Genomic DNA, 279,312 nt, shown 5'->3' on the forward strand with positions numbered 1-279,312 from the left:
AGCCACCGTGCGGAGCCAGGCTTGCTGTCACTCCAGGTACCTGGCACCCACCAGCGCTGTCGCCAGCGCACAGAGTTCCCCTTTCACAGAGAGGAAGGGTGAGGGATAGAGAGTTAGAAACATCGATTAGAAAGAGACATCGATCAGCTGCCTCCTGCACACTCCCCACCGGGGATGTGCCTGCAACCAAGATGCATGCCCTTGAGCAGAATCGAACCTGGGATCCTTCAGTCCGCAGGCCGACACTCCATCCACTGAGCCAAACCGGTCAGGGCATGATCTTGCTTTGCCTGGGACAGCCCCCGTGTTTGGCTGTGGTCCTGGCTAGAGGTCTGGTTGGGTAATGTGATCCCCTGGCACTGGGAAAACCCATCGGCTCGCGGGATGTGTCAGGAGTGTTAAGAAGGCTTCCTACTCCTTCCCATGTCGTAGGGCTGGCTCTCCGCGACCATGCAGTCCACTTGGGGCCCGGTCTCCCCTGGGCCCCTAGCTCCCAGGCCAAGAGCAGAGAGGCGTCCATTAACTCCACTCACTCAGCACGGCTCACACCAGGCGGGGGGCAGTCCTTTCACCCTCACCCTGATGCAATCGGGGCGGCTGCCTTTAGCTGGCAGGTCACGGGCAATGTGCTTGGCACGAATTCCTCATCCCACCCTCCCAATGAGCCATAAGGCAGGTTGTTCTCGTTCTCAGGTAAGGGGTCTTAGACTCGTTTCCCTTCCCAAGTGTGGAACGATTGAGAAATAAGTAACCAGACAATGGATATTTACAAGTCTATGTTATTACCAATACTTGATTGGAGAAGGTGCCTTAGATCTGGAGCCAAAAGTTTGGCTTTTGGTTCACTCAATCCTTCATCTTAGAATAACTCGGGCTCGAGTCTCAGCCGGAGCTGGACACCCAGAGCCTGCCCCCCCCAGTGGTCCACAGTCCCACAAGCTCATGAGGGACAAGGGTGGGAGTCGACCCCGAGATAAGCGCCAAAGCTCATTCGAAAGCTCGCCAATGCCTCTGCTCTTCCTTCAGACAAGAAGGAAAAGTGGTGGAGTGGCTCAGGCACTGAGCGCCTGGCCAGGGATCCACCTCGGGCCTCTCAGCGTCCCGCTGCGGCTTTGGGAGCTGGAGCCTTCGGGAAGGTCCTCCGGGCACGGGAACCGTCACACCAGGCCGGAGAGGAGATACCGCGGTGTCAGCCAACCTGTGGCCTCCTGGAGTCCGACCCACTCTGCGTCCCGGCGCCTGGCACCAGCTCGGCCGCGGCGTGACCTCTGAGAGGAGCGGAAACCCACCGGCCCGTGAACGAACGAATGAATGAAACTTCCGCGCCCGCCGCCGGGGTCTTACTGCGGCGCCACAAGCTGGGCTTCTCGCTGGCCAATCAACGCCCTCGCTCGCCCGGCCCGCCCCCACGCCCCGCCCCTCGGCAGTCCCTCCGGCTGCGCGGAAATCCCGGCGCTTGGACTCCGGAGACGGCCTCCGGGAGAGTGCGCATGCTCCGGGGCTGGCGTCCGCCGGGCGTCCTCTTCCCGCGGCGCCAGGGGCGGGCTTGAACGTGACGGCCGGGCAGACAGAGCGAGCTCCGCCCGCCTCCCCCGCCAGCTCCCCCCGCAGAACCGAGACGGTTTGGTAACGTCATGCCCACGACGACGCCCAACCAGCCGCGGGGAGACGGCTCCAACCGGAACCCTTCCACAGACAGGTGAGACCGCCCCGAGAGACCGGAAGTGACGCACAGGAGGGAGCGGAAGAATAGGGCCCCTTGCTTGTTGCCCTGGAAACCGAGCCCGGGGCCCGCGTCCCAATTGCGTCAGCAGCGCCGAGGTCCCTGGCGGGGGTGGGGGTGGGGGTGGCGGGGGGGCGGAGGCTGCAGATCCCGCCCCGCGTGGGCGGGAACCGGGCCTGCGGCTGTGCGTTCCGTTATTCAGCCCAGAGATGTGTCGGACTCCGGCCGCCGGCCAGGCATGGTGGCCATGGACATGGGGGAGGGGGGAGGGAAGATGGTGGAACCTGCACAGATAGCCCATCCAGACCGCTGGCCCCCCTCTAATGGAATGACTGCCCCCTACTCATCTGGTCCATCTTCCAGCCCAGCTTCCCCATCTCAAAGCAAACCCACTGCTCTCTTCTCACTGTCCCTAAGCCAGTGGTCCGAAAACTCATTAGCCAACAGAACCAAATGTCAACAGGACAAGAATTGAAATTTCTTTTGAGAGCCAAATTTTTAAACTTAAACTTCTAACGCCACTTCTTCAAAATAGACTTGCCCAGGCCGTGGTGCTTTGTGGAAGAGCCACACGCAAGGGGCCGCTCAGCTGTGTACTTTATAGCACTTGTATTCTCCCTGCCCAGGTCACACACTGCAGTTAGGAGCGATCTTTTTGTTTGTTTTTTGGTATCTTTTTTGGGGGGAACAATTTCTCGGTCTTTCTGTTGTCTTTCATGACTAACAGGTTGGAAGAATACAGGTCAGCTGTTTCGTAGAACTTCCTCCGTTGGAGTTGGCCTCACGCTTTCTCACGGTTAGTTCAGGTTATGAGACTTTGGGAAACACCACGGAAGTGCCGAGTCCTCAGTGCATGAGCTCAGGAGCACACGGTGCTGGTTTGTGCCACAGGCGTGTTAACTTTGATCACTTCGCTAACATGGAGGCAGCGGAGTTTCTCTGCTGGAAAGTTTCTACTTTTCCCATTGCAATCAATACGTAACTGTGGATTTTTTGAAGCTACTTTGAGATCACATAAATAGCCTCGCCTCCATCCATCACATATTCACCAATGAACTTAACATCCACTGATATCTCAAGAATGATTATCGAGCAGCATAACAACTGTCATTTACTATTTATATTTCAAATACCATGCACTGTATTTTGGGGGAAATAAAATGTTTTTGTCCAGCAGAAAATAGGTGGTCGGTAGACATTATTTATTGTTAGGTTTCCTTCCTTTATAAATTAATAAAGAGGTTTCCTGTTTTATAATCTGAAGCACTAGATTAATTTTCCATCCAGATTATTTTTCTATTAGCTTCTACCTCCGTGCCTGTCATTTATTTGAATTAACAAAGGGAAAATACACATCAAGATACTATATCAAAGAGACTAACCAGAGTACTCACCTATGCATGGTAGTCATTTATAGAACCATAAATCTTGTAAAGATAAGTTATAAAATGTCCAACTTAAAAAAATCGCATTTTTCATTTCAAAATAAGTTTAAATAAAATCATTGAAAACAGAGTAATCATGAGGATATGAGTAGCTGCAATTCCAAGTATGACCACCAGATGGCAGAACAAGCTAGCTACTCCAGAAGAAAAAGTCTGTCCTAAATTAGGATCTAATTGCCTCAAATTGTGTCCAAAACCTTGGATTTTGTCACTTGGTCAGAGGAGACTGGATCAGTCAGTTCTGGAAAAATCCAAAGTAGACTATAGTTAGGAAGGAATTCACAATAAAGACTTAACTGAATTGGCAGTTTAATTCGAACTGGGTGGTTTGAGAATTCAATAATTACTTTATACATTTTATGTTATATATAAAATAATATGTAACCCAATTGGAAATATATTGTATATTACATATCAAGTTGTTATAATTCAAATTGTATTATTCTTTATACATTGGTGTATCTTTTAAAAAAAATATATATCTATTGATTTCCGAGAGAAAGGAAGAGGGAGAGATAGAAACATCAATAATGAGAGAGAATCACTGATTGGCTGCCTCCTGCACACCCCCCACTGGGGATCAAGCCCACAACCTGGGCATGTGCCCTTGGCTGGAATTGAACATGGGACCCCTCAAGTCCGCAGGCTGACACTTTATCCACTAAGCCAAACCGGTTAGGACTGGTGTATCTTTTTTTTTTTTTAAATATATTTTTATTTAAAAGGGAAGGAAGGGGAAGAGAGGGATAAAAACATCAATGATGAGACAGAATCATTGATTGGCTGCCTCCTGCATGCCCCCTACTGGGAATTGAGCCCAAAACCCAAACCCAGGCATGTGCCCTGACAGGGAATCAAACTGCGACCTCCTAGTTCATAGGTTGACACTCAGCCACTGAGCCACAGCAGCCAGGCTCACTGTGCTTTAAAAAAACAAAAACACATACATGTAAACATGTTACTTTATAAGTTTCACTACCATTATTCAGGTTCATGAACAATTACTTCCATTAACATTTCTCAAGATCTTTTTTTTAATATGTATCTTACTTATTTTTTACAGAGAGGAAAGAGAGGGATAGAGTTAGAAACATCGATGAGAGAGAAACACTGATCAGCTGTCTCTTGCACACCCCCCCACTGGGGATGTGCCCGCAACCAAGGTACATGCCCTTGACCGGAATTGAACCTTTCAGTCCATAGGCCAAAGCTCTATCCACTGAGCCAAACCGATCTCGGCAAGATCTTATTGGAGACTGTAATTTTTCACCTTGGTCGAAAGTAACTGGAATGACAGTGTTTTTATTTTCCCAGCTTCCTGCGAGCACATGGGGCAGAATGGGGGCCCTGCACAGAGAGACTAACAGTGCATGTGCATCCTCTGCGGGCGGGGGGAGCACAGTCCAGAAAGGCTGGACTCTGGTGCCCTACCCGGGCGCTAAGCAGGAGTGAGGCAAAGGCTGGGCAATAAACCGTTCTCCAAGCTAACTCACTTCAGTTCCTTTCTCGCCATAAAATGACCTGCGGAGTTGTGCGTGGCTGACTCACTCCTGTTGGACCTGGCTCCCCTCTGACCGTCCGGTGGGCGTTCTGGGACTCGAGAGACACCTGCCGGCACAGCCTGCTCTGTCCATCTCACCGGCTCTTACACACAGACCTAAGCCGGGGCCGGGCGGTGTGGCTCCATTGGCTGGACGTCATCCCGTGAACCAAGAGGTCACCGGTTCCATTCCTGGGCCCGGGTTGCAGGGCTCCTCCCCAACAGGGAGAGTGAGGAGGCAGCTGATGGATATTTCTCTCATCAATGTTTCACTATCTCTCTCTCTCTCCCTCTCCCTTCCTCTCTTTAAAATAATCAATAAAAACGTATCTTAAAAAGCAAACAAACCTAAAACTAGAGAGAGAGTATTGGTGCCCAATCTCTCTCATTCAAGCAAAAAAATATTTTTAGATCCATAAAAATAACGTTTATTTCATGAAGAGTTTTATTTCTAATAACATTTACCTTTATGTTAATGTAATGCTTATCAAAATTTAATATATGTATCATATTTTGGCCAATTGTGTACCACCACTATAAATCAAAGAAGAAGAAAAATTCTGATTTTACAATAGAGCAGTGTTTCCGAAACTTCTCTCATGATGAGAATCACCTGGTGGAGTTGTTAAAACACAGATTCCTGAATCCCAACTAAGAAGTGCTAAACTAGAATTTTTGGGAACATATAGGTAAAATTGTATACTTAACTAGTGCTCTAAGACAGATTTTATATACAGAGCACTAAGTTAGGTATGCAATTTTACCTATATGTTCTCAAAAATTCTAGTTTAGCACTTCTTAGTTGGGATTCAGGAATCTGTGTTTTAACAACTCCACCAGGTGATTCTCACCATGAGAGAAGTTTCGGAAACACTGTTTTAGAGCCTATGGACTCAGGAATTTTCTTTTCTTTTTTTTTTTTTTTTAAATATATTTTGATTTTTTACAGAGAGGAAGAAAGGGATAGAGTCAAAAACATCGATGAGAGAGAAACATCAATCAGCTGCCTCTTGCACACCCCCCACTGGGGATGTGCCAGCAACCGAGGTACATGCCCTTTGACCGGAATCGAACCTGGGACCCCTCAGTCCGCAGTCCGACGCTCTATCCACTGAGCCAAACCGGTTTTGGCATGGAATTTTCATTTTTTTTTTATAAAGATTTTTTAAAAATATATTTTATTGGTTTTTTTACAGAGAGGAAGGGAGAGAGATAGAGAGCTAGAAACGTCGATGAGAGAGAAACATCGACCAGCTGCCTCTTGCACACCCCCTACCAGGGATGTGCCCGCAACCAAGTACATGCCCCTGACCGCAATTGAACCTGGGACCTTTCAGTCTGCAGACTGACGCTCTACCACTGAGCCAAACTGGTTTCGGCAGAATTTTCATTTTTAATAGATTGATTAATATAGGTATCAAGGGCCCGGCCAGTGTGGCTCAGTGGCTGCACGTCAACCTATGAACCAGGTCATGGTTAGGTTGTAGGAGGCAGCTGAGCAATGATTCCCTCTCTCTCTCCCTCTCTCTCTCTCTCTCTCTCTCCCTCCCTCCCTCCCTCCCTCCCTCCCTCCCTCCCTCCCTTCCTTCCTCCCTCCCTGAGATCAATAACTTTTTTTTAAGAAGGAAAAGCCCAGCAGAGTCTGTTCCATCGCAGACGCTGGCCTCCAGCCCCGCTCGGGTACGTGCGCCTCCAGCCGGGCATGTGGCGGGAACAGTGTGTCCTGGATAAGCCTCCTCTGAGGCCGCGTGGGGCGGAGCCGCAGGAAAAAGGGGTCAGCCTTGGCTTCAGCAAGTACACTCACTCCCAGAGGGCCTGGGCCCACGGCCAAGCCCGCTCCCTTCCCAGGCCCTGCCGAGCAGCCGCCAGCTGCCGCTCCTGCGGGAGACAGACCGGGCGGGCCCTGCGCGTTGGCCGGGACCTGGGCTGGGAGCCCGCGGGTGACTCAGGCCGAGGGGCCGCCTCCCCTCCCGATGGACAGAGGACGCGGCTGCACTCGCCCAACTGGGAGGCTTCACACCGCAGACCCCCACCCCCACCCGCTCCAGTCCCTCCGGGAGGACTCCCGTGCGGGCAGCTCCAGTCCCTCCGGGAGGACTCCCGTGCGGGCAGCTCCAGCTCCAGCGCCCACGGGGGCGGAGGGAGAGGGGGAAGCTGCGTCTACACCCGCTTGTCTGCCCAGTGGAGTCGCAGCCTTGGGACACGGCTTCCCCTGGCACAGCCTCCCTCGTCTGCTCCTGCCCCACAGCACTCCTCTCTCCAGGGCCCCCTCTCCAGGGCCCCCCCTCTCCAGGGCCCCCCTCTCCAGGGACCAGAGCTCCCCCCTCTCCGGGGCCCCCCCCTCTCCGGGGCCCCCCCCTCTCCAGGGCCCCCCTCTCCAGGGCCCCCCTCTCTCCAGGGCCCCCCTCTCCAGGGCCCCCCTCTCTCCAGGGCCCCCCTCTCCAGGGCCCCCCTCTCTCCAGGGCCCCCCCTCTCCAGGGCCCCCCTCTCCAGGGACCAGAGCTCCCCCCTCTCCGGGGCCCCCCCTCTCCGGGGCCCCCCCCTCTCCGGGCCCCCCCCCTCTCCAGGGCCCCCCCTCTCTCCAGGGCCCCCCTCTCCAGGGCCCCCCTCTCTCCAGGGCCCCCCTCTCTCCAGGGTCCCCCTCTCCGGGGCCCCCTCTCCGGGCCCCCCCCCTCTCCAGAGCTCCCCCCTCTCCAGAGCTCCCCCCCTCCAGGGCCCCCCTCTCTCCAGGGCTCCCCTCTCCAGGGCTCCCCTCTCCAGGGCCCCCCCTCTCCGGGGCCCCCTCTCCGGGGCAGGCTCCGCAGGAAAGGCCAGGCTGGGAGGGACAGGCTGTGGGTGTGAGCAGGAGGCTTCCCCTCGTCTTGCTTTTACACATCTGCTTTCCTCATGGCTTATACTCAGAAAGTGCTGCTTTGGTAAAAAAGGAAAACATTTGGGGGGGGGAGGAGGGGGAGGAGGAGGGGGAGGAGGAGGAGGAGGAGCAGCACCACCAGTGGGCTCCCGGGAAGCGCCCTCCCAGCCGGCTGGTCTCCTCCTCTGCGGACTCCAGCCCCTGGCACTCCGGGCGCCTCCCGGTGTCAGAGAGGAAGGGAGAGGCGGAGAGAATCAATGACGGGAGAGAATCGTGGATCGGCTGCCTCTGGCTCGCCCCACACTGGGGATCAAGCTTGCCACCCAGGCCTGTGCCCTGACCGGGAATTGAACCTTGACCTCCTGGTTCATAGGTCACTGCTCAACCACTGAGCCATGCTGGCGGGGCCTTCCTCTGTTCTAATGGGTTTCATCACACAATCTCATACAATGATTTTAAAATTACCCCTTACACCTCTCCATCCAGAGCCGCTTCCAGTTCCTGCTGGCACTGGGAAATGGAGAGGACACGGCCGGGATGCACCCTCTGGCGCCTGAGGTGAGGGCTTCCGACCAGGGTGCCCAGCCCGCCCAGCGGTGGAGACGGGAAAACGGACACCCACCTGCGAGGTGGACTCGCCGTGGACAGAGGAGCTCAGGAGGAGCCTCGGCTGCAGCCACAGCCTCCGGAGAGCGAGGGAAAGCCTTGGCACCGTGTTGGGCAAGGACGCCATGGGCAGAGGCGACAACAGAGAGACGGGCGCGCTGGCCTGTGTCCCCCTAACCGAGTGGTCAGAGTGCACCTCCCGGGGGAGGACCTGCAGGTCCCGGATCGGAGAGGGAGCCGTCATCTAGAATGAAGCTCTCCTACAGCAAAACCTCAAAAACCAAATAACTGATTCAAAACAGGCAAAGGGCCCTCACTGGTTTGGCTCAGTGGATAGTGTCAGCCTGCAGACTCAAGGGTCCCAGGTTCAATTCCGGTCAAGGGCATGGACCTTGGCTGCGGGCACATCCCCAGTAGGGGGCGTGCAGGAGGCAGCTGGTCAATGTTTTTCTCTCTCACTGATGTTTCTATCTCTCTCCCTTCCTCTCCGTGAAAAATCAATAAAATATATTTTAAAAACAAAAAACAAAAAACAGGCAAAGGACTTGGTAGCATTTCCTTAAAAAAGACACATAAATGGCCAAGAGGCTGTGAAACTGTGGGCAACCTCATCCTGCTACTGAAATGTGAACGTAAACACACTGAAGGGTCACCCCACCCCCCCCACAGAATAAATGCGATCGGAGGACAGGAGGTCCCTGTTGCCTAGGATGCGGGGAGGAACCCTCGCCCTGCTGGCGGTCACGTTATTAAAATGGCGCAGCCATCACAGAAGACAGCATGGCAGCTCCTCAGAAACAGAAGTTATCACATGACCCAGCCATCTCACTTGTGTCACCAGGAACCCTGGCCCAGCTCGGGCGGCCTGTCGCTGCGTCCAATAACGAAGGCGGGGATGAACCATATCAGACGTTTATTGAGAAGGCCAGCCCACCAGGACAGGGCGCTTACAAGCATCAAATCCCGCCTGCAGCAGGGGCAGGGGCAGGGGCAGGACTGGAGGGGGCGGGGGCTGGGGGGGGGGGGTGGATGGATGGAATGCAGCTGCTGCAGCCCCGGGGCCCGCAGCCCTCAGCTATGGCCCGTAGTCATCGGGCGCGGAGGCGGTTTGGCTCCTGGTGGGTCGGTCTGACCGGGTACAGGTGAGTCCCCTCCGCAGTCGCTTGGCACTGGCCTTGAAAAGGAAACTTAGGAAAAACTTTACCCCCATTCACATGAGTACACTTGTTACAGATTTAAAACAGTGACTGCTTTCCAGATTAACGCAGGTGCTCTGTCCGAGGGTCAGTCCCCCTACCATAGGTTTATACCCGGAAGGCCTAGAAGCGGGACCCAAACAGGTGTTTGTACCCGCGGTCTCAGCGGCCAACAAGCGGGCGCCCTGCTGGCCCGCTGGGCGGGAGAGGCCGCGGGGAAGACCACCGCTCTCTGCCGGCTCTCTCCTCGCCGCTCCCTCCGGGTCTGTTCACCGTGCAGAGCCGGAGCGGTTGTCTTAAAAACTCCAGACAGATCCCATCACCCCTCTTCCATCCCGCCCCCTCCGCCCTCTTCCTGGAGTAAAAGCCCACCGGACGCCAGGGAAGCGCGTCCTCGGGCGTCAGGCCGGCTCCTCCCGCCGCCCGTTACAACGGCGGCCGTCCCTCCGTGACTCAGACCCTGCGCTGCCTTCCCTCCCGGTCCGGCTCGGCGTCCCGCCGGCGCCCGCTCCTCTCGGCCCTCCCTCCGGTGCCGGCTCCAGGGACGCGTTCCCCTTGCACACGCGGCATCCCCGGTCCCCGCAGAAAAGACACCGCACTTACTGAGCGACACGGCCCGGGGGGACCTTCTCCCGCCTCCGGAACGCCTGCACCGCCCACCCGCCCCGAGCAGCACCCACCCTCCCTCGGGCTCCCGCCGCCACCCGCCGGGTGACAGCGCCTCACCCCGCCGCCGTTTGGGCCCCCGCCGGCGGCGCTCCCGCAGGCTCCTTCTGCGCAGCCGCGGGACGCGCGGGGCATCATGGAGCTTGTAGTCCCTCCCCGGAAGGACTGCCGCCCAACCCGGCCGTGGCGCCTCCCCCGCACCACAACTCCCAGGAGGCAGCGGGACGTCGCTCTCGCAGCGCCCGTGTCGGCCGGCCACCGTGCGGCGGGTCCCAGCGGCCGCCGCGGGGGAGGGGCAGGAAGATGGCGGACTTGGTCGTGGGCAGAGACAAGTGCGGGGAGCAGCGCCTCGTGTCGCTGCCCCTGTCCCGCGTCCGGGTCATCATGAAGAGTTCGCCCGAGGTGTCCAGCATCAACCAGGAGGCGCTCGTGCTCACGGCTAAGGCTACGGTGAGCGGCGCCGTGCGGGGAGGAGTGAAGGGCGGGGGTGGGGGCCGCCGGGAGCGGCCGCGCTGCGCAGTTCCCGTGGGCACGCGCCACGCCAGCTCCCCTTCCGTGGGCTCGCGCGTGCGCGCACTTCCCTCCACGCCGCGCGCGCCCCCGCGCTCCCTCCTTCGCTGGGCCCCGCCCCCAGCGCCGCTCCCGTGCTCCCTCGCGCGCCCTCCTTGGCCCGCCCTCAGCGCCGCTCCCGTGCTGCCCCGCGCGCCCTGGCCCCGCCCACCCCGTGCGGCTCCCGCCTTCCCCTGCGCGCCCTCCCGTCCTCCCCCGCGCGGGGTCAGCGGGGCGGTGTCGTGCTTCCGCGGCCGAGGCGCCGGGCTGCACCCCAAAGCCTGCCCCCTTTTCTCGCTTTGGCCTATTTCGTGGTTTGGGGGCCCTGACCCCCCACGCGAAGCTCGAGGCTTCCAGACGGGGTCCGGCCCGGGGCCTGGGGTCTCCCCACTTCCCCCCACATCCCAGGGGACGCCCTGGGAGGGGACCGCAGGATCCAGCCGGGTCCGAGCTGGCCGCGGCGGGGGAGGCGGGCGGGAGCCCGGGCCTCGGTTGCTGGAACCGCCCTGGGCGGAGTCTCCGGCTCCTCCTCCGGCAGCCCTCCCTGTGCTGGGCCAGAGCTGGAGGCGGCGGGAAACCCCACATTTCTTGCGGGTTTTGTGCCGAACCGCGCTTTCTCAGAGCCAGGGAAATGCCCCCTCCGCGTGGACGTTGGGGGGGTGTTTCCCGGGACAGTCTGGTCCTGGGAGTATTCAGGAAGCAAGATTTAGCTCCGGCCGGTTTGGCTCAGTGGATGGCGCCTGGGCCTGTGGACTGAAAGGTCCCGGGCTGATTTTGATCAAGGGCATGTGCCCGGGTTGCTGGCTCCATCCCCAGTAGGGGGCGTGCAGGAGGCAGCCGATCAGTGATTCTCATCATTGATGTTTCTCTCTCCCTTTGTCTTTGAAATCAGTAATTTTTTTAAAAAGATACACACATTTATGCAGCAGGCACTGGGTTCCTCACTAACTGCTGGGTGGAGTGAGAGGTGCAGAGCAGCCCTTGCTTTAGGGAAGGTGTGTGGGCAAAGCAGGAAATGTCTGTTCTGAGCTTCCGGTTTTTTACTGTTTTATTTATAGGCGAACCACCTACGACAAAGTATTCCTGAGCCAAACAGTTTTTGAATGGTCTCTTTTTTTACTGTAGAACTTGGTCATTAAACGTTTACGACTCATTGTTTCGTTTTAAATATTTTTACTGAGTTAAAAATCTAAAGTAAACTTTAGGGAAGTGCCTGCTTCCCCACCAGCTTTGATACTCGGTTTCTCTCTGACCTCTTCGCTCTCCTTTCCTCGGTCATTTCCCGTCATTTGGAAGCCAAGAGAGTCTGCAGCCATCCACACTCAATGTAATGCAGATTTTAAGCTCCAGAATCAAAGCACACCTTTCACTTTACCTTTCCATTTGTGTCAGGAACTCTTTGTCCAGTATCTAGCCGCCTATTCCTACAGAAACGGCAGTGGGAAGGAGAAGAGAGCACTCACCTACCATGACTTGTCCAACACCGCAGAGCAGTCGGAGACGTTCCAGTTTCTGGCAGGTAACGTACAGCCTTTCTCCCCGCTTTCCCCGCGGGGAGCACTGCGCTGCTTCCTCCGGTGCCAGGGTTAGCCGGGGCCTGGCACCGTGCTGCCCGTTGAGTCTGTTTGTAACGTGGCTCACCTAGAACGACAGTGAGGTCAACAGCCTCCAAAGAGGGCCTGTGGCCCGCTAGAGAGCGTGGCAGACCCCCCCGGGACTTCTTGCTGCCGAAGGGAAAGCCTGGCCGGCCGGTCACGTGGCCCCGGAAATAGAAAGTAACTGTAGTGGAACAGGCGGCGTGGGCCAGGGCTGAAAAGGGCCAAGTCTCCCCCGGGCCGGCCAGCCTGGCACCGCCGAGCTGCTCACAGGCTGTCCACACAGAAGCACGGGGTTTGCATTCAGTGACGTGGAGACAGACCTTTCGCACTGGTCAGGGCACCACCCAGAACGCAGGCTGGTTCCATCTTGTTTCGGAGCCTGCTTTGGAGGTCGGGCCGGAAGTAGTACGTTTGGAATGTGCATGGCTGTACGTAGTCTACCAGAAGCAACTGCTGATGCTAGCTTTCTGTTTTTAAGATATTTTACCGAAGAAGATACTAGCGAGTAAGTATCTGAAGATGCTTAAGGAGAAGGAAGAGGAGGAGGAGGAGGAGAATGAGAATAACAACGATGAAAGTGATGAAGCAGAATCCTAAACCCCAAACGAAATGCTTTCCAAGTCGGCCTGGTGAGGCCCTCCAGGACTAGCCCCGCACTGCGTCTCAGTCTCCTCACCTTCCAGAGGCTTCCAAGACACTGCCCTCCTCGGCTGAGACGCAGGGCCTGAGGCACCTGCACGCAGACGGCCAGAGCAAAGCTCTGCCCACAGTGCAGCTGGAGGGCACCAAGCAAGAGCTGCCCGATCGCCACGGCGAGTCTTGGCTTTTGCTTCGGGCCGGTCCCACAGCTGCGACGCGGCGTCCGTAAGACAGCTGCGTCTGTTCTGGCTCAATGTAGGTTAAGTTACATTTGTTACCTTGTGTGTAGTGAGTTACATTGGCGTTTTTGTATTTCAAGAAAATTTGAATGTTTGTTTAAATACAGCATTTTTAACTGTAAAGACATAAAAAGTTTAAATTAAAAGTTACATGTATTTTTACAGTAAAATGCTCTAGATCTAATTTTAGAACCCTCTGTTGTTCTAATGCCTCACTTATTATCTGAGACTTCTGTGAAATTTTAAAATATGCATTTCTAGCATTTTTATTCCCAGAGGAAAATTTTAAGTCAAATCATATATTCAAAAAAGAAATACTGCCTCTGCATAAACACATTTTTCTTAAACACTTTAGAATCTTCTGTATCTGGAAGATACAGCTCATTTACTGTTCCTCCTTTACACCGACAGTAACTATTTACCATTCACAAGAGAAAACCATAAGCTCTGTATTTTCTGGCTCTCATCCTTTTCATCTTTTTTTTTTTTAAATTGAGACATTTACATCCAGTAACAGCAGCCTTGTTCAGTCTGTCGGCTGTGTAAGCAGTCAGTCCCGTCACCCCCAACAGCCACATGCCCCTCGGAGGGACTCCCTTCCCCTACTCCCAGGCAACCACTGATGTTTTCTGTCTCTTGTTTTTAAAGTTTATTTTTTAAAATAAATTTTAAAATCCACTTTGTGGTGTAGTTCTGAGTTGGACACATGCTGTCATGTAACCCTGCGATTACGATAACAGTTTGATCACCTCCCCCCGAACCTCTGCGAGGCCCCTCCCTCCCCCCCTCCCTGCAGCGCGCCGGCCCTTGCTGAGACCGGCTCCGTGGACAGTGTTTTCAGTTCTGTGGGCTCCGTCACTCAACCCTGCCGTCGTACCCGAGCAGACGGAGACCGTACCTGAGGAATGAGCGTGGCTCTACTTCCAAGAAATTTTCTGGATGCTGACGTCTGAATTGTGGATAGTTTTCATGGACATAAATTTTTTTAAAATTTTTTCAACCATTTAAGAATGTAAAAACCATTTTCATAGGTCCAACCAAAAATCACAGGAGCCCCCCAGCTGGTTTGGCCTGCAGAATGAAGGGTCGGTCCCAGGTTCGATTCCCGTCAAAGGCACAGGCCTGGGTTGTGGGCTTGATCCCCAGTGTGGGGCATGCAGGAGGCAGCTTGTCACTGATTCATTCCCATCACTGAGGTTTCTCCCTTCCTCTCTGAAATAAATAAAAAGATAGACTAAAAAAACAAAAACCAACCCACAGTAGCCCCCAGACTGGCTTTCTGGCCTGTCTCCCCGGGCCACATAAGGACCCAGTGTGGCTGCGGCGGGCTTTTCCGTGCGGCAGGTGCACGTGGCTGCGGCTGCAGTGTCGGCAGCCCAGGCCCGTGTGCTGAGGGCTTCCGTGCATGGAGACTCCGTGTCACCGGGTCCCGGGGAAGGGGTGAGTCCCAGCTTGGGTTGTTTCCAGGCTTGACGATTACAAACTGGCCTCACGGGGAATGAAACCTCTGCCTGCGGTAGCACTACATCCTCGCATCCTCAGCCAGTTTGCTTTTCTCAGTCCAGCCGTCCCTGGCCTTCCCCTTTCTACACAGACGGAAGTCAACCAGCCCAGTGCCGGCAGCCTCAGCCAGGCGGGGCCCGGCGACCCGCCGGCCTCGAACCCGCACATGGACAAGTTTGGTTCTCACAGGACATGCAGTCAGGGCTTTGGTCTGGGGCTCAGCGGGATGGTTTGCTTTTATCCTAGAGACACCTGTCCTACCATCCAGTCCGCTCCTGCGGCTCTCACCCCAGACTCCAGTCCTCCCGGGCAGTGCCCAGCTCTGTTCAAGGAATGGGTGAGTCCGACGCTCCCAGAGGCCCTAGACCAGCAGTCGCCACCCGGGGGCCCTCAGGCCACTGCCCTGGGCGGTACCAGTGAACACAAGCAATGGAGACCCTCAGGAGAGGCGGCTGTAAATACAAGGAATTTTATTTTTTGCTGACATACTATGAGGCAAAACAAAATTGACACCATACAAAATAACTTTATAAAATATCATTCACATATTTTATCGGATTTACAGCATTCTGTGCATGTTTAGGGTTATGTAAGGTGAAAAAACACTATGCCAAATTTTAGTATTAGTTTATATACACACAGTAAGAAACAAAACAAATAACTGTTAGGGTTTCCATGAATTTATTGCAAAAATAGTGCAAACTACTTAACCTAGGAAGCTGTAAAACAAACTCGAAAGGACCCAGCTAAGCTTAGACACGACCGCGTCTGCCTGGAGCTTTCTCCACCGGTTTCGCTTCTGTCCATCCAGGCCACGCCCCACTCGCTTGGTTAGGGGGGAGCAGGGGCGGATGCAGAGCCTGGCTCCCCGGAGGCCGCAGCAGCTCCTCGGGGTCATGCTACCCACTCAGTGGCGACCGTGTGAGGTCTGTCTGTGTTGAAAACGTGTGAGATGCCACGATGGTTAAGTCTGACCTACACAACGAGTTACCCAACCTCTGCATGGCACGGAGACCCGATCCAGGACGCAGCGCGAACGGGAGGACCGGCCCGCCGCTGCCCGCCGGCACCCTCTCAGGTGTGGCGGGCGGAGGATGATTCTACTTGTGGGCAACCTTTGAACCCGATGGTGAAGTTAAAAGAAATAAAAGCCATGGTGTCCCTACAAGGGTCATTCTCAGGCTTCTCTCAGTCTCGCCATGGTGTCCCTACAAGGGTCATTCTCAGGCTTCTCTCAGTCTCTCGGGGTCCGAAAAGCATAAATCTAAACAAAACGGAGCAGAACAGAAGGCTACACACAAGGCTAAGGAAACAAATGCAGCACATTCAGGTCTTTTTCTTGAGGTACCTATAGAAGTCCGCCACCTGCCCCGGTACTCCCGTTAGGACCACGACGCCTCCTGGCCAGCCCGTCGCAGGGCAGCTATTATTACTGAGAAAGTGCAACAGGCCCATCAGTCCATGCAGCACAGAGGGTGGCACCACGCACAGCCCGCGGGGGGGCGGCCGGCGGCGTTCACACCAAACACGTCCGCCCAGAATGGCCCGATTCCGAGGCCCTGCAGCGGGACACCGCCCAGCCCCTCAGCTCCGAGTCTGCCACTGAGGAATGCTGGCTCTTGTCAAATTCAGATAAAACTATGCACTACAGGAGCGATTCCCTTGAATTTTTATTATTGGTATAAAATCAAATTCTTAAGACTCCAAAATATTGTGTTACCTCCCAAGGATTAAGTTAAAAAAGATCGCCAGAGTAGGAAAACTCTAGAATTGTAAACTGCCCAATACAAAAGCGTGGGAAGTGGCCCGTCCCCTCGGCCTCCGCTCCTCCCTGGGACCCTGGGCTGTCGGCTGCTGCTGCAGGCCTCCCCCCACAGCCTCACGGCACTCCTGCCCGCGGTGGGAGATGAAACGCAGGAAATGAAGGTGCACGCCAGAGGGAGCAGGGCCGGACGGCGAAAAGCAACGACAAGAGGACGCGGGCTGGCCTGGGCCGCCCCGTCGTTGGCACGGAAATGAAGTGACAGCCACACGTGTGTGCATAGAAGAGTTTGGGATTTGTTGGTAAAATGTGAGATTTTCTCTTGGACATAATCTTTTTCTTTTTCCACAAGAAGGCGGTTGGGAGGCCCGTGTGAGTGGTTGGCTGGGTGTCTCTCTGAGGCCGAGGCCAGCGGCTTCTCGCCCACTGGAGGACAGGTGCTTGTTTCATACGGATCTTGTTTTCAGCGCATCGGGATTCAACACAAAAGGCACAAAATAAATAAAAATATTATTAAATAAACGGAAACTGTGATTTCAAGCTTCGTGTGGAGTTTACAGCTCACGTTTGGTTACCATTTCCAATTTAATTTGACAGGCTTAGTAAATAGCACCCAACTGTGTAGTGAGGTAGATCCACATTGTAGAGAAAGCTGGGTCCCCTCCATTTTGTGTCTAAGTTTACGATGCTTTTACAAAAACAAAAATCCATTGAGTCACAGGCAGAAGCGATGGCAGGTGGCACCTGAAGGAAGCCTGGGGTGGGAGCCAATCAGATTCCTGCCCAAATCACTCTCCCCCTCAGCCAGGCGACCGTCGCAGGCTGGAGGGGGATCCAGACATTAAAACCACCCGAAGGCTTTCAGAACGGGCCTCTGACTGACTGCCACGGAGAAACACCGAGTCTGCGGTCCGTTCTCACTGAGCGATGGCAGCAGCCAGGAGAGAGGGAGGGAGGGGGGGGGGGAGGGGGAAGAGACGGAGAGAGAGGCGCGTGAAAACGTTTCCCTTTGTAACTCTGGAGAAAAGACAAGTTGAACTGCAAGACAGCGTCCTGGCCTGGCCAGCTGACACTCCGCCTAGCATTTTGCGTGCTCTGAGACTCACAAATGGAACGTCGGATTAAGGCTTAATCTGAAGGAGCCTCCCCGCCGGCCTCGCGCAGCGCGGCAGCCTCCGGACACAGTGGCAGGAGCCAAGGACCAGGGCGGGCCCGCAGAGGTGGGTGCAGCAGGCCCGTCACTCCACAGCTGTTTACAATCCATCAGCGAACTCTCGAGAAGCCAGGCAGAGAGAGGGCGGCGGGCAGAGATGCTAGCTTACACGGGAACTGCCAGTCCACACACAGCACCCGCACGGCGCCCGCGGGCACAGGACGCGGCCGGGCGGCGGAGGCAGCGAGTGGGCAGAGGGGACGGAGCACCAGCGCAGGCCTGGCAGCGGCTGGCTCGGGGGAGAGTAAACTTTATGGTCGAAATGCATTTTGATTCAAAATGTCTCCGAAAGGGTTTTGTTGGGGGGAGGAGGGCAATATCTACCTAGGGAGCTTCGGAATTCATTTTTGGTTCTTTTTCAATTATTTTATAAAAATAAAATAAAACTAGAAAAGTTGATAAACTCAGGGTTCAAACCCCTCCATACATATTAGGTGAGTAACCGAAGGTGCCAGAGGTAAGAGAATTCTGGATTTAGACACTACATTCTTCTCTTGTATTGGATGAGGAATTAGCCACTTTGCTGCACAGAACCTTACGATTATCCTCTGAAAACTGCTTCCAACGTGAAAACGCACCTGTCTCTACGGCTATCAACACGAGCTCCGCCTCAGCAACGGCATCAGACCCCTCGCGGTGACTCGGACCCAGGGCCACACGCCAGCTCTGACTCTCAGGGGACGTGGCTTTCAAGAGGCCCCCAAACTCGGACGGCGCTGCCTGCGCCTTGCTGAGGACGGAGGGCGGGCCAGCAGGAGCCCCCAGGAAGGGCTTCCTATGGTTTGTGAAATAAAGAGGAGGGACGATCACCCCACAAGACCACTCACATCGTCCCTAACACACAACGCGGCTGCGACCCGCCCATCAGCGGGGGCAGAGCCCACCGCCTGGCGAGAGCGAGAGAGAGCTGTCACCGGGCTGGCCACCGGGGTCCTCGTGGGCGAGAGACGCCACCGCGCACATTCAGACCAGACTCCGATTCCTTCGAAAAGTCCAGCTCCGATAGACTAAGCACTCGGGAGCCACTGAGCTCCACCACTGGCTCAGGCCACGGCCCGGCCGGCGCCTGGAGTCCCTCACGCTTCTGACACGAGACCGCACACACGGCAGCACCTTTGACAAAGTCCGGCGCTGAAGGGGCGTCAAAGCGGGAGGCGACGGGTGACGCAGGCTGACCGCCGATGGGAGCGCAGCCCCGCGGGCCCCGAGGCCCAGGCTTCCGAGGCAGGAGGGCGAGCCGGGTCTCCCCGGCCTGCCCCTCCCATCAGGGGTTCCCACAATCTCCAGGGTCCAGGGAGCCTCGGGTCCAACAGGGCCCGCGGCGCACCGGGCCCGGGGGGTGGCAGGACCTTGGAGAGGCAGAGGAGCTGGGCCCCGGGGGAGTCAGTGCCGGGCGTCAGCCTGCTCTGCATGCTCAGCTCCACGGGGGACGCAGCGCTGACCAGCCCGGACCCGGGAGACGGGTGAGATGGGGCCTCCCCCCGGCCACCGCCCAGGGCACTCCCGATCTCACGTCCAACGCTCAGTGCCCAGGCAGAGAAAAGTGTTAACAAAAGCACCAGTGGTCTTCGTCCTCTCCATAACCACTTTCAGGAACGCACACGTGGGGGGAGGGAGGGTCCTGATTCTGGGGACCCGGGCACCAAGGCTGATGGGCGGATCACGCTGCGGGTGCCCACAGCCGATCCAGCAGGGGCTGCTGTGCAGGCACCCCGGAACACCGGGTGGGGTCCTGGCTGAAAATGAGACTCGCCCGGCGGCCAGCGGGCACCCCACGCCCCTCGGTGGACAGCGGGAGCGTCCTGAGGACCGAAGGGCTCAGCCCTCCCAGGCGTGAAGCCTGGAACAGGCCGGGCACCGCGCTCAGACGCCCGGGAGCCTCTGGCCCGAGGCCAGGGCACCCTCCCCGCCGGACAGCGCCGCTCGCCGGCGATCGCTCGCCCCGAGGACGTGCGAGCACAAGGACCCCAAGGAAAGAGCCGGGGCAGAGGTGCCGCGAGCCCGGCCGTGTGGGCAGGGACCGGCTCAGGGCACTCAGTCCTGACCCCGCCCGGGACGGGCTTCCTGCGACGACCCAGGGAGGGGGGCCCCGCGGCGGCCTCATGCCTCCTTCTCAGGAGGGAGTGACGGGAGCACGAGGCTCAGGGTCAAAGGTCAGGTGGCGTGCCTGCGGTGGGGTTATGGGAAGTGGGGTCCAAGCCCTTGGTGAGTTCACAGAGGCGGTGAGGAGGCGGCGGGAGCAGAGGGCGCCTTTCCAACCCAGCCGTGGGCAAGGCAGGAGGATGTGCGTTCTTCCTCGGAGCAGGCCAGCCCCGGCCACGTGGACACACTCCGGCCACACCAGCCCCGGCCACGTGGACACACTCCGGCCACACCAGCCCCGGCCACGTGGACACACTCCGGCCACACCAGCCACGGCCACGTGGACACACTCCGGCCACACCAGCCACGGCCACGTGGACACACTCCGGCCACACCGGCCCTGGCCACGTGGATAGATAACTCCGTCCATGCCAGCCCCGGCCACGTGGACACACTCCGGCCACACCAGCCCCGGCCACGGGGACACACTCCGGCCACACCGGCCCTGGCCAGGTGGATAGATAACTCCGTCCATGCCAGCCCCGGCCACGTGGACACACTCCGGCCACACCAGCCCCGGCCACGGGGACACGCTCCGGCCACACCAGCCCCGGCCACGGGGACACACTCCGGCCACACCGGCCCTGGCCAGGTGGATGGATAACTCCGTCCATGCCAGCCCCGGCCACACCAGTGCTGCACACTCAGTCTACGGGGAGATGTTTGGCTATTTCCAATGTGGACGGTGAGGCTAAGAGCAAACACGAACCTACAGAGAACTCAGAGGTAGCCTTTATCTGCATTTGCTTTTTTTAAACTAAAAGGTACTTAGAACCACCTTCTGTAGTGAGCTGGCTAAGCCAATACATTCACTGGGGACAGTCACATGGTGAAACGTACCCACAAAGCACTGGGTGAGGGCCCCGCGCGCACCAGGAGGCCGCCTGGCAGCAGACTCCGGGCGGCCTGACCACAAGCAGACTCCCACCGGGAGGGGGTGCGAGCAAACCGGACTCACCTGGCAAACATGGCCGTGACCTTGTGGCTTCACAGACGGCCGACCAGAGAAGCCTGGAGGCGGCCCTCTCGCCAAACACGGGCCACACACACACACACACACACACACACACACACACACCACACACGCCTGCTCTCCGCTGGGCCCCGTGTGCCTGGGGTCCCGGCAAACCTCTTCCAATGCCCCCTGCGGCCCGGAGCACACGCGCCCTCCAGGTGCGGCTCCTCAGGAAAGGAGGCCCGGGGCGGGCGCAGGCGGGAGCCGCTCAGAGCACGGGCACGGGTCCCGGGCCACGCAGTTCCGGCGGAGCCCACGACCCACACCCGCTTACAACTAGCCAGACAAGCACAGCGGACGCGGGCCGGACAGAACTACAGAAGGAGGTTGTCAGTGCAATTATTTTAGCTAAAAGTTTTCCTTACAAAACAGAGTGTGTGTGATGAGAACAGCCCCGTGGCGAGGCCGCCACGCGACACCCACGCTGACAAGCCACGCGACAGCCGTGCGGGGGCGGGTAACAAATAAAAGAGTTGCATCTGAAAGTGAGCGCACAAACACGAGGAAGCTTCTCCACGTACATTCCTTCTCGGGGAGAGGATCAGAGGCCACGGAGTGTCTATGGCTGTCCGGGCCCCTGGGATTGTCCACAGTCGGGGTCGTGCCAACTTCTAAAGTTCCTCACATGGAACCGCCTTCGTGAGAGGAAAATGCCCATGAAAATCCTGTAACTGTCCATCCACTCAGTCCCGCCGAGCCCCCAGCCCAGCCCAGCGCCCAGCCCCACAGGCCCCGGGGTCCCACCCGCGCGGCGCCTGGCTGGCCAGCCCTTCACATACGGTATCAAATATAGAATCTGACCGGGAAACCGCCCCGCAGAGCAGTGTAGCGTTACATCGCTGCATATGTGTAAGAAAAACAACTCACCCAGAAACTGACATTTGTGGCTTTCAAACATAAATCAGCCGGCAAGCCTCAGGTAAACTTTAGGCGACGCAGACATGCTGGGAAATGGTTTCTAGCTGACAATTGGTGCCGCGCGCACCGGGCACCACACGGACAGACACCAGAGCAGAAGGCAGGACAGCACCGGCCGAGCACCGGGAAGCACACACACAGCACGGGCCCGCGGGCACCCGCGGAGCGCCGCCAGGCCCCGCCGTTCCCCGTGAGTCCTGGGCAGCCAGGAGGTCCCCTGCCAGGGTCTCGCTGGGAGAGCTTTTAGAGACGAGACAAGTCCCAGGTTTTCTTTGACACGAACCCCGACTTCTACGTTTCATTTCACATTCAGTTTGCTTCAAGCAAGGCACACCTTACACAGTGGGTCGGGGCGCAGCCAGCCAACGGGTGCCCCTCCTCGGCCGAGCTGAGGTGGCCCCGGGAGGGGGCGAGCAGTCAGAGGACAGCCGGGGGCCCCCCGACTTCCAAATGATCGGGGCCTGGATGATTCTGCCGCCCAGGCCTCCCGCCGTCTCACTCACAACCCGTCCGCCGAGGGCTCTGGCTGCAGTGGGGGGCGCCGTGGACCGGTGGACGCAGAGGCGGGTGCAGGGGCCTGCGGGCGGGCGGGAGCGTTTACGGACGAGCACAGGCTGAGGGAGGAAAGTGCGGCGGCGCCGAGAAGAGGACGCTGCCACGGAGCAATCTGAGAGGATCCAGGTGTGGTTTTCTGCCGGGTTTCAGCTCAAAGCTCAACGGCAGCGGCCCCTCCGCAGGCGCTGGACAGGGTCCCCGATGTCAGGCAGCCCGGCCGGAGGCCGTGCTGAGGCCGGGAGCCGGCACCACGCGATCCCGTCCACATGCGACAAACTCCTTTGAAGCAAACAGGGTTCGAAGGTCCTCAAAGCGGCGGGAAACCGGCCAACTGGAGAGCGTGTGGGTGAAGGTCCCTCCTGGGCGGGGAGGCCTGGACGGCCAGGAGCGGGCGGGTCCGAGCGGAGAAAGTGCCACTTGCCAACAGGACAGGGAGCTGCAACGTTTCTCAGAGCAAAGGCTTCTGTCGTTTGAACAGACGAGATACAGCAAGAAGAGACGACAGCACTGAGGGACACCACACGCACACGCACACGCCACTCAGCGCAGACAGCGTCACACACACACCCGCCCAGCACCGCCGCCACCGGCATGTCCAGGGAGCCTGCACTCCCCGCCCCCCAGCTCCGAGCAGACAGGACACGGCGGGCGCCCACGCCAGGGAGGCAGCCCCGTTGGAAACCCCCCCCCCCCCACCGCCACGGCGCCAGAGGTAAGTGTGGGCGGGCGGGGCGGCCGTCAGCAGGGACAGGAAACAGAGCACAAAGCAGCACGGAAGGCCGTCTCCTTCCTCGAGTCTACACTGAGCGCGGCCGGACCCTGGAGAGAACTGCTGCAGGCAGAACCACGCAGCACAGAGCCCTGCTGGGCCTCCACGTGCCCGTGGCACCCCTTAGTGCAATGGTTTCTGGGGTGGCCACCCCACGCCCGGGCCCGGAGGGCAGGTCCCCGCCGCAGGGTCTGGCCCTCACGCTGGCGGCCGCCAGCCGCCCTCCGGGACAAGGCGCCCGCAGAGCCCGCCGACGGCTTTCCTGGGTCCCGGCGCCCAGATCCTACGACACCAGCACAGGGACGGCCTCCCGGGCGGAAGGCCCGTCCATTCCACTTATTCCACTTGTGCTTCACCGGCTGGCCGCACCGGAGGAGCTGTCAGAGTCCGCCGCGCACTCTGCGCCGAAGCCGAGACCCGGGCGGCCTCCGGGCCGAGGACGCCGAGCAGGAGCCGAGGCGGAGCCGAGCGCGGCCGCGCTCGTTAATACTGCAGCCAGATACACGTATTCTCTACATTACAGACAACAGTGAGAGGATTGTACGGTACCATCACCAGACCCGTATTCTTTACAACTTTGGAGAATAAATGTCAGTCCGAGCGGACCAAGCTCACCCTTAGACTGTCGGCATACCATCTTTTTTCTTTTTTCTTTTTTTTAATAAATTTTTATTAAAATGGCACTTGGCTGCCAATCTCTCAGGACCTAGAAATGTCGAGTGGGCGTGGCCTCTGGTGACCCAGCCCCGTTCCCCTGCGGGTGGGCGCCCACGCGGGCCCGAGAGCTGGCGGAGCCACGTCAGGGCACACGACGTCAGAATGGTCAAGGCTTTAAAACCACAATAGTGTTTGCGTTGCTTTCACCTCAGAGCACGCTCCCAGCTAGTTTGAGCCCATCAATTCCATACAGAATCACGTGTTAAAAACAAGTAAATCGAATGACCAAATAAATTAAAAATGTTTTAAAGCCCTGAGTTCATAGACTGCTTTTAGGAGATGTTTTAGAAAACACGGGACTGTTTAATGAGCAGCGGACAGATTTTGGCAAACCATAGCTCCGGCGACAGCGGGTCTCATACAGGCCTGCAGCTCAGGACGAGTGTGGAGTCCGGACGGAAGGCATTCTGGGAGGAGCCTCGGCTGAGTCCGCGACGTCTGGGTCCAGTGCTGGCTGCCACGGGGCTGGCGTCGGTTGGTCTGAGTGTCGCTGGTCTCGTGTGAATCCGACTCCGCACACAATCGTAAACACAACACGTCAAGCAAAGTACATGGTGCGCAGCGTGTCCTGGTGGACCTGCACCGCCTTGGCCAGCGCCTGGTGGTCCCGCCCGTTACTCTGCCCGGAGGTATGGCTTCCTTCAGCACTGGGGGAGGGACAGAGACAGCGGTCAGAGCGGCCTGGCCACGCCCCCACGCTGGGCCGGGCCACGCCCCCACGCTGGGCCGGGCCACGCCCCCACGCTGGGCCGGGCCACGCCCCCACGCGGGGCCGGGGCCACCCACGACGGACAGCTGCTCCCAGGTAGCAGCCAAGGCGCTGGGCTCGGGCAGCCCGGCCTCTGCCGGCTCCGGCTGCTCCCCACCACCTGTCCCGGAAGCAGCCGCGCTGGGACCCGCGGTCAGGAGGGCCTCCCTCACCTGTCGTGTTCTTTGTCCACCAGGTGGTACCTGGCGCGGAAGGCCACCAGGTGAGCGTAGTACGCCGGCGCTGGGATGGACACGGAGCGCGTGCAGCGCACGTAGGTGTGACACAGCTGGTAGGTGAGGATCTGCAGCTCGTCGGAAGAGAAACGATTGTCATCCCAAAGCACGTGGTAGTGGGAAGGCCTGCTTGTTCCCTGAAAGCAGACGGCGGGTCAGGCGGCGGCACTCACCTGCGGGCCACCGGCAGGCCGGCCCAGCCGCTCACGCTCCACGCTCCTCACCGCGGACCGGAGGTAACGAGACGGACGGCGGTCATTACGGTCCCGGCGGGAGCACCGGGACATGCATTCATCAGGCGTGTGAGCACAGACCGCACACGCTCACTCAGATACACGTCCCAGAAAGGAAAAAACGCCAGGAAAACGTTTGTTCTGAGGACCACACCACCCATACAGGCCAGGTTTCTACAACCTTCTCTTTACCGGCGAGAAAACCTCTCTGACACTCACACACTGACACTAGGAGGGAGTTGGCACACGCGCGTTCATGCAGTGCGTGTAGCTTGAAGTCTTGGAACTGAAGGGAGCGGGAGCTGGCAGCCTCTGCCCCGGCTGACACTCGCACAGCTGCCGCCCTGTCCAGCCGGCCCAGGGACCGGCGTCCCGTCCCTGCCCCACCCCACTGTGCCCCTGGGGGGGCAGCGGGGCGGTCTGCGTCAGGGGGCTGCCCCTCGAGCCCTGAGGTCTCAGCCCAGGACGTCCCCCCAAGAGTGCCGGGGCAGAGAGCAGGTCCGAGGGGCGCTGAGGGGCGCCGGCAGCACAGTCCCCAGAAACTGTCCGGCTGCCACGTCCGCAGGGAACCTCAGGGTCAGGCTGCCTCTCCTGGGAGGGTTTCGGACCCGAGCCCGTGTGCTGGGCGGCTGGAGACCCCTGGGACCACCCTCTTTGCCAAGAGACAGACGAGCCAGAGACACTTCCCCAGGCGCCAGCACACGCTTGTGGGGGACACGCGTGGACCCCACCAGGGGGTGAGCTCGCCCAGGCAGCCCTCGTCCCTCACCACCTTTCCCTCCCCGCCCTCCTCGCCACTCGAGTCCTCTCCGCTTGCTGAGTGCCAGGCCCGGGGACCCTGCCCCACGGGTCCACCTGCCTGGGCCTGATCTCTGAGGTGCACCAGCTTCCCGGCGGTCCGTCCCGACCACAGCTGGACCCCGTGCCCACTGAGTGCCCGCCCCGCGGGCACACCGCCCGTGTCTGCTGGGCCCGTGCCTCACCTGGATGCCAGCGTGGCTGCACAGGTAGAAGTCGAACTCGGTCGGGTGGGTGATCTTCGTGTCCACGGTGGTGCCTGCTGGAATGTTCCCGCTCTTGCCGACCTTCAGGGACACAGGAGCGTCAGTCAGCCAGCCCGCCCGCCGCCCTGAGCCGGGCCTCCCCTCCACGGCCCGCTCAGTGCTTTAAAGTGACCCAGACATTGAACCGGCCGCCGCTGAGACTACTGCCAACGGGCTCTCTCTGAGCCACCTCCCCGCCACGGTCACTACAGCCCGTCCCCGCGGATCCGGGGGCACAGAACGCGGGCGGCGCTCCCGACGCCCCGGCCGCCCAGAGACGCACCCGCTCGTTCTTGTCGGTGCAGAAGAGCCGCGTGTGGTGCCGCTTCTGCACCACGATGAAGGTGATGCCCGGCTGGTAGTCCTTCTCCAGCTTGATGCAGGCCTCGCGGATGGCCAGCAGCTCGTGGTGCAGCACCTGCGGGGACAGGGCGTCAGGCCGGGCCTCAGGGCTGCTGCCAGGAGACACAGCACCGAGTGACGCCAGCACAGGACACCAGCGGCAGCCCCTGCCCTTCGGAGCCTGTCCGTGTGTGACGGAGGCTGACCGCCAGCCGCAGGGCCAGTGCGAGGAGATGGCGCTCAGAGCTGAGCACGGGCTGCGGAGGGCTGTGTGTTGGATGGAGGGCCACAGATCGTAGGCAGCACAACACAGGCCGCCCCGCCCCCATGTTCGTCTGGAGCAGAGGGGTGGCCGAGGAGGACCTGGCTTAGGAGTCAGTAAGTCCAAACCCCACTCTGACACGAGGCGGCCGAGGGGCTGCGGGAGAGCCAGGCGCCCGCTCCGATCCCGGTTTCCACTTGTAAGATGGGACCATCGACCTCGCAGACGGGCTGCCCAGATGCCCCTGGGGTCGGCACCAGGGCGGCAGGCACCGTCTGTCCTCAGAGACCTCTGGCCCGGCCCGGCAGGCACCGTGCGGTGACGGCTGTGCCGGCTGGCCGGCCCTCAGGAGGCCGGGAGCACAGAGAGGGCCGGGCTCTGCGCAGGCGGAGCCATGGGGCCCGCTGGCTCGGCACCCGGCGGTGAGGAGCCCCGTCCGTTCCCCCGCGGCCGGCAGGGGCACAAGGCCGCGGAGACCGGGGGGCGGCCCACCTGCTGGAACTGGCCCTCGGACACGCCGTCACGGTAGAAGATGATGCGCGTGGGCTTGAAGCGCGTGGACTTGTAGAACTGGATGAGCAGCTCGCGCACCATGGCCGCCAGGTCCTGGATGATCTCCTGGCGGTGCTGCTGCACCCGCACCGTGGCGCAGTAGCGGTTGGGGTGGGCATCCATGCTGCCCACGACCTGCGGGCAGAGGAGGAGACTGACCCTGTGCCGGCGCGGCCAGCCTGAAGACGCCGACGCCGCTGCTCAGTCCGAGCGGGCGGCCGCGAGCCTGAGCGGAGGGAACGCCCGACGGCTCTGGACCGACGGCAGCACCGTGGCCAGGCAGCCCCCGGCCCCGCCGGCCCACAGAGACCCGCCCCGACTGCGCTCCTGCCCGAGGCGGCGGCGCAGCGGCCGGGGCAGGAGGGCGAGGGCTGTGTGTGGCTCAAGCCGTGCACACGCGTTAGAACAGGGGCCGCAAGCCCCGGTCCCCAGTGCAGCCAGGCCCAGGAGCAGCACTCCGGGGACGGACACGCAGGCTGGGTGCAAGTCCGTGCGAACAGGCCCTCTCACCGCTTCTCGGTGTGCTGACGCCGACAGCCTCGGACTCCCGGCTGCTCTCAGGAAGGGCGGGCCGTCTGGCCGCTGCGGTCCCCGCCCCCGTGTCCCCCCAGGGCCCGGGGCAGCGGCACTCACGGCAGCGATGGACGGCTTCTTCCCGTCCCCCGCGGGGGGGTGTGTGACGTCGGCCCCCAGGAAGATGACCGGCTGCTGGAACACGGGCGGCCTGCGGGGAGGAGAGAGCGTGAGGCGAGGCTGGGCACGGCCCTGGGCGGCCAGCGCACTGGGCGGTGCTCTTAGCCACACACTCAGAGCGACCCCAGCACCGGCGCCTGAGCTCCGGGGACCCGTGGGGAGGGGCGGGGCCCGCCGCTGGGCACACCGCTCACCGCGGGAACTGCCGGCTCGGCCTCGCGGCTTCCTGCCCCACGGGACCCGGTGCCTCCCGCCCGGCAGCGGAGCCGCAGAGCGCCTCGGGGGCCGGCAGCACCGCACGGAGCCCCAGGCACCGAGGAGCCGCCCGAGCGGAGGGGAGGGGAGGGGAGGGGAGGGGGTGCCGCCTCAGCGCCCCAGCGTGGGCAAGCCCATCCGCGCCAGCGTGTCTAACCACGGCAGCTCTGCCCCGGACAGCAGAAGCTGCGTGCTACCCCTCCCCCGGCGAGGGACCCGCGGCCACTGGACACTGTCCCCGCCCCGGTACAGAGGGCCCGGCCGGCTGGCACCCGCCCACCGCCCACTGCCCGGCCTGAGCTTCAGGGTTAGAAGGCTCCTACCAACCCCTCTTATCCCCGAGCCCCACCGCCGGCGAGGCTGTGAGCAGCAGCGGGAGCACAGGCTCCGCACCTCCTGCAGCCTGCCTCCCGCCTGCACCCACACCTGCGCCCCACTGCTGCTCCCACCCGTTCTGGAACATTCCCAACAGCACCCACTGCCGCCGTGACTCAAACCCGCCGCAGGCTCCACGCTCCTCCCACGCTCCGTCCCTCCCTCCCGCGCCCACAAAGCTCCAGAAGCAGCAGGCGGGGCACACCGCCTCCCACGCTGCCATGGCAACAGACTCCTCTTTGCAAGGTCACTAACGACCTGCACGCCACCGGGCGCAGCCTCAGGACAAACCTTGGGGTCAGGACCCGCCCACTGACCCTCCCCTCCCTTCTCAGGCTCCACTGCCAGCTCCTGACCCCTGACCTACACGACCTTTAGCCCCAGGCCCCCACCTCCCTCCTGGCTGCACCCTCCCCAGGGTTCCCAGCAGCCTGGGCGCTCTAAGCCCCACCTCCACAGCAGGAGCCCTGCAACCAGCATCCCTGACCCCAGACTTCACCTCCACCCGTCTCCCCTCGAGGCCGAGGCCGACGCCGACACGGACCCCGACCCCGACCCCGACCCCGACCCCGATCCCAACCCCCAGCCTCCAGGCGTCCTCACCACCAGCGCTGCCTTCTCTCCCCATGGCCCGGGGCCTCAGGCTCATCCTGGACCCCCTTCCCCTCAGCCAGACCCCTGGTCTCCGAGGCCCCGCCTCTGCGGTGACAGGAGCCCACTGTGCTTTGGGAGCCAGGCCAGCCGGGCCCTGCTCACCCCCGAACCTCCGCCCGCCCCTCCTGCGGACACAGCCCGCCGTCCGTCCGCATGGCTCTCCCAGCGCCCTCAGCTCGCCCTGTGCTGGCCTCGCCGTGCACACCGGCTGCTCACCCCGAGTGGTCTCCATCATGGCCGGGCCGGGCCGGCCCACAGGCCCCCCGAGCGCCCCCTGCACTCCCAGTCCACGCACGAGCCCGACAGAGCCCGGGGACAGCCAGGGCCCAGGCCCCGCCCGCGGACAGGGCGGCCGCTCACCTGCCCTGCGGCAGCAGGATGTTGTTCACGCCGCCCAGCTTCACGTTGATCTTGAGGCAGAGGTTGGACAGCGTCTGCGGCGTGGTCCGCTGCACGTTCTTCATCTGCACACACTGGGTGGCCATGCCCAGCACCGTGTCCCCCACGCGCTTCACCTCGGCTGCGGGGGCGGGGGCGCTCAGGCGGCTCTCTGGCGCCCAGGAGCTCTCTCACCCGCCCGCCCCACCCCGGGCTGGGAGCCGGCCAGGCAGGCTCTCCCCTCGGACAGAAACGGGCAGAGCCCGGCTGGCAGCCAGGGGCTGGCTCCTGGGGCAGAATGCCATCTTCGCCCCCAGCGCCCAGGACTCAGGACTCAACAGTGAACACCCGGGAAGCCACCACCAGGCTGACCTCAGCGCCAGCCGGCCACCCCCATCTCGGCTCCCTCGGGACGCAGCGGCCATTCCGCCCGCCGCCGCCGCCGCCGCCGCCTACCGTAGACGGGGGTCTTGCCCGGCAGGATGACCACCACCAGCTGCAGGCCAGTGTAGGTGTTCTTGAGGTGCCGGAACATGGGCTCCACGCTGTCGGCGCCCTGGGCGTACTTGCAGAAGCACGGCTGGCCCTGGATGGGCATCCCCGCGTCCCGCGAGATCTTCCTGAGCTGCTCCGTGAAGGACCTGGGGGAGGGGGCCGTCAGCCGGGCCTCCGGGAGGAGTCCAGACCCAGCCCAGTGCCGTGCCGCGCACCCACAGGCCACTGAGGAGGCACCCCAATAAATAGGGAGACTCCCAACGGGCCCCACGCTGCCCCCACCCCGCCGTGACCCTCGGTGCAGAGTGACCGGTGCCGCGCCCAGGCCCCGCTTCCTGAGACACAGCCGCCTGCTCCAGGGCGCACACAGGCCGGGGCTCCGGGGGGCACTGCCCGCGGGCCCACCCGGCTCCCCGCAGAGCAGAGGGAAGGGGCCAAAGACAGACCCGGGTAGGCCCGGCCCAGGCGCAGCCTCCGCTCGGCTCCCGGGTTCGATTCCGGCCAAGGCATGCACCTTGGTTGCGGCACATCCCCAGTGGGAGGTGTGCCGGAGGCAGCTGGTCGATGTTTCTAGCTTTCTATCCCTCTCCCTTTCTCTCTGTAAAAAAATCAATAAAATATATTTTTTTTAAAAGAAAGAAAATAAGCTTAGTTCACAGAGTCCAGCTCTCTCTCGCCTCCTTTCCACACTGACTCCCATCTGCTGTTTTGTCTCGTGGGTGCCGCCCGGCAGGGGGAGGGCCCCCGCGGCCCGGCCCTCCCGCCGCGGGCCCGGCTGCGGCTGAGCCGCGGGCTTACTTGAGGTGGACCTCGGTGCACTGGCGCTGGGGCGCGAAGCAGGCGATGGCCCACACCTTGATCTCGATGCCCGTGTGGAACTGCTTGTTCCTCATGTCCCACACGCCCTGCACCGGCGTGGCGATCGCTTTATTCTGCGAACGGAGACGGTCAGAGTGAGGACCCGGGAGCGGTCCTCTGCCCGGGCTCCTCCGTCCCGGCCGGATGGGCTCCTGAGGCTCCGAACGGAATCTCTGTCGCCCACGCTGCAGGGGGTGGACGGACGGACGGATGGGCAGACGGACGGGAGGATGGCAGGCTGGGCGGAGGGAGAGGTGGGGGACGGGTGAGTGGGTGGGTGGGTGGGTGGGTGAAGGGATGAAGAGGTGAATGGAGGAGTGGCTGAGTGACAGGGACGCTATGCAACACACGTCACACAGACACGCAACTGCGGGGGCCTGATGGCTGGGATCTCCCTTTTCCGGGACCCGCACGGAAAGAGGTGAATGAACCGGTTCTAAGTGAAGGTGCCCAGGGATTGAGAAGTATTAGAAACAAAGAGAGAAGACACAGAAAGATTTTAAGCTGGGAGGGCCGCTGACCTCCTCCGCTGGAGAGGCAGACCAGGACCTCCTGAGCCACGCAGCACATCTATTTATTCTCCAATCCACAGGGGGTTTCACAGGAAAACAAGGAGCTTGGGAGGCCCAGGTCCCACCCACTCCTTCCTCTGGACAAACACCAGCCAGGAACTAAGAACATCTCGGCACTCCCAGGGCGGGAGTGCAGCTGACATGACCTGTCACCGTCAGGGCCCAGTCAGCAGCAATCAGACTGTCCGGGCGTCTTCCCAGGCGGCCCTGCACCAACCACCGCCCAGGCTCCCACGGCTCCCGAGGAAACACCAAGTAAAAGAGCAGGCGGCGGCCCATTCCCTGTGTGGCTGCGGCCTGGTTCCATCCATTCCCAGCGGGGCACCGGCCCAGGCTGAGGGCTCCATCCCCAGCAGGGGGCGTGCAGGAGGCAGTGATCAATGATTCTCTCTCATCACTGGTGTTTCTACCTCGCCCTCTCCCTTCCTCTCTGAGACCAATTAACAGCGACATGAAATGACAGGCCTTCCGCACACGAAGGGGACGCCGAGGCCCCCGGGCGGCCCTGAGGAGGAGGCCTCCCCCTGGACCTCTCTGCTGCCTGCTGCGTCTTAGAACACCGAACACACGAAGGGGAAGACCCACAGACACGTCTGCCCCTGCTGTGGGGCTCCCTCCGAGCACACGGCCTCCTCCCCGCGGCTCCCGGCTCCCGCAGCCCCGCCCGGCCGTGCACGAGGGGACCGGCCGCGGGGGGGGCCGAGCAGGAGCCCCGGGGCTGGGAGGTCAGGCCTTTGCTTGTGCACAGACAAAAGCTGGGGGTCACAAGCATGTGCGCCTAACCACGGTCATGGACAACGGGGGGGCGGGGGCGTACGTGGGGAGGGGTTTGGGATGGGAATGGGGGGATGAGGACAATTATGTGATACCATAATCAATAAATCAATAAAAAAATAAATAAAAATTTAAAAAAGCTGGGGGTCAGGGGGCAAACCCAGCTGACCGACTGCTGCGCCCTGATGGGGACACCCCGGGCCCCGCCCGCCCTGATGGGGACACCCCGGGCCCGCCCGCCCTGATGGGGACACCCCGGGCCCGCCCGCCCTGATGGGGACACCCCGCCCTGATGGGGACGCCCCGGGCCCGCCCGCCCTGATGGGGACACCCCGCCCTGATGGGGACACCCCGGGCCCCGCCCGCCCTGATGGGGGGCACCCCGCCCTGATGGGGACGCCCCGGGCCCCGCCCGCCCTGATGGGGGGCACCCCGCCCTGATGGGGACGCCCCGGGCCCGCCCGTGCACGTACCCGGCCCCCGTAGAGGATGGAGGGCGGCTGCAGGACCCGCCCGGTCACGTCCGTCATCTCGTCCTTGACCATGATCCCAAACTCCCGGACGTAGGGGTCGGTGTTGAAGCTCGCGCTCCTCATCTGGAAAGGCGGGACGGGCAGAGTGAGGGTGTCTGCCCAGCCCTGGGCCGGCACGGACTGGCTCCCGGGGGCGCCCACCAGGCCGCCCAGGCGGGGCGCTCACCAGCTTGCTGATCTCCTCCTGCCGATCGGGCGCCGACCTGGCCGTGGCTCTGATCATGGTTGAGGTCTGATTGTCGGTCAGCTTCTTTATACACCTCTGTCCCGCCACGATGTTGCAGACCTCGAGGGGAAGGTAGGTGTGTTTCTGCTCCTGGCCGACTTGTAAACATGGGAGGTGGGGGTAGCGCAGCACCAGCTTGTGCCGGTCCTTGAAGTACTGGGCCACCGTGCACTCCACCGTCTGCCCGCTCTCCTGCTGCAGCGGGAACCTGGGGAGGAGGCGGGGCGTGGGCGTGGCCGAGGCACGGGCCCTCAGCACACCCACCGGGTCACCCGGATCCCCGTCCCAGGCGTCCCCAGGCCCCGCCCCCTCTTCCCGCAACTGGGACACAATCGCGGCGCCTGCCCGGCAGCGATCCCCCGGCACACACACACACACGCCACAGGGGACACGGGACCGCCCACGGAGACCCCAGAGGGAACGCCGGGGCTCCAGGTCTGCGGCACCCTCGGCCACGGTGTGGGTGGGCAGGGCAGAGAGGGGTGTGCGGGGCTGTGGGACCTGCCCCAGCACCCACCGGGCCAGGAGACCCTGCGGTGGGGCAGCGCCTCCTGCTTCTCCCCGCGGAATACACACGCCCTAGGACGCGCCCACCCCGCGGCCTGAGGTCCCTCCACGGCCCTGATTGGCTGGAAGTGAAGCCAGGGCCGCTCATGGCTAAGATGGGGCCACGGCCAAGAACTGGGGGGTGGGAGGGGAGAGAAGCCCGGGCTCCCAGCATCTCAGCACCGAGCTGGGCCGAGGAGCCCCAGGGTTCCTTCCACCGGGAGGTTTGGGGCCCCGGGCTAACGTCAAACCGATGGAGTCCCTGTCCCGGGGCCTCTGCGGGGGGGCAGGGGCCGGGGGAGCGGTTACGTTTGGTTGCTGGCCGGCCGCCGGGTCACGTTGCAGACGCGGTACTTCCTCTTCATCTGCCCACAGTGAGTGATCTCCACCTTCAGACCTGGCGACAGAGCAGCCCTCAGGGTGGCAGCCCTGCCCAGGCTCACCCAGGGAGGCCTCCGCCTGCACGGCCACGGCCAGAGGGGGCGCGGCCTGCCCTCGGGGGTGGACGCTGGGGGTGGCCCTCCTCCGCGCCCACAGGCGTGACCCCCCGCGGAGAAGGGGGCTCGCTCGCCGGGGGGGACCCGCCCCCGGCCCGGGCCCGCACCCACCTTTGATTTCTTTGGTAAACTTGACCCTTTGGGAATCTGTCAGAGGTTTTTGTTGTTCTTCAATACTTTTAAAATCCAGAACTTCGCAGACAAACTCGATGACGGGCTGCGCCTTGTAAAAGGCCGTCGCCGAGACTGGGGGGAGGGACGGCAGAGGGTGACCGGCCGCCCCCCTCGCTGGCCGCGAGCCCGCCCTCGGGCCTGGCCACGGGCGGCCCGTCCTCCCTGAGGGGCTGCCGGAGGCGGCGTCACCCTCGGAGACGGACACCCCAACACTCCCGACCCGACCGCCTGGAGCAGGCCTCTGGGGGACCCCGGGCAGTCTGGGAATCACAGGAGACAGGGGACAGCAGTGGGGTCCACTCACCCCCCAGCAGACCCCTCCCCTCCCCGGGGACACGGCTCGGCAGCTGCCAGGGACAGGCTGCTCACCGTCGATGTTGAGCATCATCTTCCAGAGGGAGGGGCGGACGGACTGGTGGAAGCCGAACCACACCTCGCGGCCGCCGCCCAGCGGGTTGGAGCAGCCCTCGGAGGCGGTGAAGAAGGAGCGGCCCACCGGCGTGTACCTGCGGCAGAGGCTGAGCTCGCACTCCCCTCCCTCCGGCGAGGGCGGGGCGGCGGGCGGGGCGTGAGCACGAGCAGAGGTCTGGTCACGCACGGCCCTGGCCACGGCTCCTCCGGGGCCGCCCGCCGTGGGGAGTGCGGACGCTCCCACGGACAAGCCCAGTGTGAGGCCACAGGAGGGCAGGACACACGCACTCACGCCCGCAGAGCGGAAGCCAGCTGCACCCCACGGGGAGGGGCCTGCTGGGCTGGGAACCCCGGGAATCTCTCACATGAAACATGTCCTGCTGACACTGCTGTGACTGCACCACGGGCACACCCACGCACGCACGCACGCACGCGCACGCACACGCGCACGCACACAAGCGCTCCCTCAGACAAGGCGGCTCACCTCATGGACGGCAGGTGCCTCATGACCACGTCTAGGGCCTGGATGGTCTCGAAGGGGACGCTGGGCAGCCGCCCGGACAGCGCGTCGTGCAGGGCCTGCAGGCTCACGCAGGACACCCACTTGATGGACACCTTGAAGATGCGGTCCTTCCCTTCGCCCGGCAGCGTGACCTCCAGCTCCACCTGGGGGCCCGGCAGGTCAGCTCGCCGCTCCGCCAACGGCAGGGGGCGCCTGCGGGCCCCGGTCCCGGTCCTGGCCCCCTGAGCCCACAGGCACCGGATCCCGGAGAGAAAGCCTCCCAGGAGGCCGTGTGGTGAGCGTCCACCCAGGAACCACTGCTGTGTCCCCCTCTCCTTCTCCCTTCCTCTCTGACACCAATGTACACATTCTAGGGCCCAGTGCATGGAATTCATGCACAGGGAGGGGAGGGGAGGGGAGGGGAGGGTCACTCAGACCGGTCTGCACCCTCTCCCAATCCAGGACCTTTCAGGGAATGTCCGTGGGATCGGGCCTAACCAGCAGTCGGATATCCTTCTCGCAATCTGGGACTCCTGGCTCCTAACTGCTCACCTGCCTGCCGACTGCGCCTAACCACTGGCCTGCCTGACTGATCACCCTAACCACCCCCTGGGTGGGCGGCCCGCCTGGCCGAGGGGCCACGGTCGTTCTGCTCGCTGCACTGTTTCAGTCACTGGGCTCTTTATAAAGGATGCTTTTTTAAAAAGAGGATCTGACCAGGCTGTGCTGTCAGCTTCTGCGGGGACGTGTCTCCCATTTGAACAGGGTGGGGGACCCTCCCCGCCCCCCCACCGCCAGGAAAGCCTCCCGAGCCCCGGGCGCAGGATGAGCTCGTGTGGCTCTCTTCCTCACCCAGCCTCACAGAAACGAGCACCACACTAAACGCACAGCTGTGCACTCCGCACGGCCGTCTGCAGGGGGCGCACCTCCCACGCTGGCAGGCAGGGTCCTGGCACACACACACACCCCCCCACCCCGGACATCAGTGCCATCAGCCCATGCCAGGCAGTGCCCTGCTATCCGGGCCGCCAGCCTTCAGCGGAGCCTTATCACCCAGCGGCCTGGCCCAGCGCCTCTCCTATCGGCGCCCCCAGAGCCGGGGCCGCCCGCCAGCTGCCCCCACCCGCGGGGCAGAGCTCCGCCTCCAAAGGGGTCAGAGACCGAAGCCACACCGCAGCCTGAGGGCGCGGGCCGGGCTGAGAGGCTGCCCCTGGGTCAGCCCGGGAGCCGCGGTCCCTCCGCTAAAGGGCGAGTGGGGCCTCCAGCCGCCAGCTCTCCTGCCAGACGCCGGGCAGCCCGTGCTGACCGACCTGCCAAGTGCCAGCTTCTCGGCAGGAACCTGGCACTTCAAGCAGAGCCCTGGCCCGGAGCACACAGGCCTCCGGGACCCGCGGGGCTGCCCCTCATGGACCGCGGCTACAGCAGAAGGCGGCCTGGATGGACGGACACAGCGGCAGCGGCACCTGCCCCGGGGGCCTGTCTCGCACTGGGAAGCCCAGTGGTTTCCGCTCCTGTCTCCAGGCTCTGGGAGGGTCCTGACGGCTGGCTCGATACCCAGGGGGTGGTTCCATGCACCCGGGGTGCGGGGCCCAGGCCCAGCACTCACCTTCTCCCGCCCGATGGGCAGGGGCATGGCCGTGTAGAGGTTCTTCCTCCCGTCGAACACGGGCTTCCGGTCCCCGAAGATCTGGGTCTTAAAGTGCTGCACCATGTGCTCCACGATCTCCCTGCAGGGATGGGGTTCGAGCCGTTGTCCGTCAGAGGGAGGAGGCGCGGGCGGCCCCCTCCCCCGGAACCCCCCCAGAGCCCGGCGCCATCCCTGCACGGCCCCTCCGCCGCCTCCTGAATTCCACTCAGACCCCGAGTCGGCCTGGGTATCGGGTCAGGCACTACCCGCACCTACAGGCCACAAGCACCCGTGGGTGCCCACTGACGGCTGACGTGGTGCCGTCGGTCCTGGGCCTTACAGCAGCAGACCCGGTTCACACGGGCTGCTCCCACGCGGGGCCCAGGCACCAAGGGCCACGTGGAGCCACGCCAGCGGAGGCCCGGCCCCGGCCCCGGGCGGGGGGGGCAGGAGGAGCGGGGCCACGCTGGCCTGTCTGCCAGCACCTAGGGCGGCGGGGGGCACCTCCATTCAACTCACCGCCACCCAGCGCGCTCACACACTGCCCGGCCAGTCAAGCCCGACGGCCATGACCCTGCCTGACCTGAGGCCCTTCAGGCAGACGTGGGAAGGTGGACAGCACTGGCCGGCAGGAGGCCCCCAAGCTCCACCCATCAGGAACCAGCAGCTCCAGCTCCCATTGTGGCCAAGGGAGAGACCAGTGGGAGCTGGGGCGGGGGCGGGGGCGGGGGCAGGGGCGGGGGCAGGGGCAGGATGAGGACCTAAAGCCTGTCCCCACACAGGGGCCTGAGCAGCTCTGCCCGGGGCCCTGCCCGCCAGGAAGCAATAGCCAAGGCCCCCACTCCTCTCCCGGGAAGCCGGTCAGCCCTGCCTGGCCTGGCCCAGCCGGCCGTGCACGGTGCCAGTGCCGGGACCACGGAGCCCGGGGCGGACGGAGCTCTCCCCCATCTCCTGGATGGCGCCGCCAGGAGCACCAGGCCTCCCGGCCTCGCCTCCACCGGAGACCACAGCCCGGCAGCGCCAAGTGAGGCCTCCGCCAACGCCACCCTCCAGGGCGCTCAGGCCACTGCTCCCCGGACCTCCCGGCCCCGTCTTCACGCCGAGACCTCACATGGCCTCCAGGTCCGGTGGCTCCGCTGGGAGTCCCACCCCCCAGAGAACAGATCACCCCAAACCCAAGCTCACTGTGAACGAAGGAAAGGGGGTGTCGCCCGACCATCCCGAGGCCAGCAGAATTTCATCGTTTAAAAATGCACTTTATCACTAATTATCCGAGAAATGCAAATCAAAACAACAATGCGGTACCATCTCACACCTGTCAGAATGGCCAACATCAACAAATCAACAAACGACAAGTGCTGGCGAGGTTGCGGAGAAAAAGGAACCCTCGTGCACTGCTGGTGGGAATGCAGACTGGTGCAACCACTGCGGAGAATAGTATGGAGCTTCCTCAAAAAACTGAAAATGGAACTCCCATTTGACCCAGTAAAACCACTCCTAGGAATACATCCCAAGAAGCTAGAAACACCAATCAGAAAGAATATATGCACCCCTATGTTCATAGCAGCACAATCTACAATAGCTAGGATTTGAAACAGCCTAGGTGCCCGTTAGCAGATGATTGGATCCAAAAACCATGGTACATCTACACAATGGAATACTATGCTGCCATAAAAAAAAATTCTCATCGTTTGCAGCAACCTGGATGGAATTGGAGAACATCATGCTGAGTGAAACAAGCCAGTCAATGAAAGAGAGACACCACATGACCTCACTTATTTATGGATGATAAAGAACATTATAAACTGAAGAACCAAAAGATAGATATAGAGACAGTAAAGCAACAAGCAGACTGTCAAATTACATCGGGGAGGTTGGGGAGATCTGGGGGAGATAAGAGATCAACCGAAATACTTGTATACATGCATATAAGTACAACCAATGGACACAAAACTCTGGGGAGGGAGGGCATGTACGGGGGGGGGGGGATTGGTATATGTACAAAAATAATAATTTAATAAAAAATAAAAAATAAAAAAATAAAAATGCACTTTATTGACGTGGAGAAGAGGGAGAGGGAGAAACACCAACGGTGAGAGAATCACCAGTCGCTGCCTCCTGCACGCCCCACACGGGATGGAGTCTGTAACCCGGGCCTGTGCCCTGAGTGGGATCACAGCCTGACCTCCTGGTTCATAGGTCAACGCTCTATCACTGAGCCCGCCGCGGCCAAGGCCAGCCAAGCTTTTATCTCGCCAGCGACCAGGTGATCGGGCCAATCTCACCGATAAGCACGGCGAGAAACTGGCATTAACAAAAGGAATCCACAACACGTGTCGGGGTTGGGCAGACGCCAGGAGTGAAAGGTCGGTTTACGGCGAAGGTAACTATGGCCACAAATCACACACTAAGTAAAAGCCAGGGCCACAGACCCGGAGGGAAAGGAGAGAGAAGTCCCAGCTGTGGAAGGAAAGGAGCTGGCCCAGAGCAGCAGGCTGTCCCTTCGGCAAGCACGCCTGGGGGAACACGCAAACACCCCCACACGGGCACCATTGCAGCCAGGCCGGCGGGGCGGCGGGGAGCGGGCAGAGCCCAGAGCCCGGAGACCGGCTGTGGGCACTGCATTTGCGACAGAAGCAGCAGGAGAGGAGGTGAGGCGGCGGCTCCCGGTTCTCAAAGCAAAAAACGGGCTGTGCCCATGGGACAGCGTGCCCTGTGCCTGCTCCGCTCACGCCGGCTGCAGGCAGGCCGCACCGGAATGCAGGCCCGGCAGCCAGCCGGCCCAGGGGCTTAGGGAACCGCTGGCCACAGGACTCTGCTCCACCATGACAGCCAGGCCCTGATGGGCACCGTTCTCCGGCGTGGCGCAGCCTCCAGCATGTATCCGGGTCTCCGGGCACACTGCCCGTAGGGAGCACAGTGCGTCCCCCAGGGGACAGACAGCCCAGCCCGAACCAGTCCTCGCTGGCGTCCACCCGTTCCAGCTCAGCCTCCTCAGCCAGTGCTGACCGCAGCCCACCGCTGGCTCCTCCCCACCTCACCCGGGCCAGTGCCTCCCCCGCGCGGAGCTGCCCTAACGGGTTCCGCACAAACAGGCCCACAGGTTCCCGCTTGATTCTGACTGATGGAGGCCTGAGCCAACTGCACCGGAACCAATCCTGTACCAGGAAGAGCTAACAGGCACGTGTCGTCACGCCCTCGGGAGGGCCGGAGGCCCTGAGGCCGGGCCCCCCGGGTCTGGTTCCCGTGGTGCACCCCAGCCTCTGACAGGAGGGAGATTTCATATACACTTTACTAATACAGAGAAAGGGCAAATAGCAATATTAAATTATGTCCTCTAATTAGTCCCCTTTTAATGTGCACGAATTCTGTGCACCGGGCCACTAGTAGTAAAATAAAAAACCCCGAAGCTCACACACTAACCAGGTGGCAGCTCCCAGGCTCGCACCCGGGTGGGGGGGGCAGAGGACACACGGACATGGCTGGGGGGGGGCAGAGGACACACAGACATGGCTGGGGGGGGCAGAGGACACACGGACATGGCTGGTGGGGGGCAGAGGACACACGGACATGGCTGGGGGGGGCAGAGGACACACAGACATGGCTGGGGGGGGCAGAGGACACACGGACATGGCTGGGGGGGCAGAAGACACATGGACATGGCTGGGGGGGGCAGAGGACACAGGGACATGGCTGGGGGGGGGCGGCAGAGGACACACGGACATGGCTGGGGGGGGGGCGGCAGAGGACACACGGACATGGCTGGTGGCGGCCAGAGGCCCGCTCAGGGCCCGCCTTGGCTGCTCTGTCTGACTCGAGGGAATTTCTAGTGCGTAACCTTCAAACCCATTGGGCACAACTAACAATGTGGCAGCCGGGGGAAGACACCCTGCTTTCCTCATCGCCAACCGCTCCTCACAGATGACGCTGGCGGCTCAATGGGACCCACTGCCCGGACCCTCAGGGGCCCGGGAAGGCCCCCTCCAGGCCCTCCCCCAGCGAGAGTCCTGCCCGGACTCACACAAACCCACAGCCCCCAAACCTCCAACAATTCCTCCTTAACAGACACAAACTATCACAACTAATACAGAAAGAAAGGAAAAAAACTGAATCTTCTAATAGCTGATAAACCAAATTGCTGCCCAGCCAGCTGGCTCAGTGGCTGAGGTCACGGTTTGATTCCCGGTCAGGGCACAGGCCCAGGCTGCGGGCTCCATCCCCTGGAGGGGCCGTGCAGGAGACAGCTGGTCCATGGATGTTTCCATCTCACTCCCTCCCTCTTCCTTCCTCTCTGAAATCAATAAGAACATGTTTGAAAGTGTACTATTTGGTGGCTTTAGCAGATCAGAGAGTTGGGCAGCATCGGCACCGTAAGTCTTTACCACCCTGTCACCCCCAAACCCCATACTCACTAGCAGCCACTCCACCCCTTCTGGAGAAGTGGAACGTTAAAACACAGCTTACACAACAACATAACACACCGCAGGACAGATAAGGCGGGGCCTCCATCCGCACGTGAGGAACACTGCGAAGGGAACGTACCTGCGGAGGGCCCGTGGCCACCCCCAGACTGACGCCAGATCAGGCGCTCCAGGGACAGGACGCCTGGCTCTCTGGTCATTCATGAGCACACACAACGTCCCGGAGGGACAGGCCGGTCAGAGCAGAGAAGCACCCTCTAATGACCCTCGCCTCACACCGTACACCACCGTCACTTCCAGAGGGACCAGGCTCCACACAAGCCACACTGCCATCTTGTAAAGAACAGAGTGAGCCAGAGGGTCCCTGTTCCCTCCGGGCAGGCACACGTTCCACGCGGTAACCACTTTCACAGTTTGCCAGCTGCGCCTCGGAGATGTGGCACGCTCTGCGCACTGCAGACGCCGTCTGTGCAACGGCCAAACCCGCTGTGCTGCACCCCAAGTCCCGCCTGCGCCCAGAATACACCAAACCCTCCAGCCCGGGGAGGGAGGACCAGCAGCCCTGAGACCGGGGAAAACCAGGCTGGCCAGCGCATGCCGACAGGGCGTGGGCGGGGCTGGGAGGCGCCACGGCCACAGCCACCCTGCGCCCCGCAGCCCCCTCCTCGAGATGCGTCCGAGGGAGACGCGGACATGCTGGTCACAAACAGGCTGGTTCACAGCAGCTTCGAGCAAGGCCGGGCGCCGAGCCCCTAACAGGAGGAGTGACTAATGAGGAGCCGGCCCTGGCCCATGTGGCTCAGCGGGTAGAGCCTCCACCTGCAGAGCAAAGGGTCCCGGGTTCTATTCCGGTCGAGGGCACGTGCCTCAGGGGCAGGTCCCTCCCCGGCCCAGGCTGTGGCTGGGCTCCTGCAGGTGCCAATCATGTCTTTCTCACATCAAGATTTCTCTCTGTCTCTCTTCCGCTCTCTCTAAAATAAAAAAACATCCTCAGGTGAGGATTAAAAAAAAACAATAAGTAAATGAATGAAATATGAAATATTCACGTCAGATGGTCCTGAGCAGGAAAACAAGAAGCTCTTAATACGAGGATGCTGGCCCATCTCAGAAACACGGGCGGTGAGAGGATGGACACGACCTCAGAGGGCAGGCGGCGGTCAGGGTGCGGGCCCAACACTGGGGTGGGCATCTGTGCACATCTGTCAAAGCTCGCGGAGGTGCGCCCGGAGGCACACTCACCACACCGGACACACAACGCTTTTCACAACATCAGCGCGATGGGACGGAGCTTCCGGGGCCGCGGGAGGCCGCGCTGAGGGCCGAGCCGACCAGCAGGCGAAGTTCACACCGACCGACCGACCGACCGACCGCCCGCCCGCCCGCCGCCGCGGCGGTGAGGACGGTACCTGTTCACTCTCCGCGGGCACTTCTCCGGCTTGATGTCCAGCTCGTAGTGGTAGATGTCGATTTTCGGAATGTCCATCTCGAAGAAGTTGGCCTGCAGCTTGATGGTCCTCCCCGAGGTCCCGAAGTCGGGCCTGGGCGGCGGCTTGAAGGCATAGCCCTGGAGCGGGGGCGGCGGCGGCGCCGGAGGCGCGAGCACTGCAAGGCAGAGGGCACGTCAGCGGGAGCGGCGGCCGGGCCACCCTCCCCGGCCGGACCCGCACCCAGCGCCCCCTCCCCGGCCCTCCTGGCTCTGCCCAAACCCCGGAAATGGTGCATTTCCTCTGCCCGCCCACCACCAAGACCCTGCCCACCTCGTCCCCGTCCACCTGCCTGTCCCTCCGCCACCGCCCGCCCCTCCGCCCGCTCACGGCCGTGTCCTGCAGGGTCCCCAGGAGCCTCGGCGTGCTCGCTGCTTCCAGGCCGAGTGTCTGAGTCCCTCTCGGCTCCCCAACCCGACCCCGAGGCACGTGCAGCCCCGCCCCGCCCCCGGTCCGCACAGGGGGGTGCGGACGGCCATCAGCTCCTCCAGCACCGGCTCCTCACCCCCGCCCAGTGTGGGCGGCCCGCCGGCTCCCCGGCGGGAACAGGAGCGGCTCCGAGAGCTGGAGCCGCACAGGAGCGATCCCATCCCCCACACCCACCCCGAGGCCGCGGCACCCGGGGGCGAGGAGGGGTCACACGGAGCCTGCCCTCCACCGCGGCCACCGCTCCTCCGTGGCTCCAGGCCTCGCCGCTGTCCAGGGCCCCATAAGCACGGCCCCACACCCGTCTTGTGGAAACCGAGACTCAGCACCCCTAGTCTAGACGCCCCCCTGCCCCCACAGACAGCATCTCACAGCCAGCCGGCGCCTGCTGAGGCTCTCCCCCTGCTCGGCCCCCTCGCCTGTCCCCTCCCTACACAGCAGGCGGGACAGCGGGAGCCGTGAGCGACGGCAAGGAGAGGGCCGAGGCGGCACCACCATGCACCCCGACTGCCCTGTGCGCCCAAAGGAAGCTGTGTGGGACCGTTAGAGCAGCGAGGGCTGTGCTTCCAGCGTCCATGTGGCTAAGAGGACAGAGCGCTGGCCGCGGACGGAAGGGTCCCGGGTTCGATACCGCCAGGGCACAGGCCCAGTTGCAGGCTCCATCCCCAGTGGGGGGCGTGCAGGAGGCAGCCAATCAATGATTCTCTCTTCACTGATGTTTCTCTCTCTCCCACCCTTCCTCTCTGAAATCAACAAAGGTATATTTTAAAAAAATAAAAGTGTGATTTTAGGAAAATTCCCCCCAGTAATAGAAGGCTTTTAGTTTTCACTCCAGTGTCTGTGGTTTCTCAATCCTCCTCATTAGACAACACCTGCGTCCATGGCAACGCGCTCGACGGTGGGCGGAGCCGCGATCAGCTGGCTCCTCGGCTTGTTTTGTTTTCTCCCTGGGAGAGCCAGGGTACTGGCCCCGGAGCTCCATCTGGGAGCCTCAGGCCCCCTGCCGTGACTTCACACATGACACACGCACAGATTGCACAACACACGTGCGTGCCGGCCGGGGCCAGGGCCAGGGACTCAGAAGCACGGCTCTCTCCGTGCTCACGTGTCGCCTCCCGGGACCCGGGGCGGCCAGCAAGCGGCCATGGTACGTCCGCTTTGGAAGCCCAGCAGGTCACGTGACCCTGCACCAGGGCTCCTGCCCTCCCCCACCGCCCCACCCCCACCGCCGTGCCCAGAGCCGACAGAGTGACACCAAGCCCAGCCCCTCGGCACCCTCCACCCCTGCCGACCTGAAGGCCTGACTGCACTTACCCGAGCCCAGACAAGGTCAGGCCTGGGCCCAGCCTCAGGGGAGCCGGCTTTCCCGCCAGCCCCACACCCGCTCCTCCGGGGGTTCGCCCAGGGAACCCGAGCGCCTTAAACAGCGCGAACAGCCGGCGGCGACACGCCACACCCAGCCCACAGGTGCTGCCCTTCCAGCTTTTAAAAGATGATGTTTTTATCGATGTCAGAGAGGAAGGGAGAGAGAAACACCCACGACGAGAGAATCACTGGCAGCCGCGGCCCCGAGGCCCCTCAGGCGCTGTGCGCCCCCCGGGCGGGCGGCTCCCGGGGCGGCGGGGGTGGGGGGGGCGCCTGCACCGTCCAGGCCGCAGCATCCTCGGGCGCCCCTGCGCGTCCACGGGGGGAGCGTGTCAGGGTGCCCTCGGGAAGTCAGAGCGGCGGGAATTTGCCCCAAAGGAGGCGGGACCTCCGGGAGCACAGGACTCCGGCTGTCGGGGGACCCGGCCTCCCACACACCCCGGGGCGGAGGCCCAGAAACCACGAGGTGACAGGTCACCAAACAAGCTCGGCACCGCGGTCGCCTCCGACAAGATCTACAAACCGCAACCAAGAAAGGAGACACCCCCCCTCCGCCCGGCACTGAGGATCCCCGCGGCCCGCGGCCCCCATCCTCCGCCCACGGCGCAGGGCCCGCCGAGTGTCTCCGGGAAATGCCAGTCCTGCTCTGCGGGGAGCCCTGGCCGGTGAGCACGCTGTCCCCCGGAGCAGAGCACACGCGTGTGGGAACCAGCCAGCCGCCCCAGCGCACACGGCCTCACCCCTGCAGCCCGCCGGCTCGGGGGAGCGGGCTGCGGGCTGCGGGCTCGATCCCGGTGGGGGGCGTGCAGGAGGCAGCGGATGGACGATTCTCTCTCCTCGCTGATGTTTCTCTCTCTCCCTCTCCCTTTGGGGGAAGAAAAAGCAGCTTTTAAACAAATTCCGTTTTCAGAGGCGGCTCCGTCAGTGAAAGGGAAACCTGTGAGTGAGTCACGCTTCCCGTGCGTAATGGTCGCAGCCCGAGTCCCGGGTTTCACCCCGTGAGGACGGGAGGGGCAGGGAGGAGACGGGGGGGGGGGGGGGTGCCCTGGGCGTGGGCAGGGGCTGCAGCTGGCCCTCAGTGCCCCGCTCACACGCCTCGGCCAGCAGAGCCGCACTGCCCTGCAGGGCCCTGTGCTCAGACCCACTCTCAGGCCCACCCACCACAGGCGGCCCAGTGACAGCCCGAAGCCACCTGCAGCAGGAATGGGGGGGCCAGGCCCAGGGGGAGACCTCACGGGGCCGAAGCGCAACCCAGTTTTGGCCTCTAGGGAGTCGCTGGGACCCACGGCGCATCCAGCCAGGACGCACGGACACACTGACCCCCTTCGTGGACCAGGAGCCGGCACAGACCCGGCACGGACCCGGCACGGACCCGGCAAGGACCCGGCACGGACCCGGCACGGACCCGGCAAGGACCCGGCACGGGCCCGGCACGGACCCCGCAGGCCCAGCGGCAGCCTCTCGCCCAGGAGCCCTCTCCATGCTCCCCACGGCTCCGCCCCCCTCGGCACCGGGGTGGCCAGGCCGGCTGGCCCCTCACCGGCGGGTGGTCTGTCCCCGGTCCACCTCCCAGCCCTCCCCCACGGGGTGTCTGTGTCTGGAAAACCTTCTCCCCAAAGGGCCCCCCGAGCCCACGGCTGACGAGGGCCCTCCCCCAAACCGGCTGGGAGCAGGGAACCCGGGTCCCGGTTGCTGTCCCCCCACCCCCGTGCCTGGCGTGCGGAGGGCAGAGGGCAGCGCCCGCCGCAGGCCCTGACCGCTGCCTCCGCGGCTGCCCTGGGAGCGACCCCGAGGTCGTGGGCACCGTGTCCCGCTGCCATGACAACGCTGCCCTGCTCCGCACGCCGCCCGCCCGGGGCGCGAGGCGGAGGCAGAAGCGGACATCTTCCCGCCGCGGCAGCGCCCAGCGGCCAGGCTGGCCCGGCGGCTTGGGGCAGGGGCCCCCGTGCCCACCCGCTGCCCAGGCCAGCCCCGGCCAGAGCTCCATGTCCACCCTCAGCACCGGAGACAGGTCAGCCTGCCATGCTGGCCGGGCGGCCCTGGGACCTCAGGGGCCTCGGCTGAACCCCCCCCGACACCCCCCCCCCCGCTCCCCCCCAGCACCACCCAGAGCACAGAGGTCCTGGCCCCAGGGACACGCCACAAACTAAACCACAGACAGAGCCACAGCTACCCTGGACAGGGGTGGGGGCACAGGGACTCGCCCCCTGCCTGCTCTGAGCCAGCGATTGCGGGCTGGCGGCTGGCGGCTGGCGGCTGGCTGAGGGGAGGTGGGGGGCGGTGAAGGGGGCCACCAGGGAGCGGCCATGAAAACCCGGAGGAGAGGCGGCACAGGCTTCCCAGAAGGGGCGGGCCGCTCACTCCCAGGGGTTTCCACGTGGTGACGGCCAGCCTGGTCACTCCCCGCCCCGCCCGGGCAGGCCCCGGGGGTGTGGCGGGCTGGGGGGGTCACAGGGCTGGTCTCTGGATGGGACTGTGTCACCTCCACAGATTACTGTAAGCCCCTCATTTCTTCCTCTCGGTGACACTCGGTGGGAAACTCGGTCTGTCTGTCAGCCTGGTTCTGGGCGCACGCACACACCACACACACACACACACACACACACACACACACTAACATACACTAACACACACCACACACACACACACACACACACGCACACGCCCCGGGGCCCCGAGCCCGGCTCACTGCGGAAACGCCTCCCCCGCGGGGGCGGTGAGTAACGGGCTAAAAATATGTCGGCTCCGTGTGGCCACGTGGTGTGCGCTTAGCATGACACACGGCAGGGTTAGTCACACACAGTGCATGCCTCGCCGTTCCTGTCTCTGCTCCCCTCCAGGAGCTGCCGCGGGCCTTCACTGGGCTGTCCGGTCCCCCCGGCCCGGGCCTCTGAGACACGGCCCTGCGAGCAGCAGTTCCCACAGGCAGGAGCGTTCCCTGTGAAAACTGTCCGAGGGCGGCTCAGCCGCACCGTCCCAGCGCCACGCGCCCCGAGGCCGAGGGACACCCAGGCTCCGGGCCGGCCACGGCTCTCCGGCTCGGCCTGCGGGTCCCCCGAGTCCGCGGGGCCGGAGCAGGATCCCGGCAGAGGGGTGTGAGGGGAAGGGGGGAGCGTGAGGAGGGAGGATACGCCCTCAGCCACACGAGCCCCAGGAGAAGCCTCTGCCACTCGGTGCGAGTGATCAGGACAGAACCCGAGGCGCCCACGAAGCCGGCGCCGGTTCTCCCGAGGGTGAGGTGCCCTCGGCGTCGCCAGGAGGCCGGCCGGAGGTCCCCGTGGTGCCCGCCGGGCCTGGCCACCTGCCTGGGCACCCACTGGGCACGGCAGGATGCAAACCAGGTCCTCCCCGCAGACACCGGCCTGAGGTGCAGGCGAGAGCCACAATCCCCCCCCCCCCCCCACCGCAGAGGGCGCCCGCCGGCCCCGCAGGAACTGCGGCCCGACGCCGCCCAAGCCGGCCCTGCGCCCGCCGCAGGCTGCCCTCCCGCGAAACGCGGCGGCCCGGAGGCGGGGACCCCTCATCCCGCCCCTCTGTCTCCCACTCCCCAGGGTCGTTGCCACGGGACACATCCCTCCCCTCAGGAGAGGGGGCGCCAAGCCAGGAGCCACCCACCAGCCCTCACTTTCTGAAAACTGCCTTTGTGTTGATTTCAGAGACGGAGAGGGCGGCATCAGGGAGGAGGATCACTGACCGGCTGCCTCCTCCCCCCCCCCACTGGGGATGGAGCCGAAGCTCAGCCCTGAGCCGCCGGCCGGGCCGCCTTTTCCTCCCGGAGAGCGCGGAGCCCTGAGCGCGGCACTGGCACCGGGACCGGCACCGGCACCGGCACAGGGCCGCGGGCGCCGGGGGGGCGGGGCCGGGCCGGCTGGGAGCAGGTGCGGGAGCGGCGTGGGCCTGGGGGCAGCACCTCCTCCACAGGTTCCCTCCGGGGCCAGCGCCCACTCCCAGCCCCTCCTGCCACCCGGCATCCCAGCCCTCCGAGGGCGAACCGTCCGCCAGCACCGCTGTGGGTCTGTGAGCTCCAGGGGAGCTGCCGTCCGGCCGGGGCCTGGACAGGGCGCCGTGAGCTGGCAGCCCGCCCTCCGCCGATCCCGCTGCGTGGGCCATCCCCGCGCCGGGACGGCTCACCGAGAGCCACTGGGGCCAAGGCCGCGGCTCCATCACTGCCGGTGAGACCTCCCGAGGGCCCCTGGCACCGCCCCATCCCCACCGAGAGCGCCCCATCGCTCCTGCTACCCAGGACACCCCCCACCGTGCCTCAACTTCCCCTTCTGAAAGGCCCGCTGCTGCAGGACTGGGACTGAGCGCTGTCCTGGCCAGACCCCCGGCAGGCGGGCCGAGGGGGTGGCGACACCCCCAGGGGAGGACTCAGCAGGCAACCAGTGGTGCCCACTCCACGGCCACACCAGCGGCTGCCCAGCCAGTCCTGCCCCGGCCGCCGCCCAGCCCGGGACAAGCAGGCCCACTCGTGTGCAGAAGCTCGCATGGAGCTGAGGGAGCCCCCGGGTCTCCTAAATCCCAGTTCCATTCCCAGTCCAGGCACCTGCCGGGACTGCAGGCTGGACCCCCAGGGTGGGACGTGCAGGAGGCAGCCGATCCATGATTTTCTCTCATCACTGATGCTTCTGTCTCCCTCTCCCTTCCCTTCAGAAACCAATGAAAAATAACAACTAAAAATAAAACGGGGTATAATGAGGTTCAAATAGGCCCTTCGACGGCACCTCTCCGTGGGGCATGGCTGTCACACCAACATACTCCCACACGCCTGCGCAGGCGTGGCCGCTCCGGGGCAGTGCCACGTGAAGTCACAGCACCGTCCGGTAAAAGGGACCCGGCGACAGCCATCATGTGGGCCCAGACGGCGTCCGAGATCAACGGGCACCAGGCCTCGGCCCGGCCCACCACCAGCCGGTGCCACCCCTGCCGGGTGGACACCCCAGTTCGCCGGCGGACAGAGGTCAGGACGCTCCCCGTCCCCGCCGCCAGGGCTGAGCTGCCACAGCTCCCCGCCGTGACTGGACCTGCCGGGTCCCCTCCCACGGCCGTGGCAGCCCGGTCATCGTCGATGGTTCATGACCATGGGCCGGTGACATCTGCTGGCGCCTCAAGGTCAAGGCCGAGCTTGGGAACCGGCTCATGAATATGCATGAAATGGTCCAGGGCCAAGCTTTTAAAAACTCATATTAAAACCCACATAAATTAACATAAAATTGACCGCTTTAACCATTTTAAAGTGTCCAATTTAGTGGCTTTCAGTGCAACCATAGCATCACCCAATCCCAGGACCTCCTTCCCCCCAACCGGCAGCCCCTGCCCCGCCCCCATGGCTGCACCTGCTCTGACCAAGCCACCCCTCACCCCACCTACAGGTCCCCTCTCCCAGCGGCCAGAAACGGCTGGAAGCAAAAGTGAGCGGAGCCTGCCTCCAGGCATCAGAACCACCGCTGTTCCTAGGGAGACGGGAACCCGCCCACGTGGCCGTCCACCCCCTTCTGTGAGCACGCGGGCTGCGTGGCCTAGCAACCCCAGCGCCCGCCGCACCGGGACCGAGGCCAGCTCACCCCGGGGCCTGCGATCAGCCTTTGGAGGCAGAGGCCCTGTCGGCCCCCACCCCGCGCCCCTAACCTAACCCCCGATAGATGCTGCCGACCTGCCGGGCGGCCTGTGGTCACCGGTCACCCCAACGCCGGGCAGACTGTAACACAGCACCCGCAGGAAAGGGGGTTCATGGCGAGTCCGTGGGACCACGGCAACACCCATCCCCCCCACAGTGCCCCCCACAGGTGTGCATGCTGCCGGCAGCCGCGCCGGCTCCTCAGCCTACGGGACCCACAGCAACTCCGAGGGGTTCCTTTGCCCACGTCACCCAGTGAGCAGCGCGGGCACAGGAAGCGGAGGTGGGACATCACACGGGTGCCCACCACCAGGGTGGCCACAGCCCTGCTCCCCCCACTGCCGCCCGCCGGAGTGAGTGACAAGGGACACACAGTGTTAAAGGGGCTCATCCAGGGGCCCGTGTGGACGGAAAGGTCTGGAAACAAGCTCACGTCCACACAACATCACCTCCCCAGGACGGCATGGTGGCTTCACAACCTTTTCATCCCCATCTCTCCTAAACTCTGAAACGAGCGTGTATTCCCGTTCACATGAAGGAAGTAATGACTTTAAACCCATACACAGAGGACGGCACCGCCGGTCCCACCCTGGGAAACCCCGCGGCCAGGGCGGGGCGGGGCGTGGGGTGCGGTGTGGGGCGTGGGGTGCGGTGTGGGGCGTGGGGTGCGGTGCGGGGCGGGGGGTGGGGTGTGGGGCGGGGGGTGCGGGGCGGGGCGTGGGGTGCGGTGTGCGGTGTGGGGCGGGGGGTGCGGTGTGGGGCGGGGGGTGCGGTGAGGGGCGGGGCGGGGGGTGCGGTGTGGGGCGGGGCGGGGGGTGCGGTGTGGGGCGGGGGGTGCGGTGTGGGGCGGGGGGTGCGGTGTGGGGCGGGGGGTGCGGGGTGGGGCGGGGGGTGCGGTGTGGGGCGGGGGGTGCGGGGTGGGGTGCGGGGTGGGGCGGGGGGTGCGGTGTGGGGCTGGGGGGTGCGGGGCGGGGCGGGGGGTGCGGTGTGGGGCGGGGGGTGCGGGGCGGGGCGGGGGGTGCGGTGTGGGGCGGGGGGTGCGGGGCGGGGCGGGGGGTGCGGTGTGGGGCGGGGGGTGCGGGGCGGGGCGGGGGGTGCGGTGTGGGGCGGGGGGTGCGTGTGGGGCGGGCGAGCGGGCGGCCTCGGAGGGACAGCTGGGCCCCCCTCCCATCCCCCCGCCAGGCCCCAGCACAGAGCCTCAGTGTGGCCAGCAGCCGCGGCTTTAGGAGCAACTGTTCCCGCGTCCCGCTCAGCACATACTTGGCAGCGACTTCGTAGCAACTCAAACACGCACTCCCCGGAGCTCGGTAACAGGAGCCGGCTCCTGGCTCCTAACGCGCCTCAGATTTACCGCCGCCGCGGCCGGCTCTCTCCACACACACACACACACACACACACACCCCCTCACACCGGCCCCGCCAGGACAGCAGCAGGCAGTGCTGCGTGGCACGGTGGGGCCTGCACGCGGGCCGGACGGTCAGGGAGGCGGAAGGCAGTGCCGAGGCCACACCGACCACCAGACCCGTCCGCTCTGGGCGGACCCGGGTCCCGTCCCCAGACGGCCGCGCACCGGGTCTGAGCAAACACTCGGCCTCCGTCTGCAAACACGTCACCCCCACGGACGGCGCTGGACGGCCCCGGGACGGCCACAGGACTCCGGCCGCGACACACCCACCAGCGCCCGCCCTCCTCGCCCGCCCAGCCCGGGGAGAGGGACCAGCTCCCCATGGCCCTGCCGAGCCGCAGGCACAGGGGCGCCCGGAGCACCCACAGGCCCCGAGGAAAGCCCTCGAGAGCTCCGGGTCAGGGTCACAGCGAAGACGGAGGAGCCGTCCGGGGCTGAAGAGCGAGGGCGCAGGGGCCGGGCGGCCGGAGCCCGGGCGCAGGGAGGCGCGGCCAGCCCGTCCCCGCCGCCCGCTGCGCCGTCCCGGCTCACGGAGGACAGCTCTGGGCCGGGGAGCCGTGCTCCTGGCCGTTTTTCCAGAAAGAGAAAGTTGTTTCAAAGGAGATGGTTAACAGAATGTTGGTGAACGCAACAGCTCGACGCTTCATGTTGGGGCGGGGGGGGAGGCCGGGGCAGAGCACCGGGCGGACCGAGGCCACATCCCTGGACTCCGTGCGTCTGAACTCCCCTCGCCGAGGCCTCAGCCTGTCTGTCAGCCCGGCGGCCTGAGTGGGGGCACGCTGGCCTCTGAACCAGGCACAGGCCCGGTTATGGGCTCGGTCCCCAGTGGGGGGTGTGCAAGAGTCAGCCGATCAGTGATTCTCTCTCATCACTGATGCTTCTCTCTCCCTCTCCCTTCCTACCTGAAACTGATAAAATACATTTTTAAGAAGAATTAAATTTTCTAAGAGGCTGAGGCGGCCATGGAGTCGGCCGGGATGTGAGAAACGGAAGGTTAGATGCTGCGGGCTCCTCAGTCCTTTACTCCCACCTTCCCGGGGCGCCCCAGGCAGACCCCCCGCCTGCACCCACCTCCTCAGCGTCCCCTGGGCTCCAAGTCCCTCCCACCCCTCGCAACCCCCCATCTCACCTGTCCCCCCAGAATCCTGACTCTGAGCTCACCGCAGGACCTGCACTGACCACCATCCCAAGGCCCTGCCGGCCTCTGGCCACAGCCCGACTGTGAACGTCCAGCCCTCACCCCCATCCCCACCTCCACCCCCCACCTGGGCTCGGACCTCACCCCAAAGCTCCAGGCCAAGGTACAATGGAGAAGCTTGAACTTGAGGGTTTCTCCCAAGTCCAGAGAGAGGAAATGGGGGGCAGGGAGGGAGCCCCCTAGCTTTAGAGCCTCGAGCCTCAAAGACGTAAAAGCAGCGGATGTGAACTTTCACTGACACGGGGATCCCAGAGGAAGGCGGCCTGGGGGGACTCGGCCCGGCGGGGGCGGGGGCGGTCTGGGACCGGCTGCAGACGCGTCTGCAGATGGAGCGAGGGTGCAGGGCCCGTGGGAGACCTGGCAGTGGCCGAGGCTGCAGGTGGGTGAGGGGCCGTACTAGCCACAGACTTTGTGTTTTATTACTTTTTAAATTCTTACCCAGGATGTTTTCCCATTATCTTTAGAGAGAGAAGGGAGTGGGGAAGGTGAAGAAAGAGAGAGACGTGGATGTGAGAGGCCTCACGCACGCACGGGATGGAGCCTGCCTCGGAGGTTCCTGCCCTTGACCAGAATCGAACCCGGGACTCTCAGGCCGCAGACCGATGCTCTATCCACTGAGCCAAACCGGCCAGGGCAGACGGGGTGGATCTTAATCAGTTTACAGTGAAAAGTAGTTTAAAAAACGGAGCGCGACGTTTCGAAGGCTCACGGCCACAAGTGCTGCTGTCCGGGCGGAGCGGCCGCACAGCTGCGGAGGGGCCCGCGTTGTGCAACCAGAAGTTGCAAAAGAATTCTGCTCTCCACGCCATCCAGGCCTAGAGCTGCCGCTTCTGTGTCTTCCTCACCCCTCCACCGCCTCCTCTCCAGGGGTCAGGGCGGTGCCAGGACTCAGTGCCTCCCGGGGCAGGCCCCGAGCACCAGGGCGCGAGAGCGGGCATCTCTCAGAGATAAGGTTAAGGCAGGGGAGCGGGAGGGGGGTGCAGGAGGAGCCAGAGTTCAAGGTGAAAATGTTTCTTCTCAGTCACTGTCCTCTCAGACAACTTTCCACGCAGCCTCGGGCTCACGGGCTGCTCTGTAGGAACCCGGGGATGTCGGGGCAAGCTCAGTCCGACAGGCCAGCCAGGCCCTGCCAGACCCTCTGAGGCTGTAAGTGGGTTTGTGTTGCTGTTGGTTGTTTTACAAACACTTGGTTGCCTCTGAAGGTTCAGGGCCACAGGAGACCCTGCCCCTCCCCCCACCACCCCTTCCCGGAGCTCGGAGGAGGAGAGGGGAGAGCAACAGCCCGCTCCGGGCCCAGGCGGCAAGCCCCACCTGTAACCCCGTTTGTAAACGCCACTGGGAGCCTCGCTCTAAAAATCAATCTGCTTAGGACGTTTGCTTGGTGTCTTAAAATTGGAGGCACTATCTGTAATTTCCACACAACCCATGTCCTCTCACGACCCTAAGTCAGGAAACGCATTCAAAGGTTTCACCGAAGAGCCTTGAGCCCGCAAACTCCTTTCAGACAGAACTAGAGGCTTAGTGTGTGGACAGGCCCGCCGGGCCCACTGCCCACCGACCCATCACCTCCCCACGGGCAGAGCCCGCGCACAGGCGGCCGCACGCCCTGTGCGCAGCTCGGAGCGGCTCCGGGCCCCAGGGTGAAGAGGAGAGAAGGCAGCTGTCAGGGTGCGGAACCCAGCCCGCCGTGCGGGGAGGGGGGCGTGCCTCCTGGGCCCGCTCAGCGCTACCTGTGGGCGCCTGTCTAGACGGAACAGGTGTTTCCTACTGAGGGTCAAGGTCACAATGCCCACAGCCAGTGCCCTCAGGGTGGACAAAGTCCAAGAGGGACCTGAGCGCCTGGCCTCCCCGGGCCTCTGCCTCTGGGCTGACCTCTGAGCAGTGAGTGCCCCCGCGGAGCCCGCCACCCGGGGTCCCCGTGGGCCTGGCCTCCCCTCAGGGCCCTTCCCTTCTCCGCCATCAGCTTCCCACGCCGCCTCAGAGCCACGTTCGGCGGGTGGCCACCCTGGGGCCCTCCCGGGGGCCGGGGAGGGGCGGCACTGCCCTTGCCCCGTGGGGGGCCAGCACCCTGAGCCTCAGGAGCCAAACCTGCCCCAAGCCTGTGGCACCTCCCAGGGGTAGGGTTCAAGGCCGGCTCCATCGCTGGCTGAGCTCCCTGCACCACTGGGCAGGCTGGGCCTGGGGAAGCCTCCTCAGAGAGCAGGCCTCCAGCCGGGGCAGTGGCTGGGCGCAGCGGAGGGCGGGAGGGGTGCAGGAGGGGTGCAGGGCGGGAGGGGTGCGGGAGGGGTGCAGGGCGGGCGGCGGGACGGGGGCCAGCACCCCCACCCCCAGCGGGCAGCCGCCGGCCGGGCCTGGGGACAAAGGGACAGGCGGTGCCCCGCGAGTGGCAGGCCCGCGGGAGCCGGAGGCCACGTGCTGGCGGACCCTCCGGGCGGCCCGCAGTCGCGCCTCGGCCGCATCCAAACAAAGGAGGTGCTGGCTCCGCGCTGAAGTTTCCACAACTTTTCCCGGAGGAGGCGGGGGCGCCCCGGGAGCGCCCGGCCCCGCTCCCCATCCCGGCGCCGGCGGCCACATGCAGCCTGGGCTCGGGGTGCGCCGCCACCGCTCCCGCCACCGGCCCGGGCCGCCCGCCGGCCTTCGCTCCTCAGACCCGCCCGGGCCGGGGCCGCGGAACGGCCGGCGACAGCGAACCGACACCCAGGCCCCCGCCGCCCCGCCGCCAGCCCGGCCGCGCCTCCCCGCCCGCGCCCCGATCCGGCCTCCGGCGGCGGCTCGGACGCGGCCTCGGGCCTACAGGCGCCCGCGGGCCCGGACCAGGGAGCGCCGCCCGCGGGCCCCGCGGCGACGGGAGCGGAGGCCCAGGCCGCGCGGGCGCCCCGACGACTCGGCCCGAGGCCGCCGATCTGCGTGTCCGCGCGGCCCGGGGCTGAGCCGCCGCCCCCGGGCCCGGCCCCGATCCCCAGGCCCGGCCCGCGCCCCCGGACCCGAACCCGAACCCGGACCCGGACCCGGCCCCGAGCCCAGGCCCGGCCCCAGCCCGCCCGCCCGCCCGGCCCGCGCCAACCGCCGCCGCCGCAGGAGCGAGCGGCCGCGGCCGCCACTCACCGGGGCCGGCTCCCGCGTACATGGTGGCGCCGCCGAGGGCTCCGGGGCCGAGGGCCGGCCGCGCGCGCCACGGGCCCCGACGCCGCGAGCCGCGAGGGAGCCCGGCCGCTCGATCCGCCCCGGCGCGGCCGCCTCGCCAAACAGGTTTACCCGACGCGGCCCGGGCGGCGGCGGAGGCGGCGGCGGGCGGGGGAGGGGAGGAGGGGACGGGGGAGGGGAGGGAGGGAGGAGGGCGGGGCCAGGGGACGGGGAGGGCGGGGTCAGGGGACAGGGAGGGCGGGGCCAGGGGACGGGGAGGGCGGGGTCAGGGGACGGGGAGGGCGGGGCCAGGGGCGGGGAGGGCGGGGCCAGGGGATGGGGAGGGCGTGGCCAGGGGACGGGGAGGGCGGGGCCATGGAACGTGGAGGGCGTGGCCAGGGAACGAGGGGCGGGCCAGGCGCGCGCGCGTCCGGGGCCGGGCGGGGACCCGCGGGGCCATGGAGACCGGCGGGCGGCGATCTGGCCGCGGCGGGCGGGCGGGCGGGGCGGGAAGAGGCTGTGATGGGGGGACCCCGCAGCCACTCAGAGGGGCGACGTGGCCTCGGGGCGGAGCGGGCCCGGGCGGCGTCACCGCCGAGCTGGGGAGAAGCCCGGAGGCTCAGCCCCGCGGCCCCGCCGCCGCCCGCGAGGGGAGCGAGCTTGGCCGCTCGGTGGGGGCGGGCGGGGCGCAGCCTCCCCACGTCTCCCGCCCGGACGGCGCGCTGGGCCGCGGAGCTGCCGGTGCCGGACCCCAGATCTCCGCCTGGCTTTTTTTTCCTTTTCTTTTTTAAGTTACTAACGGAATCGGAATGTCGGGGCTCTGGCTTCCGACCAGAGTGTGAACTTGACCGCGTCCGGCCCTCGCGCGGCCACAGCGCCACCGCTGCCAGGGCTCCTCGGCCACGTTCCCCGCCTGCCTCCCCCCACACCTCCCCTTTTCCCTTCATTTCCTCTGACCATCCTACCCAGGGTGTGTTTTCCACTGGTTTTTGGAGGCGGAAGAGAGGTGGAGAGACAGAGCAGAGACAGAGAAGCGTTGATGTGACAGACACGGGGATTGGTTGCCTCCCACACTTGGGATCAAGCCTGCAACCAGGTACCTGCCCTTGACAGGAATCAAACCCAGGACCCTTCAGTCTGCTAGCTGATGCTGTATCCACTGAGCCCCATAGGGCTGGAGCTCAAACCCTCCAGCCTCGCGTCCCCCTGGGCCTGGCGCTCTCCCAGGGCAGCCCGCCTGCCCGCGGACGCCTGCCTCGCCAGGTGGTGGGGTGACTGGGGTCAGAGGTCAGACAGCGATGCCGGGGCCGGGCCGCACCCTCCCGCTGGCCTCCGTCCCATCGGACACACTGCCTGCGAGTGGGGCAGGCCCGTCCCTGCGGCCAGGCCCAGGCGAGGTGACTCGGAGCGGGAGGGGCCCGCCTGCCAGCAGCCCCGCACCCAGTAGGTCCATTACTAGTTCTTCCATCCTCCAGGGCACCCCAGAGGACGCGCGGGACAGCCCGCCTCCCCTCCAGAGAGAAACCAAGGCACACCCATCTCCGTCCCATGGCCGCCCTGCCCAGGCCCGCCCTCCCCCAGCACCTGCTCGCCTCGGCCCAGCCTGAGCCGCCGCTCTCTCCCACCCAGTGGCATCGCTCCAGATCGCAGGTTCGGTTCCCTGCCTATTCTCTCTGACTCCCTGGGCACCCGCACGTGGTCCCAGCTGTGTGCCTTGCAGAGCCCGCACGCCAGCCCCTTCCCCGCTCCTGCAGGCCGTGTGAGCGTGGATCTTGCCACAATCGCTTTCTCACTGTGGAAACCAGAGAGTGCGTCCGGAAGTGCTGGCCTAGGGGCGGGGTGTGTGTGTGTGTGTGTGTGTGGCAGGGCCAAGCACAGCTGCAGGAGGGGGTGGGTAAGGGGAGCGACGGGCCTGAGCGCCTGGGCTCCCAGGGACCAGTTCAGGGAGCCGCACTGTTCAGAGGGGCCCTCCAGCTCAGCCGGGTGACAGAGGCCTCGGGCCCGCCCGTCCCCTTTGGAACAGTTCCAAACCCGGGCCCCACCAACGTGGCTCAGGGGTGGAACATCAGCCTGTGAACTGGGAGGTCACGGTTTGATTCCCGGTCGGGGCACAGGCCCGGGTTGAGGGCCCCCCAGTGGGGGGCGTGCAGGAGGCAGCTGGTCAATGATTCTCTCTCATCATTGATGTTCCTCTCTCTCCCTCTTCCTTCCTCCCTGAAAGCAATAAAAAATATATGTATTTTTAAAAAGGCTCCAAACCCAGGCTCAGGGCTGCGTAATTGACAGTAAAAAGTAAAGACAAGGTAGTCAGAGCGATGGGTGGGCTCTGGCGGGGGAGGGTGGCGGGTGGGGGGGTGTGGCTCTCCCCGGGCTGCACGTGTCTCAGGCTGCATCAGTTTGGGGTGCTTGCTGTGCCTTCGCCGTATTTCACAGTGAGACGTTTTCATGTGCTGTTCTGTCCGCAAACCTCCAGGCCAGAACTGATCAGCACTCACCCTGCCTGCTCCAGGCACTGACCCCTTTCCCTTAGGTCGTCAGATAAAAAACCACAACAGCCGACAGAGCAGTGGCCCTCCGTGCGAATGAATGAAAATGATACCTATATCTTCTGTCAGATCGGCAAAAAATAATGTTTTTGGTGTCAGCCTCAGGTTGAGTGTGTGTGTGCCACGAGGTGAAGGTTGCTCGGGAAACCCCCCAGTGACCCAGAGGCCTGGCCTGCGGCTGCTCCTGTGACCTCTGGCCTCTGAACCCCACGGAGAGCCGGCCGTCTGTCTTGGGGAGCCCTGCTCTGAGCACACAAGTGGGGGCGGCGTGGGCCCCGCGCCCCCTGGCGGAAGGTCAGGCTGCACAGTATCCCGGGCGCTCCTTTGTGTCGCTTCCCCGCCTAGAAGGACGCGCGCGACCCCTGCTGGTGGAGGGGCGCCATCGCAGCCCGGCCCGTCCGCCAGCGCCCGCAGGGCCCTCCCACCCGCTGCGGGGACTGTCCGCCAGCGCCCGCCCCTCCGGACCGCAGCCTCCAGGCCGGTGGGTGGACACGGCCCTTTCCTCAGCCCCCACTCCCCCCCCACAGCTCCGGGGCCACAAAGTCAAACCCATTTCCTCCTCCCGACCTGCCCTTCCTCCCCGTCCCTGCGTGGCCTCCCGCCGCCGCGGTCCCCTTAACCCACTGCCGGGTCCGCACCACCGGCCCTAACCTCTCCCCGCTCCGCCTGCCCCTCCAAGTCTTCATCCAACGGGGATGCTGATCCCACAGGACCGACTGGCGGGTCCTCTGGGGCCCAGGCTCTCTCCCTGGCTCATTCATTCACTGCTCTGGATTTTGGGGCCCCTCTGCTAAGATTGCAGGGTCCCCTAGCTAGTCAGCCCCAGGTTTGCACCTCCGGTACTGCTGTCCAGTCCATAGCACGCTGGGGAGGTCAAGGGAAGGGTCGGGGCCCACAGCGCCCTCCTGTGGTCATCGTGCCCACAAAGCTAAACTCTGAAGCCCTTAGTTTCTTTTTCCTGGTAAACATGTGTATGGATTTTATATTCATTTTAGAGAGGAAGGGAGAAAGAAACATCGATGAGAGAGAAGCATCATCAACCAGCTGCGTTCTGCACGCCCCCCCAACTGGGATTGAGCCCGCAACCCCACATGTGTCCTGTCTGGGAATTGATCCATGATCTCCCGGTTCATAGGTCAATACTCAACTGATATAGAATGTCCATTTAGAGCCACATGTGCCACCCAATACAAGAAGAAAGGCTTGGGGACATATAAACATATTAATTCATCTACACCACTGCCAATAAAATGTTTTTATTTTTTAAAATATATTTTATTAATTTTCTACAGAGGGGAAGGGAGAGGGATAGAGAGCTAGAAACATCGATGAGAGAGAATCATCAATCAGCTGCCTCCTGCACACCCCTCACCGGGGATGTGCCCGAAACCAAGGTACATGTCCTTGACCGGAATCGAACCTGAGACCTTTCAGTCTGCAGGCAGACCCTCTAGCCACTGAGCCAAACCGGTTTTGGCAAATAAAATGTTTTTAAAATGAAAGTTTTTGAAAATCTTCTTTACATAAACTTACATCAAACTCTTAGAGCTACAGAATTTAGTTCCTTCAATTTACAGAAAACTAAGGTCAAGTCCCCCTTGTCAAACTACTCAGCCAAACACCCTTTTTATTTTTATTGATTTCAGATTTATTTTTTTATTTTTATTGAAACCAAGAGAGAGAAACATCAATGATGAGAAAGAATCACCCATCAGCTTCCTGCACCCCCACACTGGGGATCGAGCCCACGACCCGGGCATGTGCCCTTGACCGGAATTTAACCTGGGACCCTTCAGTTTGCAGGCTGACACTCAATCCACTGAGCCAAACCAGCTAGGGCTCAGCCAAACAAACTTAAAAATATATATATAAAATTGATTTTTTTACAGAGAGGAAGAGAGTGGGAGAGTCAGAAACATTGATGAGAAACATTGATCAGCTGTCTCCTGCACACCTCCTACTGAGAATGTGCCCGCAACCAGGGTACATGCCCTTGACCAGAATTGAACCTGGGACCCTTCAGTCCGCAGGCTGACGCTCTATCCACTGAGCCAAACCGGTGAGGGCCAAACTTTTGATTGGAAGGTGACTTCATTTTATAACTCAAATGCTAATATGCATTTCCAGGAATAATACAGAATCTACTGAGAATTAGATTCAGAACGAATGTTTATAAGACAGCTCTAGAGGCAGTCCGGGTGAAGCTGATAGGGGCCAAGGTAACCAATGTGCGGACCAGTATGCTGGGAGAGCTAGGAGGCAGGCAGTGCCGCTAACAGCACTGAGTTCCTAGTAACACCGTGGGACACGCACCAGGACAGTCCGCTCGGAGCCAGGCAGGCGCGGCTTCCTTCGGTACATGAGGGCGACGGCTAGGCCTCACGTGTGCTTTGGGCTTTAGAGATCAATTACATGAGAATCAAGTATAAAAACCAAGTAATTCCACTCATTTTGTTACACACCATGACTGGATTTCTTATGGATTTAAAGAAATCTTGTGGAATTTAAGCAAATGTTTAAAAACAGAAGAACGACTGCTCGGGAAGCTCAAATCTCATGCCAGTTGCTGGTGCTAATCCTCACCTGAGGATATCTTATTCCATTGATTTTTTAGGAAGAGTGGAAGGGGGAAAGAGTTGGGGGCAGGGAGAGAACAGCCATGTGAGAAAGACAGGTTGATGGGTGCCGCCCACATGCGCCCCGACAGGCTGGGGATCACACCTGCAACCTGGGTGCAAGCCCTCGGCCAGCGCCCTGCACCCTTCAGTGTACGGCCGATGCCCGCCCAGCAGCCGCCCATGGCCGCTGTGGCTGACGCTGAGTATTGGAGAAGATGAAGTGAGACAGGACTGACGGATGCCCATCCAGTGCGCAAGGACGAGGAAGTGGGAGCGGGTTTTAGCGCTGTGTCCTGAGGTGGTGGTGGGTCCAGAGCACTGCAGCTCGACTCCAGTCATCACCGACGCCACTGTGAGCTCCCGGGAGAGGCCTCGCCCCCACCGGGACACGCCAGCCCGGAGCCCTGAGGTGAGGCTGTCACAGCGGGGAGGGAGAGGGCCCTGGCTGCTAGCGAGTGGAGGCCGGGCAAGCTGCTCAGCTCCCCGCAGTCCACAGGGCCGCCCCCTGCGAACCCTGGTCACGTCTGGGCAGTCACCTCGGACCCGCTGTCTTAGCCCCCCTGTGGCTTCTGTGAGGAGGAAACGGACTCGGAGACCACGGAACACCAGAGAGGAGAGCTCGGAGGACACAGCCTGACCGGTCCAGATGGGTCCAGCGTCACAGAAGCTGCAGGAACAGGTGTGCACACAGGAACACCGTGCCCACCGGATGTGTCCTCCAGGCCCCCCACCTGGGCACCCTGGTTCCGGCCTGACCCTCCGATCCCGCCCTAGATGCCCCGCCCACGGCCAGGGCAGGTCTGGGAGACACACTGACCACCCCTCCCCGTGGCCTCAGGAAGAGGTGGCCCTGAGGCTGGAACGCCAGGACACCAGCACCACCGGGCCGCCCTGGCTGCGGACGGGTGACTCAGACCGGCCGTGCCCCTGGCAGCAGCCCCAGGGTCTGCAGGCGCGGAGAGAAGGACGGGGACCTCCCCTGACAAGTCCCCGGGACTGTCCGTGTCTGAAGGAAAGGAAAGGCCACGCACGGAGCCTTGGCGGTAACACCTGTTTAATAGGTCAGTCACTGTACAGGTCATATTCTTCCTGAGAATAACTTACACCCCGGCACTACAGGGAGGGCAGTTCTCCGAGGCCCCCGCCCGGCCTGCTGCCCGGGAAGACACGCGAGGAAGGTGAGTACGCGGCGGCGGCGGGCAGTCAGCATGGCTTTCCTCTTTCCGTATAAATTATAGAAAAGGCGCGGGCGGCGCTGGCACAGCGTTTCTGCCGAGAGCATCGCTACAAACGGGCGCGCCGCTCCGGGGTCTGCCCCACAGCTGTCCCCGGAGCCCGAGAGCGCGAGGCCGCAGGCGCCAGGGCGGCGGTGCTTTCCTCGGACACGCCTTCCGGAAACGCCTTCCGACACGCGCTCGGCCGCCCTCGTGACGCGGTGGCAGCATGTGCGGCCGGAGGGCGTCTGCCCACAGTGGGGCCAGTCCGCACACTGCTCCGGGCCCCCTCCGCCTCTCGCTTCCAGCGAGTCCGGCCATTTCCTGCCACAGTCTCTGCACGGCCTAACGCTTCTCCCGGACAGTTCCATTCTTAGAAAAACGCCACATTTTGGATCCGGACTTTTCTGAACACCATGATTCAAGAAACAACAAAAAATGACCCCAAACCAAAATGTGGTTAAACGATGAGCTCGTCCACCAGCCGTCAGTCATCAGAAGCGCCGAGCGCCGGGCTGTGGTGCACAGGAGTCGGGAGCGGGCTGCGCTCAGTGCGGCCTCGCCTGCCCCAGCATCTTCAGCCTGGCCTGGTCAATGACGTCCAGCAGGTTCTTGGCGTCCACGGCCAGGGCATGCGCGGCCGTCAGCATCTGCTTCTTGTACTCCTGCTGCAGGCTGGTGAGCACGTGCTGCTGCGCCAGCCGCATCTTGCTGATGAGCTCGCCCAGGTCCGAGTTGAGCAGCTTCTGGGCCATCTCGACCTGGAGGCACAGGAGGGAGCCCAGGGCTGGTCAGGGGCCCACCTCTGCGGCCTCCCGGAGCAAGGACAGAGCTGGGAGGGTCACCGCACAGCCCGGAACCCGGCCGGTTTGAAGGGCAGCAGCAGGGCCCGCCCCATCCCGCCACGAGCCCCCGAGCAGGTGCGGGCCTACCTCGCGGTGCGTGCTGGCCGGCAGGCCGGGGATGGTCTCGTCCACGGAAGCCAACAGCGTCCGCAGGGCCAGCCCGACTTCCTAAGGGACAGGACACACGGTCAGGTCACAAGGCCTCACCCCAGCACCACGCTCCCTTCCAGTTACGACATTTCTGTGTTTCGTTTCTTTTTAAAAAAATATATTTCATTGATTTTTCACAGAGAGGAAGGGAGAGGGGTAGAGAGTTAGAAACATCAATGAGAGAGAAACATTGATCAGCTGCCTCCTGCACACCCCCCACCGGGGATGCGCCCGCAACCAAGGTACATGCCGTTGACCCTTGACCGGAATCGAACCTGAGACCCTTCAGTCCGTAGGCCAATGCTCTCTCCATGGAGCCAAACCGGTTTCGGCACATTTCTGTGTTTCTTTCCCTCGTTCCCTGAGCCCCACCTTTTAAGTTCCCCCAAAGGTTCTGATCTGATACCAGGGCTCGACTGCCCTGGGGCACGGGGTGAGGAGACGCTCGTGTGAGGAAGGTGCGGGGAGAGGAAGGCTGGAGCCCGTTTTCCTTGTCACCCGATACTCCCACCCACACTACGCCGCCATCTGCCTGCCCTCCTAGGTCAGACGTGCCCCCTGCCAGTGAGGGCGGGCGACACGCTCCGCAGAGTGCTCCCTGAATCCCTTCTCCCCGGGTGCTTTCTAGGGCCCAGGAGGCTGGCAAAGAGGTGCCACGGCTGTCACAGGCCTCGCTGGCCAGCCTCAGGTCCGCCAGCAACTGTGGAGTACCGGCCACACCAGGACATCCCGCCCAGGTGCTGGGACAGGAGCAGCCGCCCTGGCTGGGACCCGTGGCGGCTCACCTTCACCATGGGGACGTACTCCTCGGGCGGGGCGGGCTGGATCTTGCTGGACATCTCGATGACCGCCTTCACCAGGCCCGTCACGTGCTCGTACACCCGGTCATTGGAGCGGTCCAGGTTGGCCGTGGGCGGGGGGCTGATCTCCTGGGGCTGGAGCTGCCAACACAGAAGCAGTTATGCTCTGCGACCCGGGCGGCGTGCCCGGGCTCGTTAGGGAGCGTCTTTAAAAGAGATCAAAGCAGACTGAAGGCGGACTCTTGTTCTCTGGCGTCAAGTTCACTTGGAGGATGGCAGTGACATGACTCCGAGTGACACACACACGAGATCCTCCTCTTTCTAACTTTGAGCTCAGTTAAAGGAGATGCGGTGGAATCACACAAGATACTAAAAGCCCGATTCTCTCAGACTAGCGATTCGATGCCCCAGAATCATTGCCCCAGAGAAGCGTGCGCACGTGCCGCGGTGGTCAGAGGGCTGAGGGCCAAGCGCTCTGCATCGGACCGTCAGTGCCCACGGGGCCGAGTCCTGCAGCAGGGACTCCAGGGCGCCCCAGGCCGCCTAGTGGAGGGCTTTCCTGGCAGGTGACCGAGCGGACACCATGTGTGCAGACGCAGCTCCGGTGAGGCCGTGCTGGTGCCTGAGCCAGCGCAGTGCAGCGCATAGGCAGGGCCCGTGAGGGGGCCGCCCCGCTGGGCACCGAGCTGCACAGGCCTCTGGGGATCTCCCAAGCACCGCGCTGGTCTCTCCAGAGGCTCAGTCAGCACGGTCTGGCCGAGTCGCCGCTGCCCAGGGAGTCCGGACTCAGGGGCCCCATCTGGACTGGAGACTAAAGACAGTAGTCCCCCCTGCAGAGGTGCTCCTGTCTCTCACTCTGGGAGCCACCAATGCTGCTGCTGATGTGAACCAAGCACAGGAGCCCCAGACCCCGATTTCTGGTCCAGTCACATGCAGAGCGCTGGGTGTGATACAGAGCTGGACAGACACACAGACAAGATGTGCTTACCCTCCACGGCTATTGTTGAACGGAAGGTGAGGAAAGGTTAAAGGGTTATCAGAAGGAAAAAAGAAAAACAGTATTAATACAGGCAGCAGACAAACCCGTCCACACGAGCGGGCGAGCAGGAGCCCGTCTGCCGGCTCTCAGCCGCGCGTCCGGGCAGAGCCGCGCACCGCCCAGGCCCCGCAGCCCGTGGGCTGCCACGCACACGCCCGTTTCCACAAAATAATGGCGGAAACAACATGCAAAGCCCGAGAAGGACAATCTGCCAACTGTTCAAGAATCAGAAGAACCGGGGCCCGAGTCCTGCAGCAGGACTGCTCCCGGAAGCGCCGCGCTGGCCCCGGCACTCAAACTCGCAAGTGTGACCTAATGCTTTTCTCTGCAGCCAGAAGCAGGGACCCCGGGAAGCTGACTGGGGGAGCGCTCCGTCCTCTCCGAACACCTCTCTAAAGCAGGAGCCGGGGCTTCAGGATTCTGCGCGTCTCGGCCCACTGTCTGCCCTGTGCTGGGGGGCACGAGGGGGTCCCTCGGGGCTGCGCGCCCTGCAGGGCCCTGGGAGGGCAGGACCCGTGCTGCCGGGACGAGGGGAAGGGCTCCCTGAGGAGCCTCCGGCAGAGCCGCCAGCAGCACCGGCTCCACTGCGCTGCCTTTGCCACTCCCATCACAGCAGGCCGGTGCCGGAGGGACGCTCGCAGTGACACCTTGAGGCGAGAGCTCGGACGTCCGTCACTGGTCTCAATGCTGTCCGGACGGGCCACGCTCCACCCAGCTGAAGTCAAGTGTTTCCGTGACCACAGCCGTGCTCTCAGCTGATGCGAGGGCCTGCACCGAACCGCTGGCAGCCAGCCGGCAGGACGCGTGCTCCCCCCTCACTGCTCCCGCACACCCACATTCACAGGAAGGACGCACGCTGTCCCGGCAGACTTGGGCTTCTTCATGCCACCCCTGCTACACGCCACTCCCACCGTGAGAGCGGCACCTGCCAGGGCCCTGGCTGCACTGATCTGCTCACGCTGCCCCCTCAGCCATTGGGGAAGCTCGCTCTCCAGGCTCAGGAAAACGAGCGACGCTCACTCACTCACTCCTCCCTCTCTCACGGGCCAAGGACCCATGCTAAGAAGGGCTGTGGCTGTGTCCTCCTGTCTCCGCCCCGAGGACACCTGGTGTGGTGCCAGCAGGGCTGCCGAGCGCCAGGCCCAGCCCAGGGACCGCCCTTACATGGCACCACAGGGGAGCCCCTCCCAGGGTCCCGGGAGCCCAGCACACCAGGGCCCTGCTCCGGCCCCGGGCAGGTGGTGGGAGGGAAGGTTTGGAGCTTGGGTCCCTCGTCCAGCGGCTGTGCGCAGTGCAAGCTGCTTCCAAAGGCCGTTCTGGGGAAACAGGGGCCCTTCCCACTCGGCCACGTGATGGGCTTGGAGACGGGCCTCAGGTCACCCCCAGTCCTGATTTAATCGGTTTTTAAAACCAAAAGCCACCCACACTTCCTTCCAAAGCCACACTCTGCCCGGCCAGAGAAGACGCTGGGACAGCCGGGAGCTGAGCGAGGCCTGGGTCTGAGAGAAAGGGGAGGACCCCGGTAAAGGCGTTCCTGACTCTGCGGGGTTGGGAACACCCCGAGCTGTGCCCCCGGCCCGCCCGCAGCGCAGGCCCCTCCCCCAGACCGGAGCAGAGCCCCTCCTTCCCACCTTGACGCCCTCGTTGTAGCTGTCCCCGGGGCTGCTGAGGCTGGCAAGGCTGCCCAGGTGGCCGGGGGCTCCGGGGCGGGGCGGCTTCTTTGGTGGAGCTGCAGGATCTGGAGAAGGGAACGCGTCTCAGTAAGGAACACTCACACGCGCGGCCCACTGGTGCCCGGCACCAGGTCCCGCTGCAGCCTTCTCGGCGTGGGCGGCCTCTGGGGACCGGCACAGTCGCTGTGGCTTGCAGAGGGACCGTGACAAAAAGCTCAGAAACATGTACATGAAGACCCGCTCCCTCCACGTCACACAATCGGCTTGATAGGATTTCTTCTCCGCTTACCTGGCTTCCCCACCGGCTGGTAAATGTGCTGGTTTCCAGTCTGTAGGGACAGAAAGGTCGGTCAGCGCGACAGCGTCACAGCCACTGGCCCTCACCAGCCACCCCCCTGGAACCAGGTGCCGAATGCTGGCTCCAGACACCACCAAGACGAGGGCAGCTGCTTTAGGCCTCAGCTGGGGTCGGGCAGGCACACAAGCCAGTCATGTTAACGGGGACAGAGGACTGCGACAGCCAATTTGCAATCCTCCTAGGAGCCCCGCCAGGGAGCCAGATGCGGTGCAGCCAGCTTCCCTGCAGGCTCTGACTGCCATCTGACAACCATGGACAGTGATGCCCGAGCACGGGGAGTCTACGCCCCCAGGGGCCATGTCCTGGTCCCCCGAAGGCCTGCGTGCGCCGGGACCGGCTGGCCCCCGAGAACGTGAGCCCGCGCGGACTGGGGTGGGCAGCGGAGGTGTGGAAGCCCCGGTGGCCAGAGCAGCTGCGGAGGAGGGGGCGGCCCAGCCTTTGGAAACAGACATGGCTGTGCTGGCCCGGCCGTAACACCCACACGTTTAAAGGTTTGAAGCAGGTAGAGTGTGCTGGTGGATTCCTAGGTAGCAGGAAAGTTCAACCAACGAGAATGTTCTGTTCTCAGGACTTTCTTGATGCGCTCAGCAGTGCAGGCATCAGGCCCTGTGCGAGGCAGACACGCAGCTTTGCCTGGGAGGGCAGGCCTGCGGGAGCACGGCCTTCGGGCGTGCTCTGGTGGGACGTGTCTCCAGCTGGGGCCCTGAGGACTCGCTCAGCTGTGGTGGCTTCCGTGTCACATTAGTGATGAGGCGGACACTCACACACACCGGGCCAGTCGGGAATGCAGACTGCTGTCCTCACACAGCTGAGGGGGCGCCTGTTCTCAGGGCTCACGAGCTCAGGCCGGTGGATCACCACTGCTCTCCGGCCAAAGGGCCGCCCGCACCCTCAGCAGTCACAGCCTGAAGGCGGAGAGCGGCGGCCGCCGGCAGACCATGGAGCCCCCTGTAGCTGAGGACACGGCCCCGTGTGCCTCAGCCCCAGGAAGGAAGCAGCCACAGCCTAAACTGCGGCAGCGGGCGGCTTTGGGTGCACTTCCCACAGCCTCAGTCCGCCCACCTGTGGGTGTGGGTGTGGGCGTGGGCAGGGCCTGCCTTCACGGGGTGCTGAGGACGCAGTGTGGGGCGCACAGCACAGCACCTGCAGGACTAAGCGCCTTCCCCACCAGGACGGCCCCCCTTCCTGTCACCCAGGCCTGGTGCAGCCAGTGCTACGAGGTCACGCGTGGCCCCTTCTTGTCACGTTCCACGGAGTGTTTCTGCCTCGCCCTCAGCTGGCCCACCTCAGCAGTTACTCGTTCCTTCCACACCTGCCTGTGTGCTGTGTCACACACGGAGCCCAGCCCGCTTTCCTCACCAAGCCCTCCTGGTCACGCTCACAGCAGGTCCCAGGGCAAGGGCTCTATCCTGCCGAGCCCCTCTCTCTCTGTGATTCAGGACAGAGTGCTCCCCGCACAGGAGGAAGGGGGACCTGTCAGGTGGCGGGCGGATCACCTGACTCATGAACTAAGGATGCATCTCTGCCAGCAGGGCCCGCCGCACCAGCCTTCCTGGACTGACACTGAGCACGCCACGCCCCCAGGCCACTGCAGGGCACTGGCGTCCCAGTGCAGATGCAACAGCTCCTGGCCTGTGTGCCAATGTGAGCCAATAGCTCTGCCTAACGGAGCCACCGGTGACACTGGCTGCACATGTCTGCCACCTAGCGGGCACAGGCCCCTGCTCCTGGGCGCTCCTTTACGTGAGGGAAAGCTGTGTTCTTGTAAGCACACACCTGCCGATGGAGTCTATCAAAACAGTTCCCTCCTCCCAAGGACCAGGGAGAGTTCTAGCAGGTTCTAAGTAACTGGGTGAATCCTAGGCTGGCTCCTCATGGGAGCTGGGAGGCTTTCCCCCGACACACCCAGGAAAGGCTTGACTGGCAGCAAGTGTCCTGAGACTGGAAGGGCTGTGAGCGCAAAGGGGGAGCTGGGAACTCAGCGTGTGCCTGTCAACATCAGCGCGAGGCCCTGCTGCTCCAGGGCGCAGAGCCCAGCTCCCACGGAAGAGACGGCACTGGTGGCGAGGTGGGACCGCCGCGTCTGAGCAGGGACACGGTGCGGGGCCACAGAGTAGGTGGCCGGGTTCGGAGGTGCCACGACAAGGACACACCAGCCCACGCCCTGCTTACCGGGCCCTGGAGACTGCCGTCCTCCCTGTCCACGCTGCTGCGGGAGAGCCGCACATCCGGTTTCTGGAGTGAAAACAGAACCACAGCTTCAGTCTGGGTTAGGTTCCTTCCTTCTTCAGTGCGCTGTCCTCACTAAGGGAGCAGACTGGGCCCCAGTTTTGGAAAAGTTCTCATAAGCCAGAGACGACAATCCCACGTGCTCACAAATAGGGTTGGGCCTGCCCCCGAACCGGTCCCCCTCCCCCTGCCCACCCGGCCCCTCCTCCAGCAGAGCAGAGCCTTCCCCGCACCCAGAACCCCCAGAAGAAAAGGAGCAGCGCACTTCCTGCGCCCGCGGGGCGAGCTGCGTGGCCCTGGCCCTGCCCAGCAGCGGTCCGATGGCAAGTTCCCCTCAAGCACCCACAGTACAGAACCAAACAGACGTGGTTAACGGAAATGAGCACAGAAACGGCACGAACCCTAGGATAAAGGCTCGGTCCACACCACCGGGCAGCAGCCTCCAGCCACCAGCGCGCTGCCACCACACGGCCCCTTCCTGGGCCCACGCTCCCAGGGGCCTGTGACCGGGTCATGATGGCTCCCCCAGAGAGGCAGCTGCGGCGAACCCGGCTGCGCAGTGCTGCACCGGGCGGGCCGGCATCCAGGACACGCCACAGGCACGGCCGGGTGACGAAGAAAGGGCTCCGTCTCACCCTTCTTTTAAAGGCACATGTGCACAAAGGGCAACAAAGCCACAGAATTCCCACCCTTACTGGATTAACACTGGCACATTACTAAGTTATTGCCGCATCAGGCGTTCAATAAACCAACACCTCCTGTTAGTGGAACATCGGGGCCATTTCACGTTCAGTGTGGTAGCAGGCTGTGTCAAACCGAGCAGAATCCCCATTACTTCCCTGGGACAGGCAGGAATGGAATTACTGAGTCAGAGGTTCTAACGATTGGAAAGCTCTGGGTGTAGCTGTCAGGCTGCTCCCGGCAGGTGAGTTTACCTGCTGGGTGCGAGTCTCTCCCACCATGGACGCAGCCAAGTACACGAACAAAACGCTACGCTGGGGGTGCCCCCTTTCTGGAAGAGAACACCTGTTTCTTCTCATGAGGCGCTCGGCCCATGAGGTCAGAGGCCCTGGCACGGCTCCCCACTGGGTCTTTAGAGGACACGTGGGGAAGAGCCACCTGCATGACGCCCCTAACCCACTCTCACCGGTGAGACGGAGCCCACGGGTGCCTGGCACAGCAATGCGCACATGCCAGTGCTCAGCACACGCTCCAGGAGCCGCCGACGCCCCCGGGCAGGCAGGCCTGCAGGGAGGAAGCTGCGTGGAAAGGCAGGGTGTGGCGGCTCCGTACACAGGAGCCAGGAGCACCTTCGACCTGCGGAGGCGTTTCATTTGCTTTTCTACTGCAATGAGCCACGTAAGCCCATTGTCTGCTGACGGAATACGGAGCTGCATTTCCCGTACTTACAAGAACTACCCATTTTCTGTCCATGGGAAGAAGATGAAGTGACATGCTTTCATTTCTTTATACTCCACAGTTCCCTAAGGTATACTTCCCCGAGGGGGGATTTCAGTGGGAAGGGACAGGTCTTCACCATGCGTCCACGGGTGAGTGGCCATGACGGAGCTCCCCGCAGGCCGACAGTGCCTGACCGGAGCCCGGCCGGCTCGAGCAGCGGCCGCAGAGGCGAGAGATGGCTCTTCCCTGCTCCCGGGAGAGGTGAGTCTCCCGTTCCCCCCAGGACCCTCCGGACCGGAGGACAGGAGCGGCTCCGATAAGGCGGCGGCTCCAGCTGACCTCTCACGCTAACAGGTACCACATAACAATGGGGGCTCTCTGTTACTGTCCCCACTGTGTACCATCTATTGTGTTTTATTTCGGTACAACATTTATGACCATGTGTACACAGTCAGTGTAAAGCTCAACGCGTTTTCATGTGTGCGTGTCCCTGCCTAACACACCACCCAGATCAGGATGACCCAGCAGGCTCCTGGCCCCCCGCCCAGCGGACACCTGCCTCCGCCCGGCCACAGGGGCGAGTGGCTGAGCTTCACGTGTGGACTCAATGTGCGCCTGTGCGTCTGCACCTGGTGGTGCCCGTCCTTGTGGCGGTGGCACAGCACTTGCTGTGTGAATCTTGCCTATTTCGTGGTCAAGGGGCAGGTGGGTTACCTCCAGTTCCTGGCACCACACAGGCACGCACACTCCCTCTGCTCAGCAGCAGTGACAGCCAAGGCACTTGAGGTCCTAGGGACACGGCCTCCCACAGGTCCATCTCGGTCTTGACTCCCCATCACTATCCTTCCAAACACTTCATATTCAGACTTTCACTCCCAAGCCCCGCCACCTTGAACTATACTGCTTCGCCTTCAAACCTGGCACCTGACGTCAGGAAGAAGCACTGGGGATGTGGCCTGGCCCAGAGCCAGAGCCAGAACGAGCAGCAGAGTGGTCTGCAGACAGGCTGTCCCGGGGCAGCTCTGAGAGGAGAAACAGCTCAAATATGTACTTCCTGTCTGCGGACACAAAGCAGGCTTTATGGAGGCAGGCGTTCTCACTTAAAATTAGACTTCTGTCTTGAGCCCAGTATCCCATCAGAAAGCTCCTGTGCGCGCAGTGACAGAAATAAGGAACAAAGGTACTCTGTGTGTAAATCACGCCCAACCGGGAAGGGTGCTGGGAACAGCCTGGGACTGTGCTCTCTCCCAGCTCTGCATTCGGCTGGCTCGGAAGGACACAGCTGAGCAGGGATAAGAGAAGGGAGTGGACACGCCACCATACACAAGTGCCGTGGGACCCGGCTGTGTGACTTTGGGCAAGAGGCAGCCACTGCAAGAATGTGTGCTAATGGACACACACATCTGGGGGGTCCTGGCACACACCAGTCTTCAAGAAAAGGCAGGAACTATTCACAACTAGTGGCCCGGTGCACAGATTCATGCACACTGAAAGGAAATTAATTAGGGAAAAAATTTTAATATCACTATTCACCCTTTCTCTACGATAGAAGTGTCAACCAAATTCATGATTGATAATGACAGATGGAAATACACGTGTGCGATCGGTGCCAGCGAGAGCTTTGTATTGTGCATGCATGAGTCACGGAAGACGCTCGACTTCTAGAGCAGTCTGAAATAGTTAGGACTGTTAAAGTGCATAATGAAAAAGCCTGGCTTGTGTGTTGTGTATCTTTTTGAAAATGTCCCTTTTCCAGTAACTGGGTTTATTTTACTGAGCCAGGGCAGCAGGCGCACAACAGCTCTGATGACACCGGAGGCTGCCTGCGCTGACAGAGGACAGGCCTGCCTTGGAAAGCCCGCGGCCCTAGAGGCGGCGTTTACGACTGGCAGGCTCTGCGTCCTCAGGACACAGGGCACGCACACTCCATGGCCGTTAGCTACCCGCTAACGAGAGAGAGTGAAGGTTCCCCAGGTCAGCCGAGAAATCCAATCAAAGGCTCTGCAGCTCCCGAGCAGCGATCCCCTCAGGCTCCTCGGCAGAAACCTCTCACTCCATGTCTTCCTCACCCTGGGGTCAGGAGCGGAGGAGGCATTCTGGGACTGTCTGTAGGAACGCTGTGTCACAGGAGGACCTTTGGGACACATGACCTAGGAGTCTAGCTTCTCATCGATGCAGCTCATGGCAGCGATGGAGCTCAAACCAAGGAAGAGCGAAAAAAGCCCTTTGAAAATTAATGGGGTGCTCTCCCTCCACTGCCTCATGTCATCCTCTCTCCACTATGAGGAAACCATCACCCGCACATATGGCGGGAGTGAAGTACTTCACAGGCTAAGAAATTAAAGCATGAAGACAGAAAACAATGCAGGGTCCCAGTAACAAGGGTTTTTAACTCTCCAAAGACTAAGTTCTTCTCGTAATGCCGGCTGAAAGGAGTCAGGATGGGAAGGACCTCAGAGTGCCAAACTGCAAAGTTTTCCCACCACCGCCAGGCCCTACCCCCTCTCTCCCCCCGCCCCCCGCCTGCATGGCCCGAGGCCCTGTGTGGTCTGTCCCCTTCATTCCTGCGCTCTGGCCTCTGGGCTGTCTTTCCCACCCTCAGCCGTACTTGGCTCCTTCCCAGCTCGCCTTGGGTCCTGGTGCTTGGCGTGCCCTCTCCCTGGAATGTTCCTCCCAGATCTTCTGGGGCTGTCGCTCTTGCCATTTTAGCGGCTCAGCCTCCCCAATGACCCGGGGCTGCCCTCCCCTCGGTGCTCAGTGCTCTGTCACAATCGGGCTGACCCAGGAGGACGGGAAGAAAGGAGGGGCAGGAGGAGGCCATCCTGGGGAAGCTCCAGCAGACTTGACACCAGAGACTCAGGGTCAGACTTGCATTTTAGGAATATCACCGAGGCGGTGGGGGGACCATGCTGCAGAGACCCCATTAAAATGCCCGGCGGAAGGAAGGCTTCCTGATCCCATCTCCTCGCTCTCTGTCACGTCACTGCAGGCGGCCCCGTCTCCACGGCCTGCTACTCTCAGCCCCACCACCCACCACATGGCCCTAACAAAGACCAATCCGGAGTGCGGCCATCACAGTGCACCTTAGGAACCAGCACTGTGCTGATCCTGAAGCCAATAGGCCGTGACAAGAAACAATTCTTCTCCAATGAGCATCCATTCTAACTCCCAATGGAACACCGCACACAAAATAAGCCGGCCTGGAAAGAAGGCTCACCTATGCCTGAAGAGGGCTCTCTCTCTGGGAGGCAGGACCAGCAGAAACCCAAGCAAAACGCTCCAGGTAACTCAGGTTAAACCTTTTAAAGTTTTCTTTCCTTTTTCTTTTTAAAAAAATACATATTTTTATTTATTTCAGAGAGCAAGAGCCAGAACCATCAATGATGAGAGGGAATTGTTGATTGGCTGCCTCCTGCACACCCCTACTGGAGATGGAGCCTGCAACCCGGGCAGGTGCCCTTGACTGGAATAGAACCTAGGATCCTTCAGTCCGCAGGCCAACGCTCTATCCACTGAGCCAAACCAGCCAGGGCAAAAGTTTTATTAAAAACACCACCGCCGCTTCAATATATTTAAAATGTCTGGCACAAATACACCAAGTTATTCTTAACGGAGAAAACCATTAGAGGCACTACCTTTAAAACAAAAGCAGGCGGCCAGCAAGGAGCTACTTCACACTGACGTTGGCCAGGAGAGAAGTGACTCCAGGAGAGAAGGGCACGTGTCTGAGAAACACTGAGTGAGGCGGGGAGCGACAGCTGTGCATTCGGAAAATCCAAAGGAACCGGCCACTGAGATGTCATGTGACAGATACCGGAACATCCAAGACAATTCCTAACCACCAACCACATGTGCACACACAGAAATACACAACGACAAATTCGATCGGAACGAGACACCAGTCTCAGCGACAGGCAGCTGTCAGTGGCGGCAGCAGGTTCTCACGGAGCAGACAGGCGGCTGTCCGTGTGCAGGCTGACACCTCGGAGCTGTGTCTGTCAGTCCGGTGGTAACACAGAGGCCACAGAAACACTCCCACCTCTGAGCCTACAGGCCACTGCGACCCTCAGACACCGACACTGAGACAGGGACTCCAGGAAAGCCAACCCCACACGGCCGTTTCAGGAAGCGGGAGGGCGGCCAGCTCTCCTGCTCTGGGAAAGAGGAACCTCTACCCCAGGCCCCAGCAGGTCTACGGGAGGAGGGACATCTCCGAAACACATTACCAGGAACCTCTCCTCTTTCTCCAGCCAGCGCTGGTCTTCCTCCATCTCCTGCTGCTGCCGGATCAGCCGCTCCTCCATCAGCTGTGTGGGCAGCACCTGTCCGATCCCGCACAGGTCCAGCGCCGCAGGGTCCTGAGGGCAGAAGGCACGGCGGCTCTCAGGTCTCCCGGGGATTTCTTACGTCTCCCCTGTCTTCCCGGGAGGAAGCAAGGTGGTGGGACAGGTGGCGTACACGCTTGTGGGAGTGACTTTCCTGGGGCTGCAGGCTGATGCATGCCAAGTGTCTTTAGAAAGTCTACAACCTCTAGCTCAGCGCCACCAGCAGGGAGACTCTTGACGGAGGAAGTGAGCCTCCGTGAACAGATGTGCTAGTCCTAGCGGGCAGTGGACGATCTGGGGGTGAGCAGGACCCCACGACAGAGGCAACAGCACTGACAGCTCGTCTGCCTGCTCCTTCCTCAGCTCCAAGCCAGTTCCATTCAACCTGGGGTCTGCCTTCCAGACGAAGGGGCTAATGCCGGTGGCGTCCCTCCTCTCTCTAATAAGAAAGATTCCCGGCCCCAGAAAGCACTGAGTAAAGGAGCCTCCGGAGCTGAGAAGTAGGTCACCAAATCAAGCCACCCCAGGATTGAGGAGGAAAGGCACCTGGGCAAAGCTTGGTCAGTAACGAACAGAAGACTGGCAGCACCCAGCTTACCTCCACGCTGGGCTGCCACATGGACATCTCCTGGGGTCTGTGATTCCACGCATCTGTTTGGTCCAAAAGGGCTGCCTGCCCCGGGTACATGCTGCCTGCCATGGCTGGGATTCCGTGTGAGCCAGGGTAGCCAGAGACCTGCGGGCGAGTGGGTGGTGGGTCAGGTCCGGACACACGAGTTCTGCAGTCTGTGCCCACGAGAGGAGGTAACTTAGGCCAGAGAATGCTGGGGGGTCCAGTGACGGCCGCAGCCGCTCGTGTCCAGTTCACCTTACGGGCAAAGGGACTTTGCAGATGGATGTAAATGAGGAACTGGAGACCGAGGTGGACCTGACGTGACCTCAAGGTTCCTTAGAGAGCGCAAGAGGGAAGTGCAGGGCAGGGGAGGGAGACTGACTAGTAAAGATCAGGAGATCCTCACCGACTGCTGGCTCTCAAGGTGGAGGAAGGTCACCAGCTAAGGAATGCAGTGGCCCGGGGGAGTCTGTACTGAGGCCCAGCAGACAGCTCCGCAAACACGCCCGCAGTCAGACCTTACACTTACTGCAATGGGAGCAGCCGTCCACAGGCTGCACCACGCACTGCCAAGGAGCCCCTTTCTGCCCAACCCAACAGACTAAGCCCCCAAAGGCTGTGCCCTGGTGAACAGGGCTGGCAGTGGGGGCCAATCTTCAATTCTAACAGAGACGAATGGGCCCGACAGGAGACAGCCAGCTAGCCTGGAGACAGCGTGCGCAGGGGGAAATGAGGCCTTCTTCCTCCGCGCCCTCTCTCCGTCCAGAGAAGACAGAAGGACCTGCCCTGTTCCCACAGCTCAGGATGGCCGGTTCTCTGTCAAGTTTTTAATGAGATAAACAACAGCCAAATACCACAGAGCCTGCAACAGAGGTTTGCATATCTGTTGGGCCTCCAGGCACTGACACACCAGCCTCCCTCCCGACAATATGGAATTCAACTGTCAAATGAGACAGAGATAGTGCTCTCAGGTTACTAAAGCCAACACTTAACAGTAAAACTTCTGCTGAACATACATGCTGGCTACCCTTACCATGTTTGGTTGGAAGGACATATTGCTGCCAAGGAACAGTTAGGAATTTTCACAACAAAGAGCTTTCGAATGACCTCAGGCAGTTCTCTCTGTACCTCACCGCACATGGCAGGACCAGACAGCACGTTAGGCTCAAGAAGAGCCCAAAACACCGCCAGGCAAGTCCCGCCGCTGCGCTCACCTCCAAGAGCAGGAGGCTCCTCCCCCTCTCCGCCAGGATAACACACACGTGTCCTTTACGCACTGACGGTTGTGCGCGCCACTGCAGGCACTGAAAGTCCAGGCGAGCCCCTGCCTTCGGGGACCCCACTACCAACAGACACGCACCAGAGCCAGCCTGCAAGCGCCATGGCCGGCGCGCCCGTCACAGGGCGAGGACCCAGCTCCCGGGACCCGAGCGCTCCCTCTCTGTGCTGCCATCTTCTCTTGAAACAATGCTGGGTCTGACCCCTGCTCAGTGCCCCTGTGCCCCGACTTCCTGCTCTTAGGAAAAGCTGACGCCTGCCCTCAGAAATCCAAACCAACAATGGCTGGCTTTGCTCTGGCCCCTCCTCTCAAGCCTTCACTCCTCTGTGCAGGGAACTCGTCTGCAAGCCCACCCGCCTTCCACACCTGCCCACCTGGCAACGCATCTGGACTTCTTGTTTGTTGTTAGTCCTCACCCAAGGATATTTTTTCCACTCATTTTGAGAGAGAGGGAGAGGGTAAGGGAGGAGGAGAGAGTAACATAGATGTGAGAGAGACACATCAATTGTTTGTCTCCCACCACTCCTGACTGAGGCCAGTTATGTGCCCTTGACCGGGAATTGAACCTACGACCCTTCGGTGCATGGGCCAATGCTCTAACCACTTAGCACACCAGCCAGGGCTCATCTGGCCTTTAAGGTACTTTTGAATCTTATTCGTGGCTCCCAGGAGAAGTGCCCCGTTGAGTGGGTGCCTGCTGGGTCCTGTGCTGAGGGAGGGGAGGAAGGGAGCAGAGCGGCACTGTGGGCCTGGGACACTTCCCCAGCTGCTTTCAGAGCAGCGAGCGCTCCCAGCCCCACATGAATGTCAGGACAATGTGCCCCTGGCAACACTCCTGCGCACACAGGTAACAGCACAGACACACCACGTCCTTCCCGATCCCAAGCCGTGCCCGGAAGGAGAGAACACATCTTGTCTCGGTAAGGCCGGGCGTACCTGGTAGTGGTTGGTCTGAACCATGTGCTGTGGGCTGGGATAGAATCCTTCGCTGGACCTCGGACTCGGATAACCCGGCCTGCTGGGCTGCGAACAAACCACAGAGCATCACATGAACGGGCGCTTTGATTACTTTGGTAAATCACAAACCCTGGTTCTACTGAGAATAATAGAAGGTATTTTTCTAACAGAGTTTTCTTGGAAAGAATGATAAAAGGGACCAAGACATCTCAGTGGGGTTAGAAACAGTCTTTTCAATAAATGATGCTGGCCGAAACCAGTTTGGCTCAGTGGTAGAGCGTCGGTCTGAGGACTGAAAGGTCCCAGGTTCGATTCCGGTCAAGGGCATGTACATTGGTTGCGGGCACATCCCCGGTGGGGGGTGTGCAAGAGGCAGCTGGTCGATGTTTCTCTCTCATTGACGTTTCTAGCTCTCTATGTCTCTCTCTTCCTCTCTGTAAAAAATCAATAAAATATATTTTTTAAAAAATAAGAAATAAAAAAAATAAATGATGCTGGAGCAACAGGTGTCCACATGCGAGCAAATGACGCTGGGCCTTCCTCACAATATCCACAAAATCAACTCAAAAGGGGTTGTGACCTAAATGGAAGAGCTAGCGCTATAAAACTCCCAGGAGAAAACACAGGACAAATCTGTGGGTTAGGCAATAGTTTTTTGGCTATGACACCAAAAGCTCAAGCAACAAAACAAAAATAAATAAACTGGATTTCATCAAAATCAAAAGCTTTTGTGTTGCAAATGGCAGCATTGGAAAGCATGAGAAAAGTGAAAAGACAGCCCACAGAAGGGAAGGAAATATCTGCAAGTCGTCTATTGGGAAGAGCCATACCCAATTATAAATGACAAGTGTTCCCGTTAGCAGGGGCGGAGGACTTGTGGACCCGGGAAGCCGTGCGACGGCCAGTGAGCGCAGACTGAGAAGATGCTCAGGCCACGCGGCCTGGAGGGAAAGTGCTGCCGCTTTCCGGCTCTCGGCGGCTGGCTGGGGTGTTGGTGAGGAACAGCATCCTTGGGCCTCGCCTGCCCACTCAAATACAGCCATGGCGGGGGTGGGGAGACGCCCCCCCAGGCACCAGAGGCTAGTGCTAAGCTGTGCTGTGCTGGGGGTGCCCCTTTGGCTCTGCAGCCGAGAGCCAGAAAGCAGCTCCCACCCAACCCGACCTGAAGGGAGCAGGCGGGCGGGAAGGACTCCCCTGAAACAGAGCAAAGCGGACAGCACGGGGCCCAGGCTCAGTCCCTCTCCTGCCTTCACCGTGACTGGACGTGAGCGAGCGAGGTCCCTGAGGCCAACAGAGAAAAAGCCTCCCCATGAGGAGCTCAGTCCGTGCCTGGGGGGGTGGGGTGGGGACCAGAAAGAGCATTTTAAAATCACAGCAAGTGAATCCAATCCGAGCGCACCGAGCGCACCAGCAGGAGCAGACAGGAGACCAGCGCTGGAGTGAGGGTCACTCTTAGGACCTCCCGCAGGTATGGCTTCCCCTCCAGGCAGCTGCCCACCCCGGAGGCACAGTCAGGGGAGGAATGTGAGTTGGGTGGGGGCTGTAGCTACCTTGGGCGGAGCTTCGTCGGACCCTCCGGAGTCCCAGGACACTGTGACCTGTCGCCTGGACTCCATCCTCACGCGCTCCTCGTGCTGAGCCTTCTCCTCCTCCAGGATTGTGCTGCAGAGACAACACAGGGGTTAAGGGGCCGCAGGCAGCCAGCACACACCAGCCCACCCCACTGCCTGGAAGCACAGGGCTAACAGAAGGCAATCAAGAGTGGGAAAGAGGATCAGGTTTCTGACTCTTCACAAAAGGACTCAAAAATAGCTGAGTCCAAACTGCAAGCCCAGCTGCAGCCCAGCTACAGGTCAGAGGACAGCTGGGCAGACACAGAAGTGGGGGAGATCCAAGACGCGCCCAGGCGGGTGATGTGTGTGCCTACATGTGTTTGGAGCAGAGCAGACTTGCCTCGAGCGCCCCGGCACCTCACCCACACAGACACGCCCAGGACAGACTCCTCGTGGGAACCTGGGCCCCAGGAGCCGGCATGTTATGGGGCAGCTCAGCAATGGCCATGACCTCCATACACCGCCGTTTCCTACTCGCTTTCAGCTACCAAGTGCTTCACCCTCAGGAAAACACGGAACCAGTGACAGCAGGGCAGTGCATCTGGAAACACCAGCTGCTTTAAGCTGCCAGGTGTGGGTAGGAGTGCTGTAGGCGGTTAGACGGACATGAGCAGAGCAAGGAGTACAGGTCACCAGGATGGGACCCCCAGGTGCCTAGCAACGGATAGCCAATGGCTGGGGGAGACCTCAGCCCCAGGATGACCTTCCTCCCCTAGCAAATCGCTGGTCATGAGGTTTGGACCCCTGACCTTTCCCCCTTGAGGTCACACCTGCGTGTGTTGGGAGCAGTTGTGTCTCAGCTCCAGCCCAGACCAGCAGCAAACCCAGCCGGGCTGACGTCAGGACCAGTTGCCCTGGATCCTGACCCTGCCTGGTGCCGCCACGCCATCAGCGGAGCGCAGCCCTGAGAGGACTCGCTGGAAGCCGCCGCCTCTCTGCTGGGACCTTCCCCGGGGCTGCCCCACCTCCGCCCGAAGCCCAGAGGATGGAGGCCAGTGCTCTCCTCCCGGGAGCACAGCCTGCTGCCCTCCCTGAGGGCCTCGCTCCCAGCTCCCAGCTCCCAGGCCCTCCCTCTCCTCCAGAACCTGTCTGCAGAGCCAGTTCTCCTGGGAGTGACTTCTACCCGCGAGTCACCCAGTAAATGCTCTCTGTGCTCTGGGTCTAGCTGAGTTCTGTCCCAGCCGGAGCCCAAGGCCCGAGGTTGCCGAACCCACAGGTTAGAAGCCTGGAGCCGTGCCCCCGCCTACAACAGCAGCACCTACTTACCACCGCTCGCCTACTCAGGGCCTCACTGCCTCCCACACGCCTCTGTGCCGGCCGTGCGGCAGCCTGGTCCTGCTCTCTGCCATCCGGAAGCTACCCAGAAGGCCGCCACGCCGGCCCCTGCCCCCTGCCCGTTGCCCTCGGGCCCCGGGTTCAGCGGGCGGCAGTCTGACTCTTTCGTCCGTAAGACACGGTAATCGGCTCTCCGACAAGCCTGCACGGCCGAGCTCTAGGAATGCAGCCGCCCGGTGGATGCAGAGTCCGCGCCCAGAATTACTCATGGAGTGAGGTCACTGCAGCGCTCGCTCCGATCTACTGTGGGAATGTGCTCGCTGCCTCAGACAGACATTCCTGCCTGACAAGCAGCAGGCTGCTCACCCGCCAGCTCCCAGCGCGGCCAGGCAGGAAGTGACAGTCACCAGTGCCCGCGCAGCGGACTGTCACCGCAGGGAGGGTTCTAAGGAAAGGGACTGCTTCCTGTTTCCGTGGAAGATCCCACCTCCTCAAACAGGGTTCTGGCTTCTTCTTGCTCCAGCTCGGTCATCATGACCAAAGAGACACACAGCGTCACCCCCAAGGCGGGAGGCGCACGCCGCCAGGCGGCTGGGCCCGGGGACATCACTCCTAGTCAGATGCGCTGAGACGGGATGGTCTGTTGCTTTCGCTCCCACTAGGCCGATCCCGCCCTCACATGCCGGACCCACAGGTCCCACACCAGCTCCCTGAGCACTTGGTGGCCAGAGGGTCACGGAGCAGGGGTCCAACCTGAGACACTGGCCCCAAAGGAGCCACCCTCTCTCAATCACCTGATTCGCAAAATAAATAACGGACCCTGGGAATCAGAATTTCCAAAACCTACAGTTTAAGACAACTGAAAAATCTACAAAAATCAAGAAAAAAGGTCAAGTTAAAAAGTCCTTTTTTCAAGTAAGAAAAACCGAAGCAAACTATGGTAAGACCACGTGGGACATGCTCTTTAGGGAAGGGGCCCCACTGGGAAAACATGGCATGTCGGTCGTTTGGTGAAATGGAGTCACTGTGCCCACGATACCACATAGCTAACGAGCGGTCCCGGCCACGGACCCGCCCCAGCTCCGTCCACCGGAGTCTCCACCACCTCGCTTCCCCTGCTCTCCGCTCCCGACATGCTGTCCGAACCACTGTTACCTTCAGCACCCCGCACCCTCTGCTCGGCCTGGGGGTCTAGTGGTGGGCTCCCCGCAGCCGTCACTCCCATCAGCTGTGTGGCAGCTGCAGGACAGTCACTTCCACTGAACAGGTCAGCCTCGTCCCCACGAACACAGACAACCAGGGAGCAGTCCCCTCAACCTCAGCACGCCATTCTCACACCGCAACACGAGCCGCTCCTGAGAAACCACACTTTGCTCTCAGAGTGGTCAGGAACATAAATAATCCACAAAGCACCTGTTTTCACAGTGGAAGACGATGCCACTGGTGGACTCGGGGCACGCAGAGACATTTCTGAACTCTGAGCAGCTGCTGCCGAAGAACCAGAGCAAGAGCTAGAAAGTGCATGTCAGGAGGTCGGATTTAAACATATTTTCCCAAACGCCAGTATTTTTAGTCGCCAGACGTTCTGCTGGGAGCTCGGGGCTGCCTCCTGGGAACTGGCACGGAGCCCTCACTCCTTTCCGGGGACATGGCTCAGCCTCAAACTTGCAAGCAGATGGACAATAAAGCCAAGACTCACTTCACCACAGACACAGGCGCTGGGTCAGCTTATCCACAGGCCCCACTGGGAAGCGGCGAGAGGAGGGGGAGCACTCATTCCCCAGCAGTCTTATTCTCATTCCCCGGCTGTGACAGAAGTCACCGAAGACCTGCGGCAGGGACAGGGCCCCCTGGGCTCTGGGGAGCTCTGGCAGTGTCCGCCCGCAGCACGCCCTCCCTGTGAGGCCTGCTCCCGGGGCCTCGGCGAGCTGGCACAGGAGGGAGGGCTTATTAAATTTCCGCTCTGGAGCAACAAAACATGACTTCACTCAGAAGGCATTTTCATGGAGAGCGAGAGTGGGCTAATCGGCTCCTCACTTCCAGGGCTGACACAGACATAGTGCCCTCTGCGGGCTCACAGCGGCGGCAGCTGGCAGGCCGGCCAGGACACAGACCGGGGCTGTGAGCACACCCAGCCCGGCGCCGCAGCCTGTCTCCTCGTTCATAGAGGAGGCCTCGGGGGCCTCTCCATCGCTCGGAGCTCGGATGGAGACAGGCGTGGGAGGAAGAGCCCGCCTAAGTGAGCGGGATCCTTCTGTTCTCCCCCTGGCCTGCCTACAGCCTCCTTGGGGCTCCGTGCCTTCATCTGCTTCACTCTCCGTACTTTCCCCCAGAACACTCCTCTTCTTTGAAACTAAACCCTGCAGCAGTTCTCCTTTTAGATATAATTTGCTTGAATGAGTTTTTTTGTAGAAGACTGGACTTTGGTCACCTCAACATCTTTTATGGTGACACCACACCATGTGTCGTGGACACAGGGATCAGGCTGGACCCAGAGCTCCTCAGGCTAATCTGAAAACTGTCCATGGAAAAGCCAGAGGGAAACGGCTTATTCTGAAACATGATCTCGTCTAATGACCAGCTCTGCCTCTGCACAGAGGATGGAGCTGACCTCCCAACACAGCCGCAGCCGGGGTCCATGCAGAGTGTAAGGCTGGAGCCAGCGTGAGCGGGGGTCTGTGATGGGCTGGCCTGGGGTGAGCGCCCTGACCAGGGTGGCAGCCTCGGCCTCTGCGCCTCTTCCCTCACAGACAGGCCGGGCAGACTGGCGTCTCGTTTCACGGACACGCTCACTGAAACCACTCTCTTTGCTTATTAGGTACCTAAAACTGTCGGAAATAATGTACTTTTGTTTAATTGTGTTACCCATCTCAAAATTATTAATAGAGTGATTTCTACTGAAATCTCCCTTTAAGATGGTGACCTCTTTGTATCTGCCATGTTCGAGCACTCCGAAGAGAGGTGACCACCCTCTTGCAGGCAGGGGCTGTGGACATAAGTGGCTGGGGGAGCAGGAGAGCCCCCCGGACGGCTAGTCTGGGAAGCTGACAGAGGCAGGCACCGGCATAGGGCGGGCCCACATTTCAGAGGCCGCAGCCAGAAGCAGGCCCAAGCCTGCTGGTGTGAAGAACCCAAGTGTGAGTCACCACAGGAGAGGGGAGGTGAGGGGGAATCCCAGTAAGAAGAGAGCCAGGCAGAGGGCTCCTCAAATTCTGAGTATCGGTTCTGCCCCAATCTCTAGCGGACCTGAGTCGCCCACGTACAAGGCAGGTTCCGAGAAGCCCAGCCAAGGCTAAGAGGACGGAATTACAATGTGGTGCTGCCCACACCGTGGAGAGAGAGTCTGCCATCTGAGACCAACTGAGTTAACTACTTGCTAAAACAAACCAACCAACCAACCAACAAACCAAGAAACCAGCCAACTAACCAAGGTCTTCCGGAAAGAGTGCAGAGCACTGTATGGACTTAAACATGAAGTATTTTTTCCTTAAAAAGACTGTTTTACACGTTAAGTGTCAGCCTGTTTAGTCTTCCGGCGGAAAGTAGTGTTGGTGACTGGGAGCGTCATGTGTTAGACACAAAACATCTAACCTTACGTTGTGAGGTTACGAACACACATGAATGCAGCACACAAACCCTCCAGCGCGGACAGGCTGTCCGTGGTGGCGGACGATGACGAGCTCTCAGTAAACAGAGAGTGACACATGGCTAGGTCAGCCCGGGTCACCAGAGCAAGACAAGCAGACGCGGGTGGGAGAAAGGTGAGGAGATCAGCTGCTGTTTCACTCCTCTCAGGCCAGAACGAGGGCCTGAGCCCAGAACTCCTCTCCTCCCCGCAGGCTGCAGGCGCATGTGGTTTGTAAGTGACGCGGAGCCTGTGCTTCTCCTGCCACCCTTCCCCGCCCCCACCTCCCTGTCCCTCTGCACCTGCCCTGGCAGCGCTGGTCTCGTTCTGGATGCTGGTTACAGGAGTGTGCCTGGTTGTGAAAATGTAATGAGCCGTTTACTTCTTGGCATGTTTGTATGTTCACATCTTTGTATGTCAATAGAAAGTTAAATATAAAAACATGGAATAAAGCTGTAAGCGGTACGTAAGTCTATTTGTGCGCTGCCCTTGTCTGTCTAGAACGGGTTTAACCAAGTGCAGCAGCTTAGAGCGTTTCCCTCGGGATGCGACGTGGCCGCGCGGTGCCGGCAGGAACAGCGGTGCTGGCAGGAGCGGCGGGGCAGGCGGAGCTCCTCGGGGCGGGCTTGGAACACACGCTCCACAGGGCAAATACGAAAGCCGTTACGGTCCTTGGCACAGTAGCTATTAAAAAATTAACTGAACTTACCAGCGGTTAAACAACATTTCATTAGAAAACACTGCATGTATGAGCTGTCAGTCACACAGCACAGAAATACCAGAGACACGTGGAGAGAGTTCACGGAGGGCCGGCCCGCGCTCCGTGGAGGGAGTGCGTCAGGTCCATCTTATTCGCGCCTCGGTGCATTCACACCGTAAGACACAGGATGGAAAGACAGACGCTGAGTGACAGAGACCCGCCCGTGACAGGGGGGCCGAGCCCTTCAGTCTACCGGACAAGGCTCAGGCGAGGAAGGACACCCAGATGACCACGGCGGGCGGCGGGCCCCCTGCTGAGCCTCTCTGCAGCCTTCTCTTTAAGGCAGACGAGGAGGATGGGGTTTGGGAAACATTACTAACTGCCCTGAGGTAAGGACTTTCCAAATTTATTGCTTTGCAAGCATCCTGAATATAATAAAGCTTTTTAAAGCTCAGTAAAGCCTATTAATGACTGTGATACACTGTCACATGTGAGTGATCAAGCAAGCTAGCAGATTATAAATTTCACTGGCCTTTTTGGTAGCCATATTATACATTTTTAATTACAAAGTTAAATTTAATTTCTGACCAATACAGGACAATACAGGATAAATTAATTCTCAATGACCTGTGCTAATTGTGCATAGGAAGACATCCATAAATTATAGTCCAGGTATCTTATATTTATTTGTGTGTGTGTGAAAATAGTTATATTTGTTCTAAAAAGCCACCCTGAACAGTTTCTGGGCTGGTTTATCGGAAGGAACAGTCCTAAGTGAATGTCAGTGTGAGCTCGCATGCACTCAGCAACGAGCTCAGGGCTGTGAGACCCCTTCCTGCCTAGGCTCCTGCCTGGAGGTGCGGGCGACCCCGAGGTGAGTATGACGATCCCTGTCCTCAAGGAGCTTCAGTCTAGTAGGGGAGGAGACATACTAGACTGTGAGCTCCTCGAGGGCAGGAAAAGTGCTCTCTCATCTTGCCCCAGTGACCAGCACCAGGTGCTCAGTGTCTGTGTGGCAACATGGGGGGGGGGACAAGAACGGTGCTCGGAGGACTCCGAGGGCCACGGTGAGTTAGCTGGGAAGCCACAGAAGAGCCAGCACAGAAGCCCAGAGGGACAGGCAGGGTCACCAGGGGAAGGAGGTGGTCCAGGCCAGAAGGCGGGGTTAGCTTGGCTACAGAGTGAGAAAAGGAAGGAGAGAACTGTCAGGTCAAGGCCATACCGTTTGAGTCAGGGTCGTGTCCCACAGCGATGGGCAGACGGGAGGACAGTCAGGAGGACAGTGGAGAAGGAGCGGGCAGGAGGGTGGGGCTGGGGGCACCATAGGGAGGCCTCGGCTGTCAGCTGGTGGGCGGGCGAGGAATTACCCATGACCCCAAGGTGGACTTGAAGACAAAGGCCCCACTATCCCACCAGAAGGCGAGGGGCCGAGGGGAGAAGGCCACAGCGTTGCTCTGGACAAACGTGATGGCCAGCGATGACTTCAAATGCAGGTGGCGGGGCTGCGAGAAAAGGCAGCACAGCCCGGAAGCAGACGCCGGCGGAGGGAGGAGGAAAGCCCAGTGCTGCCAAGAACCCGGAGGACAGAGCGGAAGAGCCAGTAGAAACCTATCTCTGCTCAGAGCTAAGGGGCAGGGATGCAGGTCAAGAGGCAAGAAGTCAGGGAGGCAGGCAGGTGGAACTGGGACCAGAGGGCAGACACTGCAAGGGCAGAAGCTGTGAGCTGTGGGGAAAGACCCAGGAGGAACAAGCAAGCCTGGGAGCAAAACAGGAAGCACGCTCAAATCCCCAGCGGTGAGAGAATGTGCACCTAAGTCATGGGAAAACGAAGAAGCTTGACTCTGGCCTGGAGCAGGCCGTCTGGAGTGCTAAGACCACCGAGTGTGTGAAATGCAGCGTGAGCGGCTGTGCACGCCACAGGCCCAGCTCAGAGAGGCAGGCGCTCCGCCAACAGCTGCTGCTGGACGGCCCTCCCTTCTCCCCAGGGGCCTGATTCTCCTCCCAGGAAACTTGTCCAGCGGCTGAGTGCATGGGAGGAGGGGAGGCTAGAGATGGCTAGGGAGGGTCCGAGCACTGGGGAAGGTTGGGCTGGATGAGCTCAGGGCCTTCTGGATCTGATACTGACTACTATTTATGAAAAAAAGACTAAATGGCAGCAAATTAAAAAATCTCACATAGCCTCAAGGAAGTGCCCCAAATATGAAACAGGTGACACAGCTCACAATACACCATGGCACTGGTTGGTTATAAAATTAAGCTCCCCATGCATATGTATAATACTAAAATATCTTATTTATTAAAGAATTAAGTCTTACTCTAGACTTAATTCTACTCAATGAGGCAACTGTTTACTGAGCACGTCATGGGCGCCTGGCCCGAAGCTCCGGGCAGAGACGAGTAAGAGCCGTGGGGCCCATCCGGAGCCTGAGTCTGGCTGGAGACACAAACAAGCAAACGAGAAGCCGCCAGGCTGTGCAGACGGCCAGCGCTCAGCTCACGGACAACCTGAGCGGGCCTGGGAGGGACTGGGAGCCGCTGAAGGTTCGGTCTGGCGGTGCCTGGCACGAAGCCGGAACCTCTAACTGGCAGGGAATGGCAATGCGGACTGCTTCACGCAATGACAGGAGTTCTGGAAAGCAGCAAAGGAGCGGCTGTCTCTTGGGGGCAGGGTGGAAGGGGGAAGCTTCCTCAGGGAGGTGACATCTGCCTGGATTCTAAAGACAGAACAGGTTCGTGGGCGAAGGCAGGGAGCGGAGCTGGTGGACGCAGGGGGGGAAGGGCTGGGGCTGACATGTGACAGGAGACGGCCAGGCCAGTGAGGGCTACGTTCCCGAGGAGCTCGCATGCCTTGCGCAGTCAGTGAGAAGTTAGGGGAGAGAGATTTCAACGTAACTTGAAGTTTATGAAGATTTGAAGATGTAATCTACTTAAGACTCTTGCAAGGTATAAACAAACACAAAATAAGTTTCCAAATTATGTTTGCCCACGAAACAGGGTCAGCCTTTGACGCACTGATAAAGCGACCGTGACTGCTATCGCTCAGGAGCAGCGGAGCCTGCCCAGCCCGGCCCTCTCTCCCCCCACTCCTACCTGAGCTGAGCCTTGAGCTCAGTGAACCGGGGCCGCCTGCTGGGGTCATAGGCCCAGCATTTCGTCATAAGGCTGTAGAGGGTGGGAGGGCAATTTGGAGGCATTGGCAATCTCTCCCCATTCTCAATGCGCCCGATCACATCATTGTTCTTCACTCCTTGAAAAGGCTTCACGCCATGCATCAGAATCTCCCACATACACACACCTGTGGAATGGGGTGAGAACAGAACAGGGGACTTAGCAGGGTCGCTTCAGAGTCAGCACGAGCCACAGCTGTGTGATGTGCACCAGCTCAGGGAAGCACATTGGACAAGCTCTTGTAAGAACAGCAACGCTACTTTAATACAGTGTGAATAACGCAACATTAGGTTACCAAGGAAACACCGGAACTTTCCCATGAGGCTTCTTATCTAGAACTCCTACTGGAAAAGGGCCTGGCAGCACAGGGCACTTCCTGGCGTGGTGGACAGCTCAAAAGCAAGCTCAAAGGCGGCGGAACGGGTTTCAGCCTCTCGCTCGCCAGTGCAACCTGCTCCTGAGCACAGCGGCCGGCCCGGGGCCCAGCAGCGGAAGCCCTGCGCTGACACTGCAGTCAGACACTCGCGCTGTGGTCTGTCCTGGACGCAGTGCACAGGCACTGTCTCCTGGCTCACCCACAGGTCAGTCACTGCCCCTGGTCCAAAACTCCACCATCAACCTCAGAAAGTCTCCTCTCAACCTGCCCTTGAGAACCTCTTGCTTTCTCAGGACCGTCTGAACAACTGGCATTCACCTTCCAGTTAAACAAACGAGCCAAACCTGACACTGACGGTGAGGACCAGCCCGGAACGACCGGGAACGGAGCCGGCGAGGAGGAGGCGGCTTTCTCCTGACGGCTCCGGTCAGCACCCGGCACTTTGCCCCTGGAGATCGTGCCACCTGAACGTGCCACAAACGTGTCTCTGCTGGTGTGGGGTTCCCCGGCTTCCTTCCCCTTTACTTCCCTTTTCACAGCCCTCCTCGAGGCACCTCTTCGAGCTCTCCTACAAAGCTCCTCCCGGTCCCCCAACACTTCCTCGCTACGCCCAGAGTACACGCCGTGCACCCCGGGGGGGTGGGGGTGGGGCTTTCCTCCCGCGTCTCCGGTTCCTAAAGGGTCTGTCCCTCAGAGGAGGCCGCGTCTCCAGTTCCTAAAGGGTCTGTCCCTCAGAGGAGGCCGTATCTTCTCAGAGCGCGTGACTGAGACCCTGGAGCTGCCAAAGGCGGAGCACAGAGTGGTAAGACAGAGCGCTCCTCTGCTTGCTCATCAGCGCCAGGACAGCACCATCGGAAACACTGGCACTGTTTTCTGAGAACATGATACACCGCTGACACCTTCCTCAAATGCACACACCATCCTCAATCCTCACACCTTCCCCCTCTGTAAACACAGCGTTTCCTCATGTCGGAGACGCAGCGGGCCGCAGGGCGCGCCGTTACTGTATGACTAAGGAAGGGGGGTGCTGCCAGCTGCACGGTGACACAGCCTTTGTCATCTCAGCATGGTTTCCGTCTCCCCAGCAAGCTCTTCCAACTCATCCAGACAGGAAGGGAACATGCACAGAGAGGACCAGGTCCCCACGAGTGCAGGCAAAGCAGCCCCAGGAAAACAGGCCCCACAACCCCGTGCACAACCCCAAGCCCTGGTGTGCACACAGCCCAGTTCCAGGGACGGTAACGTGTGACAGAACAGGCCTTTCGAATCTCTGAAGGATGGACTTTCCTTCCGAATATAGATAACCTGCTCCCTAGCTGCACAGCTAACGAGCGCGGTCTTGGGATCGAGCCTTTTTCTTTTCCTTCCCCTCCCTTTCCCCTTTCCTTTCCTTTTTCTTAATATTTTCTTCCCTTTATTTCAGAGGGGAAGGGACAGGGAGAGATGGAAATATCAATGATGAGAGAGTCATTGATTGGATGCCTCCTGCACACCCTCTATTGGGGATGGAGCCTACAACCAGCCATGTGCCCTGAAAGGAAATTGAACCATGACCTCCTGGTTCATAGGTCAACACTCAACCACTGAGCCACACTGGCCGAGCCCCAGAGCCTTTCTTGACCCTGTCGGACTACTTCCTATTTGGATGAAGAGGCCCTCCCTGAACCTGGTGTCAGTGAGAGCACTCGGTGGTTACTAAGTCAACAGCAAGTAAAGAGAAGAAAATAAGGACACACACTTAATATAGATGAAGTTGTTTTTATTTATAGGAAAAGGTACATGAACACACCGGCAGAGAAAAGACACGTTAGACTGTGCGCAAGCTCCACATGAGAGTTAGGACAGGGAAGGGCAGAAGATGCGGAGACAGGGGGTCCTTGTGTCTGGACGCTACCCCTGCCACATGAAGCTTCACGGAAGAGGGACATTTCAGCTGACCTGCAGGTTACACAGAACTTGCTCTGGGGGAGAGAGTACAGGACAAGGTGCTCCAGATGGGAGGAGTCACAGGGGTGTGTAGTGTGGCCTCGGAGAGCCTCTTACACTAGCTGGGAGGTGCTCAAGGACCCAGAGCAGGAGGAGGACCAGGCGGGAAGGGACAGAGCAGACATGGGAGGGGCAGGACCACAGAGACGAGGGTCAAACCTCAAGCCCTGAGACAAGTTAGGAAGGAGGAGAGTCCAGCGGAGAGGAGGCAGCGCGGTCTCAGGTCCCCAGGTGTGAGGGACAGTCACAGAGCCAGAGGGACAGTCAACTCGAGCCTCCCAGAGAGGCGTGAGCGAGATGCAGAGGGAGAGAGAGGAGGCGGAGGTGGCCGTCCGTGGGCAGAAGCGCGCCGAGGGAAGGAAGAGTGACGGAAGGGACCGGCAGCGGTCGTCGCAGAAGCCACCCTGGAAGCTGGCATGTGCAGCTCCACGACCCTCTGCCCAATGCGTCCAGAGGCCGCCACCCACATGCTCGGAGCCCAGGCGCAGCGCGGTTAGGAGAGCGGGGGACAATCAGAAAACACAGAGCCCATCACAATACTCACCAAACATCCACACGTCACTGGCTGAGGTAAAGCGTCGAAAATTGATGGACTCTGGGGCCATCCATTTAATAGGCAATTTTCCTTTGGAAGCTAGAAGATGAATTTCAGAAAGTGAATTTTCTGTAGCTGCTGAGGAAGCTAACAGTTACAGCTTGCTGAGATGTTTAGTATCAAGATAAAAAGCATTGGACATCTGACCCTGAACCGCGCTTCCCAGACAGTTACTTTCCCTTCCCCTGACGTCCTGAGGTCCCTGGGACGGTGACAGGTCCACTGGCAGGGGCGTGGGAGCAGGAAGGGCGAGGGAGCCGTGAAGAAGGCATTCGCGTGAGCTCAGGCGAGCAGCTTACAACTCCCCAGCAGCTCCTCATCCACAGGACGGAGCCTTGTGGTGGGAGCTGTCTGCCAAGGACAGCAGCCCCTTCCCATCCTGAAGCACCTCGCACTGGGAAGCCGGTGCCCAGGGAAATATCACATATGCATGCGCATCTCCGTCAGCTGTACCCTTCGGTCCTAACCCCGTCCCGGGAGGCTCTCTTTGCTGAGAACACGAGGTTCGGGTGCCTTGGTGATGAGTCCGAGCCTGGCTGCCTTCTGCGGCGGAGGGAGCACGCCTCTGGTGACTTGGCATCAGGAGACAACCAGATGCATTACATTTATAACTTCCTGCCTAACTTCCAGAACCTTCCTGACAACTGAACTCAAATCCTGTTTGCTTCCTTCCAGACAAACTGCCCTCCCACTGTGCACTGACCCAAAGGGCCCCAACCTTCAGGGCGGTTTTCCTAAGTCTAGTGGACTCTGCACAGACCTAGCTGAGGCACCATGTGCTGAAGCTGCCTGTGTCCATTCAGTGCCACATGACAGCAGGCTCCGCACCCTCCTGTGTGGAGTTAGCTTCACTGGATCCTAGGGCTGGGACTGGTTAGGATTTGAGATGGACATGGACTATATTTTAAAACACTGGAAAGCTGACGTGGTTGTTTTAACAGTTATCTGACCAAATAACCAAAATGAATATACAACCAAAGACTTTTCTTTTTGCACACCAAAGGGTCACTGCTTAAGGTTCAGGCTGTAGTATGCAGAAAGCAGATGGAAAAGAGAACAGCCAGGAGCTATAGAAAAGTCAACCAACTGAGAAACTGGCCTTTGTGAACAGTAGTAATAATTAGAATACACACTAATAGCATAACATGAATTTATAATGCAAACCTTAGCTGAAACACTAGAAGGTAAACATTTATTAATAAAAACACTTGGCCAATAATAATTTGAAGAACCAAGGTCCATCTGTCCAAGGTTGGCAGGTTCAAGGAAAACCACCCGAGCTGGGTTTCGGTTCACACTCATGGGCCGAAGTCCTGGGGTGTGAGTCAGAGCCTCTCGCTGAGCCCTGGGACCCCGTGCTGCTGTGTCTGACGGCGTCCACCAGAGCAAGGACACTGGCTCACTCCAATTCTTGGCCACAAGAAGCAAGCTGCAATAGCCCTTAAGTGCAGGCTTGGACTGAACGTAAGCTTTCATTTCTCCTGGAGAAATGCTCAGGATTGTCATTGCGGGTCACATGGTAGCTGCATGCTTAGGTTCCAAAGGATCTGCAAACTCTGCCCTCACTGGTGTGGCTCAGGTGGTTGGACAGTCAGCCCCTACAATGAAAGGCTGTGGGTTCAATTCCAGTCAGAGCACCTGCAGGAGGCAACGGATCAATGTTCCTCTCCGCCCACCCCTCTGACCCCCGGCCTCAAATCAATAAAAATACATATCCTTGGGTGAAGATTTAAAAACAAAAACACAAAAAATAGCCGAGTCAGTGTTGCTCAGTGGTTGAGCGTCAATCCATGAACCAGGAGATCACAGTTTAATTCCTGGTTAGGGCACATGCTCAATCCCCAGTGAGAGGCGTGCGGGAGGCAGCCGATTGATGATTCTCATTACTGATGTTTCTGTCTCTCTCCCTCTCTCTGAAATGAATGATAATATAAATAAATAATTTTTAAAAAGACTCTGCAAACTCTTTTCCAGAGTGGCGGCACTGTTTACTTTCTCGCAGTGATTTCAAGAATTTGGTTTCCATGTTTCTGCCAGCACTGATGGTATCACCATGTTCACCCTGTTAGCTGTTCTGATAGGTGTGCAATGGATCTCACTGTGGTCTCCATCAGCATGGCCCTCTTCTATAATGTGCTCATCTGCTAGCTGCCCATCCTCCGCAGTAAAATCTTTCTTATCTTCTGCCCATTTTTTTTTTCTTTCTTTCTTTCTTTCTTTCTGTTAAGTTTTGAGAGTTCGTCTATATTCTAGGTATCAGTTCTTTGTTGGATAGATATGTGGTTGGCAAATATTTTCTCCCACTCTGTGCTTGTCTTTTCACAGGTCATTTGCAGAACAAAGATGTTTAATTTTGATGAGGTCCAGTCTATCCATTTTTCCTTCTATGGATGTTCTGGAATTGAGTCCAAGGACTCCTTGCCTAGCCCTGCGTACCACACATGTACTCCTATGTTTTCCCTAGAAGCTGTCCATTCTGTACTTGTCTGTGACCCGCCGTGACATGGAGGCAGTCAGGCTGAGGCCCACGCGTGCCCATGGACGCCAGCGCTCCAGCACTGCACCCGTCAGAAGGCTGTCCTTTCCGTGAACTCACTCACACCTGTCAACAATCAGCTGACCGATTTCTTACAAACATGCCTTTTAAAGGAATAACACTCATGAAAGGTCCTGAACCTATTGCTCATTTATTGCTCCCATCTTACCTTTGTAGTAAGTACTGTCTTCCATGTATCTCGATAATCCAAAGTCTCCTAATTTCACGCAATCATTTGAGGACACCAGAACATTTCGAGCAGCAATGTCCCTGAGAAGGAAGAATTTGGGCCAACAAATGTTAACACAAGGAAGATGAACCACAAAGTCATCTACATTATATAGACATACAGGTACTGGGAAAGACAGCTTATATGCAATGCAAACAAGAGAGGGACCACACACTGAGAAGAGAGACAATGCACCATTTAAGTGTGTTTCTGTTGGAGGATATTCACTCGTTAATGCGGTGACCAGTATGTGAATGATGATGGCAAAGCGCATCCTCACATAATGAGCCGCTTATCACTTTGCCAACAATCGTTTTCTGCAGCGGCATGACTGACAGTGACCCCCAGCCACGGTCGGCACCGGCTGGCCTCAGGGCAGGAAGGAAGTTGGCACATCTTTGTGATGTACTCGCCTAAAGCCAGGTGACAAAACACACACACCACCAAGCCCTCCCTCGCCTCACACCGGGCCCGCTATACTCAGAAACCCAGAGGACACGGGATGCTCATGACTCTCGGTGTCCTGGGAGGTCCCGACCATGTGTCAGGACAGAGTGTCCACTGCCCCGTGCCGCGGCCAGGCTCTCCACAGAGCCTGTGGAAGGGAAAGTGAACTGATCGAAACTGACCCCTCACTCGGCCAGGGCAGACACAGCACCCGCACACCGGGCCAAGCAGCACAGTCACCCCTCCCCCGACCTTACCTGTGCACAAACCTCTTGCTCTCCAGATACGCTAGAGCTGTGCTAAGCTGGTAGGCGTACAGGATCAAGGATGCCAGATCCAAGCTGAACTTCCGGATTTGCAGAAACGACCTCAGCTTTGGGATAGTGAGCAAGACAAAATGGAAGGATTAGTGGAGAAGAGAAATCCACAGCCAAAGAGCTACTCCAACCCAATGCTGCCCATCTCTACATGCACTTAGTGAGAATGGCTTCAGTTCTCCCCTCAGAGCAAAGCATGACAAACCAAACATACTGGCTCAGAAATTATGGTTAATCATTCTTTATTTGAAATCCTCTTGTCAAGTTGGAATCTTCATGATTACAGACAAACTTTTGAAAAAATATGAAAGATGTTTCCAGGGAATGAATAAAAGCACAAAATACCTATATATATAAAAAGCTAAACAACCATCCAACCATCCAACTGGTAGCTATGATGTGCAATGACCACTAGGGGGCAGACACACAACACAGGAACTGCCAAGCTATGGTGACTTGGCAGCAGCGGTTCTCGGGTGACACACCTGGAACCAGAGAGGAGGGAGTCCGATTCCGGGGTGCGTCACCCGAGAACTGCCTCTCGTAATCCGGGACCCCTCGGGATGTCAGAGAGCTGGTTTCGGCCCGATCTCCGCAAGCCAGGCCAAGGGACTCCACCTGCCAGAGGGACCCCGCTCACTCAAGAGTTGCACTGCCGCTGGCCGGGGAGGGACTGCAGGAGGTTGGCTCCAGATTGTGTCTGGCCCATCTCACCCAGTCCTGCCCCTCCGGCCACCTTCTAATTAATTTCCTTTCAATGTGCACAAACCCATGCACCGGGGCACTAGTTACTAAATAATATTATTTAGAAAACAAAAATATCTAATCACCTCTCAAAAAAGTCTAATACACAAGCACGGTCAGCTCACACCACCACATCCCAGGCAGATCTTCAGACTGAGGAGGGGAGGGGGGAGGAGGAGTGCCCCCCCTTTCACTACTCCCAAGGAGCTTTGGGTGCAGAAAGGTCAACTGGTCGTGTTTAGGATATCTACCCAATGGGCTTCCAATGGGCTTCCAGTGACGCCTACCACCGTCATCGTTCATTCAGCTAAATGCTAACATAGCAAAGAAAGGCAGACGAGCTGAATACTCTAATTCCACAAAATCAACATATAAAAGAGAGACATTTTTTAATCCCAAAGAATTAGCAAATTCTTCAAAAGCAAAGCAGAAAAATACTGTACAAAAATATGGAAACAGCCCTAGACTGTTTGGCTCAGTAGATAGAGCGCCAGCCTGAGGACTGAAAGGTCCTGGATTTGATTCTGGTCAAGGGCACATGCCCAGGTTGTGGGCTCAATCCCCAGTAGGGGACATACAGGAGGCAGCCAATCAATGATTTCTCTCATCATTGATCTTTCTCTCTCTTTCCTCTGTCCCTTCCTCTCTGAAATCAATAAAAATATATTTAAAAACAAAAAACACAAAAATACGGAAAGGCAGAGCAGAGGAGGGGAGACATAGAGACCTTAAAGTGCTCCAGCCAGCAAACTGTTAGCCTAAGTGGGGAGGAGAGCGTAGGGAGCTCCGGCAGGGCCCTCTCGAAGGCGGGCGTGGGGTAATGCTGTAGCAAAGCGGAGGAAGGACCAAACTACACTCCGGTTCTTGGGAACTGGTAACCCCAATATTCATCAGAAGCAAAACTGTATTTGGGAGCCTTTAAAAAACAAGGAATGTGTGTAATGTTTTTCGAAGGCTGCATTAACCTTTTTCAGAAAACTGTGTCTGAAAAATCAACCTGTTGATCCCCAACCAGGCCCGGCTACGGAAGCGGCGTGCAGATGACAGCAGGGCTCTGGGCCCTCGCTGCTGTGCCCCCCGCCCCTGCCCCCAACCCCCTGCACAGCAGCCAGCAGGCCTGGGGTGGGGCACAAGCGTTTGCATTTGGAACAAGGTCCCAGGCAATGGTGTGCAGTGAGTAGTTCCGTGTTCTAGAGAAAGTTAAGTAAGGAGAGCTGCCCACACTGTTACTCATCTTTAAAACTGTGACTAATGTCAGCGGTCCAATGTGAATTCTGAAAAGCTTAAGGAACTCTTCAGATTTACCAAAATCCAGCACTACTTCGCCACTGCTTCCCTCACCCTCCCAGCACCGGAGAGGAAAAGATCCACTTGTGTCAGGACTGTTGCTTCCGGTCCTAACAAAACTTTGCCTGGGCCTGAGTTAGGGGACGACTGGGGAATGTAAGGAGACATTGTACTATATATCTCTGACAAAACCACACCGCATATACCTCCCTTTCTTAACAAAGGACATCGCAGCCAGTGCAGACTGCACGAGCACTGAGCCCCGCTGACCTGCACCAGCGGCCCGCCCACAGGCCGGGTCCGGCACAGGGCAGCCAGCCCACAGGCCGGGTCTGGCACATGGTACCTCTCCGAGAGTGCACAGCTCCATGATGATCCAGACGGGGTTCTCCGTGATGACGCCAATCAGCTTCACGATGTGAGGGTGGTCAAACTGGCGCATGGTTACTGGGGAGAACAGTGTCCACAGTTACCTTCCTGCCAGGCTGTTAGGTGGCGACGGCTCGCTCCGTGTTTGCTTGGCCTACACTCACAGTAACAGACTAGCTGAGGCAGCAGTCCCTCCCAGGCTCCAGTCTACCGAGGCAGAGACACAGCAGGGCTAAGGCTATGCTTGGGCAGCTGATGAAGTCATGAAGGGGCCCAGATTTATTCATTTACTGACTGTGACGTGGTAAACAGTCCCAGAGAGGGAGAGTGGAAAGCAGCAGTTGGTCAGGGCTCATGGAATGAAGACACTGATTCATTTATACAACCAGGTATATATGAGGTTTTATATATACACCAAGTGCCTTCTGTGAGGAAAATAGACACAGTCCCTGTCCCCCAGGGAGCTCAGAGCCTAGAGGCGGGAGCGACAATACTTGCAAGCAAGACCACTGAGCGATGCATGCTCGGGAAGGAGAGACCATGCCTGCGGCTGGATGAGAGGGGACGTGTGAGGAGAAAGGGCTCTGAGCTCAAGGGCAGGAGGGCGAGAGCCTGACGGGCTCCGCTTGTGCGCATCCAGGCAGTCAGGGGAGCGTACCCCAGAGCAGCGGGGCCAGGGACTGCCCGTCCTGCTCCATCCGAATCTAGGCCTGGCAGCACGTGGGCTGGGCCATTCTCTATATGCCCAACTCCAGGGCAAAGATTTCAATGGTGCAAGGTACCGAAGGGCGAAGGGACGGTAAATCATCTGTGTTCATACCCCAATCATCATGGCCTACCCAGGGAAAGCTGCAGATACGGCCTCTACAAATACAGATACTAGTTTGCAAGGCAAGGTTAATAAAAGGAGTTGCCTCATAAAAGTCAAAACATTATTTTTCTTCTTCAGAGACAGTATGGATTTCACAGATAAAGTCAAATGGAGTTCCAAAGAAATTTCTAGAAACTTACAGGCTTCTTGCAGGAACTTCTCCCTCACGCTGTCGGAAGTACAGTTTTTACATGTTTTAATTGCAACCGCCAGAGCTGGATTCTCCTGTTGGGAAACACAGCGTCATACCATGCCAGTGAGGGCCTCCACCTGCAGCCGGCAGGCTCCGGTGGCTGCTGCTCTGCAGCCAGGGGACCTGGGACCTGAACTCAGGAAAACGGAACTGTGCACAGAAATGGTACATGGACGTCCACAGCAGAATTACTGTGACAGCCCAACTGCTGATGACCCAAACACCCACCGACAGATGAGAGGGTACACAAAAAGTGGTGTGTCCACACAACAGCGTGTTATTTGCTGATAAAAGGAGTGAAGTTCTACATGACACGACACGGGCAAACCCTGACACCATCGTGCTGAGGAAGCAGCCACAAAGCACACCTGTGTGGTTCCCCTGGTATGAAATGTCCACAACAGGCCACTTTAAAGAAAGGGAAGGAGATGTGTGGCTGCCAAGTGCTGGGAGAGCGGCAAAAATAACTGCTAACAGGGTCTCTTTAGGGATAAAACAATGTTCTAAAGTGTCCTGTGGTGATGGCTGCACGACTGTGAACACGCTAAAAACATGGAATGACACATGTGAAAGTAAATGTGACAGTTTGTGAACTATGTCTCAACAAAGCTATTATTAAATAACTAATTTTTAAAATCGACATCTCAGTGGAGGGCAACATGGAACAAATGAACGGTCTTTTCTTGAATGTGCAGTAGGGTGGGCATACTGGCTGGCTGCTGTTCACTTTGGTCAGCTGTGTGTTAACCCCAGCCAATGGGGCGATCTTCTATGGCATCTAGAACTGATGGAGAGGCTGGAAGAGTAAAGGATGACAGACAGACCCAGCACTCCAGGAGCTCTTTTGCTATTTTGTCATTTTTGAATATATTAAGGAAGTTGACATACATGATGAGCTTTAAAAAGCCAACTGCAAATACCTTGAAGAACTCAGAGCTTATGAAGACAAACAAAGGCCATTTCAGCTTAATCAGTCAGAGCAGCCAGACTCCGGGACTTACGGGGCTCATGTAAATGCCTTGGTGCACATCTCCGAACTGGCCTTCTCCAATACACCGTCCCAGCTCTATTCTTTCTCTTTGAATCTCATAATCTCTGGCTGCAAGACAGGATCCACATGTCAAACTCACGAGCACAGCCACACCAAACGTGGAAATGACACTACACAGTCATTTCATGAACACCCCTGAGTAACAACGTCAACAGTGGCACATCTTCCTAGGAACGCTTTCAACCCCGTGGAATTCTCTTAAACGGCATCTTTACAGGAACACGTGTCTGTAGACACGGATTAAACTACCAAACACCGAGTTCTATTGCAGGCAGACTTGTTTTCACATTTTTAATGTCTGATTTAGTTTATATCTATTTGATATTTTAAATAATTTCTCTAAATATTAACATATGCTTATTAATAAGTGCTATTAGTTCAGGTATTAATATAAGAAGGCTAAAAAGTTATTTAAAGCAATTATCTTACAAATAACTTAAATTTGTAAGTTATGGAGGCAACAAAAAAGTTGTCGTGAGTAATTGTATGTTCTAAAAGTTTAAGAGTGTTCCACTTTATTATAACCCTATCTCAATATTATTCATGGAGATAAAAGAGTTTAAAGAGGTAGCTTCTAAAAATTAATTTCAAAATTAGATGACTTGGAATCAGGTTGAGCACATCACATAAATTATGAGTATTTTATATTTTTGAGAGCATATGCCTCAAATTAATGTATAAGATGGTTGATTTACACAAAATCAATGATTTAGAGGTACATGGAAAGGAATATCCACTAGGAACCTAGGAGATCGGTTCTAATCAATTCACTACTTCGTATGCATTTTGATTTCTCCCAGTCAGGGAAGCCCTCCACGAAGCCCTTACTGCACATATCCCATTGGTGTGATCACCGATGGAAGAAGACAACTCTCCTCTGGGTTGTCAAGTTATAAATCATGCAGAAATTCAACCCAAAATTTAGATGATTTTCCTCTTTAAAATCCTTTAGCTAGTAGTTCCATTCAATTAACAGCATGGGTAAATCAATGAAAAATAGCTTAAAAATAAAAGAAACATCCCGTATCATTCCATAGGTTGCAATTGCAAGCAAATGCAGTTATTTTAAAAGATCCTGTTACCTTCATCTATTCCATAGCTTTCTGTATTGCAATTAAGAGAGAGAAAAATTGAAGACCTTGCTTAGAAATAGCTAATAGCAATTAAGTTAACAACAATAAACATGGAGAGTACATGTCAATAATATTCACTTTATTAAATACTTTACCCATGAATACGAGTAAAAAAAAACAAAAACAAACAAACAAAAAACCCAGGACCAGACACAAGGAAAAACTACCCCCCTCCAGTTAACTCAGTGTGATAAAAACAACACTCCCAAGTTCTAGTTCATGAACTCATTTTTGTGGGGGTCTGGGTGAAAGTAGCCATTTGGGCATTTACTAGTCAACTCTGAATAATAAATATATAAATAAAAAATTGGATTCTCTACAGGAATGTGCAAATAGCAAATGCTAAACAAAAATTAACGTTTTCCCGAATTGCTGCTGCAAGTCAAAACAGAAGTTCACAGAAGTGTGGCTTCCGCCCGCCTGTTCCACATCTCTCTCCAGTAACAGGGCTGAGAGGGCCCAGGGCCACCCGGGACTGCGCATGCCTCCGCAGGCCGGCCGTTTCCTCAGTATTTTGGTAACAGCTCTTCAATGTACATAGTAAATCTTTTAAAATATTTACACAACAGGGTAAAGCACCCAAACATGCTACAAATATGCACAGCTCTACTGAAATCAGGATGTCAACTCGAGTTATGTAGGCCATAACGGGGCCTCAGTAAGAGGGAGAGTCCAGTTTTGAAATGGGATTGCTTCTCCAAGGGCATCTCCAATTCTAGCTCTGGGACTACAGACTCCAGGCAGACCCGGGCTTCCAGATCCTCCTCAGGCAGCAGGTAGCTCAGCAGAGAGCGGGATGCTGCTGTGCCCAGGCTGCGGGGGGTCAGCTTCCCGCACCTCCCACTGGCTGCAGCGCTGAATCAGAGCAGCTCTTTGTAGCTGGTTGGTCAAGGGCAGTAAAGAACAACATTTTGCCATAGCTGGTGTGGCTCAGTGGATAGAGCGCTGGCCTGTGGACTGCAGGGTCCTGGGTTCAATTCCGGTCAAGGGCACATGCCTGGGTTGTGGGCGAGATTCCCAGTAGGGGATGTGCAGGAGGCGGCTGATCAATGATTCTCTCTCATCACTGATGTTTCTCTCTTTCTCCCTTCCTCTCTGAAATCAATAAAAATTTATTTTAAAAAAAAAAAAAAAGAAAAAACAACAATTCCAAGAGGAAATGCAAGTCGCTGTACAGACATATTTAAAAATTAAATACAGATATTTTAAACTTTAAATAACACTCTAGAGAGGAAATACTCTAATCAATAAAATCACATTATCACAGAGCCCGAAAGCAAAATGACAAAAAGCCTGTAACTAAACGAACTTGCATTTGAGTTTCAGGCACATCAAGTGTGGAATTCTGGGGGCTGGGAGTGTTGTGTCACAGGGAGGCACTGAGCTCGGCGGAGAAGGACAGTGAGTGTCTGAGTGCTGGGTGAGCCTGTGGCATGAGCGCCGAGCAGGCGGGCCGCTTACTTGAGGGCATGGTGTAGGTGTCCTCTTCATCGATGATCTCGGCGTAGTCGTCTGTTTCTGCAGGGAGGGAGACAGGTCAGCGGAGGTTACACACCCGGCCTCCGGGCCTGTGGGACCATGTGAGGAGGCAATGGCCTGCCTGGACCCCACTGTGCTGTCGTGTTCTTAACACAGTCACTCAGCTGCTGCCCTGAGTCATTTTGGAGGTGACAGCGACATCATGCCCCACTATGTCAGAAGGCAGACTGTTTCTCAGCAAACAGCAGAGCTGGCACAGAACGCCCTTGGGAAACAGAAAGACATGAGACAACCACGCAGAGCTCCCGCAGCCCGGCAGCACTGGAAAACCGCGCCCTGGCCTCCGTCTCCACGCGGACGGAGCTCACACACATCCTGCTGATATTTGGCTCTGTTGGCTAATGAGTTTGTCGACCACCGATTTAGGCCAACAGCTTTACTTTCTTTGTGTGAGATAGCTTAACAAAAGATACTCTGGAATGCAATGTGGGGCCAGAAGGGAGAAACAGGAGCTAACCATTTTGAAATAAACAACTTTTTAAAATGGGGACTTGTAAAGCTTCAGGCATTGTGATTGGAAAGGCTTGGTATCACAGTATGTGAGAAAATAACGGTGATACAAAGACACATAGTAGGAAGAGAACAGCAGCTCAGACACTGAGAGGAGTGCCAGGTTCTCATCTGAAGCGGGAGACATGGGAGCCCCTCCTGGCGTAGGACACGCAGCGGAAGAGCCCGACGCCCCGGCGTCCGGGAGGGCGGCAGTGGCGGTAAGCCCCTCACAGTTGGGGGGGGGGGGAGGTTTGCACAGGCTCCCGACTTCTCCAGCGCCCACAGGCTGCAGACAAGGTGGGCCTGTCACCAGCCCCTCTGCTCGCCGGCAGGACACGGTGGCCCTCTCCCCTCATGTTGGCTTGAGCACCTGCCATTCTCACAGCCTGGTCCTCGGCCCGCAGGGAGTGATGAGCCATCTGTCCCACAGGGGACAACTGCTCAGTGACTAGGTTCCCAGCTACTCAGGGGGGCTGACCCACTTCACAGCTTCCACCCACCTGCTCTTCCCTGCCCACCAGCCAGTGACCCAGCCAGGGTCAGGCACTTCCTCTAAGAGGCCACATGCTGTTCACACTGCCTCTGCTGGTCATGCTCACCCAGGTGGCTCACACCCATGGGTAAGAGCACAGCCACTACGTGGCTGAGCCACATGACTGTTCCAATAAAACCGGCTATGGACACTGGCGTCTGAAGTTCATATGGTTTCCATGCGACTAATACTGTTCTACTTCTGTCTCCCTCCCCCGTTAGAACACGCAGTGACCACTCTGAGCTCCGGGGCAATGTGAAAACAGCAGGCGGCCGTGTGTGGCCCGTGGACCTGGGTTTGTGGACCCCTGGCTGGACTACGAGGCAGAAGGCATAGGTCAGTCTGTCTGAACTGGGGAGAACAGCACTGGCCCTGCCTACCTCACAGCATCAGAATTCAGATGCGGGAGCACGCGTGAGGATGCTTTCACGACCAACTTGTGCTTCCGCAGCAACTGCACAGCCGCGGGGAGACGGGGAGACCAAGCAGAGGAGAGGAGCTGAGGACAGCCCGGGCAGAGGGGGCACAGCGGCTGCAGCTGGGACCTGGCACTCCTCTCCTGGTGGCCTCGGTCATCCGTGGCCACACTTGCAGGACAGAATCGCCCGCACAGGAACTATCCCGAGCGGAAGCCGCTCCCCGGCCTCCCCGGAGCACCTGGAAGGCGCTCGCTCCGGCTGCAGGGCCAGGACGCACTGCTCCAGCCCCGCTGACCTGGGAGCTTCCCCGAAGGGGACGAAGATGAGAGTGGCCGGGACAGCAGCCGCTCACCGCCAGAGGAGAAGTGCCCTCGCCCAGTGTCCTGGCGCACTCTGCCTCCTCCACACGCGGGCACGGGTGGGCAAAGGAGACCCTGCCGGGCAGGAGACTTCCGGGTGCCTGGCGCTCTCCTCAGCGGCTTGGGAAACAGCAGTCACACAGCCAACACCTCCCTAAGGGCCAGTGTGTGTGCCTGGCTAGTCCTTCCTCCTTCCTCTCTGCCCCCTCCCACACGGAGCACGGCTCAGATCCTGCACTTGGGGGCACTGTGCTCTCAAGGGGGACGAGTCTTGCCGAACGATACGTATGGACCACTTTTCTACAACTTGGGTTTGAATAACAAACGCTGAGAAATACACCATGACTATGCACTACAAGTCAATGTGCTGGGAGACGTGGTGAAGAAATGGAGTTCTTTCCACATCGATACCCTAAGCAACTCCCATGAGATGTGCGCTCACACCAGCATCCGCACACGTGCTGTCACACAACCACCTCCTGCCTTCCCCTGTCCTGAGCTACATGACATCAGCAAACAGCCATCTCACATTAGTAACATGAATGTAAAAAACATTACCGTCCCCACTAACTTCATCTGCAGATCCAGGTGGCATGCAAAGAAAGGGGGAGTGGGAGGAGGGAGGAGAGGAAGGAGAGAGAGGGAAAACACTATTAAAATGACAAGTAAATCAAAGTGTAAGGAAAACAAAAAAATTACCCTCCCCCCCAGGTCTACTTCAGAAGACACAGGAAAGACGTGGCCGTGTGTCTGCTTGACGTAAGGCACTGCTGTCAGCATGTTACACAGTTGCACTGCGGTGCAGTAGGGTTCAAGTCGGTCTCTACCTCTACCTCACCGGACAAAGTTAATTGGCTTGCCTCTCACAATTAAGTGTTAAAATGGCTCCAGTCCCCGAAGGGAAGGGGGACCCTCTGGTAGGATGAAAGCGAGTGTCATTGGTGTGTGTGCTCAGGGGAAGCAGGGCAGCCCGGCGGCTCTTCGGGTGAGCCCCCGCATGCGGCCGGTGGGGTGGGTTCGGGGCCAGTGTCCACTGGATCCGCCAGTGCTGGGAGAAGCTCCTGCTCCCTCGCTGGAGTCTGCCCTCCTGGACCCTCTCCATGGGGCCTGGCAGCCTCTGCTGCCCGGCATCCCTCCACAGCGGCCCAAAGCCCGGAAGCATCTCGGCGCATGGCCACGCCCTGCATCCAGCCGCATGCTCCGTCAGGAAACCCCGGTGCAAACACAGCAGCTTCAGTCCTGCGCTCCCACCCCCACCCCCACCCCACCGGGAACCGGAAGCTCCTTCTCGCCCTGCCATGCAGCACACATCAGCAAACAGGCAAAAACAGTCTGCTATGGACAGAGCTGCCCGGAGACCTTTACACAAACACTCGCCCATGTGGCGCTGGGCGGGCGGCACACAGGCAGGCACCCTGTGAGGATGTGCTCTGCCGAGACCATCTACACGATCTGGTAGATGCCGCCTGCGGCTGCGGCTGGGAAGGGCCTGTGCAAACAGGGGTGCAGTACCCGTGGGAGGCTCGTGGGAACAGAAGAGCAAGGGGAGAAAGCGCCTAGGTTTCTTAGCCTTATGCTGGCAGGGACTCACTCCTTTATAAAGAGGCGGGAGAGAGAGAAAAACAGAAACATTATTTCAATACAAAAGAAACATTTTTAAGACATAGCTATAAAATAAACACAAAATTGCAATACTTTGACTACTGACACATAATTTCTTACTATGATTAACTTGGGCTTGGAAAAAAATTAATATTTTAACATGCAATTTCCTCTTTTAGCAAAGATTAGCACTAGTACAGAAACTTCCAGCAAGACACAGGAGAATCTCAGGAACCTGCAGTCAGCCAAGTGAAGGCACAGACACCTTTACAAACAACAAAACCGAAACAAAACAAAACAGGATGAACAGTGAAGACCAACACGTGATTCCAGATTCTCGCGAACACCTACCATTCAATCACAAAGAAAACGGTGCAGGAACTGGCCCATCAGATCCTGGTCTGTGAAAGAGCTTTGTGGGCAATGTCCCCTAAATCACCAGAAAGACAGACTCACAGACCGCTTGTGTACACTGGCGATGAGGATGTTTGGATACACAGGTTGCCAAGCTCTCTACCCACCAGCATCATTTACGCATCCACTCCCCTATTCACACACTCACAGCTCATCTGAAAGTTAGCTATCTCTAGAGGAGGCACCTGCTGGATCAACAAGACACATCCCAGCCTCCAGGAGCTCACAGCACAGTGAGAAACAGAGAAGCATTTGCAGTAGAGCAGGCAGTAGCAGGCATGTCACAGGGAATTCAAACAAGGGACACACAGCACAGCCTTTTCAGATGGAGCAGTGACATGTGACAGAAGAGGCATGAAAACGTAACCGCAAACACACAGGTACCCATCAAGAAAGATGCGGGGGAGTGGGGACAGCCTGCCGTGGAGGGCGGGGGCGTGCTGGAGTGGGTCAATGGGGGAGGAGGGGAGAAGGGGAATATATGTAATAATGGTTTCAACAATAAAGAATTATTTTAAAAAAGAAAAAGAAAAAAAGAAAAGATGAGGACGTCAGGTGTGGTTCCAGGAAGAGCCCATGTCAGGGTCCAGCAGCGGGGGATGCCGAGGCCAGTCGACGCGGTGAGTGAGTCCTCTGACCTTCAGTCACATAAGTGACCAGGTCTCTCAGTCCCACTCCTTTCCTGACAGGATGGTTCAGTGCTAACCACATTAATTTGATCTCAGCCCCGAGTTCTGAAAAAAAAACAGTCCTTCTGGCAAATCCTCCAGCCTGGGTGGTCACGGTCCTGCCCTCAGCATGTTAAAACCCATCAACTCCGCAGGAGGCTCAGGAAGAGGAGCCCCTGAACAACCTCACCTGGGGAGGGAGGCAACTTCTTTTAGAACCTGGTGGGTGGAGGGAAAGAACCATCCCTCAGTGTGGGGAGCAGCTGATGAGGGGAAGATGTCCTCAGACATAGCCAGCTACACAACCAACCCTCATGGAAGACAGGCGTGGATGGCGGTCCATTAGGACATGCTCACAGGAGCTTTAGAACAGATGCAGCGTACACACAACTCCATCAATTGCCCTGGATGTTGCAGAAAGACAGCCAGGGGGCATGTGCATCACCCAGGATGCAGTTTTGTAAAAAAAGCCAAACCACTAACCCCGACTCTGATCACACTTTTCTGGATCCTAACGGCCAGCTCAGAGGAAAGGCAGGAATGCAGGGGCCAGCATGACCGCACAGAGATGGAGCAGCCAGACCGGAGTGGGAAAACAGCACACCATGCCCTCAGCAAGCAACCTGCCATCAGAGAAGGAAAGGCCAGACCTGACTGCCGGCTGGCGGGCAGAGGCAGCAGTGGGAGCAGCGCTTGCTCTGACCCCACCAGCAGACTGCACGTGACCGGCAGAGGTCAGGGCAGAGGGGGCTGTGCACCCACGGGAGAGGTGGTGTTAAGGAATTGCTGTGTGTTTTCTTGCAGCAGATATTTTTTAAAGGAGTCCTTAAGTTTTAGAAACATTTGTAGATGAAATTCGCCTTTGGTGCTTTAAGCCAGCTGCGGGCGTACCTGTTTCAGCGGCTGCACGGTGTGAGTGCGGAGGAGCGGACCAGTGCCACCCTCTCTGAGGATAAAATTCCCCAGGAAAAGTTTTAAAAATGACACACTCAAAAGCTTGACAATACCCACACATTCGGATGGTTTCTTGCCTGTAAGGTATCAAATATATTTTTGTCTTGACACATGCGGGCTGATTTGAATAAATTCCACAATCATATGCAGCCACAGCATGTTACACACCGGGGGGAGAGGGGAGAAACCTTGAGTTCAAATTCTAAAATTTGCATTAAAACATTTCCAGACTTACTTTCAAGTTTATCTCTTCCAAGAAAATAAATAATGGGGCCTTTTGATATTAGCAATACGTTTTGCAAGATAACACTTGGGCTTCTCATATTTTATTAATGCATTCTTAAAGGTTATTAAAGTTTATTGAAGCCCTGTCCTGATCCACGCCCCACCCCCACCCCCGCTGTGACCACATTTACAGACCCTGTATCACAAGCATGGGCCTCTGGGTCCTAAGTTCTACCTGTGCTCTGTCATATGCACCAGTCTCATGAAAAAACAAAAACCACCACCCACTTGGTAATTAGGCTGAAAACCTACTCTAGGCCCAGAATAATGTGCCCAAAGAAGCACACTGGTCTACATTAGACTTTCTGTAGTCTCACTCACTTTTATAGAGAAACCTGGTGTTAATGTCAAAGGCCAACTCTCCACACACTGAGCACCAACTGCAGCTGTTGCTCAGGCCTAGTAACTGTCTTCCCTTGGTAATGAAGTGAGTGAGGGCCTGCCAGCGTCTCTGAATGTCAGAGATGGCTCTATTTCCCAACCAGATGGCTCTGTTTCCTCCAAGGCCCTTGCCTCAAACCTCCTAGAAAGCGGCCAGAACCAATCACAGGGAGCGGCTCCCAGGGATCATCGGAATGGCTCCGACTGTCCCTGCCTTTCTCCTTTCCTGCTGTCTGCACGCATTCCTCTAAGTGCCAGCACAGACTCATCTAAAAACATCTGTCACTTACTGGCCACCTGCAGCCGGCAGGCCTGGACACCGCCCACCAGCACAGCTCCGCTCAGGCACAGCACCCTCCGCTGCACCCTGCGGGAAGTGCTCAGTGCCTTCTGAGGGGGTGCTCGAACGTACACAACGTACCGCTAGGGTGTCTGCTCAGCGTGTCCATACCGCACATACTCCTGAGAGGGGTCTAGGGGTGTGTGTGCACAGTAAGAGAGAGCGATGATATGTGCATGCTGGGAAACAGAAAGAAGCCAGTCATCAACCAGGCAGAAGCACAAAACTGAACTTTAGGAATTTGGACTCAGGACAAATTACACTAACAGGAGGTAGGTTTCTCCTAAGTCAGACTGTCAGATATTAGAGCTGCTAGGAAGCTGTTGCATATGTTAGAAATGTGACATATACCTAAGAACAGATCACATGTGTGCAGATACATGTGTAGACCTGTGTGTGTACATATATAATGTGTATTGTAAGGGAGCAAACTTGGGTCCATCCAAGATGCTGTTTCTCCTCTCCCACCCCCACCCCACTTCCCATTTTCACATTTTCAATGGGGAAAAGGACACATGCATTTTGAAAACACACCAAGGCAAGTACACCACACTCATCATGCCAACAAATAGTTAAGATAGTGCTTAGCCATTACCTTAACTATGGTTCTAAAAGCAATATTCAAACACCATTTTACGTTAATTGTGAAAGACAAAAACCATCTAAAAATGTTTCACATATTCTGAACTTTCAGAAACAATGATATACAAAGCATGTTCTGTTGAAGTCTGCTGAACTAAATTATAATGGCAATTCAAAAAATGTTCACAGTAGGTATGACTAACATGACAGTAAAACTGAAGAATAACTTGGAATTCCATATAATCGTGAGTAATCTGCAATTAGACATGTACATCTCATCTATAAAATTACTACGAGCCATGCTCACACCTGTTTGCCGAAGGTGAAGGGATGGCGCGGGTGGCAGAATGTCTTACTCACAGCTGCTCCGAAGGAGCGGCCGTAATAGGAGGGAACCTGCCACCTCCTACCGCATTGCAGAGCGGAGCCTGCGCAGCTGGCCACAGGCTTCCGGGCCGAGCCCCTTACCTGACACGGAGACTGCATGTGTCCGCACGCCCTGCTTCTCACTGTTGGCCAGCCTGCGAGAGAGAGGGGACGCTGTGAGTATGTGCTTGGACCAGCGGCATCACGCTTTCAAACCACACTGGGCAGCGGGGGACCAGGCCGGTTCCCGAGGAGACTCACATCTCAGAGGACGGACTTTGGACCAAACTGGATTCTACTACCCAAACCCTAACTCACCAAGCTGCCCTAAACTCTCAAAGGTCAGAAGTGACGGTGGCACTGAAGGCTCTCTGAGCTGGAGCTGGGTGTGCTCTCTAGAACAGTCTGAAACCCCGCTCAGGACGGCCCCCGCGCCCAGAGCACAGGCACGAGCAGGTGGCAGCGAGCAGACGCCGCCACCCACAGGCTGGAAAAGGTGAGCTCACGTATCTGGCTACTGGTGGCAGGAGATGGCGCCACGTTAGTGGTTTATATATCTATCCACATAAAACAAAATGCTGGCCGAAGGTCTTAGTGACATTTACAAAAATGAAAGTAGAGCTCAGTTAAAAGTGTTTGAAAAACACAGAATAAAGGAACCCTATATCTTTAGAAGTCAGTCACTTCGATCTTTTTACAAAAGAAGCTTTTCCCCGACATGCAGGCTTTGGCTATGGAAGTCCTGAGTACAACTCTGCCCGGTATACGGAACAGCAACTAGGAAAAGCTGACACTTAACCAGCACATCGGTTCTGAGACCCAGAAACAGTCCCTATGAAACTGTGAACCTGGGTGAGGAATGCTTTCAGCACAAAGCCATGGAGTTGAGCTCCATTTATGAAATTCTCTACCTTTTCCCGTTCCCTGCTGCTCAGACCTGGGACCCCTTCCCCAGGGTCTGCTGTCTATTGTTGAAAGTCACCTTCTTACACTTCCTGTTCGATGCCAACAACAGGGACTGCTGCTCTGACTTCAGCTTTGCTTTATTTATTCAGGTTCTCTAGTATCTGACTGTTTCTAACCTGGCACCTTCTCCACTCACATTTACGTCTACACTTACGCTTCCTGTGTGCTAATCCTCAGTCATCCTTAAAGACTGTCCACAACTGAAGATACTCTGAGCATTAGTTCCTGGCCTGATATGGGACATTAATATTTATTAAACATCATTGAGTTTGTGAAGCACCCTGTCTAAAAGCTAAGAGAAAGCCCCGCCCGCATCCCTCCATTCACCCACACACTTACTGTGCCCACTGTGTGCCAGACACCGCCCAGGGCTAGGACACAACATGACCCTGGCCTTCACCCAAGTCATGGGGGTGTGGACGAACAAAGCGGTGGTGTGCAAAGTGTAAGGGCTACGTGAAGTCGGGTATGTTACGGGAAAGCACACAGGCTGCTTCTGGACAGGGCTCCTGGGAGGTTCCCAGAGGCAGGGAGGCGGGTGAGACCTGAGAGGTGACAGGTCTGGCTGCAACAAGGAGCTGGAGGAAGCGCATCCGCAAAGGTTCCTAAAGGAGCAGCGGTGACTGACCTTTTACCCGGCCCCAGGCTCGCCACTCTGCCTGTCCCTGAGCTCCCTACTGATCGGACTGCAGCTTCTCGTCACACCCTCACACCTCACTGACCACAACGGCCTCCATTTCCACCTACAAACGCTTGCAGGCCCATTCAGAGGTGTGTGCCTGGCTGCCAGGCCGGTAAGGGAGCAGTGGTTTCCAGTCTCTAGCCAGGGGGTCACACGTGCACAGGGCAGCACTTACTTTGGTATCGATGGCAAAGCCCGTTCACCTTCTGGGGAGAAAAGGAAAGACAATGGTGAGGTTCCCTCTATTCCTTTCGGAAGAGCATGCGTGGAAATCAGGGCTGTATCTCAGCAACAGCCCTTTAAAGGAAGTTCAAGTGTGACAGTGACCAAACGATGCAAGGTGTCTTCCCAGGAGGCTCTCCAAGACCAGGTGCCTTACGGTCCCAGGGAACACTCATAACAAAGGCCTGGGCTTCCCACAGTTTTACTTTTTGATAAATGAGCTTATTATCAGCAACAAAGGTTCCAAATGATTCCTGTGCTACACACACGTGCACACACACTGCTCCTCTCACCCCTGGTCCAAGGCTCTCTGTTCTCCTCGTGGTTTTCATATTTTAACATATTTTTATTGATTTCAGAGAACAAGGAGGAGGGAAAGAGAGATAGAAGCATCAATGATGAGAATCATTGATTGGCTGCCTCTTGCACCCCCTACTGGGAATCAAGCCCACAACCTGGGCATGTGCCTTTGACCAGAATTGAACCCGGGACCCTTCAGTCTGCAGGCCAACACTCTTTCCACTAAACCAAATCGGCTAGGGCAGTGGTCGGCAAACTGCAGCTTGAGAGCCACGTGCGGCTCTTTGGCCTCTTCAGTGTGGCTCTTCCACAAAATACCTCAGCCTGGGCGAGTCTATTTTGAAGAAGTGGTGTTAGAAGTTTAAAAAATTTGGCTCTCAAAAGAAATTTCAATCATTGTGCTGTTGATATTTGGCTCTGTGGACTGATGAGTTTGCTGACCACTGGGCTAGGGCTCCTCACACTTTTCTAGACGCTCCACGATAAACCCAGCCTGCTCACGTGGGCACACCCACCCAGCCCTTGCGGACTCTCCTCTGGAGCCACCCTGCCACCTGGTGCGTGCGAGGGATCCTGTGTCCCCTGCCACACAGCTGGCTGCCCTGCGGGGACGGACTGTGGAGCCACCTACCAGGCTCTAAAGCCGGTGCTACGTGTCTCTCCCAGATGAGCCATCTCAAAGTCAGGGTTCCCAGAGGGCGTCCCGATCACATGGAGCCATGGCAGCCAGGGGAAACAAGAACTGACACGGCACACGTGTGCACTGGCGCAGTCCCAGGCCTACACCATATGGGAGCGCTGACCCTCCCAAGCCCACAGAAGACGGGCCACACTTGGGCTCAGAGGAGGTGCCACAGAGGCGGCACCACAGAGGGCAGCAGAGGCTCGGACTGGAGCCACAGGCGACCCACTTCCAAAGCCGCGTTTCCCGCTGCTCTCCCCAAGCGACAGTCCTGCTGGGAAAGCTGTCTTTGACGTTCAGAGGCCCAAGCCTCTGACACATCCCTTCCTACTGCTTTGCACAACCCACACTCCATCTCTGAAGCAATACAACCCCCTGCCAGGGTCATCATTCGTCCTAATCGCTGCTTTTACCTCAGGATTTATTTACATGAGTTAGAAGAGAAATTAAAAACAAAAAAACCCCAGAACATTATCCCAAAAGCTTATTTAAAATACTAAGGTCACCGAGAGAACACAACCCACCAGCTTCCTTTAAGCTATCACACCCAGGCGAGGGCGGAGCTGGGCCGCTTCCCTAGGAAACCACAATGCAGGCTGAGGCTGAGTCACTCGTCTGCATCCACGTTCAGAGTCATCGAAAAGGGCTCCAGGCTGCGGCGTACCTCGTCTCACAACTCGGCAGGAACGCGCAAACCGACACAGACACTCACCTCTCTGGGGTCGGATGATGAAGGACTGGGCGGCTCCGTTCACCAGCCGGCAGTACCCATCGATCAGGTCGGCCATGTTCTCGGCAATGGTCAGGGACGGCGCTGTCACCGTCAGAGGCTAAGGGGAACAGACCGAGAGAGAGCCGCTATTGTTCTCCCCGCGACCAGAGGGACAGCTGCGCCTGACATCAGACCTCTAGATGCCGTGAAGGCAGGAGAGTGGGAGTGAGACAGGCTTGTCATCAGGTTTGAGGGAAAAAGGAAATGTGATATTTAAGACGCTATTCCTAGACTGAGACAGAAGGCAAACCCAGACGAAAACGGAAGCATCACTCACACGGAGACTCGCTTTCTAGAATACAAGGAGGTGAAAGTATTTCCCCTCGGGAGGGAGCATGCAGATGACCAGGAAGCTGAGGTGGAGCTTACTGTAGAAACTACACCAACGTGGAGTACATTTTTGTCAACCATCCTTCGTAGCTTTTCCAAATGAAAGGAAATGAGTAAAATATCATTATCCTTAAGCAGGTACAGCTGTGTTTTGCCTAAGAGCGTAGACATCCTTCTTTCCAACAGAAAACATGCATTTGATAACATTCCTAACAACCTGCCACTGAGTGCCATCCAGGCGACAATCAAAGCTGTACTTGACTTTCAAAAACAGGCTTGTGCTCCTTCACATAGTATTGGCAATCCCCTTGTAGAGAACAACTTGCCTGCCTGCATCACCCCTAGTTACTTGGGGAAAAGCAAAGAGAAATTTGCAGGAAGTTTCCATCTGCGACAAGGTTCCACTGTTATCGTCTGGTTGCGCGCTAAGAATCAATGCGTTTCCAGAGCCTCAAACGCCCACAGGCCGAGGCTGAGGACAGGTGGAGGCGCTGCAGGGGAGCACGCCGGGAGGCTGCCCGGGGCCTGGCGTGCACCGTGCACCATGCACCGCAGGGGGGTGGGGAGCGCCTAACACGCTTCCATACACAGTGTGTGCCCGCGCTGGCCAGACTCAGCACGTGGGTGCTCCCGGCCACCTTCAGAAAGGCTCCCTTCGGCAGCACTGGCCAGGGCTCACTCCCGCTGATGGAGAACCCAGGCTCTGGGGCCAGACACCGGGGTCTGAGAAACAACAGTTTACAGAATACATGTGTTTTATACAATTTTATACAATTTTAAAGTTGATTGCCTTGGTAATTCGCATTAATCTTCAATCATCTTCACAACGATGCTCTCAATTGATTTTTAAACCTCTGTGTCCTGTTCTACTCTTGGGACATTTAATCACGATTATTTGTAATGTAGCAGTGCTGAGGACCGATGGACACCACACCCTAAAAACACCATGGCTTCTAAAATACCCCCCCCACCCCACTTCCATCTCCCCGCGACACAGTGAGCCTCTGTACCTCGGGTGCGCCCGCGATCTTGAGCTGGAGCATCCCTTTCCTGTCCTTGTCTTCGCTGTTGGAATACTGAATGGTCTGCACTTGAGTGAAGTCGGCCAGATGTGTGGGCTTTGGGAAGAAAAGGCACACACTGTGGACCGACCACAGATCCAAGACGACTCTGTGCACCCCAGGAGGCTCTCAGTCCCACCGTCCCACTCTCCTGAGGACGCCCTCCCCTGACTCTGGGTGTCTGGGGGGGAAGGGACGGGCCCAGCAGCACCAGGGGCTCCTCTTCCTGAGCAGTGGTGGAGCCGCGGAACCGTCTGCTCACTGCAGGGCCTGGGACGTGCCTGCTCTCTGTGCTCCTGATGGCCAAGGAGGGGCAGTGCCCCGGATGCTGGCCCCGAGCCACGCAGGTACCAGGCAAGGAGACAAAGAGGCGAAGGAAGCAGAAGGGAGTCCTTGACTTGGCTCCTCGCACCCGGGGAGTGAGGGGGAGATGGAGGCGTGAGAAATGCCTGGTTGGAGCAGGGAGGGGCTGGGCCCACCCACTCCCAGCACATCCCGAGCCTGCAAGAGTCCCCGAGACCTCCAGTTCCAGGGCGGAGCCCAAGGACCTGCCGTGCAGACAGGCCCAGGGCCTGCGCTCAGTTTCCCAGCGGAATTAACTTCTTAAGAGGCTAAGGATGCCTCTCCGGGTGGCCCTCAGCGTTTCACCAAAGGGACTCCTCTGCGTGCAGTCCATTCCTACACCGCTATCGAAAGCCACCAGCCTGGCTAAGGCCTCTGGCTCTTAGCACATCACAAGCTTCTCCTGCCAAGTGCGCCCCAAAGCGTGGGTTACACCCCTGGGCGGAGCTGGAATTCTGGATCACTAAGGACTCAGACTCAGCTTCCCCCCCAGCAAAGCGTCTTTACAGCTTTGCTTTCAGGCACAGGAGACTTCAGAGATGCCCCTGGGTATCCTCCACGCCCCCCAGCCCTGGCATCTGGGCAGCACAGCCCCCAGGCACCCCTCCTCTGGGCCCAGGGGACCGGCACCCGTGGGGTTCCTGCCACCGCCCCGGCCCTTTCACAGCTCCCTCGCTGGCTTCTCCCTCGCTCAGTCCACAAGTGTTCAAGTGCCACAGACCCAGCGAACCCCACTCCTTAGCTCAGCCCTCGGCCTGCAGCCAGCCACTCCCTACGTCACACCTGATTTTCAGGCAGGAACCCCTGTGCAGCAGTGGCTGGGATGCCCCGGAGCAGACTTACATTGCAGCCCTTGTCTGTGAGGTAGCTGATGCCTTCCTCGGGGCCAATCGCCAGCTCCACCGAAATAATCCAGCTTGACTTTTGAAGGTGAGATGGGTGAAGGCAGAGGTACCGGAAGGAAAAGAGCTATTTTAGATCCAGAGCCCGGGGCACGTTAAAGGGCCAATGGGAGGCTGGCTTAGCCAGCCACCATCTGTCCAACCCAATGACATGAAGTATTTATAACCTCATCGATCCAGGAAGGAACAGCCACGGCCGCACTTACCCCGAGCGCGCACTTGAAGCACTCCTTGTCGAATCTGTACACGGGCGAGAGGATCTCGAAGAACTTCAGGATGCTCTCCTCGCGGTTGAGGTTGGCAAACTGTCTGAATGTCTGCTGGATCAGCTTCCGTAGTGTTTTGGCCTGCACGACATAATCACAAAACTCCTCAGAGTCCAGAGTGAGTCAAGAGCCCGGCAACACCAGCTGACTTCGAGGAAGTGGTCTTCCGTGCCACTCAATGCCCCTATGTCACAGCTTTGCAATGTCATACTCGAGCTGTTTCTTTTTAAATAGCTATAATAAAATACAAACACACAGAAACACCATCTTCACCACTTCCCAGTGTACAGTTCGGTGGCTCCGAGCTCCATCTTAGACAGAAATGTGTAAGGTAATGTTGGCTCATTAGAACATGTAAAGAGTGAGCATTGAAAACCGCCCCTGCCCGTGACGGGGACCTGGCACAGGTGAGGAGCAGCGGTGCTCACATGCCCATTGCTGGGGGCCAGTCAGGGCAGCCTTTCTGAAGGACTTGGCATCTCCCATCAGAGCCTTAGAAATGCCCACTCCTGACCCAGCCTGGGAAATCAGGGCATGCCTGCTGAGGACGCTCACAGCACGGCAGGCGTCTGTAGGAACGCAGGCTGCTGGGTCTGCCCCCCCAGCTCTCTCCCCGGCCTAGGAACGGCTGTGTGATGGTGACAGTCGTTAAATCCCACCATGCATTCCATGGAGAAATCTGAGAAAACTATGCACACACAGGTGCTCTGCACACACAGGAACTGGAGAGCAATTCCTCAAACCAGCAGACAGCAGAGCCCCCGGCCTCCCTCAGCCCAGCTGAGTGGACACCTTCCGTGGCCCTGGTCCGGCCCTGGGCACTGCACTACCCTGTGCCCACGCGTCACTGTCTGTTCACTGGGGACACTGTGCACTCCTCCCTTTGACCGTCAGGTGCTCACTTACTGAGTCTCCTGTCCACTCAGCTGTGACAGCTTCTGACACTCTTGAAGAGTAAGGATCAGAAAGCTGTACCTACAACATCACAACTCACACTGAGGGAGGAAACCGCGTATCACAGGGGGTGTGAGTAAGTGGCCATCTGACTGTGGTTCAGAACTCTTAATTACCTTGACAGAATCCAGTAAACTCCGAGGGAAAAACCGCTTCAAACCAACATCTTTCCTGAAATAGAAAAAGATTTGTAACAGTCAACACCAAGTCAACCAACAGAGCGACATACTGCTAGAGCCCAGGAGCGTGACCTATTTATCTCTGCACATGCGACCCAGCAAGGAAGGACAACATTCCAGCTCACCGGCAAGGCCCCGAGAGGGCAGGAATCATCTAGAAAAGCGATTGCCAACCGGTGGTCTGCGAGATCCGAATGGTTGGCGACCGCTGATCTACACAGACGCACAAGACATCAATGCAATGTGGTTTAAGTAGAAAGCCTTCTGTTCTTTTAACACTTACTGGAAACCCATTTTAAATATTGCCTCTTTGAATGGCAATGCACAGATAAATTGCTCTTCTTCCAATATCCATGCTGTATTTGCAGATGGGCCTGGTTAGGTTAAAAAAAAGGGAACATACTATGGGAGTTTTAAAAATTAAACTGTGAGTTAATCCTAAAGGCGGGTTCTTTTTTAAACTGATTTTTTTTTTAATTTTAATATATTTTTATTGATTTTTCTTACAGAGAGGAAGGGAGAGAGATAGAGAGCTAGAAACGTCGATGAGAGAGAACCATCGACCAGCTGCCTCTTGCACATCCCCAACCGGGGTTGTGCCCACAACCAATGTACATGCCCTTGACCGGAATCAAACCTGGGACCTTTCAGTCTGCAGACCGACACTCTACCGCTGAGCCAAACCGGTTTCGGCTAAACTGAACTTTCTGACTAAGGGACACCATGACTCAGTCAAGGTTCACCACCTCGGGCTGACCCAGGAAACAAGAGACTGAGGGATTTGCCTGAGGCCAAAGCTGCGAGTGTGACAAGCTGGAACCGCTAACTTTCTTTAGGTCAGCTACAAATCAATCACAGTGCCAAGGGCCTCCAGCACTCTAGCCAAGAAAGTGGATGGGCAAGGGACTTTCTTTTTTCCTCTGAGGACCAAGTGCCCAGGGCTTTTGGCCACTAGGTGGCAGTCATGTGCTGGCAAGATGAGCTAAAGCCTGGACGCGGCAAGGAATGGCAGGAGATGGGGGAATGTGCAAAAGGATCAGGGAGAAAAGTGAAATACAGGTCTCTGTTCAGGATTACATAAGCAAACAAATAAACTGGACATAAGATATTTTAAAAACACATGGAAGTCAGCAGCATCATACAGAAATCACGCCAGGGCATGTGGCTGATCCTACACCCAAAGCCTACCCCTCGCCTCTACAACCTGACCACTCTTTACTGGGATTCACTCCATCTTGCTTGGCTCTATAACATACTTTCCCAGGGTTCATCTATCTGTTCATTCACGAAGCCCCTGGTTGCCGTTTACTTCTCTAAGTTCTCATCTTTCCAAATCTGCAGCACCGATGTGACTCCAGGCTGAAAATTTAATTTCTAGATAATGCTTTTCCCATTCTCTAAAGCTGGATCTGATGATTTTTAGAATAAAAATACTAAGAGTGCCAAAACCGGTTTGGCTCAGTGGATAGAGCCTGCGGACTGAAGGGTCCCAGGTTCGATTCTGGTCAAGGGCATGTACCTTCGTTTCGGGCACATCCCCAGTGGGCAGTGTGCAGGAGGCAGCTGAACGGTGTTTCTCTCTCATCAATGTTTCTGGCTTTCTATCCCTCTCTCTTCCTCTCTGTAAAAACTCAATAAAATATATATATATATATATATATATATATATATATATATATATATATGTATGTATACACACACACACACACACACACACACACACACACACACACATATATATATATATATATATATATATATATATATATATATATATATATATATATATAAAGAGTAACCCAACTGTCTCCTCAGAGCAAGATGTTCTATCCGAAACAAAGTGACGGTTTCTGAGCCTTCACAAAAGCTGGTGTCCCCTCCTGGATTAGCCTGCTACCCGATCAGTAGCCCCTCAACTGCCCACACTCCTTCTCCAAAACTTGGGGTAGACAACCATCTCAGATATCAAATCCTGCCCCCCACCCCAACACCCTCTAGAAACTTCTATATTAATTCCTAGTATTTTTAAAATAATATTTACTTTCAAGTAAAGATAAACTAATAAAAACTACAATTTGAAGAATGAGCTAGTTCTGAATATTTGCTTCTAGAAGGCTCGTTTCCAACGTGTGATACTTACTCTAATACTTCATAGTTAGACTTCTTCTCTAGTGCATTGCCCCGCATCTCCCAGTACGATCGCCTAAAATCAGAAAGACATGAAGTTTTATACACGTATGTTGTTCAATGATAAAAAACTGTAGGTTGCAGGGACTTAACTACCTGTGGCTCAGCCACAAACATTCTGATAAACTCGAATACAGAACGAATCTGATTTGCAGCATGTCCCCACATCCTAATGAAGCACAATGGAGTAACTACTGCTTTTTTTTTTTTTTTTAATTTTTACTATTTTTTTAAAATGTTTTTATTAATTTTTTAGAGAGAAAAAGGGACAGGAAGAGCATGAGCACAAGAGAAAAACATTGACTGGTTTCCTCCCACACGCACGCATCCTGACTGGAGGCTGAACTCGCAATCTGGGTATGTGCCCTGACTGGGAACCGAACCAGTGACCTTTCAGTGCACAGGACAACACTCAACAACTGAGCCACCCGGCCAGGGCAACCCAGACTATTTCTACTGAACAGCCTCTTTCCCCTTTAAGGGGAAGCAGGTCTGACTCTCTGGAAAAAAGGCGCAGATTCCAGCTGTAAGGGACCAGCCACGTCCCCTACTTCTGAACGTCACCTTCCCTCAAGGGCCCGCACACAGTCAGAGCCACACCCGCTCTGGTGGTGCCCACACCACAGGGCAACCGCATCAGACATGCAAATTGTCGCTACATTTTATTTGATATTTTATTGATAATCTTTATGAGGAGAAAAAATCTGAGTAATTTCCCAAAATAACAAAAACCACTGATGAATGAAAACATCAATGTACAGTGAGCCTTACCGTATTTCTAGACAACCCAACTTCAAAGCGATGTCCTGGTCTACTTGGTCAGCAATCTCTAACATGTAATCACTCTTCACCTGCAGGTGAAAGGAATGGGAAACAATGCTGCTTTAAAAAAAATACATTTTAGACTTATTCACTCAATAGATGTTTACCTTTACACACTGTGCACATACTGTGTCAATAATGATGCTCGATGCTGGAGATGAAGATGAATAGGAAAAATATAACCGGAGTCTCTCCTCCTAGGAAGAGCTGATGTAACCTATGAGCGCTCACACAGGACTGCAGTGAGAACCAACAAGCTTCGTCAGAACCACAGTAACCCCGAGCCGCTCGGCACCCTCCCCACTGTCAGCAGGGAGAGCCAGAGGGGAGACCTCCATTCCCACAAACTCGCGGTGGACCTATTTCCTAACTCAAACTTCAGCATTTTTGGACCTTAGCGCAAGACCAGGAACATCTACATATTTCAAAATCCAGTGAACTCTGCAACTGTCGAGCTTCCGCCTACCCACCACCTGTGATCCATCTGCAAAATAATAAAACATGCTCACCATCTCACGTGAAGAGAAGAAGCTAACAGAATTTCACAAATGCCTTCCCACAACGAGTACACGCGACTGGCAGAGCACCTCTCAGCAGGAGGACGTGCCAGGTGAAGCAGGCAATACGCCTCCTTACAGTGGCCATGACGGGCTCAGCACCTGCATGGATGCTGATGCTGGAAGCACCGTGGCAACCTCAGTGAAGGGAAATGCTCTCCCCTCCAAACAGAGCTCCTCTCTCCCCAGGAGCACACCACCCGCCCCACAGCACAGTATCAATTCCCGTCAAGGAAAACCCATCACCACAGACTGTCTTCAAGACACTATTTTCACTATTTTCAGGTGGGAAAATGTAATCATTTGCTTTATTTCATTCATCAAAACCAAATTCATGTGTTATATTTGAGTTTTTCATCTGACTGTGCAATAGAATGCAGCAAAGGGTGCAATATAAAACCCATTCACATCTCTAACAGGACGTTTCTGGTTTTGTTAATCCTCACCTGAGGGCATTTTCCCATTGATTTTTTAGAGACTAGAAGAGAGGAAAAGACTGGAAACATCGATGTGAGACAAACACATCAATTGGTTGGCCCTGCACCACCCCAACCAGGGCCTGGCCAGGGAAGAGCCTGCAACCAAGGAACATGCCCTTGACCAGTATTAAACCTGGGGCCCTTTAGTCCACAGGCCAACACTTTATCCACTGAGCCACACTAGCTAGGGTTCTAACAGAAAGTATTACCCCTAAATTACTCCATACTTTATTCCATATGTCAGCTCAATGCTTCGGCCCCATGGAAGAGTTTGCGTTTCACTTTGCTCTCTTCTGAACTCTGTCAGCTGGCAAATTCCTCACAGCCCCAGAAGCCAGAAGTAAGACTGGACAACAGAACAGTGTGCCCGCACCAGGCACGCCCCCCGGCAAGGTCAGCTTCTACACCCAGTTAAGTCATGGTGTTCCATTCAATGTTGCGAGCCATGGGACAGACATACTCATTTAAATCTTAAAATATCTGTAGACAAAACAATGACAGCTTCATGTCAGACCAGGCATCCTACGAGCTAACCATTTCAGATGTGTGTGTGCGTGTGTGTGTGTGTGTGTGTGTATGACTATTTTTATTGATTTCAGAGAGGAAGAGAGAGGGAGAGAGAAACAGAAACCTCAATGCTGATCAGCTGCCTCCTGCTCGCCCCACGCTGGGGATGGAGCCTGCAACCTGGGCGTGTGCTCTGACTAGGAATGGAACCATGACCTCCTGGTTCATAGGTTGATACTCAACCACTGAGACATGCCAGCCGGGCAATACGAATACTTCTGGACTAAACAGTGCCGTAGCCCTTCAACCAATGGCCACCACTACTTGCAAAAGGTTACCAACCAAATATTCACACTTTTAACAAACACAAGTTCAGAGAGATAAAGAGGAATAAAATACTATATGGCAAAGGGAAAACTATTTCAGGGTAATAGTTTTTTGGTTTTATAATGAACCATTAGCTTTAGTGTCAAAACTTACTTTTATAGACTCCTGCTCTACAGTGAGTAAGTTATAACAAGGTTCTAGTTATTTTTAGAGTGTGCTGATTAATCTCTCTCAGAAATCCTAAAATGGGTCAAAAACACCGAGTGACTCATTCACCGTCTCACACGGGGTCCCATTTGGGACATCTTTAAGAGAAACTGCGCCCACAGAATGATGTCCAGTAAGTCAGCCACCCACACCCACCACTCCACCCACAGGTTTCCTCAGACACCACCCCGAGCGTGGGGCACAGGGACATGGAGCACAGATAGCTTTCAGAATCGACACCAGCAGTAAGGGAGGGTACTGTACGTTCTCTCCGCTTCTCTGGAAATGGTGGTAGAGAGAATCTAAACCTAGTTCCTTCCTATCTAACCTGATAAAAGAAAGAATGAACAAGAGTTAACCCTCAGGGGTGTTCACCGTTCCCCCTATAGACCCTCAAGATTCCCAGATGTGAAGTTCAACAAAACGACGGCACAACAAACACAAGGAAACACGCCACTGCCCCAGAGTCCATGCACACCCCCTCACCCAGCATGCCCACGGGACCCGGATGCTGTCATTTTGAGACACTGCCTCTCAATAAAATGATGAAGAAATAAAAGTGCACTTAGTGGCAAAACTGTAGTTCAAATGTCTCTGATATTCATTAGACATTTTGAGGGGCACAGTTCACTAATGCCAACAAGTAACACTTATTCGGTCATAAAATTGTGTTGCTCATTTATGCCACATGTATTTACTGCCTAACTCATACCGTGAGGTGTAAAGAGCAAGCTCCTCTTGATATAAAAAAGTCAATCCTGGAGGATCCAAGATGGCTGCTCGGGTATACACCTAGCCGCAGCAGCTCACAACAATTTCAAAGGAATACAACTAAAATGTAGAGTGGACATTGCCCAGAGCTACAGGTAGTCGACTGACTGAAAACTCTACAATAGGAAGGAGGGAGAAAACCAGAAGGAAAATCAGAGGAGCTGAAAAAAAGCCTAAGGTACGGAGACATGCTGCGCGCTCGCACGCACGCGCGCGCGGAGAGGTCGCAGCCGGAGAGGAGGAGAGGGCTGGGTGCTGCCTGGCGTTCCCTAGCAGGAAGGAAATAGAACCCCCAGCCTGGGCTGAACCCCCGAACCGGCAGCGCTGAGCCCCAAGTTATGTGCCAGACCCTGGGGACCCAGGCTCCGGCAGGGGGAGACAATCCCGGGGGACGGCGAAATGCGGGGCCCCCGGAGTCGCGCGCACATGGCGCGCAGAGGACTGAATGTTGACTCTGATGCTGGATTACCCTAGCCGGAAGAAACAAAGCCTCCGGCGGCAGCTCTGAGCCTCAGTCCAGACCTCCCCGAACTCCAGGTCTGGGCCAGTCCCAGGCTCGGGCAGGGGGAGACGGGGCTGTGAGGTGGAGTCCTGGGAGCGCGGCGAAAGGCCGAGCCCCCGGAGTCGCGCACACTGTGCGCAGAGGACAGTCTGTTGACTCTGATCCTGGACTCCCCTAGTGGGAGGGAGAAAGAAAGCTCCAGACTGGAGGAACGCGACGAGGAGCAGGAGCCCCTGCCGGACACCGGCCAGCTGGGCGCCAGCAAGGAGCCGGGCGACAGGGCCCCCAATGGGGGGGGTGCCCCTGAGCCTTCGACTGCTGAGCGCTGGCAACGGAGCCAAGGACGGGGGCTGCTTCCTGGGCGGCGCCGACCCCGGCAACAGGCTGGAGCAGCGCCGGAGCCCGCGGAGAACAAAGGGGTGCCACAGGCCAACCTGCTGAGCTCCCAGGACAAGGAGGAAGAAACCAAAGAAGTTCTCAATGTGAAGAAATCAAGTGAGAGCAAATGATAGTAAAATTACTTAAGAAAGAATACAAAGAAGATCTTAAAAAATCAAAGACTAAGTCAGAACTCAACGCACCAGCCAACATTGCAACATAAATGCGTTTTGTTGTTTTTTTAAAAAAAAGAAAAAGAAAAGAAGAGAAAAAAGGGACAGAATGTTGGAACAGCGGCGACCAGGCCTAGAGTGGCCAGGCACAAGGCAGTGGCAGCTGGGCCCGGAGCAGCAGTGGCCAGGCCCCAGAACAGCAGCAGCCAGAACAAGAGCATCAACGGCCAGCACTGGAGCAGCCAGACCTGGGGCAGTGGCAGCCAGGCCTGAGGCAGAGGCGGCCAAGCCCAGGGTGGCCAGTCCAGGAACACCCAGACACGGAGTGGCTGGGCCCGGAGAAGCCCGGCCCAGAGCAGCCGGGTTGGGAGCAGCCAGGCCCAGAACAGCAGTAGACAACCACGAAGAATCCAGGCTGGGAGCGGCCAGGCTCGGAGCAGCCGGGTCGGGTGCGGCCAGGCCCGGAGCAGCGGCGGCCAGGCTGGGAGCGGCCAGGCCCAGAGCAGCTGGGTCTGGTGTGGCCAGGCCTGGAGCAGCGGCTGCCAGGCTAGGAGCGGCCAGGCCCGGAGCAGCAGCTGCCAGGCTGGGAGCAGCCAGGTCCGGAGCAGCCGGGTCTGGTGTGGCCAGGCCCGGAGCAGCGGCTGCCAGGCTGGGAGCGGCCAGGCCCGGAGCAGCGGCTGCCAGGCTGGGAGCGGCCAGGCCCGGAGCAGCCGGGTCTGGTGCGGCCAGGCCCGGAGCAGCGGCTGCCAGGCTGGGAGCGGCCAGGCCCGGAGCAGCCGGGTCTGGTGCGGCCAGGCCCGGAGCAGCGGCTGCCAGGCTGGGAGCGGCCAGGCCCGGAGCAGCCGGGTCTGGTGCGGCCAGGCCCGGAGCAGCGGCTGCCAGGCTGGGAGCGGCCAGGCCCGGAGCAGCAGCTGCCAGGCTGGGAGCGGCCAGGCCCGGAGCAGCCGGGTCTGGTGCGGCCAGGCCCGGAGCAGCGGCTGCCAGGCTGGGAGCGGCCAGGCCCGGAGCAGCCGGGTCTGGTGCGGCCAGGCCCGGAGCAGCGGCTGCCAGGCTGGGAGCGGCCAGGCCCGGAGCAGCCGGGTCTGGTGCGGCCAGGCCCGGAGCAGCGGCTGCCAGGCTGGGAGCGGCCAGGCCCGGAGCAGCGGCTGCCAGGCTGGGAGCGGCCAGGCCCGGAGCAGCCGGGTCTGGTGCGGCCAGGCCCGGAGCAGTGGCTGCCAGGCTGGGAGCGGCCAGGCCCGGAGCAGCAGCTGCCAGGCTGGGAGCGGCCAGGCCCGGAGCAGCCGGGTCTGGTGCGGCCAGGCCCGGAGCAGTGGCTGCCAGGCTGGGAGTGGCCAGGCCTGGAGAAGCGGCTGCCAGGCTGGGAGCGGCCAGGCCCGGAGCAGCCGGGTCTGGTGCGGCCAGGCCCGGAGCAGCGGCGGCCAGGCTGGGAGCGGCCAGGCCCGGAGCAGCCGGGTCTGGTGCGGCCAGGCCCGGAGCAGCGGCGGCCAGGCTGGGAGCGGCCAGGCCCGGAGCAGCCGGGTCTGGTGCGGCCAGGCCCGGAGCAGCGGCTGCCAGGCTGGGAGCGGCCAGGCCCAGAGCAGCCGGGTCTGGTGCGGCCAGGCCCGGAGCAGCGGCTGCCAGGCTGGGAGCGGCCAGGCCCGGAGCAGCCGGGTCTGGTGCGGCCAGGCCAGGAGCAGCGGCTGCCAGGCTGGGAGCGGCCAGGCCCGGAACAGCCGGGTCTGGTGCGGCCAGGCCAGGAGCAGCGGCTGCCAGGCTGGGAGCGGCCAGGCCCGGAGCAGCCGGGTCTGGTGCGGCCAGGCCAGGAGCAATGGCTGCCAGGCTGGGAGCAGCCAGGCCCGGAGCAGCGGCTGTCAGGCTGGGAGCGGCCAGGCCCGGAGCGGCCGGGACCGGAGCAACTGATCCCAGAGCAGCCGGGTCGGGTGCGGCCAGGCCTGTAGCAGCAACAGCCAAGTCCAGAGCAACTAGGTCGGGAGCGGCAGTGACCAGACCCGGAGCAGCTGGTTGTGGAACGAACCAGAACAACAGAGGCCAGGCCCGGAGCAGCCAGGCCCGAAACAGCTCGCTCCTCGCCTGTACCTGCCCACGGCTGCCTCTCAGACATGGCTGGAAACTTTTGCGGGAACTTGAGGGTCTGCTGAATCAAGTGATGAAGGCTTAGATCTGGATGTGTTGAGTTAGTATAGCGCTGGGGTGTTGATCTGTAAGTGCCTTGGGTGGGGCCTGGATGAGGCTGGTTGACCTATTTGGAAATGTCTTTTGTGTGAAGTGTATCATTGGGCATGTGGAGGTATTATTGATATGAGATAATGCTAAGTAACAGATTTACTATCTGAAAAGGGATTTACTATCGGGGAAAGGGAGGGAGGAAGAGACTGAACATAGACTGTGCACCTATGGAGGAGGACAATGGGGGATGGGGAGGGGGCGGAGGGTGGGGTGGGAACCTGGTGGAGGGGGGAAGAAATGAGGAACGTTTGTAATAATATGAACAATAAAGATTGATTTGAAAAAAATAAATAAATAAATAAATAAATAAAAATGGGCAAAAATAAATAAATAAAATAAATAAAATAAAATAAAATAAAATAAAATAGTAATGCTGAGGCCTTAAAAAGAAAAAAAAAAAAAGAAAAACTAGTCTCAGAAGCAGGAGACAGACATAACAGTGAAGATTTAGGCAGATCTTTAGAATCACATCTGGCCCATCCAAACCCCAAGCGGATTGGGATTTTCTTTTTTTTTTTTTTAATGAGACACTTTGGTGCCAATAACAATAAAGTCTAATGAGTCAATGACCTTTGCAATTTCAAAAAAAAAAAAAAAAAAAAAAAAAGTCAATCCTGGCTGTAGCATAGAAATGGCTATTGAGGTTGTACAGGCACAGTTATCTCTGACAACCAATTCAGATGCATGCTGAGTGTGCTGATACTTCGGCATGTGAACTAAACTGGCAATCAGAGGGTCAACAATGGCTGTGTCACCTACGACTTACTGTCTCCACATAACAGCATCTTTTAGAGTTGTCCAAGCATACAAAAATGCACCAAGTGTCCAAAGTTCCTAAGTTCTTACTAGCTAAGAGTGACAAATTTATATTCTCCCAAATGTTAGATTTCATCTAATTCTTAAAATAAAGCTAGGTAATAAATAAAATTCAGAGAAATAAAGAAAAAAATATATTAAATCACCTGTTGATAGAAGAAGTTCAAAGTTGGCTTGTCTTCAGTAAACTGGTTTAGAAATCCTTTTGGCAAATATCGAATTCTCAATTCATATCTAAAAAATAATTCACAAAATGGAACAATTAGAAATCAATAATTTCCTCAATTCATCGCTACAGTTTCAATATGATGGTGTGTATGGCATTGCCAATTATGGCATCTGAAATATTTAAAATATAAGATATAATCGATTAATCTATAAATGTTTTATTTTCGGCACAGAAGTGTGCGCATGTCTTCAGCTCCACAATTCTGCAGAGCGGGCCTCTCCAGCCCTTAGCCACTGTCCACCGCGGCCGGGGCCGCGCCCGAGCACACCCCACATGGCTGACTTCACCCCATGGGCTCACAGGAACAGCCTTTGTGCCTGGCTTCCTTCATTCACCACCATGTTCGTGAGATTTGCCCACATGTAGCACCTGAAGTTTGCTCAAAGCTAAAAAGTGTGACACACACAACTATTGAGCCCATAACTGCTGATGGCCACTTGAGTTGTTTCCAGTTTTTGACTATTCGGAATAATGCCAAACGCTCATTTTTCTTCTTCTCTGAGCATAAAAAAGGTAATCTGTTTGCTCAGGAAGCCAAGCTTCAAGAATGGTTGAAACAAATGGTTTTCACCAGAATTCTCTCTCATTCTCATTCTCTCTTGTTCTCTCTCCACCCCCAACCCCCCGCCGTGTGTGTGTGTGTGTGTGTGTGTGTGTGTGTGTCTCCCATAATGAAGGCTCCTGCACCAATTCTGGGGAGCACTTGTACACATTTCTGCTGCGTGGCCACGGGAGCTGCACTCCTGGGTGATAACAATACACACTGTAGCTTTATCTGCCATCACCAAGCGGTGAATAGGCAGAGGTAAAAGCTGACACTCCCACCAGCAGCACGGGGTGTCCTGGCTCCACACTCTCCTCTCTCCCTGGCATCTCTAACCTGTTCATTCTGGTCACACGGATGTTTGTTTACTGCAATAGGACACAGTGACTCTAGCTGGCACGTCCTTGATGAATGACGAAACTGGGTTAGTAAGCGTGGCTGGTAAAGACCAGCTGTCCAGCACAGACTAGAAACGCATGGCCCTTGTCTGTCAGTGTCTGGTGAGGAGCACCAGTGACGTTTAATGAATCAGCAGATTCAGAAGTCCATCCTGGTTTTTAAAGGTGTCACTTCCAAACGTACCAGCGGTTCCTGCGTACTACCTTATGGCTGTCAATCTTTTAAGATCTCTTGAACTCAGTAATACAACAGAATTTAAGACTTTTAAGTTTAAGTCTGTTTGACAGAAACCTCTCAAAACTGCATAACACCTTTTGCTGCACTCTAAACTCAGTGTGGCATCGCAGTTTACACGTTTGTGGATGACTCAGGTGCTACCAATACCACCTACTGAACTGGCACCTCCCAGGGACCCCATGACGGAAGGAAGCAGCTCAGGCCTAGTTCCTTCGGGGTCTCACGGGGTCAGGGAAGGCTGCGCCCCCTGCAGGGGCTCAAACTGCCCCCTGCCCTCTGCCCCTTCAGCTAAATGTCCACGTTGCCTTCCCCAGCGGGTATTTCCCAACGGGTATTTCCCAACGGTAGTTTTAGGTTTATTTTGCTTTTAACTTTATAATAGCATGTCATGTCATGTCATCTTCTGGAACTTACTTTTTAAAAAAATGAAGGTAAAAATCACACAACAAAAATAAGCGGATGCAGCAGTGTGTTGTGCTGGGACTTACGTCTGTCACACAGTGGTGTCTGGCTAAGATCCATCCACACAGTTGCATGTTCCTGCAGCTCACTCATTCTGACTTGTTTGGTTTTTTAATTTTGTTGTTGTTGTTAATCCTCATCTGAGGATATTTCTTTCCATTTATGTTTTTAGAGAGTGGAAAGGATGGAGGGAGGGATACAGAGAAACATCGATGTAAACAAATACATTGACTGGTTGCCTCCCAAATGTCAGGGCCAGTGATAGAGCCTGCAACCGAGGTCCATGCCCTTGACTGGGAATTGGACCCAAGACCCTTCAGTGCATGGCCAATGCCCTAACCACTAAGCAATACAGGGGAAGATAGTCTTAAGTCTTAAAACACTCATTTGATTAACAGACTAAACAGTTGGAAGTCAAACCTCCACTAGCCATTGATGTAAACCAACCAAACTATGTCATCACATAATGTTTTGTTAGCTCAGTTCATGCTGCTTGATAAATCTGAAAATTCAGGTCATTTTTTGTAATAAACTCTAACTGGCACAAGACTTAATTCAACCAGAGGTTTATGAACCTAAACGTGTTTTTCTCTGAAAATGTAGAACTGATGCGATGTTCACATGGAGCTTGCTGCCACATGACCGTCTGCTTCCATCACAATCTCCTCTATTCCTGCGTGGCGACAAACAGGTTCCTGTCTTCACAAGCCACACTCTCTCCGGTGTGATGTCAGACGTACGACCTCCTACTGCCATCGCCCGGAGAGCCAGGGAAAGCACGCCGCGGGGACTCCTCCAGGCCTTCTGCACGCCCAGTGTCTTTAGCGCGAGGCACTAGGCGGGCCCTCCTGCTGTAATCCCCTGTGAACATCCATTCCCCAGCCCGGCCACAGAGCCAGCGATGCAGCCCAGTGACAAGGTCACTGGGGTGGCCTCCCGGGCGCATCCAGTCCTCCGCACTAGCGGTGCCACAGACCGGCCGCGGGGGCCGGGCCGGAGCTGTCAGAGGAATCCGAACGAGCGGCACAGACAAGGGAAGCGGGAGCAGCAACAGACCACCACGGCGGAAGAAGTCAGCGGAGCCCACGGCAGACTGAACAGAAGTTGGGGCAGGTCACTGGTTAACAGTTACCAGCCAACTTCGCCCAGGGTCGCAAGCACCACCAGTGTGAACAGAGAGCTAACGCGTTCCCTCGTGTGCGTGACTGAACACAGAAACGGCCGGCGCGAGTGACACGAAGCACGGGTGGTCTTACTTCCACTCCTCCGGCGGGTGTGCGAGCTCGTACTTCTCCCTCACGCTGGAGACGCCCATGTCCAAGTGCAGCCAGTGCACCTCCTCTGACCGGAGGTGGCTGAGGCGAAATCCGTAGCAGGCCACGTGCTTCACTTTGTGGCTGTCCACTATCTTCTGAATGATGCCCTGAAAACACCCCCACAAAAACAGCCGTTACACACACAGCTATGTGCTAAACGCGAATGCTAAACTTCTCTTCATTTCTTATCAGGAGTCTTTGGTAAAGGCGTTTCAAGGTAAGTAAGTCACTGAATTTCACCTGGGACTCTTTCCCCCCAAATAGCGTTTTTATAAGCAGGGAGGAGTTAAAACAAAAAGGAGCTCTTCCCTTTCTCTGCTGGCTAACAGGAGTCTGCGGCCCTCGCACCGGCCGCCCTCCGCTGGTGCTGAGGAGCAGACCCCGGGGCGTTCCACTGTCTGAACAAGGACAGCATACTGCTGGAGACCACTGCAACTCAGATCCCTTTTTAAACACACACGACTGGAACATACAATTAAGATGGTATTCCTGATCACACTGACATGTATGGGAAGTTATTGGAAGGTGGGCCTAACCACTCTATTTACACTCCACAGACTAATATGCAGCAAACTAAAGAGCCCCAACTCTGGTGCTTCTCACACCTGCAGCCCAGGATGGGAGAGAAGGTGAAGGTCTCTCGGAAAGCGGCCACGGGAAGTCCGAGGGGAAGGGTGTTTCTGGGGCTGTGACAGGGAAGAGCAGGCCTGGCACACGTGTGGCAGTCACGGGCACACAGGGATACTCACCTGAGAATGACAAAACCCTCCACTGCCCTTGTGTGAGGGTGTGCTAGTCACAGTCCCTGAAACTTTCCCAATCTTTTAGGCCAGCGGTCGGCAAACTCATTAGCCAACAAACCAAATATCAACAGTACAAAGATTGAAATTTCTTTGGAGAGCCACATTTTTTAAACTTAAACTTCTTCTAACGCCACTTCTTCAACATAGACTCGCCCAGGCAGTGGTGTTTTGTGGAAGAGCCACACTCAAGGGGCCAAAGAGCCGCATGTGGCTCGTAAGCCGCAGTTTGCCGACCATGGTTTTAGGTCATTAATAAATTTTTAAATGATGCTGCTATAACACATAAATGTCTATTATAGAAAGTCCCTGGGCCCTAGCCGGTTTGGCTAAGTGGACAGAGCGTTGGCCTATGGACTGAGGGGTCCCGGGTTCGATTCCAATCAAGGGTACATGTCTGAGTTGTGGGCTCAATCCTCAGTATGAGGCATGCAGGAGGCGGCCAATCAATGAGTTTCTCACATCATTGATGTTTCTCTCTCTCTCTGAAATCAATAAAAATATATTTTTTAAAAAAAGAAAGAAAATCACTGGTTTTTAAAAACTTACAATTGCCTGAAGCTATCATGTAACTTACCTAAGATGTAAGCCACATTTTAAAAGTCACACACTATTCCATGAGACAGGAACGTCACACACAAGCACTGGCGAGGACCCCGAGTGCCCACACTGAGGCAGGCCGTGTGCTGCGCTCCTGGTGCCCGCACGTGGCCAACTGCCCAGGCAGACTGCTCAGTCCCGGACAAGCTCTGTGTCCAGCACAGGAGAGTGTGAGGGAGGGGTGGAGGGACGGGAGGTTGCGGGGCGGGGGAGACAGAAGGAGGGAACAAAGGACCAGGCTGGAAGAGTCAAAGACAGCTTTCTAAAGAAATCTCACAGGACAGGAAGGGTGGTGGAACCAAGCTAGGCATAAAATGCCCTATCTGGCTTTGGATTCAAGGCCAGGAATTGGTGACAGGGCCGCCAGGAAGGCCGGTGCAGGCTGTGTCCCACCAGAGGGTGCCCAGCCATGGGGCCCAGGCTCCAGGGTGGGGGTCTGCCTAGAGGAAGGGACATCTTTTCTAGTAATTCTCTCACAGACGACTTCTACAGCTTCTCCTTGCCAACACACAGCTCCCTGAGCTACACGGACGGGCTGGCGCCTCTTTCAAATTCCCACAAAGGCGCCTTTGTCTGTGCCCTCAGCTCTGCCAGTTCACAACCAAGCGCACACTGACACCCGCCACCCTGAGCAGCACAGCTCCTCTGCCACAGCAGCTCAGTGTGCAGCCTTCCCTCCTCCTGCTGGGGCTGCAGATCCTGTCCGTCTGTCTAGTCATCTACGTTCATGTCTGTCTTCCATGTCCAGACACCGTGCAAGTGCAGGGCACACACCATTCCTGACACCTGTGGTCACCATCAGCACCCCAGGAGAAACGCAGCGTCTCTGGGGGCCCTTCCTCAGGACCCTGGCCAGGCTCTCCATGTCCTCAGGACTCAGGGGCACCCACAGGAGCCCCACCGAGCAGCAGCAGTGACCAGACAGGCTCACCCACTCTCACCCACCGTCCACAGGACACCTGCCCAGGCCGGCGCATACCCAGGGGTCCCCCTTGGGCTTCCTCGTCTCTGGGAACGCCTGGAGGGGCACCTGCTGCGCTGCATCTCCCCACAGACTGCGGGCTATACGAGCAGGGACTCTTCCATCTCCAGAGCCTGGCCCGTGTCTGGTATGTAGACAGTAAACAGCTTTTTATATATATATAATTGATTTTTTTACAGAGAGGAAGGGAGAGGGATAGAGTTAGAAACATCGATGAGAGAGAAACACCAATCAGCTGCCTCCTGCACACCTCCCCCTGGGGATATGCCCGCAACCAAGGTACATGCCCTTGACCAGAATCGAACCTGGGACCTTTCAATCCGTAGGCCGATACTATCCACTGAGCCAAGCCAGTCAGGGCCCAGTCAACAGCTTTTAAGAAACTATCCTCTTTGGAATCACACAAATACCTCCAAAATAACTTCTTATTTCCTAAGTATCAGAGGCTGTTTTAATTGCTTTGTGTTTTTTGTGTCCTTTAAAGAATTAAAAAGAAAACCAGGGGAGAAAAACAAGTCGATGGCATCCTATAAATAATATCTAACTCGGTTGTTATTTTCCTAAGAAATCTTACAACAACCTGAACTCTGGTCAGGCACACGTTGGAGAAGGAGTAACGTCTCTGTATGCGGGTAGGAAGCGCTGCTCTGTCCGTGTGTGAGTGCTGCCACACCCGCCTGCACAATGGCCTCTGTGCCTGGAAATGCGCTTACCCTGACATCAGTCGCGTCTCCGTGCCGGATAATACTGGCCCACGTGGTCGGCTCACTGTTGCTTTCAAAGTAATGAAAGACTTTCAGCACTCGCTCCATGGCTCCCGGGGACCGCTCCGAACCGGTACCCAGGTGCGTCTTGGCACTCGAATTCATTGTGTGATTCAAGTTTGGGTCCAGGTAAGCAGCTGCCATTGTTTTGCTAGATGCTAGGTACCTGTCATATTCTGTAAGAGAGAAAAAAGATGTTCACCATGTAATATTGGAAGTCTACTGATGGAAATGAACCGCTAATGATTACATGGACCAGTTTTATAGCCTCTCCCCACGGGCGCTTGAGAACTGAGACCTAGGCCGGCAAGATAGTCCCTGTCTCCGGCCCCCCCCCCCCCCCAAAAGCAGGACCTGATTCACAGTAGCATAATGTTTATTATACAAACTCTTAAAAGGCCAGGAGTCCTATTTCAACTCTATCAACAACCCACTGTTATCTATAAACAATGTAAATTACCCCCTTTTAATCACCGGGTATGTTAATTTTGCTGCCTACTTTTGAAAACTTTTACCTGAGATACAGGTTCCTTGTTCACAAAATAACAATTCAGTGAGTAGTCACTACACATTACTAGGCTTTAGCGAAAAACAAAGCCCTCCTGCTCAGTCAGTCGCCTTGCACAACAGAAAACCAAACCAAACCTAAAAGCAGAAACCACCGGCTTTTTAAAAGTAGGATAGAGCTTGCATGTGAGGGTGAAGGAAAAGCTTGGTCAAGACTGAAAGGCCTGGTGGAAAAACCCAGCAAGCTGGCTCACACCACCCGAAGGAGCCTCAGACCCCGGAGGCCACCTGAGCGCAGGTGGCAGACGCTGCCTGCTCGCTAAGGGTGTCTGCCAGTTCCGTGTCTCCAAGGGCCGCCCTGGCTGAGATGAGGAGCACAGAGGGAGACACTGTCTGGGGAGGGGAGGGGAGGAGAGGAGACGGGAGGAGGGGCGGGCAGGAAGTAAGAGATTAATCCAGTGTGAGGAACATCACAGCCTAAGTGCCTGAACTCTCACCAGAATGAAGGAGGCACTTCATGCCTGGAATGAAAGGAAGCCGCTTCGGGAAGCTGACGTGGAAAGAGCAGTAAACCTCAGGCCGTCCCCATCTGCTTTCTGGCTGGGGGGTGAGGGTGGGGGACACATGAGTGACATTTTGATTCTGGCTCTTTGAAACCTTTGAGGAAAACTACAACCCCATAGAGAAACTGAGTCTTTGCAGTCCTAAGGAGAAGCCTATTTACCTTTGAGACAAAGATTGGGGGGCAGGTGTTGCTCTCTCTCTCAGGGCACTTTGCAAAATCCGAACAGCCTATGGCAAGCACCTTCCTGGAATGCAGACACTGGCTCCACTGAGCCAGACACCGCCCGCGGGCTGTTTCCCTGACCTGCGCAGCATTCCCAGGCCATTCCTACTTAGAGATGAAGTCACCTCACCCTCAGAATAACTTCACATCCCGCTTCCAGGAGTGGGAACAGAGCAGCGACTTGTCAGAGGCCACGTGATGGTGCAGGGTACTGGTTTCCATCTTGCTTTGAAAACTTGTCACCGGCTGAGTGACAGCACTCTCCTATCATCAGAGTCGTCACTGGCTCTGCTGTCCTAGGCCAAGAGCCAGCTGCAGTTGATTAGCGCTCCACCCACCTTCTCACTCGTTCCTGCCTCTGTAGGCAAATGATGCACCTCCCTGCCTCCCATTCCCGAATCCTACCCTCATTTATAGAGTCCACTTCTAGCTAGGCCTGGGACCAATGTGTGGAGTGGATGGTAAATTTTATACACACACACATATCTGTATGCATAAACTCCTACCTTCAGAGCTTTCGGTCCACTCAGGATACACACGCACGTGACTTAATTACAGCGGTGGCCCGAGCTGCGCTGCGTGTTGTAAGAGCTGAGGGCAGGCAGCCTGAGGCAGCCTCGGGGGCTTCGAACTTGGGAACCTTCAATCCAGAAACCCGCTTCCTTTGGCCCCTGCATCATTTCCTTGATGCCTTCCTCCCTCTTCTTTCTGGGCTCTATTTATTTGGATGTTGGACCTTCTGCATTTGCCATGCCAATTTCTCTTTTCCTCCACTCATCTTTCCATGCCAGGCTGTGTGTGAGGCATCTCCACACGACCTCTCTATGCTTCCCAAACTGAGCTGCTTTCTGCTCTGCCACTTCCCATGGCCTTGGTCTCGATGTACTTTAAAGAATCCTGTTGGTCTTTGCTCTTCTCCTGGCTTCTGGAGATCGTGCACTGAGATGTGACTGTCTCCTGCTCTTAGTTTCCTGCTGCCTGCTGTGTTAGCTTGGCTGTCTCATGCTTTGTTTTGGTCTCATGCTTTGAAGGCAGAGGCTGTCTTTAAACTCAGGAACCCTGAACCTGAGGGAGGCTTGATGACCTAGAGACAGAGCCATCAGCTAGAGCCCCAAGTGTGAGAACTGCCTGTGCTCTTGGCCAGGCTCCTCAGATAATGATGTTTCCAGCTCCCGCCATGGTTGGGCACAAGCCTCCTCACAGGATTCCAGAAGCCAAGGAGAGAGAGGGTGCCTCATTTCACTCAGTCCCCAGTGATGAGGACCAGAATGCATTATCCACTGATCACAGGGCTTTCTGCATCCACTCCTGGCTCAACCTGTGCACATGACCTTTTCCTCAGCGCTCCGAACTACAACTCTGTAAGACCAGGCCACTGCGATACGGCTGAACTCGTTATAACAAGTCCTTTCAAACATGGTAAAATCTGATCTTCCCAGGGCAGGGCCCACGAGGGCTCCCTCCCACCACACTCAGTACAGCCAACCGTATGACCGAGGGGACCCGGAGGGTTCCGAGGATGCCTTGGGGTTCAGTTCCGAGCACACAATATAGGTCTGTCCCACTATTTTTAGCCTGTTCTAGTAAGTATTTTACCGGTCCTCCTAAATTGGGACGCTGCTGTTTTTTGAGGTTAATGTGACTGATAAAATCAAAGTGAGGTTTGGATGTCTAACTGCAAACAGATCTGTATCTTCTTTAGATTTGAGCTTTTTCATTCTGTATTTATCTAAAGCAGAAGCTTCTATACTTGACACCATCAAGGCAGCCAGGCCCTAAGCCCCACCCCCTTTGCCTTCATCACACAACTGAGCAGCAGGAAGCCAGCTCCCGAGCTCCCTGCCTTCCTGTCCTGGGGCAGAAGGCGCACAGCTCCCTGGGGCAGGAACAGCGCCTTCTTCCTGAATGACCCAAAAGCAGGACCATTCCTCCCAAACAGCCTGTTCCAGCCCCACAGGGACTGACTCTGACCGAAGCTGTCCCTCTTCCCGTCCTCCACACACGTGAGCGCCATCTCTTGCCCAATCCCAACCTCTTATTAAATGGTATTTCAATTAAAAATGCCTCTATTCATTTGCTGTCAGCAAAAATATTTTTTAAAAAATAGATTGCTTCAATTCAACTGCTTTAGGATGAACAAAAACACTGCAATCTCTCTTCAAAGTTCCTATTTCTAAAGTCACTTTGAATTTGTAAAAACCTAGTAGCGTCTTATTTCCTACCCCATTGCTGCTGGATCCGTGGGTCTGAGGTCCAGCCCGGACTCGGTGAGTGCAGGGCCAGCCTTCCTCTGAAGGCCAGTACCAACAGGCGCTCACACCCAAGGGGGGGGGGGGGGGGTCCAGGCAAACGCGCCCCAGCAGGTCTAGGAGAAGACCAAGCGCTCCACAAGCACAGAGCTCTGCTTTGCACACTCACTACTGGCCACGCTCAATAATGCCAGGCAGCCCTGGGTCCCAAGCCCAAAGCCCTTTAACATTCAAGAGCTTGAATTAACTCGGCAAAACCTTTCCTCTGGATACCTAACTATTAACAAGGTGACAGGTGCTTTGCTCAGAGAGCACCATACTATGACCGTTCCAATGTCATATGTGTTAGCGGCCTGGGTGCCTAGAGAAGAACTCACAGACGTTAACGGGCCTCAGAAAGGAAAGCCGTTTACCAGGCCGCTGTGACTGGGTGCTGAGCCACCTTCTGTGGCCCTCTCTGATACCACACTCTTCCCCCAGGAGCGCCTTACCAACATTCCCATAGAATTCTCTCACTAACTCCTTCCCTGAGGCCTGCTCTCCAGCTGAATATTCACTCCTACTTTAAGCAAAGCAGCTAAAGGTTTTGGCCTTATTTCTGCATGAATCTTGTGGCATTTTTAATTTCTAAGCATGCTCCCCAAATATTGCCTCAAATATTATAATAAAAATGCTACATTTTCTATTTACATTTTTTATATAAATAAAGGCCCTAAGAACTGTGGAATGGAAAGCTGTCTATTCAGATTATTGTTGACCCCTAATGATCAGCCCACCTTACAGTACCATGGAGTGTTGTTAAATAAATATACCATCTTTACAGGGAGTGAAGGTAACCAACTTTTAAAACAAGAAAATCCATGCTACTCTCCTTTTTTTTTACTGACTTAAGTTAAAATTAGTCTCATTATTCTTTTAACATTTCCACATCATAGAACAGATATGGGATGTCTTGATTAAAATACAAAATAAAACATACAACTTCAAGAGACACAGGACAGAACATATAAAAAAGACACACTTAAAATGCATTTCCACAGAAGTCCTTTTCCTATTTGAAAAGCTATCTAATTGGTTCCCTGCAGTAGCTACAAACCCATGCCACATCAACGTTCATTTTCCCATCAATTTAACTGTAAATCTATTTGAAATAAATTCCACAAAACTTTATCTACCGTTTTAGTGCAAAGTGAGAATGTAAATAAATGTAAACCAAACCGATTTTTAGGTTATTTATACCTTTAGCCCAACACACTGGGAACGGGCTACAGCCGCTCTTCTCCATACAGCCGGCCCCTGCTGGTTTCAGGGCCTGTCGGCCCGCCAGTTCCAGCAACATCAACTCAGAGCTACAAAGACCAAGCCCGGAGTCCGCACACAAAGTCCCGGGTCATGGCTCCCACAGCATGTGCTTCCATCCGCAGGAGACCAGCTTCCCTGGGCTCCTTCTCTCAGAGCTGGAGGCACACTGGGGAGGTGCTGCTTCTGCGCAGCCCGCAGCCGCTGAAGAATGCCTCTGTTACAGCCTCCTCCTGCTTCCGCAATCTGAAACAGACCATCCTGGCCAGATTAGGCCACGGAACAGAAAGAAACCAGCCAGTAACCAGTAACGTGACCCCACGGGTCTGTGTTCCTAGATTCATTCAGGGCAGGAGGAGGGGAGGAGGGGAAGGGGAGGGGTGAAGAAGGGAGGAGGGAAGAGGGAGGAGGCAGGCCAGCAGCCAGCCCCTTATTAATATGCTAATCTCAGCCTTGGTCAGCTCGTCCAGCAGCCTGTGGACACAACAAGCCAGAGCCCAGCACTGAGTGAGCTGCGGGTCAAACCCCTCAGAGCGCATGTCCGCACAGGCCACCTCAGACCACTGCTGTCGTCCAAGTCATGCCTTGGGCATTTTCCAGCCTAATTCTGACCTTATAGTTAAAATAATTAACTTGATAAAATAAAAACCATTTTGAAAACAAAATCCTTATTGTCATTTAAAAAACAGGCTGTAGCCGGGACCGGTTTGGCTCAATGGATAGAGCGTCGGCTTGGGGACTGAAGGGTCCCGGGTTCGATTCCGGTCAAGGGCATGTACCTTGGTTGCGGGCATATCCCCAGTAGGGGGTGTGCAAGAGGCAGCTGATCAATGACTCTCTCTCATCAATGTTTCTAACTCTCTATCTCTCTCCCTTCCTCTCTGTATAAAAATCAATAAAATATATATTTAAAAAAAAAAAACAGGCTGTAAAATAAATATTTGTTCTCAGGAACCCAAATATTTTTTAGGTAAAATGTTTCCAAATTGATACTTTCACAGTAAGTTTATAAATGTATAAAGCCCTGACCAGTTCAGCTCAGTGGATAGGGCGTCGGCCTGCGGACTCAAGGGTCCCAGGTTCGATTCCGGTCAAGGGCATGTACCTTGGCTGCAGGCACATACATCCCCAGTAGGGGGTATGCAGGAGGCAGCTGATCTGTGTTTCTCTTTCATCGATGTTTCTAACTCTCTATTCCTCTTCCTTCCTCTCCATAAAAAATCAATAAAATATATATTTTTTAAACTATCTAGAAAACATACACAGAAACAGAAATTTGAGGGTGCCAACTTGTTTTAGAATTAGCTTTGAGGAGCCGGGACCGGTTTGGCTCAATGGATAGAGCATTGGGGACTGAAGGGTCCCGGGTTCGATTCCGGTCAAGGGCATGTACCCTGGTTGCGGGCATATCCCCAGTAGGGGGTGTGCAAGAGGCAGCTGATCGATGACTCTCTCTCATCGATGTTTCCAACTCTCTATCTCTCTCCCTTCCTTTCTGTATAAAATCAATAAAATATATTAAAAAAAAAAAAAGAATTAGCTTTGAGGAATCTCTGATCGCTTTTCTTAGCTTCAAAATGTAAGAATCCCACACAGGAGAAGCAGCACGGAAAACAAGCCACTAGCAACATCTTTAAAATGAAACACTGCTTACTCATGCATTCAAGCTGAGGGATAGCCAAGGTCATCTCAGAATGCAGCGATCTGAACACCCCACGCAGCAGAAGGGTCATGGTAGCCAGGCTCCCGGAGCCCTTGCCGGCTGAGCGTAGGTTTCCAAATATACGGGTCATTTTGTTAGTAGCCAATCCCATGAACTAACAAAAAAATCAAGCGCTTTACTTAACTGTGAACGTGACTGAGGCTTTATGCGTTCACTAACTTCTGAAAATGAGCTGAGCAAAGGCTGAGAACAAGAGGCACATCTGTGTCCAGTGATGCCCGGGCAGTCTGTCTCATTTCTAACACGCTGCTCTTGATGATGGCTCTGTCTCCAGGCTTCACAGTCAGGCTCCTAATAGCAGCGAGGCTCAGTGACCTTGTATGTGCCCCAGTGAAAACACATCAGTCACCAGGCTGAACTCTCACCCCAGGCAACACTGGGAAGAAAGGGGCTCCAGAAAAACACAGGCAAGCAGGCTAGAAAAAGAACAGAAGAGACAGCAGACAGATCAATGTGGATACATGGAACCACGCCAGCTCCCACCACTTCCGAGGAGAGCAGGACAGAAAGGCCTGCTGCCGCCCTGGGAGCAGCACGTCTGATGTCTGATCAGACCTGAGAACACGGGGCTGCCTCTGAACCACGAAGTGAGAGACTGCACAAACAGCCCTCGCCAACCGAAGTCTCTCTCAGAGCTAGGACTCTCCAAAGACAAAACCTGAAGCTCTTCTACTAGCCCCCTGGACGCTGTTCTCACTAACAGCAGCTGATCTCATTTTCACATCTTCTCAGCACATCTGTGAAGGCAGGGTCCCACAACCAGGAAGAGGTCACTGAGCCCACTCGTTACCCAGGAAGCCAGGGGTCTCACACCCCCCTCAGGAGGGACATAAGCTAAGCACCACCTGGGGGGGGGGGGGGGGGCCCTGGCGCAAGCGAGCGAGCGGTGACGGTGGCTGGGTGGAGGCAGATGGGCAGACGTGGAGCTTTACAGGATGCAGGAAGTGCATGTGGAGAGTAAGGAAGAGACAAAGCCAGGTCCCTGACGTCGAAGTAACCAGTGAATGGCAGCTTTCTCCCCCCCCCCCCCCCCCCAGCTTTGGTGACGTCCAGACATCACCTCCAAACTATAAGGCCTAGTGCCTAGAAAGACCGCAGATAAGGAATCACAAATCCCTCCAGGCCAGGAAGCAGACCCGGGGAAGCAGCAGCTATGGAAACATTAAGAACCAATCAAGTCACTAAGGAAAAAGAGCAGATCAGACAGTGAGTGAGTGAGTGAGTGAGTGAGAGAGAGAGAGAGGTGGGGGGATGGGGGAGGGAACAGGAAACAGGTGCCACCACCACAGTACAGAGCGGCTCACCTGTGCCAGTGCTTTTATATATAAGACCACCCCATCACTGAGAAGAAGAAACTGAGGTTCAGAAAGGTCGAGCAACTTGCCCGGGGCCAAAGGGCTGAACAATGCCCCAGGCACCAGGCAGCCTGGTGGCGTATCATCACTCGTATATTCTTCTTGCTAAATATTAAGAACTTATGCTTTTAAATTCCCCAGCCAGTGACATCTTGAAAAAAACTGGAATAGCCTACAGATAATGCAACATAAACAAAAAAAGTAAGCAGTCCTTCATGCTTTCTGACTTATGAATTCTATATACTAATTTATAAAGGTCATAATTCATTAAAAGTTCTATAATTTTTTTTTTTTAAATCCTCACTCAAGGGTATTTTTCCATTGATTTTTAGAGAGAATAGGAGGGAGAGAGAGAGAGAGAAACATCGATGTGAGAGAGACACATCGACAACATGCCCGGACTGGAATCGAACCCGGGACCCTTCAGCCACAGGTTGAAGCTCTATCCACTGAGCCTAACCAGCTAGGGCAAAATTCTATAATTTTAAAAACAAATTCTTTATAGTATCAGTATATTTAAAAGCAACTCTGCTAAGTCCTACTTAACAGGTTTTAATTGAAAGACTTTTCTTTACAAGAAAGATACTCAGACATCCTGACGTCACTGTCTCCTGACGCAAAGCAGAACCTTGAACAGCACGCGGTTAGGGATACCAACCCTGCAGAGTCAAAAATCCATACATAGCCCTGGCCAGTCTTCCCAATGGTTAGAGCATCAACCTGTGCACCAAAGGGTCATGGGTTTGATTCCTGGTCAAGGGCACATACCTGGGTTGCAGATTCGATCCCCAGCCTTAGTCACGGTGTATGCAAGAGGCAATCAGTTGATGTCTATCTCACAAAGGTGTTTCTCTCTCACACACACACACACACACACACACACACACACACACAAATGTTTCTCTATCTCCCTCCCTCCCTTCCACTTTCTCTAAAAAAAAAAAAAAAAAAAATCCAAAGCCCTAACCAGTTTGGCTCAGTGGATAGAGCATCAGCCTGAGGACTGAAAGGTCCCAGGTTCCATTCCGGTCAAGGGCATGTGCCTTGGTTGCAGGCAACATCTCCAGCGGGAGGTGTGCAGGAGGCAGCTGATTGATGTTTCTCTCTCCTTGATGTTTCTGACTATCTCTCTCTCTTCCTCTCTATAAAATTTCAATAAAATATATATTTTTTAAAAGAAAATCCACACATAACTTTGACTCCTCCAAAACTTAAGTGCAGTCCTCCTTCAGAATCCACAGGGATTATTAGTTCCAGAACCCTGACAGTACGGCCCCCAAGATCCAGCGGGAGAAATACTGAGTGAATATTTACTATCCTGACTCTCAGTTTGTCCATGCTTACAACGAGGATGATGACACAGCTATCCCTTACTGAACAGCAACTACGTGTCCGACACAAAGTAGTAAAATAGCCACACCAAGAGCAATGTCGATACATGACAGGGACAAGATGACGACCCCAGCTCATGTTCACTGCATGCCAAGCCCTGTTCTAAGTATTTTCAAAATACTGACTCATTCAGTTATTCACAGCCAATCCCACGAGGTAGATTCTATTACCACAATTCGAAGATGAAGAAGCTGAAGCACAGAGAGCTAAGCAACTTCTTCAAGGTCACTGAGCTTCTAAGGAGCAAAGCTGGGAAGCCTCTACCTCGGGCAGCCAGCTCCACTTTCTCAATTGGCACTCCCAGCAGCCGAGGTCCATGATGCTGTGATCCACGTGGCATGCGAAGGGAAGGAGGAGCAGAGTAATGAAGTGCATACCCACCACGACAGCTAACTGATCAGTGGCAGAGCTAGGACAGGCTCCAGCACTCGGACCCCAGCCAGACCAGACCACACACTTATCCCACCACCGACATGTCGCCTACCTCGCGTGCTGCCAGGTCTGCAGAGCGAATCAGGAAGAAGGCCCTGCTCGGCCTATGGAGAGTGACGGAGCCAGGGGGGACCACAGGGACAAAGAAAGGAAGGAGACACGCCACAGGAAGAGCATGCTCTCCGGGGGCCTACGCAACACCCACATCACCAAACCCTGCCTCACGGTTCAGTCCCCTGGTGACAGCAATCCCGCCCCAGCACAAACGCAGACAAAGCATCGCAGTACCTGCTGGACTCGGAGCTGGTGGCAGAGAAGCGCATCGAAACGCGCAGGAAACAGGCACGGCACGGCAGGAAGCCGCACTGAGGTATGGACACCCAAAAGGCAGGGAATTCTGAAAGTGTTCTCCCGCTAAACAATCCTGTACCAGAGCAGAGGCTTTCCCCGGGCGGGCGCTGCGAGAAGGTTTTAATCGTGTAGGACCTGACTGTTTGGTCAGGGGCACGGACCTCTTTCTCCGTGGATTGTCAAATTAAAAAGTGACAGCAGTCAAAATAATAGCTGTCCGGGTGAATGAATCAAAATTATACTTTGTTTTTGTCTGGTCGGCAAAAAATGTGATACATGTTTTGGTGTGTTCCAGAATGTCAGTAATTAGTGTATGTGTGCCATGAGATGAAAAAGGTTGAAAATCACCGGGCCAGAGCACTTTCACAGACACTAATTAGTGGCTATCTCTAATTGTTTCGCCATACAGGAGATCAAAGTAAATTCCAGGCTTAGAAACTATTGGGAGGTTACTTGTCAGCAATTTTAAGAGGAAAAAACAACAACAGCCCCTGAAAGCTGTCAGATGCCCCGCTAGTTTTTCAAATGTACTGGGAGGGACATGATGACACTGCGTGCCAAGAAACGCTGCAAACATTTCAACCTAACGATATATGTCACAAAATAGAGGGGCTTTGTTTTTGATCAAAATAACACAAACATCAGAGAGAGCCAAGTAGTTATTGACTTTAATGTTGACACTGCTCAAATAATACTTTATTGTATTGAACATGCATGTACACACCTAACTTGAGCATTTCATCCGTTTTCTTTTTTACCATATAAATCCAATGTGTCCCTGGTGTGATTGCTCACCTTAGTCATCAACAGCGCGGCATCAGAGGACTGCACCCCTATATTAGATCCTCGGAAGCAGGGGGACCTCTGGGCGGCCTGTAGAAATGGCTGTGAGGCCGGCTATCCCAGCGCTGGCAGGAATATGCTGGTGTCAGGAGGGCCCCTGGTGGTGAGGGGGAGTCCCTTCTACCACCTACATTTCTCAGCCACGAAGAGGGGAAAATCACACTACATTTAACCAGCCCTTTGGTGGCTTAGAAGAGCAAACTGTATCTACAATCTGCGCCATACTGTTTTCCAGAAACAGCCGCAGCATCTAGTGCGGATCCATCCCTGCTCCGGTGATAGGCAGAGACATAAATAACTTCTCTTCTGAACACAGCTCCACAGTGGCCAGTCTTCTTTGTCAGCTGCCCTCCCCCACACTTTGGTTTTGTCTTACTGGTTTGACAGATACTATTCCAACTTAGCAAGGAATGTGGGCAGTCACTTTTCTAATTCTACTCAAAATGTTTATGATGTTAAAACCAACCTCACAGTTATTCAGATGATCACTATGTAAAAAACAAAACAGAAAATAACTAGTGTTGGCAAGGATGTGAAGAAATTGTTCGGATCTATTAAGAAAAAAGAACTTATTTTGTGGTAACCATTAAACAGTCCTTTGTTCAGCATTTAATGGAAACTAATTGTGACTTAAGCAGAAAAGATGCAGAGATGAAATACAATCTTTGCCCTCGAAGACTCTCAGAAACAGACTTACCCAAATACACAAACACACCGCTGAACGAGAAACCTTCTATGAGCTAGGAGGGAGTTCCGCAGGGAAGCAAGTAGCTGGGCTGCGCCCTCCTCCCTGCACCACCGTCACACCTGGCCCAGCACACCGAGCGGCCCCTCTCGCAGCCAGGACCAAGCAGGGGCCTGGAAGAACAGGAGCCATGCTTCCAGGCTCGCTAGGAAACTGGAACTGCGTGACATAATTTCCTGTCCCTCCTACCTAGTCTCTGGAGAAACAGAAGTAGGTGTGGGAGAGAAAGAACAACAGAGGAAAGTGAACTGACCCTAAAAAGGAAATGAAAGAAACAATCCAGGGCCCTGCCCATCGGACATCTAAGACAAAGACACTGCCAAAGTCAAGTCAACAAATTATAAAGACTATGAATTCTGGGCCCATGAAGTCCAAGTTCATGAGGCTTTTACCATACCAACATATTGGTAAACACCCCCAGTGAGATTTACGAACCTTCTATCAACGATCGGTCCTCAGTTTGCCACTAACTCACGGGAAAGAGCAGTCTGGTTCAGACAAACTAGGACAGAATCTCAACTCTACACTTCCCACCTGTGAGCAAGGACAAGTCCAAAGGACAAATACAAACAGCCCACCTCTCCGGGCTGCTTTCCTCCAGGAGAACGGGAAGACTCCACAGAATCGCCGTCGCTACTGGGTGTGAGTGCTAAGCACACTGCACATGTCTCACCACGTCTTCCCCACCGGGCAGAGGGCCCAGAACTACACGCTCTGTCCGAGGGTCAGTGAAGAGTTCCCAAGTGCAGCCCACATCTGCATCCCAGGCCCACAGCATGGGAATTAGTAGCGAGCACACAGGCGGAAGCCACATGGAGTGTGCATCAAGCTTGGCGTTACTTAGTAACCTTGAACCCGCTGTGTTTTTGTTACGCAAGTATGAAACGGGAAAAGGGACCCTACGGCAGGTTACTGTGAGGACGCAGTGAGCAGTGTGAGTGAACGTATCTGCCATGCACTGGCACTATTCTAAAGCGCGCTGCCACTGTGACTAGCAGCACTGTCCCCGTCACTGGAATGCTGCCTATCTCAGGAAACCCGTGTGAAGTGTGGACACACAGAAGGCACCACACAGCTCACCGCGCACTTCCTCCCCACTTGTCCTGCAAAATCAGTGCCTTTGGTTGGTTTCTGCTGTGTGTCACCGTCACCCAGGGCAGGTGAAAGGAAAGTCAAATAAAACAAAAAACCAAGGCACAGCGTAGCAAGAGAACATACTCACGGCCAGAGGCCCCGCAGCTCTGTGGAGGAGTCAGTGGCAGTGCAGACACACCCTAGCTTCTCTCTCCTCTTTCCATAGCCGAGGGAACCTGCCAAGAGAGACTGCATGTAAGAGACCACCTTCAGCCCGCGCTCTCAGAGGCCTGCTGTGGTTCCCCCTCAGCCAGCTTCCCTGCACCTCTCTCTAGGGCACATGTGTCAAACACAAGGCCCGCGGGCCAAATCCAGCCCGCCAGGCCTTGCAATGTGGCCCGCACCGCGCTATCATCACTGCACTCCGCTGTCAGTTTATGACATTGTCAGTTTATGACTGTTCAGTAAACCATTCGGCCCGTGATTTAGGCTGGATTTTAGATTTTGGCCCCTTCTCTGATTGAGTACGACACCCCTACTCTAGGGAGTGAGGGGTGAAAATCTGACGGCAAGTTCCTGTCTTCAAATCTATATCCTAGCTAAGAAAATGCATGTGAACTGAAAACTATTGAAACATATCAATGATCACAATTTATTATGGCAACAGAAAATACACATCTATTCCACCCCCTCCCACTAAAATTTTACTAAAGATGTATTTTTTTTTAATATATTTTATTGATTTTTCACAGAGAGAAAGAGAGGGATAGAGAGTTAGAAACATCGATGAGAGAGAAACACTGACCAGCTGCCTCTTGCACACCCCCTACTGGAGATGTGCCCACAACTCAGGTACATGCCCTTGACCAGAATCGAACCCGGGACCTTTCAGTCCGCAGGCCGACGCTCTATCCACTGAGCCAAACCAGTCCCGGCTTAACGAGGTATTTTTAAAAATTATTTTAAAATGGCACAGGGAGAACTGAAAGGAAAAAAGGAACAAAAATTTTGGAAATTATAAGAAAAGCTTAGTTCTAATTCTAACATGGAAGAGAGAGATCAAAACAAATAGAAAAAAAAAAAAAAAAAAAAAAAAAAAAAAAAAAAAAAGGAGCCGTAACCAGTTTGGCTCAGTGGCTGGAGTCCTGCTGACTAAAGGGTCCCAGGTTCGATTCCAGTCAAAGCCATGTACCTTGGTTTCGGGCACATGGGGCGGGGGGGGGGGGGGGGGGGGATGTGCAGGAGACAGCTAATCCAAGTTTCTCTCTCATCGATGTTTCTAACTCTCTATCCCTCTCCCTTCCTCTCTGTAAAAAAATCAATAAAATATATATGTTTTAAAAGCAGGAGAAAAAACTTGGAGGAAACCAATTATACAAAGATTGGAAGCATGTAAATGACTCTAGAGGCCAGGAAAGCAGGCCCCGCACCAGAATGGCACACGGAGAACGGCGGCAGGGCCCAGCGGCGCCCAGGAGGCTCCGGGGCAGCGCCTGCGGACAGAGCTGGGGAAGAGGCTGAGCCGCAGGAGGACTCACACCGCGCCTCCCCATTACGCTCCTCACCGGACAGAGGCTGAGGGTCAGGCCCTGGAAAAGCCGCGTCTGGACGGAGGCACCCAGCCCCGCCATACACAGGAGGCGGAGCTCATCCCGGCTCACAGTGAACTCTCCGGGTCCCCCACCCATGTCAGAGGGGAGCAGGAAGGAGACAGGAAAGAGGTGGGAGGGAGAGGAAGGAAGAAAGTGGCAAGAGAAACTACACAAACTATCAATCACGGTTCAATCATGCATTTGTCTCTACCATTTTACCTCCAAGAGTCCCATCTCCAAAAGCCACTGGAGAAAGTCTCCACCAAATGTGACGAGCAGACACAAACAGGAGGAAGACACGGGGCAGAAAACAGGAGCTCCACGGGAGAGGCGCTAGGACAGGGAATCCCGGGGGGAGGGGAGGGGGGGGAGGGGGAGGCTGTGGAACGGCGCTGCACACCAGGAGTGGGACTGAGGCCCCGCTGGGGCGGGCGGTCCAGAGCAGGGTGTGGGGCTGTCTGCACCTAGCCCAAGGCAGGGCACCGCCTCCTTACGGGGATCCGCGGCTGGGTGATGATGCACTTACCGGTACTCAAACCAGAAGGCGGCCAAGAAATACAAGGATGAGATAACAAACACAAAGCCGGCTCGGGGGAAAGCCATGGAAGAACACAGGAATAGCCGGACAACGCAGTTAACGGCACAGGAGCACGCAGCTTGGCAAAAAGAGAGCAGAGACCTCAAGGAAAGGTCTCCCAGAAATACAACGTGAACAGGAGTCTGTGCGACCGACTTTATGGGGAACTGGCTAACAGGCTATCAGAAACTACGGGAAAATAAGCCATAGGTGCAAGTATAAAAGAACTAAGAAATGGGGAACTGAGCTGTCCACCCACTGCCCTGGGCCATCTCCATCCCCGGACTGCTCTCCCTCGCTGACCGGAAGAGCGTGAGGAGAGGGCCCATCTCGGCAGAATGCCCGCTACAAGACTCCACACAAAGCAAAGGCGTCCTGCTACTCACTCCTGTGCCGCGCGCCCCTGCCGCTCCTGCACGTGCCACCGAGGGCTCGCCGGGACAGCACGGTGTAAGTGTTGTTCTACAGCTCACTGCTCACACACGTCTAACTCGAGAGAAGGAACTGCATTCATTTTTGTGTTAGCATATCCTACACTTGACATTGACACCTGTCCATGTCAGGTAGCCATGTGGCTATTATGAATGCCTAATAATATAAGCTTCAGCTTTGTCGAGTATAAAATTGTGCTGAAAACACTTCATGCCAACTAGAGTCCCAAACACCTGGCCGGCCTCCATTTTCCAAAACGTGTCTTGTTTTGACTGGAGATGAGGGAGGCCAGGGGAAACAGTTTAATTGCCGGTTGCGATGGTTCAATTTCAGAGGCAGCTGCATCTGTTTGAGTTTGACGTGGCAGTTTGGGGATCTCACATTTAAAGTGAGATTCCTGTAACCTGGATGGCTAGCCTTTGCTCAGGCCCCATATTGCTGACAGCACCAGGTGTCCGCCATCTCACAAGGACTGGCTCCCCTGGGGGGTGGGCCCCTGCAATCATCTGATGGAAGCCCCTGAGTCTCTCCCCGGGGCAACAGCTCACATGCTCACACAATTCTCTTAAGATTTCTGGGGTTCATGGACGTAGGAGTAAATGTTTCTCCTCAAAGCTTTTGTTTAACCACTAGCATTTGCATAAGAGCAAAAAAAGCTTTATGAATGTATCACCCAAGGGGCAATCTGGGAGCCATGTTGGATATACCCTGGACTCCCTCTGGGCCCTGCTGCTGCACTTACCAGCTCAGAGCCTGGAGATGAACTCAGAGCAGGCCTCACATGCCTCTCTCCCATTCTCAGCTGCACTCTTAATTAAGGCTTTCTTCATTTATTTGTACAAGCCATACATATAAAAGGCTAAGTGTCCATCTGTCCAACCAGTAACTATGATGCGCACTGACCACCAGGGAGCAGACAATGCAGGAGCTGCCACGAAACACACTGGCCATTACCACGGACCTGGCGCCCACAAAGCAACACTTGGCTTCTCCCAAGTGGGACACAGGCCCTGCCACCACCCCAGAGCGACACCCACCAAATCGCAGCCAACTCTGCCAAGACCCCGTGGCACAAAATGCAGCCCAAAACAAAACCCAGCCCAGCCCAGCCCAGCCCAGCCCGGAAATCGTCACTGTGGGCACCAGGTAATGACATCATGTAGAAACGCCCGGCTTCCTCTCCCTAGCAACTAGCCTTCTAGGAGTTTCTTCAGCCCAGGAACACGACTTGCTTTATAGCAAGGTGCAAACATTTTACACTTTAACCAAATATCTGTGAAGCTCCCATGCCTCATCTCATTTGATCCTCACAGAAGTCCTGGAGTAGGTAGATAGGAGATTCGGTAGAATCCTATTTTATTTTCATTAGCCAGAAAACAGAGATTTAGAAAGTTTAGAAACTTGACCTGACTGAAAAAAAGAAATGATGGACTTGAAAATGACTTTAGGTTTTCTCACTGCACAGAATATAGTCCACACTGCTGCAGTTAAATATTTTACCCTTTGTTCTCCCTGCATGATCTACAATAATAATCTACTTCATCTTGATATTTACTGCTGTGTTGCTAATAATTACATGAAAGAGAAGTTGGGGTGCTTCACTGGACTGAAAAAAGTTTAGCTACTTCAGAAAGCAGGTCTAATTAAGCAAGTTTATTTTATATTAAAAGGCTAAGTTGGCCGAAACCGGTTTGGCTCAATGGATAGAGCGTCAGTTTGGGGACTGAAGGGACCCGGGTTCGATTCCGGTCAAGGGCATGTACCTTGGTTGCGGGCATATCCCCAGTGGGGGGTGTGCAAGAGGCAGCTGATCGATGACTCTCTCTCATTGATGTTTCTAGCTCTCTATCTCTCTCCCTTCCTCTCTGTACAAAAACAATAAAATATATTTAAAAAAAAAAAAAAAAAAGGCTAAGTTGACTCGCACATGTTCGATACATATAAAGCTCTCACTGGCACCAATCGCACGCATGTGTTTCAATCTGTCATTGCCGATCGTGAATTTGGTAGAGAAAATGCGAATAGCGATATTAAAATATTTATTCCAATTAATTTCCTTTCAATGTGCACGAATTCGTGCACTGGGACACTACTAATTATATAATTATATCGCATCGCTTCTCAGCCTTTTGGCTAAGATCAAGTGTATAATTATATCGCACCCTCTGAACTTTGCTCGCCACTTTTCCAGTGAGGCAACACTGGGCAGCTGTTTCTTTAATGACTTCTAAAGTGTGTAGCTGCAATACCCCTTTGCTGAGCTTTGTAACTCCTGCCCCATAAACCTTCTCTGAATTAGAGTACAAACTATATTGATCTCGTCTGTAATATCAACTTCACCACCTTCTCTGCACAACCCATCCTGTACTCTCACCTTGACAAAAACATTCAGTTCACCGAGCCCAGCCTCTCACACTTGCGCCTCGGCACAGGTGTGTCCTGTCTGGAAGGCCCTTCCTGCTTCCCCTTGTCCACTGACCTTCTCCAGGTCCTTCCACTCAGCTAGGTCCTTCAGACGTGGCCACATCTGGTCCGCAGCCAGTTTTTGGTAAAGGTCCTGGATTAAGAATGATCTTTACCTTTTTAAAGGGCTAAAAAAAATATGACCCACAAAGTCTGAAGTGTTTACTGTCTGGCAACGCCTGAACTTGACCAGCACTGGGGTCGTGCCTTCTGAGTCCTCAGAGCACCCACTACAACATGAGCACTGTGGGCATCACACTGCACTGGGCCAGGCTTGGTCCCCGCAGGTCTGTACCTGTTACAAGACAGGCATTCAATAGATGCTGAACAAATGAAGTAATTGAACAGAACAGCTCAAGGACAAGCAAGGGAAACACAATTAGCACAAAGGGTAGCCTCAGTAGCAAAACACTATACAAGTCTGTTAGCGATCCATTGCCAACACTTCACATCTGTACCCACTTAACACGGTAACTGTACACAGAGCCTCAAAGGCCGAGTTCCCCACAAGCACAGACGTGATCGGCAAGGACACTGGGATCACAGAAACTAGACAACTTGTCAGAAGGCCCATGACCAAAGGCACAGAGCCAACATGAGCACATAGGTGTTCTGTCTCCGAGCTGAGATGCTCTTCCTACGAAAAAGACCTGCCCTGCCGAAACCGGTTTGGCTCAGTGGTAGAGCGTCGGTCTGCGGACTGAAGGGTCCCAGGTTCGATTCCGGTCAAGGGCATGTACCTGGGTTGCGGGCACATCCCCAGTAGGGGGTGTGCAAGAGGCAGCTGGTCAATGTTTCTCTCTCATCGACGTTTCTAGCTCTCTATCTCTCTCCCTTCTCCCTTCCTCTCTGTAAAAAATCAATAAAATATATTTTTTTTAAAAAGAAAAAGACCTGCCCCTCTGCACACACCAGGACACTAGACCCCTTCAATTACTAATTCCTGAGGCTTTGGGGAAGGAACAACATTTAATTTTTGGCTCATTATTTAATTGTTTTAGTTTTTCACTTTAATATAACTTTATGTAAAAGTAAATAAAATAAAATTGAAAAGGACGCCCAAAAGAAGGACTAGACTAAATGGCCTCAAAATAATCACAAACCAAAAATTTACTTTCTTTCCTTTTTGTAAAAAAATCAGTCCTTGAGAAAGTAAAATTAAACAGCTTAATTAACAAATTCAGTGAAAGGAAGGCAGCTGCAGGCCCAGCATGAGCCCCTGCCTGACAGCTGAGCTCAAACAGACTGGCAGGCGATGGTCTCTTTTCTGGTTACTTTTCCGAAGGCTTCAGTCTGGGGAGAACAGGGCCAAGAGCTGGCCGTGCACATTTTCACCTCGACCTGAGCCAGGAGCCAGCAGGCTTCCAGAGGCAGAAATAAGCCATGAGAAACTCTATTAACTAAAGCTTAGGCTAATCGATTACTCAAAGTCTATTTTTCATAACCAAGGTATAAACTACCTAAGTAGCTCAGAGCCCAGAAGTTTCTAAGTTAGACCAAGATCGTAGCCAAAGTGACCTATGATATGGGTTTAGTTAACATTTCAAAAAACTAGTTTCATACACAACAAATTTTGTGACTACAATCCAATTTTAGAAATAAGTCACAACCAGGCACATCAAAAAATGCACTCATTTGTAATTTAAACACTTTTCAGGAATCTGAATGGCAATTTAAAAGTATAGTATCTACATAATGAACTTCCCGAATAGAACAATAAATGCTTTATGAACTAAATAAAAATACTTCATATCAAAATTGAGCCCTCCAATAAAGAAAGATTCCTTAAATGAAACAAAAAAAATGCTAATCAAAAAAGAAAATATTGATCAAGAATTTTAATATTAAAAACTTTTGTTCAAAGACCCGTCAAAAGGAAGACGACAGACCAAAGCTGGAGACAAAGGACTGCTGAGATCCACACCCAGAAAGAAGGCTGGAGCCAGGAAGCCAAACAGAGAGGAGATAAGCCAATGAGCTCACAAGTCCGTCCTAAAACAGAGAAGAGAGATGGCCAATAGATGAAAAGACGCTCAACAACACTGGTCACACGGGAAATTCAATTTAAAGCCGCAACAGATATTATTACACACTCAACAGAATGGCAGGACTAGAAAGCCAGACAAAACAAACCGCTGGCCAGGATGTGGGGCCAGGAGCCACTTTCTCACATTCATGGGGGAGCAAATTGGTACAAGCACTTTGAAAGCAATTTGGCAGCGACTAGTCACGCTGAACCCTGGCCAGCCCAGAGCCCAGCAATGATGCTCCGGGACGGATGGACTGGACATCTGCACGCATGCGGGCAGAGGAAACATACAGCAGCGTTTGCAATAGCAAAAGGCTAGAGGCCAGCCAAGTGCCCACCAACTGCAGGCCAGATTACACAACAGCGAAAATGAGTGAACACTGACGTGTCCACCCCTCAGGTGAGTCTCAGGATCAGAGCTGAGTGCAAAAAGGAAGTCGTAAAAACACACACAGTGTGATTCCCTTAGTAACAAGCCCTGGCTGGTGTGCTCAATGGCTGGAGCGTTGCCCCAAGCACCAAAAGGGTTGAGGGTTCAATTCCAAGTCAAGAATATGTACCTAGCCGAAACTGGTTTGGCTCAGTGGATAGACCGATGGTCTGTGGACTGAAAGGTCCCAGGTTCGATTCCAGTCAAGGGCATGTACCTTGGTTGCGGGCACATCCCCAGTAGGGGGTGTGCAAGAAGCAGCTGATCGATGTTTCTCTCTCATCGATGTTTCTAGCTCTCTATCCCTCTCTCTTCCTCTCTGTAAAAAGTCAATAAAATATATATATTTTTTTAAAATATGTACCTAGGTTGCGTGTTTGCTCCCCACCTCAGGTCAGGGTGGGTGCAGAAGGCAACCAATAAATGCGTCTTTCTCACACCTATGTTTCTCTCTCTCTCTTTTTCTCTCTCTCTCCACATCCTTCCTTCCCTCCCTTCCACTCTCTCTGAAAAAGCAATGGAAAAAGTACATTCAGGTGAGGATTCACAAAACAAAAAGTTTGACAAAAAGGCTAGAATTGTGCCCAGTAAATGCCAGGGCCCATCCACAGCATGGAAAGCTGGCAGAGGGGGACAGCGCAAGCGGGGCTGCTTTCGCATGGCCCTGGTCCACATGGCCCTGGTCCTACCTGCAAGCACTCTCGAACTGGAGCTCCGGGGCTGCAAAGAGGTTCCCAGCCTCCCTAATCCTACAACCTTCTCTCCAATTAGCGGGATGCCTGCGGGAGTGGGTGGAGCACCATTTCAGGTTTTCCACTCCTGGCATTTTCTTCTATCTGTGATTTCTGCCCTGTTCTTTTTTTTTTTTTTTTTTTTTTTTTTTTAAGTATATTTTATTGATTTTTTTACAGAGAGGAAGAGAGAGAGATAGAGAGTTAGAAACATCAATGAGAGAGAATCATTGATCAGCTGCCTGCCTCCTGCACGCCCCTCCACTGGGGATGTGCCCGCAACCAAGGTACATGCCCTTGACCGGAATCGAACCTGGGACCTTTCAGTCTGCAAGCCGACGCTCTATCCACTGAGCCAAACCAGTTTCGGCTCTGCCCTGTTGATACAAGAGGCTCATTGGTGGTGCAGTAAACCATCTGCACGTTCCCACCACCATCTATCTTGGCCTGTGCTCTTCCTCTGCCTAGGACACTGCTCCCATCTTTCCCCTTCCCCCCAGGCTAGCTCCTACTGACCTTCCAGAGGGTGTAGTCCCCTGTAAGCCCAGCAGTCCCCTGCAGCTTGGTAAAGCACTTGAACATGGTGTGGTAATTGCCTATTTACTAGACAGCAACCCCCAAGGGCAGGGATTCAAGTCCACACATCATTAGTATGTTCAGGAACTCTCAGTGACATTGGCAGCTGTTTGGAAGCTAACTCTCAGTACTCATGGTTTCTACTCAGTGCACCACCTGCCCAGTCTGAGAACCCCACGCACCTCACAGGGAGGGTTCACGAGGACATGCTTATAAAGGGGCTCAATCACCTGTGCTAGCCGCAGGCAGACTGCAGGAAAGTCAAACTTTACACAACAGACACCTGTACTCCTGGTTCTCAAGGCAGCCCAGTGCCCACGGCCAGTCCCGTGCCATTCTCACTGTAGCCAGTGTGTCCAATAGGATTCTGTGCAATGATGCAATGCTGTGTCTGCAGTGTCCCAGGGAGCAGCCACTAGCCACCTGTGGGGACAGAGCACTTGAAATGGGGCTAGTGTGACTGTGGAATAGAACTTTAAACGTAATTCCACTTAATTTTAACAGCACATTTGGCTAGTGGCAACTACAGGAGAGATGGCAGTGCCAAGTTTGATGGTAGACACTGGAGTAGAAATGAAAAGTTTCCTTGATTCCTAACAGCAGATTATATTATTTGAAAAAGACTATATTGTCTGAAAAAGGACTTAAAAAGATGGATGGAATATTTTAATCTTAAAAGCAATTAGAAACTAACGACACAACAAGGAAATCCCGGGACAAAATTAAAGTGAAATCAGGAACCCAGATATAAACCAGCAGAGAAACCACCTTTGCCCTGAGTCGTTTGCCAGTTCTGAAATTTTCAACTTTCCTTTCCACAATAGTGCGGGAAAGACAGACATCAAAGGCTGGGTCCCCGAGTGTCTGACCAGACCTCAATGAGCTGGGCCCTGGCTACCCGCTCAGGTGGGCATGGCCAGCAGTCAGCCCCTCTAGTGGAATTACAGCTCTGGGCGGGCACAGACCCTCAAGCCTGGACCCTGGCTTCTGGTGATCGCAGACTGGGTGACGCAAAAGCAAACGCTCTCCGGAGGGCGCCACCTTCTACAGTCTACGCCTTAAACAACGTGGGTCCACGTGCCACACCACAAGTCAAGATGATCTCAAAATGAATCAGAGGCCTCCTGGTGAAAACTAAAGCTACAAATCTTCTACGGGGGAAATGGGAGAAAATCTTTGTGACCAAAATTAGGCAAAGATTTCTTAAATATGACACCAAAAAAGCACAACCCATAAAACAAATTGATAAACAGGACATCATCAAAAAGTAACTTCTGCCCTTCAGGAAACTGTTAAGAGGGTGAAAAAACAAGCCACAGCCTAGGATAAAAGCACTGCTCGTATCTGATAAAGGCCTTGAAACAGAATATATAAAGAATGCACAACTAAGGGGGAAAATTTTTAATGGGTAAAATATTTGAACACCAAAGATATTAGGGATGGCAAATAAGCATATGAAAAGATACTTACATAACATTATTAGGCATTTGGGGAATGTAAATTAAAACCACAATGAAATACCATTAGACATCTGTTACAATGGCTAAAATTTAAAAGACTAACCATATCGCACGTTAATGAAACTGATCCTTTTTCATACTATACACCAAAATCAATCCAAGAGAATTATACAGTTAAAGGAGAAAGGAAAAACCATGAAGCATTTAGAATATAACAGAGGCATTAATTCATGGCATTAGGGTAGGGAAAGACACGAAAAGCACCAACTATAAAGGAGAAGACTGATAAGACTTAAGAACTTTTATTCAAACACACACACACACACAAAACAAGCCCTGCCTGGTCTGGCTCAGTGGATCGAGCATCAGAAAGGGGATTGAAGGGTCCAGTGGTTAATTCCTGTCAAGGGCACATACCTGGGTTGCAGGCTCAATCCCGGCCCTGGTCAGGGTGTGTGGGAGAGGCAACCAATTAATTGTCTCTCTCACATCAATGTTTCTCTATCCCCTCTGTTTCACTTTCCCTAAAAATCATGCAAAACTATCCTCAGGTGAGGATTAACAACAGAAACACTGAGTCAGTAACACTGCATATGACAAAGTGGGAAGAGACAGTGGCAAAATATTTAGCAAAAGACTCCTGAATAAAGAAGTCCATATCAATTTTTAAATAGAAAAATATGGCCACTTGGTGAAACAGTGAATAGCCAGCAAATGTACAAAAAGACATGCAACCTCATTCTAACCAGGAAAAGGCTATTAAAACCCCAGAGTGGTGATAATACAGAAACCACTGGCCGGTGGGGAGCAAAGGCCCGGGAGCCAGGAGGACTGCGGAAGGAAGCAGCAGAGCAGCAGGTCAGCAGGTCAGCGGCGCCCTCCCCCACCTCCCACCCCAAGGAGAATCACGGCTGGCCTTCTCTGAGCAGCTCCTCTGGGCCAGGCACCTGAAGCACATCTCATGGGGTCACAGCTGCAACGGACCAAACTCTAACTTTAATTTCATTTGACCAATTTTAAGAAAGACACTGTTCCAGAAGGCTCTTTCTCTTTCCCCTTCACAGAGCTGAGCAGTTGACTGAAAGTTTGATGATGGGGTGTGTGGGCAGAAGGGGGGGATTTAGGTGGAAACCCCTTCTCACTGGGGATTCCAGTTAATTCCATCTGCCTATCCCTAACTCTTCTTCTCTACCTTTGTAACAACTCTCACCTGGTAGAGACACGCCTTCCCACAAAGCCCACACCACATCATTTCCTGGAGGCTGGCTCCCTCAGGGCCAGCGGGAGGCTCTTCAATCAGCCAGCGCCCTGACCACCACCTGTGCTAGGAGACCAGGAAGCGGTGGGTCCCACGATCTGGAAAGGATTACATAAGGTCCTTGTCCCTGAACTCATGCCTTCTATCTGCCAGTAGGTACACCTGATTCTGCATCTGGGACAGGCACATCACCAATCCCAACTTGTACCGTGAAACTTTTATTTAGCCTTTTTCTTAGGAAAAAAGGAAAGAACAAAAGGCTAAACAAAATGTATTCAAGATAGATATGAATTTAAGGCTAGGCAGAGAAGCAATTCACACCACACCTCCATTAGTCATAATCTGCCTCTAGTAGAAGCTAGCCAATTTTCAGCTCCAAAACAAAACTACCAAGGGAACACGTGCCTTAGGCACTCACCCATACACACTCTCCTGCCATTAACCAAAAGCCACAAATCCAAGAGTCACACAAACTATTGCCATGTAAAACCGTTCATTTAAAATTGTTCATTTTGGCCAGGACCGGTTTGGCTCAGTGGATAGAGCGTCAGCCTGCGGACTGAAAGGTCCCGGGTTCGATTCCGGGCAAGGGCATGTACCTTGGTTGCGGGCACATCCCCAGTGGAGGGTGTGCAAGAGGCAGCTGATCGATGATTCTCTCTCATCGATGTTTCTAACTCTCTATCCCTCTCTCTTCTTCTCTGTGAAAAATCAATAAAATATATTTAAAAAATAAATAAATAAATAAATAAAATTGTTCATTTTGAATGGGGGTTCAAAGTCCTTCCCTGGAATCCAGGCTGATGTGGTCTATGAATGAGGGTCTTCACCAAGGCACCCCAGGCAGCAGCCTGCTAGCGCAGCGCAGTTCTCCAACAGGCAGTGTTTGGTCAGACGCTGGACGTGCAATAGCATGTGAACCAAAGTGCCACCCTCATGGTGCTTAAACTCTGACGGGAAGATACACCATCCACTGAAAATATGTTCTGTAAATCGTGGAATCTCCAGTGCAGCAAAGACAAGGTCATGAGTAGACACAACATGCACCCAAAGTTCACAGCAGAATCCAAGCCACCAGGTGGCAGGACTGTTAGTCTAGAACACATGTGTCAAACACAAGGCCCTCGGGCCAAATCCAGCCCGCCAGGCCTTGCAATGTGGCCCGCACCACGCTGTCATCACTGCACTCCGCTGTCAGTTTATGACATTGTCAGTTTATGACTGTTCAGTAAACCATTCGGCCTGCGATTTAGGCTGGATTTTAGATTTTGGCCCCTTCTCTGATTGAGTTCGACACCCCTAGTCTAGAACGTGAAGGCAGGAGGTGCTGGGCACAGACAGCCCGCAGGCACCACTTTGTAGGTTCTTCTAAGCCTTGGTTTTGGTCCATTGGCGCCAAATAAAGGAGTAGAGAGTGTGTCAGCTGGTAAAAGCAGGATGGAAACTCTAAGCTGGTGAGAATGACAGTCACACAGACGTTTTTAGAGCAGCAGTGTTACAGGTGAGACACACTAGTACTGCAGAGCTTATTTGTGAGACACTGGCAGTTGCTTTTCCCTTCTGTTACTCCTTGCTTCCCACAAAACTGTATTATAAGCAACACTAACCCCCGAAGTCACCAATGACAGAACTCCATCAATCAGAAGTCACTAAGGCACATCCACTGACAAATAAGCATCCCTCACTGCACAAGGCACTGCCCGTTTTTAACAGATTCTCATTTTAAATAACTAGACCATTTGGTATTTCATTACAGTGTTTGCCAACACTATGTTAGCCATATCAGAACTCATGTTCTGAAAGTATCTGATTCAAACAGAAAACACAAGTTCCAACCTTCCCAGACACAGTCATGCTGCACACTCCTCCTCCTCCGTCAGAGGCTGGGTTAAGTCTGCTTCTTCTCCCGTCAGGAGCGGGCTCTCGTCAGCCCCTCAGGCCTGGCCAAGGAGGACCCACCGCTTTGGGGTAGAAAGACCGAGGGTGAGCTACTCTAACTCCAAACTCAGTGTTTCACCTACAAAATGAGGATGTGGACAGCCCGACAGCTCTAGTCCTTGGGAGGAGGAAAGGAGAGGAAGCATCAGAGCGCCCGCTCAGGTCTGCCCGCGGTGCTTAACCATGTCCCTTCCTTACCGAGCGGAGCCTCTCCCAGATGGAGCACCTGTACGGAGGCAGTGGCCCTACCAACAGCCTGCCTCCCACTCAGTCATGTCGCATGCGTTCCCCTGGCATTGGATAATGTTCAAATGTATTAACTTGGGTCATTTTTCTGGTTCTGAGAAGGGTTTACAGTAAATGGCAATGTACATGAAGTTTAGGTAGAATTACGCTAATTAAATACAAGTCTGTGGGGAAACACCTTCATGTTTAAAACCGGTGAAGGCTGTGCTGGTGCTACCGGGATTTTCCCGAGGCTTCCAGCTGCTAAAGGGTGGAAATGGTGCCACGTGGGCAAAGCATCTATTTCCTCCTTCTGTCTACAAACCAGGTCAATAGTGTTGACAGAAATCAGACGATAATTAACAGCATGTGCTAAAATTTTTTTTAAACTCAAAGTTGAACTATATATATGCTTATCTGGATTTATTTTCATCAGAGGACCTAGTAAAAAAGCAATCCAATTATTACAGACAGGAAAAGAGGGGGCTTCTCTGCTGTTTTATAATCAGAAACATGAAATACCAGTAAAAAGTCTCAAAGACCTTCACAGCAATTTTTTGCTAATTATTTAGGGCTTTTGTAAGGGGAAACAATAATGACAAAATGTTTTTAAACAAGCTTTTAAGATAAAGTACTACAGAAATAAGCTTTTATCATTTTTAACAAAAAAATTCATTTCACAAATATAACAACTTTCAATGCTATTGAAATTTAAAACAAGATTTAGTATAGCTGAAAATGTCTTAACTGCAAATATTTATTCAAAAGTTAGATTTACATAATATATTAACACTTTAAATCTAATCTTTTATTGCTCTAATGACAATTTTTAATTATTTTGTCAAAATCAATAAATTTTAAAATATACGAAAAAAGGTTTTCATAGTATTTTATAGAGTTTAATAGAGATAGGAACTAAGATCCTATTTCTCTTATCCAAATAACATCAAAGAAAGGATAGTAATTTTCAGTTATTTTTACTATGTCACAGTGTATGTACATACATACATGCACACACACACACCACATATGTAAATTAGTATAATAATTTCTTCTGAGGAAGCTAATCACCTATTTTAAAGGAAGTAACTTTAACAATACAATTTTGTTATTTAAACAATTTCTCCCACTTCCTAAAACGAAAATGACCTGACTAGTTTTGAGAACTGGGACACTGAATTCTGTAACTCCCAACACTGGGCCTGGAGTGCAGAAACAACGTTACAAACATCTTGATCCTCAGGCTGCTCGGAGCCCCCTCCCCACAGACCCTTCATCGCGCCTGCGTCCACGGAGCTCCACTCCTGATCCGACACTCACTCACCCTCCGTGGGTGCCAGTCCCAGAAGAGGCTCAAGTCACACCTCCTCCCGGAACCCCGCTATCTGCCAAACCAGGGACGCTAATTTTGGGGTGCAGTGTCTTATGCTGCCTGCGCTCCTCACTCTGCCACCGGGCACCGGTGCGGGCGGCCCGGCAGGGAGCACGCTTTGTCCGGCCTCCCGGTGCTCACTCGGAGGCTGGCTGCTTGGCAGTGCCCAGAGGTGCTCAGAGGAGGCTCTGAGACCCGGCTGGCCGGTGTGCAGCACTGGGGACGAACAATGGGCTCTGCGGGTCCCCTCCAGGCGGGGCGCACACCTCCAACAGGAGCTCCCGGAGGCACTGAGACGCCCGCTTCCTGGACGCGGGCCCGGGTGCGACCACGACACTCGGCATCGCACCCCACACAGCCGACGGCGCAGCCGAGGGCGCCCGGCACGGAAGCACCGGCGGCGGCGCGGGGTCTCCGGCCCCTCCCTCCCCGCACGCCCCTCGCACGAGGCGGGACGACCGACCGGAGGGCCCCGCCGGGTCGCTTCCGAGGGGGGAGAGAGAGGCTGGTCTCACTCCCATTCCCCACACGCGAAGGGTGAGGCTCCGCGGGCCGTTCCCGGGAGCGCGGCCTGTGTCCGGCCGCGGACGGACTCACCTTGCGAGGAAACAGCGAGGACGGCGCCGCCCGCACCGACGCCCCCGCCCGGCCGGCCCGGCGCCCCCACAGTGTCCCGGGCCTCCGCCCCCGCGGCCCAGGCCCCCCGACCGGGCCGCTGAAATGGCTCCGAAGGGAAAGGCACCGCGAGCGGGTTCGCTACAAAATCCTGCAAACCCCCACACCCGGCCGCCTCCGACAAAGCGGGGAGGCAGGGCCGGGGGCGGCGCGGTGCCCGGCCGGCGGGGCGGGCCGCGGGGAGGAAGCGGGGGCCGCGGGGCCGCGGGGCGCTGGGCGCCGGCGGCGGGGATGGAGCCCGGCCCCGAGGTCACCCGCCCGCGGCCCCGCTCGGACGGACGGACACTCCCCCGCCCTCCGCGGGCGCCAGGCTCCGGAGAGGCCCCGGGGCGAGTCTCCATCCCGGTCCCCGGCGGCCCCGCGGGGCTCCGCTCCCCCCTCCTTCCTCTCCCCTTTTGTGAGGCGCCCCCGGCCCCGGCCCCGGCCCCGGCCCCGGCCCCGGCCCCGGCCCCGGCCCCTCCGCCTCCCCGGAGCCCCCGCGTCCCACCGCCCGGCCCCCCGGCCCCGGCCCCGGCCCCCCGCCGCCCGGCCTCAGTGCTCCGCGAGCCCGGCCTCCCCGTCCCCGTCCCCGTCCCCCCGCCGCCCCGGCCTCAGTGCTCCGCGAGCCCGGCCTCCTCAGGTCCCCGGCGTCCCCACCGCCCGGCCGGCCGGCGCCCCCGTCTCCTCAGCCCGCGGCCTCCCCGGCCCCAGCCCCCGGAGCGGCGGCGGCGGCGGCGGAGGGCAGCGCGGGAGGAGCCGGCCTCCGCCGCATCCGCCTCCGGGACTGGTCGGTCCGGCCCCGCTCGGCCCTCCGCCCTCGGGCCGCGGCCCTGCCAACCACCCGCCCCGGGAGCGGCCCGCCCGCGCCCCGGCCCGGCCCGGCCCCGCACTCACTCACTCGGACCGCGCTCGGCGCGGGGAGGCGAAGACCGACAACAACGGGGCGGCGCCGCGGGCGCCCTGGCCGCGCTCCCTCCCACGCCTCACGCCGCGGGCGCTCAGCGGTCCCGGCCCGGCGGCGGCGGCGGCGGCGGCGGCGGCGGGCTCGCGCCCTCGGGGCCGTGCTGCGCGTGCGCGGCGCCGGCGGAGGCGCGCGCCCCGCTCCACTACGCGTGTCGGCGCCCCGCGCTTCCGCCTCCTGCAGGACAGGGCCTGCGCGCCGCGGGAGGCGCATGCGCAGGGCGCCGCCGGGCTGCTCTCCGAGGTCGCGCGGGGGACGCCGGGCCGGGGCTGCCGGAGGGCCGGGGGCCGAGGGGGCGGGGCCTAGGGGCGGGGCTGCGGCCGGGGAAGCCTCGCCGGGCGGGAGGGGGCGCCGGCCTTGCGGACGTCCGGGGGCCGCCGTGGGGGCCTCCGGGCCGGCGGGTGGGACAACTCGCTGTCCTCAAACCGCAAACGCGGCGGCTCTGGACGCCCTGGTCGGCGACCCAACAGTCCCGCCCCAGAGTCGGAACCGCCCGCGCCGGGCGTGGCTGTGGGCCCGGTTCCGACCTCCCCAGGCTTCGCGCCCGCCCTGGGCAGTGAGGTGCCCTTCGCAGAGGGGAGCTGGGGCTGGGCGCGTGTGTCCGCGGCCTCGCGGCTGGTGTGGGCCTTGCTGAGATTGCTCTTGGGACAGTCCTGAAGGGGCTTGTGAACCAGGTGGGCGGCCATGGCCCCGTCTGGGCCAGGTGCTCTGATCCAGGAATGGGGCATCACCGGGCAGAGGGCGGTGAGGGACAGCCAGTTTGGGGAGCTGATGGGTTAGGACCACGGGGTGTGGCCCGGTGGCCTGAGGTGCAAAATGCGCAGGGCGGGGCCTGGTAGTCGGGCTTAGATGCCTGACCTTCATTCTTTTTTAAAAATATATTTTATTGATTTTTTATAGAGAGACGAAGAGAGAGAGAAACATCAATCAGCTGCCTCCTGCACACCTCCTACTGCGTTTGTGCCCGCAACCAAGGTACATGCCCTTGACCGGAATTGAACCTGGGACCCTTGAGTCCACAGCCCGCCGCTCTATCCTCTGAGCCAAATTGGTCAGGGCTGGCCTTCATTCTTGAGGCAGCGGGGACCTCGAGAAGGAAGGGCCCACACAGAAAGTGATAGTTGATTTGTGTTCTTTAAAAAAAAAAATCACTGGCAACTGCGGTGGGAAGTGAAAGAGCTTTCGTTCTGATGGTGTCTCTTTAACCCTCACCGCAGCCAGGAGGCGGGCGGCAGGTCCTCCTTGAGAAAGGGGAGCTCCCGAAGCTGTCCCCGCTCTCAGCAGCTGTCACTTGGTTCTCATGATAACAGAACGGGTGGAAGAACATGCTTCTGCTTAGCAAGACCTTGTCCACAGTTCCTGTTTCTTTGTATATTGTTCCCTAGTAGAATGCATTGTGGCTGTTGGGTGGGTGCGTGTCTTTGGACTACGTTTAAACTGGTAAGGCGTTCTCTCTGCCGATGCCAGCCCCAGGACCCTTGCCCTTGCTCTACCTGGCCCTCTCCCGCCTCTGCCTGGCCCTCCTCCTCCCCTCACTTCCTCCAAGCCCGTGGACGGCAGTATTGGACGGGACTGACCCCTGCGTCCGTGAAGAGCCTTGCACACCCGCCCGCCCACTCTGCCGTCCTCCAGAGCGCCCATTGTTCACAGCCTGGCAGTAGGTGCTTGTTTGTTTCTGGATGGTCTGCTCCCTCCCCGGGACCGTCAGAGCAGCGGCTTTGTTTTGTTTGCTGCTGGGTCCCTGGCACATAATAACATGTTTGTGGAGTGGTTGAATGAAGCTCTGGGTGATGCGAAGTGAGAAAGTATTGTTTCAAGTAAAAGGAGGGAGTGGGAGTGGGGCGGGGAGTGAGGGGACAGAGGGGATCATATAGTGAAGGATGTCTTTGGGGGGAGGGGCGGCTTCGTGGTGTAGACTAAACACAGCCACCGAGTCTTTGGCATTGCTCCCTACGAGAGGTGGGATCCAGCTAGCCGCCCCTTGAATTTGGACTGATGTTGTAACTCACTCTGACCCATAAAATGTGTCACCATAAAAAAAATAAATTTTTTTTTTTAAAATGTGTTACTGTGATGTCCGACTTCTAAGCCGAGGCCTCCAGAAGCCGGCCCCAGAGCCTAGGGAGGCCGGTGGAGGAGAACTGACATGCGCTCCCCGTCTCCCCTGCTCCTCACATGTCCCCCTCCCCAACCCCCCCTGCAAGTGGCCCGCCTCCAGACGTGTGAGTGAGGCTGCCCTAGACCCAGCCTCAGTTTCGCCAACCACAGAGAATCATGAGCTCATGAAAACTGGGGGCGGGAGGTGATTTTTGTTTTATTTCTTGGTTGTAGAGAGAGGAAGGGAGAAAGAAACATCAGCCTGGCGTCCCATTATTTATGCATTCAGTGATTGTTCCTTGTATGTGCCCTGACGGGGAATCAAACCCACAACCTTGGTGCATTGGGACGACGCACTGACCAGCTGAGCTACCCAGCCAGGGCAAAACTTGTGGTCCTAAGCGTCTGTGTTTTGGGGTAGTTTGTTACGCAGCCATGGATAACTGATACATTCCGTTTCCTCCTCGGCCAGCCATGGCACATCTGAAACTGATATTCTTGACAGGCAGCTTTGATGATTCTGCTTAACGAAGGGAATGGGGGAAGGCAGGAGGAAGAATGGATGCGAAGGAGGAGGGCAGGCAGAAAAGGGGACAGCCTGGGCAGCAGTGCGTGGCTGGCTGTCTCCCAGATGCTGAGGCCCAGCAGAGCAGTCGGGTGACCGACGGCACAGACTCAGGTCAGGTCCAGCCGTTCCCAGTTCACCGGCACCTGCACCTCATTCCTCGTCGGCAACGTGGGGCTCGTAAAGGACCTGTGTGGCATCGGGTGGTTGTAGGACGGAATAAGCCGTGCCCTGAGACCCTCAGCGGTGTGCGTAGCATCATGCCTGTTATTGATTAGCTATAGATCATGGCTCCCCAGAGCTAGGTGTTAGCGAAGGCCTATGTGACGTGGGCTTTGGGTCAGTCCTGCAAGCACTCCCTCTAAACCTCACAGCATGCCCACAGCTTACATACCTGTCACCATCCCATTTCATTGATGTGAAAACTAGGGCTCGGTCCCCAGCGTGGAGCGTGCAGGAGGCAGCCGATCCATGGTTCTCTCTCATCATAGATGTTGCCATCTCCCTCCTCCCCCTTCCTCTCCGAAATCAGTAAAGATAGATTTAAAAAACAAACACACTGTGGCTCAGAGAAGAAAGAAGCGACGAGATGGATAGCAGGTGCCATCTGGGTATTCCGTAAGATGACCCGCCTTCTCAGCATGCTGGCTGACTGGGGAGAGGCCCCATGTGTTAGGTCCAGGGCCGTCACAGCTCATCGTACCAATAGTTCATACCATCAATGCGACTGAAGACTGTTGACGTTGACTCTGGTCACCCGGCTGAGGTTGTGTCGGTCAGGGTTCTCCTCCAGGAAGCCGCTCGCTCACACTCCTCGCCAGACGGAGTGATCTAGCCAACCTGGCGAGGCGAGGCGAGGCTCAGCAGTGGAGCGTCAACCTACGAACCAGGAGGTCACGGTTCCATCCCCGGTCAGGGCACAGGCCCGGTTGTAGGATCGCTCCCCAGTGTGGGGCGTGCAGGAGGCGGCCAATGCATGATTCTCTCTCATCATGGATGTTCCCCTCTCTCTCTCCCTCAAAAAAAAAAAAAAACATTTCTTACAAACGATTTAAAAGTGATCTAGCCAAAGCACGGGGCAGTGTATGGCCCACCAGGTCAGTAGTGCACGTGGCGCCCACAGGCGTGGCGCAGGATTCTGCGGCGGAGGGGTGGGGAGGCATCCACGGAAAAGGCCGTCCCACCCCCACGCGGGGGGCTCACGCTACAGGCAGCGTCCGTCCCTCGCACCTCGTCCCTCAATCGTGCTGGCCAGCAGCCACACGTGTGGTCGCCCTGAGGGGAGACTGAGGCTCACCCGGGGCGTCGGCCAATCAGCACGAGAGGCATGTGGGCAATGGGCGTGGTGGGCGCCACTCCACCACGTGTGGGGAGAACCTGTGCCGGAGCCGGTGTTTGCTGAGGACTGGTGGAAGTTCTCCCATGACAGCGTGACACCGGGCGCTCACCGAGCTGTGAACTCCTGAGGGCAAGGAGCAGGCGGCTGGCTCCCCGCTACCCCCGTTCGGACACAGCTGATCGCGGGTGCGCCAACGTCTGCTGGTTGGCGTTCACAGAAGCCTGTGGCCGTCATTCTCACTTTAAACGTGGCCGTAGTTTGTAATCCACCCGGAGCACCCAGGACTCTGCATCCCCTACACAGGGGCTCTGGGGATGCGTATATGGAGAGGGACATGGTTCTTTTCTCTCTCTCTCTCTTTTTTTTTTTTTTAAATATATTTTATTGATTTTTTTACAGAGAGGAAGGGAGAGAGATAGTTAGAAATGTTGATGAGAGAGAAACATCGATCAGCTGCCTCTTGCACACCCCCTACTGGGGATGTGCCCGCAACCAATGTACATGCCCTTGACCGGAATCGAACCTGGGACCTTTCAGTCCGCAGACCGATGCTCTACCGCTGAGCCAAACCGGTTTCGGCTCTTTTCTCTCTTTTTTTAAATATTTGTATTGATTTCAGAGAGGAAAGGAGAGGGAGAGAGAGAAACATCAATGCTGAGAGAGAATCATGGATCAGCTGCCTCCTGCACACCCCACACTGCGGAGCCAGTCTGCAACCCGGGCGTGTGCCCTGACCAGGAATCAACCAACGTGACCTCCCGGTTCGTAGGTCCATGGTCAACCACTGAGCCACACCGGCCGGGTGCAGAGGGACATGTTTCTCAATAGCAGCCCAGAGCGGCCACAGGGATGGAGAGCCGGCTCGCCTGCGCTGGCAATGAGCATCCCCACCTGGGAGAGTCCCGGTGACTCACGGGGGAAACGCCGCGGGACCAGGAAGAGGGCCGAGCCCTCAGCCAAAACCAGGCCTGTGGCTCCCCGGCTCCTGGTGGAAGTCAGCGTGGCTGCTCCACGGGAAGGGCACGCGGGCTCACAGCCGCCTCTCCCGCCTCGGCCACGGGCACCGCGCCCTCTGCAGCTGAGGACTTCAGTCTGAAACCCTGGGAGCCCACCACGGGGGCGGCTAGCCGGCCGCAGGCGGTCAGTGGTCCCCACTGGACACGTGCAGCTCAGACACCCGGGCACTGAGTGAGGGCAGGGGCGCAGCCTGGGGGAGCCAGTACCTTCGGAAGCCCCACCCCCACAGACTGCCACGGCAGCGGGCGGACGGGAGGACAGACAGGTGCCGGGCGCTGGGTCTCCGGGCCCGCTGAGGTGTGAGCTGAGCCGGAGCCCACACCCGGCGGCGAGGCACCACGGGGAGGCACGCGGGGACGGGGCCCGGCGAACCCCGTGTCCTTGCCCCCGAGCCCACCCTTCGCCGTGCGGGGCAGGCCTGCGTCTCCGTGGGCTTCTCAGGAGAGCAGATTCGAGAGTGCAGGGATGTTGCCCCACACTTCCTTTCCTGTTCCCGCCAGCCACGCAGGGGCTCCCATCCAGGCAAGCACTGCCGTTGGCTCTAGGGCGGCGGTCAGCGCTAGGGCAGCGGTTGGCGAACTCCTTAGTCAACAGGGCGGCAAACTGCGGCTCTCGAGCTGCATGTGGCTCTCGAGCTGCAGTTTGCCGACCGCTGCTCTAGGGAGTCGGGAAGGAGAAACTAGCTGGGGTGACCCCGCAGCTCCACAGTGGATGCTGACTTCCACGCAGCCCTGGGGGAGGGGGAGGTGGCCTGGGCATTCTATGCCTGGCTGCCCCCTCCCGTCAGGGGCATTCTGCGCCTGGCTGCCCCCTCCCGTCCATACGTCCAGCTGCAGGTAGGCGTCCTGGAGACCTGCTAGGTGTGGACTGCTACCAGGTGCTGCCAAGGCAACGACGCAGGAGCACCAGGCTCCGGCTGCCTGTGGGTGTCACAGGGGCCCGCAGGGGGCTGGGGGGGCGCCAGCTGGTGGGAGGAAGGGCGTTGGGGACAGTGGAGGGCATCCTAGAGGCGTGGTCCTAGGCCAGATCCTGTCCCCCCCGTCCTTGGTTCCTGATGTTGCTGGGCAGTCTCCCTCATTCTCCACCACCGTCACCCTGCACCGGCCCGAGGGGCACAGACCCCATGCTGAGCGTTTCAGCAGCCATCCCTCACAGCGACCCCCCGCCAGCCTGAAGAGGTAGCGACTGCTGCTCCCCTTTGTAGACAAGGAGCCGAGAGGACCTGGCCCCGAGCCCGCTGCCCAGGAGCCGCAGGGCAGGGTCTGCCTCAGGGGCGGCGCCCAGGCCCAGCTCCTCCGCTGCTGCGGGCACAGCCCCTGCGGTGCCCCGTAACTCACGTCCCCCCGAGCCTGGCCTGTGAGCAATGTTAGCTCTCGGCCTCCTATTTTAAGACCAAGCCCGGCTGCAGGAAACAGATAAGGAGTGTGCTTCCGGAGCCCAGGGCCGGCGGACCTCCCATCGGTGGAGCGGGGAGCTGAGCCCCCGACGGGAGAGGCCGGGAGAGGTCCCAGGGGCGCGGGGGTGGCTCCCTGCCGGCCCGGTGCCTCCGGCGGAAACACACAGGCAGCCGAGCAAACGCACAAGCGCGTGGAAACGTACAGAGAGGAGCGGGGGCGTGGAGCTGCGAACGGAAGGCAGGGCTGAGCCAGGGCCTGGGGGCCCTGCCCGAGGAAAGACCCCCAATGCCCGAGACAGAGCAGCCATTCAGAGCACGCCGCCTTCTCCTCAATAATGGATGCAAAGGCATGCCCTGGGCGAGGGGCGACGAGGAAGGAGGCCAGGAGGCGGTGCTGTGGCCTCCCAAATCCAGGGAGGCCCCCTCCCCACTCACCACTCCCCTGCTCAACGGCTTCGTTGCCTTAAACCTCCGAACCCCAGTTTCTCCATCAGATTGGCCATCGTGGCCTCAAGCTGATCCTTCAGGATTGTGTGTGTGTGTGTGTGTGTGTGTGTGTGTGTGAAGGGAGGGGGCAGGGAGGCCGGGGCTGGGGAGAAATATGTCCACCAGGGCTTGGACCCTGGTTGTTGGAGTCAGCCGGGTCCAGGAAAATGCTGGCCGCGCAGGAGGGGCTGAACGAGCCCTCAGAGGCTGCTCTGAGCGCCCGGTGACCGGCCTGGGCCTGGCCCGCGGCGACCTCCCTGCCCCGTGGTCAGGGCCACGCCGCAGGAGGCAGGCGGCCAGCCCAGGCCCCGCCTGTCCACCCCAACAAGGGTGCAGCCAGGGGCCCCGCGGAGGGGACCGGACTTCCACTCAGGGCCCTGCTGTCACCACGTCAAAATGCTGAACATTTTATTTTCGCATCTGCGTTTCATAAGCCCCATCCAGGGTCACTGACGGACACTTGAAGCCTCTGCATGGGGTGCCCCGTCACCTCCGGGCCTCCCTGCCTCCCGACGCCCTGGGTCCCACAGCCCTCACCCTTCCTGCCCCCTTCCTGGGGCAGCGGCCGCCCTCTGCCCCCCGCAGCTGGGCATGGCAGAGGCTGTCCCCACCCTCGGCTGGCAGTGCCCCGGCACCCCCCTCCGAGCCGGGCCATCCTTTGGGGCTGTCCCCCACGTGGCTGGGGGGGAGGGGCACGGGCTGAGAGGCAGGGACGGCTTCCAGCTCCCGGCTGGAGGCCCCTCTTTCGTCCTGCCTCGAGCCCTGCAGGTCCCACAGCTGGCTAACCCCGTGGCTGGGCCCCAGAGGAGCCAGGCCCTCACGCTGCCCGCGCTGCCCCCAGCACAGGGGACGGCTCTCAGAGCCCTCGGCCTCTCCCCGGGGTGACAGCTTGGCAGGGAGGCCACTGACTCATCCCACAAACGCTCCGCTCCGCCTGCGCCTGGAGCCGGGGCAGGAGGGCCTTCCTGCAGGAGAGACAATGGCTTCACTTCCGCCCAGAGCCAGCCGGGCCGCTGGGAAGGGCGCCCTCCGCGGGGGGAACGGCATCTGCTAGGAGTCCTGAGCTCCGGAGCCTCTTGATGTAGGGGTGTGGGGGGGGGACCTGGGAGTGTGATGGGGGCTTGAAGGCTGGGAGGAGCCTCGAGGGCTGGAGGGGGCGGGGCAGGCTGAAGCAGGAGCCGCGAGAGTTCGGGTTTTATCTCCGGTTCGTTCCGGCCATTCCAGGTGCCAGCGGGAGAGGCTGCAGCGGGAGAGGCTCCAGCGGAAGCTTTATTGGAGCAGACTCGCCCTGACATCTCCCGGCGAAAGGCTGCACCTGCCAGCAGGAGGGGGCCAGCCGGTGCGTCTCAGGATTTGGGCGAAGTGACAGGGAGGGAACCCTGGGGTGGTGAGGGGGCAGGAGGCAGGAGGGCCGGGACGGCGCAGGAGGTAAGTGAGGAGGAGGCCGAAGCGCTGAGGGGGTCTCCTGGGAGCGGTGCCCCCGGGGGCACGGAGGAAGGCTGCTGCTCTGGGGGCACCGCTCTGGATGAGTCAGGGGTGCTCCCTGCACCGCCCTGGGCCTCCCCCTGCTCCAGCCTCCACCACCCGCCGCAGACCCCCCATCGCTCCCTCCCCCCCTCCCGGCCTCCGTCCCCTCCCCCTGTCTCCCACCCCCTCGCTCCCCGCAGCTCTCTCTGGAGACACACCCTGCCTCCCGAGCACACACCAACGCCATGGCAACGGCAACCGTGACAACAGCCAAGAAGCCAGATGCCAGTCGCCAACTCAGAGCCGGCCATCTGCGCGGCCAGCCCGCCACATGTGCCCGTGCTGAGCGCTCGGCAGCCCAGCCCCAGGCGGCGGAGGGGCCTCCGGGCGGCGCAGGAACAGCGGCCGTGGCATCCCCCGATGGCGTTTCTGACCCACCGTGACCGTGACCGTGACCGTGACCGAGGAAGCGAGCAGCGGGGCCGGGGTGCCCGGCGGGAGGGGCGGTCCTAGGGAACCTTGGGTCGCCGTGAGGGGAGGGCTCTCCACTGACCACGTGGTCCGTGCTCTGAGGGGAGTCCGCGGAGGCAGAGCCTGAGCATCTCTGCAGCGAAGGCCGGTGCACGCTGCCGGGGCCGGGCTCCGACAGGCTGGCCGCCCTGTTTCCGAGGGCGCGAGCCCGTGTGCCAGGCCTCCAGCCTGGCGTCTCCCTGGAGGCTCGGAGCACGGATCCATGCACGGCGGGGTCCCTCGGCCCGGCGTCATCCACTCCGTCTCCCACTCTGATCAGGGCCCGGGGCTGATCGGAGCTAGATAGCTGGGGGAGGGGGGCGCGGGGAGGGAAGCTGGGTGGCTGCCTGTGGGAGTGCACTGACCACCAGGGGGCAGCTCCTGCCTTGAGCGTCTGCCCCTGGTGGTCAGTGCAGGTCATCCTTCAGTCGCTTAGGCTTTTATATAGATAGACTCTTCTCCACAGCACACGGGGGGAGGAGCCGTGATGGGCTTCTTTCTTTCTTTCTTCCTTCCTTCCTTCCTTCCTTCCTTTCGTTTTTTGTTAATCCTCACCTGAGTGAGTGAGTGAGTGTGTGTGTGTTTAATATGTATTTTTTTTTATTTCAGAAAAGAAGAGAGGGAGAGAGAAAAATATCAGTGATGAGAATCATTGATCACTGCCTCCTGCACATCCCACACTGAGGATCAAGCCTGCAACCTGGGCGTGTGCCCTGACCGGGAACTGAACCCTGACCTCCTGGTTCAGAGGTCAACACTCAACCACTGAGCCACACCAGCCAGGCACCTGAGGGTGTTTTTCATTGATTTTTAGAGAGAGTGGAAGGGAAGGAAGGGGAGGGAGGGAGAGAGAGAAAAAAAGAGAGAGAGGTATTGATGTGAGAGACACATGCTCCCCCATGCACCCCAACCGGGACTGGGCATTGACCAAGTACGTGCCCTTGACCAGGAAATGGACCCATGACCCCTTGGTGCTGGGGCTGATGCTGTAACCACTGAGCTATCGGCCAGAGCATCATCTTTCTAAAGATGAGGAAGTCTGCTAAGAGGTGTTACCTGTGCAGGGCCATCCAGGTGGAAGAAGGAGGAAGAAGGAAGGAAGGAAGCAGCTGTCCTGCTTTAGGGTGTGAATTCTTTTCTTTTTTTTTTCTTTTTTTTAACATATTTTATTGATTTTTTACAGAGAGGAAGGGAGAGAGATAGAGAGCTAGAAACGTCGATGAGAGAGAAACATCGACCAGCTGCCTCTTGCACACCCCCTACCGGGGATGTGCCCGCAACCAAGGTACATGCCCTTGACCGGAATCGAACCTGGGATCCTTCAGTCCGCAGGCCGACGCTCTATCCACTGAGCCACACCGGTTTCGGCTAGGGTGTGAATTCTTGACCTTCAACTCACTCAGGGGTCAAGGCAGCCTGAGGGACGCCGGCGGAGGAAGAGGGGTTCTGAGGAGAGCCGCCTGGCGGGGGACTTGGTCATAAACTGACGAGGCCAGTCCCGGCGGCAGTCACGTCCAGGCCTGTAACTCGGGTAAAGGGTGAGTTCCGCCCTCAGCCGGCCCGGGCTGTTGTCCTAGGCCTGTGGTCGGCAAACTCATCAGTCCACAGAGCCAAATATCAACAGTTTGACGACTGGGATTTCTTTGGAGAGCCCATTTTTTTAGACTTAAACTCCTTCTAATGCCACTTCTTCAACATAGACTCCCCCAGGCCGTGGTGTTTTGTGGAAGAGCCACACTCAAGGGGCCAGAGAGCCGCACGTGGCTCACGAGCCGCAGTTTGCCGACCACAGTTCTAGTGCTTCTGAGGTCACTAGCCTTTGACATAAGAGGTAACTGCCCTCCAGGGAGCACCGACCTTTAGCCCCTGTGGCCCGGTTCCGCCTTCATCCGGCCTCCTCCTCCTCCTCCTGGCTCAGGGAGCCCCGGCCTGCTCCCAGACCTCACTCCGCAGGCCTGGGCCTTTCTCCCTCGGACGGCGGCCCCACGCGGCACGCGGTCCGCCATGGGTGACGGGCGGGGACCGCAGGGCAGGAAGGCACAGGGGTCTGGCCGCGGGTTCGGCCACCTCGGTCCTTGGGCTCCGGCTGGGAAAGTGTTCAGAGCGAGGCCCACCCCGGGAGCACATCCTTCCAGGAGCACAGCCGCAGGGGCTCTGAGGAGAGGTGGGCCGTGGCCAAGGGGTCCGCCACGGAGGTGGCCTGGGAGCGCGGAGGGGATGGTACCGTGCGGAGGGAGGCGGCGGGGAGGCACAGGGCGCTGGGAGGGCGGCGGCAGAGCGCACGGGTTCTGTCCTGAGGGTTTTAGGGCAGAGGTGGTAGGGCAGCTCCCAGGAGATCTTAATAGAGCATGCGACCGCCCCAGGTGTGCGCCCCCCAGGTCCCATCCACCAGGGCAGGGCCAGCACCCGGGGGCTGTCCTGAGGCAGCTGTGTCTTCCCTGGTCAGGTTTGGCAGCTTTTCTGGGCCTGGAGCTGAAATACAACTGAGCCCAGATGTTATTATCTCCAGGGGGCAAAGGTCAGGGGGTCCGAACTGCATGACCTGTGACCTGCCAGGGAGGAGAGGTCGCCCTGGGGGCAGGTCCCCTCTATGACTGTCCACTGCGAGGCACCTGGGCGTTCTGCCCTGGTGGCCTCTGTCCGGGACCTAAGGCCTTGCCAGCTCCTGTCTTATCTGCCGACCACACCGCGCCTCTCCGGGGCGTGCCCTGTGCCTTGGGGTTTCGGAAGCAGGTGTGTGTGTGTGTGTGTGTGTGTGTGTGTGTGTGGTGCAGATCCACCTCTGCTGCCAGGTTTACTTAAAAAAAAAAAAAAAAAAAGCCAAGTTGTGGGTTTAGGGGCAGAGCCCCTGCCATCCCCCTGCCATCCCCCACCCCCCCACCCGCAGGGCTGGGTGCTGGGGTCATGGTGCCTTTCCCACTTCCTCTCTGCTCTGACCGCCAACCGCAGATGGCACTTTCGCTGAGATCCTTCCCCCTGAGATTACAGGCCCAGGCGCCCGGAAGCCCTGGTCTGAGTTGGCGGCCGCCCGGCAGGGTGAACGGGGTTGGTGTGGCGCGGTGGCCCCTGGCTGGACGTGGAGCCCAGGAGACCAGTGTTTCTGCCCTGGCCGGTGTGGCTCAGGGTAGAGCGTCGGCCTGCAGACAGAAGGTTCCCAGGTTCGATTCCTGGTCAGGGCACATGCCCAGGGCTGTGGGCTGGATCCCCAGTGTGGGGCGTGCAGGAGGCAGCTGGTCAGCGATTCTCTCTCTTCATCGATGTTTCTCTCTCCCTCTCCCTCTCCCTCTCCCTCTCCCTCTCCCTTCCTCTAGGACATCAATACAAATATATATATTTTAAAAGTTCCAGGTTTCTGTTCCTTGCTTGCAGGCTCCTGACTTGGGTGGGTCTCGGGGCCTGTTCCTCGGGGTATGTATCAGCTTCCAGTGCAGCTGTCAGAGCAGTGGTTAACGCACAGAAACTCCGCCCACAGGTCCCGCAGGTTCCAGGTCCCCTGTCAGCGGGCCTTCTCCTCCTCCCTCCCAGCATCCGGGCTCTGCCTCCCTGTCCCGTGGCCCCTCCTCCGTGGCCCCTCCTCTGAGGTCCTCTCCTAGGGTCTAAGTCTCACCCTACATCCAGGAGGTCTTTTCTCAAGATCCTTAACCTCCATCTGCCAAGACTTTCCCCAAATAAGGTCACGCTCCCAGGCACTGGGGTCAGGCCTTGAACACCTTTTGGGGACACATTTCTGCATGTGGGGACAGGGATCTGGCCCAGCCCCATGGATGGGCCGGCAGGAGGAGGAGCGGGACACAGGCAGAGTCCCAGGGGTGAGGGGCCGGGGGCACAGCCCGCCCGGCGCAGGCCCCACCCTGACAGCAAAGCCCCAGGCCTCTCCTCAGCTCCTCTGTCCCAGCAGCAGAGCTGCGTCTTACACCCCCGCCCCCCCTCCCATTCCCCCCGCCCCCCCCCCGTGTCATACTGCCCCACGGAGGTCCCAGCCCTCATGGCTCTCAGCTCCCTCCCTCCCTTCTCCCCGCCCCTGCTCCCTGGACTCTCCGGGCCTTTCCCTGCTCCAGGCAGAGGGTGCTAGCCATCACTGGGCACCTCTCAGGGGCCCCCCACAGGAGTGCAGGGCAGAGAGGCACCCCCTCACCTGGTCCCCGCACCCAGTGAGCGTGGGCCTGCCTCCCCTCGGCCTGGCCCTCCATTCTCCCAGGGCCCGTTCCCTGGAGAAGCCGCCAGCACTCGGGGTTGGGGCTCTGGGGCCCAGCGCCCGCCTGGCTCCTTCCTGGGCGGTCACCCCGAGCACAGGGTGGGGGGCTGAGGGAGCCCACCTGGTCCTGAGTCAGATTCTCCCGCCGCTTCCGTTCCCTCTCCCCCTTCCCCCTATCTCCTCGGGACTCAGTTTCCTAATGACTCAGGGCACAACGGCACCCCACCCGCACTGGGGACCGGTGACTTGGGCATGTCTGTCTGTTTCTCCAGGCGGCGGCGAGGCAGGGGCTGGGGGTGGCAGGCGAGCCCAGGTGGGCGTGACCCCCCTTTCTAGAGAGGGATGGGGGGTGTCAGGGCTCCCGAGACTGGGGCGCTGCAGCGGTGACTTCCTGCCCCAACGGGGGACTGGCAGCCAGGCTCCAGGGCCTGGAGGGGGCTGCCCTCCGGCGGCCGGGGCCTCCCCTGCCCCTCCCGCCAGGGCGGAAGCCTCCCCCTGTGCTCCCCCAACCAGGAAGTCCATCTGGCCATTGTTCGGCGTTTCCTCCCTGGCAGTGGCCGCGGTTCCGGAGCCGGGCTCCTGGCCTCCCAGCTGCCCGGGGGCCGGGCCCGGCTCTCCCAGAGGCCCCGGCGGTCCCTGCGGGCTCAGCCCGTAAGCCAACAAGCACGGGCTGAGGCCTCGGCTCCTGCCCTGGAGATGAGGGAGCCAGGCCCTCAGGACCCCCCGACTCCTTCCAGCCCGGCCTCCCGGCTCAGCGCGGGACAGAGACGGAGATGGACATATTATAGATAGTAAGACAGCCTCTGTCATTGCGGTAAAACACAAGGAACAAAACTTACACTGCAGCCAAAATCGGTTTGGCTCAATGGATAGAGCGTCGGCTTGGGGACTAAAGGGTCCCGGGTTCGATTCCGGTCAAGGGCATGTACCTTGGTTGCAGGCATATCCCCAGTAGGGGGTGTGCAAGAGGCAACTGATTAATGACTCTCATCGATGTTTCTGGCTCTCTATCTCTCTCCCTTCCTCTCTGTACAAAAATCAAAAAAAAAAAAAAAAAAAAAATATATATATATATATATATATATATATATATATATATATATATATTAAAAAACACACAAAACTTACACTGCAGCCATCTCTTTAAAAAACAAGTACACAGAGCTGGAAGCAAGTACACAGAGCTGGAAGTGAGCTTCGTAGGGAACACACAGACGGAGCATGGAGAGGCCCTGGGGTGGGACGGACGGAGGAGGAACAGGAGAGAAGTGGAGGCACCATGTAGAAGGGGAACGTGTGCGGTGACGGTCCGAGGAGGGACGGAGAGGATGAAGCAGATGTGGTACCTGAAGAAATCATGGCGAGTGTTTCTAAAAGCCCCCAAGCCCCAGACCCAGGGGCTCTCAGAACCGGGGGCGCCCCCTGCAGGCTGTGAGAGCCGCCGTGAAAGAGGAGATGGAAAGCAGCCGCAGGAAAGACACAGCTACGTACGCGGAGCGAGAAGCACGAGGCCAGGCCTTCGGAGGGAACAGGAACTCAGACTTTGGGGTCACGAAGGGCTGGCATTCCTCCCCGCTCCCCACACTCAGAGGAAACACGGAGCGGGCCTCAGGCAGAGGGAAGAGGATCCCAGGTGAGGGGAGAAAGGAAGTCAGAACACAGGGGCCAAAGCAGAGGCTGATAAACTAGTCAACACTGACCGTTTTAAATAACATCTTGTGGGACTGACACACACCATAGACATAATTAACAAAACAAAAACGGTGTCAGCGAGAACTTAGAAACCTGGGACCCAAAGACTTACGGAGCCCCGGGCAAAAACATGCCCCGCCCACAATCCTGCGGTGCCCACTGCCACCTGCTGGCAGCACACGGTAACTGCAAGAAACCGTCGGAGAAGAGATTACAGGTGTACAGGCCCCAAAACCTAGTCGCCAGGGAACGGCGCCAAGCTGTTCAATCAGTATCTGCCGGGTGACTAGGTCATTGCTACGTCCTCTGCCTGTATTTCTTTTTAAGGAAAAAAAATTAAAATACAAAGGAACATCTGTGCATTATAAAGAATTCAATAAAACGAGCTGAAACCCCAAAGACGGGGGAGGGGGAAAAATCCCCAACCCCAGCAGCCAGAAGAGCCAACACCATGGGGTGAACTTCATTTTGGACAACTCAGCGTGCACCACGCACAGAGAAGCCTGGGCAGAGATACTGTTACACAACCATCACAATCGCATTTCAGACGGAATTTTAAATTTAATTTCATGTGAACTTCACAAAAGGAAAAGAGAAGTTGGTGGAATTGCTGAATTCATAGAAATATTTCCTCTAGACCAGAGACACTTCCCCTAAAATGTCCGTTCGAGATTAAAAAAAAACAAAACAAAAAAAACCCACAACTACCGAAGCTGGTTTGGCTCAGTGGATAGAGCGTTGGTCTGCAGACTGAAAGGTCCCAGATTCGATTCCGGTCAGGGGCATATACCTTGGCTGCGGGCACATCCCCAGTGGTGGTGGTGGGGGGTGGAGGGGTGCAGGAGGCAGCTGATCGATGTTTCTAACTCTCCCTCTGCCTTCCTCTCTGTAATAAAAAATCAATAATAAAAAATATATATATATAAAAAGTTCTGCCTTGTATTACACCTCGTCTCCCAAATTGCAATGAGATAAAACGGGCACTAGAGGCCCCTCTTCACTGAGGGCCTGGCAGAAAGCCGGTGGGAGAAAGGGCAGCGGAGGCTGGCGGCCCAGCAGTGGGTCCCCCTCTGGGCACAGAGGGTCCTCTGGGCACAGCCGCCCATCAGAAGCCTGAGGGTGGGCTCTGCTGTGCCCAGGTTACCGAGGACCCTGGCTCCCTCTGCCACCCTCCCGTCCCCCAGGTCGGGCCAGTCCTTCTCCGGCCACGGCAGCGGCGGCGCAGGCTCTGCCCTTGCAGACTGTCAGCAAGCACCGGCCAAGTCCTGCCCGACCCTGCGAGCAGCGGGGCATGAAAAGGGGAAGGAAGTGAGGCCGCGCTGAGCCCACAGCGGTTGCCAAGCCTGGGGTGGCCCCTGTCGCTTCTCGGAAGAGCCAGAGGGCTGTGCCCTCACCCCATTTACCCCATTTCACAGCCCGCACCGCTGAGGCCAGCCGCGGCTCTCTTCCCGGATTCAGTGGGGTGCCGGGCAGTGTGACCGCAGAGAGGGAAGCCCCGCCCCCAGGCCCACAGCCGGTTCTTCCCAGGCCTGTCCACATCGGGCCACCACGTGCCCGGGTCCCGTGGGTCGTGGTGACCCGAAGGGACCCCGCGCTGCTCTGGCCAAAAGCCCCGTCTTTCCCTGTGGCCGCACTGGCTGTGCAGTGACAAGGCTTTGAAATAAGTGGGTTTCCTCCTCTCTCGTTAGAAGTTCTATCTAATTACAGAAAAAATATTTAGGACTAAGAAAAAGGAAAGAGAGAAAACAGACACCTAGCCCCCTTGTCTGATATTCATCCACTTACTGAGCACCGCCCCTGTGCGGGCACTGTAGGCCTGGGTGGGAACACGGACAAAACATGGCGACGGCCCTCTGGCCGGGGGAGGGCACCAGTCAGGGCAGCTCCAGCTTTGCCTGGGCCCGACCCGCCAGTCACTCCCCGCCCCGCCCCGCCCCCCAGGCCAGGCTCCTCCTCTACAAAATGGTGAGCGCCCATCGCGGGGCTCGGGATGAACAGCAGCCTGTGACCCAGGAGGTCCCGGTTCAGTTCCCGGTCAGGGCACAGGCCCGGCTGTGGTCTCCATCCCCAGGAGGCAGCCCATTGATGATTCTCTCTCATCATTGCTGCTTCTCTCTCCCTCTCTGACATCAGTAAGAACATTTTTTTTTTTAAAAGCGTAAAGAGCCCTAGCCAGTTTGGCTCAGTGGATAGAGCTTCGGCCTGCAGACTGAAGGTCCCGGGTTCGATTCCGGTCAAAGGGCACATCCCCCGGGTTCTGGTCTCAGTCTCCAGTTCAGGGGCATGGAGGAGGCAGCCAATCAACGATTCTCTCATCATTGATGTTTCTATCTATCCCTCTCCCTTCCTCTCTGAAATCAATAAAAATATATTTAAAAGAAATAATAAATAAATAAATAAATAAATAAATGAAATAAAAAGCGTCAAGAGCGAGTTCTCGAGGGAAGGAGCAGGTTTCCGGCTGCTTGAGCCTCTCCCGTCCCTTGCTTTCCGAGCGGCCGATGGAAGCAGGTGCCGCACGGGGTACGGAACCCCGCAGTGTGTCCGGGGCCAGGCCTCCGTCCTCTCGCCTCGGGCCTGTGCTGGGTGGGAGGGTGCTGGGCTCGGTGTGGGGTGGCCCCTCCCAGCTCAGGTCCCCCTCGGCCACCGCCCCTGGACTCAGAGAAGCGGGGACAGGAGACGGCCACTCGGGCGGGAGGAGGAGCTGGGCGGAGCCTCCAGCCACGGTCTCCGAGTGGAACGGCCTGGATGACCTGTCCTGCACCCTGACGTGAGTAAGCGCCCAGTTAGTGGCCGTTTAGGGCTCCCCTCTCTCTCCCAGGCGGCCTGGCAGGCCTGGCCGTGCGGTCAGCAGAGGTGGAAGGTCAGCACAGAGCAGCCTCAGCAGCCAAGTTAACCAAGGGAAAGGAAGGAGTGCCACCGACTTTTCTGGGACATTCTCTCCCCTGGCTGGTGTGGCTCAGTCGGCGGGGCGTCACCCCGGGCACTGAAAGGTTGCCAGTTGGACTCCCAGGCAGGGCACACGCCTGGCTGTGGTCTCCGTCCCGGGTGGCACATGCAGGAGGCAGCCAGCCGATGTTTCTCTCTCACCCTCCCCCTTCCTCTCTCTCTCAAAATCAATGGAAAATCTCAGAATACCCATTCTGTTTCGCTCGGCACGTCTAAGATGTGTCACCCCCACACGTGATGGCTGTGCAGTTGGTAACAGGCTGAGTCCTCCAAACCCATTCGGAGCAGGCAGGCCGGGCACGAGCAGACCCTGCGCAGGGCGTGGCCGCGGGGCCGGCAGGTGTGGGGGCGCTGCGAGCCCCCCGCAAGCTCCTGTGACCCTGGCCCGGGGGCGGGGGGGGCGGACACAGGTCCCAGAGCAGCAGACACTGTGCCCACAGCCCCGAGGAGCCAGCCTGGGGTGGGGCAGGGGAGCGCTGCGGGCAGGGCACCCTCCTGGCGGCAGCACCCCCTCTGCGGGTCTGACCTCGGGCAGGAAGGAGCTCGGAGCCCCAGAGCCGAGGCCGGGCTGTGCGGGTGGAGCAGCGCCCTTGGCTGCCCGCCCAGCCGGCCCTCCCGTCGCTGTGATGGGACTGATCTGGGGCCGCGTCCGGTCCCCAGCCGTCCCCGCGGGACAGGGGGACAGAGGGACAGACTGCTGCGCCGCGCCCTGGCCGGCCTTCTGAGAGCCGGGAAGTGGGAGCGCCCTTCCTTCCCGGCCGGCCGGCGGGACCTCAGGGCTCAGGGCCTCCAACAGACCGTCTCCAGGTCCAGGCCGCTGGGAAACGGGGGGAGGGGCGACCCCGTTCCAGGAACCACCTGCACCGCCACACTCCACAGAGGGCTCTCAGCGTCCCTGCGCACCTGCCACACTCACACTCACTCGTGTTCACACACACATGCTCACATTCACTCACACTCATACTTACATATACATACACATGCTCACACTCACACGCTCACACTCTCATGTTCACACGCACACACTCACATGCTTACATTCACACGCGTTCACACACACATGCTCATACACTCACACTCACACATGCTTACACTTACACACACGCTTACACTCACACACTCACATGCTCACACTCACACTCACACATGCTTACACTTACACACACGCTTACACTCACACACTCACATGCTCACACACACACTCACATGCTCACACACACACTCACACTCACACACTCACACGCTTACATTCACACGCTTTCACACGCTCACACATGCTCACACACTCACACTCACACGCTCACACACATGCCCCGCACCTGGAGGGGGTGTGGGTGGCTCCACGGGCGGCCAGCTGGACGAGAAGCGATGGGCCTGGGAGGCCTCTGCCCCCCCTTGGCCCGGGGCAGCCAGGCCTGGGGCTTGCGGGTGAAGGGGGACGGAGACGGGGCAGCAGAGCCCGGAGCGGCCACACTGAGCGGCCGGGCCCAGAGGTGTGTGTGGCGGAGGCTGCGCTGCCAGCGGCCCCAGGCCACTTCCTGGGCATGAGGCCGGCCGCCCTCCGTGCGGGCGCAGCCTGGCCTCCCGGCTCCCGGCTCCGGCTCCCGGAGCGCCCTGAGAGGAGGCCCTGTCCAGGAGGGGTGTCCGAGGCCGTGCTGCCAGGCTGAGCCCGCCCTCCTCTCCGGGACTGCCCTCCAGGCTCCATGCAGCCTGGGCCCCGCGGTGCGGGCCGCGGGCTGTGGGTGACCCGGAGGAGGCGGCTTTGACCTTTCACGGCCGGGACTGTGCGTGGAGGGGAGCCTGGCCCGAGGCCCCAATCCCTTGAAAGCGAGCACTCAGCGGGGAGGGGGAGGGCCCTCCTACCCCGAGCGAATTGCAGAACCGCCGCAGTTTCAGGCGGTGAGAATGGCCTGGGCCCCACGCCCGCGCCGGCTTTCCACAGATCCTCCCTCACAGGCTCCCAGCCACCGGGGGGCACTCAGCATCACGGCCATCACCCTGCCCCTGTGTGTCTGCCGGCCACACCCTGCCTGCCAGCCCGCAGAGGGTCCCACACGGGCAGAGCCCAGGGCTGCCCCGTCTCCCTGGAAGTGCCAGGTGAGATGGGCCTGGACGGAGACTCTGGGGCCAGAAACAAGGAGGGGTCAGGTCAGTTCGTGGGTGGGGGCCCAGGGCAGGCACAGAGGGCAGGCCCCGCCCATGTGGCGCGCTGGTCAAGGGGCCATGGTGAGGGCCCAGGAGGAGAGATGGGAGGGGGAGGGGCAGCCACTCCCACGTGGACAGGCAAAGCAGGGAGGGCTTCCTGGAGGAGGCAGCCTCTGAGCCGAGGAAAGGAGAGCCCGCTGTCTGGGCAGAAAAGGGAGAAGGGCAGCAGGACCGGCAGCCGAGAGGGAACTAACCTTGAGTGACCTCGGCTTCCTTCTCTCTCGGGCCCTCGAGGGCCGGTGGTACCTGACTTCCCCTTTCCCACACTCACAGCGGCCTGCTGGTATCCGTCCTGATTCCCAGTCTGGGTGGGTAAGAGAGTTCGCACCTCTGTCCCCTTCCTCCCTGCCTGGCGCACACAGCAGCTGGACCACAGCTGGATCGCAGCTTCCTGTCTTTCCTCCAGCAAAGGGCGAGTGCGGCCACCCCCCACCCCGCCACACCCCCACCTGCCACACCCCCTGCCACACCCCCACCCGCCACACCCCCACCCAGCCACACCCCCACCCCGCCACACCCCCCACCCCCCACCCGCTACACCCCCCACCCCGCCACCCCTCCACTCCGCCCTCCCCATGCGGGGGACCCAGGGGCTCGGCCCACAGCCCTGCAGCCTCTCCGCCTGTCACCCTCCCTCCCTGGATCCGCTCTCAGCGGCCCCTCTGAGTGTCCTCCCTGAGAGGGGGACACAGCTTGGTCCGGGGCACTCCCGGCCGCCATGTGGGGACCCCGGGAAGCCCAGGGCAGCCGCATTGTCCGACCACAGCAATGTTCCGGAAACGGGCCGGACCGTGGGCCGGCTCCTCTTCTCTGAGGAGGCTTTTCGTGTTCACAAAGGACGGGTCAGCTATACCATGGACACCCGGCCCCACCGCCCAGGCAGAGGGCCGCCGGACCCTCCCCTCCTGAACTGTGTGGTCATCCCTTGCTGTCCTTTTTAAAAAATGCATATAGATTCTTTATTGATTTCAGAGAGGAAGGGAGAGGGAGAGAGAGATATAGAAACATCAATGATGAGAGAGAATCCTGTTCACCCCACACTGGAGCCTGCAACCCAGGCCTGTGCCCCAACCGGGAACCAAACCGTGACCTCCTGGTTCATGGGTCAGTGCTCAACCACTGAGCCACACCGGCCAGGCCCTCGCTTTCTTTTTTTTTTTTTTAGAGAAATCTCACCTCTTTTTTAAAAATATATTTTATTGACTGTTACACAGAGAGGAATTGAGAGAGATAGAGAGTTAGAAACGTCGATGAGAGAGAGACATCGACCGGCTGCCTCTTGCACACCCCATACTGGGGATGTGCAGCAACCAAGGTACGTGCCCCTGACCGGAATCGAACCCGGGACCTTTCAGTCCGCAGGCGTCGCTCTATCCACTGAGCCACACCGGTTTCGGCCCTCGCTTTCTTTAACAGCCCAAGCGCAGACTCTGTTAAGTGGGGTCTCCGTGCGTTTTCCTGTGACCCGACTCTTTCCTCGGCCTCAGGTGAGGGGCTCCCACCGCACAGATGGGCCCTCGCCGGGGGGCAGTGGAACTGGATTCTCTTCTTCATCAAATACGCGGGTGCACCCGGGGGTGCTGGGCCGGGTCCGATTGTCACTCACTGCGGACCTCCAGCCCCTCTGCGCGCCCGGGTCAGGCACGGCGGCGGCCGGCGCACAGGGCGCTCGGAGTGTCTGCTGAGCAGAGGAGGCGTGTTTATACGGACGAGGGGAGGCCCGGGACTTCCGTCTTACCACCGGTGCAGGGTAGCCCGCTGCTCCTCTGCCGGCCCGGCTGCCGGTGGGGCTCCGGCCGCCACGGGGGGCTCCTGGGACCAAACCAGGGACCCGCCCGCCCGGTGAGAGCGGGTGAGCACCCTCCAGCCCCAGAGCTCTGGAGCCAGAGGCTGCGCCTCCGCCGGAGCCTGGCGGGCAGCGCTTACCGGCATGTGACTTCCTCTTATTTATTTTTAAAAGAGAAAACAACTTGTCACAATGGGTTCCAGCTGGCTGGGCAAGGTGCCCTTCCCCCGGGCTCCGGTGCTGGCTCGTCCCTGAGGCCAGGCCCGCAGCCCGGATGCTCTGTGTCCCCGCCCTCTGGTCTCCCAAGATTCGGCCATCCCCGCCCCCCCCCTCCCGGGTCTCGGGCTCAATCCCCGGCGTGGGGCGTGTAGGAGGCAGCCGGCAAGTTTCTCTCTCATCATTGGTGCTTCTGTCTCTCTCCCTCCCCCCTCCTCTCTCTCTGAGGTTAATTTAAAATGTTTTTTTTTTTTAAAGGATAGATTTTGCTCATACTTGTCTGGCTTTCTCCCCAGACAAGTGCCTTGGCCGGAATCGCACCGTGACCTCCCGGTTCATATAGCGGCCTACGCTCAACCACCGAGCCGCGCCGGCCGGCAAATCTCTCCTTTTTAAAAAATATCTTCATTGGTTTCAGAGAGGAAGGGAGAGGGAGAAAGAGACAGAAACATCAATGATGAGAGAGAATCATGGATCAACCGGCTGCTTCCTGCATGCCTCCTACTGGGGACTGAGCCAGCAACCCGGGCCTGTGCCCTTGAAAGGAATCAAACCCAGGACCCTTCAGTCCGCAGGCCGGCGCTCTATCCACTGAGCCACATCAGCCAGGGCCACATCTGTCCTTTGGAAGTCAATGACTAAGTGCTTGTCAGCAGGCGGAGGAGGGCCCCGGGGGCCTGGCCACCTGCGGACTGCTGAGCGTGACTCAGTATCCTGAGGTGACTTACTACTAAGCGGAACACAAATCCCGCTGTGAGTCAGGCTGTGGGGCCGTGGGGCGGCCGTCAGGGAGGGGTGAAGGAATCCTTCGCCTCTGGGTTCGGGCCTGCCCCACCTCCACCCCAGGCATTTCCACTTGTCTCCTGGTTATTGTTCTTTTGTACTTTGAAGTTATTATTGGGCACTGCCGGCTTTTAAGTCATAGATTATTAGAACTACAAGTTTCTTTGGAATCATCTCCCTTTTCATTTTACAGATGCATATGCTAGGGTCCAGCTGGGATCTGCCCAAGGTCAGCTGGGACCCCGGCCCCTTCTGTTGTGTCACTGGACTCCCAAGCTCCCAAGCCGGACCAGGGGTCGCCGAGAGCCCCGTTTCACTGCCTGACGGTCCACAGAGACCCGGCCAGGCCTGGAGCTGACCCTTCCCAGCCCTTAGCTCCCAGGGCTCCATCTTAGTAGCACCCACTCCACCCCGTTCCTGAAATTGGTTTATTTTATTCTTTTTTCCTGCTGAATTTTACTCAGTCTCTTACTGGACGTGGCCAGTCCTGGGTTAACCCGCACGAGCTACTAACCAGGAATGGAGCTGTCCACTCCCTTTCTGGCCGGCCCTTCCTGCTGTCCACGCCCAGCCAACTCCCAGGCCCAGGGCCAGAGGGCTTCCTGGAGGAGGCGGCTGGGTCGGAGTGGTTGGGGGGATCCCGAGGGACCTTAGTCCTTGTGGGACCCATCTGAGGACCCCGCCCTCTCCTTCTCTGGTTCCCCGGGGAGGGGGCCGCGCGCCAGGACCCGCCAGTCCGGTTCGGAAATGACTTGCTCCAGCCGGGCCCTGCGCCAGCCCCTCTCCCATCCGCTGGGCTCCAGCCCTCAGGCCCCGCCCCCAGGCCCCCGCCCCTCCAGACCCCTCCAGGCCCCGCCCCCGCCAGGCTGCGCTCCAGCCCTCAGGCCCCGCCCTACATGCCACGCCCCCACAGGCCCCGCCCCTCCAGGCCACGACCCCTCCAGGTCACGCCCCCGCCAGGCCGCGCTTCAGCCCTCAGACCCGCCCCCGACAGGCCCCGCCCTCGATCAACAAAGCCCCGCCCCGCCCCGCTCCCGCCCGGCCTCGCTCCAGCCCTCAGACTCCGCCTCGCCCCAGGCCCCGCCCACATTCCCCGCCCCCGCCCAGGCCCCGCCCCGCGGAGGGCTCTCGGGGATCCGGCCGCCGCGGGTAGTCGGCTTCGGGGCGCTGCTGGGCGCGAGGTCGGGATCGGGGCCCCGGGCGCGCCCCGCGGGCGGCGGCGGCAGAGCGGCCATGGCGGAGGCGGCGCCGCAGCCCCTGGCGCTGCCCTCGGGGCTGCTGGAGCTGTGCGTGCTGCTGGGGGCTCCCCGGGACAGCCTCCGCGGCCCCGAGCTGGTAAGCAAGCACCCGCGGGCAGAGCGGGTTCCGGCCCGGCGCCCCGGCCGGTGCCCGAGGACTCCGCTCCCCTCCTCGTCCTCCCGGCGCCGCCCCCTCCCCCGGGGGGACCCTGCGGGCCCGCGGGCGCTGCCAGGCCGGCCGCCTCCGTGTGCCGGGGCGGGCGCCCGGACCGCAGGTGCGCTCTGTGATTGGCTGCCCTGGGGCCCCCAGCACCCCGGGGTGGGACCGCGGCAGTGGCTCCCGGGATTCCCGGGAGGAGCGCCTGGCGCCCGGCTGCGCTCCGGAGCTCCCGTGGCGCCAGCTGTTTCTCTCCCTCCGGCCCCGGCCCGCCGCCCTTCCCTTTCCTCCTCCGCCGCCCCGGGGACAGCCCGGGACAGCCCGCCCGCCGGCCCGCCCCAGAGCGCGGACCCGGACTTTCTCCTGTTTTCCCCTGTGCTCACTCTTTCTTGGTCCCGCCCGGCTTCTGCTGAGCGTGGCTGAGATGCCATGTTTCCTGGTTAGAGCCTGCCCTGTGCTCAGAGGCCGGCTTCACCCCGGTTCCCGGGGCGAGTGCACCGGAGAGGCGGCGAGAGCAGAGGCCGCAGGCCCAGCGAAGCTCAGTGTTACTGAAATGTACCCATGTGCACCTGCCCATGCTTTCCTGGTCTCTGCTCCTTGGCCATCGGCCTCCCGCTGACTTTTCTCCCTGAACCCGCAAATGTCTGTGTCCTCTTCTTAAAAAAGTTTTTTTTTTTAAATTGATTTCTGAGAGGAAGGGAGAAGGAGAGAGACAGAAACATCAGTGATGAGAGAGAATCATTGGTCGGTTTCCTCCTGCACGCTCCACACGGGATCCAACCCAGGCCTGTGCCCTGCCCGGGAATCGAACCTGGGACCCTTCAGTCTGCAGGCCAACGCTCTGTAACTGAGCCACACCAGCCAGGGCGCTGTCCCCCTGAGGCCGGTCTCTGGGACGCTCTGTGGGTTGGATGAGTTGTCTCCCTGCCCCTCGGTGGGCATGTGGCCGTTCCTCCGAAGGGACAGGAAATGACGGGGTGCAGCCGGGCCGGCTGGCAGCCGGGCGCCGGGCTGCGGGGCGGTTACCACACGCCAGGCGGTTGCCCCATGGGGATGTGTGTGACAGGATGAGCGAGCTGAAATACTACGGTCTGCTTCCTGCACCGGGCAGCCTGCGGCGTCCTCTACCTCTGCCTTCGGTCTGGACTGAGATTCCGTTAGGGTTTGGAGGAGGCGGGAGATGGTGGAAGGAGCAGGGAAAAGGAGCCAGCGTGAAGACACGCCTACTCTTCCTGGAGCGGCCCTGCGCGTCTGACTCACGTGAATGTTAGAATGAACCAAACGCTTTATTTGTTTACTGAGGCCGGTGCACAAAGTTCATGCGTGGCGGGGGATTGGGGGAGGGGGGACACCCCCCTCAGCCCAGCCTGCACCCTCTCCGATCCAGGACCCCTCGGGGGATGTCCGACTGCCAGTTTAAGCCCGAGCCCACATGGCATCGAGTCTGCAACCTGGGCATGTGCCCTTGACTGGAATCAAACGCAGGACTCTTCAGTCCACAGGCTGATGCTCTACCCACTGAGTCAAACCAGCCAGGGCTAAACCAAACATTTTATTTACTTAGTTTGATTTAAAAAAAACACACAACTTTTATTGATGTCAGAGAGGAAGGGAGAGGGAGAGAGGAAAACATCAATAATGAAAGAGAATCATGGATCGGCTGCCTCCTGCACCCTCCTACTGGGGGTCGAGCCCACAACCCGGGCCTGTGCCCTGACCGAGATTCGAACTGTGACCTCCTGGTTCATAGGTCAACGCTCGACCACCGAGCCACGCCAGTCGGGCTCACTAAGTGTGATTGTTTTAGAGCTGTCCTGTTTTGAATGTCCAAGGCTGTTTAATAACTTTCAGTTTTGCTTTTTTACACTCCACCGTTGCTCTGTGACGCAGACACTCCTCCGGGGAGCTCTGCGGGGTGAGAGGCATCAGCCGGAGCGTAGGCCGGCGTCCCGTCCTCAGTCGGTCACCCCGGGGTGTGTGTCTCAGACCAGGCGGTGTGTGCCGTGTTGGTGACGGTGACAGGGAGTCGGAGGGCACAGTTCAGTCCCAGGGGAGTCGCCTGTTGGGGACCTTTGCCCCACTCCGTGGTTGCTATGGAGACCCCGCACGGGCGCAGGTCCGTGGAGAGGAAGGAAGGGAGGGAGTGCTGAGAGCCTTCGCGGTTCGGCCGCGCTGGCAGTTGGTGGAGCGCACCCTGCTTTCGGTTTCGGTTTGGAGACCAGCAGGGCCGGCAGGACTTGGTGGTCGGTGACAGCTGGGTTCTCTCTCTGCGCTGTCAGCACGCCGCCCGGCCACGGAGGCCACGGGATGGCGGCTCCGAGCGTTAAACAGCGATTAACTCCGTTCTGTTTCTCAGATGAGGCAGACGCCCCCAACCCCAAGCGAATGAAAGCTTGTGGTCTTTTCCTGTGAGTTAAATTTTTTAAAAATGCAAATGATGTTTTTCTTGGGGGAGGAGGGGCTTATGAAGTCCTGGCCTGCTGGACATGAGCAGGAACCCCCTCGGGCAGCGTCTGTGGAGATGGAACTGGACTCCAGGGTGTGGGCAGGGGGACTGGTGCTGCCCACCCTTGACCGGAATGGAATGACTGATCCTTTGGTCTCAGCCCAACGCTCGGCCGGAGCCAGACCGAGGCCGCTCCCGCCTGGGAAGCAGCGTGCTGACCGCCAGCCGGCGGGGTGGCCACTCCGCTCTCCACTGACCGGAGCGAAAGAGGGACTGCCAGGAGCTCCTGGCTCAGGTCCCGGGGGCAGGGGGGGACGGAGCCGAGGGGCCGGACGGAGGCCAGTGAGGAGGGACTGGGCCCTGGGGGGGCCTCAGGCGGCTGCGAGGAGCAGGAGGAGGGAAGCTTCTGGAAAAGGGCCATCAGCCTCCTCTGACCGTTTCCACGAGGGATTGCTGGTGGGGCTGCCTTGGCCTCTTCGAGGTGCGGCGCCCCCTGTGGGGAGGAGGGGACCCCGGGCTGTGGTGGACTAGGCCCGAGCCGCTGCATTTTGGAAGGAAAGTTGTCCAAAGATTTCGCGAACCGAAGAAGTAGACTCCTGTGTACGTCCGACGGTGTGTGTGTGTGTGTGTGTGTGTGTGTGTGTGTGTTTCTGGTGACACAGTCCTCTGAGTCTGCGTTTGGTCCTGGTTCCCGTTGGCATTAATTTCCCCCCCAAAGCAGAAAAATTATTGCATTTAAACCCTGGAGCATGAAAATATTTCCTTTAACGTATTTTTCATCGATGGATGTTAGAGAGGAACAGTGACTTGTTCTGTGCATCTGTGCGTTCGTGGGCTCATTCTTCGTTTTCCCAACGCCAGTGCCCTGACCCGGGATTGCACCCACAACCCGGGCGTCGGGCGATGCTCTAACTGCGCGCCCTGGGCAGGCGGCGCTGGCAGCCGCTGTGCCGGCCGCGGTGTGGCTTCCCCGCTGGCACCGCTCCCCACCGAGAGGCCGTGTCCGCCGTCCGCTTCCTGCCGCCCCGGCCACTCCTCTGCGGTCCTTCCTAAGGCCATGCCCGGGCTGTGCACAGAGCCACATGGCCCGGCCCTCCCCCCGGCCCGTGAGGTGACGTGGGGCCTCCTGGGGACCCAGAGAGGCTGAGCCCTAGGCCTGGGGCGTCCCCTTTACCCCCCCCTTGGTCCCCCCTCCCCCGGCAGGGAAGCTGGAGGCTGAGGCGCTAATAGTAACGGGCGGCCGTGGAGACAGAGCGCATCTGAGCGGCCTGCCTGCGCGGACCCCCTTTGCTCGGCTGCCGCGTCCGGTCAGAGCTGCAGCCAGGCCCCGGCCGCGTCCCCTCGCTGGACAGGACACGGGCAGCCTCACCCGCGCTGCCACAGCCGCTGGCGGAGACGCCCCCCGTGGCAGTGCCGCTGCCCGCGGGCGTTCGTGGGCCGGAGGGGCGGCGGGCGGGGCGGACCGTCGCAGTGACTCTACTGCCGCCCCCAGGTTGCCCAGAAAAGCGGGGTCCAGAGTCCTCCTGCCCTGGAACCGGAGGTGCTGTCCGTCTTCGCGCCGCCCTTCGTCAGCAAGGAGGACGGACCGACGGCCGGCGCCGGCGGCGGGACCCTCGGCAAAGCCAGGTGGCGCTCCTTCCGGAAGAAGAGAGAGCGGCCCAGGGCGGACCCCGGCCAGGGCCCCGCGGGGCCCCGGGAGCCGGACCCCGAGGACGTCAGTGTGCCCGACGGCGTGGACCTGCTGGCCCTGCCTCAGCTGTGCTTCCCAGGTACCCGCCCGGCGGCGCTGCCCGGGGCCGCCGACCGCGTCCGGGTCTCCGCCTCCGGAGGGAGCTGGCCCCGCCCGGGCCTGCGTCCTGCCCAGGACTGCGCTGTCTTCTTTCTCTTTTTTAATTACATTTTATCGATGTCAGAGAGGGAGAGAGAGGGAGAGAGAGAGAAACCTCAATGAGGAGAGAGAATCATGGACCGGCTGCCTCCTGCACGCCCCGCACTGGGCATGGAGCCCAGTACCCGGGCCTGTGCCCTGACCCGGAATGGAACCGTGACCTCCTAGTTCACAGATTGACACTCAATCCCTGTGTCCCGCCGGCCGGGCGGGACTGAGCTGTCTTGATCTTGGGTTTAAACCCTAAAAGGCAGCGGGGCACTTAGCACAGCCCTGGCACGCTGGAGAGCCAAGTCCTGGCAGGGTCGCGTGGATTTATGATGCTTTTAAAGCATCTTCGTCCTCAGGGCCTGCAGGGGCCTGTGAGGTCAGTGAGCCGTTCCGGCCCCTCCCACCCCTTCTGGGTCTCGGGGGCCAGCGCACAGGTTGTGTTTCCCGGACGTGGCCGTCCGCACCGGGCCAGGCCTTCCGGCTGGCCGTTTCCTGGGAAACGGCAGGCCGGTGCAGAGCTCAGCCGCGGCCGGCGCAGGGCCGGTCCGGCTGCTTCCGCGGGAAGCTGCTGCCGCCGCCGCCGCTGCCGCCCGGTTTTGGGGGCCGTACGCCGGGTCCCGTGCTCAGGCCTCACACGTTCTCTCTCCTTCCCGCCTGCAGGGGGCCTGTGTGTGGCCTCGGAGCCCAAGGAGGACAGCGTCCACTTCCTGGTGCTGACGGACGTGTGCGGGAACCGGACGTACGGCGCCGTGGCCCAGTACTACCGGCCGCTGCACGTAGGTGGCGCCGCTCCTTCCCCCGTGTCCGGGCGGGGGAGGGCGGGTCTCAGGACCGTCCCGTGTTACAGATGAGAAGGTGGTGGCACAGAGAGGTCAAGCGATTTGCCTGAGGTCACACAGCGGCCAGGACTGAACTTGAGCAGCCCGACCCCCAAGAGTGTGCCTGCCCTGAACCGTGGTGCGGGCAGGCAGGCAGCGCGGCCGGCGGCTCCAGGGCCCTCCCTCTGCCGGGCCGTCAGCCTCACAGTGACCTCCAGTTCCCAGAGCCCCAGCGGAAGCTGGCCACGCTCCTCCATCCCTGCCCTAACCCCTCCAAACCCCTCCCTGCAGCCCCTGTGAGCGGTGACCTGGGGCGCTGCTGAGCGGGCCTCTGCTGAGGTCCCTGCCGGCGGAGGTCCCTGCTCCCCGGCTCCCGCCCCGGTGCTGCACCTGCTCCTGGCTCAGTCGAGCCCTGTGGCCACTCTGGTGTCACTCGTTCTGCCTGCACCCCTCCCCTGAGGCTGTGAGCTCCCCCAGGGGCAGATGCACCCGACCTTCTTTGTAACCTTTTAAAAGCATTTCTAATGATTTCAGAGAGGAAGGGAGAAGGGGGAGAGAGAGAGACATCACGATGAGAGAGGACCATGGATCAGCTGCCTCTGCAGGCCCCCCTCCCCCCCAACCTGTGCATCTGTCCCTGGGGACCCAGGAAACGGGCGGGAGGGGCCGGACTGGCTCACCTGACATCACAGCCTGCTGCCCTGAGGATGGTGGGACTTGGGGCGGAAAATGCTTTGAAAGCACCATGAACACCCTGGGTGGAGCCCGCACCCGGGCCTGTGCCCTGGCGGGAACTGAACTGTGATGGGCGGTGTGTGTGTGTGTGTGTGTGTGACCATGACGGAGAGGCTGGTCCTCGCTGGACCTGGCGGTGAAACGGGGTGCGGGAGGGGGACTGGGTCCGGCCCTGCAGTCTGTCTGCCCGGAGGCCAGGCGGGGGGAGGCGGGCTGTGGAGGACGCACACGGAGGCCAGGCGGGGGGAGGCGGGGGCTGTGGAGGACGCACACGGAGGCCAGGCGGGCGGTGACTCCCTCCGCTCTCTCCCAGGACGAGCACTGCTTCTACAGCGGCAAGCCCCACTGGGAGGCCTCTGGGCTGAGCTACGTGCCCTTCGCCGTGTGCGTGATCTCCCGGTTCCCCTACTACAACGCCCTCAGGGACTGCCTGTCCTGGTGAGCCGCGGCCCAAACCCTGCCCTGGGACCCTGGGCGATGCTGACCTGGGGACAGGGAGGGAGGAACAGAGGGGCAGGGAGGGGAGGGGAGGGACCCAGGGCCAGGGAGGGAGGGAGGAACAGAGGGGCAGGGAGGGAGGGGGGGGACCCAGGGCCAGGGAGGGAGGGAGGAACAGAGGGGCAGGGAGGGGGGGGGGACCCAGGGCCAGGGAGGGAGGGAGGAACAGAGGGGCAGGGAGGGGAGGGGAGGGACCCAGGGCCAGGGAGGGAGGGAGGGAGGAACAGAGGGGCAGGGAGGGAGGGGGGGACCCAGGGCCAGGGAGGGCAAACGGCGGAAGTGATTAAGACGGAGGGTTTCCCTGGTTTTAAGAAAGGGATGTGAATCGGGACAAACGATTTCCCTGGCTAGCTGGGAAAGTCAGCGGCTGCTGTCAGTTCTGATTTTTGTTTGCATTTCATTTCCATTTATTTATTTTAAAAAATACATCTTTATTGATTTCAGAGAGGAAGGGAGAAGGAGAGAGAGAGAGAAGTCCATGATGAGGGAGAATCATGGATCGCTGCCTCCTGCACGCCCCCTCCTGGGGATGGAGCCTACAACCCGGGCACATGCCCTTGGCCAGAATCGAACCTGGGACCCTTCCATCCGAAGCTAGGGCTGACTGATTCTTTTCCAACTCCAGTTTGCTGACGCATCTGAAGCTCTGCAAGGATTTCGAAGTTGAGAATCACATCAAAGACTTTGCTGCGAAGCTCTCTCTGATCCCCAGCCCCCCGCCGGGGCCGCTGCACTTGGTAATGGTCGCCCGCGTGTCTCTGCCAGTGGAAATGATTTTCCCCTAGAAATGTCTAAGGTATCCAGTCCCTGACAGCCCTTCACAGGCCGCCCCTGAAGGCCGAAGGACCAGAATAGAAACTCCTTTTCTAAACGCGTGGCAATGACGCTCTGTTCCTGCCCCAGGAGGCAGGCCCCGGGTCCCGCTGGCTGGCTCCCGGTGAGTGGCTGTGGAGCTGGTAACCGGCCCCTTGAGGCATTAACCCGCTAGGGCGGTGGTCGGCAAACTCATCCGTCCACAGAGCCAAATACCAGCAGCACAACGACTGAGATTTCTCTGGAGAGCCACATTTTTTTTTTTAACTTAAACTCCATCTAACACCACTTCTTCAACACAGACTCGCCCAGGCCGTGGTATTTTGTGGAAGAGCCACACTCAAGGGGCCAAAGAGCCTCACGTGGTTCGCGAGCCGCCGTTTGCCGACCCCTGCGCTAGGTCATTATTCCCTTTGCAGAAACCACACAGCATTTACTTAAATCACAAATTCCCCCCTTGTTTCTCTAGAAAAGCAGGCAATACATGTAACTAGTGAATGCTTTCTCCTGTCTGGTGTGATTAATGATATGTGCATATACTTATTTAGTTAATGAACAACCATTTCCCAAACTGGGTTCCGTGGAACCCCCTGCTGTTTTTGGCTCTCCTGACAGGAGGATGTCAGGGTTCAGGGTTCAGGGGGAGGGCTCGGGACGGGCAGACCACACTCGGCCTTTGTTGAGTAACAGCTCAGGCTGCCTGTGATGCAACCTGATTGACTCGGCGGTTTTCAGGCCGATGGAGCCATGCGAAGCTTCCTTTTTAAAGAACAAAACCGCACCCAGAACACCAGGCCCGTCCAGTAAGCGCCAGAAGCGCGCAGGGACTGTGGAACCTCGCTCTCTGAGCCACTCGGTGGGCTGGGCGCCCCCTCCGCCGGGCGCTGGGCCTCACCACGGGCTGTGGAACCTCGTCTCCGGCCCACACCGTGGGCTGGGCGCCCCCTCCGCCGGGCGCTGGGCCTCACCACGGGCTGTGGAACCTCGTCTCCGGCCCACACGGTGGGCTGGGCGCCCCCTCCGCCGGGTGCTGGGCCTCACCACGGGCTGTGGAACCTCGTCTCCGGCCCACACGGTGGGCTGGGCGTCCGCTCGGGGCTCACACGGACACGTCCTGCAGGTGTTCACCATGAAGCCGCTGCAGGTGGTGTTCCCCTCGCGCGCCGACCCCGAGAGCCCGGTCATCGACCTGGACCTGCACCTGCCGCTGCTGTGCTTCCGGCCGGAGAAGGTGCTGCAGGTGCGGCCCCCCCCCCCCCCCCCCAGGGCGCCTGCTGTCCGCCTTCCACAGCACAAGGAATGTCCTCCCTGTGCTCATTTCCTCTTTTAGCGGGAGGGGAGGGGAGGAGAGAGAGAAACATCCCTGAGAGAGACACACACTGCCTGGTTACCTCCCGCACTGGCCCTGCCCGGGGCCGGGCATGGGGTCTGCAGCCCAGGTACCTGCCCTTGCCCAGGAGTGGGACCCACGACCCTTTGGTGGTCAGACTGACGCCCTAACCATTGAGCACACTGGCCAGGGCTCAGAATGTTAACATTTAAAAAAAATACATTTTTATTGATGTCAGAGAGGAAGGGAGAGGAAGAGAGAGATGGAAACATCAGTGATGAGAGAGAATCATTGACTGGCTGCCTCCTGCATGTCCTCTCTTGGGGATGGAGCCTGCAACCCGGGCCCGGGCCCTGATTGGGAATCCAACCAGCGACCCCTTGGTTCCTGGGTCCATGCTCAGCCGCGGAGCCACGCCCGGCCGAGTGAATGTTAATGCTTTTGTGTAAAAAAGATTTAGCGTTCACTCCTGTGCACACTGTGCACAAATTACAACTTTTTTTTGGGGGGGGGGGGCGGGGGCGCGTCCAGGTGGCTTTTGTTTTGGCAAACGGAGCAGGAAACCCGGGCAGAACCGCACCGGGGCTCCGGCTCCGTGGGGTCAGGGCGTCCCGGGCGGTGGGGGCGGGAGCATGCCTGCGGACCGTCCCCAGGCAGATCCTCGTCCCCGCAGATCCTGACGTGCCTGCTGACGGAGCAGCGGCTGGTCTTCTTCTCGGCCAGCTGGGCGCTGCTGCCGCTGGTGGCCGAGTGCTTCCTGGCCTACCTGCACCCTCTGCGCTGGCAGCACACGCTGGTGCCCATCCTGCCGGGGCAGATGCTGGACTTCCTCATGGCGCCCACAGCCTTCCTCATGGGCTGCCACCTCCGCCACTTCGAGGAAGTCAGCCAGGTCAGGCGCCGGGCGGGGGCGCCGGGCCCGGCACATTCCGGGCTGCTGGCTGGAGGCCTGGAGCCGGGGCGGGTCGGTGTGTGTTCTGCCGCAGATAAGACTTCACAGGGAGCCGCGCCGTGTTTTAAAAATCCCGTGTGTGTGGTCCCGAGGCGGGCCCTGCCCAGGCCGGGCTCTCGAAGGCGCTGGCGGAGCGGCCGGAGGGACACGGCGGGCGTGGAATGTTGGTGCTGCTTCGCGGGAGTTCTGGAATGTTCTCTGCAGGCTCCTGGGAGTAGCGCTGCAGTGCTTGTGCCGGGGCAGGGGGAGCCGCGGTGTGCACTGACTCAGACACAGGCCGTTAGCTCGCCGACATCACTCATGGCGTGACCCCCTTTTGGTCCAGATCACATAAGGCTCTGTCCACAGGAGGCTGGGTCATTTTTAACAATGTACATTTTTGTTGATGTCAGAGAGGAAGGGAGAGGGAGAGAGAGAAACACCAGTGATGAGAGAATCATGGATGGGCTGCGTCCTGCACGCCCCACCCTGGGGATCGAGCCCGCAACCCGGGCCTGTGCCCTGACTGACCGGGAATCAAACCGTGACCTCCTGGTTCCTGGGTCAGTGCTCAGCCCCTGCGCCGCCGGCCGGGCTGGGCGGGTGGTGGGAGGAGGACACTGCCTCCGTGCGCGGGCGTTCGAGTTCCCAAAGCCACAGGCGGGCTCTCACCGCGGCCCCCGCCTCCCCGCAGGAAGCGGAGGGCCTGGTTCTGATCAACATCGACAGCGGGAGCGTCACCTGCTCGGGCTGCGAGGTCCCCGACCTGCCCCTGCTGGCGGCGCAGACCTTCGTCCAGAGGTAACCGGGAACGGCGTGCGGGCTCTCCGGCCGGCCGGCGCGAGTTCCTCTTCGGCCTGAGGCTGTTGGCAGACGGAGGCCGGGGTGTGCGTTCCTCGCGCCCCGGCTTCGGCCTCGCGCCCCGGCTTCGGCCTCGCACCCCGGCTTCGGCCGGAAGGGCCTCCAGACAGTCCTTCCGCTGTTAGGCCGCTCGGCCGATCTGCTATTACACTTTCATTATTATAGATAGTTCAGTGTTTATAGTTTGAAGTTATTTGTGAGTTTTTAAAAATAGAAGTCATTTGTCTTTATTCTGATCTACCCCACGTATCAGTCATGGCCTGAGGCATCTGGGGATGGTCATGGCTCCCACAATCGTACCTCTTCTTGCCCAGGAACCTGTGTCCGTGACCTTTGCAGTTCCTTCTGTCCATCACCCCTCCATCCACCTGTCCATCCTCCCTCATTCACCTGTCCATCTATCCCTTCATCCATCCCTCCATCCCTACATCCACCTGTCAATCAATCCTTCCATCCATCTGTCCATCCATCCATCCCTCCATCCATCTCTCCATCCCTCCATCCCTCTACCCACCTGTCAATCAATCCCTCCATCCACCTGTCCATCACCCCTCCACTCACCTGTCCATCCATCCCTCCACCTGTCCTTGGGGACTCAGGCTGAGTCTGGGCCAGGAAGTGACACAGGAGGTTTGGTGCCTCTCAGCATGCCAGGCAGGCGTGCGGTCAGGCCCGGGCTGGAGCCTGGCTGTCCTGCGGGGGCAGTGTGTCCTTGCCGGGCAGAGCACGGGGAACGGAACGATTCCTGGATCAGCACGTGGTGCAGGCAGCCAGGCCCTGGGTTCTGCACAGAGTGGCAGGGACTAACGTATGGGGTGTGTGTGTATGGTGTCCCCCGCCCCGGTTATTGGGAGCCTGAGCCCGGCCTCCTGGAGCCTTCCCCTGCCCAGCGGAGCACAGGTGACACGCCCCTACCCTCCAGGGTCCAGAGCCTCCAGCTGCACTACGACCTGGACCTCGCCCACCTGGGCGCCAGCACCGACCTGAACGAGGGCCGCGCCCGCCGGTGGGCCTGGCAGCGGAGGCTCAACGGGCAGATCCAGCAGCTCGCCCTGCAGCTGCTCGTCAGCATCTTCAGGTACCGCCCTCCCAGCACGGGGGCGGGGCCCAGGGCGGGGCACCCTCCCCCAGGGGTTCAGAGCAGAGCCTGCCCTCCAGCTCAACGCCCGGACTCTGCTCTTTACATTTATTTTCTCCTTAAAATATATCTGCATTGATTCCGGAGAGGAAGGGAGAGGGAGAGAGAGAGAAACATCAATAACGAACGAATGAGAGAGAATCAGACTGCCTCCTGCACGCCCCACCATGGGGACCGAGCCTGCACCCAGGCCTGTGCCCTGGCCGGAATCAAACCCTGACCTCCTGGTTCGGAGTCGGTGCTCAGCCCCTGGGCCAGCTGCTTCTGCGCGAAGCACGATGGGTGCTGCACCGTCCGTCCCCTCCGTGCGGGCGGGCCGGGCTGCCCCGGGCGCAGGGACCGCGGCCCCGGGCCCAGGAGGCCGCCCTGCAGACTGCTCCTCCTGACGGCCTGTCCTGCCAGGGAGGTGAGGAACCACCTCAACTACGAGCACCGCGTGTTCAACAGCGAGGAGTTCCTCAAGAGCCGCGCCCCCGGCGACCAGCGCTTCTACCGGCAGGTGAGGGCGGGCTCCTGGCTCCCACGAGACTTCCCATCAGCCCCGGCGGCCCCGCGCCCCGCACCGGCTCACCCCCCCATGGGCACCCCGACACTGTTCCCGCGGCTCACCCTGACACAGGGCGTCCGGGGACGCTGTCGCGTGCTCACTGACGGCCTCGGGGTATGACTGACCAAAGCACACCCGTTTTAAGTGTTGAGTGTGTTGGGTTTTAAAATTATTATTATTATTATTATTATTATTTTAAAATATATTTTATTGATTTTTTACAGAAAGGAGGAGAGAGGGATAGAGAGCTAGAAATGTCGATGAGAGAGAAACATCGACCAGCTGCCTCTTGCACACCCCCTACTACGGGGATGTGCCTGCAACCAATGTACATGCCCTTGACCGGAATCAAACCCGGGACCTTTCAGTTCGCAGACTGACGCTCTACCACTGAGCCAAATCGGTTTCGGCTAAAATTATTTTTTACAATATTTTTTATTGACCTCAGAGAGGAAGGTAGAGAGAGCGGGAGAGAAATAGCAACGATGAGAGAGAATCACTGGTCGGCTGCCTCCTCCACTGGGGATCGAGCCCACCACCCAGGACTGTGCCCCGCCCGGGAGTCGAACTGTGACCTCCTGGTTCATAGGTCAACGCTCAACTACTGAGCCACGCTGGCCGGGCAGAGTATGCCCGTCTGGGTGACCCTCTTCGGTCCCTGGGGCCACGTAGGTGCCTGGGGGTGCACTGGGTGAGGTCCCGCCTGTGCCCGGAGCCTGTGCCCGGAGCCGGGGGAGGCGTGGCCGGGGGAGGGCACAGGGAGACGGGCGTGCGGCGGGTCACCTGCGGTCTGACCCCTCAGGTCCTGGACACCTACATGTTTCACTCCTTCCTTAAAGCCCGGCTCAGCCGGAGGATGGACGCTTTTGCTGAGATGGAGCTCAGCACGCAGCCGGAGGAGGACAGGTGTGCGGAGGCGGGGTGGGGAGGGCGCTGGGCACGGCCTCACGCGGTGTGACGGCCCCAGCAGACGATGGATTGGCCGCAGGGCCACGTGACTCACCCCGCGTGGCCGGCTCCTCTCCGAGTTTTATTTGGGGTCCCTCTGAACCCCCACACCAGCACCCCCCCGTGTCTGCCCCCCCTCTGGTCTGTGTGCAGGCCGTTCCCTCCCCCCTTCCTCTGGCTCTCCCTCCACCTTTCCCGCAGCCTCTCCCGCCTCCACTGCCCAGCAGCCTCCCCTCGGGGCGAGGACGGACCCCGGCCAGGCCCTGGGAGCCTAGGCTGGCTCACCACTCGCTGTGTGGCTCCTCCCCAGATAGTTTCCCTTCGATTTTCAGAGAGTGGCGGGGGAGACAGAAACACCGATGCCGGAGGGACAGGGCTTGGTTGCCTCCCATATGCTCCCAGCCCTGCCCTGCGGGAGCCTGCCATCAGGACGTGTGCCCTCGACTGGAATCGAACCCAAGACCTGTCAGTTCGCAGGCTGGCGCTCTGCCCACTGAGCCACCCGGCCCAGTTTTTGTGTCTGTAAAACACTGCTTCTTTCAGAGCGAACGGGATCCTGAGCCCTCGGAGACTGACCGCCGAGAAGAAGGCGCCTCACAAACGGTCGCCCGGGCACGCGGCCCGCCGGCGCATGGTGGTCAGCATGCCCAACCTGCAGGACATCGCCGGCCCGGAGCCGCCGCCCCGGAACGCCTCGCTGCGCAAGGCGGAGGCGGAGGCCTGCGGCTGCCCCGGCCCAGGTGAGCCACGCAGCTTCTCTCAGTGTTACATTTTTAAAAAATATATATATTTTATTGATTTTTCACAGGGAGGAAGGGAGAGGGGAAAAAACCTAGAAACGTCGATGAGAGAGAAACACCGATCAGCTGCCTCCCGCACACCCCTCACCGGGATGTGCCCGCAACCAAGGTCCATGCCCGTGACCGGAATCAAATCTGGGACCCCGCAGTCCACAGGTCAACACTCCATCCACTGAGCCACACTGGTCAGGGCTATTATTTCAAGGAGAAACGGGGAGAGAGAGAATCATCCACGAGGAGAGAGAATCATCGATCAGCTGCCTCCCGCACGCCCCCCACTGGGATCGAGCCTGCACGCGGGCCTGTGCCCTGACTGGGAATCGAACCCTGACCTCCTGGCTCCCAGGCCGACGCTCAGCCCTGGTGCCGTCTGCGCCCCAGGAGGTGGATGTTCTGGGACCCGCGGGTGGGCCGGGCGTGTCTGCGGGTCCTGTGACCGTCCGCCCCCGCTCCCCTCCAGCTCCGGACCTGAGCCCCAGGCCCACGTACACCTTCAAGATCCCCGAGGTGCACTTCCCCCGCGTGCGGCAGTGCGTGCAGGCCTACTACGCGGACTGCGCCGCCCTGCTGACCACGGCCATGGGCTGCGTGGCCCCCGAGCAGGCGGTGCTGCGCGCGCGCTACCTGTACCTGCGCGGGCTGGTGCGCCTGGCGCAGGGCCAGCGGCTGGACGCGCTGCTGGACTTCCAGAGCCTCTACAAGACCGACCTGAGCGTGCTCCCCGCCGAGCTGGTGCGCGCCGCCGTGCAGGCGCTGCCGGCCCCCGAGCGCGCCCAGGCCGAGCGCACGCCCGCGCTGCGCACGCTGGTCAGCCGCCTGCTGGACCGGCCGGGCGAGGCCCCCAAGGCCGACGAGCGCGTGAAGCACTTCGAGCTGCCGAGCCGGCACCTGCCGCTGGCCGACTTCGTGCAGCGCGTGCAGGAGTCCGGCATCGTGACGGACGCCGGCCTCATCGGGCGCCTGTTCGAGGCCCTCACCGTCGGTGAGTCCGGGCCGGCCGGGAGGGGGGCCTGCGCACACACACACTCACACACACACACACACACACACTCATCGGGCGCCTGTTTGAGGCCCTCGCTGTCGGTGAGTCCGGACGGACGGGAGGGGGGCCTGCGCACACACACACTCACACACACACACACACACACACACACTCATCGGGCGCCTGTTCGAGGCCCTCGCTGTCGGTGAGTCCGGACGGACGGGAGGGGGGCCTGCGGCCGTGCCGGGCCGGGCCTCACAGCCAGGGGCGCACTGCGCACACACACACACTCACACAGACTCATACACACTCACACACACACACACACACACACTCACACACACACACACACACTCACACACACACACTCACACTCACACACAGACTAATACACACACTCACACACTCACACACACACACTCACACACACACACACACACTCACACACACACACACACACACACACTCACACACACACACACACACACACACTCACACACACACACACACACTCACACACGCACACACACACCGTTCTCCTCCGGGCGCAGCCGGCCGGCGCTCCCTGGCCTCTCCCGGGCGGCGCTCTAGAGAAGCCTCGCGGGGAGGGCACCGCGGCCTGGCAGGCGGGGCTGGTGTCACCGGGGCTCGGGGGCTGTGGACGCCGCCCGGAGCTGCCCCCGGACAGGGCAGCAGGGACGGTGAGCTGTGCCGGGGGCCGGAGCCTGCGGCAGAGGGACCACACCAGCTGGGCACCGAGGGCTGGGCCCGCCAGGACAGCCTGCCTCCCTCTGGGACAGGTGCCGGCCAGTTCGGCAGCGAGGGCGTAAAGCGCGGGGCGGGCTCCCACCGCCAGGGCCTCTCGCACCCCTGGCTCGGGGCGGCGGGGGGAGGGGCGGCGGCGCTCCAGCCACTGAGCCACACAGCCCCGCCGGCGCTGTGGCTCCTCCCACATCACAGGCCGAGAGCGGCTGGACGGGGACACGGGAGCCGTGCTGCCGGCACCAGTGGGCGTCTGGGCCTCCCCCAGGCTATTTCCCACTGGCTTTTCCAGAGCGTTAGCGGGAAAGGCAGAGGGAAACGCCGAGGTGAGACAAGGACACTGATTGGCTGCCCCCTGCACACGCCCCAAGCAGGGCCTGGGCCGGGGAGGAGCCTGCAGCCAAGGTAGGTGCGTGCCCTCGACCGGAACTGAATCCAGGACCCTTTGGTCCGCAGGCCACTGCTCTGCCTACTGAGCCACGCCAGCCAGGGCTGCGTATCGCCGTCTTGGAACGAACTGGTATGTGTAAGAATACACCCAAGATTTTATTTAAAAAGCACGTGTGCCCTGGCTGGTTTGGCTCAGAGCGTCGGCCTGCGGACTGAAGGGTCCCGGCTCGATTCTGGTTAAGGGCACCTGCCTGAATGGCGGGCTTATATCTCAGCCAGGGGGCAGCCGATCGATGATTCTATCTCATTGGTGGTGTTTCTTTCTCTGTCTCCCTCTCCCTTCCTCTCTGAAATCAATACAATATATGTTAAAAAATGCGTGTGCCCGGCCATGCTCGGCAGCCAGGGAGTGCGGTGAGCGCCCCCTGGTGGACAGTCTCCCAGACAGTCTGGTGCCTGCACCTGGGGCTGACTTCCAGGTCCTGAATCTGACAGCCCCCCAGTTCTTACTCCTCACCCCCATTCACCCTCCCCCCCGACCCAGGACACGGCTCCGTTCCCCGGCCACCCCGACGACGGCTGCTGTGCCGCCGAGTTGGGCAAACTCAGCTGTGGCCGTGACATCAATTCCCTGGTACCCGTCCCCGCTCCCCCGCACCCCGACACTGAACCGAGCGGGGGTGTGGCCGCCCGCTCGGCTGGGACAGGCGCAGCGGAAGGCAGACCCGGGGGCACAGACGCGGCCCCAGGCCCCGCTCCCTGCACCCTCACTGCCGGGAAGGGCTTGCCCGCCCGTGCCTCGGTTTCCCCGTCTGTGAGCAAACCTGACAGTGGCGCTGCCTCCTGCAGCGGTTGGGAGGGTCCACGGGCCTGTGGTGGGGGTGCAGGGCGTGCCCCCCCGGGGGGGCCAGGATGGCGCCGGTCAGGGAGGCTGCCAGCTGGTCCCTCTGGGCTCTGAGGGTGGGGGAGTGTCCCTGGCCAGGCCGTGCGGGGGCGCGTGAGGACGGCGGGTGCCTGGCACCGGGTGTGGAGGGCACAGGGCCCGGCCGGAGGAATTTGGGGCCGGTGCCACCGAGGAGCCCTGAGTGTTTGAACGGCGGGCGGAGCCCCTGCTGGCATCTTAGAAACGCCGCCGCCCGCAGGGGCGAGGAGCCGCGGGGAGCCGGGCGGCCGCAGAGCCGCTCCCTGCGCCGACACACCGGTGCTGAGCGGGGGCAGGCGGGCACCGACGGGTGGGCCCGGCGTGGAGGCAGGACAGAGCCCCGTGGGGGCGGGGGAGGGGTAGGGGGGGGCAGGCCACCTCCACTTACAGACCCGGGAGCGGCCGCGCACAGCTGCCGGAGTCACACTGCCAACAGCCGCGACGCTGGGCATGCACACAGGACGCTGTGTTTTAATATTTCTTCTTTTAAAATATATTTTATTGATTTTTCACCGAGAGGAAGAGAGAGGGATAGAGAGCCAGAAACGTCAGTGAGAGAGAAACATCGACCAGCTGCCTCCTGCACACCCCCTACTGGGGATGTGCCACAACCAATGTACATGCCCTTGACTGGAATCGAACCCGGGACCCCTCAGTCCGCAGACCGACGCTCTATCCACTGAGCCAAACCGGTTTCGGCTATTTCTTTAAAAAAAAAGATTTTTTAATTGGTTTCAGAGAGGAAGGGAGAGGGAGATAGAAACATCAATGCTGAGAGAGCATCATGGATCAGCTGCCTCAGGCACGCCCCCGACTGGGGATCGAGCCTGAAACCCAGGCTTGTGCCCTGACCAGGAATCAAACCCTGACCTCCTGGTTCATAGGCCGACGCTCAAGCACTGAGCCACGCCGGCCGGGCTGTTTTGGACATTTGTAAAGGTCACCGCAGCCGTTCAGGTCATCTTGGCTACAGATCACAGAAGTGATGTGTCTGCTCACATCACCCAGAAGCGCTGAAAGGCCTGGCTCAGGCACGGCTCGATCCGGGGGTGGGCGGGTCACCCAGGGTCTGGCTCCTCAGCACTCCTTCCCCTGAGGACCGGCGCCCGCACGGCCGGGGCGGCTGCCGCGGGCCTCGTGGTGACGGATCTCTGCGGCGAGTGCTGTCCCCGTGTCTCCCTGCCGCCCTCAGGCACGGCGACGGCCTGGCCCCACTCACCCCCCATCCCCTCCTGGTCGGGCCGGAGGGCGGATGGTCAGGGCCGGAGGGCGGATGGCCGGCTCTGGCTCCAGGGCCTACCCCGGCCCCTGGGGCTGCCGGGAAGAGAGGGGACTCGCTCCCAGGTGTTTCCCCTCCTGGTGGCGAGTCCTGGCGCCACCTGCTGGCCCGTGAGGTAGTGCGCCGCTGCCTGAGGGTGCCCAGCGCGGTGCCAGGCCTGCGTGGCTGACTCCTCGCCTCCCCCAGGGCAGCAGAAGCTGATCAACCCCGAGACCTTCCGGGAGTTCTACACGTGCTGGAAGGAGACGGAGGCGCGGGCGCAGGAGGTGAGCCTGCCGGCGGCCGTGGCCGAGCGCCTGGACCGCCACGAGTGCGTGTACAAGCTGTCGGGCGCCGTGAAGACCAGCCGCGGGGTGGGCAAGATCGCCATGACCCAGAAGCGGCTGCTGCTGCTCACCGAGGGCCGGCCCGGCTTCGTGGAGATCGCCACCTTCCGCAGCATCCAGGTGGGCGCGCCCCCCGCCCCCTCCCTGCTGCCCCCCCCCGCCCCCTCCACGCTGCACCCCCCGCCCCCTCCACGCTGCACCCCCCCCCGCCCCCTCCCCGCTGCACCCCCCGCCCCCTCCCCGCTGCACCCCCCGCCCCCTCCCCGCTGCACCCCCCGCCCCCTCCCCGCTGCCCCCCCCGCCCCCTCCCCGCTGCACCCCCCTCCCCGCTGTCCCCCCCACCCCCTCCCCGCTGCCCCCCCGCCCCCTCCCCGCTGCCCCCCCCGCCCCTCCACGCTGCCCCCCCGCCCCCTCCCCGCTGCCCCCCCGCCCCCTCCCCGCTGCACCCCCCTCCCCGCTGCCCCCCCGCCCCCTCCCCGCTGCCCCCCGCCCCCTCCCCGCTGCCCCCCTCGCCCCCTCCACACTGCACCCCCCCCCCCGCCCCCAGGCCGGGCACAGCGTGGTCTCTAGGCACCGCCACCCCTCATTTCGCCCCCTCATCCCCCCATCCCGCCCTCACCCCCCTCACCCCCCTCATCCCCCTCATCCCCCTCATCCCCCTCATCCCCCTCATCCCCTCATCCCCCCTCACCCCCCTCACCCCCCTCATCCCCCTCATCCCCCCCCTCCCCCCCCCCCCCAGGAGGTCCGGAGCACCACCGCAGCCTTCCTGCTGCTCCGCATCCCCACGCTGAAGATCAAGTTGGTGGCCAAGAAGGACGTCTTCGAGGCGAACCTGAAGGCCGAGTGCGACCTGTGGCACCTGATGGTGAAGGAGATGTGGGCGGGGAAGCTGCTGGCGGACGAGCACAAGGTCAGCGCGGGGCCCGGCGGGGAGGCTGGCCCTCACTCAGCGCGGGGCCCGGCGGGGAGGCTGGCCCTCACTCAGCAGCGGGCGGGGGAGGTCCGGCAGGAGCGGGGCAGAGGCTGCGCTGCAGGGCCTGTGGGCGGCCGCTCCGTCCCCGCCCCGTCGCCGTCCTGCCGTCCGGTGCTGGCCGGGACGTCCGGCAGGAGGTGGGGCCGGCCGGGCCGGGCCGGGGTGCCGGGCGCCTCGTGGCCAGAGTCCCGCCCTGCATGCACTTGGGGCCGCGGGGGTGGTTTGTGATGTCACGTTCCGAGGCCAGGCCCGGCGCGGCAGGGAGGACGGGGAGCGTGGTCACCGGCAGAGCAGACAGGGAGCCTCACAGACGCCTGGACCGAGCCGGGCCCCCCCAGGCGGTGCAGGCCTGGCTGGAACTGGGGGGGTCATTGGGGAGGGGGTCCCTGTCACGGTGCTCAGTGCGTCTCGCTGGGTGCGAAGGGGTGGCGGTCGTGCGGTCGTGCGGCCGCAGACTGGCCTCACGGGGAGGACCGGGACAGGGCGGGGAGGACCTGGACGGGGAGGGGAGGCCTCATGGGGAGGAGCGGACGGGGCGGGGAGGCCTCACAGGGAGGGGAGGCCTCATGGGAGGGGAGGACCGGAACGGGGCGGGGAGGACCTGGACGGGGAGGGGAGGACCGGGGCGGGAGGCCTCACAGGGAGGACCGGAACGGGGCGGGAGGACCTGGACGGGGAGGGGAGGCCTCACAGGGAGGGGAGGCCTCACGGGGAGGGGGGGACCGGGGCGGGAGGCCTCACAGGGAGGACCGGAACGGGGCGGGGAGGACCTGGACGGGGAGGGGAGGCCTCATGGGGAGGAGCGGACGGGGCGGGGAGGCCTCACAGGGAGGGGAGGCCTCATGGGGAGGGGAGGACCGGAACGGGGCGGGGAGGACCTGGACGGGGAGGGGAGGCCTCACAGGGAGAATCGGGCGGGGAGGCCTCGCGGGGGGGACCGGGACGGGGCGGGGAGGCCTCGCGGGGCGGACCCGGCGGCGAGCAGCCCCGGAAGCCGCTCCGCGCCTGCCCCCAGGACCCGCAGTACGTGCAGCAGGCGCTGACGCACGCCCTGCTGATGGACGCCGTGGTGGGCGCGCTGCAGACGCCCGAGGCCATCTACGCGGCCTCCAAGCTGTCCTACTTCGACAAGATGCTGAGCGAGAGTAAGGCCGGCTCCACGGGGGGGGGGGGGGGGGGGGGGCGTCTGAGCCCCAGCGGGCTTCGTGCCTTTGTCCCCTTTACTGATGCCAGAGAGGCAGGGAGAGGGAGAGAGGAACACGAGGAGAGAGAGCCACTGGCCGGCTGCCTCCTGCACCCCCAGTGCTGAGCCCTGACCACCAGGAATCGAACCCTGACCTCCTGGCTCCCAGGGTGACGCTCAGGCCCTGAGCCCCGCGGCCGGGCTTGGCCTTTGAATTATGTCGCTGTCCTGACCCTCCCCTCCTTCCTGACCGACCCCGGGAGCACGTGGCGCGGGGCCGTGGCTGTGGCCGTGGCCGTGGCCCGTGTCTGCTTTCACCGTGCCCGTGTGTGTTTCAGTGCCCTTGGCCGTTCCCCAAGACGACGACGGAGATGCTGAGGCACAAGATCAACCCCTCAGCGGGGGAGACCTTCCCGCAGGCCGTGGACGTGCTGCTGTACACGCCAGGTACACGCCTGGTACACGCCTCACTCACGCCCGGGGTCAGCAGGGGCCGTGGGGGGGCCGGGAACACGCGGCAGCTGCTGTGACCCTCGGAGGCCAGAGCCGAGGAGCCGAGGGCCGAGCGGCTGAGGGGGGCGGGGCAGGCGGGCCCGTGGGCGTCGCTGAGGCCTCTCCCAGTGACCCTGGTCCTGTTGTCATGGTTACAGAGGCGTCCCCTGGGCGGTGCTGGCTGCTGGCCATCTCCTGCCCCCCTGGTGCCCACAGCCCTGCCCCGGCCCCTCAGCCCCACGCCCACTGTCCGGGACTCAGCGACCTCCGGCCCGGGCTCCGAGGGGACGGGGCCCGTGGGCTCGCCTTCTGCGAGGGCTTCCGGTGACCCCTGGCTGCTTCCCGCCCAGGGCAGCTGGACCCGGCGGAGCGGGCGGCGGACGCGCACCCCAAGCTGTGGTGCGCGCTGCAGGCCGGCCGAGTGGTGGTGTTCGACGCCTCGTCCTGGAGCCGGCACCAGCACTGCGTCCGCGTGGGCTCCTCCACGCTGGTGCGTCCTGCGGGCGGGCGGGCGGGCAGCCGGGGGGGACAGCCAGGCCGCGGACGGCCCCCGCGCCCTCCGCTCTGGAACCGGGGCTCCAAATCCCGCCCGGGCCGGTTCCCGCATCGCTGACACCTTCTCTCTAACGAGCAGGTGGTGGCCGAACGCCCGCGCTCCGAGCCCCCGGACTCGGCCCCGGCTCAGCCCAGCCGCTGCCCGGACGCGGCCGCGGGGCCGTCTCTTTAAAATGTGCTCACTGACCTCCGAGAGGGAGGGAGGGAGGGCGGGAGGGAGGGACATCCGCGGTGAGAGGGAGCCAGGGGCCAGCTGCCTCCTGCCGCCCCGCACTGGGCATGGAGCCCCGGGCCTGAGCCCTGACCGTGACCTCCTGGTGCCTGGTCCCCGCTCCCCCGAGCCCCCGGCCTGCCCGTTTCTGTGCTTGGTCCGCGGCCGCCGCGGGGAGCGGCCCCCAGGGGTGCGGCGGCGGCGGCCGGTGTCCCACACGAGGAGGCGGGGCAGTGCGTGAGGTCAGCGCGCTCAGACACGCCCGTGATGGCGGCTGGCTCGCGGAGGACGCGCTGCTGGGCGGGAGCCCGGGGCCTGGCTGCTCCCAGGAGGCCGGCGCGGTCCGGCTCCGGCTCCGGCGCTCACGGCCCCTCCCCCCGCAGCACTGCATGGCGATGGCGGCGCAGGGCCAGGTGTGGGTGGGCTCCGAGGACTCGGTCATCTACATCATCAGCGTGCACAGCATGTCCTGCCACCGGCAGCTCACCGAGCACCGCGCCAGCGTCACCGGCTTCGTGGTGCAGGACGGCCCCGGCGCGCCCAGGTACCGGCTCCCGCAGGCCCGCCCGGCGCCCGTGGCCCCGGGGGAGCGGCCGCAGCGCCGGCCCGGCCGGGGCCAGTCTGGGGGCAGTTCCGTTTGCTCTGGTTCTGGGACAGCAGCGCGTCCCTGTGGGAGCAGCCGGGCTTCTCCGCGGCTCCCCGGCTCTGCCGGAGCGGCTCCCTGTCCGCAGGGGGAGCCGGCGTGGGCGTGCACCGGTCCTCCGGGGCGGGGGGGGGGGGGGCCGAGAGAGCTCTCCTGGTGGTGGGGCCATCCCGGGGTTAGAGCGCACAGCGGTGCTCGGAGACAGAGCCGTGCTTGTGCCCCAGCCAGGTGTACTCGTGCAGCGCGGACGGGGCGGTCCTGGTGTGGGACGTGAGCTCGCTGCAGGTGACCCGCCGGCTCCAGCTGCCGGGCAGCGGCCTCTCGTCCATCCAGCTGCACGCCGGCTGCCTGTGGTGCTGTGAGTGTCCCCCCGTCACCAGGAGCCCAGCCCCCACGTCCAAGCCCAGCCTTCCTGGTCCCTGCTCTGCGCCCCCCGGGTGGGCGGGGCGGCCCCCGGCCCCTCCCTCTGCCCGTGGGGACGTGGGCACAGCCACGCGCTCCCAGGAGGCGCTGTGAGCAGCTGAGGGGTGCTGCACCCCTGCACCCTAGCCAGAGCGGAGGGGGGACCCCAGCTTTGCACTGTGCCTGCGCCGTGTTCTGCATTCCTGAGACCCTCAGAAGCCACAGCCCCTCCGCTGTGGGGTGGGAGGCCCCGCGTGCTCCGGGCCCTCACGCGCCCCTCCCGCAGGCACCTGCGGCAGCATCATGGCCGTGAACGGCAGTGTCCGGCAGGAGCTGAAGATCGACCAGACCGTCCAGGAGCGCAGCACCACCTTCGTGGCCTTCCAGCTGCTCCCCGAGGTACTGCCCGCCCGCCCTGGGCCCTGCCTGCTGCCAGCACCCGCATGGCCCCCACCGGCCTCCTCTGGCCCATGCCCAACCCTCGCCAACCCCCACTGGCCCACACTGGCCCCCGCCAACCCCCACTGGCCCCCACCGGCCCCTGCCCAACCCCTGCCAACACCCACTCCTGCCGCCCCCCACCCGCCCCCGCATGGCCCTTCCTTCGCAGCAGGAGCAGCTGTGGGCGGCGTGCGCGGGGTGCGATGACCTGTACGTGTGGGGCCTGAGGGACCTGGCCCGGCCGCCCGAGAGGGTGCACCTGCCGGACTGCGCCCAGGTCACCTGCATGATCCGGGTGAAGAGGCAGGTGAGGGGCCGCCGGCGTGGGCTGGGCCCGCCCCCGCCCGCCCCCGCCCCCCCGCCCTCGGCCGAGCTGACGCCCTGTCCGGGTCCGCAGGTGTGGGTGGGCGGCGCGGGGCTGTCGCAGGGCAGGTCCCGGGGGAAGATCTACGTGGTGGACGCCGGGAGCAGGGCCGTGGAGAAGGAGCTGGTGGCGCACGCGGACGCGGTGAGGACGCTGTGCTCGGCCGAGGACAGATACGTGCTGAGCGGGTCCGGCCCCGAGGAGGGCAAGATCGCCATCTGGACCGTGGAGTGAGGCCGCCCTCCTGCGCTCCCCGTGTGCCGGAGCCGGGCCCGCCGCGGCTGCCCCTCGGGGCCGGCTTCTCCTCCGGCTCCTGAGGAGACTGCCGCTCCCGGGCGGGCAGCGGGCTCCCCCGGGCCAGAACCTCTGCCCGGTGCTGCCCCGCCGCCCGAGCGCGGCTTGGAAGGTTCCAGAGCCCACGCCGGCCCGGAGCCAGTCTCAGCCGAGCGGGCTGCACGCCTCTGCCGGCCCCATTCACGCCCGAGCCCCGGGCACCGCGGCCCCGCGGCCCCGCCTCCAGGCTGGCCCCAGGGAGGACGCGGACAGGCTGAGCGGGCGGAGGCCAGCTGCGGGGGGCTCTTCCTGGCGGACACGGAGCCTCTGTACAGAGACGCCCGGACTCCCGCCCACCGGAGAGCAGCGGCCACGCTCCCCTCGCCGCCCGCCCCCCCGCGGCCGCCAGCGGAGGGCGCCGCCGGCACTGACCAGTGTTTGCGGAGAAGCGTCTGCACACGCCCCCGTGGTGCGGCTGTCTCACTCCCCGCAGGCAGGAGGGACGGTCGGTGGTCGCCGGGCACCGAGGTGTGGGTTTGGGCCTCGGAGGCCCGCAGCCTGGGCTCCCTGAGCGGTGGGAGGTGCGTGTCGGCCCCAGGCCAGGCCTCCGGAGGGCGCCGCGGGGCCTCTGGCTCGGTGCCGGGGCCCGGCATGGAGGAAGGTCCGCAGGGGCGGCGGCATTTGGGGTTTCCTGGGAGGCCCCCAAGTCTGCTCACCAGGGGCACGAGTTCCCAGCACCTAGGATAGTTCGGCCAGCAGCGGGGTGTGTGTGAGAGTGTTTGTGTGTGTGACTGAGTGTGAGTGTGAGAGAGTGTGTGTGACTGTGTGTGTGTGTGTGTGTGTTTTCGTGTCCCTTTCTGCGCCTCTCAGAGCTCAGTGTCCTGGTCTAAAACCCGGTCTCCTCTCCAGCGTGGGAGAAGCCGAGTCAGGTGATGGTGTGGAAACCTCCCACCCAGCCTGGCTGGTGGCTCAGTGGTTAGAACGCCGGCCCAAGCCCCGAAGGGTCACAGGTGTGATTCCCGGTCCAGGGCATGTACCTGGGTCATAGGTTCGGTCCCTGGGCCCCGTCAGGGTGGGTTCAGGGGGCAACTGATGGATGTTTCCCTCTCCCCCGCCCCTTCCCTCTCTGAAAATCGGTGGGAAAATGTCCTCATAGGAGGATGAGCAAAAACGGAAGAAAACGGCGCACACGGAGGGCTGGGAGCAGCCCCGCGGTCCACAGCCACGTGTTCTCCCTGAGTCCGGCCTCCGGTCCCTGCTCGTCCCCGGCGCCCGCGGTGCCATCTGAGCCCAGGGCCTCCTGCGGGCACGGCCGTCCCGGGGAAACGAGACCCAGACTGTGGGGCGGCCGCCGCGTGTGGCCAGGCTCCGGCCTCGGACCGAGGAGGGCAGGTCCTCGCTGGCAAAGCCACGGGCAGGGCCTCCCGCACCGGGACAGCCGGCGGCTGTGGCTGTGAGCTGACCCTGCGGTCGGACACGTGGCCCCAGTGCTGAGTGCCGGGGGCCCGATAGGCTTCAGGTGCACGCAGTGGAGCAGGGGTCCTCAAACTTTTTAAAGTGGGGGCCAGATCACGGTCCCTCAGAGAGCTGGAGGGCCGGACTATATGAACTACTAATTCCTACTGTCACACCTCGGCTGCGCTCACTGCCCAAAAAACCTGGCGGGCCGGATCAGACTCCTCTGCGGGCCGCATGTGGCCCGCGGGCCGTAGTTTGAAGACCCCTGCAGTGGAGGATGGAAACACCGGGCTGCCCGCCCTCTGCCGTGGGCCTGGTGTAACGGGCGGCCGCTGTCTCCACCCCAGCCTTCTCGTCTGTCACTTCTAAGCCTTCGCCCCCCCTCAGGCTCAGCCTCGCGTGCGGGCCCAGCACAGCACAGACAATATGAACAATTTCTAATAAAAAATCCCAAACTCCAAGCAGGATCCCTTACTCCCTCTTCCCGGGAGGGGACGCTTGTGCGGGAGGGAGGGAGGGAGGGAGGGAGGGAGGGAGGGAGGGAGGGAGGAGCGGGCGCTGCTGAGCGGAGCAGCCGGCCAGGGCTCCGGGACAGGAACCGCTCAGCCTCAGCCGAGGGGCCGCGGAGGCGGGGCCGAGGCTGTCCACTGCTGGCCCGGGGAGCCACGGGGAGTGCCTGGGCGGAGCGGACAGCAGGGGGCGCTGCGAGCCCGCGCTAGCAGAGGAAGCCCGGGTCCCCATGCCCTGCAGGGAGCGCCCCCCGCCGAGGTTCCACAACAGGGTGCGTGGGGTTCTGGCCGCGTCTCCTGAAGTCCGCCCCATCCTGCTTTCTGGGAGTTCCTTCTCCTTCCTGCCTCCACACACCCCGCCCACCGGCGCCCTCAGCGCCCCTCCACCAGCCAGAGGAGCCTGTCAACAAATAGCGGCCCCGGGTTCAGGTCTCACCTGTGCTGACCTGGGGGGTCCCAGCCCCCCTTTCTCTGCGGCCTCCTGGGCTGCGGTGCACTCCTCCTTTACCCCCTACCCCCCATCCCGCCACACCCCTCGCTCTCCGGGCGGTCAGGGCCCCACCCCCGGAGCCGAGAGGCCTGGGCACCAGCTCAGCCACATTCAGTCTGAGCCCCACCTCCCGCAGCCGGCACTGCCCAGGGGCTGGGCTGGAGGTGCCCGTGAGACTCAGACGTGGGCCGTGGGAGTGGGGCCTTGGGAACCCGGCCACTCGCACCAGACAGAGGCCGCGTGGCCCAGGAGGGACAGACACGGCCTCTGAAGGCGGCTGGGTTCAACCCCAAAGCCAACAGGAGACGGGAAGACACGGGACGGGAGACACAGGAGGCCTGGCCCCATGCTGTCTGCCAGGGGCGGTACAGGCACACACAGCAGGGTACACAGCGGGCGCAGGGCCGAACCCCACAGACAGAACGGGGTACACAGAGCGAGCGGGTGCAGGGCCAGACCCCACGTCCACCACAGGGAACAGCAAGGCCAAGCGGTGCCGCCTGCAGCCCGCCCGCCCGATGGGAGGGCGGGGACCGTGGACCTTCACGCGTGTCCTGCCGGTGTCAGGGTGTGGCTGCGGAGACGGGGCTGTGGCTCCGGGCCAGCTCACAGGCTGTGCTCGGGGCTGGGGACGAGTGGGGAGAGGGGCAGCTGGCAGGGTCCCAGCCGCCGGCTCCCCCGCAGGGTCCTGGTGGCGGCAGGAGCCTGCAGCGGGCGGCCCGCTGGGTGGGTGCCTGCCCTCCGTGTCTGCGGTTTGGTTGGACCGGTGTCTGCGCCAGGTCCGGCGCTGCCGCAGGCACTGCCCACAGGAGGGAGCCGGCACTTCTGAGGGGACCACGTCGGCCGCGCACCCCGGCCTCGGGCCTGTGCCTGGGGTCCTCGCGCCCACCCCTCGGGGCTCCCCCGGAGTTCGGGGGGTCAGACCTGTTTCTCCATGCGCTGTGGCTCAGCGGACACTGGGACTGTGGAGCCCCGACTCCTCGGGGCACTGGGCGCCCGGCCCGCCTCGCAGTGCAGGGGCCGGGCCCCGCGTCTGGAACCGGGGGAGCTGAGGGCAGGGAGAGGACGGGCCCTCGTTTGCCAGGCAGCCTCCGGGGTCCAGGCCGACTCGGGAGGGTGCCAGGGGGAGGGCATGAGGTGGGCGGGCACCCGAAACCTGGCACAGGTGCTGCCAGCGGGAGACAGGGTGAGGCCGGCGGCCAGTCAAGCACACAGCAGGCATCCTTTACGTACACAGAAATTCAAGTAATTTATTTCAAAACTGCTTCGTTTCACCTTGAAATATATATTTGCTCTAGAATGATCATATTGCGGCATGATTCCCATGCAGTGTACAGTCCTCTACTTAAAAACGTGAGGCAGCGAAGTGTTACGGGGCTCCGTCCGGGCGCGGCTGAGGCTGCGGCGCCGGCAGACAGACGCGGCGCGCGGCCCGGCCAGGCGCTCCCTCCCGGCGGCCGCGGGGACGCCGGCGTCACGTGAGGCCCAGGCGGCGAGGTCAGAGGTCAGCAGTGTCCAGCGCGTGGCCGGGCCGTGTCCGCAAGCCGCGAGGGCCGGCGGACGAGGAAAGACAAAGTGCAATGAGAGAGGCGGGACCGCCCGGACGGGCAGGGACGTGCTGCGGGCACACCTGCCGCTCGGACGCCGCCCGCGTCCCCATGGCGGGGCCAGGAGTGACCCCGCCAGCCGCTCGCTGCCCCCCGGAGCGGGGCCCTGCCCCCGGCTTTGGTGTGGCTGCCACGTGCCCGCGGCCCAGGAGCAGAGCGGGCACACGTGTCAAACTGAGGCGGAGAGGAGACGCTGAGTCTCAACAACGTTTTGGAAAACAAATTTCTAAAACAATCGGAAACAAAAATACCCCCCCGCAGGCTGCAGCACCGCCGTGGCGAGATCAGACAGTCCCAGTGCCTCAGAGACCGGCGGGGGGAAGCTGTCACCGGCCGGGACCGGCCGCTGCGCCCGGCGGCCAGGCCCTCCGCCTGCGAGCCGCCGTGGTCGGCCGTAAGCCTCGCTCACAGTTCAGACGTGCAGCACGGAGTGCCTGCGGGTCGAGGACAAAATGAAATTAAAAGATCTTTTTCAATTAAAAAAAAAACTTCAAATGATTTTTAATCGAGGACAAAGTGAGTCCTGTGGAACTGCCTCCCCTCGGCCCGGGCTGGCGCGTCCCGGGAGCAGTGCTGCCCGCGGGGCGCCGGGCTCTGCCCGCGGAGTGCCCGGAGCCTCACACCATGGACTCGGTCTCCACGGGCCCCGGCGGGGCCTCCTTCCGCGTCAGCCGCAGCACCGTGGGCTTGTCGCCGCCATCCTCGCCCGGCGGCGGGGCGGCCAGGCCCCTCTGCTCGTCCTTGGCCTCCTCCGACACCTCCGGGTAGATGACCAGGAACGTGGCGGACAGGAAGCCCAGGAAGGAGCCCCCGGAGGCCACCATGGGGATGACGTTCACGGTGCCCACGGCCTCCACCAAGCCCCCGAGGGCCGACGCCACGAGGATCTGGGAGATGTAGACCTGGCAGGAGAGGATGGCGCAGTCGATGCCGAAGCCGCGCTTGGAGCTGCCGGGGCTGTGGTGCACGTACTGCAAGAGAGGAGCGGGCGGAGGGCTGACGCCGCCGGCAGGACCGCCCGGCGCCTGCGCCCGCCAGAGCACGGAGCACCGCCCCGCGTCCCGACAGGACCCGCCCGGCGCCTGCGCCCGCCAGAGCACCGAGCACCGCCCCGTGTCCCGGCAGGACCGCCCGGCGCCGCCGCCCGCCAGAGCACCGGGCACCGCGCCGCGTCCCGGCAGGACCCGCCTGGCGCCGGCGCCCGCAGAGCACCGAGCACAGCCCCGCGTCCTGGCAGGACCGCCTGGCGCCGGCGCCCGCCAGAGCACCGAGCACCGCTCTGCGTCCCGGCAGGACCCGCCCGGCGCCGGCGCCCGCAGAGCTCCGGGCACCGCCCCGCGTCCCGGCACGAGGGGTGGCGAGGCCGCGCACCCACCTCCTTGCTGTCGTGGTACTGGCCCAGCAGGGCGTAGGGGCAGTAGGAGATGCTCATGGACACGATGCCCATGGTGCTGATCATGACCATGGCCACGTACACGTTGTGGAAGATGGCCATCACGGCGGTGCCCATGGAGAAGCCCAGCGTGCCCAGCATGTAGATGACCCGGATGCTCAGGTCGTAGTTGTCCAGGTACTTCTGGAGCAGAGCTGCGGGAGAGCACGGTCATGGCCCGCCCTCCGCGCCCAGGCTGCGGCCCTCAGAAAGGAGCCGTCTCCGCCCAGGCTCTGCAGCGCCCTCTGCCCGCAGCCCAGGCCGCCCGGGCCCCCGCCGGTGCCGGTCCAGAGGGGACCTCACGCGGCTGCGGGTTTGCTCCCGGCACGCCTTGGCCCCCCCTCCCGACCAGCAGCTAATGGTCACTCCTACGGAGGCACCATGGGCGCCATCCTGAACTCTCCGGGCGTGGACAGCGCGGTGCCCGCCACGCTGGCGCCCGCTGCTTGGGCGGCATTTATCTCGGCCGCCCGAGTCCAGGCCCGGCTGGGGCGGAGCCACCGCCTTCCCCAGGACGAGGGCGAGGAACGGGCAGGGAACCCCTACCTGGCACAGGGCTCCCAGGACCGAGCCTGTCACCCGGACCCCACCCCCGGCACAGCTGTCCCTGGGGAAGGCCCCCGGCACGGCAGGTGCCCCTGCAGCCTCCCTTCCTGCCCCGTCGAGTCCCGTGCCCACACCCCAGCTCCCTCCCGGGCTCAGGGCCACAGCCCCGTGAGGGTCCTGCAGGACTCGGGACACCGCGGCCTTTCGCCGAGATGAGCCGCGTCCCGGCCTTCCCGGCGGCAGGCAGCCTGCTCCTCTGAGCAGAGCCCCGAGGGGCAGCGCCAGAGCCACTCACCCGAGCAGACGGCCCCGGTGGCCGCGTAGATGACCAGCCCCCAGCAGCCCATCTGCACGCCGGCGTTGTAGTTCTGCCAGGCGGTGGAGTTGGAGGGTTTCTGTTCCAGAGACAAGACGGGTTCAGCCATGCGCCTCACCGGGCACAGGCGGCTGCTGCCCTCCCCGCAGCCAGCAGGTCGGCGCAGTGGGCACAGCGCCTCCGCCAGGTCAGCGCTGAGCGGTCACTTCTCTGCAGCCTCGCTCCGCCCCGGTGCCGGCTCCCCCGGCTGGCAGCCCTGCCTCGGCCGTCCCCGCCCAGCGGCCCACGGAGCAGCTCCACAGGCCCAGTGCGGGACGCGTGGAGGGCGGGCCTGAGCCTGTGCCGAGACCACCCCAGCTGGAGCCCAGGAGACACGGCCGGTGAGCCAGGCAACATGTGGGCAAAGCCGTGGCTGCTGGCCTCGCCCACGCTGAGGGTCTGGCCCACGGTTCCCAGTGCCCCGCCCGGGGATCCTGACTGCTGGGCGCGGACCACGTTCCCCCGATGGCCCTGCCCACGGAGGGCCGCCCACGCACCCCGCGGCGCCGAGCTGGCTGCACCGGGCCGTCACCCGCCCGCTCTCCCGGCCCCCTGCAGCCCCCGCTCACTTTGGGGTCGCCGTCGAAGATGACCTGGCCCATGAAGTCGGTGTAGAACACGGCCTCGGCGATGACGGAGAACCAGGTGAGCAGGTGGCAGAGGCAGAGCCGCAGCAGCTCGCGCGGCATCTTGAGCATGGACAGCCAGAGCAGCCGCACCGTGGTCTCGCCCTCGCCCTCCTCGCTCTCCGTGTCGCCGCTCGAGGTGGTGGCCCCGCTCTGGTTGCGGTGCCGGCTGCGCTGCCGCTGCCGCTTCTGCAGGTCGTACAGGTCGCTCATGCTGCGCGAGGGCTTGATCAGCACCACGGCGTTGGCGCGCCGGTAGCGGTAGCGGTGGGAGCCGATCTTGCCGTAGTAGGAGAAGGTGCTGGAGGCCTGGCGGCGGAAGCCGTGCCTGCGCCGCCGCAGGGCGCCGGACGCGGTCGAGGGCTTGGGGTCCAGGGTGCCGTAGCCGGGCGGGCCGTCCCTCGGGGGCGAGCCGCTGCCGTTGGGGACCTGGGCCCCGTGCGCGGGGTGCGCCAGCAGCACCGCGCCCTCTTTGGTGGTGTCCCCGAGCGGCGGGGACAGGCGGGGCGGCGGGCCGGGGCCCGAGGCGTCGTGGAAGATGGAGGGCTCGATGCCGCGCAGGAACAGCAGCTCGGGCTCCAGGCCCAGCGCCGCGTCCGGCGCGTGCAGTGCCGAGTCGCTCTTGCTCCGCACCAGCTCCTCGCCCAGGTAGTCCAGCGCCAGCTCCTGCTCCGACTGCACCTCGTCCGGGACCAGGCCGCCGTCCAGCAGGCCGGGCGGGGCCTCGGCGCGCTCCTGCTGGGGGCAGTACTGCTCCTCCTCGATGCTGCACAGGTGCAGGGCCACCGACGCCGTGAACAGCACGGCCGCGAAGAAGAACAGCACCTGGTTCTGCGTCCGGAACCAGGAGCCCAGGAAGGTCTGCGTCCAGTCCAGCCCCCCCAGCACGTAGCCGATGGCCCCGCCGAGGCCTGGCAGGGAAGGACAGCGCGGTGAGGAGGGGGCCTGGGCCCGAGCAGACAAGCCGGCCGGGGTCTGCGCCGGGCCCGCGGGCTCGGGAGGGAGGGAGGGGCGGGCACGGAGGCGGCACAGGCCCTTCGGGCTGACTCTGGGTCGGCAATTCTGACCCCACGCTTCCTGCTTCATAAACTAGGACAGACTGGCAGGTGGGGAGCAGAGCCTGGGACCCCGCGGCCTCCCTAGGCCTCGGAGGCTGGCACTCCCCTCGGAGGTGAGAGCTGCAGGCCAGCACCAGCCACAGGGCCGGGTCAGGGCTGCTCTCTGGCCACTGGGGGGAGCCCACGCCCTGGTGGGTGTGGGTGCGGCCTCAGGAGCTGTCGGCGGAGCGCGGGCCGGGATGGGGGCCGAGGGCCGGGATGGGGGCGGGCGCTCACCGGCAGAGAAGGCGTGGATGTTGAGGGCCATGTCCTGGTCCTCGCTGTCCACCACGTCCAGCAGGTAGGCGCGGATGGGCCCCTCGGTCGCGTCGGCGCTGAAGTCCAGGACCACCACGCCCAGCACAGTGAGCACGATGCCGATGGGCTGCTGGCCGGGCACGTCCCCGAGGACCAGGCCTGCGGGCACACAGCGGCAGGCCTCAGCGCCAGGCGCCGCCCAGCCCGGCCAGAGGGGCCCCTCGCCCAGAGTGCCCAGCCTCCTTCCTCTGCGGGGCGGCTTGCCTCCGGGCAGCTAAGGCCGGGCTCAGAGCTCCCATGAGTGTGCCATGGCCAGGAGGGAGGGTCCCCGCGCGCGGGGGCTGTGGGAGCGCCGGAGGGAGGCGCGCGGTTCAAGGCCGGCGTGCCCGCCCGGCGCAGCCTGCAGGGCTCCACGGGGCGCGTGCGGGAGGGACACTCGGGCTCTGTCGGGGACACGGTGCTGCAGGGGCCGGATGCCGCACGAGTGCGCAGGCCTGGGGCACGCTCCCGTCTTACAGTCACTGACAGGGCGGGCGAGGGGGGTCAACGGGGAAAAGGAGACGTGTAATACTTTAACAATAAAAAGAGAATATTTATCACCCTTAAGAGCAAAGAACAGCCCCGGGCAGAAAACAACGTGCAGTCTCCCCCCTGGAGCTGCCTCAGGCGGAGACAGAACAAACAAGACAGAACCGGAGCCTGAGGGGCGGGAGGGGAAAGGTGAGTCCTGCGCAGGACAGCGAACCCCCGGGGGGCAGGCTCCCGCGGCACTCACCGAGGGCGGCGCCGTTGAGGAAGAGCGCCACCCCGAGCAGCACGCCCACGCACAGGGCGAGGATGAAGGGCCGCCGCCGGCCCCAGCGCAGCGTGCACCGGTCGCTCGCGGAGCCGATGAGAGGCGTGAAGATGAGGCCGAGCACGGGGCTCAGGAACCAGGTGAGGCTGTAGTACTGCTCCGGGAGGCCTGAAACGGACACGCTGTCACCAGGGCACGCACACGCACAGGCACAGGTGTGTGGTCATCACACACAGGCACGCACACGCACAGGCATGTGATCACACACGGGCACACACACACACAGGCATGTGGTCATCACACACACAGCTGTGTGGTCATCACACACGGGCACGCACACGCACAGGCATGTGGTCATCACACACGGGCACGCACACACACAGACCTTTGGCCATCACACACGGGCACGCACATGCACAGACCTTTGGCCATCACACACAGGAACACACAACACGCACCATCCCACGGGAAGGCACACACTGACGGGTGGCCGTCGCATGCGTGCCGTCACATGCAAACACAACCATCATACAAGTGGGCGGGCACACACACGTGGGCACAGACACTCGGCAGGGTGCCGCTGGGCACACAAACGAGGTTCATACCCCCCGGACGGTTACGGCCTTGCCAGGGCAGAAGGCCCTACCTGTGGGGCTGCGGGCTTTGAACCCAATCGAAGCCCTTGCACCCATTTTTCAGATGGGACACTGACCCTCCGAGGTTGGCACACTCTGCCTGGGTCACACAGTGAGAAACCAGGAGCCCCAGGGTTCACGCCAGGGCGGCCCAATCCCAAGGACTCTGCCACGCTGACCCCCACGCTGGGGTCCTCCCACCCAAAGCCAGTGCCCCGGGGACCCCCACGCTCCACCACCGAGCCACGGTGGCCGCTGTCCTCAGCTCCTCTGTCCTCAACCCGGCCGCCCCTCACTGGCCATTGCTCACCCCCCGCCGCCAACCCAACACGGGATGCACAGGCTCTGGCCACGCGAAGCCCGTGCTCTTCTCCAGTACACGCCAGGACACGGACACACACGGGCCAGCTGCCATGACGACCCTGAAAGGCAGCTGTCCCGCCTGTGAGGGACCGCAGGGCAGGGAGGCAGGACGCCCGAAGGTGCCTGGCGGTGACGCTCGGCCAGCACTGCCCCTTCGAAGCACCGAGAGGCTGGGGGACGATGGAGTTCCTGGGACCACACGCTTGGCCCTGAGGCCTGCAGTGTCTGCTGCAGGGAGACAGCCGCAGGCGAGAGCCCTCGCCCCGCCCCGCCCCGCCCAGCGCGTGGCCTTGGCCTTGCTGAGCAGCTGGGGGGCACGTGGGCTGGGCCTGTGCCTGCCCCCCAGGGCGCTGCGAGGAGAGTGCATGGCGCCCAGGACAGGCTCACGGCAGACGGACTTGTCTTTCTGGGAAGTCACACAGCCTAAGCCAGGGGTCCTCAAACTTTTTAAAGTGGGGGCCAGATCACGGTCCCTCAGAGAGCTGGAGGGCCGGACTATATGAACTACTAATTCCTACTGTAACACCTCGGCTGCACTCACTGCCCAAAAAACCTGGCGGGCAGGATCAGACTCCTCTGTGGGCCGCATGTGGCCCGCGGGCCGTAGTTTGAAGACCCCTGGCCTAAGCCCTGGCCCGGAGCGCGGAGTGCGGGCGGCTGCCCTCCGGCCGCCCCTGGAGCTCACCCCGCAGGAGCGGCCGCCTCGGGGCGCGGGGACGTGCCGGGCAGCGGCCTGGCCCGGGCACCCGCTGGGAACGCACAGGACACTGGGGGACACTGTTTACGCCCAAACACTGGCAAGAACAGCAGCCACTTCCCTCACGTGGCCCGCGCCCTGCCTGTGCTGGGCCGCCGGACGCCCCGCGGCGGTGGGAACAGGCCGGCCGGCGGGCAGTGGGACGCGGCGGCGCGGCCGTTCCCAGCCCCGCTCTGGACAAACAGGCGGCCCGTCAATGACTCTGTTTTCTCCCAGCCAACAACAATGGTGGGACCAGGAAGGCCGCGCTCACAGGAAGCGCTCGTGTCACCGGCCGCCGGCTGTGAGGTCGCGGTGACGGTGAGCTCGGTCCGGGGCTCCGCGCGGGCCTCTCCTGATAAGCCGGGCGGGGGCGGAAGGGGCCGCGGCGGGAACAAAGGACCCTCCGCAGACGGGCTGCCCATCAGATAGGCGCCTTCGCCGGCAGCCGCCTGGGAACCGGCTGGGAACCGGCTCCCGGTGGGAACCGCTCGCAGCCTCGGGACCCGAGCGCGCCCACGAAGGAAGCGTGAGATGCCGTCCCTGCCTCTGGCCACGCACAGGCCCCATGGCGGCCCCTCCCCCGGGCCAGGGTCTGCCTGCCAGGCCGAGGGGCAGACGGCACCTCCAGCTGGAGCCAGGGCCCCAGAGCTGCAGGAGGTTCCAGAACCCCAGAGCCCCCGGAGGAGGAGGCAGAGAGGCGGCCCCGCCTGCGGGCGCCCCACAATCCTGGTGAAGGAGGAGCCTCAGGACGCCGGGCCCTGCCAGCCTGTCAGTCCCATCACAGCCACGCCCGCAGGCGCCCCCTGCGCCCCCTGCGCTGCCCGCCCTCCCGGGGCAGCCTCTCGCTCGGGTTCCAGGCTGAAGGCACCGTGCGGAAGAGGCCTCGCAGGGTCAGCGGGACAGTGTGGGGCGGCGGGAGCGGAGCGGTGGCTGAGGAAGTGCCACGGCCACGGCTGGACACAGCAGGGGCCACGGGCAGGCGTGGCCCTGCCGGAGGCCCAGGTCTGGGTCTGGGAAGGGGGACAAGATCCAAGTGCCAAGCACAGGGCCAGGTGAGCGCCAGGCCAGTTCCCGGCGATGAGCACCTGGACCAGAACCCGGGCCCCCAAGGCCACAGCCAGATGGAGACCAGGGGCCACACCCTCAGGGAGCCCCCTCCTACCGCCCCCTGCAGGGCCGATGACCCGGGGGCCTCAGGCCCAGGGATATGGGAGCCAGGTCACCGCAGCTCAGGCCTGTCCTCCCCCAGCTGCGGGGCGGCCGCCCTGCCGGCTCCCCCGGGATGGCCAACTGCCCCCGCCCCCAGTGCTGGTCTGCCCGAGGACAGGAGCTGGGCCACTTCCTGGGGCTCCAGGCCTGACACCCCACTTCCCCGGGAAGGGGAACGGAGGGGCCCGGAGAAGCAGGCGCACTGAGCCGCGGAGGTGAGCAGCCCGGACCCAGCGGCCCAGCACTCGCAGGAAGTGAGCTGAGCCTCTGCTCGCGGTGCTGCCCTGCGCCCAGGGGAGCCCGGGTGCGGGGGCACACGGGCCGCCAGAAAGCCGAGGGTCAGATGGGGCAGCGGGGCAGCAGCCACGCGGACGGCAGGCGGTGCGGCCAGTGGGCTGTGCTGGCGCGTCCAGCAGGAGCCGGAAGAATGGGCCGGGGTGGGCCGGGGCTGTGGGCCTAGGAGGCCTGGGAATTCCAGCCTTGGCAGCGCGGGCCCCCGGGGGCGGCGGAGGTGTGGGGGGCACCCCGCCCCTGCCACAGCTACAGCGACAGCGAGTGGAGTGTGTGGGAGCGGAGAGGAACAAGGTCACACAGAACCGGCTGGAAGCTGATGACTCGGCAGGAACCCGCCAGGCTCAGCGCAGCCCTCCCGCCCTCAGCCCCGGGGACTTTCTGCCCTCACATGGTTCACCCTCGTGCAGGCGGGCACCCAGGGGCCTGGCCCCCCTCGTGCAGCCCTGACCACCGGCTCCCAGCCCCTGACCGGCCTCATGGTGACCGCAGAGCAGTCCTTGTCCCACACGGCTTCCAGTCCCCCAGCCAGCAGGCACTTCTCACAGCGCCTTTCTGCGAGGCCCCCAGACAGTGTGCGAGCCCTGGGCACCTACCTGTCCACCAACCTGCCCACCCACTCACCCACCTGCCCACCTGCTCACCCACCCACCCACCCACCCACTGACCCACCCACCCACTCACCCACCTGCCCACCCACTCACCCACTGACCCACCCACTGACCCACTCACCCACCTGCCCACCCACTCACCCACCCACTCACCCACCTGCCCACCTGCTCACCCACTTGCCACCCATTCACCCACCTGCCCATCTATTCACCTCCTCCCCGCCAGGTGCGTCCCTCCCAGTTAGACAGCTCCTGTCAGTGAAAGGCTTTTCAGACAAAACCACCGCCCGGGACGCACTTTGCCGTGGACACATACTGTACTGGTTGTTCTGATATAATTTTTCCTGTCGATTTTAGTCCCCGTGTATATACACGGCTCACGTTCTGTCATGACTGTGATTCCGGGAGATTATCATGATGCAGCAAGTTTGAAAGCTGCCGTAATACCATACAGTCCTATCAGGACTGCCCAACACCACTGCCCTTTCCTAGTGCTAATGCGTGCGACTCGGAAGAGGGCGGAATGGCCCCAGGCTCTGTACATCACCTCCTTGGAGCCGCGAATGAGGCCTCCTGTGATCAGACCCCTGCCTCCCAGGGTCCAGATCTCTCTCACCTCAATGCAGCCTCCCCACCTCCTGCCCCTCTCGCTGTGCCTGGTCGGCACCAGCTGTTCTTTTCCCGCTGTCCCCCCCGGGCTCTCTGGGGGGGGGGGGGGGGCTGGGTGCACCGGGCCCTCGGAGGGTGGGCTCTATGGGACCCGGAGGCACCTCGCACCTGCCTCCGGGCCCTTGGCCCGATCCCAGAGTGGGGAGGGGAGGCACCGGCCCGTCTGTGCTCTCGGGGTGGGCTCACAGGAGGGAGGGACACCCAGTTCCCCCAAACCACCCCCAGAGGCCCCGCTCTCATTAGGGCACAGCGGCAAAGGGAAGAGACAGACAGACAGACACAAAGTGCCCTGAGCCTCGCCAGCTCCAGGAGTGACCCAGGCCCCTGCGGGCTGGGAGGCCTTGGTCACGGTCACGACTCCCAGGCAGGCGTCTCAGCCTTCACCCCCATTAGTCAGGCCCCGAGGCAGCGCGACATCCTTTCTGCTGTAGGACTTTCCTTTCCCTCGGGGCTTCCGGAACCGGAGAAACAATGAGTGTGTGGCCGGGCGCCCACTCGCCTCCTTCCCGGGAAAGGCTGTGTGGGAACAGGCTTGGCCTGTGGGCAACAGGCTGTTCCCAGTTTCCCAAGACTGACCCCCACCCCTGAGGTCTAACTCTGAGCAGCCCACTCCCCCCCGAGCAGGGCTGCGGCGGGGAGAGCCGGCGCCGACCCTCCTGCCTGTGCAGGGGCGGGGTCTGCGGAGCCCCCTTTGCCGGATGCTGGGCCCGGGGGTGGGGTGGGGGCTGGGGGTCCGGCCCAGTGCCCGGCCCTCCCCTCCCCTCCGCTCCGCTCCGCTCCGCTCTCCTCTGTAAAAGGCTGCGCCTGGGGCCTGAGAGTCCTCCTCCGGGGGTTCCCACACGAAGGACAGCACAAGGCAGTGGCAGGGAGGTCAGCTCCGGGTCAGAGGTGAGGAGGGCCGGGACCCTGCCCTCCAGCTCTCCCAGACGATGTGAGAACAGACCCTTCACCTCTCCCGCACGCCCACACCGACTCAGGTGCTCACAGCCTGGCTGTGGAGCGCGCAGAGGCCTCACTGACGGCTCAGGCCAGGGCTCAAACCGAACGAGAAAAGAAGAGAAGTGGCGTGCCAGTGTCCACCACGTTCACCACTTCTGACTTCGGACACTAAGACAGTGACAGGGAGACGGCAACACGGACAGTTACCGGCTGGCGCTGCCAAAAGCACGGCAACATGGATGCCATCGAGGCCTCCCGGGAGGAGCCCCGGAAGCGGCACCGCTGGGAGACGGCCGTGAGGGCGGGACCTGGGCCTCCGGCTGAGAGCGCACGCGCTGTCCCGCCTCGGACCGCGCTGCGGGCACCGCGTCTCCAGACGGCCCGCGGCCCCCGAGGGCGCCACGCAGACACTGTGGTTTCCAGATCCCGACCCAGAGCTGACCGCACGGCGGGCCGGTCGGGAGAAAGGACATCCCCAAACCCAACCGCGAAGGTTTCAGGTCCTTCACCGGCACACGGGAATTCCAGAATGAAACTGCTTTTCAATGGCGTGGCCCCTTCCTCAATCCCTTCCAGGCTGGAAACCCACAGACTGTTACCCCTCCTTAGACGACAGGGCGAACGAACAGCAGCTGGCCCGGGACCGCGGACGCCCGGACTTCCCACACCCGGTCCCTCGCCACCGGAGGCCGCACTGCAGGCAGACGGCAGGTCACCAGGGCTTTGTAAAGCTGCTCAGCGTCTCCCCCCGGGTGTCAGCCAGGGCTTGTCGCACTCCCCATCGGGACAGATCAACGCCAAACCCATTCCACCCCCACAGCAGGAGACCCCTCCCTGCCCTGGTCCAGACAGGAGCGGGGGTCAGAGGAGGCTGCCGGGAGGAGACCGCCGGCTCTGCTCCGTGTGCCCGCGGGCGGCGGCGGCGGCACTCACCGATCTGCAGCAGGATGGGCGTGACCAGGGCGGTCTCCATGGCGTAGCAGAACTCCCTGCCGAACATCACGGCACCGTGCATCACCCACAGGCGCACGGGGATGCGGTCGATGGAGCCCTCGCTGACGGTCTCGTCGCGCGGCTCGGGGCCGGTGCCCGCTGGCTTCCGCAGCTCGGGCAGGGCCACGGGCAGCTCCTGGACTGGCAGAGACTCCGAGTCGGCATTCTGCGGGGCCATTCTCATCACCACCGGAGCCGCTGCCTGCTTCCTCCGCCTATGCCAACAGCACGGGCGTGTCTGAGCGGGTAAGACGCCGCCGCCTCTCGCCGCTCTGCCTCGCGGTGCTCCCCGGCCAGCAACCCTTATATTCCTCTCGGTGCGACTGCCCCTCGGGCACGGCACGCAGCCCGCAGAGCGCCTTCCGGCCGGATCCTGAGCATGTGGCTGCGATTACTGTGAGTGCGAGTTACAAATCCATAGTGGCCATTCAGTTAATACCAGTTTCATCATTATGACCGAGGAGGTGCGGGTGTGGTCTCGGTGGCTGCGGAGAGGCGGGGCGCTGACACGGGAGGGGGCTCCACCGTTGCTCCCCATCGAGCGACCGGCTAATCTGCAAGAGAGGAGGGCCCGCGTCAGGCCACGCGGACCGCGGCGCCGCGGCCAGGAGGGCTGAGGGAGGAGGCCACGGCGGCGCCGTTCTCCGCGGCTTATGTCCAACAACAAGAAGGTGGAGCGGCTCGCCGAGGGGCCAAGACCGCCCAGTGCACGGCGGCCACGGGCTCGGCGACCGGCCGAAGGTCTGAGGGCTCAGCCGGGTCCTGAGCGCCGGCCCGCTTTGCCTGGCGGCCGGCTGTGGAGGGGAGCCGCGGTGACAGCCGCCTGGCCGTTACCACCCGGTGACACCTCAGGGCTGGGGCTCCTGGCCAACGTCCAATGGCCCTGGGACCCGGGGGGAGGCAGAGGGGGCAGCAGGGACGGCCTGTGCCCGGCTGGAGGGTGAGTGTCCAACCACCTGCCTCGCGGTCAGGGCTGCCGCCCCCACGCCGCGGGTCCCAGCCTGAGACTCTGTGGGACGGCCTGGCGCTCCCAGGTCCCACCCTAACCTTGGACACACGTGGCCGCCTGGGAGCCTGCGGTCCCTGCCCTGGCGCTGTCTGTGGGGCAGAGGACGGAAGGACCCGCGCCAGGCAGGGCCCTGCTTCCTCCTTGCTCCTCAGCCCTCCCGCCTGCACTCCGCCACCCAGTCCCTGCAGTCCGTTTCCAAGGCCCAGCCCGCCTGGCGGCACTGCCCACGCCCCTTCCCGCCCAGGCCCTCACGGCTCCCGTCCTTGGGGACCAGCCCCCAGGCCAGGGGAGCCCCTCAGCCCCGCCATCCACTCGGTCCCTGAGCCGGGCCGCACCGGCGCGGGGAGCCGCGGGGAGGACGATGAGTGAGGGCGCTGCCGGCCGCTCCGGAGGGCCCGGGCACCGGAGGGCGTGGTTACCTGTTAGCCAAGGAGTCTAGGCATTAACGCGGCGGCTCCCTCGCCAGGCAGCGCCCACGCAGCGGCCGGGACAGTTACCCAGGAAGCGTCGCTGGCACCTATATTGACGGAAATGACAAACACGTGAGCGTCCTGTCAGCGGGGCGGGCACGTGCACAGCCCCCGGCCACAGCTCGGCAAGCTCGCTCCCCGCTGAGCAAGGCAGCAGCCCGGGGGCTGCCTGCTCCCCAGAAAGCGGGCTCTGCACCGGAGCCGCCTCCGCTGCGGGGGAGCGGCCACGTGGACGCTGGGCCTCTTCCGGCCTTCGCTCAGGGCAGAGCGCTGGGACAGGCCCTCGCCCGGGGCCGCTCACCGGCAGCACGGGCTGCTGTGCAGATGCTCTCAGATAAGTGAGCCGACAATGGCTCCGACCAACAACTTCCTCTATTGTCCTGCTTCTCACTCAAGGGCAAGTGATGCCAAACACGTGACTTCCGGCCACCGGCTGGGCCATCCTGACCGGCTCCCGCGCTCGGGTCCGGCCTGAGCCTCCGCCCGGAGCCACACACTCGAGGTGACGCGACGGCCACCTCCAGTGACCAACCCCTCCGCCGGCGGTCAGAGGCCATGCGTGTTCGCAGTGTGGCTGAATCACGCCTGCACACGACACATGCGCACCACACCGCCCGGGCAGGCGGCCTCTGGCCAGGGCGGCTGGGTGTGGCCACAGCAGTTTGTCTGCACACCCGCATTCAACACGGGCCCTGCCCTCGGCCACGTTCAGAAGTGGCACCAGCTGGTGACCCCATCGGACGTGTCCGGGCCCCACCCCTCCTGCGCGGCTCTCCAGGTGCCATGGACAGGAGCCGGGAGCAGACCCTCAGCGGCAGGCGATGGGGCCCGCTGGATGGAGACCATGAGGAGACGCGATGCTGAACCTGTCGCGTTCCAGAGCCGCACTGAGGACGGAGAAGAGCAGCAGGCACGCCTTGGCATGCTGTTCCCTGAGACCACTTCTGAACCCGCTGGTGGCCGCGGGCTCCCGGCCAGAGGCCCACGGGGGGGACTGGCATGGAACGGCGAACTGCCCCCAGCAGACGCGCTGCCACCGTCGCCGTCCAGAAACAGCCGGGCTCACACCTCTGCCGCCGCCTTCACGTGTCCCTGGTTGGCACCTGGGCTGAGGAGGCTTCCTGTTTTTCAATGAAAAGTCAAGGGTTTCTCCCCTTCTCCACATCCCCAGCCCCTCGTGAGGACCAGCTCTCCAGCAGCAGTGAGGCTGTGGCTGCCATGGCAACAGGCAGCCGCTTCCCCACGCACAGCTCCGTGCCGCCGCAGGGAGACGCAGCCTCAGGGCCGCCTGTGCGGCAGGTGAGCAGCCCCGCGGGCGGGTCCGATTGCCCCTGCGCCCGGCCAGGGCCAGCCTCCTCGGCCTCCGTCGCTCCCAGCAGGAGGGGACGCAGGTCCCAGGCTGCCCAGGGACACTCATGACAACCAGCGATGGAAATCTGAAAGTCCCTCTTGTCCCAGACAGACCCAGCACCGACCTCAGAGACGGGCTGGGCAGGAGCCCCACACTGCGCCATGCTGACACCCCGCCAGCCAGAGTGGCTCCCGCCTGGGGTCTGCCCTCCGGAGAGGGCGCCACGCACAGGGAAACGGAGCGGCTGCCCTGTGGTCCGATGTCAGGCAAGCCCGAACCGCCCGTGTTTTAAGGGGGAAGTCTGAACACACTCCAAAGTTGTCAGAATCAAACGGTGAATCTGACGGCTGGAGACAGCCTCCAGGTGACTCTGGCCTGACTACATCTGCTCCTTCCCTCCGGGCCGAACGAACCAGAGCCACCCTCGCCACTCTGCTCCCTGGCCGGGGTGCAGTCCCGGTCGCTCAGCACCCTCCGTGGAGCCGTGGTGTCACAGGCCCTCCTCCCTCTCCGTCTCAGCACAGGGCCAGCCCTGCCGGGAGGCGAGGGAGGGGGCGGCCCGCCTTGAGCTTCTTTCCCCACAGCTCCCTTCTCCCCCTCCAGAGACGAGACCCCGTTCTCTGCTCTCCACCATCACCTCTGGAGTGAAGGCGGACAGGCCCAGCGCCGTCAGACGCCTTCTTCAAAACCAGTCCTTCCCACACGGACCGGACGCCTGGCAACACACGTTCCCGCGCGTGAGCGGGCTTCCCCGCTCCGCAGCAGGCCCGCCCCCCGCACGGGCTCCGGGACCCGGCTCTGCCGGACTCGCCCCAGGAGGCCAGGCCCCACAGGGAGCTGTCCGCAGCTGCCCTCGCTCAGAGCCGCTGCCTGTGGCTGGCCAGCGGGCTGTCAGGGGGCCAGGATGCCTCCTTGGGCTCAGACAACCTGCCAGAAGGCTCAGAGCTCGGGGAAACCGTTTCCGCACCAGCACGGATTCACTCCGAGGATCTACGGCCGCGGCCGCCGGAGGGAGCCGTGCAGGCAGCGCACAGAGCGGCTTTGTGCCCGCAGCCGGCTGCGCGTGGCACGCGGAGGTGGTCTGGCCCCAAGGCAGAGCCGCCCTGGTGTTTACGAGGCTCAGCACTAGTCCCAACTGAGCCAGGCCGGCCCAGAGCCCCCCTCCAGCCCGGCCCCTCCCAGAGCTGGGGTGGGGCTTGGGGGGCAGGGTTCCAGCCCTCTGATCACCAGGCTGGGGCTCCTGGCAGCCAGCCCCCACCCTCCAGCGCTTTCCAAAAGCCACCTCATTAACGTAACAAACACACACACCTAGGAAATTCCAGGGCGGGAGCATGAGCCAGGAGTGGGGAGACACAGGGTGCTCTGTATTAATGAGGTGCTTCTGGGAAGCGGGAGAATAACCCTGCGTGTCCCGACCAGGCTGGAGCTGACAGCTAACAGGAAGTGCGGGGAGCAGGGGCTAGAGCAGCGCACGTGAGCTCGCTGAGGTCTCTTCGAGGACGGATGCAGGAGAAGGTGCATCACTGGGTGATCTACAACATATTCCTTCTGCTTCCATAAAACCTAAAGTTTATTTTAAATAAGGTAATAAACTACCTTTCAAAACAACTTTCTGCCCGGCCTATCCAACACCACAGGTCCTGCCAGGTGGGGAGATGCCCAGGAGGGGGGCGGCAGGGCAGGTCCGACAGCCCCTTTGGACTCAGGGGCTCCTGCAGGTGCACTTGGTGCATCCAGAAGCTTCCCAGCCAGGGCCAGGGACTGGGTCCCTCCCGAGCTGTGGTGCCCAGTGTTAACAAAAAAACCCATTGAAACCTGTAAAGAATTTTAGTGAGCTTGAGCCAAACTGTTGACATATGCCGGGAAGCAGAACCTCAATGGATTGAGATAACGCTCCGGAGAACGGTGGGTTACATCTGTGTTTATACATTGCCATCAGAGGAGGGACAGGGGTGGGTTACATGAAATTCATTGGTGATGGAGTAAGGAGGCGGGAAAAAGCAAAGCGGTGGGAAACCCCTGGGATTGGATAAAAAGTAAATGATGGACACACACTCAGGTGAGCGCAGGAACAATTAACACGATAATGAAGGAATTTGAGGCATCTGTCCAGGCGCCCCCCACATTTGGTGGTGTCCCAGGGGCTCCAGAAAAAGGAAGTTACAAGTTACCCAGACGTCTCACAGATATGTTATCTTAGAGGCAAAAAGGCAAATGGGCTCAGGAAAGAAGATCTAAGTTGATCTTTCTCAGGGAAAACATCGCCTAGGTCTAGGACATGACTGCCCACTATAACCTGTTTGTAGTTACATATTTAATTTCCAGACCATCCTTTGTGGTGACTTCAGGTCTGAGTTTGTAAGACCACCACGCGCCCCCCCCCCCCCCCCCCGAGCGGTCAGGTCAGCACCTGGCCCTTTTCATCCACCAGAGACCGGCCACGCAGGCCGGCCTGGCGCTGCTGCCCTCCGCACCCACTCCAGGTCTGTCACAGGACCACCACAGGCCTCAGCCACATGACAGGACTTTTCATTCAACAGCCCACCACTGGCAGCTCAGGTCTCGCCCTGCCTTCTCCCCACTGGACTGAAGTCAAGTGCTTCCCCCTAGCCACACCCACCTGCTCTGCTCATCCCGATTCTCCCACAAAGCACTGCACCAGGCTAACTCGTGGCTGGCCTGGACAGTGAGGCTCGGTGGCCATTGAGGGGAGAGGGCTCAGCCCTCCCCTCTCCTCTCCCGAGCAGCAGCCCTGCAGCGAGGCCGGGCCTGGAGTGCGGGGCTCTGCTCCGTCTGGCTGACGGGCCGCACCCTCCCTGCCTGCGGCCAGCGGCCCACGTGGGCGTCTCAGCTAAAAACACCAGCTAACGGGCCCCTCCCAGCTAACCTGGGGCGCTGCGTCCGGGCCTGCCGGGGCCTGCCGGGCAGCGAAGAGTGGGCCTCCAGCTGCGCCAGGAAAGTGGGCATTCCCGGCACCTGCTGTCCAGGTGAGCGGGGGAGGCGGGCGGTTCCCGGCCCCTCAGACGTGGGCACTCCGCCTCCCACAGAAGGACCCCCCCCCCCGTGTGGGTCCACACTCAGCTGGCACCACTGGCCGCTCAGACACCGTCCGAGGCCAGCCAGCTCCCTGTGGACAGACAACGATGGCGGCTGAGTGGTGAGGGGCACAGGAAGGCCACAAGCGCAAGAATGACCCGACGCCCCCAAGGAGCCAGCCCTGCGCGGAGCCGGACGGGCCTCCGTGAGCATGGGCGCTGGTTCAGGGACTCGGAGACAAAGCCCCTGGGCAGAGCGGGGCCCGAGCTCATCGCACACAGGCACGCGTGAACTCACGTGACACTGGAACTGAATGAGCCCCATCTCCTCCTGCGGAACTGGGGTGGCCAGGGCACACCTGGCACCGTGGGCGGCTCTGCCGGGTGGCAGGAGGGCACTCAGTTCCTGCCGTCCTCGGCCACACACTGAACCGTGAACACGGCACTCCCCGTGCCCGCCGGGAAGACGCGTCCCGGCGCGGACGGCGCGATGGCTGCATGCACTCCCGACAGCCAGAGCTGCGCCGGTGACAGCGTGTTTCCGACAGGCACGTCCGTCACAGCATCCGGTCAGCGATGCAGCGGAGGGACACCCCTGGGAATGGCCCGGGAGGCCAAGTGAGCGAGAAAGTGGGGTTTCCCCTGGAGGAACCCAGTGCCCCCAACCATTCAGCAAACCTACAATCTTTTCAGCATGACTCTGAAGCCGCAGGACACTGGCCCAGGACCGGGATGAGCCGTGTGCATGTGGGACGCCGCCTCCCGGGTGTGCTGGCCGCCAGTGGCCGCCCGCAGCCCAGCGTGCTGACCACACACCCGCTCGATGAGTCAGGAGGGAGACAGACAAACAGCAGGAAGACGGAGGAAGTCAGCGGGCAGGATGAGTCAGCTGACCCGGGAGGGCGTGCTCGGCCGGACTGAGGTCTCAGGTCCCACAGAACAGACTCCACCGGCCTCGCTGGGGCCCGTGGCCGGGCAGGCCCGGGAACACCTCACGCCTCCCGGGCGGTTCCCTGGACCCTCCACCCCGTGGGGCTAATGGACGTGGGAGCGGCCTCCGGTCCCCACTCGGCCGCCCGGCGCCTGTCCACTCTCCCGCTCAGGAGGCGGCCGGAGGGACAGCGGACCGGCCCAGAAAGGGGCTCCGTCGCTGAGAAGCCGTGACTGACCAGGGTGTGTCCCATCAGCGGGTTCCTTGACGCCGGAACCTGACCACACGTGGACACCACCACCCACTACCCCCTCTCGGACTCACATCCCCGTTCCTTCCGGGTGAGGCCAGTGTTCCCTCTCCAGCTTTAAAGGAACAGTTTGGAGAAAGGCAGGGCTCTAGTGCAAAAGTCATCCCTCAAAAGCTGGCCAATCCCAGCCCAGCAGCACCTGAAGCATTCCTGACCCGTTCCCACCAGCTCTCCCGCCCAGCCCAGCCGAAGGCAGCCACAGAGATAAAGCCCTCGCTCTTCGGGAACTGCCAACAAGTCTATCTGTGCACAAAACCAACTGCTGGGTGGAAGGTTGCAAGTTCAGACACAGCCGCCATTGTGCACAGTGCCTCAGTTTACGGCAACAATAGCTCCCTTCAGCAGTCCCTGCAGGCGCGCCTCCGGCATCGTTAGGATGCTTTGCAGGATAAATATTAGCTCGGCTGCCTACGGGAGAAGTGGAAGCTGCGGAGAGGAAAAGGAGAAGAACCCCAGGCTGCAGGGCAGGCCCAGCCACTCGCTCGGACCACGCCCGGGCCTGGTGCCCCAGGAGAGGGCAGTGCTGGGCCCCAAGGAGCCACCTAAGACCTGGCCCTGGGAGCGGAGTCAGTGAAGAGGAGCGACCTCAAGGACACGGCTGGGACGAAGAGCAGGAGCCGCACAGCTTCAGTTCCTTTAACTTCATTTCCTGAAAGTCAGTTTTGCAGCCTGGGTGACCAGACGCAACTGGCAGCCCCCCCCCAACAGACACACAGCCCTGCCACTGGCACCCCCTCACCCCCCAACGGACACACAGCCCTGCCACTGGCACCCCCTCACCCCCCAACGGACACACAGCCCTGCCACTGGCACCCCCTTACCCCCCAACGGACACACAGCCCTGCCACTGGCACCCCCTCACCCCCAACGGACACACAGCCCTGCCACTGGCACCCCCTCACCCCCCAATAGACACACAGCCCTGCCACTGGCACCCCCTCACCCCCCAACGGACACACAGCCCTGCCACTGGCACCCCCTCACCCCCCAACGGACACACAGCCCTGCCACTGGCGCCCCCTCACCCAACGGACACACAGCCCTGCCACTGGCACCCCCTCACCCAACGGACACACAGCCCTGCCACTGGCACCCCCTCACCCCCAACGGACACACAGCCCTGCCACTGGCACCCCCTCACCCAACGGACACACAGCCCTGCCACTGGCACCCCCTCACCCAACGGACACACAGCCCTGCCACTGGCACCCCCTCACCCCCCAACGGACACACAGCCCTGCCACTGGCACCCCCTCACCCAACGGACACACAGCCCTGCCACTGGCACCCCCTCACCCAACGGACACACAGCCCTGCCACTGGCACCCCCTCACCCCCAACGGACACACAGCCCTGCCACTGGCACCCCCTCACCCCCCAACGGACACACAGCCCTGCCACTGGCACCCCCTCACCCAACGGACACACAGCCCTGCCACTGGCACCCCGTCACCCAACGGACACACAGCCCTGCCACTGGCGCCCCCTCACCCAACGGACACACAGCCCTGCCGCTGGCGCCCCCTCCCCTGGGTGGTGTGCAGCGGGGGCCTAGGCAGCATTGGCGCCAGACTCGCTATCCCTCACTTTCGCCCTCAATACTACGGCGTCAGCCTCCACAGGACCTGGAGGCCAACTCAGAACAACGCCAGGCCCGGCCCGAGCGACTGACGGCTTCCCCAGCAAGTGGCCAGCTCAGTGAGGCCCAGCGCAGCCTCCAGGGTCACTGAGGGGGGGCAGCCAGGTCGGCCAGGGCCCCACAGACCAGCCCAAGGACCTCACTCCTATGTCCCGGTCTGACCAGCCCAGCACAGACGCTTGTGAGACAGGCAGCCCCCCTGAAACAAAGATTAGTCCCGCCCTGCACCTGAAGCCAGCTCAGAGTCTGTTGGCCCGAGGCAGGAAAGGTGCAGGGGGCAGGGGCCGAGTCTGAATCGCAAACACACGGCACGCTCCCCCTGTCCCGTGGGTGAGGGGACAGCACCAGCGGCTGCCCTGGGGCTGGGTGACACAGGTGATGCTCACTGTCCTGGAAGAGCAGGTCCTCAAACTGGAGCAGAAGGTGGCCCGGCCACGGCCACGCAGAATCCACTCCTCCCTCCAGCGTGAGGTCAGCCTGCACGGGTGCGACGGGCACTCAGGACCGTGCTCAGTGCGCCCTCCTGCTCGGGCTCCCTCGCTCCCAGACAGCAGCGTGTCCGAGTCGGCGTCCGAGGTGACGGACCACAGCTGAGGACGTCTCGGCTGTGCCAGTCACTCTAGGATCAGCATGCACCCATCCCGGCCATCTGGGCGGGTCCGGGCGCCCAGGCCACAGCCAAGGGCTGCAGTCGGCCAGCTGCCACCACCCAAGCACAAAGCTTCCGGGGCTTTCCCGCAGCCACCGCCCCGCAGGGGCACCGGCCCGGCCGAGCAGACAGCCCCGCCTGTGCGGTGCGTGCCCAGGCCGGACGCGGAGTGGCGGGTGCAGGGTCCACGACGGTGCGGTGGGGGAGCCGTGGCCAGGGAGCGGGCGGCTGGCGGGCTCTCAGCAGGTGAACACGCCCCTCACCAGCTGACAGAGGTCGGGGACGACTCTGCTCCCCGTTCCTTCTCGGGGTTCACGGCTCGCACGCTGCCCTGCCGCTCTGAGCCGGGGGCCTGCAGGGCGCAGTGGGGGGGCGGGGCCCACAGAGCCGAGCCGCAGCGGTAGGTGGTGGCTGGGGCCGCGGGCAGGTGTGCTGCACGGAGCCCAGGCCTGGCTCCCGGGCCCTGTGAAGGGGGCTGGCTCGGGCACCCCCACTTTGGACGGAAAGTTGGCCGGAGCTGGGAGGACATCTGGCGTCTATAAAAACGTCCCTCCCAGGGGAGCGTCCGGAGACAGCCGCCCAGTCCCTCATTCTTTCCCTTATTTGCCGCTCTGAAAACCAGCTGTGCCTCCCGTTCGGAAACCGAATCCCGGTCACAACCTCGCACGGTGAACGGAGACCCCAAGAAAAAGGTCACCAGACCCAAAATATTTCTCATCTGGCCGGAGGCCCGGGGACTGGGAGCTGTTTGTTTGCTCAGAGCGGAGCTGGGAGGGGCAGAAAGGCAGAAACCCTACCCGACACCGACACCGCCTGAGCCCGGGAGGGGGACGCAGCCGCTCCCTCAGCAGGCGCTCCCTCCCCCAGGACTCTGCACCCTGCAGGCCCCAGCGAGGCCCCTCGGGGAGAGCAGGTGCCAGCGCAGACCCAGAGGGCCCCCCACAACCTCCCACTCCTCACACCCGCGGCCCCGGGCGCTCCTGCTGCACCACGGGGTCTGGCCTGACGTCGTGGGCTCTGGCAGCCACAGGACCCGCCAGTCCTCCCTCCCCACCGGCTCCCCCAGCTCCCGTCACCTCCCAGGCCTCCACTTCACACCCAGCCGGCCGCGCCGCCCCGCACTCAGGCGGCTCCCGCTTTCCCCAGCTGCTCACGCCGCCAGCCTCCACACCCACCGCTGCCCGGTGCGGGCACAGGCCTCGGCGTGGCCAGGCTGCAGCGCGGAGAAGGGGAAACAGGACCCCGGCGCCCGAACAGATCGCCCGAAGCTCCTGGGAGGCCGGCCCTCGGTCACTCCGGGGCCACCGAAGACGTGTCCTGAGACGCAGACGGACCGGGAGGGGAAGCCGGACAGCCGGACAGCCGGAGGCAGCACAGGTGAGAGCCCGCGGCGGAGGGCGGGAGGCCGGTGCGGACACGGACACGGACACGGACACGCAGAGCAGCGGCCACGGGGGACCCGGGCGCTCCTCCTGGGGCCGCGGCTCCGCCGGCCGGCACATCTGCAAACGTGAGGCCCGTGTCTTCCCCAGAGACCCCGAAGCCGCAGAGAATGGGCTTGAGTGGCGACTCGGGGGGGGGCACCCCCAGAGCTTGCAGAACTCCCCATGTCAGTCACGGGGGGTGTCTGGAGACGTGCTTCTCGGGATGGAACCGCCTACAGCCTGAGAGAGGGGCTGTCCCGTGCCCAGAGGGCAGGGCCCTGGGAGCCCAATCCCCCCTCCCCGCTGCCCTGAAAGGCAGGAGCATGCGGCCGCCGGCGGGGTCTGAGTGCAGCCTCCCTTCTAGGCACGGATCTGGGACCAAGAGGTGGCCTGGGCCCGGGCAGACGGCCAGTCTTCACTGGGGCCTGCCCTCCGCCTCCAGGAAGCTAACAGCCTGAGGTGCACCCCATCCCGGTCTCTCACCAGGAGGGCAGCACGCACCCCTGCAACAGACCGCATCTGTGCCTTCCAGCATGTTCTCTCCTCAGAGACCTGTGGTCCCTCCCAAAACAGGGCGCCCAGAGTGAGTGACAGCTCAGAGCGCGTTTCCCAGGAGGCACCGAGACAGGCGCTGCCCTCCCGCGGGCCGCTCTCCCGCGGGCTCGGTCCCGCAGGGGTGCGCACAGGAGGCAACCAGTCCATGTCTCCCTCCCATCCCTGTCTTCCTCTCCCTCCTCTCTGAAATCAATTAAACAACACACACACATCCTTGGGGGGATTTTTAAAATCACTCATAGAAAAGCTCCGGCCTTTCCCGGCCGGAGCTAACGGGCCCCAGGAACGAAGCTCTCGCCTGGAACACACATGGCCATGCGGGCTGCAGCCGTGTGGGCCTGCGGCAGACCGCTCGCCCGGAGGACTAAGCTTTACCACGGCCTTGGTCTTGGCCTTGAAGAGAAGGTGGATGGGTGGGGGTGGGACACAGAGGGCAGCCCTCTATGTGCTTGGAGCACGCCGCCCACACCCACCTCCGTGCGCGGCCGGGAAACGCTCCTCCCGATCCCGGAGAACACGCCCCACCGCGGCACACGCAGGGCTCTCCCCGGGCGCAGCGCCACCGTGCGACCCCAGGCCCCAGCCAGGAGGCCGGGCAGCCTTTCCCCACCCTGAGGCCCCACACCCAGGGCCTCGGCACAGAGACAGGCCTGCAGGCGGCGGGAAACCCGGGAGACACGCCGTAAACGCACACAGACGTGTTAACGGGAAGACGTGACCGCAGCACAGAACAGCCTGTCCTGCGGGTGTGATCTGCAGCAACGTGACTCAGCTGCCGCGGCCTGGCAGGTGAGGCCACCTGGGCGTGACGGCGCCTTCCGAAGGCAGAGCCTCAGGCGGGGCCAGGGCCGCGCTGCCCCTTCCGACCACCTCCCCGCAGGCGGCGGCCCTCCTCCAGCCCAGTCCCTTCCAAGAACAGCCGGGACCGGGATGCCGCCTCAGACCTAGGCTGGGCCACTCACGGACGGTCACGGACAGTACGCACGCATGCCCCTGGTTAGAGATCTTCTGAGCGCGGTGAGTCTACACAACGCGAGCCCAGCTGGTGTGGCTCGGCGGCTGGCGGCATCCCGGGCACCGAAGGGTGCTGGTGAGGTTCCCGGCCGGGCCCGTGCCGGGTTCCGAGCTCGATCCCGGTAGGGGTTGGGCAGGTCCATGCTTTGGGCTCACATCGCTGTTCCTCCCCCCCCCCCCCCTCCTCTGTAGGCCACAGAAGGTGCATTGCGCCCTGTCACCACGCGCCCTCTTCAGAGCAGCAGCTGCGCAGGGCCCGCCAGCCCCCAGCACCCGTCCCTCCCCGGGCAGCTGCAGCCACCGCGGGGACCGTCCCTTCGGCTCCGCGTGGTGTGCGCCTGCGGCTGGGCAGCAGGGATTCCGGAGCCCCTGCCGCTCAGACCCTGGGGAGGAGCTCCAGCCTCAGTGCGGCGCAGCGCAGGGTGTGAGCACCACGCACAGAGCGGAACTGCGGCACGGCGGTCAGACAGGTCCCGAGGCGAGGCAAGGTGGCAGGTGTCCCAGGAAGGCGCCCTGCAGGCCGATTCTTTCAGGGCTGCCACCCATCAAAGCCAGGGGTTTGGGGTTTTGTTTTCTGAGCCCCGCCCCCTTTCCTGCTTAGGGATTCGGACAGAAAACCTGCTTCAGGAGGCGCCTGTGAACGGCCCACTTCCACTCCTGAAATCTCAGACCCCCCTCTTCCTCCCCCCATCCCAAACGACATCTACACCCTACAAGTCCCCATGCTCACGGAGTTCCTCTGTCTGACTCTGTCCTGCTCATGGCCTGTGGCCGCCCGCACACCGACAGCCGCAGCACCGCAGGGTGCGGGGTCCTGCCTGCCGGTGGAAGAGGCAGCCGGCAGAGGGACACCGGCGTCCGGAGCCTCCTGGCCGCTCAGGGGCGGCCGGGCGTCAGTGACTCCCCCTCGGCCGGGCACAGGCTGCGAGGACCGAGCCGCTCGCCGACGGCGGGAAGGGTGCTGCACATCAGTGGGACGCGGGCTGTCCGGGCTCGAGCGCAGCTGGGCCGCCCGAGCCTCCGCTGACCCCGAGGCCGGCTGGAGGGTCACGGGCCTGACTTGAGAGGAACTAGGCGGCCACGTGCCAGAGACCCGTGGGCCCTGCGCGTGACCCTGCCGGGGGCCGCCAGGGAACTGGCGGGCAAGGCTGGGCAGGCGGGTGGCCCGGCCGCAGGCAGAGTGGGCCTCTCAGGGTACCCCCGCCCCATGGTCAGGAGCCGCCGAGCGCCATCTCTGCCCGCAGGCCGGGCTCAGGAATTCCACCCGCTCCCAGGCCTTATCTTGGCGCCACATTGCTCAATGCTCTGGACGGCCTTCGCGCTGCGGCTCTCACTGCTAATTTTAACCACCCTACGTTCTCCACAGAGGAACGGGCACCGCACTGCACCGCCATGCCCGGCACCGCCGCAGGCTGCCTCCGAGGCACGTGCCCCTCCCTCCCCACCCGTCCTGCAGGCAGTAGCTGCTCACCACGGTCACAACGAGGAACCACAGCCACCCCCCTCCGGGGTCTTCTCCAGCCACCCCTCGGGGCCAGCCTGCCCACGCCAGCGCCAGTCCGTCCACCTGATTTGGGGGCACTGAGCACCCCCACCCCCATCCCCCACTCAGACTGGCAGCCAAGTTCCTGTCTTGCAGGGCCCAGAGGCGGACGAAGCGGCCAGCCCTGCAGGTCCGCGCGGCTGGGAGACCCGCCCGGGATGGGCGTGAGAAGAGCCGTGCGCACGCACTCCCTAAATTGTAGAAAATGGGATTGTGTGTTTTTGTGGGAAAGTGGCCCAAAAGGAATCCATGACCCAACCAGGTCAGAAACCACCCACCCAGCTAGAGTGGGAGGGGGGACAGGGTCCCTCGATGGGTACAGGAATTCTCACCCCGAGATGCTCATTACACAACCTTTTCATAACTTTTCAGTCAGTCCTCCCTTCTGCAGTTTCCTTTAGAACAAGATTGAGCAATTTAGTTTCGTGCAGGGAAAAAAAGCAGGTAAGAAAGCAAGAAAGAAAAGAGAAGGAAAGAGAAGGAACGAAAGGTGGACTCTAAGCTTAAGAAAGGAGGAGGGCAGCCCCGGGCACTGAGGAACGGACGGCGTTCTGGGCCTCGGAGACAGTCAAACCAGAGACCAGGCGTTCGCCTGCGCCTGACCTGAGCACCAGAGGGAGGGCTGGCACCCGTCGGAGGAGCCGGGTGGCGGAGGCGGCGGCCGGGGCTCCCCTGGGCTGGCCACGCGGCCGGCCGGGGCGGGGGCGTGTGCTGAAGCTGCGTCCAGGGTTAGCCCAGCACAGAGGGAGCGAAGGGAAGACCGAGTGGGGAAGAAGCCGGAGCCCCTCGGGGCGCACCTGGTGCAGCTGCACGTGTGGGGCGCGGGCGGCGGGCCTCTCGCCGGGCGCAGGGCTGCCCGCCTGGCTGCCCTGGGCGTGGGGTTCGGGCTCAAGGCCAGCGAGGCCGCCCTCCTGCCAGCCCTCCCCGTGCTCCTGCCCCCCTCTCGGCCGGGGCTCGGACTGCCCGCCGCTGAACCCAAGGCCGCCCCGCCGGCGAGCCCGGGGAGGAGGAAGTGGCGAGCACATGTGACCTGACCACGCCGCGCTCCGTGACAGCGGCGCCTTCCTCTGCCACCTCCCCAAGGCCAGTTACCACGAGCCACGGCCACCGGCTCTCGCCAAACAGGAAACCACGCCAGGCGGCCGGAAGGCCGAGAGGCTGGTCCCACATACACGCACAGCCCGGCCACGCAGGGCGGCGGAGTGGAGGAGAGGCACCGTGAGGCCTGAGCGCCACCCTGTCCCACAGCCTCTGCTCCGTGGGCCCACCTGCTGGCCACAGGCCCAGCCGCGGGCTGAAGGCTATGCGGCCAGTGCCTCGGTGCCGCTGCCCACCCTCCGGGCGGCCCTGGCCAACCCCCGGCTACATTCGGAGGGCGCCTGCTTCCTGGCACAGGAGGCCGCCACGGCTCCAGAGACAGCGCCCCCACGCAGGCACACGGGGCTGGAGCGGTCAGCGAAAGAACTGCCAGCTCCACACCGCTGGGAGGGCGGACTGAGACGCTCCCGGCCGCCCAGCCAGTGGCTCACTGGTTAGAGCGGCGTTCCCTCCACCAAGAGGCCGGGTTCAATGCCCGGCAGGGCACACACAGGAGCGAGCGATCCCTGTTTCTCTCACTCACTCCCTAAAATCAATGAACATCCTTGGGTGAAAGTTTAAACAGAAGTTCCAAGTCCCCGGTCCTCTGGCTCTCCAAGGCAGCCTGGAGGCAGCGCCTCCGCCAGGAGGCTCAGGGCAGGTCCCTCGGACACGGCCGTGTGCCCGGAGGGACAAGCCACACGTGAACCATCCGAACTCAGTTACTCCCTGCAAAGACGGCGGCCTGCCGACATCACCCCACGGGGAAGGGGGACACGCAGGGCACTCCACGGGCACACGCGGGACCATGCCACGGCAGCCAGCACAGCGTGGTACCTGTGGCTCAGGCTGGAAGCGAATACTGCATGCATAAAACCGTCTTGCAATTAAAAAAAATGTAAATCTAGACAAGTTCTTCCCAGGGTTAAAAATCAGCAAAAAAAAAAAAAAAAAAAAAAAAGGCAGGATGGGCTGAAAAGGTGAGAAATCCTGTTTTGGGGCTGAAGACCAGCTGTGGCAAACAGAACCGGCCAGGCTCCCGTGTGGTGGCCCCCAAACCCTGCCCCCCCCCCCCCCACAGGCCCAGCAGGAGGGCATGCAGGGCTGAGACGCTCCGCCCAGAAAGCCACAGTGTCTGGCCACAGCGCCTGCGGGGACCTCCCGGGTCGCCCAGCTGCCCGGGGGGCGGGGAGGGGAGTGGGTCCCGCAGAGCAGGCCCGGGTCTGCCAGGCTCGCACTGTCTTTCCCGGGGGCTTCAGGCACCGCCACGTTTCGAGGTCTTATGTTGGCAGAGAGCTGGCCCCAGGGGGGTGGGTCCAGGAGAGAAGCCTGGCTGACCCAGGGGCACAGGTCAGGGCGCAGGAGAGACGCAGAGGCACCAGGGACACAGGCCTGGCCGCTCCCTCGGTCCCCACGGTGGCCAGTAAAGAGGTCAGAAATGGCCTACAGCCCACTTGGGGGCCCTGCCCCTCCGCCTGGGCGATGGAGTCACCTGTGCCCATGACTTCGCAGAGCGGTCAGCACGTCCCTACAGCCCAGCAGCCTGTGTGTGGAAGGAGAAGGCAGCACTGTGGGGCGAGGCCCCGGGTCCCGGCCCGCGCGGAGGGCTCCCAGCCCAGGCAGGACTGTGTGGGTAGAACCATCCCCAGATTGGACCGGGTTCGAGGGATCCCGAGGAAACCCACAGGAAGATGGCCGAGAACTATTTCTCCAAACCGTATCATGAGCCGCAGAGACCACGGCCGCTGGTCCGGCTCCCAGACTCCCCCACGGCCCACAGACCTATCTGAGCCCCACAACCACAACGGACACACGCACAGGCCCTTATCTGCCCGCAGCCTCGCCGCCACTGCGCCAACCGCCGGACGGACCAAGGACAGGCCGATAACGGAGACAACGCCACGAGGGCCGGCCCGCGGCCCGTCCGCTCGCCTGGCTCCCGACACCGTCCGGCCTCCGGCTCTCACAGCCTTTGAGCTCCTGTGTCACTGCCTCTGGCTCATGGTGGGTCCTCGGACACAGGGTCCCAGTTCCACTGGGCACGCCCTCCTTACGGAGGCCCCCCCGGGCTGGCTCAGTGTGGAAGGAAGACGTGAGGTCTCAGAGCGTGCACACACATTCTCAGTGCACGTACAGGAGCCCGCTTTTCCTGGGGGAGGCAGCCCGCAGCCCCCACACCCGCTCGGAGTTAGCGAAGACCCAACACTCCCCGGTGGCTCCAGGGCTCACCCTGCTCAGCCGCGTACTGTGTGGCTTTGGGCAAGTTACCGAACCTCTCGCCTCTTCTCCCTAAGGGAGCACCGGTGCTTCAGCTCAGCCCGCCGGCCCTGCGGAGAGCGAGGCCCAGGGAGGCCGGTGCTGCACGGGCTGGCCTCAGTGTTATTTTCCAGGCTTGCGAGTGCCAGGAACAAATCCTCATTACGCTCCCTGGTTACAACACAGAATTGGAGCTTGGATCAGCGGGCAGTTTCTGGGCCAAGGACGCGAGGCCAGGGACGGCCCGCCAGGGCGTACACGCTCCCTGCACAGGCCGGGCCGGACCGCTGCAGCTAAAGCACAGGGCGCAGGCCTCTGGACCCGCTTGGGAGCGAAAGCACTTAGCCACCCGGATAATTCCAGGGGGCGCTTCCCTTCCCTGTGCCCCTGGGCTGGGGCCTGAGCTGGCAGAGAGCGGACAGCCTCAGCTCCACAGCCCACCCCGCACCCCCTCCCAAATCAGAGCTGCCTTCGCATGGGGCACGGGGTGCAGAAGGGGTGCTCCTGGACAGGGTGCAGGAGCATGGGCAGCAGTTCTGGCCCTGGCCGTCCCGGAAGGCCTGGCTCCATCCAGCAGAGGGTAGCAGTAGGCAGGCCGAGGGGCTGACAAGCAGCCCGCCTTCCCGGTCCCGTTCCAGGCAGCACCCTGGTGGGAGGTGAGGGGGAGAGTCTGGGACAAGCAGCCCTGGCCTTCCCTAGCCTTCGGGTTAGGAGCCTGACTCAGTGTCAAGGTCAAGATGCCAAGAGGAACCAATGGAGGCGGCAGCTTTATGGCTCCTCCAGCCACGTGCCCTGAGTGGGCGAGGGGTGTGCGCCTGCCCTGTCTCCTGTGCTGTCAGGAGAACCACAGGCCCTGGCGGCCGGGGAAAAGGGGGGCAGCTCCTGGCCTCCCTACCCCTGGGCAAAGGCCTCCTCAGTCTGAGGACATTTCTGTCCCCGAACACACGTCCACATTGGCGGCGACATGCTTCCCGGCACTGGAACCGGAGGCAGAACACCTCCCAGCGGCCACAGGAGCAGAGCCCCCCAAGCCCGCCCCCCCTCCTCTCCGCTGCCAGCAGCATTCCTGGCTAATTAAAAACTGCAGCACGCTCCTCAGGCGTCCACCTAACCAGCCCGGGAAACACCTGCCTCCAGCCACACCGGGAAGCAGGCGCTTCACCTCCGGACCAACGAGCCGCACCAGGCCCATTACCCCGGACCCGCACCCACCCCGGCTCAGGAACAGGTGGAAGCACCGCAGCAGGTGTGGGAACGCAGACCAGTGTCCCCACGAACCTCCGCGCACAGTGCAGCCCCGAGAGCCCCAGCCAAGGCCCTTCACATCCCTCCTCCCACCCGAAGGCACTCCTCGCCTGGAATGTTCCAGCAACAGGCGGGGCTGGCACCCGGGGCAGGTCGATGACCCTCTCACTGAGGGCCCTTCCGGGGACCCACCCGAGCTGTTTGTTTGTGCGTTGCTAACAGTGACAGGTGTGCCGGGGGTCAGGAGGCCAGACACCCGGAGCCCAGGGCCCAGCAGCCCCTGCTCCTCCGGGTGTGGGCGGCTCCCAGCGGCCGGTGAGGTCGGAGGTCAGCGTTCCCACGGCCCCAGCTGTGGCCGGGGCTTCACAAACCACCAGCCAGCTACACGGCTGCGGTCAGGGCAGACCCAGCAACCGCGCGAGCTGCCAGGAAGCGAGGCCTCCGGGGGGGCCCGCCTCCCTTCCCAAGAGCACAGGCTGAGGCACGGTCCCGCCGGTCAGACCCACGACACCCCTCTCCTGCCACGGGTCTGTGCTGATGACGATGAGAAGATGCCCTGGACCCGGGGCGGGTGGGGTGGGGTTAGGGTGAGTGTCACACCTCCCCACCAGCAGGGTCTGAGCGGTCAGCACCCCTGCCCGGAGAAGTGGGGTGGTCAGTTCCCTGCAGCAGGAAAGCAGAGCCTCGGACACTCCTGAGGAGGCGGCACACACAGCCCAGGAAGAGGGGAAGCACGTCCGTGTCCCAGCAGGCTTTAAAGGGTGCGGGGCCCCACCCAGCCCTTCACCGCGAGGCGTGTGACCTGCACTTAGACGTCTGTATTCACAATATTCTAGAAACCGCCTTTACAGCTGCTGGAAGTCAGCAGGGAAGAGTTCAGAGGTCGGCGTAACAGCCCCGTTCCGTCACTCCTCACCTGTGAATGGCCGTGTCCGTGCAGAGCCTGGTTGCTCCCCTCTGGCCGTGCCCCGGCCGCCTCCGGCCTGAGGGCCGGCCCCCCCTCAGAGCACCTTTCCCGCTCCACACCAGAGCCGTCCTCTCGGGATCAATGCATTTTCCCGAGACGATGACTCAACTGCTGGCCGCGAGGAGCGGTACTGTCTGCGGGCCTGGGCTGTCGGCGGCACCTGTGCGGGCGCAGCGGGCGCCCCGGACCGACCGCGTGCGCACCCTCCCGGCACCTGTTGTATTTTACAGGCAGGAGCGTCCTTTCCACAAACCGGGCAGAACCTGGTCGCTGACCAAGCCCGCTGGCTCCAGCGCTCCCGGCTCCCGCGCGGCCCAGGTGGAGTCCCCGCTGCACGCGGCGCAGCCTCTCAGCTCCGGCTCAGGAACGCAGCTCCCTCGCTGCCAGCGGAACCCTCCACCAGGTTTGGGAGGACGGAAGCGCCAGGACTTAGGGCTGAACCAGGCTCCCTCACCTGGGCTGCGGGCCAGGCAGCCAGCCTGGGGGGCTGAGAGGCTCTGCAAATCCCGTCAGCTGCCGAGGACCTGCCGGGGCCTGGGGGCCAAGGCCAAGCACCATGTGTACCCTGGGGTGGGGTGGGCAGACTCTGTGTGACCCTGTCTCACCTCAAACAGCCACTCGGCACTCAGCCTTTGTCTGTACCTCCGGGCGCTTGCTCACTTCCCCAGCCTCTCGGGAAGCAGTGCAGGCAGAGTCGGCTTATTGCCTCTGAGGGCACAGCCGCCCCCCTGCAGGCAGCGGGGTGTCCTTAAAGCCACGGTCTGCAGGGGAAGCGGGACACCGCGGCCTGCCGGGGATGGCGGGACCCAGGTGAGCACTCGGCGGGCGCCGCCCCAGCCCGGGCACCAGACCCCAGCCCTGGGCATCGGCTCAGGCCTTCGATGCTGTGCTGCGCTGCCTGGGGGAGGGGGGCCAGGGGAATGCAGCCTCAAAAGGAGAGCAGAACGTGGACTCTGCTGTGGCCTCCAGGTCAGCAGTGTTAATCTTCTTAAAATGCCTCCTCTGAGAGTCACTTAGAGAAAGCGCACTGCTCGGCCCCCACACCCGCCAGCACCCCCGGTTCCCACCCGAAGGGCAGCAGGCCCTCGGATCTCAGGCGGGGACCAGGGACGCCTCCTGTGGCGTTTAAAAGGCCCACCACCTCCCAGGTCCCTAAAGGTGCCTGATTTCACAAAGGCTCAGCATCTGATACCTTAAAAAACAGAAAGGCCCAGCACTTTGAAAGTCCCACATCTAAAAAGACCCTTGTTCATTGATTGGGGAGGGTAATTAAGCTAATCTAAACAAGGGGGCCTTGTCTGGGGCCGCGGGGGAGGGGCGGCCAGCCTGGCCTGGAGCCCCCTGCACAGCGGGAGCCGAGCTCCAGGGTCCTCTCCCACCCCTTCCCTTCCCTTCCCTTCCCTTCCCCTGCGGCTGCTCTTCCCCTGGGGGAAGGTACGGGGGGGGGGGGGGGGGGGGGCTCTTCCTTCTCTCTGCTCAGACCTCTGCTCGGTGTCCTGGCTTCGCGTCCAGGCAGCCACCTAACAGGGTGCTGCCGAGCGCCTTCACAGCGGGTACTGTTGTGATCACAGAAACCCGGGGAACCAGACCAGGCCAGCGCCTGTCCGCAGCAGGAACACGGCTTCCAGCACATTCCAGCCCCACAAATTACAGGCTGGGCGCTGCCAGGGGTGTTTCCGAAGAGGGCACCAGTAATTTGGGGTTGTCTGCCACCTACAGCGCTCGCCAGACCCTCGCTCAGTGCCAGCCCGTGAGGCTGAGTCACAAACCACCCCTGGGGCGACGCGGGGCTGGGCTCCGGCCTGGGGGACAGGCGGAGTGACAGGCACAGCAGGCACCCCGATGAGAGAATCACAGCGTGGCCTCGGACCCCAGCTCAGCCCACTGCTCTTCCCCCAACCCCGGCCCTGAGACCAACCCCACACCCAGCAACCGAGACGCTGGCCGCTCTCCCCCGTGGGAGAGAGCCAGGAGCCAACGGCTGTCGCAGCCGCCTCACGGGCAGACCTGGAGGGCCTGGGACCTCCAGACCCTCCGCCCCCTCTCCCCTCCCTCCTCTCCAGGAAGCAAAGCTGAGGGCAGAGACAGCCAGGATGGTAAGAGCCGAAAACCACCTGGGAGCTCACCCAGCCCGGCCTCCGCTCACCGGGGGCATGGCTGCGGCACTGCCTCCAGGGCCCGGAGCGCCCCCAGGCCCCAGGGAGCCAGGAGCAGGCCGGGCGGCCTCCCCAGGGGCCCCTCCACACCGCCGGCTCACATGCGTTTCCAACGCCTCGCAAACCTCAAAGGAGCCACCTCTTTCCTGTCCAGCTGCTGCCCTAAAAACCATCAGCAGACAGGGCTGCAATTCCCGATGCGAAGGCAACCTCCCCACACACACCCGCTCCTCCTCCGGCGGTCACTCCCGCCGGCCTGCGCTCTGCCCCTTCCCTCCTTCCAGCAGACTCTGCGCCTCTCCCAGGCATTCCGCACTCCGGGCCCTCCACACCTCGCTCAGGCTTAGCAGAAACCACCCCGCCTTGGAAAGGAGGTGAGGGGCTCCCGTCTCTGACCCAACCGCTGTCACACTTCTCAATCCGCAGACCATGTCCCCAGCTTTTCTTGCCTTTTCTCCTTCCAGCACAAAACAGAGGAAAGGCTGGCCTGACCCTACCTGCCGCCCGCACCGCAGGAGGAAGGCGAGGGCCGGGCCCAGAACCCTGGGAAGAGCCAGCGGGTTTTCCCATAAAAACGGGCTTAGGTTCTGACAAACGCGTGGCCCCACGACTGCTTCGGGCCCTCAGACTCCCCCTGCTCCCCAGGCCCTAGGCCAGGAGACCCCGAGAACCAGAAACCACAGGCCCCTGCAGCTCCACTGAGGCATCAAAGGAAAAAAACAACACTCCCTAGGACCCCCCTGCCCAACCTTCTAGAAACACTGCAAACAGGTCACGGGGGCTGTGCTCCGTGTGGCCCCCCCCGCCCCCCCGTGTGCTCCGGGAGAAGCTGCGGCCGAGGGCTCCCCGCAGGGCCACCGCCCGGGGAGGAACGGGTTAAGCGCGCGGAGGTCGGCGCCGGGAAAGGGGAACCGGCCCTGGATGCAGACCGGACCGGCGGGCGGGCGGAAGGGACCGGTGCAGGCGCGGCTGCCGCTGCAGGGCGAGCTGGGCCGCAGGACGGGCGCCGCCGCCCCGGGGGCGCAGGTGAGACGGCCGGCGGCGCGGGGGCCGCGTGCGGGGCGGGCGGGAGGGCTCGGAAGTTGGAGGTGCGGGCCGAGGAGGCAGGGCAAGGTCGTGGCCCCGGGGCGAGCGGCCGGGCTTCTCCGGGAGCGACGAGCCGAGGGGCCGGGGCGGGGGTGCGGCGCGGCAGGGTCCCGGGAAGGTGCACCCCTCGGAGCGGGCCCGGACGCCCGGGAGGCCGCCGGGACGGGGACGAGGAGGGGCAGGTGCAGCCGGAGAGGCGGGAGGGGTCAAGGGTGCGGGCGGGCGTCCCAGCGGGAGCGGAGCGGGAGGCGACGTCCGGGCGGGGCGTGGGGCGTCCTCCCCAGGAGGCGATGCCGGGGGCGGGGGTCCGGGCCGCGGCCGTGCGGGGCGGGGGCGGGGGCGGCAGGTGCGGGCCCAGGTGCGGGGCCCCAGGTGCGGGCCTGGCCCGGCGGCGGCCGCTCACCTGTCTCCGGCGGCCGGGGCCGCGGGGCGCGGGGCGGCCGGGCCGGCCGGGCGGCGGGGCGGCGGGGGCGCGGGCCCCGGGGCGGAGCGGCGCTGAGGCGGCCGCGGCGGCTGCTCCTCGGCGGGCGGCCGGCGGCAGGACGCGGGCGCGGAGAGCGCTGCAGAGTGCGGCCGGCGCGCCGGGACAACGCCGCTTTATCGGGTCGGAAACAGCCGCCGCGCGCCGCTTCCGCTGACGCAGCGCGGCCTGCGCTCATGACTATGCAGCAGCCGCCGCGGGGGGCGGGGCGGGGCCCGGGACGCGCGCGCCCATTGGCCGCCTGTAGCCCCGCCCACACCTAGGCCCCGCCCCCGCCGCATCCCCCCTCCCCCCTCCCTCCTCCCCGAACCGAGTCCCGCGCGCCCCCAGCCCGGGCTTCTCCAGGCCCCAGCCCCGCCCTCCCAGGAGCCCCGGCCTAGAATCCCGCCCACCCCGCTTGGTGCCTGCGGGAGGGAGGAGGGAAGGAAGGGAGGAGGGGACGGAGGGAGAACCCCGCAGCCCCGCCCCCTCCCCTGCTCACCTGGATGCCTGCCTGTCCCCAAACCTCCCCCTGCCCCCTCCCAGAGGGACCCAGGGAGCCTCACCGGTCTGGCCCCGCTGCAGACACCTTCCTTCCATCACCATCGCCATCGCCATCGCCATCACCATCACCATCACCATCATCACCACCACCACCACCACCACCAAACACACACACACACACACACACACACACGCACGCACGCACGCACGCACACGCACGCACACACCTCTCCCCAGGTGCAGCGACAAACTCTTGGCCTCCCCATCCGGGTCAAACCCTTCTCACCCCCTGTCCCGCTGAGGGCCACCTTCCCTCCCAACTCTCCTCCCACCCCGGGGCTCCCTGGAGAGCTGGCAGGATTCGCAGCCTGACCCACGCCAGGGACACCCATCCAGTCACCCTGCAAGCAGACTGTCTATAATTCCCAGGATGGGGCTGCGGGGAACCCCTGAGGCCAAGGTCCGAAGAGGCAGCTTGACAGACAGAAACGTGATAGAACGGGCTGAGGTCAGACAGCCCTGCAGCCTGCCAGGACCTCACCTCCCGGAGCCTGTGTGTCCTCATGGGCACCCAGGGACCGTCGGGTTGCTGACCTGATTGAGCCCAAAGGGTGTGGCCCCGCCTCCACGCAGTTAGAATGGGGAAACCTGACAACAGCAAGTGCTGGCGCCCAAGTGGAGCAACCGGAACCCTCAGACAGTGCGGGCAGGGGTGCCAAGGGATGCAGCCGCCTGGGAACCGAGGGCAAACCCTTTGACCTGGCATTCTGTCCCAGGTGCACCTCTTATCTGATCACATTTGTGTTCATCGCAGCACATTGCGATAAACAAAAACGGGAGATTACCCAAAATGCCTCTCCATGATAGAGCAGATACATACATAAACTGGGTTACAGTCACGCAATAGAATGGCAACAATGGGATGAATAATCTGCTCCCACACACGGGATACGGCTGACTCGTACAAATGGTGCTGAGGAAAGAAAGAAAGCCAGACCCCACCGCCTGTCGGGTGGCGCGGATAGAGAGCGGTAGAACGCTATATATGGCGGTGCGAGTCGGGAGCGTGGCGAACGGTGGAGGGAGGGGCCAGGCCAGGCCAGGACGGGGACGGGAAGGAAGTGTGTAGGGTGCTGGTAAGCTTGTTTCTCGACCTGGGTGAGAAACAGGTTATAGGGGTGTGTGTGATGCTTCCATGAAGGATTAATAAGAACATCAGGGGTGTCCACATTCAAGGCCGCAGTGGCACCTGGCACTCCCCGGGGTTCCTTGCTGCCTACCCCTGCCCCGCTGGGTTTTGCTGCCGTGGCCATAGGATGGAGCAGAGGCGAATCCAGCTGTGCTGGGTGCCAGCTGCAGAAGCTTGGGCACCTGACTTAAAACAAGGAGCTTCTACTAACACCCAGCTCAAGTATTGTCTGGAGGATGGAATCACGTTTTTAGAAGAAGCTTGAGCCCTAGCAGGTGTAGCTCAGTGGATAGAGCATCTGCCTGCGGACTCAAGGGTCCCATGTTCCATTCCGGTCAAGGGCATGTACCTTGGTTGCAGGCACATCCCCAGTAGGGGGCGTGCAGGAGGCAGCTGATTGATGTTTTTAACTCTCTCACCCTTTCCCTTCCTCTCTGTAAAAAAAACAATAAAAATATTTTTTTTAAATAAGAGGAAACTTGATACAGTACAGGCTTATTAATTTTGTTTAATTATTTGCAGAACAGTACATGCTTGTATTTATAGACTCTTCTTCATTTTCATTCAGCCAGCAACCAACCACTGAGTGCCGTGTACCACGCCAGGTGCTTTGACTAGAGCTGGCAACAAGGTCTGCCCTCTCGCCATGGGTCCCACGGCAGCATGGGAGATGCACACAGAGAAGGGGGACCACGAGCCGTCCGGGGCACGGAGCCCAGCATGGGATCGGACCACAGCAGGTGCCCATCAGCGCCTCTGGAAGGGTAGCTGAATGCACACGTGAACGTGTGTGCACACGCTTCCATGTGAATGAACTCTGGAAGGCGGGTTCTAAGCCAGCGATGTGGAAACATCAGATTAATTTACTTACCTGACCTGAAGTCTGACGCAGAGATTGGACAGAGAGCAAAGTCAGGAAAAACTGGGCCCCAGTGTGCATGTGCCTGAACGCTGTGTGTTTGTATGTGCCTGAACGCTGTGTGTTTGTATGTGCCTGGACGCTGCGTGTTTGTATGTGCCTGAACGCTGTGTGTTTGTATGTGCACTAACACTGCATGTTTGTATGTGCACTAACGCTGCGTGTTTGTATGTGCACGAACACTGCGTGTTTGCATGTGCCTGAACGCTGTGTGTTTGCATGTGCCTGAACGCTGTGTGTTTGTGCACGAACGCTGTGTGTTTGTATGTGCCTGAACGCTGTGTGTTTGTATGTGCCTGAACGCTGTGTGTTTGTATGTGCCTGGACGCTGCATGTTTGTATGTGCCTGAACGCTGTGTGTTTGTGCACGAACGCTGTGTGTTTGTATGTGCCTGAACGCTGCGTGTTTGTATGTGCATGAACGCTGTGTGTTTGTATGTGCACTAACACTGCATGTTTGTATGTGCCTGGACGCTGCATGTTTGTATGTGCCTGAACGCTGTGTGTTTGTGCACGAACGCTGTGTGTTTGTATGTGCCTGAACGCTGTGTGTTTGCATGTGTCTGAACGCTGTGTGTTTGTGCACGAACGCTGTGTGTTTGTATGTGCCTGGACGCTGCATGTTTGTATGTGCCTGAACGCTGTGTGTTTGTGCACGAACGCTGTGTGTTTGTATGTGCCTGAACGCTGCGTGTTTGTATGTGCATGAACGCTGTGTGTTTGTATGTGCACTAACACTGCATGTTTGTATGTGCACTAACGCTGCATGTTTGTATGTGCACGAACACTGCGTGTTTGTATGTGCCTGAACGCTGTGTGTTTGTATGTGCCTGAACGCTGTGTGTTTGTATGTGCCTGAACGCTGCGTGTTTGTATGTGCACGAACGCTGTGTTTGTATGTGCACTAACGCTGCGTGTTTGTATGTGCACGAACACTGCGTGTTTGTATGTGCCTGAATGCTGCGTGTTTGTATGTGCTTGAATGCTGCACGTTTGTATGTGCCTGAACGCTGCGTGTTTGTATGTGCACTAACGCTGCGTGTTTGTATGTGCACGAACACTGCCTGTTTGTATGTGCCTGAACGCTGTGTGTTTGTATGTGCACGAATGCTGAATGTTTGTATGTGCATGGATGCTGTGTGTTTGTATGTGCACGAACGCTGCGTGTTTGTATGTGTACAAACACTGCGTGTTTGTATGTGCCTGAATGCTGTGTTTGTATGTGCACGAATGCTGAATGTTTGTATGTGCATGGACGCTGTGTGTTTGTATGTGCACGAACGCTGTGTGTTTGTATGTGCATGAACGCTGCGTGTTTGTATGTGCACATGTTTCTGCGTGCACATGTTCATAAAGACCGAGGCAGGCCACTCCACCATGCTCTCCACCTGCCACCATCAGGAAGGGTCTGCATGTTGGGGCCCCTCCAAAACCCATTTGGAAGCCCTAAGCCCCGAGGATGGTTGGAAGGTGGGGCCTTTGGAAGGTAGTCAGGTCAGGAAGGTGGGACCCCGCGATGGGATTAGTGCCCTTATAAGAAGAGATGGGAGTGAACCTCCTTCCCTGCACACACGCCCCACGGAAGGCCGGTGAGAACGTAACCAGGAGCCCCCCGGACCCTGGCCGTGTTGGCACCCTGGTCTCGGCTCTGCCAGCTCCGGAACCGGGAGAAGTGAGTGTGGGCTGTTTGAGCTGCCCAGTCTGGATGCTGTCGCAGCAGCCCCAGCCGACTGCCTCAAAGGGTGCGAGGTGTCTGGCCCGTAGCCCCACTGTCCAGCCGCCAGGGCAGCCTGGGTGTGGAGCCACAGGGGACTCACCACCCCCACACACACACAGCTTTTCCTGGTCCGTGTTTGAAGGGCTGGGCTCCGATCCTATCGGAGAGTGCTGAGCTGTGGGAGCCCTCTTGCCTGGAGTTAGAAAGACCTGGTTCTGGCCTGGCCCAGAGCAGGCCTGCCGGGCACACCCGTCACAGGTGTGCAGCCGGGGCCGTCTCAAGGCCCAGTGCTCAGAAGACTGCCACACTGGGCTGCCGTCACCTTTTTTAATTTCTTCAAACTTTCAACACGGGCCTCACAAATTCGGGAGCTGGTCCTATGTGCTCTTTTGTACGTATGTACGTCGACCACCCAGCGTGCTTGTGGGGAGCCTGGGTGTGACGATGTCTTAATGAATCACGGCTGGGCAGCCTTGCCTTCCCCTCCAAACCTGTGGGCCGGTGAACAGGGCAGTGTCCCTTTCACCCTTGGACTCCCGTGGCCTGAAAGCTGGCCAAACTGTAACCGTGACCATGTCTGGAGGCCTGCCAGGAGTCGCCTCCTCCAGGAAGCCCTCCTGGGTGTCCTGCCTCAGAGGACCAGTGGCTTACTCCCATGAGCTCTGAGGCACCCCACCTTCCATGGGGCAGTGTTCAGACCCCTCGTCGGCACTGTAACCGGGCATTGTCTGTCTCCCTAGGGGTCTCAAGCCCTGTCCGAGGGGCTGGTCCCAGGTCCGGGTCAGTGCTGCAGCCCAGAACCTGCCCCGGTAGGGCTGCAGGCATGTCTGCATGGAGAGGGAGACAGAGGAGGAGAGAGTAAAGGGGTTTCCGATCGAGGGCCCATGGAGAGACTCAAGGGTCCACGCCCCCCCCGAAACAACATGAGCCGACTTCGACGGGCCTGCGCGGAGGGCCAGACCCAGCCCTCTAGGAGTTTCCGAGGGTCCCGGGCCTGCAGGGGTCAAGAGCGTCCATCTTTGCCTGTGACCCACTGGGGTCAGGGCCCCTGCAGCAGGAGGTGGGAGGCCCCTGCGACCTTTAGCACCTCTGACCCTGGGGCTGGGAGGCAGGGCCAGGTGGGCGCGCTGGTCTGCGAGAAGGGAGAGGGAGGAGCGGGATCGCAGCACCTAGGGGGTTGGGAAGCGGAGGGGCCACCAGCAGACAGAGTGGGGGTTACAGGGCCTGGGCCTGAACTTTGACCTCACTGTAAATGAACCAGTCTGTGAAACGGAGGGCGTGGAGGGCGTGGCCTCTGGGGAGCAGACACGGAGTCGCCTTCTGGGGCCGAACCCGCCCTGCACTGACCAGTGCCCTGACCTCGTCCGGGCTCTCGGCCCTGGCCGGGGCCCCGAGCTCCCCCGGGAAGCGGACAGCTCTGCCTGGCGGTGGGTGTGAGAAGCAGACGAGTTCACACAGCCGTGCCCCCTGCTCCGTGGTTTCGCTTTCATGGTTTCAGTTACCTGAAGTCAAAACACGCCTGCAAATATGAGCTGGAAAATTCCAGAAACAAGCAATTCATAGGTTTCCATTGCAGGCCCTTCGGGGGAGCGAGATGAGACCCCCGCCCCCCCCCCCCCCGCCCGGGCCCCGGACGGAAGGCATCCCTCTGGCAGCGCCTCCACCTGTCCACTCCCCGCCCGGTAGCCACCGCAGCCTCTGGGTCATCAGGCCGACAGAGGCTCAGCGTGTCCGCGTCGCCCTCACTATCTCGTTATCCAGGAACTTACGATTGATCATTTGATTATTAGTGACCGCTGTTGATCTTACTGATAAATCACTCTCTGACGGAGGTCTGTGTTAGAGGGAAGCACCTGTGGGGCTTGGTGCTGTCCCTGTGTCAGGCAGCCACGGGGGTCTTGGGATGTACCCCAAGGATAAGGGGGGGCTGCTGTATGCCCAGCTGGGCTTCCTGCGATGAGGCCAGTGAGCCCCTCTCCCTGGCCCTCCAGCCCGGCCTGGCCTCTAGGAGCCCTGGGGGGCGGTGTGTGTGTGGGGGTAGGGCAGGCTGAGACGGTGTCCCAGCTGCACCTCCCTTCAGGACACTCTTCTGCTGTCTGCAAAGCTCTCCTTTGTTTTTGAAGCAACAAACACTTTTAAAAACACACGTTGGCAAATCCCCAGCCTCTCCATTAGCATGCTCACTGGTTCCCCGGTAGGCCTGAGCCCCTGCTCTGAACCAGGCAGGCCACACACACAGGCACACACATGTTTGCATACACATGCACACACACACGCACATGCACACATGCACACACACATTCTCAGGGTGCGGACCCAGCTGCCTCCCTGACAGCTGTGCTCCCTCCCCTCCCCCGCTCCGGGTGAGCCCATCTCAGGTGGAGAGAACAGAGGGCAGAATTCCAGCCCAGCCACTTCCCGCTGGGCGCCCTCGGGGGAATACCCGATGTCTGTGCGCTCCAGTGGGCCACACCCTCAGCTTCCAGAGGGCGAGCACAGCCACACACACACACACACACACACACACACACACACCCGCCCACAGCGGAACCGCAGCCTGAGGGGACGGACTGCCCGCAGGCCTGGGGGTGGGTCCACAGGGGACTGCCAGGTGCTCAGGTCGCCCAGAGGGCAGCAGGCTCCCGGGGGTCCTGCAGCTTCCTGGGATCTAAGTCCCCCCGGGTCGTACGGCCCCATGGAGGTTCCTGTGTCTGCTTGGGGTCATGTGGTCCCCGCAGTCAGACACTTGGCAGCAGTCATATGGCTGCCTGGTCATCGGGTGACCCAGGGTCATATGGGCACTTGGGTTGGCACAGCCACCGGGTCAGGTGGACGCCTGGGGCCACAGGTGTGTGTCTCGTTGGAAGTTGGGCTCCTTCCGGGCCATTCCACGTCCCCCTGTCCTTCTGTGCCTTGGCCCCTGGTGTGAGTGGACGGAGCGCCGGGTCCAGAGCGGGGGCTGCCCGGCACAGAGCCGCTGAGGGCAGACTCGCCCGCGGGCCTGGGCAGAGCCAGAGGCTCCAGGAGGGAGCTGGGCAGGTTTCTCACCTGGAAGGGGCGGCCTCTCGGCCCGGGCGCGGCCTGGGCAAAGGCTGGAGCCGGAATACACCTGTTTGGGGCGAGACGCGGGGCAGGGCGGGGACGGCGGCGGCCTGAGGGGGCACCAGGCCCCGCCCCGGACGGCGGCGAGGCCTGTGTCACCTGCCCGGCCTCTCCTGTCGCTGCGTTACCTTCCACAGTGAAACACGCACAAAACAGTAAAATTCGACCCTGACTTCAGCCAGATTGGAGAGGCCGGGGTGCCGGCCAGGGAATCGCCTGGAGCCTGTGAGGGTGGGGAGCCCTCAGGTCTTCAGGCCGATGGGGCTGCTCGGGAGGCAGTGGGGGGTCCCCACTGGTGAGGGGGTGGGGCACTGGGGGGATCCAGGAAGCAGGTGAGTGACTGACTGCACGCCCCAGGGCTGACACCGCGTGCAGATGACGGTGCTGCCCTCCTGTTGTCCCCACAGACCACGGGGTCCCCCCCCGCCCCCCGCCCTCTCCGTGTCCCCAGCAGATGTCTGCCTGTCCCTCTCCCCGTCTCCCTCAGGGTGATGGCTTCCTAAAGCAGCAATGCTCACTCCCCGAGGAATCGGGGCGGACGAGGCTCGGGGGCCTGGTCACAGGGATGCTCACTGGGCGGGGGGAGCCCTGCCGAGGGTCCCCGAGCCTGACAGCGGGCACCCCTGTGCTGACCTGGGCCGCAGGGGTGACGGTGCCCGGTTCCTCCTGACAGCGGGCACCCCTGTGCTGACCTGGGCCGCAGGGGTGACGGTGCCCGGTTCCTCCTGACAGCGGGCACCCCTGTGCTGACCTGGGCCGCAGGGATGACGGTGCCCGGTTCCTCCCGCCGGGCCTCATCCCTCCCGCGCCGGCCCCACGCCCGTCCTGGCCTGCAGTGTCCGCTATGAAATGAGCGGCGGCCGGCCCGCGGGGCTCCGTGGTTGAGCGTCGACCTATGAACCGAGGTCAGGGTTCGATTCCTGGTCAGGGCTCAGGCCCGGGCTGTGGGCTCCATCCCCAGTGGGGGATGTGCAGGAGGCAGCCGGTCCATGATTCTCTCTCATCATGGATGCTTCTCTCTCTCTTCCTCTTCCAAACCAGTAAAAATATATTTAAAAACAAAACAGAATGAGTGCCCGGGCCAGAGCCCATGCTGCCGGGTGGACGGAGAGCCCACAGGTGACGAGGGACGGTTGCCATGGGGCTGAGTGCCGGCTCGGGGTCCCCCGCAGCCTGTGCTCGGTGGGCAAGGGCTGTGGGCGGGGGAAATGGAGCTCAGGAGGGGAGGGGCAGGCCCACGTTCCTCAGTGGGCACATGGAGGGCGGGGACTGGACCCCAGGCCGCCTGGCTCCGAGTCCCGGTGCCCTCTGCCCAAGGTCAGGGGCTTGCAAGAAGCTCCCAGGCTGGCCAAGCGGGAGCAGCCGTGTCCCCCGGCATCTCCGGACAGCGAGGGAGGGAGGGAGGATCGGCCTTCGGCTCAGCCGGGAACCCAATGACCAGGGCGGCCGGGAGAGGAGTGGGAGCCAGCCGCCCGCGGCAGGTGACAGGGTGGGGCACTGGGCAGAGCCTCTCAGCATGAAGGGTGAAGGCAGGTGATAGGTGGGGACACCCCAACCAGGGCTCCTGGTGCAGGCCACACCTGCTGACGTCAGCTAAGGCAGGGTGGACCCGTGGGGTACTCTGTCCAGGACATGGTCCCCAGCCAGTCACCCACCCCCAGACTTCCAGCCCCACCCCGCACCCTCTCAGCCCTCTGGGGCGACGCGCTCTCTCGCCTTTGCTCACGGTTTCCCCTGCCAGCAGCCCCCTCCCTCCTCCTCCTCAGGTCTGCCGGCCGGGCCCGTGCACCTCCTCCAGGAAGCCCTCCCAGACCACCCCCGTGCCCGGCAATCTCTGCTTCCCCAGCACCTGGCAAACAGAGAGCTGGGCCGTGATTGTGTCCCAAGTCACCGCTCACAGAGCAACCCACACGTCACCTGCCCTTCTCCTGCCCAGCTCACTGAGGCCTCCTGGGAACCCAGGGGCAGATGGTTCTTGTCCCCGTTTTGCAAGTGGAGACCTAGAGGTGAGGAAAGGGCCTGCACTCGGGGGTGGGGGTGGGGGTCGGGGGAATGGCTGCATGTGGTCACCACTTCCTGAGCCTCCGGGGCACCCGAGTCTGGCCTACGGGACTTCATTCCCCCGTCCATTCCCCCCGTCCACCCCTCCATCCATTTCCCCGTCCACCCCCGCGTCCACCCCTCCATCCATCCCCGCGTCCACCCCCGCGTCCACCCCCGTGGCCATCCCCGCACCCCTCCGTACGTCCCTCAGTCACCCGGACAGAGCACCCACGCGGTGCCAGGCAGTCACCGGTGCTGGGGAACCAGCCCTCCCCCCGGAATTCGCACACGAGTGACCCAGTAAGCGAGGGGAGGGCCTTCGCCTTGGCCCGTCACAGAGGAGATGAGCCGCATGGGGGCGTCCTGGCCCCGCTGCCCCCCCCCCCCCCCGCCCGGTGTGCTCACTCATGAACACATCATCAACAAGTCACACACCATCTCCGAGGTGGGGGCTCCCTGAGCCTGCGTGGCCCCGACGGACCAAGTCCTTCATTCCAGGGGGCTTCATTCCAGGGGGCTTCATTCCAGGGGGCTTCATTCCAGGGGGCTTCATTCCAGAGGGCTTCATCCCAGGGGGGCTTCATTCTAGGGGGCTTCATTCCAGGGGGGCTTCATTCCAGGGGGGCTTCATTCCAGGGGGGCTTCATCCCAGGGGGGCTTCATCCCAGGGGGGCTGTCCACCGCAGGTGCCGGAGCCTTCCGTGGGCGTGGAGGCAGGAGGCCTGGGCCGAGGAGGGACACGCGAGCTGCCCGCTTTGCAGGGTCTTTGGGGCGGGGCCTGGAGAGGGGCGAAGGCAGAGCCGGGATCTGGCACCACGGGGACCGCCGGGCAGGGGCGCGGGAGCACGGCAGGCGGGAGCGGAGGCGGACTCCACATCAACCCAAGGGACGCGGGAGGGGCTTGTCTGAGCCTCTTTCAGCCTCAGTCTTCTCACCTGTAGAATGGGCGCTGGGAAGTGTGGGTGAGGAGCCAGCCTCGCTGGGCACTGGTCTAGGGTGGTGACAAGTGCTTCACAGAGTGGTTTCTTGCTTTTGTTTCTTTTAAAAAATATATTTTATTGATTTCAGAGAGGGAGGGAGGAAGAGGAAGAGAGAGATAAAAACGTCCACGATGAGAGAGAATCACGGGTCGGCTGCCTCCTGCACGCCAAACACTGGGGATGGAGCCAGCAACCTGGGCCTGTGCCCTGGCCGGGAGCTGAACCCTGACCTGTTCATAGGTCCAGGCTCATCACTGAGCCCCACCGGGCAAGTGGTTTCATGTTTTTTAAAAAAACAGCGGGGAACGGCGATGAGGTGGAATGAAGGGCCAACGGTAATGGGGTTGAGGCCACTGGGCCAAGGGGGCGCTGGAGCTGGCTGCCTGCCGAGGGCCACTTGTCCAACCGTCTGACCGTGAGTCCCGGCGCTCAGGGGCGGTTGCTGGGGCGACGGGTCCGGAGCCAAGAAGGGCCGGGCGGCGGGCTGGGAGGCTCGGCCCCTCCTTAGTCTACAGCCCCGGGAAGCCACCCAGACCCTCCCCTGATCGGGGCTCAGAGCTGGGCCAGGGGGGCCCTGAGCAGAGACCCCTTGCTGCTAGGGAGGGCGGGGCAGGTGCCCAGGAGTCAGGACTCGCCCAGGCGGGGAGCGCACAGGGTCAGGGTTCAGCCCGTAAAGCCGCGCCAGCGGTAAGTTGGCAGGATCAGGGTTTAATGTATAATCGGTGTCGGGGTTCAGTGTCTGAGTGAGGTCAGGGCTCGGTATGACCGGGGGCAGGGCTCAGTGTGAACAAGACCGGGGCTCAGTGTGACGGGGGCAGGGCTCAGTGTGACCAGGGTCAGGGCTCAGTGTGAACAAGACCGGGGCTCAGTGTGATGGGGGCAGGGCTCAGACAGTGGCAGGTGCCAAGCCTCTGCCCATGAGCAAGGTCTGAGTTCATTGGGGTCAGCGTTCAGGGTGTCACTGGGACCCAGAGTTCGGGGCGGCTCGGGTCTCCGTCTCTGAGCGGCATCGGGACTGAGACAGGGAATCCGTGTGGGGCTGGTGCTTACACAGACGGGAGGCTGTCACAGGCCCACAGCGGACGCTGTCTCCTCTCCCCGCAAGGTTCAGCCCCTTCCTCTCTCTCTCTCTCTCTCTCTCTCTCTCTCTCTCTCAGTCATCTGCTCGGTGCCGGGCAAGGTGTTTCTGAATCCAGGGCCCCAGCCCTAAAGCAGCCCCCCCGCCCCCCCAGTGGCTCAGTCAAGTCTCCACGGCGTAGACCCTCCCAGACCCGGGAAGGACCAGGGGCCCATTCCCCCCGGGCCTCCGGCTTCCTGGAGGTGTCAGGCGGCTTCCTCCCTGCCCAGAGGCCCTGGCTGGGGGGGGGGGGGGGTGAGCAGAGACGATGGGAAGGAATGCAGGGGGTGGGGGGTGACGCAGACAAGAATGGCCGTGGGAAGGGGCAGCCGGTGGAGGCCAGGGACCGACCCAGGAGGACCACTATCAGCCAGGGACACACAGGGGCCTGGGACACGCAGGGGCCTGGGACACGCAGCGGCCTGGGACACACAGGGGCCTGGGACACGCGGGGGGGGGGGCAGGGACACACAGGGGCCTGAGACACACAGGGGCCAGGGACACGCGGGGGCCTGGGACACGCAGGGGCCTGGGACACGCAGGGGGCCTGGGACACACAGGGGGGGCCAGGGACACACAGGGGGCCTGGGACACACAGGGGGCCTGGGACACACAGGGGGCCTGGGACACACAGGGGCCTGGGACACGCAGCGGCCTGGGACACACAGGGGACTGGGACACGCGGGGGGGGGGGCCAGGGACACACAGGGGCCTGAGACACACAGGGGCCAGGGACATGCGGGGGCCTGGGACATGCAGGGGCCTGGGACACGCAGGGGGCCTGGGACACACAGGGGGGGCCAGGGACACACAGGGGGCCTGGGACACACAGGGGGCCTGGGACACACAGGAGCCTGGGACACGCAGGGGCCAGGGACATGCAGGGGCCTGGGACACACAGGGGCCTGAGACACACAGGGGGCCTGGGACACACAGGGGCCTGGGACATGCTGGGACATCTGGGCGCAGTCTCTGCGTGCTTGTCCAGTTGCCCAAGTCCTCGTAGCCTTGTGGGCTCCCTTCCCAGCTCAGGCGTTTGTGCCGGGGGGCCCTCCCGCCCCCGGCTCTCCGACTGTGTGGGAGTGTGCAGGCCTGAGCGGGGCCTGGCCTGCTGGGCCCAGGCCTCCTGCCTTGCCCAGACCGTGGCCGTGGCCTGGCCACTGCACACCCACCTTTGTGGAGAGCGGCCACAGCGTTCGGACAGGTTCAAGCCGGGGACCAATGAGAGGGCACATCCTCTCGTGGCAAAGCCACATGCAAGTCCCTGCACAGTACAGCCAAAGGCTGTGGCTGTGAGCTTGGCCTTATGGTCTGAACCTGTGCTTCCACGTGGCCGTGTGACGTGGGCTGCGGGAGGTGCAGCGAGTAAACAAAGCTGGATCAGGTGCCTGTAATTGAGTGGATTCGAAACCCGTGAGAAGGTTGTGACCACGCCCTCACTCTGCCTCGTGGCATCGGCTACAGAATAAAGACTCGGCTTCAGGCTGTGGTGCCCCCTCTCTCCATCAGAGGACAGCGTCCCACCCGGCCCCAGCTTTCTTCTCTTGTCTGTCTTTTCTCCATCCCTCACTGCCCTCAGGCTCACCGGACCTGGCTGTGCCGGCGGGCACACACCACGCCCACCGTGGGCCACAGGTTCGGACTGTATGGCCAAGCTCAGAACCTCAGCCTTGGGCTGGAATCGTGCTGTGACGGAGGACGGTGCCCTCTCCTTAGTCCCAGGCCTGAAGCTGTCCACACGCTGTGGCCGCTCTCCCACCCACCCCTCCAGGAGCTGAAGGATTCTCTTTTCCAAACACAGTGGAGGCAGGTCCTCTGTCCTCACCAGCCGGGACCAGGCCACCGACTCCTGCAGGTGTGGCCACAGCCTGGCTCACCTGAGGGCAGCCGCTGGGCTGAGGCCAGGCTCCGGGTGACAGCAGGGCTGTCAGAGGGGCAGGGCTGCCTCCAGACAGGCTGAGGGGAGGGGCAACGGGGGCCCCACAGCAGGGGGCACTTTGGGCTGGGGCTACAGAGCGCCAATGCTGAGCCTGCTTCATTGGGCCGGGCGCCACCGTTACTCCCTTTGCTCAGATGAGGAAACCGAGGCCCAGAGCAGCTCAGTGAGGCGTCCAAAGCCACCAGCCATCGGGCAGAACCGGCCCCAGAGCTGCCGGCACCGGCGGGAGTGGAGGCTGGTTGCTGAGAGTAAATAAAGCTCCCAAACCACAAAAAATCCAACAAGAGAAACCACCAGCAGCCAGGACGCAGGAGTGCAGAGGGCTGAGCGGGGTGCCCCGTGGGATGCAGAGGCCACAGGCACTCAGGGTCCTGGTGGGCCCCGTCCCAGCATTCCCCAGGTCCCCCAGCGCCCTGCCTGCTGCCCCCAGTCCTGCTTGAGGTCGCAGGCGTGGTGCCCCCTGTGGGCCTGAGGTCCCGCGGCCGGCGCTGGCATTGGCTGAGCGTCCACCCGGTGCCCAGCCCTTCCCAGCCCTCTGGCCGGAGCCTCTCCCGCAGTGACAGTGGCTCTGAACCCTCTGTCCTCTACCCCAGGCTGTCCTCGGCCAGGAGTAAGGTCACCCCCGTCCTGCAGGGCGGGTGCTGGATGGAACCAGGCCACCCAGTTCCCGCCCGACCTGCTGGGTCGGTTCGGCCCTGCCCTCGCCCCGTGCCTGGGGAGCCACTTGTGCCGCCCTCCCCACCGGCTCTCTGAGCAGGGACTTTTATTTTTTATTTGTTTGTATATGTTTTTATGGATTTCAGAGGGGAAGGGAGAGGGAGATAGAAACATCAGTGATGAGAGAAGCATTGATCCGCTGCCTTCTGCACGCACGCCCCCTATTGGGAATCTAGCCCCAACCCAGGCATGTGCCCTTGACCCAAATCAAACCCGGGACCCTTCAGTCCACAGGCTGACACTATCCACTGAGCCGCACCGGCCAGGTCTGAGCAGGGACTTTGAGTCTGCTGTGGCCACAGGGGGTGTGGACTGAGGGGTCCCTCCTTAGTCTCTGGAGAGCTCTGGGTTTGAGGAGCCGGGCACACCTGGCCTGCACACTCACTGCCACGTGCCCTCAGAGCCATGCCTCCCACCGCACACATGTATACACACATGTACTGTATACACACACACACACATGCCCCCCGGCCTCGCTCACGCAGTCGCTCAGAACCCCTGGCAAGCCCGCCAGCCTCACGGGTGAGCCCAGCGCCCGGCCCTCCAGCTCAGCCCCTTGTTTCACGGGGGTCAAAGGGCATGGGTTGGAGTCAGAGGCAGAAGCTCCAGTCCCTCGGCCCTCTGTCAGCTGTGAGTCACACAGCCTGCTCCTTGCCTCGGTTTCCCCGAGTGCCACATGGCACTGGCAGGGGTGGCAGGGGGCAAGTGCGTCTCTGGTGCCTCCGGAGATTGTGACCCATCCCCTGGGGGCCGTGCCACGGTTGGGGACCTGTGCCCGCACGCACACGCTGTGCCCGCAGACCTGCAGGTGAACCCGCTCACACGTGCATGCACAGACATGCCACGCCACGCCTGGCTGCACCCTCACCTCCATGTGCCACACCACGCCCCCGGGGAGCCGCACGCCTCCCCCCCGCACACAGACACGCGCGCCCCCTGCCTCGGACCCCGCTCTGAGCTGCTGTCCCTGAGGGTCGGCCGTGGGCCCGAGGGTTTGGGCGGCTTCAGGAAGCAGCCCAGACCCCTCCTTCCGCTGCCACCTGGGCCCCAGCGGGGTCCCCACAGCCGAGGTCACCCCCGCCTTCTCCACCCACGGACCCCACACAGCGGCTGACGGCAGCCCATGTCCCTGACCTGCACCCGGGGCCCGTGCCTCAGTTTCCTCCTCTCGGAAAGAGCCGGGGTCCCGGAGGGCTCAGGGCGGCCTCCTGGGTGAGCAGCGTTGAGTCAGGTGGTCGGGGGGCTGGTCTTCACTCACAGACAAGCTGGGGAACCCTTCCCGCCGAAGGAACAGCACCTGCAAGGACCGCGGCCTGAGGTCTGCTCACAGCCCCGGCCCTGGGAGGGCTGGGCCCGGGGGGGGGGGTGCTGCGGGAGGCCCCCCACCTGCACTACGAGGTGCCCAGAGAGGCTGCTGCCGTGGCCGGCCACCAGCACCCCAGCTGCTCCTTCTGCCAGCACGCCGCCCGCCCTGCGCACGCTCCCCTCCCCCCGAGCTGGGCACAAACGCAGTGTCCCCCCCAGGCGTTCCCACCGCCACGGAGACATGGGAGCGGGACAGCCGCACGTGGACCGTGGACCGTGGACCCTGGACCGTGGACCGTGGACCCTGGACAGTGGACCCTGGACCGTGGACCCTGGACAGTGGACCGCGGACCGTGGACCCTGGACAGTGGACCCTGGACCGTGGACCCTGGACAGTGGACCGCGGACCGTGGACCGTGGACCGTGGACCCTGGACCGTGGACCCTGGACAGTGGACCCTGGACCGTGGACCCTGGACAGTGGACCGCGGACCGTGGACCGTGGACCCTGGACCGTGGACCGTGGACCCTGGACCGTGGACCGGCTCAGTGCACAGCCGAGAGCCTTCTGGGCCCAAGAGAAGCCCAGCCTGCCTTTCTCTGTCCCGTCCCACCCCCCCGCAGCCGCTCATCCCCACAGAGCTGGCCAGGCCCCTGCGGGCTTTCTTAAAAATATATATATTTTTACTCCCGATTTCAGAGAGGAAGCTGGGGGAGAGAGAGAGAAACATCAGTGATGGGAGAGAATCCTCGATCGGCCGCCTCCTGCCCGCCCCACACTGGGGACCGAGCCCAAAGCCCAGGCAGGTGCCCTGACTGGGAATCAAACTGTGACCTCCTGGTTCACAGGTCGACGCTCAGCCCTGAGCCCCGCCGCCGGCCCTGCAGGCCTTTCTGAGCATCGGACGCGCCTGTCCGCGGTGGGCTCCCAGCGACGCCCCCCGCAAAGCTCCGTGGGTGCTGCCCTGGGTGTCCTGTCCCAGTGTGCCCAGGCACCGTCCTCCTGCGTTACAGATGTGCCCACGGAGGAGGCTCAGCCGGGGACACGGCGTCCCGGCCCCGGGGCGGGGCGGCCGGGCGGGAAGGTGCGGTGCTGGGCTGCTCCCCGGGCAGGGCAGGGCCCACCCACCTGTGGGAACGCACCGGCCCACAGCCACTCAGCTGGAGGAGGAGGGGGAAGGGAGGAGGGGGAGGGGAGAGAGAGGAGGAGGAGGAGGAAGATAAGGAGGAGGAGGAGGGGGAGGAGGAGGAGGAGGCTGTTGCAAGGATCCAGATGTTGAAATGTGACCTGACAACGCCCTGTGAGCCTCATTCACCCACAGGCCGGGCCCCTTCTCCAGCCCCCCCTCCAGGTGACCCCACAGCCCTCTGGGGGTCGGTCTGGGTCCTCTGCTCACCGCCGGGCCCCCCTCTGCCATGAAACCGGACCGTGAGTCTTCCCTTCCGGGGTGTTAGGGCTGACGGTGCACCCAGATCTCTGTTTTCTTTTCCTGAATCAAAAAATATTGATTTCAGAGAGAGGGAGAGGGAAACATCAATGAGAGAGAATCCTGGATCGGCTGCCTCCTGCACGCCCCCCACTGGGGACCGAGCCCACAGCCTGGGCATGTGCCCTCACTGGAAATCGAACCGTGACCGCCTGGTTCGTGGGCTGATGCTCAATCACTGAGCCACATGGGCCGGGCCAGTTTCCTGGGTCTGAGTCCCGACCCCCAGGGCTCCGGAGGGGACTTCCTGGTTGAGGGGCCCTCACAGAGGTGACTCCGCCATAGCGGGTCCCTAGGGTGGCCCGGACCCCGTCTGACTGGAGTCCTTAGGAGAGGGCGACGCTTGGGCCCAGGGACGCAGGGAGAGCGAACGTGGGGTCCAAAGTCCGGGCCGGACCAGGGGCCTCGGGGGCCAACCCAGCGGCCATCTGATCCCGGACTCCCAGCCCCTGACCCGTGGGGCCCCCGAGGCCCGTCCCAGCCGCCAGCCCGTGGGGCGGGTCACGGCAGCGGGAGCTGGGGCGCACAGGGAGGGTGCTGAGGTCGCTCCCATGCTGTGTGAAGTGCTGAGTGCACTGTCTGGCCTCCAATCAGTGTGGGCGACGCATGAATATTCAAAAGCACGTCACACCCTCCACCAACAAATCAGCCACTGCGCCCGGACGGTGCAGCTGGGCACCTCTGAGCCCGGGTGGGGCGCACTGTGGACCTAATGGCCTACTCCGCCCCCCTCCCCCATGCCTCAGTTTCCCCACTGGCTCACAGCAGCTACCGGGGGCTGTGAAGACCACGGCATGCAGGGGTCAGCCAATATCTCCATCTTGGAGGGTCAGGCTGGCTGCTTCGCTCGTTCCGCAGGCGGCCTGGGCGCTGGAGGCTGGGAGGCCGGCGGGAGGCCAGGTGGGCACATCGGACGGCCCCGGGGGCCTGGCCCGGGCAGCAGAGAGCGGCGGGGTCTGGGCTCTGTCCGGCGCCCAGGGCGCGGCCGCAGAGAGCAGGCCTGCCCTGGTCAGTGTCAGCCGGACAGCTGTGTCCCGGCCCAGGGTCAGCCTCCCGGCCCTGGCCACCCGGCTCCAGACTAATGTGCGGCTTCCTGTCCCAGCTGCAGGGTGACCCGAGGCCTGACCCCGTGGCCGGGACGGCGGGGGCCGGAAGGAAGGCCTCCTTGATGGACTCCTCGGCAGGCGGCGGCGGGGGCTTCCCCGGGGGCCGCCTCGGGAAGCACTTCACACCCCGGCGGGCGCTGGGCCAGGCGGCCCCCGGCAGGGCCGGAGGCGAGGGCCGTGGGGGCGGAAAGGGCCAGCACCCGTGGCTCCTGAGGGCCGGGGTCGTCTCTGCAGACCCCCAGAGCCCTGAGGGAGCAGGCTGGCCGGCCGGTCCTCCTCCCCCGCCCCAGGACTCCGCACAGAGAACTGGCCCGGGCGAGGGGCCTCACGCTGCGACTCCGTGACCCCCGTCCTCGGCCGCGGGGCGGCTCCCGGGTGCTCTGTGCGCGGTGGGTCCCCGCCCGGAGCCCGCTGTGGCCTGCCCAGGAAGGCCGCCCGGATTGCCCTTTCTGGGTGTGGCCTCTTCTCCCCTGACAGCTCTGCTCCGGATAGAAGGCCTGCCTCCCGCTGCTCATTCATCTTCCTCCGGAACAAGTCCTTGGGGTCCTCCAGCTGGCCCCCGCGCCCGCCTCGGGGCGTGTGGCTCTCTCCTTCCTACCCCCCAAGTATGTTCTGCGCACCTACCCTGTGTCGGGCTAAGCTAGGCCCCGGGGACCTCGGGGGAGCGGAGGGAAGCCCCGCCCCCGGAGCGCAGCCCGGGGCAGAACTAATCCTACGAATGGACAGTGAGTGAGCGCTGAGGCTAAGGCCCGGCCTTGGGAGGGATGCCTGGCTGGCGTTCGAGGGCGAATCGCGAGGGATGGGGCCAGGGAAGTGGCTGTGAGGGCCGAACGGAGCGTAGGGAGCCGTGGGGCCCGGGATCCAAACCGCTGTGGGTGGGGGTGGGGACCCGGCAGGGCCTGGCCAGGCCTGGGGGTGGGGTGGGCGTGGGAGGTGCTGTTCATCTCCATCCAGGGCAGTGGCCGGCGGGAAGGGGGCCGAGCTGGGGTGGGCTGTGAGCTTGGGCGGGACCAGGGGGCGGGAGAGGGAGGGGTGTCTGCGTGCAGGAGGCAAGCGCCCCGGGTCCTCCGACGGGCGGCCCTCGGGGGGCTTCCATGTGTTCGTCCGGTTCGCGGGACTTGGTGCACGTGACCCCTCCCGCCGGCTCTGATTGGTGGGTCTGGGGAGGCCGTGCGCATGCTCAACCAGGAGCCCCACCTGCAGGCGGTGCACCCTCTGCGCATGCTCAGTCCCACAGATGGCGTGCCCTCTGCGCATGCCCAGTGGGAAGGCAGGCCTGCCCGCAGGTGGCACTGAGGCACGGGGAGATGGAGGGGAAGGGAAACCGGGGCATGTGCACCTGTGAGCCTGGGTGCCGGCAGGCAGCGCCCCCAGCCCCGGGCACCCCGGGAGAGGAGCCCGAGTCCCTGCTGCAGGTGGCCCCCGAGAGCCACCCCCATTCTGCAGGGAGCAGGCTGAGCCCAGAGAGGGGGCCTGGCCACCGGCATCACACAGCAGGGGAAGGCGGGAGGGACCCAAAGAGGCGGTGTCTGGCCTCACCTCTGTGGCCGCAGCAGCTAAAGCAAGTCCTTTGCTGGGGCCCCCGCCCGACCACTCTTGGATATCCATCCCTAGGGGTCGGGGGTCTGTTCTAATTTCTATTTTATTTATTTTTAATATATTTTATTGATTTTTTTTTTTTACAGAGAGGACGGGAGAGGGATAGAGCGTCAGAAACAACGATGAGTTAGAATCATCCATCAGCTGCCTCCTGCACACCCCCTACTGGGAATGTGCCTGCAACCAAGGTACATGCCCCTGACAGAATCGAACCCGGGACCCTTCAGTCCGCAGGCCGACGCTCTATCCACTGAGCCACACCGGTGTTCTAATGTTTGAATAGAGAGCAATGCTTAACTCAGCAGAGGCACTCCCAGACTTCCGGCCTGGGCCTTGGCGGGCTTGCCGAGGCCCCTGTGTACTCGCCCCTGTGTACTCGCCCCTGTGTACTCGCCTCTGTGCACTCGCTCCTGTGTACTCTGCGGAACTGGGAAACGCCCGCCTGCCCTCGGCCTGCCCCGGGAGGCCTGCCCTGGCCACGGAGGTGAGAACTGGAGACAGAGCACCTGGGACCTGGGAACAATGGCAAAGCCTGTAATTAACATTCAGCAGCAGCGATAGCATCATCGCTAACATCTCCGGCTCCCAGGCCACGGCCCACCAGGCTGCGTGTAAACGATGCTGCGGCCCAGCCACACCTGGGTGAGGAGCAGCATCCTCCTCCCTGCCTCTCCGGTCTGAGTCCCGCCTTCCCTGCGCCGGGATCAGAAGCGTTTTAAAATCTGTGAGTGAAACGGACTGAGGTAGCATTGGCCGTAGCCTTCTCTAAGCGCCAGGTATACAACTTCAGAGTGTGGCACCTGTAGACCCACTGTGTGCACTGTAGACCCACTGTGTGCACCTGTAGACCCACTGTGTGCTCAGGGCCCGAAGTCGGGACTCCTCCCTCCCCATATATTGACCTCCTCTCCAAGGTGATGCTACAAAATGTGTGCTGAGAGAACCTTGTTGAGGACCCCACTCCGAGTGCTATGGCTGATCTTAAATGCTTCCTGCAAATGAGAGCGCACGCACAAATGGGTTCGCATGGAACATGAATTTTTAAATACATTGTTATTGATGTCAGAGAGGAAGGGAAAGGGAGAGAGCAGAAGCATCCATGAGGAGAGAGAATCACGGATCGGCTGCCTCCTGCACGCCCCACACTGGGGATCAAGATGGCAACCCGGGCCTGTGCCCTGACCGGGAATCCGACGCTCGGTCACTGACCTACACTAGCCAGACTAGAATATGAATTAAAAAAAAAAAAATCTGGCTAACAGTCTACACAATATCCTGAAAGACCCCGGTGCCTGGGCCCTGGTGGGAGGCCTGGGCAGTGTGACCTTTCCCCCGCCTCACCTCGGGTGGGCTCTGGGGTGAGCTAACCAGCTAAGGGAGGACCTGCCTCTTACCTGCCCCTCTGAGCCCTGTGTGGAGGTCTGATTCCACCCATTGTATGGAGGGAGAGACGGAGGCTCAGGGAGGTCTCCACCCAAGTCCAAAGCAGTGCAGTATCCCCACACTCCCCCTGAGACCCTCCCCTGCTGCCTGCCCAGCAGTCCTCGCCCTGGACACAGCTGGGCCCTCTGTGCCTGGGACCACGCTGACCCTGTCACCACGCTCACCTCCCTGCCCAGGGAGGGCTGCAGACCCAGCCCACCCACCAGCAAGGCCCCTCCGGGCAGGGACAACGGGGGTGGGGGGTGGGGGGTGGGCGTCCAGGCTGGGAGCCTTTCCCATCCCTGCTGCGGTGCCAGTCTCGGGAAGATGGGGTCCCTGAGGCCCCCTTGGCCGGGGCCGGGGCTGGCTCTGCTCTGAGCTGTTCGCGGTGAGGAGCCACGCGCAGCTGGCCCTCGAGGTGCCCGGGCTCAGAAGCCGGATCTGAAGTCTCCTCCCGAGGAGGGGAGAGGCGGGGGCAGGGGTGGGCTGGGGGGAGCGGGCCGAGGGCAGGCCTGGCACCAGTCCCTGACAGAAGCAGCCTCAGTGAGTGGCCAGTTCACCTCTGACCTGGGAGCGAACTTGGGCCGCAGGCCCCTCCCCCTGCAGCCTCGGTTTCCTGTGGGTGAGATGGGGTCCCTGCCTCCTCGTGGGCGTGCACAGGCGAGCAGAGGGCCAGGGCGGAGCCCGCCCCCAGGAGACAGGGCGCAGGCTGCTCCGGGCCGGTGGCCGCTGGCAGGGCCTCGGTGTTCCCAGCTGAGTCAGCGGACGGGAACATTCATTTCTCGGAGTGGCTGGCGCGGCCCAGGGCTGGGGGTGAGGCGTCTTGGGCTGAGGTTGCGGGTGGGGCTGGGAAGGTGCCCGGGAGGCCTGTTGGCCCTCCGCCGGGTTGTGTGGCACAGGCAGGTGTCTGAGCCTCTCTGGGCCCGCGGTGGGGAGTGAGTGATGTCAGGGCTCGTTCCTGAAGCAGGAGGAGCGCTCACCATTTGACAGCCTGTCGCCGTGGCCTCCTCTCCCGCCGCTCTGGCCGGTGGGAGCAGAGGCCCGGAAGGTTCCCGAGAGGGGTCTGGGTTTGCCTCTCCGTGCCTCTCTCCTGGGTGGGCCAGGAAACTGCCCTCCTCGCCCCCCCCCCCCCGGCACCTGCCGGGATGCTGACCCCCAGGCCACCCCTCCTCGGTCCAGTGGTGGAGGCCACCAGGACGGTCACACCGAGGGGGGGACGCTGGCCGCCTCTCCTGGGCCAGCAGCGCCACCTGGTGGTCTCCGGCCTCCAGACACCTGTGTCCAGCGGGCGCTTCCAGCCCATCGGTGGGAGGCCTGGCCCGCGGCACCGCAGCTCTGAGAACCGGGCCCTGTGCCCAGCCCACGCCTGGGATGCCCCCTCGCTCTGCCCTGCCAGGTGCGTGCAGGCTCAGGGGAAGCTGGGCGAGAGGGTTAGCCCAGAGGGCGCTCCAGAAAGGGGGCGCCTCAGGCCCCGCGTGTGTGTGTGCATGCATGTGTTTATGTGTGCGCGTGCGTGTGCACTGGGGCAGAGGGCCTGCGGGGAGCCTCCTGAGGGGAAGGGGAGCCAGGCTGGAGGGAATGAGAGGAAGTGAAGGGTGTGCGGGTCCTTTGGGGGCAGCCCTGCTTCCTCCCTTAGCTCAGGCCAGTCACTGCTGCTGAGGTGCTGAGCTCCATGTGTACCCACTCACAGGTAAACACGCACACATAAGCACACAAACATGCGTTCACACACAGCATATACACATTCACAATGAAACACACACACACACACACACACACCGGTTTCACACACACACACACACACACCCCGGTTTCACACACACACACACACACACACACACCCCGGTTTCACACACACACACACACACACACACACACCCCGGTTTCACACACACACACACACACACACACACACCCCGGTTTCACACACACACACACACACACACACACCCCGGTTTCACACACACACACACACACACACACACACACCGGTTTCTCACACACACACACACACACACACACCCCGGTTTCACACACACACACACACACACACCCCGGTTTCACACACACACACACACACACACACACCCCGGTTTCACACACACACACACACATACACACACCCCGGTTTCACGCACGCAGCCCCACCTCGGGTAGAAGGGGCGGATGGCCTCCCTGACGGAGGGGGACGGAGCGGCTCACCATTGACCTCCCGTGGCCGTGGCCTCCTCTCCCGCCCTCTGCCGGTGGGAGGAGAGGCCCGGATGGACGTGCCTCCCTCCGGACGGAGGGGCTGGTGTGGCCCAGGGCCTGCATGTCCCCGCGGTGCCCGCCGGCGGGCTGCGGTGCCCTCTCCGTGAGCCTCTGGGTTCGGGTCCCAGGCACTGCCCCAGCCTCGCCCTGGCCAGGACAGAGGGGGGCTCAGACCCCTGGGCGCACCCACGCACCACACTGGACTACCCCCTGCCCCCTGCAGGCCTTAGGCGGCCCAGGACCTCAGGAACGGGTCCCGAGGCCTCCAGTGCTTGGACACCTGCGGCTCCAGGGTCGGGTGCCTCGTCCGGGGCCCGGGTGAAGGGCTGGGGCCCGGGACCCTGGGAGGCTCGGGGAGAGGAGGGGAGCACTGCCATCTCCCGGGCTCTCCCCGGGACACAGGGGGCCCCGAAGGTTGGCTGTGCCTCTGGCCGCCCCGCCCCTACTCCCCTAGAGCCCCCGCTCTGTCAGGTGGCACCCCAGGAAGGCCTCCCTGGCCTGGGGTGACTGGGGACCCCACACTGTGTGAGGCCAGCTCTCTGCCCAGGACGCCCTCCCCCAACGAGCCCGGGGGGAGGGCAGGGAGCACAGAGCCTCTCCCCCTCCTGGGAGGGGTGGAGGAGGGTCCTGAAGTGCGGGCGGGAGGAGGTGGGACAGTGGGTGCTGGGCTTGACATGCAATACACAGATCCTGTAACACAGAAACCCACCCCGACCCTGGTGATGCTGTTAACCAACGTCACCCCAACCCACGTAATAAAACAGGAAAGAAGCAAGTCCACGCTGGGCCGGTGGGGGGCGTGCAGCCCGCTGGGTGGGCAGAGGGAGCCGGCCAGCCCACCCCCCCCTCAGGCTGGGGTCACGTGCTCTCAGCCTGATCACAGCCGGGAGGGTGGCTGAAGGCTCTGTGCGGCCCCTGCCCCCGGGCCTGGTCTGAGCGGGCTCCTGTCCTCGGGGCCCACGGCTCCCACTTGCGGGTGGTGGAGCTGGGAGGCCCCAGGTCAGCTGCTCAGCGGCAGCCTGGTGGGGGGGGGGGTGCTAGACCAAGACACACACTGGAACGGACCCCCCAACGTGCGGGAGCCCCAGGTGTGGCCTGGGGGCAGGGCCGGGAGGGGCCGCCGGCAGAGGGCTGACTGCTCGACGGGGGGCCCGGAGGGGGTCATGTGGAAGAGAAAGAACAGGGGCCTAGGCTGGCTGCAGGGGCCTGGGCCCCCCTTTCCTCAGTCCCCAACCTGTCCTCCCCCTCCCTGCTCCCTGTGCTGGGCCGCCTCCCCTCTGGGACACCAGCTGGTCCGAGCCCCGGGCCACCGCCTGCCTGGCTCTTTAAGGGGCGAGGGGTGGTGTGGCCGGGCCGGGAACTCCTGCTCCTCTGCAGGTGACATTCGGTGGCCGTGGAGCCTCGCTGCTCCCCTGAGACTGGGACACCCGGGGGCGGAGCATGTGCGTGACTGGCCAGGGTGTCCCCTCCGCTCACTGCCTCCCGGTGCCTGGCCTGTGGCTCCGGGGGGCGGGTGTGGGGCGGGTGTGGGGCGGGCGTGGGGGCGGGTGTGGGGCGGGTGTGGGGCGGGCGTGGGGCGGGTGTGGGGCGGGCGTGGGGCGGGTGTGGGGCGGGCGTGGGGCGGGTGTGGGGCGGGCGTGGGGCGGGTGTGGGGCGGGCGTGGGGGCGGGTGTGGGGCGGGCGTGGGGCGGGCGTGGGGGCGGGCGTGGGGCGGGCGTGGGGGCGGGCGTGGGGCGGGCGTGGGGCGGGTGTGGGGCGGGCGTGGGGGCGGGCGTGGGGGCGGGTGTGGGGCGGGCGTGGGGGCGGGCGTGGGGGCGGGTGTGGGGCGGGTGTGGGGCGGGCGTGGGGGCGGGTGTGGGGCGGGTGTGGGGCGGGCGTGGGGGCGGGCGTGGGGGCGGGCGTGGGGCGGGTGTGGGGGCGGGTGTGGGGCGGGTGTGGGGGCGGGTGTGGGGCGGGTGTGGGGCGGGCGTGGGGGCGGGCGTGGGGGCGGGTGTGGGGCGGGTGTGGGGCGGGTGTGGGGGCGGGTGTGGGGCGGGTGTGGGGCGGGCGTGGGGGCGGGCGTGGGGGCGGGTGTGGGGCGGGTGTGGGGCGGGCGTGGGGGCGGGCGTGGGGGCGGGTGTGGGGCGGGCGTGGGGGCGGGTGTGGGGCGGGTGTGGGGTCGGGTGTGGGGTCGGGTGTGGGGTGGGTGTGGGGCGGGCGTGGGGCGTGCTGCCAGCGTGGGGTCTGAGCCAGGACCAGGGGGACATCCATCTCCGCGGCGCCGCTCCTGCCCCGGCACCGCCTCCAGGAAGCCGGACGGGCGCCGCAGTGACACTTCCTGCTGTTAATGGAGCCTAATCCAAACAGGCCCTAATATTTACCGCCGCTCCGGCCGGCGCAGAGGGTGCCAGACAGCCAGAGCGATGGCCTGTCCTGCGGGTACCCCCCCACCCCGCTCCCCGCACTTCCCCGGCCCGGGACGCAGACCCGCCGTGTGCGAGGCAGGAACTGGGAGCCGCACGCCCGGGGCCTCAGTTTCCCCATTTGTGAAATGGGGGTGACAGTCCTGGCCTCCCAGGCTTATGGGGCGCTTCAGAGGAAGGGGGACGGGGTGCCACTGTGCAGGCCCACAAGCCCCTCCCTCTCCTGGGTCAGCCGGCCGACCTCCCCTCCCTCTCCCAGCAGGACGTGCCTTTGGCGATGAGGCACTCGGGCATTCTGTGTGCGTGCGTGTGCGTGACAGGGACAGGGCTGAGTGTGCGTGTGTGGGTGATGTGAGGAGTCTCTCTCATCACTGATGGCTGCCTCCTCCCCAGACCTCAGACACGCAGCATCTGCCCGTCTGAGTCCTGGCACCAGTGACTGCCCGCACCCTGCCCACCTGCTGCCCCCTGCAGCCCCTCCACCCCCGCCCTTCACAGGGGCCAGGGAGGCAGCACAGGAGCCCGCGGCCCGCCTCGCCCGGAGCCACCTGTGCAGGCCGTGGCTGCAGGGCTGTGGCTGCAGGGCCGTGGTGCAGGCTGTGGCTGCAGGGCTGTGGCTGCAGGGCCGTGGCTGCAGGGCCGTGGTGCAGGGCCGTGGTGCAGGCTGTGGCTGCAGGGCTGTGGCTGCAGGGCCGTGGTGCAGGGCCGTGGCTGCAGGCTGTGGCTGCAGGGCCGTGGTACAGGGCCGTGGCTGCAGGGCCGTGGTACAGGGCCTGTGCACAGGCCGCCCGCCCAGCCCGCGGCGACCCCTGCCCACAGTGAGTCCAGGCACGAGGGAATAAACAGGTTTAATTTGGGACGAAGACTTCTCGTCGAGGAGACTGTTTACACCAGATATAAATACACACGCCATCCGCGTCACTCGGCTCTCGGAAAATCCGGAAGGGAGGCTGCGAGGAGGGCAGGGCGATGCAGGGACCTCACCCCCCGCCCCCCGGCTGGCCCCTGGGCTCAGGAGGGAGCGCACCCCGTGGACGGGGGCCTGGCTCCAGCCCCTCCCCTCTAGTTGCCAGGCGGGAAGAGGAGAGAAGATGGGGAGACTGGTCCACCATGGGGCCAGCTCCTCAAAGGCAGGAGGTGGGCCCCGCCCCCGCCCCGGCCCCCGGAGGCAGGCGGCCACCTCTGGAGGCCCTCGCAGTCCCCGGGGAACCGGGTTGGGTGGAGGGATTGCAGGCCTGGGGGCCAGAGGCACACGGAGGCAATCCTGGAGGCCAGGCCGGAGGAGGCGGTCAGACGCTCACGCCAGAGCCCGGCTGGCGTGGCTCAGGGGCTGAGCGGCAACCTCTGACCCAGGAGGTCACGGCTCAGTTTCCAGTCAGGACACGTGCCCGGCGGCCGGCTCGGTCCCCAGCGGGGAGCATGCAGGAGGCAGTCGGTCAGGGCTGGTTCTCTCTCATCACAGATGCTTCCATTCCCCGCTCCCGTCCTCTCTGAAAGCAATAAAACACGTTTTAAAAAAGAAGCTCAAGCCAGAGAAAGGCTCCCTCCCCAGAGAGAGCGGGAGCCGGGGGGCCGGCGGGCAGCTGGTCAGCGCCCTCTGCCTGGGCGTGCAGGCGGCCTGCGTCCGGTCCTGTGTGTCGTTGCTCTGTCTCCTCGCCCGCAGGATGGGCCAGAGCCCCCGTCCTCCGGGGCGGCAGGAGGCCTCTGGGCCTCTCCCGGGCCGGGCTGTGGGAGGCCTAGCGGCAGGCAGGGCTGGAGGAGACGGGGCTGGGCCTGAGTGGGACCCGGCCTCTCCCGGCGTGGACCGCACCTGCTGGGTAGCTCCGCACAGGGCCAGAGCTCGCCTCTGCTCTGCCGGGTGGCGGCAGGCTCCGGCGTCACCCAGATTCCCAAGTGCCGGCTCAGAGCTAGTGCCCCGGGCGCCTGGGGTGGGGTCCCACAGACAGGGCCCTTCACATCACTCACGTAAGCAAGTCTGTGTCCCCTGCCACTTCCTTTCTGTGCTGGCTCTTCTACCTCCATGGGGGAGGGATGAAGAGGGGGGTGGGGATGGGGAGGTTGACTATTACTTTTTAATCCTCACCAGAGGATATATTTTTTTTCTATTAAAAGAGTGGAGAGTAGGGGGGTGGGGAGAGAGAAACATCTATGTGAGAGGGACACATCCGTTGGTTGCCTCAGGCATGCACCCTGACGGGGCAGGGGGATGGAACCTGCCACCCAGGTCTATGCCCTGAACCAGGAGTCCAACCCGAGACCCTTGCAGGGGTCTTCAAACTACGGCCCGCGGGCCACATGCAGCCCCCAGGGGAATCTGATCCTGCCCGCCAGGTTTTTTGGGCAGTGAGCGCAGCCAAGGTGTTACAGTAGGAATTAGTAGTTCATATAGTCCGGCCCTCCAGCTCTCTGAGGGACCGTGATCTGGCCCCCACTTTAAAAAGTTTGAGGACCCCTACTTCAGTGCGTGGCAGCGGCCTAACCACTGAGCCGCAGCCCGGCTTCAGGCGGAGTGTCTCACTCTCCCTGGAGCCCCTGGTTTTAAAAGCCTTTGTTCCTTTGGCTGAAGCCCCTCTGGGGACAGAGCACCCAGCGGGAGCCCGCGTCCGGGGCACATCCACAGCCCACGCACGGCTGCAGGCCCGCGCCCCGCTGGCCCTGGGTCCTGGCCATGCCCTGCACAGACGGCCCACGGTCACCCCCTGCCCTCTGGCCTCCGGGCAGGGCCGTCGGTCAGGCGTCGGGCCCGCTGGCCAGGGCCTGGGTGAGGGCGCAGGGCCCGGCGCCCAGGATGCGGCGGCGGCCGGAGCCCCGGGAGCCCTCGGCGGCGGGGCCGGCTCCGGGCTCGCACGGGGGGCCGCGCCGGCGGAAGAGGCCGCGCACGGCGGCCTGGAAGCCACTGGTGACGAAGCAGTAGACGATGGGGTCCATGCAGCTGTTGAGGCTGCTGAGGGTCACGGCCACGTGGTAGACCACGAGGCTGGCGTGGCGCGGGATGCCGGGCCACAGCGCCACGGCCACCTGGCGCGCGTGGAAGGGCGTGAAGCAGACGAGGAAGATGACGAGCACGGTGAGCAGCAGCTGCACCGCGCGCACGCGGCGCCGGCGGCCCTGGCGCAGCAGCCCCGGCCGGCTCAGCGCGCACACGATGCGGCCGGTGAACACGCTGATGACCAGCAGCGGCAGCAGGAACTCCAGCACCGTGAGCGCGAACACGCCGCAGCAGGGCCCGCGGGCCGCCACGCCCAGCACCGCCAGCGTCACGATGCCGCCCGCCAGCCACACGAGCGCGCACACGGCGCGGGCGCAGGCCGGCTGGCGCCAGCGGCGGGCGCCCTCGGGCCGCACGATGGCCAGGTAGCGGTCGACGCAGATGCAGGTGAGGAAGAGCACGGAGCAGTGCATGTTGAGGAAGTAGCCGAAGACGTGCGGGAAGGAGCAGTGCGGGCAGCCGCGGGCGCCGTAGAACACGGCGAAGCGCACGGGCAGCGACAGGTCCACCAGCAGGTCCGTGACCACCAGGTTGACGGTGTAGGTGACGGAGGGCGTGGGGGCGCGCGTGCGGCAGCAGAACACGTACAGCGCCAGCCCGTTGAGCGCCAGCCCCGCGGCGCACACCAGGCCGTGCACGGCCAGCAGCGCCAGCCACAGCCCCGGGAAGGCGCCGTGCAGCTCCTCGTCCATCGCGGCGAACACGTGGAACAGCGGCCGCCCGGCCCCGCTGCCGTTGGCCCAGGCCGCCCCCGCCGCCGTGGGCGCCGTGGCGTTGGGCCCCGCCGGGGACGCAGAGGCCATGGCGGCGGCCGCCAGCGCGCGCTCCGGGCCTGGGAAGAGAGAGGGGGGGTTACCCTGGCGGCTCAGGAGCCCGGAGGCTGGCCTGCTCACCGCGCACCCAGCGTGTCTACCTGCCCCGGCTGGTGTGGCTCAGAGCGCCGGCCTGCAGACGGAAGGGCACAGGCCCGGGCGTGGGCTCGATCCCCAGTGTGGGGCGTGCGGGAGGCAGCCGATCACGGAGTCTCTCTCATCACTGATGCTTCTCTCTCCCTCTCTCTTCTTCTCTGAAATCAATAAAAACGTATTTTAGAAGAAGAAGAGGAAGAGGAGGAGG

At 60.5% G+C, this 279,312-nt stretch overlaps 6 protein-coding genes and 2 long non-coding RNA genes across 31 annotated transcripts; 3 read left to right on the plus strand and 5 right to left on the minus strand.

Moving 5' to 3' along the window:
- Positions 1–3,638: 3,638 nt before the first annotated feature.
- On the minus strand, positions 3,639–6,002 carry LOC311612059. The gene is made up of 2 exons (XR_014793216.1): positions 5,581–6,002; positions 3,639–5,268 (listed from the first exon to the last, which is right to left on the minus strand). It is a non-coding gene; the product is annotated as an uncharacterized lncRNA (long non-coding RNA).
- A 4,197-nt stretch (positions 6,003–10,199) lies between these two features.
- On the plus strand, positions 10,200–13,730 carry CHRAC1 (chromatin accessibility complex subunit 1). The gene is made up of 3 exons (XM_084864766.1): positions 10,200–10,477; positions 11,969–12,095; positions 12,653–13,730. The coding sequence occupies exons 1-3, from the start codon at positions 10,331–10,333 to the stop codon at positions 12,769–12,771; spliced, it is 393 nt and encodes a 130-aa protein (XP_084720892.1). The 5' UTR covers positions 10,200–10,330; the 3' UTR covers positions 12,772–13,730.
- Positions 13,731–14,994: 1,264 nt separating this feature from the next.
- On the plus strand, positions 14,995–122,913 carry LOC311612048. Its single transcript, XR_014793202.1, has 4 exons — positions 14,995–15,736; positions 15,783–19,884; positions 20,265–22,156; positions 122,903–122,913. It is a non-coding gene; the product is annotated as an uncharacterized lncRNA (long non-coding RNA).
- Positions 23,929–55,836, minus strand: AGO2 (argonaute RISC catalytic component 2). Of its 2 annotated transcripts, none has more exons than XM_084864700.1 (18): positions 55,654–55,836; positions 42,460–42,655; positions 36,612–36,732; positions 34,988–35,169; positions 34,462–34,598; positions 34,030–34,164; positions 33,731–33,818; positions 32,816–33,083; positions 32,590–32,712; positions 30,711–30,844; positions 29,874–30,058; positions 29,400–29,559; positions 27,696–27,786; positions 27,003–27,197; positions 26,190–26,324; positions 25,847–25,948; positions 24,568–24,698; positions 23,929–24,293 (listed from the first exon to the last, which is right to left on the minus strand). In XM_084864700.1, the coding sequence occupies exons 1-18, from the start codon at positions 55,673–55,675 to the stop codon at positions 24,185–24,187; spliced, it is 2,514 nt and encodes an 837-aa protein (XP_084720826.1). In that variant the 5' UTR covers positions 55,676–55,836; the 3' UTR covers positions 23,929–24,184. The 2 variants fall into 2 exon arrangements, with proteins under 2 accessions (XP_084720826.1, XP_084720825.1); XM_084864699.1 differs by having other exon boundaries at positions 24,568–24,767; positions 55,654–55,835.
- On the minus strand, positions 61,865–162,717 carry PTK2 (protein tyrosine kinase 2; the record flags this gene model as incomplete). Of its 23 annotated transcripts, none has more annotated exons than XM_084864663.1 (37): positions 162,502–162,635; positions 146,015–146,102; positions 139,799–140,090; positions 137,892–138,197; positions 133,059–133,285; positions 129,904–130,070; positions 126,923–127,010; positions 119,783–119,862; positions 118,965–119,027; positions 116,762–116,816; positions 115,632–115,772; positions 115,367–115,444; positions 114,131–114,238; positions 112,731–112,848; positions 110,990–111,020; positions 109,269–109,321; positions 105,087–105,167; positions 104,133–104,150; positions 101,695–101,751; positions 100,183–100,203; positions 99,051–99,148; positions 97,997–98,081; positions 96,963–97,063; positions 94,526–94,641; positions 93,762–93,862; positions 91,006–91,095; positions 88,022–88,226; positions 79,269–79,380; positions 77,698–77,784; positions 75,468–75,605; positions 74,771–74,902; positions 69,087–69,149; positions 66,846–66,885; positions 66,515–66,621; positions 63,830–63,985; positions 62,982–63,062; positions 61,865–62,810 (listed from the first exon to the last, which is right to left on the minus strand). In XM_084864663.1, exons 4-37 carry the CDS (start codon positions 137,989–137,991, stop codon positions 62,598–62,600), a joined length of 3,411 nt encoding a protein of 1,136 aa, XP_084720789.1. In that variant the 5' UTR covers positions 137,992–138,197; positions 139,799–140,090; positions 146,015–146,102; positions 162,502–162,635. The 23 variants fall into 23 exon arrangements, with proteins under 23 accessions (XP_084720789.1, XP_084720788.1, XP_084720769.1 ...); XM_084864662.1 differs by having other exon boundaries at positions 162,498–162,633; XM_084864643.1 differs by lacking the exon at positions 105,087–105,167 and having other exon boundaries at positions 162,498–162,633.
- A 23,679-nt stretch (positions 162,718–186,396) lies between these two features.
- Positions 186,397–212,297, plus strand: DENND3 (DENN domain containing 3). Its single transcript, XM_084864638.1, is given in 24 exon segments — positions 186,397–186,602; positions 190,601–190,877; positions 191,648–191,763; positions 192,854–192,978; positions 193,664–193,775; positions 194,972–195,091; positions 195,855–196,073; positions 196,807–196,913; positions 197,896–198,051; positions 198,514–198,610; positions 199,461–199,564; positions 200,150–200,346; positions 200,867–201,388; positions 204,928–205,187; positions 205,810–205,980; positions 207,059–207,188; positions 207,565–207,578; positions 207,580–207,673; positions 208,069–208,208; positions 208,868–209,028; positions 209,352–209,485; positions 209,816–209,928; positions 210,140–210,277; positions 210,368–212,297. Coding segments are annotated over 24 exon segments (3,810 nt in total). The 5' UTR covers positions 186,397–186,500; the 3' UTR covers positions 210,569–212,297.
- A 1,991-nt stretch (positions 212,298–214,288) lies between these two features.
- Positions 214,289–249,561, minus strand: SLC45A4 (solute carrier family 45 member 4). Its single transcript, XM_084864949.1, has 9 exons — positions 249,351–249,561; positions 227,659–227,756; positions 226,171–226,784; positions 219,761–219,949; positions 218,965–219,144; positions 217,574–218,541; positions 216,945–217,044; positions 216,047–216,258; positions 214,289–215,642 (listed from the first exon to the last, which is right to left on the minus strand). Exons 3-9 carry the CDS (start codon positions 226,412–226,414, stop codon positions 215,289–215,291), a joined length of 2,247 nt encoding a protein of 748 aa, XP_084721075.1. The 5' UTR covers positions 226,415–226,784; positions 227,659–227,756; positions 249,351–249,561; the 3' UTR covers positions 214,289–215,288.
- A 28,031-nt stretch (positions 249,562–277,592) lies between these two features.
- GPR20 (G protein-coupled receptor 20) lies at positions 277,593–279,025 on the minus strand. Its single transcript, XM_084865042.1, has one exon. It carries the CDS (start codon positions 278,997–278,999, stop codon positions 277,938–277,940), a length of 1,062 nt encoding a protein of 353 aa, XP_084721168.1. The 5' UTR covers positions 279,000–279,025; the 3' UTR covers positions 277,593–277,937.
- Positions 279,026–279,312: the final 287 nt, after the last annotated feature.

This window comes from Pipistrellus hanaki (genome assembly GCF_964339955.1).
Source record: "Pipistrellus hanaki genome assembly, chromosome: 17".
NCBI lineage: Eukaryota > Metazoa > Chordata > Mammalia > Chiroptera > Vespertilionidae > Pipistrellus > Pipistrellus hanaki.

What these genes read in the sequence shown, in the direction of transcription:
- GPR20 (XM_084865042.1), bottom strand. Translation starts at nt 278,999, where the DNA reads ATGGCCTCTGCGTCCCCGGCGGGGCCCAACGCCACGGCGCCCACGGCG.
- AGO2 (XM_084864699.1), bottom strand. Translation starts at nt 55,675, where the DNA reads ATGTACGCGGGAGCCGGCCCCG. An exon ending in GTTTACCAAAGAAATCAAAG is followed by an intron (nt 33,819 to 34,029) that starts GTGGGTGCGGGC and finishes CTCTGTCGCCAG; the next exon opens with GTCTGAAGGTGGAGATCACT. An exon ending in AGAAGCCGTCCATCGCTGCC is followed by an intron (nt 27,198 to 27,695) that starts GTGAGTGCCGCT and finishes CTCTGCCCGCAG; the next exon opens with GTCGTGGGCAGCATGGATGC.
- SLC45A4 (XM_084864949.1), bottom strand. Translation starts at nt 226,414, where the DNA reads ATGAGAATGGCCCCGCAGAATGCCGACTCGGAGTCTCTGCCAGTCCAG. An exon ending in GCCCATCCTGCTGCAGATCG is followed by an intron (nt 219,950 to 226,170) that starts GTGAGTGCCGCC and finishes TGTCCGTTTCAG; the next exon opens with GCCTCCCGGAGCAGTACTAC. An exon ending in TCTTCGACGGCGACCCCAAA is followed by an intron (nt 217,045 to 217,573) that starts GTGAGCGGGGGC and finishes TCTCTGGAACAG; the next exon opens with AAACCCTCCAACTCCACCGC.
- CHRAC1 (XM_084864766.1), top strand. Translation starts at nt 10,331, where the DNA reads ATGGCGGACTTGGTCGTGGGCAGAGACAAGTGCGGGGAGCAGCGCCTC. An exon ending in TGCTCACGGCTAAGGCTACG is followed by an intron (nt 10,478 to 11,968) that starts GTGAGCGGCGCC and finishes CATTTGTGTCAG; the next exon opens with GAACTCTTTGTCCAGTATCT. An exon ending in GACGTTCCAGTTTCTGGCAG is followed by an intron (nt 12,096 to 12,652) that starts GTAACGTACAGC and finishes TCTGTTTTTAAG; the next exon opens with ATATTTTACCGAAGAAGATA.